General features: G+C 39.1%; 2 protein-coding genes across 10 annotated transcripts; one reads left to right on the top strand and one right to left on the bottom strand.

Annotated features, from left to right (window-relative positions):
• Window positions 1–6,459: 6,459 nt before the first annotated feature.
• On the bottom strand, window positions 6,460–116,150 carry FGD6 (FYVE, RhoGEF and PH domain containing 6). 4 transcript variants are annotated; one of them, XM_082635871.1, is made up of 21 exons: window positions 116,125–116,150; window positions 107,372–109,796; window positions 76,947–77,097; window positions 63,626–63,693; window positions 63,512–63,542; window positions 52,585–52,736; window positions 51,231–51,387; window positions 49,263–49,350; window positions 32,958–33,008; window positions 29,556–29,614; window positions 29,401–29,472; window positions 28,616–28,684; window positions 28,000–28,083; window positions 27,099–27,178; window positions 20,418–20,520; window positions 19,785–19,931; window positions 18,850–18,952; window positions 16,993–17,120; window positions 10,873–11,001; window positions 10,107–10,255; window positions 6,460–7,498 (listed from the first exon to the last, which is right to left on the bottom strand). In XM_082635871.1, exons 1-21 carry the CDS (start codon window positions 116,138–116,140, stop codon window positions 7,462–7,464), a joined length of 4,299 nt encoding a protein of 1,432 aa, XP_082491997.1. In that variant the 5' UTR covers window positions 116,141–116,150; the 3' UTR covers window positions 6,460–7,461. The 4 variants fall into 4 exon arrangements, with proteins under 4 accessions (XP_082491997.1, XP_082491996.1, XP_082491998.1 ...); XM_082635870.1 differs by having other exon boundaries at window positions 76,947–77,100; XM_082635872.1 differs by lacking the exons at window positions 63,512–63,542; window positions 63,626–63,693 and having other exon boundaries at window positions 76,947–77,100.
• A 523-nt stretch (window positions 116,151–116,673) lies between these two features.
• On the top strand, window positions 116,674–191,165 carry VEZT (vezatin, adherens junctions transmembrane protein; the record flags this gene model as incomplete). 6 transcript variants are annotated; one of them, XM_082634683.1, is made up of 13 exons in its annotated part: window positions 116,674–116,795; window positions 152,258–152,392; window positions 156,162–156,248; window positions 157,559–157,672; window positions 161,209–161,384; window positions 163,816–164,091; window positions 166,809–166,958; window positions 170,543–170,690; window positions 177,702–178,033; window positions 180,344–180,537; window positions 185,132–185,229; window positions 186,869–187,076; window positions 190,651–191,165. In XM_082634683.1, the coding sequence occupies exons 1-13, from the start codon at window positions 116,697–116,699 to the stop codon at window positions 191,163–191,165; spliced, it is 2,532 nt and encodes an 843-aa protein (XP_082490809.1). In that variant the 5' UTR covers window positions 116,674–116,696. The 6 variants fall into 6 exon arrangements, with proteins under 6 accessions (XP_082490809.1, XP_082490805.1, XP_082490806.1 ...); XM_082634679.1 differs by lacking the exon at window positions 157,559–157,672; XM_082634680.1 differs by lacking the exon at window positions 157,559–157,672 and having other exon boundaries at window positions 166,821–166,958.
• Between the last annotated feature and the right edge of the window lie 41,077 nt (window positions 191,166–232,242).

The raw sequence follows: 232,242 nt of genomic DNA on the forward strand, positions 1-232,242 counted from the left end.
AGAAAGATAGACAAGACGAAAAGGCAGAGGGCTATGTACCAGATGAATGAACAAGATAAAACCCCAGAAAAACTAAATGAAGTGAAGATAGGAAACCTTCCAGAAAAAGAATTCAGAATAATGATAGTAGAGATGATCCAGGACCTCAAAAAAAGAATGGAGGCAGGGCCTCCCTGGTGGCGCAGTGGTTGAGAGTCCGCCTGCCGATGCAGGGGATACGGGTTCGTGCCCCGGTCTGGGAGGATCCCATATGCCGCGGAGCGGCTGGGCCCGTGAGCCATGGCCGCTGGGCCTGCGCATCCGGAGCCTGTGCTCCGCAACGGGGGAGGCCACAACAGTGAGAGGCCCGCATACCGCAAAAAAAAAAAAAAAAAAAAAAAAAAAAAAAAAAAAAGAATGGAGGCAAAGATCGAGAAGATGCAAGAAATGTTTAACAAAGACCTAGAAGAATTAAAGAACAAACAGAGATGAACTGAATAACTGAAATGAAAAATACACTAGATGGAATCAATAGCAGAATAACTGAGGCAGAAGAAAGGACGAATGACCTGGAAGACAGAATGGTGGAATTCACTGTCACGGAACAGAATAAAGAAAAGAGAATGAAAAGAAATGAAGACAGCCTAAGAGACCTCTGGGACAACATTAAATGCAACGACATTCACATTATAGGGGTCGCAGAAGGAGAAGAGAGAGAAAAAAAGACCCAAGAAAATATTTGAAGAGATTATAGTCGAAAACTTCCCTAACATGGGAAAGGAAATAGCCACCCAAGTCCAGGAGGTGCAGAGATTCCTAGGCAGAATAAACCCAAGGAGAAACATGCCGAGACACACAGTAATCAAATTGACAAAAATTAAAAACAAAGAAAAATTATTGAAAGCAACAAAGGAAAAACGACAAAGAACATACAAGGGAGGGGCTTGCCTGGTGGCGCAGTGGTTGGGAGTCCGCCTGCCGATGCAGGGGACATGGGTTCGTGCCCCAGTCCGGGAAGATCCCACATGCCGCGGAGTGGTGGTCGCTGGGCCTGCATGTCCGGAGCCTGTGCTCCGCAACGGGAGGGGCCACAGCAGTGAGAGGCCCGCGTACCGCAAAAAAAAAAAAAAAAAAAAAAAAAAAAAAAAAAAAAAACCATACAAGGGAACTCCCATAAAGTTAACAGAAGCTCTACAAGCCAGAAGGGAGTGGCATGATATATTTAAAGTGATGAAAGGGAAGAACCTACAACCAAGGTTACTCTACCCGGCAAGGACCTCATTCAGATTTGACGGAGAAATAAAAAGCTTTACAGGCAAGCAAAAGCTAAGAGAATTCAGCACCACCAAACCAGCTCTACAACAAATGCTAAAGGAACTTCTCTAAGTGGGAAACACAAGAGAAGAAAAGGACCTACAAAAACAAACCCATAACAATTCAGAAAATGGTAACAGGAACATACATATCGATAATTACCTTAAACGTGAATGGATTAAATGCTCCCACCAAAAGACAGAGGCTCGCTGAATGTATACAAAAACAAGACGCATATATATGCTGTCTACAAGAGACCCACTTCAGACCTAGGGACACATACAGACTGAAAGTGAGAGGACGGAAAAAGATATTCCATGCAAATGGAAATCAAAAGAAAGCTGGAGTAGCAATACTCATATCAGATAAAATAGACTTTAAAATAATGTTACAAGGGACAAGGAAGGACACTACATAATGATCAAGAGATCAATCCAAGAAGAAGACATAACAATTATAAATATATATGCACCCAACATAGGAGCACCTCAATACATAAGGCAACTGCTAACAGCTATAAAAGAGGAAATCAACAGTAACACAATAATAGTGAGGGACTTTAACACCTCACTATACCAATGGACAGATCATACAAACAGAAAATTAATAAGGAAACACAAGCTTTAAATGACACAATAGACCAGATAGATTTAATTGATATTTATAGGACATTCCATCCAAAAACAGCAAATTACACTTCTCAAGTGCACATGGAACATTCTCCAGGATAGATCACGTCTTGGGTCACAAATCAAGCCTCAGTAAATTTAAGAAAATTGAAATCATATCAAGCATCTTTTCTGACCACAACATTATGAGATTAGAAATCAATTACAGGGAAAAAACTAAAAAACACAAACACATGGAGGCTAAGCAATACATTACTAGACAACCAAGAGATCACTGAAGAAATCGAAGAGGAAATAAAAAAATACCTAGAGACAAATGACAATGAAAACACGACAATCCAAAACCTATGGGATGCAGCAAAAGCAGTTCTAAGAGGGAAGTTTACAGCAATACAAGCCAACCTCAAGAAACAAGAAAAATCTCAAATGAACAATCTAACCTTACACCTAAAGGAACTAGAGAAAGAAGAACAAACAAAACCCAAAGTTAGTAGAAGGAAAGAAATCATAAAGATCAGAGCAGAAATAAATGAAACAGAAACAAAGAAAACAATAGCAAAGATCAATAAAACTGAAAGCTGGTTCTTTGAGAAGATAAACAAAATTGATAAACCATTAGCCAGACTCATCAAGAAAAAGAGGGAGAGGACTCAAATCAATAAAATTAGAAATGAAAACAGAGAAGTTACAACAGACACCGCAGAAATACAAAGCATTTAAGTGACTACTACAAGTAACTCCATGCCAATAAAATGGACAACCTGGAAGAAATGGACAAATCCTTACAAAGGTATAACCTTCCAAGACTGAACCAGGAAGAAATAGAATATATGAACAGACCAATCACAAGTAATGAAATTGAAACTGTGATGAAAAATCTTCCAACAAACAAAAGTCCAGGACCAGATGGCTTCACAGGTGAATTCTATCAAACATGTAGAGAAGAGCTAACACCCATCCTGTCAAACTCTTCCAAAAAATTACAGAGGAAGGAACACTCCCAAACTCATTCTATGAGGCCACCATCACCCTGATACCAAAAGAAAATTACAGACCAATATCACTGATGAACATAGATGCAAAAATCCTAAACAAAATACTAGCAAACAGAATCCAACAACACATTAAAAGGATCATACACCAAGATCAAGTGGGATTTATCCCAGGGATGCAAGGATTCTTCAGTATACACAAATCAATCAATGTGATACACCATATTAACAAATTGAAGAATAAAAACCATAGGATCATCTCAATAGATGCAGAAAAAGCTTTTGACAAAATTCAACACCCATTTATAATAAAAACTCTCCAGAAAGTGGGCACAGAGGGAGCCTACCTCAACATAATAAAGGCCATATACGACAAACCCACAGCAAACATCATTCTCAATGGTGAAAAACTGAAAGCATTTCCTCTAAGATCATGAACAAGACAAGGATGTCCACTCTCACTGCTATTATTCAACATAGTTTTGGAAGCCACAGCAATCAGAGAAGAAAAAGAAACAAAAGGAAAACAAATTGGAAAAGAAGAAGTAAAACTGTCACTGCTTGCAGGTGACATGATACTATACATAGAAAATCCTAAATATGCCACCAGAAAACTACTAGAGCTAATCAATGAATTTGGTAAAGTTGCAGGATACAAAGTTAATGCACAGAAATCTCTTGCATTCCTATACACTAATGATGAAAAATCTGAGAGAGAAATTAAGGAAACACTCCCACTTACCACTGCAAGAAAAAGGATAAAATACCTAGGAATAAGCCTACCTAGGGAGACAAGACCTGTATGCAGAAAACTATAAGACACTGATGCAAGAAATTAAAGATGACATAAACAGATAGAGAGACATACCATGTTTTTGGATTGGAAGAATCAATACTGTGAAACTGAGTATACTATACTACCCAAAGCAATCTACAGATTCAATGCAATCCCTATCAAATTACCAATGGCATTTTTTACAGAACTAGAACAAAAAATCTTAAAATTTGTATGGAGACACAAAAGACCCCAAACAGCCAAAGCAGTCTTGAAGGAAAAAAACGGAGCTGGAGGAATCAGACTCCCTGACTTCAGACTATACTACAAAGCTACAGTAATCAAGACAATATGGTACTGGCACAAAAACAGAAATATAGCTCAATGGAACAGGATAGAAAGCCCAGAGATAAACCCATGCACCTATGGTCAACTAATCTATGACAAAGGAGGCAAGGATATACAATGGAGAAAAGACAGCCTCTTCAATAAGTGTGCTGGGAAAACTGGACAGCTACATGTAAAAGAATGAAATTAGAACACTCCCTAACACCATACACAAAAATAAACTCAAAATGGATTAGAGACTTAAATGTAAGACCGGACAGTATAAAACTCTTAGAGGAAAACATAGGAAGAACACTCTTTGACATAAATCACAGCAAGTTCTTTTTTGATCCACCTCCTAGAGTAATGGTAATAAAAACAAAAATAAACAAATGGGACCCTATGAAACTCAAGAGCTTTCGCAAAGCAAAGGAAACTACAAACAAGACGAAAAGCAACCTCAGAATGGGAGAAAGTATTTGCAAACGAATCAATGGACAAAGGATTAATCTCTAAAATATATAAACAGCTCATGCAGCTCAATATTAAAAAAACAAACAACCCAACCAAGAAATGGGCAGAAGACCTAAATAGACATTTCTCCAAAGAAGACATACATATGGCCAAGAAGCACATGAAAAGCTGCTCTACGTCACTAATTATTAGAGACATGCAAATCAAAACTACAATGAGGTATCACGTCACACCAGTTAGAATGGGCATCATCAGAAAATCTACAAACAACAAATACTGGAGAGGGTGTGGAGAAAAGGGAACCCTCTTGCACTCTTCGTGGGAATGTTAATTGATACAGCCACTATGGAGAACAGTATGGAGGTTCCTTAAAAAACTAAAAATAGAATTACCATATGACCCAGCAATCCCACTACTGTGCATATACCCAGAGAAAACTATAATTCAAAAAGACACATGCACCCCAATGTTCACTGCAGCACTATTTACAATAGCCAGGTCATGGAAGCAACCTAAATGCCCACTGACAGACGAATGGATAAAAAAGATGTGGTACATATATACAATGGAATATTACTCAGCCATAAAAAGGAACGAAGTTGGGTCATTTGTAGAGACATGGATGGATCTAGAGACTGTCATACAGAGTAAAGTAAGTCAGAAAGAAAAAAAACAAATATCGTATATTAACTCATATATGTGGAACCTAGAAAAATGGTACATATGAACCAGTTTGCAGGGCAGAAAAAGAGCCACAGATGTAGAGAACAAACGTATGGACACCAAGGGGGCAAAGTGGTGATGGGTGTGTGTGTGTGTGTGTGATGAATTGGGAGATTGGGATTGACATATATACACTAATATGTATAAAATGGATAACTAATAAGAACCTTCTATATAAAAAAATAAAATTCAAAAATTAGAAAAAAAATCTTGGCGGAGGGGTGCTGGTAATCTGATAGCTTCCTCAAAAGGCGCTATATTTTTTAATCTTCAAAGCCCTCCATGGGGCTAAGCCAATAGCTAGCATAATCATACATGAGTTTCACATGTAATTAGGAGAATTACTAGAAGTTTATGCAATGTTTCTTGTATTTAAATGTTTAACTGGTTCTTGATTCAGCCAACAGTTGGAAGATAGAATAGCCTCGGTTGATAGTTTTTAGATTCAGATTAAACCAAACCTTGTAGTCAGAAGGTTGAGAGCTCAAGAGGAGGAGGGAGGAACTCCAATAACTTGTTGTTTTGCAAATGCTAGTCCCAATGAAACAGAAGGAAACACTGTATAAGGCATAACCTTGGTCTCCAAAAAGGACACACTAAAAACTGCAGGGATTTAACATGGAAGCCTTATTTATGCTACCTTGGTTAAAATTAATGAGCTGCAAAGAAGTGTTAATTTACCTACAGTGACAAAAAGATTTGGGAGGTAGCATGTGAGGATTGTATGTGAGGTTGCAAGAGGATTCAAAGTGATTCCACAGCAAGCAATAGCCAAAAAACTGCAGCAGCCTACTCTAGATCTAGTAGATACCCTGGTGCTGCAACAAACATTCAGAAGGCTTCAGAAGGCACTCAGCAATTCTCTTGGCAATCATAAATATAATACTGAGTTAGGAAATCCTTTATATAAAAGCAGAAGGGAAATTTATTTTGCCCTTTAATGAAATATTCTATGGATAACCTTGCCTTTTAAGATAATTTATATTTAGTTTAAGCTCAGTCAATAAATGTATATTTTGAACATCAGGAATGACTTTAATCATAGTGTTAATTTCATTTTACTTCTGCTAATCAATTTTATATATAAAGTAGTTCATATGTTAAACAGTATGTGAACCAAAATTAGGAATATAAACCCTTCCTAATGAGGTACGCTGACAGTTGGTTAAAGAAAAATATACTTTTTTAATTACCAGAGAGGACATAACACAAAGTGGTATTAAAAATCCTTTAAAAAATGGTACTATACAATTTCCGCTAATACTGGCTTAGAATTTGTGTTTTTTGATATGGTAATTCCAGTTCATTTAAAAAATCACAATATTATAGAAAATGTAACATTCTTTTTAGATACAAATACCACCATTGACTTGGACTCAGAATACTTACAATAGCAAGGGACATCATGTAATATAATGCTTGCCATATTTTACTTTTTAAAGAAATAATACACTTATGTTTGCGTTGAAATGGTAGTTTTTTAAAAAAAGATTAGACTTAATGTAAAGGCCATAGAGTTGATTATTTGTGTTCCCCTGCAAATGGAAACATCCTTTTTCCTACTCATTGTTGAGTTAGATGAAAATTCAGATTCTATCCCTTTGCTATAATTCCTTGATGATGTAACATTATCTCATACCAAAAGAGGTACATAATAGTAGAAATACTTTTGATAATTTACTGGAATTTCATTTCACAGTTACTGAGGTAGAAATTGGCCATGTGTTTTTCCATTAAAAGATAAAAAATTCATCTAAATTTATTGATTCAAAGACATGCGTTTTTTTCACCAGCTGTTTTATAATCATAATTTCCAAACCAAACACTGCATGGAAATTTGCTCCTTGATGTGTCTTTTTTATTTACAAAGACTTACCACTAGTGAGAATGTTACAAAGTAACACTGTAAAACACACTGAGAAAACAGTATGGACTGTGTCACAAACAGCTAATACAGTATTAAGATAAGTTTTCTGGTTTCTAAAGAAAAGGTACTTTAGAATTCAGTGTGAGTCTCAGAAATAACTCTGACCATTAAGTAAACATCAAATTTTTAATAAATAACATACATGAAAAACAAACATTTTATAAAAATTACCTTATACCTAGCAAAATAATTTCTTTGATGAAGATTTTGGTTGGATTTATCTTGGCAGTGTTCACTTATTTAAAATTTTTGTTCTGCATTTACTCTATTCTGATGAAATTCCACCTTTTTGGAATCACACAAGAGATGAAACAGATACAGCTACAATATTGTGCCTTCTTGAAATGCTTCTATCCACCTATAAGAGAAATTTGTTAGATTTTAAAATACAATCATCCAATATATGTTAAGACAGTATAGATAATAGCTGTACCTGTGGATCCAATTACTCTAACAGTATATTTAAGATCTTTCCTATAGAAAATGAGAATTCTGTATGTATGGAACTACCCTTTATTTGGTAATTTGGACCAAACTTTGGCCTGAAAAGTGCATCACTTACTTCTTTCTCTTTTTTGGCCACGCCACACGGCTTGCAGGATCTCAGTTCCCCAACCAGGGATAGAGCCCGGGCCCTGAAAGTGAAAGCGCCGGGTCCTAACCACTGGACCACCAGGGAATTCCTGTGCATCTCTTATTTCTTTGAAGCATGAGGAAGGGGCCATTCCATGTAAAGGCTCTATGATGTTCTACTGATCCCATTTAATTGATTTTGGAAGTGGATATATCTGCAGAGGCCTTTATTTAACCCCCTTTCTGCCTTTGGGAATACTAGCTCTGTCCCTGTCTCCTCATCTCTTAATTCTACCAACCAGAGACTCCTTGGGCATCTGTAGTCCAGACCTATTCTAATATTTTCAGTGAAAGGGAATCTAGCATCTAGTAGTCTACTCTCAGTTGATCTAAAGTTTGCATGCAATATAAAAGTGTCTCACTTTCATAGAAGTCTTTCTAAAATTCTTTTGCCTCAAAAAGTTTTATTTGACAATATACACAGCTGCAATTATTCAGAAGACACTTGGAGGTAGTTTCTTTGTACCTCCCCAGTAGTGTAATGGCTTCTAAACTTACCATGAACACTTGAAATCATTCAATGTAATTAGTAAAAGTAGCCTGTAGCAGATTTATCTCACATTTTAAGGATGGAGTTTAAAAAATTTTTTTAAATGCAAATGGAATATAAGTTATACCATAATAAAAAGGCTTTTTAAAAGTCAAAAGTTTCCATTAAAATTAACACATTTTAATATTCTATAATGTGCAAATACAGCAACGCATATGATAATAACGTAAAGAGAAATTTATAAATTAGCCTGTATTAATTCTAAATAACAAGTAAGCTGATACCCTTCACCCAACTACATTCAGCTCTGTCTTGAAGGGCTTTCTATCTTGTCAACTTAATGACATAAAGATATATATTCAAAAGCTTATCAGCTTGATGATGAATTCAGGTAAAAATGATGAGAAATATAATATCCAACAGAATTTTAGGGCAATTACTATTTTATCCAAGTAACTATTTTTTATTTTTTATTTTTTTTTATTTTTTTTTGTGGTACGTGGGCCTCTCACTGTTGTGGCCTCTCCCGTTGCGGAGCACAGGCTCTGGACACGCAGGCTCAGCGGCCATGGCTCACGGGCCCAGCCGCTCCGCGGCATGTGGGATCCTCCCGGACCGGGGCACGAACCCGTGTCCCCTGCATCGGCAGGTGGACTCTCAACCACTGCGCCACCAGGGAAGCCCCAAGTAACTATTTTTTAAAGAAAGAATAGTTGTGTCATAATTTAAAAATATTCTTCAGTACTCAAAAGTATCTGATTATTATTCAGGAACATGTGTAATTCTGGTACATTAATTTTAACTGCCTAAAGAAAAGACAAGCCTGGCTTATTTAAAGTATTCTTTTTGATCTGCATGCACTTTTAAAGCCTATTGAGAAAACATGAACACCTCTTAGTGAAAATAAAATGTATATTTTGTGAGGCCAAAATGAAAATCAAATGAAAGGGAGGCGAACTGAATTGTTTGGTTCAGAAAGGACCTCAGTTTCACAGAGATATGCTTCTCTCTGTTAAGCAATCTCATGACACCTAAATAAATATTCTTGTTGGAATTTTGAAAAGACTATTTCAGCCTTTTCCACCTAAAATGATATCCATTTCTTTCTACTCAGTCATTGGGAACAGCATGGGAGCCTCTTAATGTGTTTGACCTTTTCCCCAAAGGAGTAAGTCAGCAAGCAGCTGTTTAAACCCCTGCTGTTCCATGGCACAATTGAATCACTGGATTGCCAAAGTCCCGGAATGTTTCAAGAGAAGATTCTTAACCTCATTGGAGGAGAGGTCAAATAACCTCAGCTTCCCTTCTTTTCAGCAGAGGAGAATCATGCTGCTTCCTTGAAGGTCATGTGTACACAAAATATTTTGGACAGAACTACCTATTTTCTTTTCCTCTCTGCCTCCTGAAAATATTCCAGATACTCTTGCCTGTCTTTAAAACAATTCTAAAGAGTCTGAATAATACATTAAATTCTTTCTAAATTGTATGTCTGATTTAAGTTCTTCGTTGTTTCCATGCATGGAAGTAGGTTATTTTTAAAATCAATCGGGCTTCCCTGGTGGTGCAGTGGTTGAGAGTCCGCCTGCCTATGCAGGGGACATGGGTTCATGCCCTGGTCCGGGAGGATCCCACGTGCCGCGGAGCGGCTGGGCCCGTGAGCCATGGCTGCTGAGCCTACACGTCCGGAGCCTGTGCTCCACAACGGGAGAGGCCACAACAGTGAGAGGCCCGCGTACAGCAAAAAAAAATAATAATAATAAAAATAAAATAAAATAAAATAAATCAGTTAAAGTAACAACTTGAAATCTAATGTATGAAAGAAAAATACGTCTAAATTACTTACTTCTGAGCCGAGTGAGCATCATCTGCTTTGAATACATAAAATAACATGTTTTTGTGCAGTAACTGAAACACTCTCGACTCTGAATTCTCATCTTTGACTTGAGTGACAGTGAATCCTAGTAAAGGTTGACTCTCCAAAGCTGCCACGTCCTAAATTTACAAAGACACAAAAGGAGATGGGTTTCTAAATTGATACAAAATTCAGATCTGCAAACTCTTGATCTATGTAACTCCAATTTAGTTTCAAATACATATATATAAAACAATGGTAATTCTAGCAACTTATTCACCTTTCATTTATTCAACAATATTTATTGGGACACTCCTGCCCCACCTACACCATGAGCCAGACACTGTGCCAGACAGTTTTCAGTGTGTTCATATCCACTGAATTTCACATTATTTCTCTACAACCACAGGAGGTAAGTAATTATATTACTTTCATTTTATGGATGCAGAAAATGTAGCTCAGAAAGGTGATTACCCAAGTCCCACCGAACCTCTGCCTTTAGTGAAGTAGTCAGCAGTCACATGACACTCCCCAAACTTACATTTTAACACTATGGAAAATTCCTAACATTTTTGAGTAAGAGCTCTTTAGATACAAAACAAGGACACTGTTCATGTCAAAAATAACAGCAACATCTCCCCCCTCCCAAAGCAAAGCAAAACAAAAAACAGAGACAAATTAGGCAAACGTAATTATTTCCAGGTAGCGTTATAAAACAAGACCCTCAAATTATTCATGTTTAGATTTCAGATCTTACCTCACTTGCAGCATACGTATATAGCACTTTATTTTTTATGACAAACCACAAGTGTTTCCAAGGTTTTTTATTGCCCTTTGATCTGTACAAGTAGCCACTCATAGAAGAATCTTCTGTGTTCGCTGATACCTAGGTAAGCAAACCCCACACACAGTTTAATAGTTTTCATACAAAAACAAAATTTAAAATCACAAAATTGCTTTTGATCATTGGTGCTGAAAGCAATAACCATAATAAGAATATCATGTTTCAGAATGAAATTGTTTATTTTCAAAATCTGCTGCTGTACAAATTGAATACTGCCATGCCATGGGCATAAAATCCTTCCTTTTAGAAGCAATTCCAGAATTTTACCTGGTTTAACTGTGCTTGCATGTATGTGTTTCTTTGTGGGTTCACCTGTATTTTCTCGGTTGCCAGAAGATGAATAATAATTCCACATGTCAAAAATGCCTTTTATTTTTTTTTAAGATCCATCCACTTTATTTTTTAACATCTTTATTGGAGTATAATTGCTTTACAGTATTGTGTTAGTTTCTGCTGTACAACAAAGTGAATCAGCTATACATATACATATATCCCATATCTCCTCCCTCTTGCATCTCCCTCCCACCTCCCTATCCCACCCCTCTAGGTGGTCAAAAGCACTGAGCTGATCTTGCTGTGCTATGTGGCTGCTTCCCACTAGCTATCTATTTTACATTTGGTAGTGTATATATATGTCCATGCCACTCTCTCACTTCGTCCCAGCTTACCCTTCCCCCTCCCCATGTTCTCAAGTCCATTCTCTACGTCAGCATCTTCATTCCTGTCCTGCCCCTAGGTTCTTCAGAACCTTTTTTTTTTTAGATTCCATATATATGTGATAACATACGGTATTTGTTTTTCTCTTTTTGACTTACTTCACTCTGTATGACAGACTCTAGGTCCATCCACCTAAGTACAAATAATTCCGTTTCTTTTTTTGTTTGTTTTTGTTTTTGTTTTTGTGGTATGCGGGCCTCTCACTGTTGTGGCCTCTCCTGTTGTGGAGCACAGGCTCCGGGTGCGCAGGCTCAGCGGCCATGGCTCACGGGCCTAGCTGCTCCGCGGCATGTGGGATCTTCCCAGACCAGGGCACGAACCCGTGTCCCCTGCATCAGCAGGCGGACTCTCAACCACTGCGCCACCAGGGAAGCCCAATTCCGTTTCTTTTTATGGCTGAGGAATATTCCATTGTATATATGTGCCGCTTCCATGTCCTGGCTATTGTAAATAGAGTTGCAATGAACATTGTGGTACATGACTCTTTTTGAATTATGGTTTTCTCAGGATATATGCCCAGTAGTGGGATTGCTGGGTCATATGGTAGCTCTAGTTTTAGTTTTTTAAGGAACCTCCATACTGTTCTCCATAGTGGCTGTATCAACTTACATTCCCACCAAGAGTGCAAGATGGTTCCCTTTTCTCCACACCCACTCCAGAAAAATGCCTTTTTAAAGCTGTATTTTGGGACAGTATATATTGTTTATTGCTCTTCTTATTTTGGGTGTTAGGGAAAATTACTTAAACCTTTAACTCAGTTCCTGAAATAACTTTTTGGATTTCTAAAAACTTTATCAATACAAAAGTAAATAGAAAATTCTTTTTTTTTTTTTTTTTTTTTGGCCATGCCTGCGTGGCTTGCGGGATCTTAGTTTCCTGACCAGGGATCAAACCCGGGCCCTGGCAGTGAAAGCACAGAGTCCTAACCACTGGACCACCAGGGAATTCCCAGAAAATTCTATTATTAATGGTGATTTTTTAAAATTTATTTATTTATTTATTTATTATTTTTGGCTGTGTCGGGTCTTATTGTGGCATGCAGGATCTTTCGTTGATGCATGAGGGCTCTTAGTTGCAGCACTCGGGCTTCTCTCTAGCTGTGGCTCCTGGGCTCCAGAGCATGTGGGCTCTGTAGTTGTGGCACGCGGGCTTAGTTGCCCCATGACATGTACAATCTTTGTTCCCTGACCAGGGATCGAACCCAAGTCCCCTGTATTAGAAGGCAAATTCTTAACCACTGGACCACGAGGGAAGTCCCTTAATGGTGATTTTAAAGATCAGTTTCTGCTCCCCAAATTTTGGTCTAAAAGAAAAGAAGCTTGTTTTGCTTCATAAAAGGCTGAAAGTGTTTCAATCTCTAGGTAAAAGACAGTAAGCCTTCAGTGATTATAATGTGGCAGTTGAAACTTTTCTCTTTTTAAATATAGGAAAAATAGAGATATAAAAGCCAAGTTTAGGAACTGCCTTATTGGTGGTATGGTGAACAGACTCCCAAGGTGGCTTCCCACTGAGAATCAGGCTGTTGTAGCATCTCCTCCCCTCCAGTGTGGGCAGGACCTGTGACTGCTCCTAACCAATAGAATATGGTGAAGGTGATGGGCTATCACTCCCATGATTATATTACATTACATAAGACTCTATCTTGCTAGCAGACTGGCTCTAGAGACTTTCTACCATGCTGGCTTTGAAGAAGTAAGCAGACATGTGGGGAGGCCCAGGTGGCAAGGAGCTAAGGGCAGCCCCTAGGAGCAGGGTAGATCTTTCCCTAGTCAGCCTCCAGATGAGAACTCAACACTGGCCAACACCTTGACTGCAGCCCTAAAGAGATCCCATCTAAGCTCCTGAGATAATAAATGTGTGCTGTTTTAAGCCACTACATTTGTGGTAATTTGGTACAAAGCCATAGAAGACTAATAGAGATGGGGTCTATGAATTTTAAAGTATATCTTTAATCATGTAGTAATTGTATTAATTTCTTATACATTTCATAAAAAGGATGATATATTGTTTAGTGGAAATTTTATTTATTTATTTATTTATTGGCCACACCGGGTGGCATGCGGCATCTTAGTCCCCTGACCAGGGATCGAACCCGTGCCCCCTGCATTGGGAGTGTGGAGTCTTAACCACTGGACTGCCAGAGAAGTCCCAAGTGGAAAATTTATATCTAATGTTAAATTAGAAATATCTCTCAAGTGCAAGTAAATTTGTATACAGAAATAACATCCCTGTATAAGACTACTAAGTAATTAAAAAAAAAAACTAAAATGTTTATATTTAAAGGAAGTTTCTCTTAAAATGTAGTCACACTGGGATACCCACTATGTACTTATGTTAAGTGTTACTATCATTGCCCAAAATATTTGGTACATTACTCTTTTGGAATATTTTACAATTAATTTATTAGCCATACAAGATTAATCCCAATACTGAATAGTCATACATAGTCCTCTATTATCTTTTTAAAAGCAAAATTGGTGTTAACCAGCTTAATCACCTAATTGATTCACAAAACTTTCCTTCCAATGATTTATTTAAAAAATAAATGGGTTTCCCTGGTGGGGCAGTGGTTAAGAATCCGCCTGCCAATGCAGGGGACACGGTTCTGAGCACTGGTCCGGGAAGATCCCACATGCCGCAGAGCAACTAAGCCCATGCGCCACAACTACTGAGCCTGCGCTCTAGAGCCCACAAGCCACAATTAGTTAGCCCATGAGCCACAACTACTAAAGCCCACGTGCCTAGAGCCTGTGCTGTGCAACAATAGAAGCCACCGCTATGAGAAGTCCGCGCACCACACCAAAGAGTAGCCCCCGCTTGCAGCAACTAGAGAAGCCATGCACAGCAATAAAGAACCAAAGCAGCCAAAAATAAATAAATTAAATAAATAAATTTTAAAAAGTAAATAAATAACAAATAAAAAATAAAAATAAAAGATAGGGCTTCCCTGGTGGCGCAGTGGTTGAGAGTCCGCCTGCCGATGCAGGGGACACGGGTTTGTGCCCCAGTCCGGGAAGATCCCACATGCTGCGGAGCGGCTGGGCCCATGAGCCATGGCCGCTGAGCCTGCGCATCCAGAGCCTGTGCTCCGCAACGGGAGAGGCCACAACAGTGAGAGGCCCGCGTACCGCAAAAAATAAATGAATGAATGAATGAATGAATGAAATCCAACTCAAGAGATGCAGCCTGCCATTACTGAGGGTGCTGAGGCTCTGAATGTATGTAATTTTAAAAAAGAGGAATTTCTAAAAATGTACTGAACATCACTGGAGTAAGAACACAACTCCCTAATTCCTCAAAAAGTTAAATATAGAATTACTGTATGATCAAGCAATTTCACTCCTAGGTATATAACCAAGACAAATGGAAACATAGGTCCACATGGAAATCTGTACACAAATGTTTATAGCAGCATTATTCACAATAGCCAAAAGGTGGAAACAACCCAAGTGTCCATCAACCGATGAATGGCTAAGTTGTAGTACGTACATAAAAAGGAGTACTATTCAGACATAAAAAGAAACAAAGTGCTGACACATGCTATAACTCAGATGAACCTCAAAAACATTGTGCTAAGTGAAAGAAGCCAGACACAAGGGTCATATATTGTATGACTCCTTTTATATGATAGATCCAGAATAGGCAAATACATAGAGCAGATCCATGGTTGCCAGGGGTTGGAGGGAGGGGGTAGTGGGGACTGATTACTTAGCAGACACGGTATTCTTATGAGGTGATGAAAAAGTTTTGAAATTGGAGCAATATGTCAGTTACACATCACTGTGAATACACCAACTACTACTGAACTGTATATTTTAAAATGGTTAATTATATGTTATGTGAATATCACCTCAGTTTTTAAAACAAAGACAAACAACACCGCTTTCTGAGGAGACTACTTTGACTTTTACAGCACTTCACTGGATACATTTCCCCATGTGACCACAAAGGAGCAAGGCAATGGCTCTCAAACTTTAGTAGACATGTATCTGAATCGCCAAGAACGCTGGTTAAAGTTTCTGGTTCCATGCAGTGTGGGTGGGTCCAGGAATCTGCGTTTCTGTAAGTTCCCAGGCGGTGCCGCTGCCGCTCTGGAGGATGCTTTGAGAACCAGTGGAGTCAAGGGAGAAATGGCTGCAGCCAGGAAGGCCTGTTTGTGTGGCTGGGTGGAAGGATGTGCAAAAAAGGATTGGAATTAGGTTGAGTCTAGTCTATAGACCATAACGAGCTTTGGTAGCCAGTGCTGTGGAGTTTCGACTCAAGAGGAGAGCACAGGTAAGAATTATATTTTTTAAATGTGACATCAGCATGGAGAGGTGAAAAATTACAGAGAACTGAACATTAATTTGGTTGGTTAAGAACCTTAAGGTTTTTGAATGTAGATAGAGATTCAGGAACTGTGTGATGGAAGAAATAGAGTTCAGGGGTATTCACTCAGTTGGCTTACCCAGTTCCACATGAAACTTGGCAAATGGAACTGTAAGTCCTATTCTTACTATATCATGAGATTGGCTATAAATCACTGCCTAGTGTTTCAATGGCCATGATGAAATACACTCAACTTTACATGAGAAACATGATCCTGGTAAAAGTTTTAGAGCTGTTTGCTTTTCCATGATAGAAGACCTCCACAGCAACCAAGCAAGAGAACAGAATTTAAAACTACTCTCCTGGCCACAGAACTAGCATAGGTAGAACTAATTAATAAAAATCAAAATAGGAGTGACCAGAAAGGCAGGACTGTCTGAATTCTTGACACTGGCTGACTGAACACCTGATTTTGAGGAACTGGGATAGGATATCATTGATGCCTGTGGATTTAGTCCAGTGGCAGGTCTAACTCTGTAGTCTATTATCACTTAAAATTTTTTTAAGTTAAAGGAAGAACAACGTACTATCAGTGATATCAGCTGTATATAACCAACTAATGCCTATAAAAAACAAGCCATGCAGATGAGTAAATGCTAATAAAATGCCCCAAATATTCTGTAGACTTCTTCCCTCTCCTCAAAGGAGAAAGGAAGGGGTCTCCTCAAAGTAATTTTAAAAATTCACACGTGTCCAAGTTATCTTTCCTTTCTATCATTGCTATAAAATGTTCTCCAAACCTTTCAACAGGCATTTTCTAAATGACTCAGGTCATAAGGGAGATCAAGCAAGATAGTGAGGCCTCAACCACATCCATTACCAGTATTAAAATGCATGTCTTAATAGTGGTGGGAAATGACGTCTTCCTTTATGAAAGAAAAATAGTGTATTATAAGTGTATGAATAATTCAGCCTCTATCAGGTTGCAAGTCTAATGGAAACACTTACTTCTTTGAGAGCAGCTGGGATTTTTTTCTGTTTCCTCCCTGATGGAATACTATGTAAGACTGATGATAAGGTGCTTGAAGGAGATTTGTGATTTCCAGGAGATCCAATCTTAGGAGAGTGCTGGTGATCTAAAACAAATCGGGTACACTTATATAACCAATGGTAAGCATTCTGCAATTCAATTTAATCCAAATCAATAAACGTTGTTGCATAAATATCCATGGAAGGATACTTAAGAAACTTATGACACTTCCCCAGGCTAGAAGTTGAGTGGGAGGAAGACTTCCCACTGTCTATGATTTTATACTTTTTCAACTGCAAGCCATATGAAAGGATTGACCTTTTGCGCCTTAAGAATCCTGAAACATGTTTATGTACTACCAACTTTATAAAAAATTGAAAAAATTTCCCTCCTGACTTTAAAAAAAAACCAAACTGACAACGTCATTTAGTATCCAGATACATGACCAAATAATATTACAATGAACAAAATGCTAGAAAAGGGACTATGAGACAAGATGAGGAAGTAATTAATTTTCACTGCAGAGGTTCAAGGAAAGCTGGGAAAAGAATGAGAGTTTTGAGTTAGCGTTAAGGTATAAGTAGGAGTTTGCCAAGCTAAAAAGTGGAGGAAGAACACTCCATGAAGACAAGTCAGCATAAGCAAAAGCACACAGATATGAAATTAGTTCATCTATTTGGAGGTGAGGCTGGGAAAAAAATGGCTGGTTCTAAGGACTGTCTTTTAGGCAGTGGGAAATCAAAGGCCTTTTGGGCTGGGAAGTAACACGAGCAGACTGAATTTAGAAAAATAAATCTGGCAGTAGGAAAGAGGAAGGATTTGCAGCAGAAAAACCTGTTAGGAAATTAGGACAGTAGTCCACATGAAAGATAATGAAGGCTTTGTTAGGGCTGAGGTGGATAAAGAATTCAAGAGCAAGACAGGTTTTTCAAACATAAATTTGGCAAGATTTACTGACCAAATGGGTGTGTGTGATGAGGGAGGAGTATTCAAAAATGAATTTTGAATGTTTGAGCGTATATTATATAACCAGAGAACAAAGGGAGGAACATAAGGGTGGCAAAAGATTAGGTGGACCTGTCTTTTTGGAAAATGTATATAGATAATAACAAACGATTCCTCTATAAATATATGGATTCTGAAATGGCATGTCATCTAGTTATATTCATTTAGATATTCTCATTGATGACGAAAAGCTATTCTTCATCAACATGAAGGATAATCTTTTAAAAATTTAGATCCTTTAAGTTTCAGGATCTCGTCCTAAAATATAGACCTGAACTGCATTCACCTTAACTGTAGGGATGGATACTTGCAAATAATGAACAGGCAGATATGATTTATCATTTTGTAGTTGGAGAAAAGCTGCACATTTAGATGTAAAATAAAACCTCACTACATCAGTCCAAGTGATTAGAATAAGGCTAACAAAGTTCTACCTAGTATGTTTCCATAGAGAATTACTTTACTAATAGATAAAAATGATTTGTAATGAGCACACAGTTGTGAAACTAGAAACTTGAAAATTATTTGGAAGTTAAAGTTCCCCTATAACTCCTCCAAGCATTTTATCCTGTGATTACATTTCTATAATCAGGATCCTCAGCAAAACCATTTTCAGAGTAAAAATAAGTTTCAGTCCAACCTTTCTTGGAATTACCACAAAATATGAGTTAAGAAAGCTGAACTAAGTTAAGAAAGCAAGATACTTAATATTTTGAGAGAAGTATCACCAATCATTTTGCTAATGTGCCTAAGATGATTCTTTCAGAAGGTTGCCTGAAAGTATCTGGGGAATAATGGAATTTTCAATTAAATCTTTACTTATATATTACCTAATTTCTGCAGTTCTTGGAAACAATGTTCACATACTCTTGCTGGTTGATTTTTCAGGTAATCTAATCCATATTTATTTGATGAACAAGCTTGGCATACAATCTGAAAACACATTGGAATTATTTCATTTAGAATAACCTTTGTATCTAAACCACCAGTTATGTTACAATTTATAGTTGTCTACTTTTCAAAACCTTTTCATAGTCACTGAGTCTGAATAAAAATTCAGTGGAGCTCAGGCATGTAGGGAACTCACACACAATACCACATTTGAAGAGGCCACAGATTATTACTGAGTGCTTACTACAGATAATAATATACTAAAGGAGTTAACATGTGCAAAATGTTTAGAACAGTGCCCGGTGTGTAGTAAGTCCTGTGTTAGCTGTATTTGCCATCTTCGTCATCATCGTCACTGTCATCATCACTGCTGCAACTATGAACACCTCTGCTGTGCCTCCTCCCAGTGTCTGGCCCAGATTACATGCTGTCTAAATAAGACCCATTAAATCTTTACAGTAACTCTCGGATGTCATTGTTACGATGCTCATTTTACTAATAACGTCATGAAGACTTAGAAACATCACTAGTGATAACTTCAACACTGAAAGTTTCCTCCTATTAAGAACTTAGTATTTAGATAAATGCAGTTTCAATAATTATCTGTAAATGTGAGCATCTATTTAATTTGAATTTATTAGTTTTTTTAAAAATGAACATGATCTATTATTGACATTCTGAAGTAATCTTGGGCTAGGAAGAGCTGAGTTCCCTAATAAGATTGCCTTGTGCCTAAATATGTAGAGGAGATATCAGCCACGATTCAGTGTCTCCCCCCACCCCCAATGGTTTACAAGGAGAAACGTGCTTCTTCGTTATGTACAGCTTAGAGCTATTGAAAATCACAAGGGAGGTGAGTGTGATCCTCTCCAACCTTTCCGCAGGCCCGGCAGTGATGTCGTCTCCAGGTCAGAGTGAATTCACTTGTGCAGATCATACACATCGTAGCTCTGGTATCAGGAATCCAGATGGGAGCCTTGGATCCAAGAGGACTAACTTCGTCTTTCTTTTCTGAGTCAGCCTGTGGAAGAATGACTTCTGATTATCTCTGTGCACACTGCCTGCTAGAGCATCAAGCCTTTTTATTTGGACTGGCAGCTCACAGTGCTGACGGCATCATTAGGGATGTGGATGAAATACGAGCTATTATCATACTTTTCACGTTATTAGGATATTAAGATTAGCTACATCCCACAATCCTCTGGTGCAAACTTAACTTTAAAAGATGCCTGTGGTAGTGCAATAACAGCCAATTAGCTTCTTCCTTAAACTATATTGTATTTTCTACAATGAGGTTTTAAAACTAGAAAAAATAGGGATGCACTATATGCTATCATAGACTTGTAGTTAGACATTAACAGAATGAATATTTAGCGCTGAAATTACGCACACACCTCCAATCCTTCTGTGAAACACATGTTGCTTTTCTAACCCCCTGGGAAAAGTTTCTTGAAGGTAAAAACGATTTGAAATGCACTGCAAAAACATAAGAAGGAAAAGACAATACCTCATCAAGACTCCTACTAGGACAGAATGTGGTTCTTTTCTTGGCGTACTCTTCTATTGACCTGGAAATCGCTTCTAGCCATTCATCCCTTTCTGGGGCAGAACTGTTGGGGGCAAAAGAGAGTTCTGTCAACCAGATGTCAGCTTTTATTCTTTGCCTTTTTCTTACGTCTTTTCCTTCTGCCATGGCAACAGATTCCACCACCCTCCAACAATGCTAGTCACAGGCAACAACTCTGAGGTTTACGTGCACAAATAATCAGAGCAGGCATTAGAGAACACACGGCATTTTAGCAAACACAATGCTTTTTTTCTTTCCAAAAATACCGCTTTCTACGGAATGGCTTTTGAAGTCTCCTAAATTTGGAGGTATTTTTGTTTGGCTTAAGGGCTATTCATGCAATTAATAATTATGATTATTTATATAACCAAGGAGTTTCCTGAGATATAGTCCTAGAATCTAAAAATATTCCAAGAAATCAAGTTTCAAATCCAAATTGACAGCATAGAATACTAAATATTTTTAGGTTACTAAATATTCTAGAAAGGGCACTGGAGTCAAGGAAACATATTTTTGGTGTCATAAATAGATGTTGAAGGAGTGGTTAATAAAGGAAATAGCCTTCAGTGGTTGTTAGGGTTCCTCTACCTATTTGGCCCATCACATTTTCTGTTCTTAACCCTCAGTTCATCAGGAGCTATGTGACTCGAATGTAGATGGAAATGGGCGAAATAGGGGGAAAGCCTGCTCAGAAAAACACATTCTTGTTCTCCGTTTTTGCAACCACACCTCCCTCTAAAAAAAATGCTATGGTAACTCAGAATCATCACTGGTATCGCCCATTTTGTTTTGCCTACTCAAGAGGGAGAGGCACATTTTAGGTACTGTGTGTGTATGTGTGTGTGTTTGTAGAGACAGAATTTAAATCTCTATCATGATAAAATCCATCATAATAATGGGAATGTGATTGTATAAGAAAATGTAAACTTTCCTTTTTTTAAGAGAAGCATACTAAAGTAGGTAGGAGTAAAATGACCTGATATTTGTAATTTGTTTGGAAGTACTTTAGAAAACAGGAAAATTTGTGGCAGAATCTTGGTAATTTTTGAGTCTGGGTGACTGAATATGCAGTTTCATTGTATTATTCACTCTAATTTTAAGTATATTTTAACTTTTAAATAATGACTCTAAAATGAAAAATTCCATCACAAAAAAATGATACAAATAGGCATATTTTGATGAATCCAGAGCAGGTCAAGGAGATAACTTTAAAAACCACTCACCTTCCCCACAATAATCATTCTCAGAAATGTATCTTCCTACTAAATGGCTTCAGTGCCTTTTAGAAAATGCACTCATATGGATGTTAAAAGGAAGATATCAAGTTTACAAATAAAATTTTAAAACTAGTATATTTCTCAAAGTTTCATTATATACCAAAACCAAAATAAAATAGAAACAGCCCCTCTCTCTCTAAACCAAACAAAACCTGCCTGCCTCAGTTACCTCTACTATGCTATCATCACTGCCCCAACTAGCTGCTGCTGATTTAACATTTACTACGTATCAGCCAACTATGCTGAATGCTTTCTTTGCAAATATCATCACTTCTCATCCTCAGAGGTACCCCATGGAAAATACATTGGATCTTACACCCCATTCCCCCAATCCCAACGTCACACACCATCACCATTTACAGAAAAGCAATGTGAGGATTTGAACTGTTAGATAATTTGCTTTAGATAACAGGCTCTGTACTAAATGGTGACTTGGTATCAGATCCAAGTGTGGCTAAGGATGGAACCCTTCACCACCATGTCACCTCTGGCCTCTGTTCCTGTTCTCTGAAGGACTACACTATGAGAACATAGGCTCAGGTTCCAAGTAAACATTCATAAAATATTACTGTCCCCCCTGCCCTCTCTCCCTCCCCAACTTTTCACTGGAAAAAGTAACAGAAAGTCGAGAGGCAGATGGCTAATTTGAGGATTGCCGTCTGATTTTTCTGGAGCCCTGGGAGCACGTGGAATGTGACTCGACTGTGCAAATCATGTCACATATGCTGTTCTTTCATTTAATCATTCCTGGCTCTCTCTTGTGTGGGATTCTGCCAAAACAATGTTTATCAGCTGATAACACATTTCTCATAGACCACACACATTTGCCTACAGCATCGAGTGGAGATGTTCTAGCTCTGCCTTTGTGACATGGCTAGTAGAAGAATCAGCATCTTCCTCACAGAAAAACACAGTTAAGCCAAGTATTCTTTTCTTTATGGAATGTGGACATTACCAGATAGCAAATTTGCATTAAACAAGCACCATTTCCCCAATGAATGGAAATAATTTCTAAGGGAAAAAACTCTCCAACAGAAAAGATTTCTGGTGTGTTAGACCTTGCCACACTATTTACTTCTTGTGTTAACTGTGGGATGCAACTCTAAGGTCCAAAGGCCACATCACTTAAGTTTATTTGAGTAACATTTACTGGGAGCCTTCTATGGGCCAGGTACTACGCCATGAACTGGGCACACAAAGTACACTTCACTTGCAAGGGCTGACATCTAACTGAGGTGAGACATAAAGTCAGGTAAAAATCACCATATGATATAATAAATGTTAAGATAGATAAGTAACATAGAAGTAGTTAATTACCTTATTTGGGTTGCAGGGAAGGCTTTGCAGAAGGGATGACTAAGGTGCGACTGGGACAACTACAGGTGTTTGACAGGGAACTCTGCGGTCTCCCTGTGCACCCTCAGCCAGTCTCCTAGCTTTGGTTATCGTCTCGAGGCTGATGACTCCTCAGGATATGCCTCTAGTCCAGTCTTCCTTCTGACATCCAGCTCCTGACATCAACTGCCTCCTTGATGACCCCATTTTGATGATTTATAGGCACCACACATTCAATATGCACATCTGAACCTAAATTCCTGATTTTTCTCCTAAAGCTGCACCTTTCCCAGTTTTCCTTATCACAGCAATCCAATACGCTATACAGGCTGGAGACTCACTCTTTCTGCCTCTCTCCGTCCCATTACTCGTCTCCTTCAGTTCCCCTCCCAAACCATCCTCCACAGAGCAACCAGATATCCTTTTTAAAAATGCCAATACGATCACATCATTCCCGTGTAGAAACCTTTCAGTGGTTTCCTGTGGCTCTTAGGCTAAAGACCAAAATCCACAAGACGGTTCTGCATAATCTTTCTCCCTGGCCCTCCAGGTTTATCTTGGGTCACTCTCCCTCTCATTCGCTATGTTCATGACACACTGGCCTTTTAGTTCTTTGAATACACCATGTCCCTTTCCACCTCAGGACCTTTGTATACACTGTTCCTAATGGCCAGAAGCCTCCTCCTTTTCTCTCTGCCTAGCTGTCCAACAGCTACTTATCCTTCTTAACAGACACAGGACTTTAGGGAAGCTATCCCTAACTGCCCTTTTTCCACCAAATCTAATTTAAGATCCCTTGTTTTACAGCCTCATAGCACCTGGTAGTTTCCCTGTATACTACTTAATCTCCCTGATAATTGACTGTGGTAATACTTGCTAAGTGTATGTCTTTCCTAATGGACTATAAGCTCAGGGAAGGAAAGGCCCTTTTCATTGTCCCCTGTATCCTGATGCCCAGCAAAATGCCTGGCCCAGGGGAGACGCTCCATATTACTTATTGAACAAAGGGATGAATTCTAGGTGGAGGTAGCCACCTGTGCAAGGCAGAAGGATGTGAAGTAGGCTGGCATGCATGGAGAATCATTAGCAGATCCATATGCTGATGGAACATGCCATGCTTTGGTGGGGTTGGTGACAAGGAGAGTGAATGGAGATCAGGCTGGTGAGGCAGACAGGAGCAAGATCACAAGAGGCCTCCTATCCCTTTTTTACCTGTTACACTGTACCTCAGTGTGGTTGGGGGAATTCAGAAGGAGAGCCTGGCATATGGGTGGCATTTAGTATGTGTTTGTTCCCTTTCTTGCATGCATGCCACCTTAACCCTCCTGTGGAAATTTACTTTTCTTTTATCAATAACTTTCCAGTTTTATCATTCTCCTGCATACCCCACATTCACTCCATCCTGATTGGCTCTACCTGATTGAACCATTTCTTACAACTATAGTCCAGACATCACCATCTACAACCTCCTACCTGGTCTTCCAACTTCTACTCTAGTCTCTGGCGGTCTACTTCTACAAGGCAGACAGTGTGCTCTTTTAAAAATAAAAATGAGGTCACACCAATTCTTAGCTTAAAACCTTTGGATGGTTTCCCATCACACTTAAAAATCCAATGATCTTGCTAAGGTCTAGGAGACCCATCTGAAAAAACACTCGACATCCAGATATTTACCTCATAGGCAACCAAAGAAAGAAAGATCAACCATCATTTCCTGAATTGTTTAATTTTTAATAAACAGAATTTTGTTTTTATAAAAGCCTATTTTAGTTAGAAAACTTAAGTGCAACTGAAAACTTAACTTCCCTATAGGCATGTCCTCTTTGGATCTTTTTTGTTTGTTTGTTTTGTGTTTTTTTGTCTGTTTTTAAAAGACTTTTTTTTGTTTTGTTTTGTTTTTTTACAACTTTATTGGAGTATAATTGCTTCACAATGGTGTGTTAGTTTCTGCTTTATAACAAAGTGAATCAGTTATACACTCTTTGGATCTTTGAAAATAACTTTCTTGATTTTAAGAACCAGGCTTAAGTATTTGCCAGGAGCCTGATGTACAGGGACTTGATGTTCTTTGCACTTTTGTTCAGACTCAAGAAAGAAAGAAAAAAAAGGGCATAGTTCCAGGTGATCAAGCATTTACCTTTTTTTTTGGCCGTATGGGATCCTCGTTCCATGACCAGGGATCAAACCCATGCCCCCTACAGTGGAAGTGCGGAGTCCTAACCACTGGGCTGCCAGGGAATTCCCCTACTTTCACTTTCTAAATACTGATCTGGAGGATGCTTCAGGTGCCCCCTGCCTTGACGGAACTCTGCTTGCTCTTGCTGGTAGCTGGGAAGCACTTGACAAACCCTGAATACAGGAATTTGTCTTCTCCTGTCATCCTGAGATTTGGTGTCAGGCAGCAGTGGCCATTCCATTTCAGAAGAGTGACACGACCCAGGGAGATGCTCTTGCGGTCTGATTTGGGAAGTCAGCACATTTGGTCTCAGTCCTTGACATCCACAGACATAGGCAATGTCAGAATGGTTAAAAGTGGGGCTTCCCTGGTGGCGCAGTGGTTGAGAGTCTGCCTGCCAATGCAGGGGACACGGGTTCGAGCCCTGGTCTGGGAGGATCCCACATGCCACGGAGCCTGCGCGTCTGGAGCCTGTGCTCCTCAGCGGGAGAGGCCGCGATAGTGAGAGGCCCGCGCACCGCGATGGAGAGTGGCCCCCGCTTGCCACAGCTAGAGAAAGCCCTCGCACAGAAACAAAGACCCAACACAGCAAAAATAAATCAATAAAGGATTTCATTAAAAAAAAAAAAAAAAAAGAATGGTTAAAAGCATGAATTTTAGTGTCAGATTCAAATTTCAGCGCCACTGCTCTGCTACTTAACAGCTGGTTGGCTTTTTTCACCATAAAATGGGTATAATAGTAGTAACTTACCTTAAAAGGTTATTGTGAAGATTTGATGAATTAATACACAGAAAGTGCTTAGGATAGTCCCTGGCACAAAGTAAGCGCTACATCAATGTTTGCTCTATTTTTATTAGGTCAAAGGTGAGATCTGAGAGCCGCCCAGACTTGTTATGCAGATTCAGCAATGGAGCAAGCTATGACTATTGGTGGCTCTCCCTTCACCAGTCAAATCCTGCCACACATGCACTTCTACCACTCAGCCAATATATGTGTGTATGAGTCACACAGCCCCAGGTTTCCTCAGTACTTGATTTACATTATGGTAATATATTTTGATTTACACATAAGTCACTGTAGGTTCTGATTTGAGGCAATGTGGTATGTCATAATAACAACAGATTTAAAAGCAGAAAGTTTCTACCTGTATCCTGACTTTGCCAGCTATGCATCCTTAAGAAAGCAACTCAATTTTTCTGTACCTTAGTCTTCCTCCTTTTTATGACACCTACCTCAGTAGATTTGTTATGACCTCTGAATGTTACACGGAAACTTCCTAGTAAACTATAAAGCACTAGATGTTTTTAAAAACATTATGTATCATTGTAAAATGACTTGAAATAACCACTTTTAAAAAATGATCAGCAGGGCTTCCCTGGTGGTGCAGTGGTTGAGAGTCCGCCTGCCGATGCAGGGGACATGGGTTCGTGTCCCGGTCCAGGAGGATCCCACATGCCGTGGAGCGGCTGGGCCCATGAGCCATGGCCGCTGAGCCTGCACATCCGGAGCCTGTGCTCCACAATGGGAGAGGCCACAATAGTGAGAGGCCCGCGTACCGCAAAAAAAAAAAAAAAAAAAAAAAGATCAGCAAAGCACTTTTTGGCATTATTATTCCATTCAGAGGAACATTAGTCTTTGTACCTCTAGCACACTACTGCATCAGCTCTTAGACATCCTACCTACATTGTAAGTCAAGAGTAAACTGCATGGTATTAGGAGAGAAAAGAAAGGGAAAAAAATAAGTTTACTAGTTAACCTAAGTGTGAAAAATGCTGGAGATGTTTGACTCTGCAATACTGACAAATGTTCACCCATACATTTTTTAAATTTACCTGGCTGAGAGTATGAAGGAACGTTCTACACTTTCAATCTTTAGTTCATTCTGATATGCCTCTTGGGTGGGTTTTCTGACCTGGAAGAAAACAAAATGATTGAGCAGACTCATCCAATTGAACACCTCACTGCTGAAGCATAGCTAAAATTGCCCAATGCCCCCACCGCTGACACCCACCGCCAGCCGTCATATCCAGCTTGATCTACCATCACTCTCCCTCATCTGCCCTGTGCTCCAGATAAATTTAAATACCCACATACAAGAAGGCCCAACTTCCCCACCTTCAGGCCTTTGCTCACACTATTCCCTGTACCTAGAATGCCTTTCCCTCCATCTCAGCATGGCCAAATGTGACCAATTCTGTAAGGCTCTTGGCTCTTCCTCCAAAAAGACTTCCTCAAGTCTCCCTCTTCCTAACTACCACCAATCCCTCTACCATGTCCCATCAAAAGCTGCACGTTCTTTATTTTCTGAGCTCCCACAAACTTTAACTGTGCCTTTATAGTGATATTTATTACTGTCTATTTTATAGGTATTGATATGCAGCGTATTAGCTTCCCAATTAGTTGCTAAACTCCTGGAGGGATTGGAGTAGAGGTGGAGACAAAAGGATCATGCTTCAATTCATCTTTATATTTTTCACTAAACCGATAACACATTTTGTTTATAGTAGTTCTCAGTATAGTAGTTCTCAATATCTTATGACCAAATTAATGTATGAGGGAACAAATAACTACAAAAATGAATAAATGAACAGTAACACATGGAGAGAGAAGAGATAGAGATATGAGAAGATGATTATCTTAGGGCTTTTTCTCTAAATACATTTGGGTAAAAAAATATCTTATGCAAAAAAAAAAAAAAAAAAAAAAGAAAAATCTTCTAACAGATGCACAGACCTTCATTCCAGCCAACGAGAGCATGTTGTTCAGTTTGTACATCCCGGACTGCACCGGTGTTGTATACAACAGAGCATCATTAAACTGAAAGTAGAAACATTTCATAGGACAAAGTAAAGCAACAAATTTCAGCTACAAAGATATTGGTAAGATACAGGAATAAAGGAACAATATTACCTCTTTGTTTAAAACTCTCTGAATAGAATACTTATATTCTGCTTATAAAACCAGAACCACCTAGAATGTTCTATTAGAATATTACTAGAAGGCAATTTCTAGAAAATGTGCTTTCTTTCCAAGTTCTGTAACAGATTTAACGTTTTCTGAATTCTAAATCCCACCTAAGGTATTATAATCTGCCAAAACAAACCACTGATTGAATCAATTTTTCCAAATCAGAGATGAAATAAACTAAATTCAAAAAGGAAGTGAATTTCTAGTTATGTATCATACAAGATTTTGTTTCCTATACTTGACATGCAAACAAGCAATCCAGCCAGTCAAAGATCCTACTAAAACTGCTGTCTGAATGTGCCAATCTTATCTGTCCTAAACAACCGTCTCCTTTCATTAAGCAATTATCCCTGGCTCAACAGAAACACACGTGGCCACTTACCAGAAAAAACATTCGGGGCTGCATGACTTTCCGAGATAGCTTCATCAGAATTCCTTCTTTGAGAAAAACCTGATTCATCCAAACAAACACCCATTTAGTACCCTCACAACACAACTACAATATACATATACATGTAATTTCCTTTTTGACCTTCTTTCCCCAGAATTATTTTGCATGGAGGCTTGGCAGACATAGTTTACTTGTTACTTTTTACAGCCATGGCTTCTTTTTAAACCCTGTAAGTCATTTAGGAATTGGATAAGCCAGCAGAGTTTCAAAACTCCAATACTGAGCCCAGGGGTACCATATGGTTTGAAATGTAATTGACTGAGTGTGTACTTGATCTTGAGGCATAGCCAACATCCTGACGATTGCACTTTGTAATTTTCCTGAATTCATTCCCTCAGTCACTTTTGTGCTCTGTGAAGAACATCAAAATACCAATTTTCTCCCTCCCCTCATAATCTTCTCTTACATTAAAGATTTTAATTGAAATTGTCTTTAAAGCTGTGTGAGGTCAGCTAGTATTACACAATAAAATGATCCTATTTGATCAGATACTCTGTGGGGTCCCTTGCCGTTCTCCTAATTGAATTGGACTTCTTGTCACAATGACTTAAATCATGAATGTTTTGAAAGGATAGAATGAACTTAGTTGATCCAGATTGGATCACTGAAGAGTAACAATAACAAATAACCTATTTTCATAACTCAAATGAAAATAGCTACAAACCGTGCCTAAATCCATTGTATTAAGTTTGCAAAAGGCAGTCTAAAACACTTACCCGTCCAGGCTGAACTATTTCATGGTGTCCATTTAAGCTGTACTGAATTTGCATAAGTTTCTGAAAGTTGTCCTACAGAAAGAGAATGCAGAGCATATGAAGGCACGGGCTCCCAGGTTCAACAGTACAGCAGCCGTTGAAATGAAGATACTTACTCCTTGCTTCATGGTGTCATTGGCATGGTTGGCTACCTCTATAACAACGGCAAGGGCATCTAAAATATGTAGGAACAGAAGGGGCATTCGATCACTATCATTACCAATGAATTGCAACACTGAGCAACTCCAGACAACAAGACGGCTAGTTCACAGCCACGGACCACTGCAGGAGATCAGTTAACTGTGAGCGGCCAGAAATATAGGCGATGCGGTTCGATGAGAGCAAAACCAAGGAAAAACAGTACTTATGAAACAATGAGCCGAAGAAAGACTCTAAAGATACATTACAGACCATGTGTATCAATAGTATGAACGTCAGGGTTGTTTTGTGCTGAGAGTTGATTATTCTGTTGAAGTTTACAAGGATGGATAGGATTTTACCTGGAAGCTGAGGACCATTCCAGGATAAACTGTCTTGGGAGAGAAGGATCCTGGGATAGGAAACCAGAATTATGAGGACTAGCTATTTAAGAGGGTCAGGGCTTAGCTGCCTTCTCTTAGTCTGATCCCAAGAGGGAAGAAATGCCACATGGAAGCATACTAGACCTTAGGAAATTACACACATTATTTTGTGAGTTGGGTTATTTAGCTTCACCTGTGTTTTATTCTTTTTATTAACCTATTGCCTTTTTTAAATGTTTTTGAATGCTTCAGTCTTGTCATCTTCATAACTAGATATAAAGGAAAAAGTCTGTACTTTGTCTCCTTTTGGGCTACAGTTGTTCTCAATTCAAGACAATAGTGTTCCCCTAGGGACACTTGGACATGTATAAGATAATTTTCGGTTGTCACAATGACTGGGAAGGTCCATTGGCCTTTAATGGGTAGGAGCCAGGGATGTTAAACATCCTGCAATGCTAATTAGAAATCCACACAAAGACGGTTATCTGGTATGACAGAAGCCCTACCATTGAGAAAAACTGGTAAGAGTGTTAAAGGAGGAAGCATGCCCTTCTGAGGCTGGTGTGGCAATGACAGTAATCGTCACTAAAAGGACTATTAAAAAAAAAATCAATTTCCAGAAAGGGTTTGAGGTGTTTTGGTCCAGCTACTATACCTACCAAGGGATACTCTTTCTGGTACCAACCCTGGAGGTTTCTATAGTCTTTAAATGTATTATTATCACCATTATTAAAGGAAAGCTGTATTTCCTTATAGAGACTCAAACCACGTATCAGAATTTACTGCATCTGGCACTCATCATGGCAGATATTCAAGAGGTGACCTTGGACACATTCCCTGCTTTCTGGCCTGCTTGAAATTCCAGCAGACAGGGATAAAAGCTTTAAAATTTAATGAATGGATGAAGTAAAAAAGCTGCTGCTATTTGGTCACCTGGCCTCCAAGCTCTGACCTCTCCCATCCATTCTGCAATTCTACTTTCCTCATATCATCCCTTTAAGAGGCCCTGGTGACTCTGTTCCTTTAACTCTTCTGCTTATCTTCCCAAGGTATATTAGTCTCATTTTCCCTCACCCTTGGGCAATCTCATCACTTTACTGCATTGCCTCTGGCCATACAGTGCACATCACTGTTCACTGCTTATCCTAAGCCAGGTCTTCGCTGAAGTGTGTAATTTCCTTTAAACAAGCTCCTTAATTTCTGGCCCTGTATTTGTTTTACCTGCAAAATGGAGCTAATAACTCCCTTTCCTTGAAGGCAGAAGCCCTGGGACAGATGTTTTCTTGAGGCCCGATCTGCTAAAATCTGTCTAAACTATTTATCTTCATGAGACAGACTCTGACCTGGAATGCCCCCTCGTCCTCTCGTCCACCACCTCTCATCAACTCCTCTCTGGTTCTACTTCCCTCTAAGCAGAGCTCTGCCTCTTCCATCCTCACACTTTCCTCCATCTTCCAAATGATTCTATACTGCTGAGTGCATCCTTACTTTAAAGCTATCTGCTTTGTTCTCTATCTGACGGGTATCATAGACTCTTCTCTTTCTTTTTTTAATATTTCTTTATTTATTTCATTATGCCGGGTCTTAGTTGCGGCACGTGGGCTCCCTAGTTGCAGCATGAGAACTCTTAGCGGCAGCATGCATGCGGGATGCAGCTCCCCAGCCAGGGATCGAACCCAGGCCCCCTGCATTGGGAGCGCGAGTCAGAACCACTGCACCACCAAGGAAGTCCCTATCACAGACTTTCTTCTTCAACTAAATTACGTTTACCAGAGATAAGAAGCATGTCATGTCCCCCACTCCGAACTTTTCCTTTAAAAAAGCACCTTTAAAAGCATAACACTTGGGGCTTCCCTGGTGGCGCGGTGGTTCAGAGTCCGCCTGCCGATGCAGGGGACGTCGGTTCGTGCCCCGGTCCGAGAGGGTCCCGCATGCCGCAGAGCGGCTGGGCCCGTGAGCCATGGCCGCTGAGCCTGCGCGTCCGGAGCCTGTGCTCCGCAACAGGAGAGGCCCGCGTACGGCAAAAAAAAAAAAAAAAAAAAAAAAGGCATAACACTTGCGAATAAAAGATGTTACAGAAGAAGTAAAATGATTAATAGAATGAATAAGAATCTCTACAAAAATGGGTTAAAAACCTTTCAGCTTTGTAATCTGATCATGTAAAGGATGCACAAGAATGTGATCAAAATTCATAAAATGAATGGCGTGGAGATGGATTTGTCTAATGTGTTTCTGTAGATTAGAACCAGGGCTATACCTATGACATTTAAAAGAGGTAGTTTGGGAATAAATAGAAAGAAACACTACTCTCCTAAACAGAACTAAATCTTCATGTGTGTGTGTGTGTGTGTGAGAGAGAGAGAGAGAGAGAAAGACAGCAGACATACATGCACACACACACAGACACAGACACACACAGTGGATTATCCCATGAATATCAACGAGTCCCTTGTGTTGTAATGGACTATTTTCCTTAAGTACTACTGGGGTGAGGGAGTGGAAGGATGGTAAGGCTAATGCCCAGCATTAAACAGCCCCAGAATAATAGACTATTTTAGACCTTATCTCTAATTTGTGTAGTTTGGTCACTTCATGGACTCATGATTTTAAAGCTTGAAAGGACCTTGCAGATCAACTGGTTCAATCTCTGTTTTTGAAAGCAGTGGACATCTAGAGAAGGTGAATGCACCCCGGCACAGAGAGACTGAGCCCAGGAGGACGAAGCTCCCTGACAACAGACTATGCTGGGACCACTCTCTCAGGAGGCTGGCTCCAATGGCTGCCTGACCATGGGCATCTTTTGCCCCTATAATTTCACTTGCATCCAGCACCACTTTATCTAGTTCTATTTTAATCTGCCTAAAACAGAGTTTTAAAAGGCTTCTTATGAATAAAACACAGTTTTGTATATGGGTTTTGTTACGTTTTTACTTTCCAGGTTCAAATGAACATAATATGAAAACTTCTATAACACATGAGACCACAAAAATTGTTTACCTTGAGTGTCTCTGTAATCTCCAGCGTCTTCTAAGAGATTTTTTAAATAGTCTAGAAAAGGAAAAAAAGTTATGGTATTTAGTACAATAAAGCACTAAGGAAAAAACATTTGTCTTTCTTATTCAATACTCTAGTCAGCCTTATTGGTTAATATACATATTCACTCTGTTTGTGCTACCTTTCTAAAAATGAAAGAATAAAGCCCTGGGGTCAATTTGAAATCAGGACACAAAATCAGAGCTAGAAAGAGCCTGAGAGTTTGCACTAGTGATTTTAGAGATGAGGAATCAGGCTACCGAGGACACGGTCTCACTCAAGTAATACAACCTCTTTGTGGCAGAGCCAGGACCAGAACCCGAACCCAGGTCTCCTGATGCCCAGTTCAGCTCTTTAACTCCAACATGCACAAAGTACCTTAATCTCAAGATCAGATGCATGTTTAGTACCAAATTTCAAGCATTAATAGATTGAATGTCTAAGGAACTCTGAGATCTGGCAATCTTAAGAGTCTAACAATGCCCAGAACACCAGAAAAATGCAATACATATATCTAGACCAGTGGTACTCAAATGGGGGCAGGTTTGCCTCCCAGGAGAAATTTAGAAATGTCTGAAGACATTTCTGATTATCACAACTGGGGGAAAGGGGATGCCACTGGCATCTAGTGGTTAGAGGCCAGAGATGCTGCTAAACATCCTACAAATGCACAGGACAGCCCTACAACAAAGAATTATCTGCGCCAAAATGTCAATAGGGCTGCAGTTGAGAAACCCTGGTCTAGATGAAGATGGTCTGGGGGGCTTCCCTGGTGGCACAGTGGTTGAGAGTCCACCTGCCGATGCAGGAGACACGGGTTCGTGCCCCAGTCTGGGAAGATCCCACATGCCGCAGAGTGGCTGGGCCCGGGAGCCATGGCCGCTGAGCCTGTGCGTCTGGAGCCTGTGCTCCGCAATAGGAGAGGCCACAACAGTGAGAGGCCCGCATAACGCAAAAAAAAAAAAAAAAAAAAAAAAAGATGGTCTGTAAACGAGCAACATGGTATATAGTGGTTCTAGTAATACGAAAAAACATTTAAGGCAATAGGTTATATTTCATAAATCCTGTAACCAAGGAATGTTACAGGATTTCAAGGTAATACTTCCTTCTCTGTTGAGAAATGTTGGATGACTTCCCATTAACTCTCAGATTAAAACAAATTCTATTTCCTGGAATTTCAAGTCCCCGCTACATGGCTCCTGTTGACTTTTCTGCTTTTCTCTCTTGCTACTGCCTTACACAGGCCCTTTGTTCTTAAGTCTGATTCTGCACAATTTCTTAAACACCTCCCATGTGTTCCCTGGCTCCATACTTTTTGTCTTTAATGTTCCCTTCTTCTGAATCCTTTCTCTGTCTCTGCGTATAAAAATTCTACTCATAATTCTTCAAGGCTCATCTCAAATTCCTCCTCTCTTACCAAACTTTCCATTTGAAAGAAATATTCCTTCCCTTTGAATAACACATTACACAGCAGTTACTGTATGCCTTCTATCATTTTCTTTTTCATTAGACTCAAGGCTCCTGTGGGCAGGGCCAGCCTACATCTGATTCATCTTTCTATCTCTCATAGCACCTAGCCAGAGACTTTGCATGCAAGGGACAAGAAATGCTTAATGAATTTAAAAAAAATGATTTTTTTTTAGACAGGATTGTGTCTTATTTTAGGTAAAAGGCAATAAAGGCTGAAACCAATCCTAATGCCCGTGGGAGTTGGGAAATGGAAAGAGGAAAGGCATATTAAAAGACTGAATGCATTTTTATCGGATCCAATCTCCATTTAGCAATATTATGGAACAGATATAATTTCATCTCATGGATTTATTAAGTCACGCTCAAAGGCACAAAGGGGAACTTGGACGTTAGTGCCAGATTTTCAAACTTAATAGACGACTAACATACACACCCAACTGCTGAAACTATACATCTTTGACACAGTGATCCAAGAACCTGTGTGAGTCTAGACATGCACATTATAAATATCCAGCCCTGGCAACAAGCCACAGCGAGATATCGTGTATGACGACATTAAGCTTCTGTGCCCAGGCATAGGTTCTACCTTGCCAGAGACCATCACAAGCAATTTAGATCTGAAAGTAATCTGAACATAAAAGTTGGAGAGCAATTCTTCCAACCAAATAAATAAGAAACCCACAAAAATTAACAAAATACATTGATTATACACTATACTTGGCCTCATCTGGAGATGAAAAATGAACTTAATCTCACTCTGACCCTACTCAGAATGCATTCCATATATAAGCCATGTTTAGTGAATCCAAATATTTAACTTTTCCATGAGAGCGACAGGGTTAGCAAGAAAAACTTACTCTTCTTGGGCTACTTCATTAATCAAAAGGGATGTTCCTTAAAGCCACAGGTAGCTGAAGAGTGTGGAAATGAAAGCAGATTTACCTAAGTATCAGATTCATAGCAAGTTCCCAGTTTGTCTTCAATTCTTCTTCTTTAATACAGAAGCATATCCATGCAAGCTGAGACATTTCTCTAAACCAAAAGAGGTCACTGGAAGATGTCCATATTAGGAAATCCTGACCTCAGAATCACTGTGCTGAGCCCAATAAGCTTCTGAGTTGCATTTTCTTTCCTTGTACTCAAGCTCAGCTGCTGCTCGCCAACCTAAACTTTTAGGAACAAAGTGGAAATACACAAACTGGCTGGGCAGAAAACCCAGGATAAAAATGTTGCAAAATCATGTTATTAATCAAGGAGAAAATGGGGTTAAGGTTTACTTTCCTTGCCAATTAAAAAAAAAAATCTTAAAACTCAACTTGCAAAATTCACCTTTCCAAAACTGAATTTTAGAAATTCCACTTTCTCATGTATTCATCCATATTTTCAGGGCATCTCACTGCAGTACATACTCCTTTTGAGAACTTTTACCTTTTCTAGGAAGACAAGACCATGATCCCCTCAGTTAAGAATCACTAGTGCCTTAACTACAGAATGAGAAGAACGAGACTGATCACCCTCTGAGTCAGATGGAAGGAGCAATGAAATCAGCAGCTGCCCCAGTGACTGTCATAACCCAGGTGAAACGCAGGAAGGCAAACCAGACAGACACTCCTGCATTGGCCATTTGGAATTGTTTACTACAGATCATTTAGGTCCTAGCATCCTGCTGGAGCTTCCTTAAAAAAATCGAGGAGAGCGGAGGAGTCATCTCAACTCGCCATGTCGGACTTGTAGTATTCTGACTTTCCTGTTTCCACCAAACCAAACAAGGATGTTTCAAAACTTCAGTAATAAAAATGCCTCAAATGCTACGGAGGTTATTTCTATCAAAGAAAAAAAGGTTGGTACAGCATGCCTGGACACCACAAAATGTACTTTCTGGCCACCAGGTGGCATCGTTGATTAAAAGTTAATCAGTCCCCATCATCACCATCATCCAACATGAGCAGCACAAAACTAACCAAAACATAGCATGTGCAGTCTCAAGGGTTATGCAAGTTAACTCTGTCCTTATATATGAGACCCAGAGTGAAAGAATGAGGACCCAACAAATACCATATCTTGTGAGAGGTCTAAGTTTTCAATACATGGGCTCCTAGTAAGTCTTACAATCCCTTGATTGCCTAATGAACGAATAATCAACTTAAAGCAGAAAATGATTCAGAGGTGCAGGAACCATTTCCTAAAAATGAGTCATCTGTGGGAATCAGGGACTTCTAAATTCAACAGCACCCAGTAAGGTTCCTGGACTGTGTGCTCAGAAACGGGTGATGGCAGAGCACAGAGGAAATTAGCATACAGGACCGGGTAACGTTCCAAAGTCAAGTGTTTTGAATTCAAGGACATGTCTTGCTCTGTATTATCTAGATTTCTTCTTTCCTCCCTAAATGTGTAATGAAATCGGCAACAAAATACAGAATTATGAGATCCAGAGAATAATAAGTCTAGTCAATGAAAGCCTGTTTGCCAAAATTTCAAATGTTAAAAGAAGCCACCTAAAATTATCCTGACTTGTGAAACAGAGTAGAGAGAATATTTTAAACACCAGAATAAAGATCAAGTATCAGGTAGACACACTGCTGCCATCTTGAAGGTGGCTTGGCGAAGAGCTCAAGAGCCCTTGCTGGGGGTGAGAAGACAGATTCGTACTTTCTTTGTCCAGCCATGTCTAGCAGAGGTAGGTATGTGACTCTGACCATGTCCTGTGGCATTTCTGGGTGTCAGTATCCCCATACATAAAATAAGTAGGCTTGGCCCAGATTGAAAAACTAATGACTCTCATTCTAAAGTACCATGAAGCATACCATGAACATCTCTCTAAAACAACTATTTATTTTGAAGTATTTCCTTCTATTTTTATAAATGCTTGACTTTACTTAATTTTAATAATATATAGAATTTTATAGCACATTTAAAGTATTCTAACCCGCACATTTTTTTTTAATACATAGAAGTAGCAAACATGCCACTCCAGGGATATATGATATGGGACTTAGGTACTCTATTATTAGACTTAAGTCATTTTTTAGTTATCTTGTTTTGGCTGTTATAAACTGGATGGCCATACATCCTAATTTGCCCATATGATTCTGCATATACCTGTTGTCCAGGTATTACTATAAATACTGCCCCTTGCACTCTTTAAAGGTACTGGGTTTGAATAATAAATTGTGTGATTATTTTAATTACAAGTAACAGTGGTCAATGTCTTGATATATTTGTCTTTTTCTATACTTCACATTTTGGGTGTGTATGTGCAGGGGGCAGAATATCAATGGGAATGAGAAGGTTTTTGTTGTTTTTAAGTACTTTATATATCTCATGAGAAACCTTTCCTAAAAGGATATACCAATTTAAAATATCATTATTTATATATGAAAATACCAGCTTCACTAAATGATTGCCAGTTTTGTGTATTGTAGTTTTTTATTGCTAATGTAGTAGGGGGAATTGATAACTTATTTTAATTGATATTTATAATTCAGAGGACCTTAAACATGCCACAGTGTACTTATTATGTATACTTTTTCTGAGTGAATTGTTTGTTCATATTTTTAGTCCAGATATCTATAAAAGTTTTAATATTCTCAGTGAAATAGTATTTTTTCATATTTGCTACAAATATGTTTTCTGATGTACTGTTTATCTTTTTATTTCAACTATATTTTAAACCTTTACAATGTTTTTATTATATAGAAGAGTTGAAAGGTGTCAATATTTTCCTTTATAATTTCATTAATTTGGGGGGCTTAGAAAATCATCTCTCCTCCTCTCCCTACCCTGAGAGTTTTAATAAATAACAAATTTTTATTTTTTCCCTGGTTTTCCTATAGTTTAATGCTTCATATGTAATTTTTTTTTAAGTTAAGACTTTATTTTATTTTATTTTATTTTATTTTTTTTTGTGATACGCGGGCCTCTCACCGTTGTGGCCTCTCCCGTTGCGGAGCACAGGCTCCGGACGCGTAGGCTCAGCGGCCATGGCTCACGGGCCCAGCCGCTGTGAGGCATGTGGGATCTTCCCGGACCAGGGTACGAACCCATGTCCCCTGCATCGGCAGGCGGACTCTCAACCACTGCGCCACCAGGGAAGCCCAAGACTTTATTTTTTTAAAGCAGTTTTATGTTTAGAGCAGTTGAGGGGAAGGTACAAAGATTTTCCATATACCTTCTGCTTACACACATGCACAGCCTCCCTCAGTATCAACATCACCCACCAGAGTTGGGCATTTATTACAACTGATGAACCTACATCGACACATCATTAGTATCTAGAGCCCATAGTTTACATTACGGCTCACTTTGGTGTACATTCTATGAATTTGGACAAATATATACAATGAAATGTATCCATCATTATAGTATCATAGAGTATTTTTACTACCCTAAAAATCCTCTGTGTTCTGCCTATTTATATTTAGTTTTGATTTTATTTTTAGTGTATCCAATAATGTATGAATTTTAGTTAGTTTTTCAAATTTTAACAGGATATTCACCAAATAATCCTTTCTATTGTCTTGCACTTCCTACTTTGTCAACATTAGATTCTTATAAACAACAGTCTATTTCAAGTTACCTCCCTATTCCAGTGGCAGAATAATAATTATTATTTTTAATCAATAGGTCTGTTTTTGCAATGGTATTATGTGTCTTTAACTGTTGATGTTTTAAAATACGTATTGACTGATGTTTCCCTCTCAGAATATTCTTTAATGATGTACTGTATTTATTACCATACACAAAATCATTTTGATATGTATGGATAAAATTGCAAACTAAGTTAACCTTAATGAGAATATGGAGTGCAAGCAACTAGTTAAAAGCTAAGTTAATGGTTCTATAGTGTCAAGTATCCCTTTAAGCACAAATGCTAAATCATGGGCTTCAGGAGGACCAGGAGCCTGAACTAATTATCCTTATATCCCCCAGCACCTAGAACAAGGTCTGGTGCATATGCAACAAATGTTGCCTTAATTTATGATGGACTAAATGACACTCATTTAGGTTACCACTTCTTGCTCCATATTTTACTAAGCAGTTGAGATGATACTCTGAGGGTCTAATTAAAAAGTGCTGCAGTCTCTGCTCTAATTCTCCTGCTTCTCAAATACTAGGTCAGTTCTGGCCTCTGAGAATGTGGCCCAGAGATTCCTAAGTCAGAAAAGTGACCTTTCCGGGCTCTCAGGTTCACAGATTCATGTTCTTGGAAAGCTGACAATGCCTTTCTGTGAATTAAAAAGGCCACTTCTCCTGGGCTGATGCAGCCCCTCGCCAGGGCACACAATATGGCAAGTGGAGCGCTGGCTGGACTTAGAACTCAGCCAGGAGCCCTTGTCAGGACATAGCCACATGAGGCAGCCCTGGCCTGTCTTACTTTGATAAGTCTGGTCCAGAGGTGGCATGCCCAAAGGACTCACAAACCAAACCTGATGCCAGGCTTGTCCTAGGACAAAATTTTGGATCAGATCTTACAATGGACAGAATCTCCCTTTGGTCCCTTTTTAGCAGGACATGTTGGCTTGGCATATACAGAATGCCCTTAGGGGAGTCAGACCCATAGGAAAGTCAACAAATGTAAACATCCATTATTTTGACTTCACTGAGACTGCTTTTCTTTGTGGATACATTTAAGCCTGCCAGTGTATCAAGTGAGAATCTCACGTGTACAGAAATGGCCTTGACACAGGCAAGTCTCACTTAAGGAACCTCTTATCCAAATTTAGTCCCCACTACCCTAATTACTGAGGTTTGAGGAGAGAAGTATATTTTACTACCCAAAGAACTGCTAAGTGAAGAATAAAGCAAATATAAACACCAAAGTGAATTCAAGTTTGACTGAATTTCAGTGTTTTCTCCAACTAGAACAGTTCTCTCTCTCTCTTTTTTTTTTTTTTTAAATGGCCGTGCGGCTTGCGGGATCTTAGTTCCCTGACCAGGGATCAAACCTGTACACCTTCAGTGGAAAGGCAGAGTCCTAAACACTGGGTCCATGAGGGAATTCCCTGGAACAGTTCCTGATGTGAGCCCATGATTCTGACACATGCTAAGAGGGAAACTCTTTGGCAATAGAGTCAGCTTGCTAGATCTTTGGCAAGGCCCATTCCAGCAATAGAGGCATTCGGTTACTTGCAGGGAATCCGAGTCAAATCTATACTGAGAATTGGAAAAAGAATGGCTCTGCAGTAATGTCTATGGGTAGAATTCAGAGGGTCTGCAAACTTGGACAGGCAAAACCAAAAAATCTTTCTACTAATCTCTAAGTGAAATACGGAATTTCCTTCCGTTACGAATGTAGTCAACAAATCACAGTATTATCAATGACACCAGGGCTTTATCACCATAGAAATCGCATGTTTTTTTATATGACATTACGGTTGTTGCAGGCATCTCAAAATATTGTTTACTCTCACCAGTAAATTCAAAATCATGACAGTTATTAGATCCACACCACCTCTTCCTATTTAATGTATTACCTAAAGAAGCACATGTATTACTCTGTCACTCCTCAAAATTATTTAAATAACTTTATTTCAGGCCAACTGGTTTCCTCTTAATCTTATGAATTCTATTCTGTAACTTCAAAAATTACTCCGAGACAAGATCCATAGGATTCACCACATTCCCAGAGGGATTCTGGCCTAACCTTAAAAAGGTTAAGAACACTTGTTTTATACAGAAAGTGAGATTACATTTAAAAGCTATCATTTAATAGAACAAGCAGATAAAATGTGCTTACCTCTTATATCCTGAAGTCTTTCTGTAGTATTAAAATACTTCATAGACATAATTTATTACACATCATCTCTCAAAATACCTTATTCACAACTACAATTAAAAATGAATTGCAGAGCTTCCCTGGTGGCGCAGTGGTTGAGAGTCTGCCTGCCAATGCAGGGGACACGGGTTCGTGCCCTGGTCTGGGAAGATCCCACATGCCGCGGAGCGGCTGGGGCCGTGAGCCATGGCTGCTGAGCCTGCGTGTCCGGAGCCTGTGCTCCGCAACGGGAGAGGCCACAACAGTGAAAGGCCCGCATACGGAAAAAAAAAAAAAAAAAAAAAAAAGAATTGCAACAGAACAGGAGCTGAGCTAATTATCACCCTCCCATTTTACATGGACGGAGCTGCTTTGTATCAGGGCCTTTGGGTTCCTCAGAAAATAAATTCTTTGGCTGGCATCCAGGACAGCCTCACCTTTCATCAAGTTCTGCTCTACAGAAAGTGTTAGAATGATTTTAGCCTATGGTTTTCAAACAAACACTTGCTAAGCAGAAGTTTGAATTTTCAGAAGCAAAATTTTCAATTTTCAGTAAGGGATTTTTAAAAGTCATGCATTAATTCGATTCTGATCTTTTGTCAAATCTGCTTATTAGCCTGTTCATAACTCAAATTTATAGCTTCAGAACAGAACAGATGTTTTTAATATCCCATTTTCTACCAACATGGGAAATCCTGGATTTCTAAAACCTAGAGGGAGTTAATGCCATCCCAGACTAAAGGCAAAGCTTACAGGAAAAGTAATATAATATGTTGTTAAAGTCACTTATAAATATTTTGAACAAGATCAAAGAAACTACCTGATCCAAATTTAATCAAAGTTCAAAAGCTTTTCTTCCCCTCTGCAAATACAGAAATGGAAAAAATACTTCAGAGGAATTTTTAAATTATATTTTCATTATATTTTCTTCACTGTGATCCCCACTGATTCACCTTGTTTCAACACCAATGTAGTAGCTTTCCACAAATAAAAGACTTTTCATTGAAAAATTTATAATACATATAACACAAAATAAAGACAATAAAAAACAAACAAACAAAAATCCTACCTAACAAAAAAACACCAACCCTAAAAGGATATATGATAGTCATCCCTGGATGGTAGAAGATGAAGAGGGACTTTGTTTTTTTATAATATGTAACATATTTTTTATAGGCACAAAAGATCCCTTCAAAAAAGAAAAGTGACCCCTACAAAAATAAATCCTCAGAATATTCTCACTCAAACAAGTGACCAGGAACTTCCCTAGTGGCACAGTGGATAAGACTACGTGTTCCCAATGCAGGGGGCCTGGGTTCGATCCCTGGCCAGGGAACTAGATCCCACATGCATGCTGCAACTAAGAGTTTGCATGCCGCAACTAAGGAGCCCGCCTGCCACAACTAAGGAGCCCACGAGCTGCAACTAAGAAGCCTGTGTGCTGCAACTAAGACCTGGCACAACCAAATAAATAAATAAATGAATTAATTAATTTTAAAAAATACCAGGGACTTCCCTGGTGGTGCAGTTGTTGAGAATCCACCTGCTAATGCAGGGGACTCGGGTTCGAGCCCTGCTCCAGGAAGATCCCACATGCCGTGGAGCAACTAAGCCTGTGTGCCACAACTACTGAGCCTGAGCTCTAGAGCCCGTGAGCCACAACTACTGAGCCCGTGTGCCACAACTACTGAAGTCCGCGTGCTCAGAGCCCATGCTCTGCAACAAGAGAAGCCACCGCAAGAAGCCCGTGCACCGCAATGAAGAGCAGCCCCCACTCGCCACAACTAGAGAAAGCCTGCGTGCAGCAACGAAGACCCAATGCAGCCAAAAATAAAATAAGTAAATAAATATTTAAAAAAAAAAGACCTGGAGGAAAAGAAATGCGTTAAACTTAAAAAAAAAAAAAAAAAGAAAAGGTGACCAGATCAATATAAATTTTAGGAGCTGGGAGGGACCCTTAGGGGTTGGGTGTGACCCCAAAGAATAGGACTGTAAGCTCCATAAGGGCAAGGACCACCACTGTGTTGTCTGCCAGTGTATACAGGTGCCCAGCTCAGCGCCAGCCTGTATCAATACTGGTTGAATGAGTAGGTGATTGATTAATGGAGGTGAGAATCTGGCCTTGAAAGTCAGGTTTCAGGAGAAGGTAAGAAAATGAATGCATCTAGAACAAAGGAAAATAAGGTTTGGGCAATTCTTTGGTTATATAGAACAGGCATATAATTGTGGTCTTTATACTGTGGATAAATCATTTTTTTTTCTAAAGTAAGATTTAACTTTTCAGAACAGTTTTACATTTACGGCAAAATTGAGGGAAAGGTATGAAGATTTCCCATACATCTCCTGCCCCCACAAATGCACAGCCTACCCCGTCATCAACATACCCCATCAGGGTGGTCCATTTGTTACAATGGATGAACCTACACTGACACATCATGACCACCCACAATCCACAGTTTACATTAGAGTTCACTCTTGGTGTTGTACATTCTGTGGGTTTGGATAAATGTGTAATGACATGTATCCATCATTATGGTAGGATAAGCAGGTTTTCAACTTTCCTAATAAGCAGAATAAAAGTATATCTGTGAAATGATAGAAAACATATACACAGTTATCCCTTGGTATCTGCAGGGGATTAGTTCCAGCACTCCCCTCAGATACCAGGATCTGTGGATGCTCAGTTCCCTTATATAAAGTGGTGTAGTAAAGTCAGCCCTCCCTATCCATGGGTTCCGAATCTGCTGATACCAAGGGCCAACTGTAGGGTCTCTGGCCCCGGTTCCTAGCACAGAGCTCCCCAAATATTTGTAATTTTCTGAGAGATAAGAGCACTAGGAGTGGGACTCCCCTGGTGGCGCAGTGGTTGAGAGTCCGCCTGCCAATGAAGGGGACACGGGTTCGAGCCCTGGTCCGGGAAGATCCCACATGCCACGGAGCAACTAAGCCTGTGTGCCACAGCTACTGAGCCTGCACTCTAAAGCCCGTGAGCCACAACTACTGAAGCCTGCATGCCACAACTACTGAAGCCCACATGCCTAGAGCCCGTGCTCTGCAACAAGAGAAGCCACCGCAATGAGAAGCCCATGCACTGCAACAAAGATAGCCCCTGCTCACCGCAACTAGAGAAAGCCCGCGCGCAGCAACAGAGACCCAATGCAGCCAAAAATAAATAAATAAATAAATCTATTAAAATATATCATATCAAAAATTAATTTTAAAAAAGGGCAGTAGGTGCATCTTTTGTTCTAATATCTGGTCTTTGACCCTAGTTCTGACACAAAGCCACCTTGGAATTTCCTAAGTGACAGTCGTGTCCTTTGTTATAATGAGGTGACTCTTGGTCGGCTCCTAGATGGGGACTGGTCACAAAGACCAAGCCATGATTAAAAGCGTAAAACTTTCAGCCCTACTCTCCACCCTCAAGGAAGGGGAGAGGGGCTAGAAGTAGAGTTAATGATGGGTCATGCTTACGTGATGAAGCCTCTATAAAAACCCCAGAATACAGGGTTTGGTGAGGTTCTAGGGAGCTGGTGTGCCCAGAGAGGGCATGGGAGTTCCACCCCCATACCTTGCCCTATGTATCTCTTCCATATGAAGTTCAATTTTATCTTTTAGCATACCCTTTTATAATAAAACAGTAAACGTAAACAGGTGTTCCCCTGAGTTCTGTGAGCCATTCTAGCAAACTTTCAAACCCAAGGAGAAAGCCATGGGAACCCAGATTTACAGTCGGTCGGTCAGAAATATAGGTTACAGCCTGGGACTTGCGAATGGCATCTGAAGTTTGGAAAGGTCAGGCTTGTGGAAATGAGCCCACTATCTCCAGGTAGACAGTGTCAGAATTGAATTGAATTATAGGACACGTAGCTGGTGTTGAAGAGAGTCGCTTGGTGTGGAAAAAAACCTATATATCTGGTGTCAGAAGCGTTGAGTGTGGTAGTGTGAGAGCCAAGTGGAGACATGGGAGGAGTGCGTTTTTTCTATGGTCTTCTTGGAAGCGGGCGTGATAAAGGGAGCATGACCAATAGGAAGATATTGCCACAACTTGGCGTGAGTTTAGAAAGGCCTGGCCTGGAGCATAACAATGGAAATGGAAAGGGCAGGAAGCAGAAGCAGAGGAAAACTAGTCAGCAGATCTTATGACGGAGGAAAGACAAGGAAAGAGAAGCATTTTAGTCCTTTCCACAGTTTTGTTTCTGGGTAACTGGAACAGTGCTTTTACTCTTAAAAGCAATTTATCAATCCATCCATCCGTCAAATGTTCACAGGCATCCCTGCATAGGGATTCTCAACCTCATAAAAAGGAACAACGTTTATTTCCCTAAGTCTTTCAGTTTACTGAGTCCCTGTTCTGTGCCAGAATCTATGCAGACACTGAGTTAGGATAAAACAGATAGTCTCTACCCTGAACTGATGAGGAGGAAGGAAATAAGCAGTGGTAAAACATTAATGCTGCTCCTTTAGCAGCATCTGTTCACTTTTTAAAAACTGCTCCCTCACTGCTGCCCCAAGATCCCCCTTTGTCCTAACTTCACATAGGATTTGGGCCCCACACAGACTGAAAGATCTGGCCAGATCCACTGCTCTTAGGTGGCCAAAATAAAGGTAAAATTTACAAGTTTTCCCTGCTTAAATTAAGTAAATCACTTTCTTTACTACTTAAAAAAAAAACAATTCTAATCTTAAGCATTTCATTATACAACATATACATTTTATTTGATCCTATTTTGAGCTGAGCTTAAAAAAATATTACCAAGAATTCAGTTGGAAATTTTTTACTACAACGAAGGAAGAAATAGCCTAAGTAAAATACCCACTAGAAACCCAAATTAGGTCCTGAAGAAAACACTGCAGACAATAGGATGCTTGTTTGAACAGTAGGGGCAGGACTGCTGTATCTGGGGATTTCCACTTACCTTTCTCTAAAGGATTCCAAAAGAAATTATCTTATCTGTACTTCATCCCTGCATTTCTCAATCTTCCCTTCTCAAGAAGCCAAGGTGGGTACAAACCTACTTATACCAAGCCAGGTAGGAACCCCTTTCTCTGCCTGAAACTCAATAAATCGAAGTTGTCAGGAGTTGCCTGAAATAACCTCACTCTTTCTCTCTGTTCCTGTGTACTCTGTGCCCCTGGAATTATTGCAAATTCTAAAATGGAAATAAAAGTATCAATACTTCCCTCACAAGGTTGTGTGGAGGATTAAATCATTGAGCTTGTTTATCCAAAGATGAGGATCCAGAGTTAATTCACATGTTTGAACAGATGCAAACGTAAGACTTAAAATCCAACTTCTAAAAATCTAAGTGCGTAGATAGGGGCACTTTGATAACAAAAGTAGAAATATCTTGCAGAGTAGACAGAAATCAGAACATAACAAAAAGGAGCATTGGAAAATAAGAGTTTTAAATAAAAATACGTATAAAACAAACTTTTGGTACCAACCCCCACGTGTCCTTAGGATTATATGACCATAGGCGCTTCAACTAATAGACACAATTTGTGTTGCTGGGGCAAGACACTTCGCCTCTCTGGAGGAGAGACTGTCTCTGAAATTCTCTCTCTCAATGTTGTCCTTTAATTAAGCTACAGATATTTTGGTTAAAGGGATGTTTTAAATGTAGCTTAAAACCAACCAGAATTATTTCCTAAACAGCTTCCAAGCTATCCCAAAGGGACCCAGATATACTGGGGTGCACTAAATTATTAATCATTAATTAAAAGACTCACTCCTTGACCTCAAGGAGTTTATAATCAAATTAAGGAATCAACATTCAAGTCATATAAATATTAGCAAATTCACAAGGCATCAAATAAATATTTACTAAGTCACACTGCACCAATACAAAGGGTTAAGGAGAACTGGAGTAATCAGAGATGGCTTTGGAGGTAATGGAGGACTTCAGGTCAGGTGGAGGAAGGGAAGAATTTGAATCAATGGAAGAAAAGGCATAGAATGAATCATCGGTTATTGCTTTACAAAGTCTATGTTCTTTCTTTAACTTTAGTCCTGACTTTGTAACCTTGAACAAATAAATCCACTAAGGGTCTGCTATATATAAAGTGTGGTACATCATTTAAATAATGGAGATTTTCCAAGTTAAGGGTGGGGAGGGCTTTAAGATTAAAGAAGACAAAGCTCAAAACTAACCCCAAGCTCACATCATGTTGGTTATAAAACAAATGAAATCTGTTCTCTTAAAGAGAATTTTTAAAACTTGCCGTTGCTATTTCACCATTAATCAATTAAAATCAAACTCAGTATGAAACCTACATTAAACACATGTGTAACTCTTTTACTTAGATCAGTCACAGTGTGGGAAAAAAAATATTTTTACATGAAAATTTCAGAACCTTGCTCCATCCTTCTCTCATTTGAAACCATAGTCTTTTGCCACTAAAAACAGTACTTAATTCGATAGCTGTAGAAATAGCCTAAGCCATTCAATAGCTCATTTATGATACAGCATTGAATTTATCTAGCAAAAACACAACACATGCATGGGCACTTCCTTTTGCCCTGTGTAGTCTAAATCTCTGCCAAATGCAGAGGAAAGAAAGTACAGATGGACAGGATATCCTCAAATTATTTGGTTTGCCTACGTCATTCCAGAGAGAAATCTAGTGCCTGATTCACAGTTAGAAATTCAAATTAAGTAGAAATACCTAGGGTAGCCAGTCCTGGGGCTGAAAGGCAGGACTTCCTCATCAGCAGTTTACTAAGCAAGCTTGGAAGGTATGAAGGTTTTGCCTAAAGTGAAATCAGGAAATCCTGGCTTTCCAGAATTCACCTACCTCATTCAGTATAGCTCTTGGCTTAAGTGAAAGTGATTAAGGATTAAAGCAGGGGTGCCATTGCTTAAGAACACTAATAGGAACCAAGTACCTCAAAATCTATATACATAAAATTACAACTGATTGAATTTTGAGTGGCAGTGGCATTTGAATATTCTTGTGCATTTGGACACAATTCTTCAATTCTTTATTTATTTATCTAGATACTTATCTATCTATCTATTTATTTATTTATTTAGGCCATGCCATGCAGCCTGCAGGATCTTAGTCCCCCAACCAGGGATCAAACCTGTGCCCCCTGCATTGGAAGCGCAGAGTCTTAACCACTGGACCACCAGGGAAGTCCTTGACATAGTTCTTCATGCACATTATATATGTATATTAAGTCACTGCATATCCAATCCACCTCAGCAAATACCACAGAGGATCTAGTGGTAGTATGTGTTGGATACTATGCTTGGTACTGAGACTATACTGGCCTTTCATGACGCCAGACCACTCAATCACTATAAGCCTGTTATTTCATCTATGTAAATAATATTGATATATGTCTAGCTATGGTGAAGACTTAAAGACCCAATGAATATAAAGTCCTGAGCACAGTGTGTGCCTTCACTCAAATCACAGCTTTTTCTTTTTTTAACTATTACAGTGGTAAACTAGACGCACAGCCCTGTAATCCTGAAGTTCCAGTAGAAGATACAGACAATGACCAGACATAATGACAATCATGATGATGATAAGGATACGGATACTACTAACAATAGCAGCTAATATTTATTTAGAACTTACTATGACCAAGGCACTATTCTAAGCACATAGCTCGTCAATCAATCCTTATAACAACCCTTTGAAGTAAGTGACTAGAGGGCCATGGTAGTTGATATACAAATATGTGGGAGTGACACTCTAAACCTCATTCTTGAGTGGCTGAGAAAGTACCTTCTTGGAATTAATAATATTAACCAGGTAAAACGACACAGCGTTGTGGGGCTGAGACCGTAAAAGAAGTTCTGAGCAAGAGGAATTAACATGTATGAATGCCTAGAGCAGAGAATGCACATGGATGACCGAAGAACTAAAGAAGTTCAGTGCCGGCAATGTCTACGTGAGGCTGCCAGCAGTGTATAAATTCATGTGTTAGGAAAATCGGCTACCGGATAGAAAAAGAGAGGTGTTCTTAGGAAAGGCAGGGTTTCCTAAGAATGACAGGAGTTGCTTTTTGGTTATCTGTCAGAGAAGCCCACCTGTTAGCAGCAGCCTGTACTGGGGGATCCTCTGAACCGGCTTGAGCAGGTAGTGCTTGAGGGCCAGATTAGCACAGCGTGGGCTCATCTGAAAGGAAAAGGCATCCAAAGTAAACACACGCATTTTCCTAAGAAGCAAGGGACCCAGATCCAAGTGCTCGAGAAGCCGAACTTTAAATAGCCAGCAACTCTGGGATTCATGGAGAAGCTCCCTTCAAGGCACAGCTCCTAGGCTGAGTGGCAAACCAGAACCACTCACCACGGAGTCTACCCGCTCTTGTAGAGACATCTCTGAAATCACTGACTCATTGGGAAATTCACAGCCCTCTCGCAGAGGGTGGAGGGTGGAGGCTGCGGTCTGAGTGGTAGGCCAGTCAGAGGCAGCAGGCTACCACTCAGAAAAGCATCTACCAGTGTATTCATGAACACACACCAACCCAACAACCGAGAACGAAATGCCTGGCCCCCAAAATAAGGTGGCAGAAATAAAACTACTGGGAACTGGACTCAAATAACCATCAGAGCCTATCATCAATATACTCATAATAACAACAGTTGGTGCTGGGGAGAATGCAGAAATTAAGGACAACGTGAAAAGCAGCCTTGCTAAGCAAACCTTGTCTTATAAGCCCGAAGAATGTAAACTTTCTCAGATGAATGGCTACAAAACACAGCCCCCAAATCACACTGTATATGGGAACATTTCATTCTGGAACCCTTTCGACTTGACCACAAGGACATTTGATTCTGCTGAAAGTTTTTTTCTTAGTATGTACAACAGATACTGGTGCCCATTCCTGAGCCTCTCCTCCTATCTCCAATAAAGGTATTTACTGTGGGGTGACATCAAAATGGCCAAGTGAAAATGTCCCTGCCTCCTAAGATGTCCTGGTGTTCTTACACAGCTCAAGTGGGAAGGAAAGAGTTTTTTCAAGTATGATGGTTCTATCTTTTTCTAAATATGTACATCCAGGGTTTGGTATGTAGAATAATTATTAAAGTATAGTGACAATGCATGTTAAGAAAGCATCGAGGGACTCCCCTGGTGGCACAGTAGTTAAGAATCCACCCACCAATGCGGGGGACACGGGTTCGAGCCCTGGTCCAGGAAGATCCCACATGCTGCGGAACAGCTAAGCCCGTGTGACACAACTATGAGGCCATGTGCCACAACTACTGAAGCCCGCGTGCCTAGAGCCCAAACCCCGTAACAAGAGAAGCCCGCGCACCATAACTAAGAGTAGCCCCCACTCGCCACAACCAGAGAAAGCTCACGCGTAGCAAAGAGGATCCAACACAGCCAAAAATAAAAATAAATAAATAAATTTATTTTTTAAAAAAGAAAAAAGAAATGAGAAGTAATGAGACATAAGCTTTAAAAAGAAAAAGGGCTTTCCTGGTGGCGCAGTGGCTGAGAGTCCGCCTGCCGATGCAGGGGACACGGGTTCGTGCCCCGGTCTGGGAAGATCCCACATGCCGCGGAGCGGCTGAGCCCGTGAGCCATGGCCGCTGGGCCTGCGCATCCGGGAGCCTATGCTCCGCAACGGGAGAAGCCGTAACAGTGAGAGGCCCGCGTACCACAAAAAAAAAAAAAAAAAAAAAGCGTCGATCATGCAAGCATCATTAGATATTAGACAGCTAACTTTCTCCATCATATTTTCTTTTGCTGCCAAGGCAACAGAATAACTCACTGGACACTGATGAAAACCTGGGTCAATTATCAGTTGCCATAGCTGTATATACCACACTTCCATTCTTAATATCAATAGCATGAAGATTTCAGAAGAAAGGAAAAGAGGGAAGAAAAAATGACAAATGATTTTAAAGTTTAATTACCGTACAAATTAGAAATCAGCCATATCTTAATACTTCTAAAACTTTTCTAGTTTGCTGTAACTGGAATTCACTAATATTTTTAGTTTCAAAACAGAGAAATGGTAGCAAAACAGAGGATGGTAGCAAAAATACCTCAAATTCTCTAACAACAGCAGCAAAACCTGGGTTTTTCTTGTACTGCTCATCCAACAAAGCTATATTCTTATCAAATTCTTTGATATATGTGGAATACATTTTTAGATATGGTCCCTTCTTTACAAAGATATCAGCAATTCTTTGTTGTTCCGTCCTAAGGATAGAGAAGAGATAGACAAAAACAGAAAAAGAGTCATTACGGTATCCAAAACATATCCAGTGATGAGCAGAGCCCCATTTCCAAGCCATCAACTTACCTTTTTTCCCTCTTCTTGTAAGAAATATCCCCAAATGCCCACTCTTTCCCATTTCCATTATTGCTACCATTACATCTTGCCTGGACTCTGCCAGTCCTCTGACTGGTCTCCCTGCTTTCACCATCTCATGCTTCTGTATAGCCAGAGACTGTTCAGAAAATTCAGATGAACTTTTAAGATAACTTTTTATAAGTGTAATGATAAAGTATGGACAGGAAAACTCTTTTTAATTATGTTTTATTTTATCATGCTTTTAAAAAATAGCTTTTAATCATTCCTCAGCCCTTGAACTCTGTGTAATTTTATACTTAGGCTGCAGCTAAGTATTAATCACTATTTAGCATATTTTCCCAACATGCAGAAGCAAGATACCTGTAAAACAGGCAGAGGTATTTTCCTGGATTATGTATAAAGAACGCTTAGAGGGAAATTTTCATCATTTTTATCATGAAAGTAGGTGATACACCATGTTGTTATTTTGGGTTCCCCACGGACTTCAACAATAAATTCAATCCCCCTAGACCAAACTGTACACATTTCCAAAGATGTCACCAAAGTTTCTGTTACTGTCTAAAGACCAATAAAAGCAGTTAACCTTTGGTATTCTTTTCCTGTTCTAAAATCTACAACATCTGCAACGATGTCATATATGTGTAAATTTTCCAAACCAAACAACAAATCTTCCTATTATCTCGGTGAATGCCCTCCTTTCCAAAATGCAGTTTCCTGGCTTGAAGCTCCAAAAAGATAGATGAGACATTTAAAAATGTCTCCAATGTGAATACATCAACTAAACTCTCCCAATTTCAAAAATCCTGATTATAAAGGTCACCTATAGAAAGTTAAATTGGCTGACTATGGGCCCTTCCTGCTTTTGAGGCAACATTACCAAAGAATTTAAAAATTTAGAGTACTGAACTAGGTGCAACAGTGAATTTTGGCCATCCAAAGTGATCAATCTGCAGGTAACTGCCAAGAAAACTCAATATATTGAAAAAACACAATGTCAGGAACAATGCCTCTCTGTCATATGCAGGGCCCTTATGGCTTCATCTAAACTTGGAAACTGGGAAAGCTAGTCAGTCCATTTTTACCAGTTAAACATTCTTTCCTCCAGTTCCTTCAGGAGATCCCGATTGAGCTCGTATAGCTGAGGCAAGTAGTATAGGATCTGATTTAGGATCCGGTCCTCAATCACTGGTTTCCCAAGTTGCCTGGAAGCATGGGCTACTGCATCCCGGAAATCCTGTTACAGTTCAGAGTAGGAAAAACAATATACATACATATGTAACTTAATAAAAAGCTTTTTCCCCAGTCACTCTCCTCCCTACAACAATATAAACTGCAAATTGTATTTCCCACGAAGAACTCAAATTGTAAAGTACCCACTTCCTCCTATCCCACCTACTTGGATAGGACACACACACACACACAAAATGGCTGGGGTGAATATTTGGTTTTAAAACAGACTGTGTGATATTTCTCTTAAATCTTTTGGTTTGATCTCCAAACTTAGTAATTATACTAAGGGGTATCTGTAAGTTGTATTGCAACTCTAAGTAGTCCTTAAAATTATTCCAATACTACTATATGAACAAAATCCATTTATTTTAAAAGTCTCCAGATCTTGATTTAATTTTGGAAGTGTCCCTTTGTCCACTTTCAGTAATTATTTCCCAAATGCTGGAGCATTCTAAGTGAGGCATGTGGAGGGTGGTACATTCTTGATAATCAGAGAATACTGAATCCAAGCCCTTACTCCTAAAATACTGTGTTTGTTTGAGCTAGCTCCATTTTCCTCATCTGTTACATGGGTTATGAGACTTTAATTAGATACTGCACACAAAGCTTCTTACAATGTATTTGGCACACAGAATCAACAAAACATTTTAACTCTGGACCTTAAACTCTCTCCTCCCTCTATCCAACCTCCCCATAAATTCACCAGAATCTATACTTTTCACAAATAAAACCTTTTCTCATCACATAGCACTTTTCCCTGTAAGACTATTTATAACATGTTTTAAGACAGGCCCACCCCACCCCACCCTACCCTATCACTCCAGAGGACTTGGAAAGGGTGGGGTTGGAGATGGTACTTCTCTAGATTTCACTACATCTTGAAGCCTACCCCCAGGGGATAAGTAAAACAATGGTGGACTCTGTTCTATAGTCCTGAGGATTCAATAACAAAGGTTGTTCCTTCTTAGAAACAGGAGGTTTAATTAAAACCGTGAAGCAAAGGTTGGGTAAAACAGACTCTCTACTAGGCTTTATCTTCTTTCTCCTTTCTAACTGCTTTCCCTTCAGGAATTCACTGGGCAAATCAAATAAACAAAAAGAAAGACCCTGATTTCTTCCCTGATCCTTTCAGCACCTACCCCTTACATACATACAGTAGCCATTAGTATTTCTTATGCTTCTTGTGAAGGGCACCAACCTCATACCTAATTTAAAAGTACACAAAAAGCTCCTAGAGTAATGAAAATAAAAACAAAAATAAACAAACAGGACCTAATTAAACGTGAAAGCTTCTGCACAGCAAAGGAAACTATAAACAAAATAAAAAGACAACCCACAGAATGGGAGAAAATATTTGCAAACAAAGCAACCGACAAGGGATTAACCTCCAAAATATATAAACAGCTCATGCAGCTCTATGTCAAAAAAACAAACAATCCAATCAAAAAATGGGCAGAAGATCTAAATAGACGTTTCTCCAAAGAAGATCTACAGCTGGCAGAGAGGCACATGAAAAGATGCTCAACATCACTAATTATCGGAGAAATGCAAATCAAAACTACAGTGAGGTACCACCTCTCACTGGTCAGAATGGCCATGATCAAAACGTCTACAAACAATAAATGCTAGAAAGAGTGTGGAGAAAAGGGAACCCTCCTACACTGTTGGTGGGAATGTGAATTGGTACAGCCACTATGGAGAACAGTATGGAGGTTCCTTAAAAAAACTAAAAATAGAACTACCATATGACCCAGCAATCCCACTCCTGGGCATATATGAGAAGAAAACCATACTTCAAAAGGATACATGCACCCCAATGTTCATTGCAGCACTATTTACAATAGCCAGGACATGGAGGGGACTTCCCTGGTGGTCCAGTGGTTAAGACACCACACTTCCATTGCAGGGGGCACGGATTCAATCCCTGGCCAGGGAACTAAGATTCCCACAGGCCTTGTGGTGCAGACACACACACACACACACACACACACACAAAAGACATGGAGGCAACCTAAATATCCATCAACAGATGAATGGATAAAGAAGATGTTTATATGTGTGTGTGTGTGTGTGTGTGTGTGTGTACAAATACAATGGGGGTATTACTCAGCCATTAAAAAAAAGAATGAAATAATGTCATTTACAGCAACATGGATGGACCTAGAGAGCATCATACTAAGTAAAGTCAGACAGAGAAAGACAAATATCATATGATATCACTCATATGTGGAATCTAATTTAAAAAAACAATACAAATGAACTTATTTACAAAACAGAAAGACTTACAGATATCGAAAACAAACTTATGGTGATCAAAGGGTAAATGTGAGGGGGAGGGATAAATCAGGAGCTTGGGATGAACACACACACTACTATATATAAGACATAACCAACAAGGACCTACTGTAGAGCACAGGGAACTCTACTCAATATTCTGTGATAACCTATACGAGAAAAGAATCTAAAAAAGAATGAATATATGTATATGTAAAAAAATAAATAAAAGTACACAAAAAGATTCCTCTTCTGGGAATTCCCTGGTGGTCCAGTGGTAAAGACTCCACCTCTGGGCTTCCACTGCAGGGGCATGGGTTCTATCCCTGGTCAGGGAACTGAGATACCACATGCTGCGATCCCGCATGCCGCGAGGGGTGGCCAAAAAAAAATTTAAAAACGATTCTTCTTCTAAGGTATATTTTAGACAAGGCAAATCCTATGTTTAACAAGTGCTAATAAACCCTTCACTTAGGCCTCAGTACCTGGGACTAACTTTATCAGCCCAAAACCGTCATATTCACCCAAAGGAACCAACTAGTTAGACCAGTAACTAAAGAACTACTTTGACAACTAATTACTTTAATATAAAATAAGAATTCGTTACTTGTATAAACTACAATCCAGAAAACCACACAAAACAGCTCCAGAAACCAAATGGATCTGGGCCAAATTCCATCTCCCAACAGCTTGTTTCTATCAGCATTCACATTTAGTAAGAGAAAATAGAGCCAACTTAACACTTTCGAAAGTCATTAGACTTTCCATCAGGCGGAACTATACAGAATATATTTACATACCACGAATAACATCCTCAACTGTAAATGTATTCAAAGCACAACAGTTAAACATCTTCCATAGCATTTTTTTTACCAGTTTAATGATTAATATAATTTAGACGCAAGAGTTTCCTTGTTCAGCAAAACAAGAAGCACTGCCCTTTCTTCTGGTAGGATAAATGATGAATATGTTTGTCCCTTGGCAGCAGGATGACTTTTATTTTCCAGTTGGAAGACATTTCCTCAGCCAGGACAATGACAGCAGACATTAGCTGCTAAGTAGCTTAAGGACCCTGTTTGACACAGCTTTTGCTAGACTCTGTATTCCATATGTCTGCCACCATTGCCAAAAAGGAAACTGGTTTATTTAAGACACATGCAACAGACACTAGCCAAATCCACACTGTACTGACCAGTGAGGTGGCCACCTCTAACTGGAGGTCCCTGTCACATACCAGGCAAAACTTTAGTTTTTTTTCCAGTACTACTGGGTGGTGTCGACAGCTCTAAAGGAATGAATGGGCTATGATGCCTCTTTAAAAATTATGAGTAGCATGTCAGAATAAAAGAGAAATATAATTATAAGCACAAAAGAAGAACGTTTAACAAAGACAATAGGAATTTAGAGAGTTTATACCCAACTATTAAATACTATTCCTAAGACCCAGAGAGTTACATATTTTAAACAAGTACTACCAGGGCCATTGTTAGTCTTCATGGTGGATTTTTGAAAACAGAAAAGAGCACCCCTTCCTCCAGGCCAGTGCAACTCAGACCAAGGGCCCTACTCATAACAGATGGCCTTCTTAACCGCACAGTGCAGCCCTGGCCCCAATTCATTCCCTCACCTCGTGGGCTACCATCCCCTGAAAGCCATGTGCAATGGCCCCAGTGCCAGATGCAACTAATCCACACAGGAACTACACACAGTCTCTAACTTCTCAGCTCTTCATGAACCTCAGCCATTTCCAAACTCATGCCACTGGAAGGAGGAAACTTTTTTTTTTTTTAATAGAAAAGATGATTACAACATATCTCTGGTTATTTTTCTAAATGCTAACAGCCAGGATAATTTGGGAAAGTGTGATGACACTTAAGAGCCAGAGGCAAAACTATTTTGAGGCAGAAGAATCTAAATTTACCAACACCCCCTTGACTACATCAGTGAGGATGCAAGACCACAGGACTGGCACTTTCAATAAGATCCAAAGTATACTTTTTCACACTGGAAAAGGTGGGTAATTAAAATAAAAGAGGTGAGGGGAGCTAGAGTGTAAAAATGTTAGGTAAGCAGGTGAGGTTTTTGATATCAACTACATATACTTCAATCTATTGTTCTAACATAAAACCTACCAAAGATTCTGTATGTAAAACGGAACCATCTACACTCTAGTTTCTGATCACCAACAACTTGGCCTTTTTAGAAACAGAAATGGGCTTCTGGATTAAAAAGCATACCATAATAGTATTCTTAATAATACTAAGAAAACCTACAAATAAGAACCAGATCAACTTTAAAAAAACTCAGCTCCTTTGAGGTATTAACATACTAGCCTTACCAGCTCTGATCACTTGGGCAAGAGCAAGCAAAAATCAATGCAAATAAAATCAAGTCTGAACATCTAAAGCAATGAAGCACAAAACAGATGGCCTTGTTTGTCAGGTCAGGCTTTATATCTCCAGGACCAAAGAGAAGTAAGTGAGTTAATAACCAGCTGTCCTGACTGGGCTTCCTGACCTTAGGGCATTACTTAACCACTATGATGACACAGTGAATTACAAAGACTAAATGGACATATGAGCAGACAGGGAGCTCTGCAGGACTCCCTGCCTACATGTAGGGCATTAAGAATCACTTCATATTAAGCAAAAGCAAAGCAGCTACTAAGGTCAAAGAGCTTTGAAAAATATACAGAAAGCAGTGTGATACTACGAAGTTAAAGCGGGTGGGGGGAAGGCTCCACGTTAACAATTTGATTTTGTTTTAAAATGAAAATATTTGACGAATGAAGTTACTCCTCCCTCTATGTTCAGACCTGGTGATATCATGTACAATCATCAATGCAAAACTGTATAAAACATGGATGAAACCTACCCTTTGTCTCAAATCTCCAACCCCTGCTTAATAACATTAAGAAATAATCATCATAATATATCCTAAATGATCATCTTTAGAAGATGAAAAACTAGAACTTCTCCAGTTTCCTGACCCAACTGAAAGAATTCTGAATGCAAGCCAATATACTCAAAGATACACTGTACCCTACACAACATGGCAGAGATTTCAAGTAACAATTTTTAATCAATTTCTGAACATTCACTTAGTGCAAGGGCTCAAACAGACCAGAGTTCAAAGTCTGGCTTTGCCATTTAATGGGTTTTGCCATTTAGTGGGTTACTTTTGGCAGTTAGCTTACTTTCTTCATTTAAAAAAACAGAAATGACATCTATCTGATAGGGTGGTTATGAGGATTAAAATAGATAATTTGTGTAACATATCATGCTGCGAGGTGCACAGAGAGCACTCAATAAGGCCATTTATTTAATTAAAGGAGATTTGGTTATCTTAAATGATACATGACCACCATTTAAGATCCACAAGTCCCTGGAAGCTTGGAAAGAGAGCCCTCAAACAGAGGTCTATAAACAGAAGGAAACATTATACCAAACCAAGGTGAGGGAAACAAACACCTCAACAGCAAGACAAAGGCACTCTTAACAATGAACTTCAGGGACTTCTCTAACGGTCCAGTGGTTAAGACTCCATGCTCCCAGTACAGGGGGCACAGGTTTGATCCCTGATTGGGGAACTAAGATCACGCGTGCCACAAGATGTGGTCAAAAATTAAAACAAACAAACAAACAAAAAAAACCCAATGAACTTCATCCAGTGAAGGATAGTCCTCACGTGAAGGAAGCTGCTCAGAAGTGAAAGTCTGGTAGCCACGTCAATAGACACTAAAGGCGGATTCTTTATAACTAAAGAACAAATGATACTTAAATGGTTCTCAGAACTGAAAAGACAAGGTGTATTCAGTAGAACAAGATGAAGTCATTTTAAGATGGTAAAAACTGGAGGCTTCTATGAAGAAGTCTTTTATTATTTTATTTATTTATTTATTTATTTTATTTTTGGCTGTGTTGGGTCTTTGTTGCTGCGCGCAGGCTTTCTCTAGCTGTGGTGAATGGGGGCTACTCTTTGTTACAGTGCACGGGCTTCTCATTGCGGTGGCTTCTCTTGTTGCAGAGCACGGGCTCTAGGCGCACGGGCTTTGGTAGCTGTGGTTCACGGGCTCTAGAGCGCAGGCTCAGTAGTTGCAGCGCAGAGGCTTAGTTGCTCCACAGCATGTGGGATCTTCCCGGATCAGGGCTCGAACCCGTGTCCCCTGCATTGGCAGGCGGATTCTTAACCACTGCACCACCAGGGAAGCCCAAGGAAGTCTTTTATAATGCATTTTTTAAAAAGATATATTCTATTTACTAACAGACATCTGAATGTCCAAGTAGCTTTGCCCCTAACTCTATGGATTTTAATTGGGAGTCTCTCAAATTTTCAAGGTAATGTATATTCCAGTCTAAGGCAATTGGTAGAACAAAGATGCTTCATTACGAGTACCACTTACCTACTGCTTAACCAGCCCATCTTTGTTAAAAAGACCTCAAAGTCTCTAATCATTTTCTTTCAAAATATATTTTTAAAATCATGCTATTTAGACATTTAAAAAATAAACTTATAGATATGTCTATTAAACCAGTCTCCCATCAGAAAGCAAATAAGATAACGAAAGCAAAAAAACACTGTATCATTTGTACTTAATTATATTAGATGTCTAAGGTGTTTTATCTGGAAAATGGCATTTATATACAATATAATAGCAACCTCTGGATTGGACAACTTCTGCTACAAAAGAGGAGAAGAAATATAAACAACTAGAGTTTCACCAAACCAAATATTATTCAGCAGTTTCCTATCATTCATTTAACATACTAATTTAGTATGATACCAATAAACAAAACAGATAAAAATCCCTGCTTTCATGGAGCTTACTTTCTAATGGAAGAAGAAACCTAGTAGGGTATTTTTCAGGAACAAATTCTATTTTGATTGATTTTAGTAAAAGCTTACTAAGATAACATTAAAACTAAATAGTATGGATTTTAACTGACATAAATACATTCTAAATAACAACACTATATTTTGAAGGACCTCCACTTAGCCTGCAGCTAAAACTAACTGGTGCCTAACAGTTTTTTGTATGATCACATTTAACCATTACACCAACTTTATGTGGGTATTATTATTCCCATTTTCCAAAGAAAACAAGGCTTCATTAACTTGCCCAAGAGCACACAGTTAGTGGCAGAAGCAGAATTCTTAACCACTAACCAATTAGTCCCATTCATTCATTCAATAACATTTACTGGGGGCCTTCCACTGAATAGGAATGATGGGAGGCTCTGAAGATACAGGATATCTGCCCTCACCTAGCTTACATGTTAGTACAGGAGACCAAAAACAAACAAGTAAACAAACAGATATACAAAATATATGCAGTATCAAGAAGAAAAGAAACACAGGAAAGTTGAAGAGAAAAGGATGGTCAGTGAAGACCTCTCTGAGGAAGTCACATTAAGCCCAGACTGGAAGGATAAAGAACTAGCCATGAGCAAATGAAGGAAGGATGAACGTTCCAGGAAACTGCATTGGCAAAATCTCTGAGCAGGAATAACCTTAGCACTGAACTAAGAACTGAAAGGAGGCTGGTATGGCCAGAACATGGTCTGCAAGTGAGAGAATGCCTTTCTCTCTTTCACCAACATTTCACCTCATTACTAAAGGCCAAATCACAGGGCAGGGGGAACAGGCAGGGGGAACCATAATTAACATAATTAACACAGAAGTTAATCCATTTAGAGGAAATCAGATAGCAGAAGCGCTCAGGATTAAAACAATCCACGTGCTACCTTTATGGGGTACTTTTGGTAGAAGAGTAAATATGAGCCTTAACAGCACAGTGGGAGTGCTGGATTGAAACAAACAAGATGCTTTTGGCTTCACCCACATTATCCTGGTGACAAACCCCTCCTAGTAATGGCTGAGAACCTGTTTAACACTTGGTTGTTAAGATACCCGCTAATGTTGGGCTCTAGTGAGTTAACATTTGCACATACCAGACAGGATGTTAACATGAGGTTGGCAGATGACCTACTCCCACTCCTACATTAAAGGCTTAGGAGGTTTTGAAGATGTGCAAATCAAGGTGGGTTATGGATGATTCACTTGGTTCAACATCAGCGGGGGAAGAGGCCAAGGCCATCAGTCAGATCTGAGATAAGGGAAATATTTTGGTCTAATTGTCTATTTTTGTAGGGCTTATGCTTTGTTCCAAAAATATATAGGTAAGAACCAGGATATATATATATATTTTAAAATCAAATAAACATACTGGTAAAGCTTTTTTTTTTTTCAATTTAGAAGATATCATTAAAAATTTTTTTTCTTTTCTTTTTTTTTTTTTTACATCTTTATTGGAGTATAATTGCTTTACAATGGTGTGTTAGTTTCTGCTTTATAACAAAGTGAATCAGTTATACATATACATATGTTCCCATATCTCTTCCCTCTTGCGTCTCCCTCCCTCCCACCCTCCCTATCCCACCCCTCTAGGTGGTCACAAAGCACCGAGCTGATACTGGTAAAGCTTTTAATTGCTTCTCTACCCACTGGAATCAGAACTTCTTCATTAAAGTGAAATTTTAATACGGGGGGGTGTGGAAAGGGCATTTGAAAGGGACAGAATCGTGAAAAGTCTACTGCCTGGTACTATTAAAATGAATACTTCCCATTCATTGATGCTCTACAAGGGAAGAAGAAGAAAATGTAACAGCAATTTGAGACCCTACCATATATTGCACAATACTAGGTTCTTTCACATACTTTATTCCACTGATTCCTCACAACCTGAGAGATGGGTATTTTGATCCCCATTTTACAAATGAGGAAAGCTAGACCTAACAGGTCAAACTTTTTTTTTTTTTTTTTTTTGCCCAAGACATGCAGCTTGTGGGATCTTAGTTTCCCAACCAGGGATCGAACCTGGGCCCTCGGAAGTGAAAGTGCAGAGTCCTAACCAGTGGATCGCCGGGAAATTCCCCAAACTATTTTCTAAAATTCACATACTTGGTAAGAAATACAATCTACTAAGCCAATGCTTCTCCAGATGTGGTCTACAAATTGTTATTGGTATGCAAGATTTGATCAAATCGAACAGTGAAGTTAAACGTAGCAATTTTTGCCTCTACAAGTTTACTCATTCACTTGCAGATGCTTAAAATTTCCTTGGAGTGGTCCTATTTGTATTTAAACATGTCTATCAGAAAATATGTCCAATAGATACAGTTTGCTCATCCTAGAGATATGTTCTAACTTTTCCAGAAAAACAGCAGTTTAGCATTTTCTTCTCTCCCTGAAATTGCTTGTACAATAGAGGCTGGGGCATAACAGCAAATGTATATGGAGTTTATTTTGCTAAGTCATTTATATTTATCAAGCTTATCATTAATTTTGGAATTGACAATATGCTTGTCAATAACTCTGGGTGACCAAATATTGCCATATATGTATATGGATTTTAAAAGGGAAATTTCCAATATAGTCAAGAGTTATATGAGGAACTGTTCATGGGAAAATAACTTCTCAAAACAAATTAGCAATGTTAAGAAATTTTTAAGAAAAAATTTCCAAAGCTAGAGATTTTTCACACAGGAATTAGGCCTCCATGTGTCTATTGGACCAAGTACAGAGCACAAGGGGATCATTTGGTGAATGATCCCACCTTTAAGTATAACCCATTTTTCATGTTTATATATTAAAAAAAAAACACTGAAAATCATACTCTTTGCAGAGACATAAATGGGTGTATATTTTGTAAACCTACCGTTTTTCAGCAATTCAGTTTAATATGATGTTAATAATTACCATATAAGTAAACTTCTTGATGGTAATTCAATTCACTTCCATTTCTTTTTTTATTGTTTCCTCTACTTCAACCTTTTCTTTTGTTAAGTCTTAATATCTTGCCCAAATATAATTAAAATAAAGTAACACTAAAAGCATTTTAACTGCCAATGAGTAATGAAACTTGTGAAAACTTGCAGGTACAAAGGAGTGCATGAGAAAAATGAATATGCATTCAGACACATAATTGTTTCCCAACAGGTTTGTTCAAGTTCACAATTATAAAAACTGAAAACAGAACTTTAAAAAGTTAGTTGTAAAAATGTCTATTTTAAGTGTCTTTCTAGGAGCTTGTTCAGTTAGAACAGTTTTAAACACTGATCATGACATTCTTTACCCATTGCTGTGCAAAATTCTACTGTAGCAGACATCTTCTGCAAAATGCCCAAGAAGAAATATTATCCTTTTAATAACTCTTTATTATGAAGATAGAAAGTTTAAAGACTCTGGAAATACAGATATAAAGGCTCTATGTTTCAGAAATCATCTGGGTATACTACACATACATGAGATTAATGCATTTTAGAAAATTTCTCTCTTCACGTATGTGTGAATTGAAAAATATAATCATGTATTAGAAAGCACATACATGTATATACATGTTAATTTAAATATATTTAAGTTAATTATGCTGAACATATTGAGGGACAGGAAAAGATGTAAAAGTGGATAGTCTCAGACTTCAAGAAAATATTAGCAGATACTTACAATATGCAAAAGTTTTAACACGTCCACAAACCTGTAAAAAACAGCAATGAGACATGTTTTAAATGAGTCAATGGGGAAACAAATAGTCTTCTGAATTGGAAACTGGATACCTACACTTTCTCTGAGCTCATGATCTCCTTGGCAATATGATGGACTTTACTTTTCATTCCAGTATCTTCACCCTGTGATAAGAGTGCATTAAGAAAACATGAACTCATAAAAGGATAATGAAGATCAGCTTGGAGCTAGTTAGATGTACATTCAAGCTCTGATACTTATAGGTTTCAATTAGAACACATTTCATACTATATAATGTCTCAGATGGCAAACGTGGAGGTTTAGATGTGGTTATTAAACCATGATACACGATTTGCTGAGAGCAATCGGTAATCCTCACCATCATCAACAGTGGACTGATAGACTGCCCCAGGAGCCCCAGAGCCCTGGTGGGGCATACTGTCAATGGTTCAAAACTGAAGCCACATTCTGCAGCCACTGAAGCCTACAGATATCACATGATGTGAGTTCCTGGGGTGCACACAAATAATTTAAGATTAGGAAAGATTCAATAGGCATGTATAAGAGCACTTCACCCGTAGTAAAGCCACTCTAAATCAGGCAACTTAAGTGCCATCTGAAAAGGGCTCTTCACAATCTATACCACACACATGCCAATGTTATAGCCACAGGCACTCTCAACTTACTTAAAATCCCTTTTAGAAATATGCTCTTACAGTCAAGGCAGTTTTATTCTAAAGAGCTGAAAAGAATTTATTTTAATATGTATTGTATGGTGTGAAAACTAAAAGCTCTAGCAGGGACAAAATATGTACACCTTTGAAAAAAAGAGAGGTGATTATGAATGAGGTCTCAATATTTATGCGAGATTATTGTTGTAGCTGTTTTCATTTAAATACTGACAGAGCTGGCTTTGACTCCAGGGCAGTAGAGGAAAGGAGAAGAGTTTCTCTCCATTTCTCTTCTGGTGAAAGATCTGAACACTACATTTACAGAGTGAAGGGCAAGAGAGTAAACAAGGAACAAGCAGTCATAAAATTTCAGGTATTACATGTAAGGTGAAAATTATGACTGCTGCCATTAGAAGGAAAGTGCACTGATGTTTCTGTGGAAGAAATGTCAGATCTGGTTTTAGAAAGAGGCCTCTACATTCATGCCGGCATTGGCAGTACCAGGACCCAGTTATTTTGTGCTGCACAGAGTGCAGAGTTGGACAAGGCAATGTCACAATAAGGGTAAAAAGTGACCACGACAGTCCAGTAGTCAGTCACTAATAAAATGACAGGAAAAAATAATGGTGGTGACTAATTCTTATTTATTTATTTAGGAAGTGAACTCTCAGATTATCTCAAAGTTTTACCCAATGTTTAAGTCTCTAAAAATAATAATAGTAACAGTGTGAAAGAGTCTTCTTTTCTAAACCGAAATCATGGCTAGGATGCTAGCACATCTGCTTACCTGAGCATCAAGAAAAGGACTATCTTATTTCTTTTTTTTTTTTTCTTTTTTTGGTATCCATTTGCTTCCTCACACTGTCAGTCTTTCCCCATCCCCACCAGGATAGAACAGTGCTGCGTGTGGTGGCCACGGGGGTGGCCCGCTCAGACAGCCCGTCAAGGGAACCTGCTGCAGGGAGCCAGGCTGACCGAGAGCCTCTAGCTGCTGCACATTCAGAGTCACCACAGCAAGAACATCAGGCCACGAGTCCCGCAGGCTGCCCCCAGCAAGGATGACCAGGAAAGTGTACTAGAGCCAGGCCCCCCTGCCTGATGCAGACCCCTCAGCAGCCTGATCAAGACTTTCTCAGAACTTCCTTGGCCTGAGGTTGCTCTCCCCCCAGTCCCTCCTCCCCTCTCTCCTAGCACAGGCCCCACCTGCATGGAAGTCAAAGGCTTTTCCTTCCACTCCTGCTCCCTCCCTCCCTCTTTCCCTTCACAGGCAATTGCCCCAGTAAGTCTCCTGCAAGTCCTGCTGCTGGTCTAACCTTCTTGGCATCTATGCCTAGGACACTGTAGGCAGTCAACAAGTACTGCGTGAACGAACAAACCTCTAGAAAGAGTGAGGCTGTGGAAAGTACATGAACTTTAAGTTGCAAGGATACAAGTTTGGGTTCCTGCTCTGCCATACGTTATTTGTAACCTTAGGAAAGTTTCTGAGACCTGAGCCACAGCTTCATCATCTGTAAAATGAAGATAATACCACCTCTGGCAAGGGTTGTCAGGAGGATTAAACGAAATAGTTTACCTAAGTTCCCTAACAAAAGGTCTCATTAACAACTGTGAGCTCATTCTGCTCCTACCATTTAATGGAGCTACTTCTAAGAATCCTTCACCTTTCCTTCACCAAACTAAATACAGCCCCAAATAATCCTATACACCCACTAGTGAATCCCTTGTTCAATTGAGCCCAACTGATGAACAAACTTTATTTTCATTCTTGACTTGCCTACGAGAGGCTTAGTGTTTATTTTACTAGATTTTAGAAAGTGAAATCTCATTAGAGGTAGGTATCTTAATACTCTGAAACTTAAGCTATTTCCCTAAAGCTTTAAGTAAAACATGCTTTAAAACAAACACACCAATATAAAATCTGAAACTGCAGTTCAGTACCAGCTTCTTATGCCTGAGATTTTTAGAGTCCCTTTAAAAATTTTTTTAGGGGGACTTCCCTGGTGGTCCAGTGGTTAAGAATCCACCTTCCAATGCAGGGGACATGGGTTCCATCCCTGGTGGGAACTAAGATCCCACATGGTGCAGGGCAACTAAGCCCCAGCACCACAACTAGAAAGCCCACCTCGTGCCTCAACTACAGAGCCCCATGCGCTCTGGAGCTTGCACACGACAACGAGAGAGGAGCCCTCGCACCGCAAGGAAAGATCCCACATGCCACAGCTAAGACCTGACACAGCCAAAAATAAATAAATAAATAAATTTTTTTTAGGGCTTCCCTGGCAGTCCAGCGGTTAAGACTCCGCGCTTCCATTACAGGGGACACAGGATCCATCCCTGGTCGGGAGCTAAGATCCCACATGCTGTGTGGCCTGGCTCAGCCAAAAAAAAAAAAAAATTTTTTTTTAAGTTTGTAGCCTTCTGGATTATGGTGTTTTCCAAGAAGATACAGCACACAGTGACTTTGTGAAGATTTCCACGTAGCAGTTTTGAGAAAAAGACTTAAGCATGATAATGTATGCACTTGAATACGCATCCTATTGTAAAAAGCCTCCAGGCGGATAAACTAAATTATTAGTGGTAGTCACTCACAGCGGGGGGGCAGGATTAGGAGGTGTGAGGATGAGGGAATCTTTTGTATGCTTCAGTTTTTACAGGATTGGCTATGTAAGTTGCAGGTTTGATGCAAAGTGAAAGGTAGGCATCTTGTTCAAAATTATTAAGAATATCAAGATTGTGTCAGTAGAGCATCAAAGGAAGTGAGGGCCCTGTGTGGTACAGGTTGCTGGCTCGTGACGCTGCCCCCAAGCCTTTATAATTTTTATTAACCTAATTTTTTATTGAGGTATAGTTGACTTACAATATTATATTAGCTTCAGGTGTACAACATAGTGATTCAAAATTTTTATAGATTATACTCAATTTAAAGGAATTATAACATATTGGCTATATCCCCTGTGCTGTGCAATATATCCTTGTAGCTTATTTATTTTGTACATAGTAGTTTGTGCCTGTTAATCCGCTACCCCTATCTTGCCTTACTTCATTATCTGCAAAAAAAATTGTTTTTACCTGCTTCCAGAATTTCAGTGTCAGAACCAATGTATAAAAATAGATGCAGTTTGGGCCTCCCTGGTGGCGCAGTGGTTGAGAGTCCGCCTGCCGATGCAGGGGACACGGGTTCGTGCCCCGGTCTGGGAGGATCCCATATGCCGCGGAGCGGCTGGGCCCGTGAGCCATGGCCGCTGGGCCTGCGCATCCGGAGCCTGTGCTCCGCAACGGGAGAGGCCACAACAGTGAGAGGCCCGCATACCGCAAAAAAAAAAAAAAAAAAAATAGATGCAGTTTAATGAAAGGATGCTCAACATCACTAATCATTAGAGATAATGAAAGGATGCTCAACATCACTAATCATTAGAGAAATGCAAATCAAAACTACAATGAGGTATCACCTCACACTGGTCAGAATGGCCATCATCATAAAATCTACGAACAATAAATGCTGGAGAAGGTGTGGAGAAAAGGGAACCCTTTTGCACTGTTGGTGGGAATGTAAATTGATACAGCCACTATGGAGAACAGTATGGAGGTTCCTTAAAAAACGAAAAATAGAACTACCATATGACCCAGCAATCCCACTACTGGGCATATACCCTGAGAAAACCATAATTCAAAAAGAGTCATATACCACAATGTTCACTGCTGCCCTATTTACAATAGTCAGGACACGGAAGCAACCTAAGTGTCCATCAACAGATGAATGGATAAAGAAGATGTGGCACATATATACAATGGAATATTACTCAGCCGTAAAAAGAAATGAAATTGAGTTGTTTGTAGTGAGGTGGATGGACCTAGAGCCTGTCATACAGAGTGCAGTAAGGAATAAAGATGCAGACGTAAAGAATGGACTTGAGGACACGGGGAGGGGGAAGGGTAAACTGGGACGAAGTGAGAGAGTGGCATGGACATATATACACTACCAAATGTAAAACAGATAGCTAGTGGGAAGCAGCCACATAGCACAGGGAGATCAGCTCGGTGCTCTGTGTCCACCTAGAGGGGTGGGATAGGGAGGGTGGGAGGGAGATGCAAGAGGGAGGAGAAATAGGGATATATGCATATGTATAAGCTGGTTCACTTTGTTATACAGCAGATACTAACACATCATTGTAAAGCAATTATACTCCAATAAAGATGTTAAGAAAAAGTTATTATTAAAAAGAAATAGATGCAGTTTAACAATGAATGAAGCTCTTCTGAAAATTACAGTTTAATGATTTTTTAAAGTATGTCTGTTTATGTTCTGTATACATTAAAACACTTATATTAACCTAAAGCATTGGTGACATTTAAATGAGTAAATAGGAAGAGGATTCCTTAAGGTTTTACACCATGTTAAAATTTAAGTTTTTTAAATTATAATCATTTCTATTCTCATAAGAAGTCACACAGATATAGATATAAGAAATATAAGAACTTTATTTTTAGATTTCTTTTTTTAGTGTATCGAAAACCACTGAATCGAACATGGTAGTAGAAGTCCTGGAAGTGAAGGAGATGAAACACAAGGAATATATAAAGTGAGAATTGGACCAAGAGCAGAATCCCAAAGAACACCCATTTAAAACAGGGATTTGCCAAGCTTCAAAGTTGATTATTAGCAGAGTTGGGACGAGAACACAGATTTCCCAATATCTCACCCAGAAATTCTATTACACACTGAATCTCTCTTCATTATCTGCTGCTAATCATGGCATGTCCCTACAAACATTCACTGCTAAACATATACCCATGTATATCTCCTCTCCTCTCCCCTCCAGATTTTTACAAATCCAAACATTCTGCAATACTTGGTTTAAATCTTTTTATGAAACAAATTATTATATATAACATTAAAGTTCCCCTCCTTCTCCAGGAGTAAACACTAACGTCACAGTGTGCATTTGTTGCTTCCATGTTTTCATATTTTACTACAGAAGAATTTACATACAATATCAAGAAATCCTAAACCTCCATCAGAATATAAGTATTGTCATCCAAAAAATATTCAAAGTAAGCTATGAAATCAACTACTAACAAAAATAATCTCTTTTTTTTTTTTTTTTTTTGGCCGTGCCGCGCGTCATGCGGGATCTTAGTTTCTTGACCAGGGATTGAACCCGTGCCCCTGCATTGGAAGCACGCAGTCTTAACCACTCGAACGCCAGGGAAGTCCCCAAAAATAATCTTTAAAGAACAATCAGTTATTAATTCAGAGTGAGTAATAGTCTGGTCTAATTAGCCCTGCTACTTGACTTTAGCTCCCAAACTCTATTTTTTAAAGGGACAATTAGATAGATGAATTTGACCCCTATCCCCCATTCATTCCTCTTTTCTAAGACAGGTTGTTGAATGATTGCTACTAACAGGTTGGATAAGTTCTGCTCAACTGAACAACTCCATTCACTTACCTTTTAAATGACATGTAGATAACATTCCTCAGGAAGCAGTCCTAAGCACAGCCTCATCTTAAAGACCATGTATCAGTCATGCACTAATAACCATGGCTATGTAGGCCATACACATATACACACACAGATAACTGTTATTTTGAAAAATATTTTAGCAAATCAATGCTTTCTAACTTTTTTTTTTTTTTTTTGCGGTACGCGGGCCTCTCACTGTTGTGGCCTCTCCCGCTGTGGAGCACAGGCTCCGGATGCGCAGGCTCAGCGGCCATGGCTCACGGGCCCAGCTGCTCCGCGGCATGTGGGATCTTCCCGGACCGGGGCACGAACCCGTGTCCCCTGTATCGGCAGGCGGACTCTCAACCACTGCGCCACCAGGGAAGCCCCTTTCTAACTATTATAATGATTTCTCTATGTCGTCTGTAGCTAGGAAGGAAGTTTAAGATTTGTAAAATACAGTATGTCTTTTAAAAATTAGAAAGCCAGAAGAAATGCATTAAAAATTAAAAACAGAAACCTAAACCACAGAAAGAACTGAAGCCTTGGTACTGCACGCTCCATTTTCAAATGATGTGAGGTCCCTTAAAGGTCAAGAGGAGGTTTTATTACTAGCTTTAAATAAATCTAGGCACTCTACAGGTGCTGAAACATTTAATAAGTAGAACCACTTAAAATGTGTATCAGCTCTATACAAAATTTTCAAGTAGATGTACTTTATTTTTGGCATCTACCTTTTATTTCCTTTCCTCTTTTTATCACTCTCCCCTTGTTAAGACTCTACTCTGAACCTTTTTCTTTCCCCCCTCTTCAGGACCTTGCTCTGCTGGGCCCTGGGTTAAAGAGAACTGTGCAGAGTGACTCTATAATAATGTTATCCCTAGGCAGATATTATAGCAGGGGACAACAATACTTTAACTTAGGAGAACAACTATGGTGGGCCTGACATTCCTCATCTGTAAAATTAGAGTGTTGAACTTTCAACCTTAAAATTCTGATATTTAAACATTAAATATCTCAGATCTCAGGGGTTGCATGGCAAGTCAGTGAGACAAAGGGTGACAGTGATTCAGAGGCAGCACTGGGAGTGGTGACTATAAAGTATGTGTTTCTTTTCTAGAAGCTGAGATTATAAAGTTTGGGGAAAAAATGGTAGGTACTGGCATAAAGACAGATGTGTAGATCAACAGGAAAAAAATTGAGAGAAGTAAACCCTTAAACTTACGGTCAATGGATTTTTTTTAACTTCTTTTTTTAATGTATTTATTTATTTATTTGGTTGCCCCAGGTCTTAGTTGTGGCTTGCAGGCTCCTTAGTTGTGGCATGTGAACTCTTAGTTGTGGCATGCATGTGCGATCTAGTTCCCCAACCAGGGATCAAACCTGGGCCCCCTGCATTGGAAGCATGGAGTCTTAACCAGTGCGCCACCAGGGAAGTCCCTGGTCAATGGATTTTTGACAAAGTTGTCAAGGCAATTCAATGGAAAGATAGTTGGGGGTTTTTTTCTTTATTTTCAACAAATGGTTGAAAATTGCTGGAACAACTGGATATCTACAAGCAAAAAGATTAATTTATACTCTACCTGACATCATATACAAAAATTAACTGAAAATTTATCATAGAGTTAAATGTAAGACCTAAAGTTATAAAGCTTCTAGAAGAAAACCTTTGTGACTTTGGTTTAGGCTAACAGTTTTTAGATACAACACCAAAAGCATGGTCCATAAAAAAATATATATTGATAGACTGAACGTCATACGTTAAAATTTTTTATGCTTCAAAAGACACCATAAAGAAAATAAAAAGATATGCCATAGATGAGAAAAAATACTTGCAAATCATGAATTTTGTATCCAGAATACATTAAAAATTCTTATAATTCAATAAAACTCTGTTAAAAATGGGTAAAAGAGGTGAATAGACATTTCACTAAAGAAGGTATAAGAAGAGCCAATAAGTATTATGAAAGATGTTTAACATAATTAGTCATCAGGGAAATGCATTAAAACCACAATGAGATATCACTTCATACCCACAGAATGGCATAATCAGAATTCAGAAAATAGCAAGTATTGGTGAAGATATGGAGAAACTGGAACCTTATGGTAGCCCTTACTCACATATTGTGATTTAGGGTTTTAGCTGTCTCCTAATATCACTGAAGGCAGAGTTTATATTTCTTATCCTCCTTGTTATTCTGAGATCATTCCCAAAAGGAAGAATGTACCATTTTTACTCCATCATTTAAAAATTTGACGTTAGTAATTCAATATCCATAATTTGATAGCAAGGTTAGTAGTAGAAAACAGCTCCACCGTCAACTAATTCACTGCTCTACAGCTGTCTGAAAACATTACTGGTCACTAAAACCACCAGGCAGCTCTTAAATTTCAGATTCCTAGGTAACTGTCTTGGAAATTCTCATTTCATAGTTCTGAAACGGGGCATGAAAGTAGATGTTAGAAGAGGAGATTAAAGATAAATAAGAAATAGCTCCAGCCTTCAAGAAGTGAACAAGGGATCAAACCATATATACAAATAACTATACATAAGGACAACTATGAAATGTGCTGATATCTTGAAGGAGGGAAGGATCATAATCAGGGAGTGGTGTAATCATAACCAGGAAAAGATTCATAAAGAATAACGCATTTTAGGGGCAGGACAGGAATAAAGACGCAGATGTAGAGAATGGACTTGAGGACACGAGGAGGGGGAAGGGTAAGCTGGGACTAAGAGAGAGTGGCACGGCCTTATATACACTACCAAATGTAAAACAGATAGCTAGTGGGAAGCAGCCACCTAGTACAGGGAGATCGGCTTTGTGCTTTGTGTCCACCTAGAGGGGTGGGATAGGGAGGGTGGGAGGGAGAAGCAAGAGGCAGGAGATATGGGGATATATGTATATGTATAGCTGACTCCCTTTGTTATAAAGCAGAAACTAACACACCACTGTAAAGCATTATACTCCAATAAAGATGTTAAAAAAAAAAAAAGAATAAAGCATTTGATGGCCTTCAGTCACTCGTTGCTACGTACTGTATATACCTACTGGCCAAAGCCAGAAACCTGGACTCTACTTTCTTCTCCACACTCTATGATCACAATTATCAAGCCCTGTTGATTTGTGCTTCTGAATATTTTATTAATCCTTTCCTCTCCTTCCATATTGCCTCCTTATTTCTTGCCTACATTACTGCAGTAACCTAGGAAGTGGTTTCCTTGCTCTAGATTTACCCCACTGTAACCCATTCTCTCCACTGCCACCAGAGTACTAGTTCTAAAATGCAAATATAATCACATTAGTTCTCAGGTTGAGCTACATTAGCAGCTCCCTATCACCTATGGGCAACAAAGACTGAACTTTCTTTGCTATGTGTTTAGAAGACACTCCACAATGTGTCTCGTTATCTTCACTAGTTTCATTCCTACTCCTCCACACTGTGAATTCAGCCAAATTGCAACCACGTTGCAACTCCAAGTGTGCGCTGCCCTTACATGTCTGTCCTTCTGCTTCAACATCCCTCCTCACCACCTCCCCCTCTCCCAAAGATTTCTGCTTGTCATATTTCAACTCATCCTTTAAGGTGACAGGCACTCAAAGGATTCCTCCTTTATGAAGGCTGCCTTGATATGCTCTCCCTACCATCCCCAAATGACAAGATTATTCCTTTTTTTTTTTTTTTTAATTTTTTTTGGCCGCACCGCTCAGCATGTGGGATCTTAGTTCCCCAACCAGGGATTGAACCCGCGCCCCTTGCAGTGGAAGTGCAGAGTCTTTAACTGCTGGACTGCCAGGGAAGTCCCAAGATTATTCTCTTATTAGTGGAGAATTTTTAGGGCTTAACCCAGTGGATTGTGTTTATTTGCTGACACGTCTGAATTCTCTCTAGTCTGTGATCTTATTCACCCTTGCCCCCTTCTGTGCAGGGCGCAGCGCCTGGTTCACTATGCACTTAAGATGCCTGAAAAAGCAAGTGTACAAGGGTGGCTGCCACCTTCTCAGAATCTAAGACCAGAGCACATGGCTTTTGAATATGTGTTGAGTAACATGAATATGTAAACTGAAACAAACAAAAAGCTCATTATAGCTACTTCATCATGTAAAAGAGTAGGGTGTTGGATTAGACGATTAAGGCCTTTTGCAATTCTAAAATTCTAGGAGTCTGTGTATTCAATTATCTACTTCACCTTTCAAAGTAGGAAGACTATAGAGCTAAAGAGGGACAGTAACTATCAGAAAATGATTCAGTGGATTACAATAATTTTCAAAATAGAAAGTCAAAGATAACCAAAAACCAAAACAAAATAAAAAGCTCTGTATTAACTTCAACTTGTAAGAACAATGATTCTGACCCAAGTCAAACAATGATGTAAAACTGCAAGAGAGAGGCCTTATTTGGTATCTTAACTTTTCAGTTAATGAAAGTCCTCACTTAAATTACAACGCATTTCAAAGGAGACTGCCTGTTAAATAAATGCATCTACCCAAAGTATACAGTCATGGAAGCTGAAACATGGACCACAAATGAAATTACTTTGTCAAGGCCATAAAATAATTCAAACAAATTCCAAAACAGAACCTTTGCTCTGAAATCCACGTTCCGATCTCCTGATAACAGCCTAGACCCAGCTTTGTAAATTCTTAACTCTGTTCTCCTCTTTTCATATTTGTTCACTACAAGTAAAATTCAGTGAAATTTATCCATTACTTTTAAACAGAATTCATAAAAGGCCTCTGCTATATTACTCAAGAGTTCTACTAAAAAGCAAAAAACTGAACAACCAGATCTGCCTGAGAAACATCTCCTTATCATTAAATTATCCCCCAAATGAGGTGACACATAATTAACTTCTAAAAAACAATATTCTCTTAGGTTTTCGCATCTCTTTGTGAGTGTATATATCAGATGAGCTATTTTACAAAGAAAATTTGGGGGTAAAAACGGCAGGGAAGTCAATATTTAGGAGGGGTGAACAGTGGTGAATGTTCTAACCACAATGAAGCAGAATGAACAGATCTCATTTTTAAACAATCATTTATTAAGCACTGAAAGTAAAGACCAAAAAATATAAAACTAAAAACTTGGAGGAAAGAAAAACAAATTAGCATGGCTATTCACTCCCACCCCAAACATGTTCCATCAACATGTCAGATTCTGGGGACTTCCCTGGTGGTCCAGCGGCTAAGACTCCGTGCTCCCAATGCAGGGGGCCCGAGTTCGATTCCTGGTCAGAGAACTAGATCCTGCATGCCGCAACTAGGAGCCCACATGCCGCAACAAAAGATCCCGCGGGGTGCAACTAAAAGATCCCACGCGCCACAACTAAAGTTCCCGCATGCCTCAACTAAAGATCCTGCGTGCTGCAACTAAGACCCAGCGCAGCCAAATAAATAAATAACTATTTAAAAACAAACAAACAAAAAAATCATTCAGATTCTGGGACCTATACCAAGTTATTAGCAGAGACAGATTTAGGTTAAAAACCTCACTTCAGGAGGTTCCAAGGCAAGTTACTTAACCTGTTTTTAAAACTCCTTTTCTTCATGTGAAAAGGAGAAAAACAGTACATATGTTATATCTATATCCTAGGATGATTTTGAAGATTAAATGTAATAACCTGCACATAGATAAGCACAGACACACAGGTGTGGTGCAGGGGTAATTTTCTTCCTTTAATGGTGGTACTTTTATGTTTCCAGGAATAACCTTTTGAACATCAGCTTGCTTTTCCTTCACAAAGTTAAGAAAAGAGCACAGCAGCACATGTTCTTTCTTTTCTCCTCCTACTAAGACCGAGTCTGGCACTTTCATGAGGGAATGTTACTGGCATCTAGACACATATCAGTGATATGCCCATTATATGTCCATGGACTATGGTACCTGTTATGGTTTGAATTACATCCCTCCAAAATAAATGTTCAAGTCCTAACCCCCAGGACCTCAGAATGTGAACTTATTTGGAAACAGGGTTGTTTCAGATGTAATCAGTAAGTTAAAATGAGGTCATATTGGACTATGGTGGGCACCTAATCTAATCTGATTGTTGTCCTTATAAGAAGAGAAGACACAGACACACACACATGAAGGGAGCACACCATGTGACTGAAGTGCTGTAGCTATAAGCCAAGGAACTCCAAGGATTGCCGGCAAACCACAAGGAAGAGGAAAGAAAAGATTCTCCCTTACATGTTTCAGAGAGAGCATGGCCTTGCCGACATGTTGATTTTGGAATTCTGACCTCCAGAACTGTTAAACAATAAATTTCTGTTTTCAAGCCACTCAGTTTGTGGTAGTTTGTGACGACTTCCCTAGGAAACTAATACAACCTACCACAAACACAACTATAGAAGTATATTATATGTGTTTATTTATTTATTTATTTATTTTATATATTTATTTTTGACTGCATTAGGTCTTCGTTGCTGTGCAAGGGCTTTCTCCAGTTGCGGCGAGTGGGGGCTACTCTTGGTTGTGGTGTGCAGGCTTCTCGTTGCGGTGGCTTCTCTTATTGCGGAGCACGGGCTCTAGGGTGCATGGGCTTCAGTAGTTGTGGCACGCAGGCTCAGTAGTTGTGGCTCGTGGGCTCTAAAGCGCAGGCTCAGTAGTTGTGGCGCATGGGCTTAGTTGCTCCGCGGCATGTGGGATCTTCCCGCACCAGGGCTCGAACCCGTGTCCCCTGCATTGGCAGGCAGATTCTTAACCACTGTGCCACCAGGGAAGCCCCATACATGTTTAATGTGCATAAACTTTCTTGACTTACGAAGTGTTTTGGCAACTATTATCCTGTTTGAGCCTCAGAACGACATTACTGTCCCATTGTATAAACTGAGAAATTGAAAATCAAAGAAGTTATAAAAGAAGATCTCTTCCTATGCTTCTACACCAAAGACTTCTTCTTTTAGAAACTGCTATCACCTTCTTTCCTTGAGTTATTAGTTGGTTAAAGCCACATTTGTGGCCCATCCTGGGCTGATGTACATAGGACTACATGATATGCATGACTCTGTACTAATCTTCCACTTAGCACTATCATTTCCCCTTTATCAGAATTTTTAATTTTCTTTAACACCTTTATTGAGATATAATTTGCATTCCATACAATATATTTTTGCACTTTTAAAATGTGTAATTCAACGGTTTTTAATATATTCAGGGTTGTGCAACCATCACTGCAATCTAACTTTAGAACATTTAGAACAGGGATTTTATGCCTATCATGTTAATAAATATTACTTCTGAGTGTCCTGAGAGGCCAACAAACACAAAAGTAGAAATATTTAAATACCAACAACATACTTGTTTATCTTCCAGCAGGTCAGGCTCCCCTTTACTAGAAGCAGAGCTGACATTGTCTTCATCAGAACTGCTGATGACTTCCTCTTCATCTGAAGGAAGGTCACTAAGATGAAGGTCCAGATCATTGTGTCCCTCCTGGGATGCTCCAGAACTGCTGCAATAGACAGCATCTCATTAGTCACCTTTGAGAACAAGGAATGCTACCAAAAACAAACTGTGTGAATTAAGCAAGGCACATCTAAGGGATTTGGAGGGATAAAAAGAGTCAGATCAACAAAACTCTCCCTTCCCTTTCCCTATCTCAGTTGTCCAAAACCCAAATTACTTTTGGGTTTAAAATGGATCATCTTGAAAAACATGCATTTTTACAAAAAAAAACAGTGAATGTAACATAAAAGAAGCAGACTCAAAGATACAGAGAACAAACTAGTGGTTACTAGTGGCAGGGGGCAGGTACAACATATTGGGTATAAAATAGACTCAAATGTATTACACAACATGGGGAATATAGCCAAATGTTTTGTAGAAACTGTAGATGGAAAGTGACCTTTAAAAATTACATAAATTTTAAAAATAAAAAAAAACCAACATGTATTTCTGTGATAGGAAGGTGGGTAAGGAGCAAGTTTCCCAGCTGCACCCATCCTATCCCTTAACTCTAGACAATCAGGTCTCTACTAGCACAAACCAAAAAGCCTCACAGGAGGTGAGCTGGGTTACCAACCATGTTCATGTTCCAACATTAGAAGAGGTGCTGCTTCTTTGGGCCTCAGTGGTTTGCTTTTGTTTTTTTTTAAAAAGCAAGTAACAAATCTACAAGGACTGGGAGGTAATGATGATGATCATAATGTACTATTGTGGACATGTGCCCACCTCTCTGGTTATCACCAATTGCCTTTCATGTAACCACATCACAAGACATGGGAAGGAATGAGATGGGCACAAATTCTCCAGCTTACTCCAGACCTGCTAAATCAGAAACCCTAGAGGTGCAGGGCCCCCAAGGGATACAGGCTAAAGTTTCAAAACCCCTGTACCAGGCCATTTACCAACTGCTTCTCGCCAGCCTGTCATCAACAACATTTCTCAGATCTAACATTTTTTAGATCTCTCGAATCTAAACGCCACTGTTGCAGTCCAATCTGTGGGGGGAAATTCCATAGGAAAGTTCCCAAGAAAGGCAACAGAAATAATTCTTTCTAGCTTTAGTTGTAAAGAGTCAGGAACAAATTGCCTGTAGCAACTGCTTTCCTGTCTGCAGTCAACAAGAATACCTGCAGAGGACTTCCCTGGTGTCGCCGTGGTTAATAATCTGCCTGCCAATGCAGGGGACACAGGTTTGAGCCCTGGGCCGGGAAGATCCCATATGCTGCGGAGCAACGAAGCCCATGTGCCACAACTACTGAGCCCACGTGCCACAACTGCTGAAGCCCACGCGCCTAGAGCCCTTGCTCCACAACAAGAGAAGCCACGACAATAAGAAGCCCGCGCACTGCAACGAACAGTAGCCCCCGCTCGCCGCAACTAGAGAAAGCCCATTCGCAGCAACAAAGACCCAATGCAGCCAAAAATAAATAAATAAAGAATACCTGCAGAATAGAAGAGTCAGGAAAAGATCCACAGAAAATCGTCAAGGGAAATACTCAGGCAGAATAAAGAGACAGTTGCATTTCACTCTAGCAGGTTCCTTCCTCAGGTCATGGGCAGGTCACTCAACTGCCAAGCTTCCTACAAGTTATGAGAATTTCAACTGGGAATCTTAAAAGCTGAAGATAAATTTTCTTCCAGTTCCTGATTACACATTGTAGGATACAGACTTGCCTCAGAAGCCATTCCTGGAGCCTGACAGTTACACAAACTAGTTGGATGGAGGCAGAATGCCAAAAGGAACACTTCCTTCTGCTAAAGATGGGGTTTCCTATTACTCAGTGGCTGGGGGCCTCAGGGAATCATATCACAGCCTCAATTAGGTGGGTGCATATCTTATCATAGCTCCTCATGACATGGAGAAGACTCACCCCTGGGGTGGGGTGGGGGGGTGGGGAACAGCAGCTTTCTAGTCAAATCACTGGCAAGATTCACTTGTCTCTGGGTGCCGGGATAGGAGCCCCACCCAGCTGGGAAATTAGTTGATTTAGATGACTGACAGTAAATGAGTTAGGATGTACAGACTGCAGGATCCATCCATATAAATAGAAGAAAATATACCTTCAACCTGTTTTTATCTTAATTCTTTATCTCTTCAACTCTAAAGAGATACTCTGAAACTCTGCTACTCAAAACATATTCAATCTATTAGCAGCTTCAGCATCACCAGGAAGCTTTTTAGAAAAATAAAACCTCAGTCCCTGCCCCACCCCACTGAATCAGAATCTGGTTGTAACAAAACCCCAGTAATTTGATTTTTTGGACCAGCCCATCTGTGAGCTCTTTTGGACTCAACAATATAAAAATTTCGAATAATCAGTAATAGGGCTGTGGCACCTGTGAGGAAATGTAGGTTTATTTTGTCTAAAGAGCGCTGAGAGGTGTTTCCTGGATCAACATTCAGAGAGCTATTAAGAAGATAGTAACCAGTTAGTTGCCACATCTATTTAGGAATATAAATGTTTACAAAAGTTAACAGTTAAGAACAAGGGGACAAATAAATAAATAAATAAGCTTTAAATATTAAAAACATGGATCAAAACATACCGCCATAAAACTTTGGGAGATTTTAGTTCTGAAAATTGCTTACCTACAGAAAACCTTCCCTGACTGCCCCCTTCCTATCACAAATTAGCTTACCTGGCTTTTCTCAATCCTACGTGATCTTACTCCGTGGTATATTTGTTTCTCTCATGAAAATGTAAACTCCCAAGGACAAGGCAATTCTCTTTTTCAGTTGAATCTCCAGCATACTACTTGATATGTAATAGGCACTCAACAAATTTTTACTGAATGAACAAAATGATATTAGAAACCAGTGTGTATTAAATTTCAGAACTTCCAATAGTATATATGGTAGTGGTGATCACAAAGAAAGGTTTGGGGGGAATACTGGAAAAACTGTATGGTTTAAAGGAGAAGGGACATCTGGACATCATAATCAATGGTGTAGAAGTGGGAATGTTGGTATTCACAAAACAAACAAAAAAAACATTTTGGCTACAAGCGGAATCTCCTGTAAGGAATTAATGGAAAACAAGCTTGGAGAAGACGACAGGTGCCAGGCTGTCAAGGAGCATGAACAATAGCTAAGGAGTTTATACTCATCTTGTAGGCCTTCAACGAGGAGACTCAAATCTTCCAGTAGACCTCAAAGATTTCCTTACTATACCTCCAAGCTTGTCACTACCATACTTCTTTCTTGTTAGTGCCAACAGGGATGAAAAGGGCACCTCCTCAGTCAGTCAAGCTGCGTAAGCACAGCACCTTCCACCCCACCCCCACCAACCAGAGGAAAGGATATCCTTGTTTATTAGCATCAGTGAGATCACCTTGATGATCTCACAGCTTAAGTGGAAGCTAAAGGAGCTCCCCACATACCTGAATGGTAAACAGTAGAAACCAATTATGATTTCTGAAGCTTAGGAGGCAGGAAAGTGAGTGCAGCAAAATGGGGTTTTAAGAGTATTAATCTTATAACCCAAAACCAATGAACTAAGGGTGAAATGGAGGTGGGCACAGTGACAGAAGTGGAGAAAGATCTAGGAGTTAATTTCAATAGTGCAGGCAGTCTGCGCCAGGGTGGCTACATCAGGAATTGAGAGGAAGGGTTGTATGTAAGAAGAAAAATCACCAGAGCTAGGGTAAAGAGGAGGGGGAGAAACTCGAGTCTTCCTTCGAGGTTTCGTGAACAGTCACCAGCAAAATGAGGGTGACATCAATCGAAACAGAAATATGTCAACAAAGGATCTGATTTTAAAGGAAAGATAATGGGGTCAGCAACAAAATCAGGAAAGACGGTACCTAGTATCCACATACACGTTCACCTCTAAATGATTAAACAGAAAAAACCTGTTGATTAATCTATTTTCCCATATAACTGTGAACCGCTTTCAAAGCCATCTAATAATTTTAGATTCCTGAGGATGAAACATGGATTCCTTACCTATGCCGCTCCTCCATTCCTTACACTTCCTTCCCACTGTCAGAAGATAAATCCTAATACAGTCTACTTTTAGGGTTAAAGGAACAGGACATAGTGTTTCCTCCACACTTTCCTGCCTAGTTATTACATAATTTGATAAATGAAGTAGAGGACAGTAAGCTGCAACAACAACCAGAAAGAGCCAAAACCGGGCTCTCCTTCCCCAGCCCATCCTTTCCAAGTCAGATTTGCTTCTAACAGGGAAGAAGCCTGGTTTCCAGAAAATAATTTCTTTTTTCCAAGTACACGGGGATAAAAACAGAGACAAGTAAAGCCAGAAGTAAATTTCTACTCATTAGGCAACTGTTCCTTCAATTCCACATGCCAAGGATCCTTGCATTTGGAGTGATGATTATTTACTGCCATCACGTTTTTTAAAAAATTACTTACGTTATTTTCTTTTTTAAAAGATTTAATTTTATTTATTTTTGGCTGCATTGGGTCTTCTCTGCCGCACATGGGCTTTCTCTAGTTGCAGTGAGAGGGGGCTACTCTTCGTTGCGGTGCATGGGCCTCTCACTGCGGTGTCTTCTCTTGTTGCAGAGCACGGGTTCTAGGCGCGCGGGCTTTAGTACTTGAGGCACACGGGCTCAGTAGTTGTGGCATGCAGGCTTAGCTGCTCTGTGGCATGTGGGATCTTCCCAGACCAGGCCTCTCACTGCGGTGTCTTCTCTTGTTGCAGAGCACGGGTTCTAGGCGCGCGGGCTTTAGTACTTGAGGCACATGGGCTCAGTAGTTGTGGCATGCAGGCTTAGCTGCTCTGTGGCATGTGGGATCTTCCCAGACCAGGGATCGAACCAATGTCCCCCGCACTGCCAGGCCGATTCCCAACCACTGCGCCACCAGGGAAGTCCCCAAAATTACTTATGTTATTTTCTGTATATAAACAGCACATCTTATACTGGAAGTACATCAAATTTCTCTTTCAGGTAAGATGTCACATCAAGGATGATCTCATTTTCAAAAGAAACTGTCTTTTAAAAAATAATTAATCCATTTCCTCGAAGAGTTTTTAGGAACATAAAACCTGCACAGTGCCAAGCCAGGCATAAAAGTTGCCAGGGTTCACCACGGAAACATCCTTGTGAAACTCTATTAAAGAGTCCAGCAAGGGGAGGAAAGAGGCCAAGGATGGCACAAAAAGGAAAAGGGGAGCAAAGTTAACTGAAGAATGCGTTCAAAGCACTGAAGCCTGTTCTCAGTTGTTGACAAATCCAGTTATCTTTTTCCTCTCTGCCTGTGATTTTATTCTGAACCCCATAAACAAAGGATACTCCATGTACTTCCTCCCAAATGTGAAGAAAGAAGTTCATTCCAGTATTCTCACCTTCAAAGTTTCTTTCTCATTTCCAAGTCACAACATATAAACCTAAACTTCTGTCATCCCTCTCCACCTCTTCTTTCTACTCCTGGACCAAACTGAACAGAACCTGCTAGTCCTCAGGATGTCAAAATTCTTTTGCAAATGCTGTCTTATTATGACTTGGTGATTACGTGTTTCCTTTGGCTGCTTTCATATTTATCACAGAATGAGTAGGAAAAACTACCAAGGAAAACTTGAAGGATGAACAACACTCCATGGAAAAGTTAGCAAAAAAACTTAAAAATAAGTTATGTATTATAATATGCCAAGTATATAAAATAGGTTTACAATTTTCACTGGAAAATTGTTTCTATTTAGTTTCCCCAGAAAACTTTTTACTCTTTTACTTCAATTCCCTTATGGAACTGTAGATTCCAGTGTCAGGTTGAAAACCATGCATCAAATCAACAAAAAACAATTTAAAAACCATTCCTCTTCTTATTTTCAGGTCCTCTTCTCAATTATGCAGTACATGTGGAATTTTCTCTACCCCCTACTCACATGATTTTCCTGGGAACTACCCATAAAATAAGCAAGTTTTCTCTCTACTTCTTTCAGGAAACATGGCACAACTTGGGAATCAGCCCTACAGAGGCATTTTCATCCTCTAATAAAGCAAGACTCATATATTCCTGTCATGTTTTTATGTTTTCCAAACGCAGGATCTTGCATAATTATTACTATTAATTTTTAATTTATTTTTACTTTATTTGTTTTATTCTTGGCTGCATTGGGTCTTCATTGATGCACATGGGCTTTCCCTAGTTGTGGCGAGCGAGGACTACTTTTCTTTGTGGTGCGAGGGCTTCTCATCGCGGTGGCTTCTCTTGTTGTGGAGCACGGGCTCTAGGCGCACGGGCTTCAGTAGTTGTGGTACGTGGGCTCAGTAGTTGTGGCTCGCGGGCTCTAGAGCGCAGGCTCAGTTGTGGTGCACAGGCTTAGTTGTTCCGCGGCATGTGGGATCTTCCCGGACCAGGGCTCGAACCTGTGTCCCCTGCATTGGCAGGGGGATTCTTAACCACTGCGGCACAAGGGAAGCCTGCATAATTACTTTAAGTCCATGCAGAGCCAGGGTGACAGAACATAAAAGCCAAGAAATAACACAGAGTCTGAAACAAACTTATCTGACTTCAACAAAAATCAGGTTTATCAAGTGTGACCCTCTGCACTGAGAGGTAAACCAAATCATCTGATAGGTCTTCTCCATTACTAACTACTTTGACTAAAAATAAACACTGATGCTTCCATAATATGTAAGACTATAGATGGCTGATGTTATGACAGCTGAAGAGCAGAAATCCCCACCCCCGCTTCCGCTCCACCCCCTCACCCCAGTATCTTAGAGTGCCTAAAGTTTAGGGCAAACTTTAATTTAAAAAATTAATGATTTTATTATCTTGATTTCAGTGAAAAAATATATATAATTTAACGTATATTAACTTTTTGGAATTAAACATTTTGATTAATAACCACAGAATAGGGACTTCCCTGGCTGTCCAGTGGTTAAGACATTGCCTTCCACTGCAGGGTGTACAGGTTCGATCCCTGGTCAGGAAGCTAAGATCCCACATGCCCCACGGCCAAAAAACCAAAACATAAAACAGAAGCAATACTGTAACAAATTCAAAGACTTTTAAAAAAATGGTCCACACTAAAAAAAAAAAAAAAAAAAAAAAAAAAAAACCCACACAATACAAATAAATAAAATCACTAAAATAAGGGATAGCACAGCAGGAATTTGTTACCAAAAAGAAGTGTAAAAACAAAAACAAAAACTTGCAGTGTAAAATGTACACAATTAGTGTTTTTACTCATTGGCTCATTAATTTTAGAGGTGTTAACCACCAAGCCTTTAAAACTAGCAAGTTGCAGTTCTATGGCTTCAAAAAAAGAAAACACAGAAAAATATCCAGTATCCCCTGAAATATAGACTAGAGGATTATTTTAAAACTGGCTTTGGAAAAAAACAAAACAAAACAAATAAAAACAGCAACAAGAACAACAAAAAACCTGGCTTTGGGTGACTCTGTAGGAAGGAAAACCAGGCTTTAGTGATGAACTTCGAAAAACAGGCCTGCTTAATTTTACAGGGGCAACTTCTACCCTTATAAATACCATTACCATCCCCTTCCCCAGAAACGCATTTATTACTAGGATTCTTAAAAGTGTACTCTACTGACAAAAACAAAATCAGGATAAGTACCTGAGGCTGCTATTTAAAATACAGTCATCGAAGAAAAACTCTGAAAACTGGTTAAAAAACAAATGGAATTCAAAATTCCTTAAAGTAGAAGAGAACCTACCCAGATGTTCACATCCACTTTATGTAAGCAGATTTTAGAGTCAGTAAGGTTTAAGGACAAATAAGCAGTTTTAAAAGGAGTTTTCATCAATGGCCATTAATAGGAGACTGGTTAAATAAATTGGGCACATCCATACAATGAATTACTAAACAGCTGTTTAAAAATGAAATAGGTCGGGCCTCCCTGGTGGCGCAGTGGTTGAGAGTCCGCCTGCCGATGCAGGGGATACGGGTTCGTGCCCCGGTCTGGGAGGATCCCATATGCCGCGGAGCGGCTGGGCCCGTGAGCCACGGCCGCTGGGCCTGCGCATCCGGAGCCTGTGCTCCGCAACGGGAGAGGCCACAACAGTGAGAGGCCCGCATACCACAAAAGGAAAAAAAAAAAAAAAAAAAAAAAAAAAATGAAATAGGTCTATGTACAATGATACAGGTTGCTCTCCAAGAATACTGCTAGATTAAAAAGAAGTCAAGGCACACAGCAGTGTGTATCCATCTGTGTAAAAAGGAAAAACACACATATATATGTGTGCATGTGTGTATATACATATATATGTATGCATATAAAATGTAGACACACAGGCAGGCAAACACAAATATGCTGATAGATATCTCTAGAAAGAGTCAGAAGAAACTGATAACAATGGTTGCCTCTGAGACTATGGTCTGAGATAAGACAGAGACTTCATTATTTACCCTTTGGTGATTTTACAATAAAAACATTTCTATTTACTTTTTCAAAGACAACACACACACACACACACATCCCACAAACTCAGAAACTTTGAAAAGTTTTATAAAAGATGGTTCAGAGCACCAACTCTTTAGAGATAGCTTATTTCTTCACAGGGAGATGAGAATTATATTTAGAAAAAAAAAGAAAGAAAGAAAGAAAAGGAAGTAAGGAAGAAAAAGAGAAACTCCTGTTCCTTCTCCCCACACCCCAGGTCTAGATTTCTGCACTTTTTTTTTTTTTTTTTTGACCGTGCCACAGTACTGTCAGGGTTGTAGGAGAATTCCTGGCCTGGATCTTAATTCCCCGACCAGGGATCGAACCCGTGTCCTCTGCAGTGGAAGCACAGAGTCTTAACCACTGGACCGCCAGGGAAGTCCCAGATGTCTGCACATATTCAAGATTGCCTTTATTTTTTCCCTTTTAACTACTTCTTACGTGGGAAAGTTACATAGACTATGCCTTCCCTTACAGCCTGTAGGGGCTTATTTAGGAAAGCCGTTAGCATGAGTCTCTAGATAATAGGTAGGAGGACTGACCTTCTGGCTAGGCAGCTGACAGTTTTAAAAAGAGAAAAAGATGTTGTAAAGGGATTGTTCAACAGTCTGTAGGGGCCACAGAGTAACCACACAACTGTTGAGGAGACCACAGTAAACAGCACCATACTATTAGGCATCTCCCGCAGTGCTGTCTGGATTGTGGGAGAACTCTTGGCCTGTAAGGATCATGCCCTCCAGGGTTCCTGGTCCAATCTGAAGGACAAAGAAGGAGCCCAAGGCCAATCACAATCCAACAGACCCTCCTGCCCCTCAGGCTCAGCTGGGAGTGTCTGGTTAGAGCCTGAGCTGTTCCTAGCCACAGTGGAATAAATTGTTATAAACATGCCTACTGAAACAAGGACTGGCTAAAATAAGTACCAAACATTTAATTACCAGCAATTTTGCTTTCTTAGGCGGGTTGAGGAATGATTCTTTAAAATGCTCTTCAAGAAATATAGATAGAGGGCTTCCCTGGTGGCGCAGTGGTTGAGAGTCCGCCTGCCAATGCAGGGGACGCAGGTTTGTGCCCCGGGCCGGGAAGATCCCACATGCCACGGAGCGGCTGGGCCCATGAGCCATGGCCGCTGAGCCTGCGCGTCCGGAGCCTGTGCTCCGCAACGGGAGAGGCCACGGCAGTGAGAGGCCCGCGTACCGCCAAAAAAAAAAAAAAAAAGAAATATAGATAGAAATTTGTAATACAAATAGAAAAGCATTCTACTGAGTTAAGAATTGCCTCCAAGTAAAATGGATAGCAGGTTCCCAATCCAGTTTTCTCATTGTGGCAAAGATGGTATTTATTTTGTTGAAAAATTTTAAAAATGTCTAAATAAAGTTATATATTGACTCAACATCATTTCTTCTCTTTACCTCATTATGTAATGTGTAACTCATTAGTACCAGACCAAATAAAGGCCACTAGAAATAATGAGGTTGGGATGAATACACGCAGACACTTCATATTTAGACACACACACACACATTTATTGCACCTATATACATATATTTTCACATATATATTTTATAATATTTAATATATATATAAAACTACTATGCCATTTATTTCAATAAATATTTACTGTGGACTTATTATGCATCATTTTTTAGGGGTTGGATGAAGATAATCTAATAGAATTAGTCACAGATAATGTTCAAAGTGTAAATGCTATTGGTTGCTTTTCTTTTCACCTGCTAATTGAAACTTTATTAAACTGATAAAGGCCAAAGGAATCAGTATAATCACAGTAAGTAGGGTAAAGGCAGGGACCATTTTCTAAAAAGAGAACAACTAAAAGTAAGTGTATGCTAAATGCTAAAGGCAGTGCACAGGCACTAAGGGCTACAGAACCAGAGAAAGAAGTAGCCCATGCAGACCGGGGCAGTCAGAGAGATGGCAGGGTACAGGCACTTGGGAGAGAGGACTCCAGTGAATGGAAGGAGGAGCAAAGGCCTCCTAAGTGGGAGAGGACTGGAGGAGAAATACTGTGAGCAAAGGCTTGGAGGTAGGAATGGAAGTGATGTGGAGGGTGATGAGGGGCGAGAGGCGAGTGCATTTCTGTGTGATGAGAAGTTGGAGATTCACTAGTTAGAAAGAGGTTCCTCCTGCTAACATGGCTAGCAAGCAGGCAAGACAGAAGAGACATCATCCATCCATGAAGGGAGCTGGGGACCCAAACCCAACCCCTCCCCTTGGCTTTATCAAGTTCTAACACTAGAGCAGGGACCCTAGCGGGGGAGGCAGGCTAGGGGAGTGAGAGTGGATGGCGAGTAGGAAGAGGTGAACAGCTCACCCTCTGACTCTGTCTCTAACAGGGTGGCCATGTGTTTTTGTGTCAATCATTGTGTCAGTCATCACACACCACGTTGCTTCTGCTACGGTCTCTTCATCGTAATCCTAAGTCACTGAAAAGGTGGTGAGACTTTTGGAAAACATGACCCGGCCCTCTGCCCATGCTCTTGATTGTGACTCAGTATGAAACCACTATGGTGTTCTGCCTTGACATCTGGGGAAAACCAAGAGGGCCCAAAGGGCCTACCTACAAGCTGCTCTTCCCACTCTGCTCCCTCAGATAAGGTCCCCAAGCCAAACAACCTTCTGTACCACAGGGACTGCTCTGGCTTATCCCTGAGTAGAGGATTTTAATTCCTTAGTCAAACTAGTCAATCACATCCTCCCCTGGAAACCAGCGTCACCTCACCCTCTTGATACTACAAAGTGTGCCTACTACAGCCCCTGGTGGTTCCCTCTGTCCCCAAGTGCAACCTCCACGTGGCCCTGTGTGGCATGCTATGTCCTCCTCCCCTAAGGTGTGTGTGACGGACAAACTGCTATCAATCTCATCTGTCCAGTGTCATGTGTTTGACCAGCCTCGACCCTCCCTCACCAACAGAGTGAATAGGACATAATTAAAACAACCACCAAAGAGGGTGCCATTTTCTGGGATCCTTAAGCACAAAGCAGGTGCACTGGTGGTTTCTGATAGGATTATCCTGAGAAATCATATCGAAGGGTATACGAACTTAGCTTCATGAATACCTAATTATACTTTGCATATACATCTAAACAGACTCTGCCTGGATAAACTCAAGCCATTCTCAAGTTAAAGGTATTACTGTTATGTGTTACTGAAATACGACCTAGTCCATGTTACCTAAAATTAAATGTTACATTACATACAGACTCCACTATAAAAAAATAGTGGGGAATTAACAAGGAAACCAGTAGTTAAACCAAAAGGACATCTGCTTAGGGTCCTAGATCTTATTTTATCCAAGCCTACTTGAATGTTCCCATTTTCTAACAGGAACCACAACCTGTAATTCGGATTTCCCACTGACATGGGAGAAAAAGATAGTAGGCTTCGCAGGAACCGGTAAGTAGCTACAGAGGGGAGGGTTAAACTATCGCTCATGAATAAATCATTCCACTTCCTTATTTAAAACCATATGAGGGAACTTCCCTGGTGGCACAGTGGTTAAGAATTTGCCTGCCAGTGCAGGGGACACGGGTTTGAGCCCTGGTCCGGGAAGATCCCACATGCTGCAGAGCAACTAAGCCCGGGCACCACAACTACCAAGCCTGCACTCTAGAGCCCGTGAGCCACAACTATTGAGCCCAAGCGCCACAACTACTGAAGCCCACGCGCTCTACGGCCCATGCTCCACAACAAGAGAAGCCACCGCAACGAGAAGCCTGCACACCGCAACGAAGAGTAGCCCCCACTTGCCACAACTAGAGAAAGCCCACGCGCAGCAACGAAGACCCAACGCAGCCAAAAATTAAATAAATAAATTTAAAATAAACAAATAAATAAAACCATACATGAACAATTCTATTTACCACTTCTCTTCCTCAGACACTATCCACAAAATAACTGTCTTAAAGGTCTACCCTATACCGCTATGAATCATCAACAACCGCAAAGATCCATACGGAACCCATTTCTTTCTCAGAGTATACTGGGAATACAGGTCCATTTTTCCAAGACTGAGGGGCTGCAGACAGCATCAAGAAAGGACATGCGTTTTGTCCTCCACTCTTAGTATCAGTGTATCTTTCCACTAGTTACACTGTTGACCAGCTTCTTGCTTATTTTGAGCTCCCTTGATTGGAAAAAAAAAATCACAACATTTCTATCAAACTTGTTACCCAAGCTTCTAAAGCCAGAGTCAGAGAAAACGGAAGGAAAGTGAAAATAAACCTGCATTCAAGAAGTGAGATAAACAGATTCACTTCTAACAGGGTCACAAACATTTCTTCATAGTTTCATACAATTCTAGAAGTAGATGCTAGAAATGCTCTGTTTTGGAGCAAAACTGCCTGTTTGAATCTTAGCTCAGCCACTTACTAGCTAAGTGAAACTGACTCTTAACCTCACTATGCCTTCATTTCCTCATCCATAAAATGGGGATAATCATAATGCCTACCTGACAGGGCTTTATGAGGATTAAATGAATTAATACAAATAATGCTCTAACAATGCCTGAGACGTAGAAAGCTCACTTGCCGTGTGTACTCTCTTTCTCCTCATATATATGTTTAGGGGGTCATCTCTATTATTAAAAAAAATAAATTAGTATTCTAGACACTTAAAAGTCTAGACTTGTAGCAAAAAGGACAGCAGAGAGAAGCTTCTGCATTATCAGTCATGTGAAACAGCTCATCACCAGAGTATACTTCTGAGTAAAGAACTCCTCCAGTGCACACGTCTGAGTAAAGAACTCCTGCAGTGAGATCACGTGAGCTGTGGTTTTGCAGGTCACTCCTGGGCTTCCATGTTTAATTTCACTGCTTCTTTGTGGTAGCTTACTACCTGTACAGTTAAGATCCAAAGCTCAGAATAATAATGGTTTCACGCCTATCACAATACAGTCTCCTGTTTATAAAAGAATTTCCATCACCAACATAAATGACTTAAAGGTATCGTGCTAGGTCTCAAGATACTTTTTAAAGTATCTTTCTAAAAGCTAGCTTTGGACTTCCCTGGTGGTCCAGTGGTTAAGACTCTGCGCTTCCACTGCTGGAGGCATGGGTTCGATCCCTGGTCGGGGAACTAAGAACCCACATGCCACGCGGCCAAATAAATAAATAAATAGCTTCATCCCTCTTTGGTACATAATGATCACAATGATGACAACCTTAAAGACCAAACAGGCTGAAATGGCCTACGAATGACGTAAGAAGCAAGTGTCACTTATGGAACGAAGTTGCTGATCTCTTTGCTAATATGAATTTCACTTCGCAATGTAAAGCCAAGTACCCGTACAGACTTTCACATGGGACTAAATAGCAGAAAGAGGCTAGTAGACAGCCCTTCAAAACACTGATCCTCTGTTCTGAGCCACTAGCTAAAAGCACAAGAAAGGAAGAGAGGAGGGAAGTAAGGAGAAATTAAGATACCAGGAAAGAGGGGAAGAGGAGAAAAATAAGAAGCAGGTTAGAAAGACAAAGTGTCATCCGCTCTTCCATCTGTGATGTGTGTTACCCTGGCCATTTACTGAGCTCCTGGTGGGTTAGGCTTGGTTTTAGGTACTGAGGTGACAGGCAAGAAGGAAGACACTGTTCCTGCTAAGGGGAAATAGGACTGACAGCCTCTGCCTTTCTCACATACCTCCAAGATAACAATAGCCTCCTCGGGACAGAGATGAACTACCCCTAAACTTTCCATTTGTCCTAAAACTTTCCATATTAAAAAGCAAGCAAACAAACAAAACCCTTTTCTCTCAACTGGAATGTAGGGGGACAATGAGAGGGAAAGGAGGGAGCATTTTGCTTCTCACTTTATGTACATTTGACTTTTTTTTTTTTTTTAAAGGATTCTATATAACTTTTTTTTTTTTTTTTTTTTTTTGCAATATGCGGGCCTCTCACTGCTGTGGTCTCTCCCGTTGCGGAGCACAGGCTCTGGACGTGCAGGCTCAGCGGCCATGGCTCACAGGCCCAGCCGCTCCGCGGCATGTGGGATCCTCCCGGACCGGGGCACGAACCCGTGTCCCCTGTATCGGCAAGTGGACTCCCAACCACTGCGCCACCAGGAAGTCCCTCTATATAACTTTTAAAATTAAAAAATAATAATATGTAAAGGATTGAAAACCCCCATTCTCCCTTCTCCAAGCTTACTTATCTGAATTATTTCAAGCATTCCTCATAAACAGTATTTTTTTTTAATACTTAGGAAGGAAAGGTCAAAGGCAAGAGAAAGGATGGGCTGGAGACAGTCATCCTCATCTGGACCTCCACCAAAATGCAAAAAAGAAATCAGACCATGCTGACATGTGGATTGCGGCAATGATTTTTAGTGTGTTTCCTGCAGACAGCTTATAAATGAACACACTTCTAACCTTCTATAGTGTCTAGTGTTTTCCTATCAGGGAAAAAGATAAGTTCCCTGTAAGGCAAACCCAAGGAAGAAAGAATGTTTTTACCTTAGCATCAGGTAAGTATAGTGACATGGAGGCTTCTATAAACTCCAACACCTCTGTTCATACTCAGATTTTACTCATGGATCCACCCACAGAGCATTAGCGGAAAGGCCAGCAGAAATATTTACTGGGGCCAAAATTGCAGTGAGTTGGCAGCGAAGACATTAATTTGTTGAGTATAGAAGAGCCTACAAAAATACTTTGTTTCTTAACAGTGAAAGGACTCAATATGAATTAAAGTGGCTTAGAATTCCTACCATCGAGGGTCAATCTAATGAAGCCACATTCCAGAAAATGGCTAAGATCTCATTTTAGCCTACAGTATGAAAGCATCAACAGCTATTCAAGTAACTGGGTATAAAAACATATTTAAACTCATTTTACCATCAAAAAAACTCTTGAACCTATTAGAGCTGATGTATTTTCTTATTTTTATAGAAGTTAAGTTTTGTCCTACAAAAGGATTTCATGCATTTTTATTAAGATGAAAACCCATTTCTTTGATAGTCATAGAAAACTTTAACCCTCTAGATCTTTATTTTACATTCTTCACTAAAACCTTCATACCAGTTTTCATTTTAAGAGTTCTTTTTATACTCCCTCAAATATGGTTCCCAGCACACAGTCAACGTGCAGTAAGTACCTGTTAACTAGAAACAGTACGTAATACATTGAGGAAAGATGTAATCTATTAAATAGCTTTCACAGGTTATCTGTGCAAGTCCATAAGCATATTTTATCTAGCTTCTTAACAGCTAAGACATGGGATTTTACCTGTTACAGAGTGAGAATTCTAAAAGATAAAGGTAAGGAGTTTTCTTAAGTTAATACTTTTCTAAAAGATTTCATAACTTTCTTAGGTAAGACTCTTACATCTTTCCCATCTGGATACCCAACTAGTCCATACTGGGATTCATAACACACTTTATTTGGAGACAATGGAGCCAAGAATCTGAAATAATATATTCCAGCAGACAGATGTTCAAATCCTGAGACAATTTTATGAATAATTCACCTTATAAGGGAAAACATGTTTTCTGTAGCTAAACCGTTTGAGCATTTCCCCATATATATCAATATAAAAACTGCACCAAAATATATACCAATCAATTTTCACTGCTAAGTAAAGGAGCTGTTTCAGTGGAGGATTACTGGACTGAATGTCAATATTACGACATAGTGTGAGTGTGTTTCGTGTTTGGTACTTGCAGTCATTGTTGCTTTTGTTGTGGTCATCCGTTTACAATCCTTGGTGTCAGTTTATTTATCTCTTGTAAAAATAAAATACAGCGTGTGTGTGAAAAAATAAATAAATAAATATTTTAAAAAACAAAGAAAACAACAGCAAAGATCAATAAAAATAAATAAATAAATAAAAATAAAAACCTTATTTTCTAGCAAATATGGATGCCTTTACATTCTGCCTCTGATTTTTTAGGCCCGAAAGACTATGGTTTTTTTTGTTTTTTTTTTTTTTTTAGGATTTTATCCTTTACACAATACACTGACTTTAGCCAGCACTCAAGCTAAAGCTGAAAAATGTGTAACCACTTCCAAGTATTGACTTGCCTTCAGAATCTTGCTGCCTTTCGATAGTTTTTGTAAGTTTGTGTGTGCATTTTTCTTTAAATTATATTTGCTATCTGTGGCATAGCTGGGTCTGGGTCTGGTAGGAACTACTTAACCGGGTAATAAGCAAAAGGCTTTATCCTTTTACTTGTGACCTATCTGAGTTTTAAAATTTTATGTAAATTTTGTGTGGACAGCTCTTAAAAAAAAAAAAAAAGCTGCATCAGGCCCTTTACCAGGCTCTTGACTTTGGGATATCTTAGTACATTTTTGCTACCTCCAAAGGTACCTACAGACTGCCCAGATTTTTTTACTTTCAGTTTTACATGTAAGACACAGGGACAGTTCTTTCATCTAAGAAGAGTTTTATAAAACTTTGATTTTTTTAGTGATACAATTGTCTGTTTTCTGAATAGCATATGAACATCTTGAGATCTGTACTACTTAAGAAATTGTTAAAAACTGCTTTTGATTGACGTGGGAATTTAGACTCCATGGCTTCTTTCTGCAGGTTTGATAAAAGGACTAGTGGAATGAGAGTTGGAATGTTTCCTGTGTCACCAATCCATCACATGGAAGGGTGCTCACTACGTAATTAATAAAGACAGATGCATGTGAGGCCTTTTAACTCCACTTGTCTTCTCCAAGGAAGCTTTGTTTTAGTGAACAGCAGTAATTCTCCAAATCAGTGTAATTGCTTTCCAAAATTAACAGGTGTTTCCTGTGCATTCTGGAAGCCTGGTTTACTCAAAATGCAGCTGGATTCTGACCTCACGCAAGTAAAAGCATATATAACCTGACAACTATTTACTCAGATGTGACCACCTATGGTCACCTGGCTTGTGCCAGGAATGTGCTGGGGCCAAGGATACAAATGTGCTTATAATCTCTCACACTATTTATTCTTATATTTCATGTACCTCATGTTTCCTCTTTTGGAGGGAGCGGTAAGAGTAAGGTTAATAAAGCTCTGGTAGAAGGATAAGTTAGTGTTGTGCAATCATTGAACAAGGAAAGGTGTGCCTTGTACTGCTTAGTATACAGTCGATACCGTAAATGTTAGCTATTACTTTTTTTTTTTTTTTTTTGCGGTACGCGGGCCTCTTACTGTTGTGGCCTCTCCCATTGCGGAGCACAGGCTCCGGACGCGCAGGCCCAGCGGCCATGGCTCACGGGCCCAGCCACTCCGCGGCACGTGGGATCCTCCCGGACCGGGGCACGAACCCGTGTCCCCTGCATCGGCAGGCGGACTCCCAACCACTGCGCCACCAGGGAAGCCCAGCTATTACTTTTATAATGATATAAACAGGATATGCCAGGCAATATGTTATGGAAGGGAGTGGCAACACAAGTATCCACAAATTCACTTGCTCATTCAGTCCTTCAATAAACATTTACTATGTGCCTACTGTATGCCAAGCACTGTTCTAGGCACTGGGGATAAAGCAATGTAACAAAATTAAGTGCCTCTCATGTGGAGAAAAGGGAACCCTCCTACACTGTTGGTGGGAATGTAAATTGGTACAGCCACTATGGAGAATAGTATGGAGGTTCCTTAAAAAACTAAAAATAGAGTCACCATATGATGCAGAAATCCTACTCCTGGGGATATATCCAGAGAAAACCATAACTTGAAAAGATACATGCACCCCAATGTTCACAGCAGCACTATTTACAATAGCCAAGACATGAAAGCAAACTAAATGCCCATCAACAGACGAGTGGATAAAGAAGATGTGGTGTGTATATATATATATGTATATATGTATATATATACATATATATATATGCACACACGCACACACAATGGAATGTTACTCAGCCATAAAAAAGAATGAAATAATGCCACTTGCAGAAACACGGACGGACCTAGAGATTATCATACTAAGTGAAGTCAGACAAAGACAAATGTCATATGATATCACTTATATGTGGAATCTAAAAAAATATACAAATGAACTTATTTCCAAAACAGAAACAGATTCACGGACATAGAAAACAAACTTATGATTACCACTGGAGAAATGGGACTGGGGGGTGGGGAGGGCTAAATTAGGAATTTGGGATTAACAGATGCACACTACTATATACAAAAGAGATAAACAACAAGGATTTACTGTATAGCACAGGGCACTATATTCAACATCTTGTAATAACCTATAATGGAAAAGAATCTGAAAAAATATATATATTTAAATGAATCACTTTGCTCTATACCTGGAACTAATAAAACACTGGAAATCAACTATACTTCAATAAAAAAATTAAGCGCCTTTCATTCATGTAGGTCACGTTCTAGTAGGTGAGACAGATGAGCAAATAAATAAATAGATATTACTGACAGGAATAGGACGTACTGGAAGGAAAAATAGAACTGAGTAGGCAGATAAGTAGATAGGTGGAAGTAGAGGTATTTTGTTACCTTTCCTACTTTGGAAGGGGAGACCTCCTTGAAAGGTAGCTTTTGAATAAGGTCTACAGGGTTGAGAGATAATCTGTCTGGGGGAAAGGGTATGTCAGGTAGTAGAACAAAACTATGAAAAGGAATAGGGTGTTTAGGAATGTTGGTCAGTCTTATATAAATGGGTAAGATCATGAGATTAGAAAGGCCAGACCACAAAAAGTCTCATATACTAAGCTAGGGAGTTTGAATTTTATCATCCAGGGCATAGGCCACCAAATGATGCTTAATTACAAAACAATTCTTTAAAACACAAAACCAGAATTCTCATTAGAACATGGGCAGAAGAAACAGATTTCACCTTAGAAGAAATACAAATAGCAAATATGCACATGAAAAGATATTTAACATCATTAGCCATTAAGGAAATGCAAATTGCACCATAATGGGATGTCACTACACACCTATCAGAATGGCTACAATAAAAAAGTGACAAACACCAAGTGCTGGTGAGGATACAGAGATACTGGATCACTCACACATTGCTGGTGGGAAAATAAAACGACATAGCTACTCTGGAAAACAATTCGGCAGCTTCTTAAAAACTAAACATACAGTTACCATATAACCCACAATTGTACTTCTGGGCATTGATCCCAGAGAAATGAAAAGATATGTTCTCACAAAAACCTTTACATGAATGTCCATTATAGCTTTATTTGTAAGAAATGGCCCTTTAACTGGATGTCCTTTAACTGGAAATATTACTCAATAATAGAAAGGAAAGAGCTACCAATGCAATGCAACACCATGGATGAATCTCCAAGGAATTATGCTAAATGAAAAAAGCCAATCCCAAAGGGTTACATACTGTATGATTCTATTATATATAACATTTTTGAAATGAGTATTGATTGCCAAGGATTGGGGAGTGAGGTAGGTGGGAGGTGGGTGTGGTTATAAAAGGGCAACAGGAAGGAGCTTAGTGGTGATGGGATTGTATGGTATCTTGACTGTGATTGTGTATACACAAACTTACACACCTGATAAAATTATATAGAACTAAATACATATACACACACTGAGTACAAGTAAAACTGAGCATATTTAAGTAAGGTCAGTGGATTGTATCTATGTTAAAATCCTGGTTGTGCTATTTTACTATAGTTGGGCAAAATGTTCCCAGTAAGGGAATCTTGCTAAAGTATAGCTAGTTTTTCTCTGTACCATTTCTTACAACTGTATGTGAATCTACAGTTATATCAATAACAATTTCAATTAAAAAACAGTAAACCAGATTGTAAATTCCTTGTGGATAGGAAATTAATGTCCTTAATTTCTCTGACTTCTAGTCTGATTCCACCTCACTCCTGCAATTTCCAAATGCTGAGACCAGCCTGAGAGAAGGGAATAATAAGAGGTAACAGTAACTATTTGGTTTCTGGTTTATCCAAAGGAAAATTAAGATTATCAATTTCTATAGAAGTAAAAACCTATATTTTACTAAAAGTCTCCATAAAAATTCTATAAAATGAAATGTAAAAACCCAACTCTTTCTAAAGTCACTGATTAGCCACTTGGGAATAAAATCACTTGAAAATTTCCCTCTAGCAGTTAAAATGTCACTATGTCTACATGAGAACCAGATGCCTTTGAAAGCAGCTGTCATTAGGTAGGAGTCTCTGGGCATCGGAGTCATGGAAAAGTGGCAGATTGAGACCATGGGATTTCAGCTGGCTCCCAGAACAAAAGCCGTCAAAGCAGTACCACTCCACCGTCCCTTCTCCATCTTCTGTTTTAGCATAAAACATGGGGAAGAGGAGAGGTGGCAAACACGTGATGTAGAGCAGTGAAGCATCTATGTATCTACGTTTGTAGACTAAAAACTTGATTTACATGCCTTTGACAATGAAACATCCTGATGATGAAGCCAATTGTGTAGCTATTTCTGGGTAGATTTTTAATTGGGATTAAATTGAGAGAAAAAAAGTTAAAATTCATTAAACATTAGAATTATAGGATATTGAACATGAAATACAGTTTGAGTACTTTCACACACACGTATCTACCTTTAACAGCCAAGTAGAGGTTTTACCAGGCTTGCTTCAGAGAAGTCTGTTATAAAATAAGCACTGTAATTATTTTATGCCAATACAGTATTAAAATCTCCAGCAGGATGTGCACAGAAGGAATTTAAATGTTTTCTATAATATGATTTATAGCATTATTTGCTTAAAATGAAGACTAGCCAGGTTTAGTGAAGCCTAGACAGGATGAACATAGATGCTGAATTAAAAAGTCACAAAGAGGCATCTCAATCAGTTTCCCCTTGGAGGTATTCTGCCAGCCCGCAGGTGGAGAGGGTCAGTGATTGTGACCTGTGTCAGCGGTCCCAGCAATGATGTTACAAATGCTTTATCTAAGAATTTCTTTCAACCTACAACCCAACTGAATGTGCTCTCTTGCCCAGTTTCCAGGTCTTATACTTTCATAACTCAAAAGGCTCCAGAAATCCTACCTCCTCTAATCTTCAACTAGGGAGAGTGTATCACCTGCCTCTTTGGGGAAAAAACCCTACCATTCACTTAAATCTAATTTTTCATTATGATAATAGGGATATTATGTTATCATAAGAGGTGTTTCAGCCTTACAAAATTATTTACTTTGGGGAATCCATAAATAGTAATTAATATTAAACTACAGTGCTTTAGAGCTCAGAAAGTACTTGACAGAAAATGAAATGAGGAACTGGGATAACAGATAAAAAAGCAAGTGTCATGTAAATCAGTGGGGAAATATGAGACATGCATAATTCTTTTCTGTGTCATTGATGTCCACATGCAACTGGTAAATGACAGAAACCATTTTAACTTTTGAATAGTAACCACTACTAACTTGACCAAATGCAAACATGGCATGATTACTTCCATTTTCAACGACTGAAGTATCTATTTCCTAATGATAAAACCTTTCCAGTTCACGAGCTCTTTTTGCATGAAAAGAGCCTCTGAAACTGCTCATTAAATTCTATACATATCACTGCAGGTGTCCCTGTGTCTTCCCTCTAGACAGTGAACAAATTGGGGACAGTAATATTTTTTCAATCATGGTCCCCTGGGTAGACAACTCTGTAATACGAACACGTTCTGATTTAAAATCATTCTGTCTCAGGATCAGAAAACTTGGTTCCATACTGAGTTTATCTAAATATCAGCTGTGTGCCCCTGGGCAAGTTACTAAACCTCATTAAAGTCTTAGTTTCCTCACCTGTAATAGAAGATCATCTCTATCTTATAGGATAATAGGGACTAAATAATCCTTGTGAGAGCCCCTAGCATGTCAGAAATACGGAGTAAATAGTAGCTGTTACTATGAAACGTGGAATCTATGCTATCTGATGTTAACAGCATTTCTTATCCTTGAGATTGTCTGATAAATAAAGTTTCGGTGAAGTGGGGAAAACACTGGATTGATGGTGAGAATCAGAGAGTTGAAGGGAAGAAATACTAATATACTAACACATATTAGCAGCAACAGATATTTGTTGGCTGAAAGTTTCCGCTTAGTTTGAACACTCAACCTCCCTGAAATCACCGTTTAAAAAATAGGAGTCATATAATCCTGTGCTCATATGCAGCTGTGCAGCAGCTCTCCTTCCTGATAGGGGGAACAATATCTGTCATAGCAGGAGAAAAAAAGGCAATGGTACAAGCAATCCTGAAACTTTTTGCAACTAAGATCACTTGAGTTTTCTAAATCTTGTGGTCTCTGTAATGCTACCACCGCAGCATTAGAAGTGGCAACGTGGTATTTTGAAGCACCGGGTTGGAACCATGGTTTTGCAATTTCCCATCTCTGTGGTGTGGGGAAAGTCAACAAGTCTTGCTGTGCTTGGTCTTATCAGTGAATGAGGAGGCTGGGTTGAATGATTTGTAATGACTCCTTTCGTTTTAAACTTTAATGATTCTGTGACTACATTTGACCTAAAGTCACTAAAAGGCATACTTTCCAAATTCTTCAAACTATCCCAAAGGCCCTCATTTAAATGTCTTCACTCCAACTTTTCCTAATAAATGATACCTGGCCTAGTGAACGATCTCCTTATTTACCCCTCCCTCCCCTCTCCGGAGTCCTTCCCGCAACCTAACAGAGCGTTAGAGAGGAAATGTGCTTTATTCTCCTGTTTCTAATAGTGGAGCTATTGAAAGAAAAATTAAGTAGTGGAAAAACTACTCATTTAAATTGAAATCTCTGTTTACTTATGACTGTAGATACATCTAAAGACCAACAGAAAGAGGGGAAAAAACAGTTACCAGTTACTCCTTATTTATTCATTATATCTTCTTTCCTGGATTTGAAATTACAGTTGCCATGCAATTCAAATCAGAACTGCCTATCAGATTAAGGGGAAAAAAAACAAAAAAAACCCACAAAACAAAAACCAAGCTATTCTAAGTTTATTAAAAACCAAGTCTATACTTTAATTCCTAATGTTTCAAGTGATAATAACATATGCCACAGTATATCAACTGTTATATGTTACCAAGAAACTGACTTTAAAAAAATACATGATCTAAGTAAAACAAAGTTTTCAACAGAATCCACAGGAGCTAAAAGAACAAGCAGTTATATTATTTCAAACAGAAAAAGGCTAAATGTGTTTGTTTTCCTTTTATTTTTTATCCAAACATTCAGGGGAAACTGACTTGCTTTGTTCAGTGTTTATTATTTTACCTTTCCTGAAGCAGAAACCAAAACACTTTGATAAATGGGATAGTCTGGTAAACAGACCCTTGAACGTTAGGGCTCAGAACCACTAATCCAGTTGCATTTCCATCTTTGCCCCTTTTTCCTGAAGTCACCACCACAATGCTTCAGTTTCTTTATATATAAAAAGGTAATAACACCTAATACAGCCTTACTCCAATTCACACTTACATGGAACCAGAATGGATCTATAATACATGCAAATAAGAAGGGATGAGAAAACTGAATGAAAACTGCAGACACGGCTGTCCTTTCTGGAAATACTATCACAGTACTTTACTCCACGGATAGTCTATTTTACAGACCCAATTTTTATAGCCCCGGTGATAGGCTGTCTTTGCCTGATGTCAAAACTACTTGCAAATACTCTTTTCCCTCCACAGATCCACAATTACCAGACCCAGACCAAACCACCAAAGTAGTTTTTCCATACCACCCAGAAGAAATTCGGCAGTTCCATTCTTGAACTTAACTTTTAAACTCAGTCTTTAATAAAAAGGTCAGCACTGCTTTGTAGCTTCCCACACCCAAAAGTACCATGACTCGACCTTCTCTTTGTACCTAATATAGTTTCGATAAAGTATTAAAATAAACAGGCTCATATAAACATGTCTATTTTTTAAATAAAGGGCTTTCCCTAAATACCAAATTAATCTATGCAACTCCATGAAAAGATGATGCATTTAAAAGAAATGTCTGGGAGAACACAGAAAGCTTACCAACGTATCACACAAGCACAGGCATTACTTATGAATACCTGAAATATGAATACACTCATCCCCTTATGTCTGAACAGGAGCCTGCACCTGGAATTCCCCTGAACCACCTGGAGGACTGGTGAGCCAAAGGTCATCTTCTCCACCTCTTCATCCTGTTCCCTCCTCCCTTAATATTTTCCTCATCAACACATTCACCTTTTCCTCTTTGGATACACCAGCATTTAAGAGTCATAAAAACGATGTATTTAACTTTATTGTTCTGTTGTAATGCTGTTGTCCCAGTCTCACTTCCTGTTACTTTCCATTGCATTTTTCATATACTAACGATGCTCTTGTGGGCTGGCTGGGAACCCAACTCCTACTCTGGTTATTTCTACTGCAAAAATTCATTAGGTTTCAAACATCTGACTTATATGATTAATCCATTCACAGACTGATGGATTGTCTGATTATCTTTATCTATCAGGTCCTTACAGGAATTAAAAATGCTCAGGAAAAGAATGAAGGCCCTCTTTGTCATCCTTCCCACATCTGCCCTTTCCCAAAAAGTTCATGTTGGGAACGTTTCTCCAGAAAACAGGTCAGAATCTCATTCTGCAAAGCAATTTCTATCTCACTGATATCATTTGTTTTCAAGATTAAATCAAAGCCTTTATTAAACATCCCTCCTTCAAACCACCTGCATTTAAACCTATACCCCTCTCCCAACTTGCAAACTGTTAGGGCTATGTGTGTGTCATTGTCACCTGGAGGGTCAGATCCAGCTGGACCGCGCAATGCTGAAAAGCCACGCCAAGATACACCACACTGGGCAGACCTCCATGGCCCTGTGCCCCAGCTCCACCTCCTGGTTCAGTGTTTTCATTTTTGAAAATCACTGATATAATTTTTAATTGCAATTTTATGAAAACAAAATGAGAACCTTGGCTAAATTTTTAAAATACATATTTGATTTTTACTATTCAAAATTTAATAAAAACCTAGCAATGGATAACCAATCAATTATCTCAAAAAATAATGCCACCTTTTTTCCCCCAAATGTGCAAACATAAGCTATCTCAAAACAATGTATTTTTACCAAGGAAGACAGGATGCGTGTGTGTGTGTGTGTGTGTGTGTGTGTACACACAATCACAATGTAGGATGTTTGTTTTTCCATCTCTGGCTAAAAATATGCACTCTAAAAGTATAAAGTGATGCTCTATCACTTAAAAACATATATATTTGATAAAATATCACTTAATCTGTTTTGGCAAGAATGAGACCAAAGTAATATAGTTGGACAAAATACTGCACTTTAACTAATTCCTAATACATATTTAAAAGGAAAAAAGAAAAGCCTTACTGCCAAGAAATAAAATCCACAGTTTCAAATGTAGGGTAAGTATGTCAACAAATAGATTTGCCAAACCTGTGTGGCTATGGTTCCAACACAAGAAACACAGAGTTAAAGAGCCATACAAATGTTTGATATTTCCTGAGCTGATGCTGAAAATAACTTACAGGAAAGGGCTGCTGTTGAGACACATGAGTCCCAACCCTCACCTTCTAACCGAGCTTAATCTCACTGGTGCTATGACAACCATGGAAATGCTCGTTAGGGTTATTAATTTATAATTTCATCATTATATTAAAATCCAACAATACTACTAGATGGTAAATGCAACCCAAGAGAGATAGCTTCTAGACTGGGTCTGAAGATTTATGACACAAATGCCATAATGGGATTTGAGACTTGAAATACCATTCAGCAGCTCTTTAAGTCCAGTTTTGTGTTTAAAATAGGGAGAAAACAAACAATGAACCTGCTCTTATCCAGGTTAGAAAATGACCTCCTAAATGCCAAATCCAATCATGTCCCTTTTATAAGCCTTAGGTCAAGTGTCACCATCTCTGTGAAGTCACGCACCCTGCGTGGGATATAACTCAGACAAAGCTTAGATTACCAAAACCGTGTGTCCTATAACTGAGCCACCTCACTGGGCAGAAACTCCTAGGGAGTAGCACCCACTTCCACCTTTGAATGCACAGTGCTTGACACATGGTCAGCCTTGTGCAGTAAATAAACTGAGGACTTGCTACGTTACCCAGGAAAACTCAATTACCACACATTTTCTTTGAAGTGCTTGTAATAAGAACAAACTAAAACAACAGAGGAAAAACCTGGAATGTTTCCAGGGAAAATTTTTCTTGGTTATAGAATCAAGAAATCGACTACACTTTTAAGAGGAAAATTCCAATGTTTGGACACAAATAGTTTGCGATTTGTCCCTAACTCTTTAATATCAGAGGCCCAAACTTGAGGAACTTCCGTATGGAAATCACACTTCTTAAATAATAGTAGTAAATGAGCACTCATCACCTGCATGCCAGTGAGAGAAAAAGGCCCACGGTCTGATAGTTGTTTTAGATTTATTATGTCTGAAACATATCAAGGAAGAGGCTAAGTATACCCCAAACGCACTGGAATACTCCAAAGTGGCTCACAATCTTACTTCAGACAAAATTGTTTCTGAGAACCCAGAGCGATGGCCCGATGATGACTTAACGCTGGGAAGACCTAAAGCTATGTTTCTTTGGCTTCACCCTCCTTCCCCTTGAGATTTGGCTGTTCAGCCTTCCTAGTGCCACTCCTTACCATCCAGGCCCCCTCCCCCAGTGTCTTCCACTCAGGACAAAGGAGACTGGGGAGGGTGAAAGGGGAGGGATAGGAATAATAAAGAAGAAAAGAGGGAAAGCAAATCCACTGCATCCTAATTCCCAACCACCCAGCCCTTCCCTTCTCCTTATCACTCGCAGTGGCTTCAGTGCCTTACAGTCTTTCTCACCGCAAGCCCAGCCCCCAATTTCCTCATTTTTCCTTAGCCACCTCACCCTTTCCACAAACCCTATAGCCTCAGAAGCAGCAGATTTGCTCCACTGACATCCCGGTGGCTCAACTCCACCCTGGCCAACTCTCCTGCATCAGCACAAAGCACAGAGAGGAAGAATTTTCCTGGGAAGAGGGAAGGCGAAGCCAGTACAGTAATGGTTAATATAACTGGGGGACTAAACTGGGATCTTTACCACCATTTCCACAACTGTTTCTTTGGAAAACACATTCTGAGTTCCAAATTATCATGAACTTTTAGAACACAATCCTTTTTGGAATTGGGGGCTGCCTGCAATTCTTTCCTGATAAGTTATAAACACGTTGTTATAAATTGGTAAATGTTAAGTAGTTGGATTCATGAAACATCTATACTCTAAAGAAGGTGACCACATGGGCTCCCCCAAGCTTGGCAAATGTCTGTTTACTAATCCAGAATCTTCTTGGTTATATATGTAGACTCGGTAAAACCAGTGAGTCTCTGTGAATCAGTCCCCTCTGTAAGATCCAAAACCTCTTCCCCGAGGCCTAAGAAACTGTTAAAGACACTCTCTTGATTTACTTCAGCAGAAGAATCTTAAACAGGGTTCATCTGTGTTTTTTCTTATCATTTTAGAAAACTAGGGTGTTGGATTTTGAGTTAATTACTCTAAAACACAGGTCTATATTTTCAACAGCCATATTCCCAAACAGGATTCCACGTAGATCCACTCAGCTCACCTGAAACGGATGCCCCACTTCTCATTTACCTTATTCTGGGGTGGCCAGGTGTCCTCCTCATGAAGGCTTGAATTTTGCTTTCTCTTTCTACGTGATGTTGTTTACAAAAGGTACAACCTCCCAGGCAAAACTGTTAGTATGGCCCTATGACTGAAGGCTTTTGATTCAGCTGGCACATTTTAGGAATCTCAAGCCAGTTTAGGCCTCCCTGCTCCAGGCCTAAACAAAAATCTCCGTGGAAAGCAAAATTCAAAAGCAGAGCTCACCCACTCCTCACCAGGCTGCCCTACTTGACAGCTTCAACCTGTCCAAAGCCGCCCTCGGTTTCCTGTGGCCTTGAGAAAGAACCCTCCTTATGAATGCCATCCAGCTGCACTGGCTGGCTGTGAACATTAACCCCTTCCATGCTGGTTCCCCCCACCCGAGCAGCAGTGCCCTAAAGGCATAAGAACAAGTTCTAGAAGTTTACAGCTTGTGTTAGAGATAATGACAAACCCTTCAGATTAAGCCTGAGGGCCAACAGGAAACTTACACTAAGGGCCAAACCTCCAATTTCAAGGAAAAACTCCATCTTAGCTAAGGATAGTAGTATGTCACAAAGAAGCCAAATTCATTCCTTACATACACACACACACACACACACAAAATAATACACAAAAACTTGTTAAAAGGAGGGCAGTACCAACAAAATTGTCCCATGGTGAGAAGAGCAGGCATGAAAAGAGACTTTTCTTTTTTTAAGTTGGATACTTAACTCCACTCTCCATTGAAATGTTTATGCCAAGGGAGAGGCTTTTGCCTAGGTACTAACATTCAGAGAGTAGACAGTTGTAAACAGAATGGAGTCAGATATGAGAAAAGGAAGTCAGACAAGGAAGGTAAGTCTTTTATGGGTTGAAGGAGGAAGGGCAGAGAGGACTGAGTAAAGAAAAGCGCTAGGAGACCATCTGAAAATTAGAACAACAATTTACTGTACTTGATGCGATTTTTGCTTAATAAGTTGATTTATTCAATTCACCCAATAATCCTTTTTTCTTGAGCCCCTACTATGTGCCACATGTATTACTATTTCTACAGAAGTCCTATTTTAAGACCTAAGCACTCAAAGGCTTGAAGTTAGTAACCTAAGAATATGAATGAAGACTTCAAAAAGGGTCTGTGGGGCTTCCCTGGTGGCGCAGTGGTTGGGAGTCCGCCTGCCAATGCAGGGGACTCGGGTTCGTGCCCAGGTCCGGGAAGATCCCACATGCCACGGAGCGGCTGGGCCCGTGAGCCATGGCCGCTGAGCCTGCGCATCTGGAGCCTGTGCTCCGCAACGGGAGAGGCCACAACAGTGAGAGGCCCGTGTACCGCCAAAAAAAAAAAAAAAAAAAAAAAAAAGTCTGTGTACTTCGTGTTAAACACAAAACACTTTAAGTACAATGCCAAGGCTCCCTTTGTGACTAGGGAGAGAGAAGGAAGCTGCTCCCCGTTACCTCCTTTCCCTCTCTTTCACTCATTCTCTCATATACTCAACCAACCTCTACTGATTCCTACTAAGACCCTTGCTTGGCCTTATGCAGGACAAAAAGATATGACCAGAGCTCTTGGAGCTTAAAACCGAATACCAATCAGACAATTCTACCATAAATCAGACTGAGATAAAGGATACCACAGCATAACTGGGAAGTCAGAATAGGAAATAAACACTTGCCACTAAGTAAGTGTAGGAGCTTCATGATGCAAAGGGTTGCTGAGCAGGACCATCAAGAATGTGCAAGGTTTCAGTTAAGACAGATGAAGTAGGTACACCAGAGGTAGGAAGCACACATACAAAAGTGAGAAAGGACAGTAATTATGTTTCTCCTGCATTTTTCCTATGTCCATCTGAAGTTGTTAATTAGCCTTCAACAAGTAAATAACTAATCCTCGAAGAGTAGTGAATTTTGCAAATTTAGAAGTTTTACCTGACAAGGGCAACATAGGTAAACACAGATTTCAAAAACTTCACAGATTTCTTACACCTAGCAAATAAACCTCATTGAATTGGCCAATCTCCTCCCGTAGGTTCTTGCTATGACTTCCAAGTTGGTGCTTTAGAGGAGCTGGGATGTCTCTGTTCTAGGTGTTCCTTGTAGTACCTATATGACGACTACTACTACTGGTCCAAATTCTTTGAATCAGCTACTAAAATAAGTCAACTACTTAAAGGCTGCATTGCAAACACCCATCCCGACTATACGATAAAAAGAGACTGCACTTTGGAAACAATTGAATATACGCTTAACTAAACCACTCCCTCAGGAAGTGATTTTTTTCCCACGTATGAGATCATAACCTACCTCACAGGGCTGCTGAAGGTTAATTTCAGTGATGCAAGCAAAAGGGTAGTGTCTGTCTGACACCTAAGTGTTACCTGGAATGCTGATGTCTGGGTTCAAGTGGCAGCTGGCCATCTGGAGCTTCATATGGCTCTTCTACCTCATACACATTTGCATCAGTGTCCTCCACGCTGCTGGAATTCTGCCATCCCAGCTCTGGAGTCTTCCCCACAGTCATAATAAATGGCAAGTTCTCATACTCTGGTATTTCCTCATAATGGCGTATATTTTCATACTCCGGCGCACAGCCGCTTATAACAGATTTGTAAGGTGCCTGAGAGGATGACTCCCTGGAGAGCATTTGGTCATCCAAAGACTCAGCTCTTGGTCCACTAGCTGCACTGGTCTGGCCCCGTGACTTCTTCCTCTTCTTTTGGGATTCCAGGCTATAGTTATCTGCCGAATATGCCTTAATGGGTTTATTTCTCTTTTCTTCTACCAACAAGCCATGCCAATCACTTTCACTCCCTTTTCTCTCCCCACCAGCAAGGCTGCCTGAGGTTGTGTCTCCAAGTTGGCTACTCTTGGACCAAAATTTCTGGAAGTCACTCTTCATGAAACAGATGGACAGCTTCATGTTGAGCAACTTCTTTAAAGAGGTCTTCTTTTGAGAGTCTTTGCAAGGCTTAGTGCACCTTTCTACATCCACAGCAGATAACGATTTTGCTCTAGGCTTGGTCAGGGCAGTGGGAGGTTCACTGTTTGAGGATATAGTAACAGACTTTAAGGATTCTGGGTTCCCTGAAAAGGGTATAATAGGATGAGGTAATTTCCACACTGGCTTCTCTGAAGCCCGTTTAGGCATATCAAAGGAGGACGACACACCACGGTTTGGGGCACATAAATGCTGAAGGTGATTTCTTTCTAGACCCTTCTCTGAACTTTTTTCTTCGTTTGAGGGGTAAGAACTTTTCTCCACAAGCTCCTCTGAGGCAGCCTTTTTAAGCACTCCTGCAGCAGGCAAGCTGTGTCTTTGAGGTTTTTTGGGGACAATTCTTGAGGAACTTTCATCTTTTATCATAGATTCCTTTTGCAGTTGAGGGGCAGACACTCCCGGGTTACAGGCAGTAGGCAAATGTTCGGTGCAGGTTAATTTGAGTTGCTTGGGCAGGCTCATAGAGAGAGTACTACATCTTATAAAACTGGTCCTTTTGTCCACAGCAGGTGACATACTAGAACCATCTCCTGTCTTGTCAGAACTCAAATTAGAGTCTGTCTCTAAAGGAGATGCCATATTTTCAAAGGAAGATGTTTCAGGACACAAAGCTTTTTGTGAATTGATTAAGTTTTGTCTGTCACTGTTGAAGTCCACATTCAATTCACTTTTATTTCCTGACTTCACTTTGTCCACCTGTTCCTGGTTACACAAAACATTCCGATGAAAAACACTGATTTTACTGTTTTTCAAACTATCTTCAAAAAGACAAGGAGAGCTACTGTCTGCGTTCTCTGGTTCTTCATTACTTTCACTAGGAGTATCTATATGTTTCTGGCGTAACAGGTGTGCAGCACGTGTCTTTCTGGGCTTGGGAGTTGGAAATTTGGGGGTGTATGGCACTAAGTGAATTTCCAAGGGACCAAGGTCTTTGACTTCTGATTTCTTACTATCTCCTTCTGAAGATAAAAAAGTACTCCTTTTATCATTTTCTAGAGCTTCTTGTTCAGATGAATGAAAGTAAGTGTTGCTTTTTTCACTGTCACCCTGACTAGTTTCAAAATTTTGAAATTCATCACTAGGAAGTTGTAGGTGGCAATGGTGATGATCAGAAAGTTTTTCGAAGCTGGACAGGGACGGTGACAAATCTGCAAATTCAATTCTGAATTGTCTGTTGGAATTACAGCCATCACTCATTTCTGGACTGTCTGTGAATCTGTGCTTCTGTGGAAAAATAAAAGGTGACGTTCGTTGTGTTAAAACATCTTTGAGCTTCTCTTCCAGGATGCTTGCCTTTAAAACTACTTCACTCTGGCTCTTGACCTTTTCATCATTAGAATCACATTTATGCTGAGTTTTTATAGCTGAAGAGGACTCACCAATTTTATTATTTTCTAAATTTTCATGCATTTCCAGGGGCCCTAAGACAAGCTGCTTGACACACAAATTCTCTCTATTTCCAAGTTTATGGTTACACTCAGAACGGCAGGAACACATTGGTAAAATATAATCACTGCTCTGATGCCCTCTGTTTTTGCAGCTAGAGTTGTCAATGCTTTCAGGGGATTCCTGTTTATGCTCTTCCAGGTTCACGATGATTTTCCTTGATGGTGACCGCCTGATGTCTTGAACGGATGAGGCCTTCAGCACTTTTGGTTTCGGAGCTATTGCTGGTTTGGTTTTCTTTGTTGACTGTGGAACATTAGAAACCACGATCTCAGGTTTAGGTGCAACAGGAGGTGGAGCTGGCTTATTATTTGCCACCACAAACTTTGGCTTGGGGGCCACTGGTGGCTTCTTAATCTCTAGAAAGGAAAAAAAATCTGATAACCAAAAAACCAAAGCACAAGACAAATGATTAAATTTGATAACATTTTTACTTTTGACAATATGCTGAACTTGCATTTTACTAGGTAGTTTATATTATATTATACAGAGTCTATTATTACTCTTGAAAATTCCTTAAATTGCCCTTCAGTTCCAGTACACATAGCTTTGGATATATTGTACATTGCTTAATAAGTCCAATACAGTTTTTCTTCTAACTCTGGAATGGATTACCATATCTTCAGGCAACACTAAATGAAATACAGTAACTGGCTTCTGCTTGAGATCCATATGCAGGAGAAGGCACTTCAGTTCATTTGCTGAGTGCTAAGAGTTGAATCTGCCTAAGGTTTATGTAGGATGCAACTCTTTAAGCTTCTCATGTGAATAAGCAGTATATATTCTTCTATGTCAATGACATACAGTAAAATTGTGTGAATGTCCTTTATCAATGATCTATCTCACTAGAACCACAAAATAACCTAAAAAGGAATACAGAAATCAGAAAATTTCCAAACTGAAAAGTAATGATACTGTAATATTTAAGGTTCTTGATAAGGTTGGTATTTTTTCTGTGCAGGGGTTGTCAAATGGGAATTTTCACTATAATCCTTCACTGAGCTTTATTTTTAAAGAGTAACATGCCTACGCTCTATCCCAGGTGATTATGCTGTGTACCCTTCATTTATAACCACTATTCTAGTGCATTTAAAAGATGACCATAATTCCTATTTGTAGCAATTCTTTCTTGGCATTATGTAAAAAGGACTCAATGAGCACCTATTACGCTGTGCTAGATTTGCAAAGATCTGCTACTAACCTACAGGAACCTAAATAAAAGCTTCACACAGGGCTTCCCTGGTGGCGCAGTGGTTGAGAGTCCGCCTGCCGATGCAGGGGACACGGGTTCGTGCCCCGGTCCGGGAAGATCCCACATGCCGCGGAGCTGCTGGGCCCGTGAGCCATGGCCGCTGAGCCTGCACGTCCGGAGCCTGTGCTCCGCAACGGGAGAGACCACAACAGTGAGAGGCCCGTGTACCTCAAGAAAAAAAAAAAAAAGCTTCACACAAAAGACCTGTAAAATGAAGTTACACAGATTCTGAACATCCTCATTTTTTAACGTTCTTTTATGTTTTTCTACCTATACTATCACTTATCACCCCGTCCTATTTCCCAAGACAAGGTAAAATGTATTTTATCTTATACTTCTTATACTTATGTTTGTTCCTCCAACAGGATCTAACGCTTAATGAAAACTTAGTTAGTGAAAAACATAAACATAAACCTTTCAAAATATCATCTGCTGGACATTGTTTAAGTACTTGAATACACAGAGGTTTCGATTCTTCACTTGGTGAGGAGTTTCTTTTCAACAAAGGAAATTAGTCACAACACTCCAACCCGGGACGATATGACAGGGACATGAGTAGGAGGAAAAAAAAAAAGTAGGGTGCTCCACTTCCTTTTACCCACCAAGGAAGAATTTCTCAAACCCCTAATACTCTGTTCAACCAAGATCACCTGACGACAGATGCCTTCTCATTCAATTCCTCAGGATAATGTTATAATAAAAAAGATATGAAGTATTTCCAAAATGACACTACAAATTCCCAACACCATGCAATTTCAGTTGTGTTCAATAAGCATGTCATTATTGTTTTCTTAGGTAGAAAAAAATTTTAAACCATTCAAAGCCTAATGATAAAGCTTGGTGTAATGGTCTATTAAACTCCTGACATATAAAGCCAAGTCTTGGGACTTCCCTGGTGGCGCAGTGGTTGGGAGTCCGCCTGCCGATTCAGGGGACACAGGTTCGTGCCCTGGTCTGGGAAGATCCCACGTGCCGCGGAGTGGCTGGGCCCGTGAGCCATGGCCGCTGAGCCTACGCGTCCGGAGCCTGTGCTCCGCAACGGGAGAGGCCACAACAGTGAGAGGCCCGCATACAGCAAAAAAACAAACGAACAAACAAACAAAAAAAACCCTAAAGTCAAGTCTTAAGAGAAAGTATGAATGCCCTAGGCCTCTTACCTCCCATCTTACTCAAGATAAGGAAAACAGACAGACCATCACATTGATTTCATTTCTGTAAGCATTCTGAAAACATCCTACCTCTGGGCATTTTGAAGGAATTAAAAAAAAAAAAGAATTCAGCTCTGTAACATGGAAAGAGTTCTGGAGATTGGCTGCACAGCGTACTTAACACTACTGAACTGTACACTTAAAAACAGTACAGACAGGGGCTTCCCTGGTGGCGCAGTGGTTGGGAGTCTGCCTGCCAATGCAGGGGACGCAGGTTCAAGCCCTGGTCTGGGAAGATTTCACAAGCCGCGGAGCAACTGGGCCCGTGAGCCACAACTACTGAGCCTGCGCGTCTGGAGCCTGTGCTCCGCAACGAGAGGCCGCGACACTGAGAGGCCCGCGCACCGCGATGAAAAGTGGCCCCCGCTCGCCGCAACTAGAGAAAGCCCTCGCACGGAAACGAAGACCCAACACAGCCAAAATAAATTAAAAAATAAAATAAAAAAAAAAAAGTATAGATGGTAAATTTATGTTAGGTGTATTTTACCACAACTAAAAAAAAACAAACAAAAAACCCCCCTGTCTCATTAATCTTTTACTTTCTGAATCTTAGAGCCTTTTCAGAAGCTTCAGGGTCATTTACCCAACCAATTTTTGCTATTTTAGTTCAATCATTTTTCATAAATCTCTGTTCTTAGTGTCCTAGAAATTCAATTAACTATATGAATTATGGTCGATTACCAACAGATATAGCGCAGCATTATGTACCTAACTGCCTCAACACATACTCACTGAATTAAATAAAGTACTGCGAGCTTTGGCTTAGCTAACCGTGTATTGGAGGAGGCTAATAACATAACTGGGTGTGCCTCTGTGGAGAATTGGTTGCCTCAGTTTCCTTACTTGCAAATGAGGGAGCTGAACAGATCTCTAAAGCCTAAATGATTCTGAGATGATAACTTCAGGAGATATCTGCTTCAGGAGAACCCTTAGATTCTCTAGCCGCTTTGCCCTGTGTGATTTTTCTTCGGTGTACCTCCCTCTGTCTTCACCACTAGAAGGCAAGCTCCAGGAGGGCAGGTACTTTGTCTCTTTGCTGTATCCCCAATGCTAAACACAGGGCCTGGGAACAGTCAGAGCTGCCACATACGCATAGTCTTTACTATGTCTCAATAACAAGATATTTCTTTAAAAAGAAATCAATATCCACTTAAATGTAGAATATTTTGAAAAGGTAGCAGGAATCAACTTCAGTAGGATTACTGAATAAGTTCTTCTTTTTTTAAATTTATTTTATTTATTTATGGCTGCGTTGGGTCTTCGTTGCTGCGCACAGGTTTTCTCTAGTTGCAGCGAGTGGGGGTTACTCTTCTTAGTGGTGCACGGGCTTCTCATTGCAGTGACTTCTCTTGTTGTGGAGCACGGGCTCTAGGTGCGCGGGCTTCAGTAGCTGTGGCACGAGGGCTCAGTAGTTGTGGCTTGTGGGCCCTAGAGTGCAGGCTCAGTAGTTGTGGTGCACGGGCTTAGTTGCTCCACAGCATGTGGGATCTTCCCAGACCAGGGCTTGAACCCGTGTCCCCTGCATTGGCAGGTGGATGGATTCTTAACCACTGTGCCACCAGGGAAGTCCCTAAGTTCTTAATTATTAGTAGGAACAAGTATTCAACTAAGTCATAGAATAGCAATATTTGAAGTCCTTCATTATTATTATTTTTTTATTTTTAAATTATTTATTTATTTTTTAGTGGCTCTATTTTGAAAGAAACACAGCTCAAAAAATAACAAGCCTTTATATTACGGTCTGCTCTAATGTCAAACTCTTGAAATAAGTGCACAATGTTTGGAAATGGATCCAGCACCTTTGGATCTTAATACTGTATCAACAGTCAGACCCAAAGCTTTTTAGAGCATAGCAGCAAATCTTTTATTTACACAGCTGTTTGGCTCCCGGGAAAAATAAGGTAAGAAAGTAAAGCACTAGTACCATTTTACTAACAATTACAAACACACTCATCATCTGTTACACACAGATGGCGGCAGTCCACGTGCAACACTTTCTTAGCTATTGGACCAGCCAAAAAGCAAAGCACAGCACATATACACCGAGACCTGTACGTGTTCAAAAATATATGAAATATATTTCTATAATTATCTCTCCTTTTTTCATATACTGATTAGAATAATTCTAAAATCTCTGTTGTGGGCCTACTCTTTCATAGACACAGAAAAACAAAGCAAGCTCTTCTTCAGGATACATATAACTTAGATGTTCTACATTTTTCTTATTGCCTTAAATTAAGCCAACCATCCCAAATACCACAGATTAGAGTCAGTGTAAACAAACATCCCCTCCCCCAACTTCAAATAACATTCCTAAAGTTTTAATGAATTCTGAATACTGTTCCAAAAAGCATCATAAACAGCTTGTAAGAATGATGAACACATAATTTTATAAGAATAGGATGCAAATAAAACCCCAGTTCTTTTCCATATTCTCCATTTAGACATGAGAAGAAATAATAAATCTTAACAGATGGGCGAATAAAAAAGTAGTTAATGCTTCTCAGCAAGCCGTGCTAAAAACCAACTAACTCAGCTAAACACAGGAAGTGTCCCTCTTTTAAACACCACAAAAATGTCTGTGGACTTCTTTAATTATAAAGTTGATAAAATATAAAAATAGTTTGCATTATTCGAGGGTCATTCAAATGAAAGAATAATAAAATTCCAGACTGAGACCTAGATCCGGTTTACATATTTAAATGTAGAATTAAATGCTTCTGTATGGGTTCATTATAAACTGTTAGGACTGGAACTGAAAACTGATACATATAAGGTATGAATTTTAAATGTGTTTGACACTGGAGGGGAGAGTTAAAGTTGGCTGGAAGGATTTTAAAATCTCCAACCACTTTAAATTGAAATTAAATTAGACTTGTTCCTTAGTAAAACTTAAAGTGAGGCACAGAAATTTAGGATGAAAATAATTCACCTCAAGTAAGTAGAAAGCCTCCTTTTGGTAAGGAAAAGAGAGTTTATAAATAACATAATTCTCAGTACACGATGACATATCTCCTGTACACACATAGAGCATCAAAAAGGAAAGATCCACAACATCTTCCTCAGGAATACTATTATGGGAACACTTCATCCCTTGCTTTCTTATTCCTATTGGCTAAACTTCTTGCCTCGTTAGTTGTAATCTGATTACACCTAGCCGTACAACCTCCAATATATCTAGGCTTTAGAAAGAATACAAACCAGAATATTTAGAGTGCTGTTTGACAGTTACAAGATGCAGGAATTTAAAATAAATGCCAAGAAAAGCTAAGAAAATTTAATCTGATACTTACATGCTGGCTCTAGAAGTAACTGTGGTGAAGCTTTACACTATTTTACTATAAAATGTCTAATGAAAGTTTATTTATTACAACGTGGTCAAAAATGTTCCTTAATACTGAATACATTATTAAGTTCTGGCTTTAAAATTAACCTATGTTCTTATCAGTGAATTTAACACCACTTTAGTAATTATTTTGGAAAATAGGAACTGTTCCTTCGGAATGTTTAGAAATACAACGTCCAGAATTCTTCAAAGTCTACACAAAGGTAATACAACAGGCTTTGCCATTTGGATAAAGGGAAACGGCGACAGGAGGCAGACAAAAAATAAGGCTTTGTCTACACTAACCAGGTAGAAATAGGGGGGAAAATCCATAAAAAATTGGATGAAGATGAACCAAAACCTTGGCATCGGCAATTCAACTCCTGCTCCTCAGGTAACCTGGGGAAAACCAGCAAAACAGGAGTAAAAATGTCTAAACCTCTTTACTTAATAAGGGTCAGGGTTTCCAGTCGACATTAGGGGTTAAAGCCACTCAGCCTAGTCGCCGAGTTCAACACTCCGGGAACACTGCCCTTTCCTAGAATAACTGATTTCTTAACATGGGAATCTAAACTATTTTCATACGCAAAGGCAAAGTCGCTCAAATTTTAGGAGAGAAAAGTAAACGCCCTCTTTACATTTCCCGTTTCACCTGGCGCTAAGAGCCCCCAACACGGTCTTCTTTTAAAAGGAGGTCCCAAGAGACACACTATTTCCAAAGAGCCCCTCTTGGCACGAAGGGACGAAAAAATCCGGCAGCAAACACCGTCTCCTCCGCACAGTCCTGAGGAAAGGTAGAGGGAATATCGCTAACCCATCCCGGAGGACAAAGTTGCTCCGAGCCCAAGACTTGCAGCGCTCGCTACAAACTTTCCAGCGGCAGCGCGAGCGCCGTCACTTACCGGCTGCAGAAGTCATGATTCCCCCGTGTAGCTCGCTTCCCCGCTCGCCCCCCTCAATCCCCGCTCCCCTTACAGTCCATTGTTTCAACAGTTTGGGCAGAGAAGAAAAGCCCCGGCAGAGCCCACATTCCGTCCCGCGGCCCCGAGGCGCAACCCCAGCGCCGCACAAAGGACGCAGCCGGCTCCGGGGACCCGGCGGCGCTCCCGGGCGCGAGCCGCTAGCGACGGGCGGGCGGGCACGAGCGCCGCCCAGCCGAGCTCCCGGCAGACGGCCACGCGCGCACACGAGCAGTGCTCACCGCGGCTTCGCCGGCGCGCGCCCTTCTCCAGCTCCAAAAAAAAAAATCAGAGCTCCAGGCGCCCCCTGCTAGTCGCGGCCGTAAAAAGCGGACAAAAGCCCCAGCCTCCTCCAATCAGGGAGCCCGAGTTTCAGCCCGTTCCCGCCCCTCCCGCCCACACGTTCAAGCTCAGCGCCAATGAGCGGGCCTGAAAAGGGGGCGTGAGCTGTGAGGCATGCTGGGAATTGTAGTTTTCTGGACTCACGGGACCTGCAGAAGCAGACGCCTGGGCGCATGCAGCCGGTTCTCCCGCCTTCATTTCCCATCGTGCTGAGGCGGGTGGCATGGCGGAGAAGGATGACACCGGATTTTGACGAAGAGGTGGTTTTTGAGGTAAGGGGAAAATGGCGGTGCGTGTGAATTGCCTTTGTTTGAGAAGGACGAGGGAGAAGGCTAGGAGGCCGGGCGAGAGGCCGATCCCGGGGCGAGGAGTCGGGTGTCGCTGCTGCCGGCCTCGGTCACCGAATCTCGGCAATTTCCGGGCCTAATGTTGGACGCAGCCTGACAGGTGTAGCCTGAGGGTGTCTCGCCGCGCCTGGCCTCTGCCTCGGGCCCTCCCAGAATTCCCAGCCAGGCCGGTGGACTAGAGCCCTGCTTGTTCCTACTCACCCGTACGATTTAGCTTCCCCCTTTTTCGTCCTCGATTTGTTCGGGTCAGTATCCAGAAATGCCCCAGGTCACAGTTCGCGGTCGAGGCGTGGCCCTCGGAATGGAGGCAGCAGGTGCTAGTTTTTGGTTTTGTTTTTGTTTTCTTATACCGTGGTTTAAGATCTGTATGTGGGACCTACTGTGGGTGATTTGGGCCGGGGCATCTCAGCGTCTAATTCTTTTGTCCTTTGCTGTTGCGCTAGGTGTAGCTAGTTCTTCTGATTCGAGGCTCGGGTGTTAGTGCTTTTGTGTGGGACTATTTTAAGACGTTCTCTGCCATCTTGAATGAAAACAAAAACAAACAAAAAAACAGTCTAGTGTTTTTGTTGCCATTTGTCTATCAGACACAGGTGAAAAGTCACACCCCTGTATAAGGCATGTATGTATACTTTACTAAAATCCATTCATCCGACAAGATTTTAAGACATTTAAGAAAAGAAACGGCTCATTCCATACCATCAGAGAGCTACGCAATAAATAGTACAGAATGGTAAATGTTGAAATATATACAAACTGTCATTGGAGGATTGATTTGGAAACCGCCGTCTGTTCTTGTGGCCTCGGAGACACTACACCCAGTAAATGGATATTGGAGGTGGATCTTGAATTGTGAATATGTTTAGAGAGATGGAAGGGAGAAAATGCATTATAAGGAAAGAGAACAGAGTATGTCAAGGTTGGGAGGTGTGAAAGTACCTGGTGTAGATTTTTCAGGGACTTGAGTGTGGAGTGTCGCTATATAAAGTGGTTTGATGGGGCTGGAGTGAAGAAGTAGTGGAAGATAGGGCTCTTTTACCAAAAGGAAGTGCCTGGATTTGAGGATGTCAGTAGGGAAGGCAAGCGCCTGAGTTCTGGAATAGAGGGAAGAAATAATTGAATAATGGCTTGGACAGATACTTCTAAGGTAAAATCAAGGAAATAGTTACAAGATTGAATGTGGGAGATGAAGAAGAGACAAAAATCTATGTTGCTTAGATTGCTAGAGAGAGGGAACTGGGTGGATACTTTTTTACCCTATTCTTAGATATCTGAGTATAATAGTAATACATGCTCAAAGAACATTTCATTGTAGAAAACAAGCCACAAAATTAAAATCACTCATTTTCCTACCACCCACACATGGCCACTATTAACATTATAGTATATGTTCTTACAGACTTTTTTCCTACTCAAATGTATGTTTGATATTTTTTAAGCACAAAAAATATCACATAGAATTTTATATGTATTTTTCAGTGAGTCTTTTCCTATTCATTACTCTTTGAAAACAATAACATAATATCCAATCATGTATGTGTATCATAATATAACTATTTCCCCATTCTTGGATAGTTATATTGTTTCAAAATACAATTGTAATCAGCACTGACATACGTCCATCTTTTACTGCATCTCTGATTTTTCCTTAGAGTAATTTCTAGAAGGGAAACTAGTGGGTCAAAGGATATGAACATTTTTTAAGACTTATGCAGAAAGGTTATACCTATTCAAGTTTCTGTTAGGAGTATTTTCACCAAATCCTCAGCAACAACCTTATTAGTTTCCTTTAATCTTTGTTAATTTTATAGGAAAAATAGCATTCTGTTGTTATAATTTACATTTTGTGCATTTACTGGAAACATTTTTATTTCTTGAGCATTTTTTTGTATTTTTTGCTCATTTTACTATTGGATGTTAGCTTCTTACGACTTGCATACGTTTTACTTTTCTTTGTTTGTTTGTTTGTTTGTTGATGTGAACCCGGTGTAAAGTCTTTATTGAATTTGTTGCAACATTGCTTCTGTTTTATGTTTTGGTTTTCTGGCTGTGAGGCATGTGGGATCTTAGCTCCCTGATCAGGGATAGAAACTGCACCCCCTGCATTGGAAGGTGAAGTCTCAACCACTGGACTGCCAGGGAAGTCCCTTGCATACGTTTTTCATATGTTACTTAACCTTACCATACTTCTAGAAATTTTTTTTAGTTTGTAGTTTAATTTGTTTGCTTTTTGTCACATACATTAATTTTTATCGCAGCATGATATTTGTAAGAAAAGTGCACAAATCATAAATGTGCAGATTGATGAATTTTCACATGTTGAATACATCCATGTAACCAGTACACATGTTAAGAAACTGAACGTCAACCAGCACACCAGAAACTCCCTTTTACTCCCGTTCAGTCACTCTCCCCACCCCAAAGATAACCACAGTTCAGACTTGTAATAACTAACTTAGATTCCTTTTGTCTATTTTTATAGTTTACACACTGGGCAATTCCATTTGTGTATGCTCTTTTTGCTCTGACTTTTTGCTCTCTGGTTTTGTTTGTTAGATTCATCCATATGGTCATGTGAGCATTTTTTATTTCTCTGTAGTATTCCATGTGAGTGCATGGCCATTTTTAAATCCGCTCTACTATTAATGGTCTTTGGGTGATTTCCAGTTTGAGACTATTATGAACAGTGCTAGTGTGAACCTTTTAGTATATATGTCTTATTGAACATATTTCTGTTGAGTATATACTTAGACGTGGAATTGCTAAGTCATAGGAAATATATACATTCACCTGTGTAGATATTGCCAAACATTATTCCAAAGTGGTTGTACCAATTTATACTCCTACCAGCAGTACAGGAGAGGTTCAGTTGCTCTACAGCCTCACCAACACTTGCTAATTTCAGTTTCTCTTTTTACCATTCTGGTAGGTGTGTACTGGTATCTCCTCTTGGCTTTAATTTGCATTTCTCTGATAAGGAAAGGTGGAGTCTTTTTATATATTTAAGGACCAGTTTTGTATCCACTTCAGTGAAGTCAATTCAAGTTTGTTGCATATTTTCCTTTTGGATTATCTCTTCTTGTTACTGATTTGAAGGAGTTCTTTACATATACTGGATATAAGTCCTTTGTTGGATCTGTGTACCTCAAATATCTCAGGAGGTGTATGGCACTCTCTTAATAGTGTCTTTCAATGAACAGAAGCTCTTAACTTTATCATAATCCAAGTAAACCATTTTCTTTTATGGTTAGTGCCTTTAAAGAAATATTTGCTGCTCTAAGGTGACAAAGATTATTTTCTCTAAAAGCTTTATTTTACCTTTTGCTTCTAGATCTGCTATCCGTCTGGAACTGATTTTTGTATGGTATCAAGTAAAGGTCAACATATGTTTTTTTCCCACATGGATGTCTAGTTAACCTGGCATTTTCTTTTTTTTTTTTTTTTAAGAAGGAATTTCCATCTTCAGGAAACAACTTTATTTATTTATTTATAAATTTATTTAATTTTGGCTGTGTCGGGTCTTCGTTGCTGTGCGCCAGCTTTCTGTAGTTGTGGCGAGCGGGGGCAACTCTTCGTTGCGGTGTGCGGGCTTCTCACTGTGGTGGCTTCTCTTGTTGTGGAGCATGGGCTCTGCGCGCGTGGGCTTCAGTAGCTGTGGCACATGGGCTCAGTAGTTGTGGCTTGCGGGCTCTAGAGCGCAGGCTCAGTAGTTGTGGCACATGGGCTTCGTTGCTCCGAGGCATGTGGGATCTTCCCAGACCAGGGCTTGAACCCGTGTCTCCTGCATTGGCAGGCAGATTCTTAACCACTTTGCCACCAGGGAAGTCCTAACCTGGCATTTTCTGAACAGACCATCCTTTCCTCGCTGAACTACAGTGTTGCCTTTGTCATAAATCAGGATACCTTGTATGTGTGGCCTTGTTTTGGGGTATTCTCTTTTCCATTGGTTAATTTGATCATTCTTGTGCCTATACCACATTATTTTAATTACTGAACTTTATAATACATATTAGTGTCTGATAGAATAAAAACAGCCAGCTTTATTTTCCTTCAAGATTGCTTTGGCTATTTTTAGCCCTTTGTATTTCTGAATGAATTTTAGAATCAGCCTATCATTTTCACTTTAGAAAAAGGAAACTACCAAGATTTTGTTGGAATTGCTTTGAATCTTTGGATTAATTTGGAGAGACCTGACATCTTTACAGTATTGAATATTCCAATAGCATTTTTATTGCTTGCCTCCTAAATGAGTCAAGCAGCTTCCCATCACTTTCTGTGCTGTAGGACTGATTTTACAAACTGGGAATACAGGCGAGGAAAAACAATTTTCCCTCTACCTTTCGAGTTCTTGGCTGAGACCCCTGTCATAAAAGATAGATTAACAAAAGAAAAACAAAAGTTTATTAACATTGTTAGGAAACAAAATTCAACTGGAGTAAATTTAAAAGATCTTACTGGCTTTCTTCAACGATTCATGAATTAGGCAGCATCCCATCCAGCAGACAGAAAGGATCTTCTTCCCAGGATCTGTAAAAAATGAAAGACTTTTGTAGGCAGAAGGGAGTGGGACAAGGAAGTTAGGCTAGCAAAGAGTGGATTGGTCAATCCCAATCTCCCAATTCATCCCACCACCACCACCCGCCCCTGACACTTTCCCCCCTTGGTGTCCATATGTTTGTTCTCTGCATCTGTGTCTCTATTTCTGCCCTGCAAACCGGTTCATCTGTACCATTTTTCTAGGTTCCACATATATGCATTAATATATGATATTTTTCTCTTTCTAACTTACTTCACTCTGTATGACAGTCTCTAGATTCATCCACGTCTCTACAAATGACCCAATGTCGTTCCTTTTTATGGCTGGGATTGACATATACACTAATATGTATAAAATAGATAACTAATAAGAACCTGCTATATAAAAAAAAAATGTAAAAAAAAGAGTGGATTGGTTGTGTCAAGGTCACGTTCTTTTAGGGGATGGCACAGGTCTGTCAGGCAGATTACCTCACTAGTGTTGATTGGGTAGTTCCTGACTGACTGGCTTAAGATTCTATTTCTGTTCCTGTGACTGACGCACAGTAAGGCCAAACAAACCGAAACGTCGAAGTTTGGAGCAGAGAAAGGCTTGTTGCAGGGCCATGCAAGGAGAACAGGTGGCTTGTGCCCCAAAAAACCCCTAACTCCTTGAAGGGTTTCAGCAAAGCATTTTTAAAGGCCAGGTAAGGGAGTGGGGTTGCTGGGTGTGTGATCAGCACGTGCAGAGTTCTCTGATTGGTTGATCTTGAGGTAACAGGGCAGTTAACATGATCAGTCCTTAGGTACCAGTAGGTCTGGGGGCTACAGGCTCATGATCATCAAGAAGCTAATTTCTCCCATTTGGTGGCAGTTTTAGCATCTGAAAAGCTCAGGAAATATGCATGAAATACTGTTATCTTGGTACTTCTAAGAGGAGCTACAGCAGAAGATGTGGGGGAGGGGCTCTGTCCTGGGAAGGCTCCACAGGTCCTGTTCAGTTACATTTCTTGGAGAGGCCAAAAATGTAATTAAGTCTTGATTTGGTAAGGTGGATCTTAGTATAAGTGACTCCATTTGGGGCCCGTTGTCCTGTTTTTAACAACATGTATACTGCATATATACATGGGAGATACTGTTAAAAAAAAAAAAAAAACAGAGCTAGACAGTAGTTAAAGCAGTTAAAACATTTTATTCAGGACGTGCAATAGAAGGAAAGAGACCTCAGTATAGAACTGGGTTCTATTGCAAATACAGCATGGATAAATAGGAATTTAAATACTAAGAGGAAACACGGGGTCAAGAGGGGTTTTGGCTAAACCAATATAACAGGATTCTTGCTGAAGACAGGCTAGGGTAGTCAGACATTACCTCTGTTACCTCAGACACCAAGGTTTGCAGCAGAGAGAGTTATTCACAAAGCAACCAAGGGAGGAGAACAAGTCTCAAATCCACCCTCCCAAAGGTGGGATATTTATGGGGTAAAGGAGCAGGGTGGTCTTAGGTGCGAGGAAAGGTGATTGGAGGTAGGGGAAAAGTGAGGTAGTCGGTGTTCTGTGCATACATACCTTGGTTACATGCTTCTTCCAGGGATGCATGTTAAAAAATGGAGGTGCTTAGCATGATTTGTGGGTGGAGGTTTTGGCCCTCTGACAACAAAAGAGCATTCATCCAACACCTGTGCAGGCCCAGTGTTAGGGCCCGTGGTCCCAACCAGTCTTAGCTCGAACTGAACAAGAGCTGACTCTAAGTTCTGAAAAAACAACTTAAGTCCCTGCCCCCATTACTATAGCAACCCATACATCCGAGGTGTTATCTGTGGGGTGGTTAAGGTATCTTGTGGTGTATTACCTAGGTAGGCTATGTGAAGCTTAGAGGGTATGCAATTAAGGAGAGGGGAAAAAACTGAAGCAAGCTGATCAGTGAAGGCAGTTTATAAGCAGAGAGGTTTTAACAAGCTGTTCCCTTATCTTTTGTTCTGTAAGACAAGCTCAAGAATCTCTGTTAGTCAGCAGCTTCTGTTAACCCTATGGGGCATGATTACACCTAGGGGAATGGTAGAAGATGAGGAACCCAATATTGAGGGTGATCAGTTGTGGCGGATGGGAGACGCTTACTAAACTGACATACCGGGGTTCTTATTAAAACTAGATTTTGCAAGGAAGTGCACAGGTAGAAATTTCAGGAGCCTGACTAAAGTTTGATTAAGGAAAGAATCTTTGTCAATACCCAGGGGATAATTCTAACACTCGATGGCTTGGAATTCAGGCTCAGATAGCATTTATATGGGGGGAGGGTTGTAGCCCTCTTAGGGAAGAGTAAATGTTTACTTAGGAAAGATAAATGGACCCTTAGAAGAGCAGATAGGAGATATGACAGAATTTGTCTGGGTGTAGCCTCCTCTCCTGTGATGACTCAATCTTCCCTAGTTGATGAAACTCCCAGGGAGGGGATTTATGATAATTGAGTTCCTTTTGGAAGCTCTGTCTTAGGCAGAATAAGGGGGGAGAGTTCAGAGAAAGTTTTCCCCTTCATTTGCTGTTTTTCAAGTGCCTACAGCTCAAAATAATCAATATGCCCAATGACATAATTTTGGGGTGGCATATTCTGCTACCTTTCAGGAATGATCTATTCCTTGAGGGCATAGCTAAAATTGGCCCTTAAACTGTCTAGGCCAGCAGTCCCCAACCTTTTTGGCACCAGGGACCGGTTTCGTGGAAGACAGTTTTTCCACAGACCGGGCTGGCAGGGGAGGGTGGGGGGAGTGGGGGTGGGGTGGGGAATGAAGGGTGGGGATGGTGCAGGTGGTAATGCGAGTGATAGGGAGCGGCAGATGAAGCTTCTCTCACTCGTCTGCTGTGCGGCCCGGCTCCTAACAGGCCACTAAAAGGCCACGGACCGGTACTGGTCTGCGGCCCTGGGGGTTGGGGACCCCTGGTCTAGGCCTTTGCTGGGGGTATAGGGAATGGATGATGTCTATTGGTTCCTTTTCTTTTATGGTTATTGCTTAGTTCCAGTTTTCTATTTGGGGGGATATTTTGATAGTCTTTTTTTATTCTGAAAGGGAGTGTAATACAGTTGTCAAAGGAACAGACTCTGGAGTTGGATAGCATAGGAAATCCTAGCTCCAGTACATAATAGTTAGTGTGATTTTGAGCAGTTTACTTCTCTGTGTGTCAGTTTTCTCAATATTAAGTAGAAATGACAGTATCAATCTCATAGAGCAGTTGTGAGTATTAAATGACTTAATGTAAGTGACCTAATTAGGTCTTACTACTTATGTTATTCATGCCCTCTCTTTTTATGTTGCATAGATTTGCTGCAGTATTGACTTACAGATATATTTTTCAAAGAATCAGTTATTGGTTTTGTTTGATGGACCCAATTGAATTTGTTAGTGTTTTCTTCTTTTTTTTAATTTTTAACCTTTATCTATTTTCTCTCTTCTACTTTGTGTTTATTTTGCTGGGTTTTTTTTCTCTAGCTTCTTGAGTTAAAGACTTAAGTACTAAAAATAATTTGTAAGGTTATAAATTTCCCTATGAGTGCTGCATTGGCTGTACTTCATGAGTTTTGAAATATGGTTTGTCTCACGATTTTGTAATTTCCTTTGTGATTTGTTCTTAATAGGTGATTTAATAGGTGTATGGGCAAGGGATTGATGTTATTGTTAGTGATGATTTTTCTTCATGTGCTCCTCCAGACCCGTAGTTCTACCCTGAAGATTATGGAACGCATCACCTGTATTTCCTTGTCTTATGGATTCCATTTAGGTTCACCCAATGAGAAAGATCTCTTAAATCAGAGGTATCTTAATTTGTTCAGGCTGCTATAACAAAATGCCATAGGCTGGGTGGCTTATAAACAACAAAAATTTATTTCTCACAGTTCTGGAGGCTGGGAAACCTAAGATTCAGGGTGCCAGCATGGTTGAGTTCTGATGAGAACCCACTTCCTGGTTCATGAATGACTGTCTTTTCCCTGTGTCTTCATATGGCAGAGGGGGTGAGGGAACTCTCTGGGATCTCTTTTAAAAGGGTACTGATGCTATTCTTGAGGGGTCCAACCACATGACCTAAGCACCTCTCAAAGGCCTCAGCACCAAATACTGATAACATTGGGGATTAGGTTTCAACATACGAATTTTGGGAGGACGCAAACATATAGCAAGAGGGTAGAAGAGAGAGCACTGGAGAGATATTTATATTCCTAGTTCCCTCCCAGCAGGGCTACCATTTGGTAGTGATTGTGTTCCTGTACCTAAAGCTGCAAGTCTTCTTGGGGGACTCCTTTAACTTCATCTCTTACAGGGCTTCAGTGACACTGCTTCTTTCCTTTGGCCTTTAGGCCTGTGGAAGATAATAACTTCCTGCTGTTGCTAGTCCCTGGGTGCTTCACTATCCCCTATTGGTTACCTCAACCCTTCTTACGCCTTGGTAAATAAATGGTCATTTCATTAAACTCTTTTCAGTTATCCCTTTTGAGTGTGCCATCTGTTTCTTGTAAAGTCTTCCTTCAAGAAGACTTCCTTGGTTAACTTATTTTGTAGCCCCTGTTCTATTCTCTAGGATTAACTCTTATCCACTGTCATCCACGACCTTTGGTTTTGCCCTCTGAGAACTTACTCTTCATCTCTTAGCACTCCATTGCCTCATATGAAATGGGTTTTAAAGTATACCTTTCTTGGAGACTGCATACCTTTCACAGCCGGATTCCTGCTGGTGTAGGTTGTGGACCGAAGAATTGCTTTAAAGATTGAATATGAGTTTTTGCAGGGTGTTGGTTTCTTTAGCAGTATAGTTCCCTGAAATGTAGTAGATTTCCAGTCTGTTTGCTTCTAGGCAGTTTCATACACAAGTAACCACAGTTAAAGAGCTCATTTAGACCAAGCTCTTAAATCCGAAGTCTGTAGATTGTATACTGGTTCTGTTTTGGACTTTTTCAACTTCATGGCATCATCTGCAATAAGAGGATTGGGTGGAAAGGTATCACCCTTAGTTAGACCTTAGCAGCTGGACTGGTTCCCATTATTTTGAGGGAGGGTCTTTGGAAAGGCTTCAGGCCACCATCTTATTTCCTGCTTTTTGGCTTTTCCAGCCATGAGAACACTGCTCCCCCCCTCCCCCCATTACCGTTTTCAGTCAGCTGGAATCTCAGGCCACAGGCAGAGACACCCTTCTTTTGCAGAGCTGAAAGCTTGTTGGGCACATGGTTTGTCTTTCAAGGTACAAATATTACAGCGGCAGTAGTTTTATAAAATGTTTTGCCATTTGGCTGGAATGAGTCATGAGCTTTTTAACCTGCAATATGTTTCCTTGCCATCTACCATTTGACTTCTCCTAAGCCTGTGCAGTGTATTTCAGGTTAACCATCCACTGTCTCTTCCACAACTGCCTCTGCCTTACTGGTAAGCTGGAGAATACATATTGGAATACTGCTTTAGAAACATTTTGCATCCACAGCTTAGTTTAGCAGCAAAAAAAAAAAAAAAAGAAGGCAGCAAGAAGTGAATCTCTGCTTCCTGGCTTCCTTCCAAATTGGGAACCCTCATTTATATCTAGAACCCTAGCTGCAAGATAATTTGGAAAATATCACATTTAGCCTTTCCATCCCTTTAATACAGGAGTCACACTAGGAAGGAATGTAGTATAGAGGCTGAACAAACCAGCCCACCATATCCATCATAGGCCCTAACCTCTTCTCCTAAGAAAATTTAACTGGGATATTTTTATTTTTTAATTTTTTTAACATCTGTATTGGAGTATAATTGCTTTACAATGTTGTGTTAGTTTCTGCTGTATAACAAAGTGAATCAGCTATATGCATACATATATCCCTTTATCCCCTCCCTCTTGCGTCCTCCTCCCACACTCCCTATCCCACTCCTCTAGGTGGTCACAAAACACCGAGCTGATCTCCCTGTGCTATGCACCTGCTTCCCACAAGCTATCTGTTTTACATTTGGTAGTGTGTATATCTCAGTGCTACTCTTCACTTCATCTCAGCTTCTCCTTCCCCTTCACCCTCCCCGTGTCCTCAAGTCCATTCTCTACATCTGCATCTTTATTCCTATCCTGCCCCTAGGTTCATGAACCTTTTTTTTTTTTTTTTAGATTCCATGTATATGTGTTAGCATACGGTATTTGTTTTTCTCTTTCTGACTTACTTCACTCTGTATGACAGACTCTAGGTCCATCCACCTCACTACAAATAACTCAATTTCGTTTCTTTTTATGGCCGAGGAATATTCCATTGTATATATGTGCCACATCTTCTTTATCCATTCATCTGTCAATGGACACTTAAGTTGTTTCCATCTCCTGGCTATTGTAAATAGAGCTGCAATGAACACGGTGGTACATGACTCATTTTGAATTATGGTTTTCTCAGGGTATATGCCCAGTAGTGGGATTGCTGGGTTGAATGGTAGTTCTATTTTTAGTTTTTTAAGGAACCTCCATACTGTTCTCCATAGTGGCTGTATCAATTTACATTCCCACCAACAGTGCAAGAGGGTTCCCTTTTCTCCACACCCTTTCCAGCATTAATTGTTTGTAGATTTTTTGATGATGGCCATTCTGACCTGTGTGAGGTGATACCTCATTGTAGTTTTGATTTGCATTTCTCTAATGATTAGTGATGTTGAGCATCCTTTCATGTGTTTGTTGGCAATCTGTATATCTTCTTTGGAGAAATGTCTATTTACGTCTTCTGCCCATTTTTGAATTGGGTTGTTTGTTTTTTTTGATATTGAGCTGCATGAGCTGCTTGTATATTTTGGAGATTAATCTTTTGTCAGTTGCTTCGTTTGCAAATATTTTCTCCCATTCTGAGAGTTGTCTTTTCGTCTTGTTTATGGTTTCCTTTGCTGTGTAAAAGCTTTTAAGTTTCATTAAGTCCCATTTGTTTATTTTTGTTTATATTTCCATTTCTCTAAGAGGTGGGTCAGAAAGGATCTTGCTGTGATTTATGTCATGGAGTGTTCTGCCTATGTTTTCCTCTAAGAGTTTTATAGTGTCTGGCCTTGCATTTAGGTCTTTAATCCATTTTGTTTATTATTATTATTTTTTTTTTTTAAAGAAGATGTTGGTTAATTAATTTATTTTTTTTGCTGTGTTGGGTCTTTGTTTCTGTGCGAGGGCTTCCCCTAGTTGTGGCAAGTGGGGACCACTCTTCATCGCGGTGTGCGGGCCTCTCACTATCACGGCCTCTCTTGTTGTGTAGCACAAGCTCCAGACACGCAGGCTCAGTAGTTGTGGCTCATGGGCCTAGTTGCTCCGCGGCATGTGGGATCTTCCCAGACCAGGGCTCGAACCCATGTCCCCTGCATTGGCAGGCAGATTCTCAACCACTGCGCCACCAGGGAAGCCCCATTTTGAGTTTATTATTGTGTATGGTGTTAGGAAGTGTTCTAATTTCACTCTTTTACATGTAGCTGTCCAGTTTTCCCAGCAGCACTTATTGAAGAGGCTGTCTTTTCTCCATTGTATATTCTTGCCTCCTTTATCAAAGATAAGGTGACCATATGTGCGTGCGTTTACCTCTGGGCTTTCTATCCTGTTCCATTTATCTATATTTCTGTTTTTGTGCCAGTACCATACTATCTTGATTACTGTAGCTTTGTAGTGTAGTCTGAAGTCAGGGAGCCTGATTCCTCCAGCTCCGTTTTTCTTTCTCAAGATTGCTTTGGCTATTCGGGGTCTTTTGTGTTTCCATACAAATTGTGAAATTTTTTGTTCTAGTTCTGTGAAAAATGCCAGTGGTAGTTTGATAGGGATTGCACTGAATCTGTAGATTATTTTGAGTAGTATAGTCATTTTCACAATGTTGATTCTTCCAATCCAAGAACATGGTATATTTCTCCATCTGTTTGTATCATCTTTAATTTCTTTCATCAGGGTCTTATAGTTTTCTGCATACAGCTCTTTTGTCTCCTTAGGTAGGTTTATTCCTAGGTATTTTATTCTTTTTGTTGCAATGGTAAATGGGATTGTTTCCTTAATTTCTCTTTCAGATTTTTCATCATTAGTGTATAGGAATGCAAGAGATTTCTGTGCATTAATTTTGTATTCTGCTACTTTACCAAATTAATTGATTAGCTCTGGTACTTTTCTGGTAGCGTCTTTAGGATTCTCTATATATAGTATCATGTCATCTGCAAACAGTGACAGTTTTATGTCTTCCTTTCTGATTTGGATTCCTTTTATTTCTTTTTCTTCTCTGATTGCTGTGGCTAAAATTTCCAAAACTATGTTGAATAATAGTGGTGAGAGTGGGCAACCTTGTCTTGTTCCTGATATTAGAGGAAATGGTTTCAGTTTTTCACCGTTGAGAACAATGTTGGCTGTGGGTTTGTCATATATGGCCTTTATTATGTTGAGGTAGGTTCCCTCTGCCTACTTTCTGGAGAGTTTTTATCATAAATGGGTGTTGAATTTTGTCGAAAGCTTTTTCTGCATCTATTGAGATGATCATATGGTTTTTATTCTTCAATTTGTTAACATGGTGTATCACATTGATTGAATTGCATATGTTGAAGAATCCTTGCATTCCTGGGATAAACCCCACTTGATCATGGTGTGTGATCCTTTTAATGTGCTGTTGGACTCTGTTTGCTAGTATTTTGTTGAGGAGCTTTGCATCTATGTTCATCAGTGATATTGGCCTGTGATTTTCTTTTTTTGTGACATCTTTGTCTGGTGTTGGTATCAAGGTGATGGTGGCCTTGTAGAATGAGTTTGGGCGTATCCCTCACTCTGTTATACTTTGGAAGAGTTTGAGAAGGATAGGTGTTAGCTCTTCTCTAAATGTTTCATAGAATTTTCCTGTGAAGCCCTCTCGTCCTGTGCTTTTGTTTGTTGGAAGATTTTTAATCACAGTTTCAATTTCAGTGCTTGTGATTGGTCTGTTTATATTTTCTATTTTTTCCTGGTTCAGTCTTGGAAGGTTGTACTTTTCTAAGAATTTGTCCATTTCTTCCAGGTTGTCTATTATATTGGCATATAGTTGCTTTTAGTAATGTCTCACGATCCTTTGTATTTCTGCAGTGTCAGCTGTTACTTTTCCTTTTTCATTTCTAATTCTGTTGATTTGAGTCTTGTCCCTTTTTTCTTGATGAGTCTGGCTAATGGTTTATCAATTTTGTTTATCTTCTCAAGGAACCAGGTTTTAGTTTTATTGATTTTTGCTCTTGTTTCCTTCATTTTTTTTTCATTTATTTCTGCTCTCATCTTTATGATTTCTTTCCTTTTGCTAACTTTGGGGTTCTTTTGTTCTTCTTTCTCTAATTGCTGTAGATGTAAGGTTAGGTTGTTTCTTTGAGATGTTTCTTGAGGTAGGATTGTATTGCTGTAAACTTCCCTCTTAGAACTGCTTTTGCTGCATCCCATAGGTTTTGGGTCATCGTGTTTCCATTGTCATTTGTTTCTAGGTATTTTTTGATTTCCTCTTTGATTTCTTCATTGATCTCTTGGTTATTTAGTAGTGTATTGTTTAGCCTCCATGTGTTTGTATTTTTTACAGTTTTTTTTCCTGTAATTGATATCTAGTCTCATAGCATTGTGGTTGGAAAAGATACTTGATACAATTTCAGTTTTCTTAAATTTACCAAGGCTTGATTTGTGACCCAAGATATAGTCTCTCCTGGAGAATGTTCCATGAGCACTTGAGAAGAAAGTGTATTCTGTTGTTTTTGAATGGAATGTCCTATAAATATCAATTAAGTCCATCTTGTTTAATATGTCATTTAAAGCTTGTGTTTCCTTATTTATTTTCATTTTGGATGATCTGTCCATTGGTGAAAGTAGGGTGTTAAAATCCCCTTCTATTATTGTGTTACTGTCGATTTCTTCTTTTATGGCTGTTAGCATTTGCCTTATGTATTGAGGTGATCCTATGTTGGGTGCATAAATATTCACAATTGTTATATCTTCTTCTTGGATTGATCCCTTGATCATTATGTAGTGTCCTTCCTTGTCTCTTGTAACATTCTTTATTTTAAAGTCTATTTTGTCTGATATGAGAATTACTACTCCAGCTTTCTTTTTTTTTTTTTTTTAAAGAAGATGTTGGGTGTAGGAGTTTTTATTAATTAATTAATTAATTTTTGCTGTGTTGTGTCTTCGTTTCTGTGCGAGGGCTTTCTCTAGTTGTGGCAAGCGGGGGCCACTCTTCATCGCGGTGTGCGGGCCTCTCAGTATCGCGGCCTCTTGTTGCGGAGCACAGGCTCCAGACGCGCAGGCTCAGTAGTCGTGGCTCACGGGCCTAGTTGCTCCGCGGCATGTGGGATCCTCCCAGACCAGGACTCGAACCCGTGTCCCCTGCATTAGCAGGCAGATTCTCAACCACTGCGCCACCAGGGAAGCCCCTCCAGCTTTCTTTTGATTTCCATTTGCATGGATATCCTTTTCCATCCCCTCACTTTCAGTGTGTATGTGTTCCTAGGTCTGAAGTGGGTCTCTTGTAGACAGCATATGTACAGGTCTTGTTTTTGTATCCATTCAGCCAGTCTGTGTCTTTTGGTTGGAGTATTTAATCCATTTACATTTAAGGTAATTATCGATAGATATGTTCCTATTACCCTTTTCTTAATTGTTTTGGGTTTGTTTTTGTAGATCTTTTCCTTTTCTTGTGTTTCCTGCCTAGGGAAGTTCCTTTAGCATTTGTCGTAAAGCTGATTTGGTGGTGCTGAATTCTCTTAACTTTTGATGGTCTGTAAAGGTTTTAATTTCTCCATCGAGTCTGAATGAGATCCTTGCTGGGTTGAGCAATCTTGGTTGTAGGTTTTTCCCTTTCATCACTTTAAATATGTCCTGCCAGTCCCTTCCGGCTTGCAGAGTTTCTGCTGAAAGATCTGCTGTTAACCTTATAGGGATTCCCTTGTATGTTATTTGCTGCTTTTCCCTTGCTGCTTTTTTTTTTTGCGGTATGCAGGCCTCTCACTGTTGTGGCCTCTCCCTTTGTGGAGCACAGGCTCCAGACGCGCAGGCTCAGCGGCCATGGCTCATGGGCCCAGCCGCTCCGCGGCATGTGGGATCTTCCCCGCGTGCCCTACATCAGCAGGCAGACTCTCAACCACTGCGCCACCAGGGAAGCCCTCGCTTGCTGCTTTTAATATTTTTTCTTTGTATTTAATTATTGATAGTTTGATTAATATGTGTCTCGGTGTGTTTCTCTTTGGGTTTATCCTGTATGGGACTCTCTGTGCTTCCTGGACTTGATTAACTATTTCCTGTCCCATGTTAGGGAAGTTTTCAAGTATAATCTCTTCAAATATTTTCTCAAACTCTTTCTTTTTCTTTTCTTCTTCTGGGACCCCTGTAATTCGAATGCTGCTGCGTTTAATGTTGTCCCAGAGGTCTCTGAGACTGTCCTAAATTCTTTTCATTCTTTTTTCTTTATTTTGCTCCCTGGCAGTTATTTCCACCATTGTATCTTCCAGCTCACTTATCTGTTCTTTTGCCTCAGTTATTCTGCTGTTGATTCCTTCTAGAGTATTTTTAATTTCAGTAATTGTGTTGTTCATCACCGTTTGTTTGCTCTTTAGTTCTTCTAGACCCTTGTTTAATGTTTCTTGTGTTTTCTTCTTTCTGTTTCTGAGATTTTTGGATCATCTTCATTATCATTTCTCTGAATTCTTTGTCAGGTAGGTTGCCTATTTCATCTTCATTTATTTGGTCTTGTAGGTTTTTACCTTGTTTTTTCATCTGTAACATATTTTTTTGTCATTTCTTTGTCTTTTTTTTTTGATGGGTGGGGCTGTATTCTTGTCTTACTGGTTGTTTGGCCTGAGGCATCCAGCACTGGAGTTTTCAGGCTGGATAGAGCCGGGTCTTGGTGCTGAGAGTAGGACCTCCAGGAGGCCTCACTCCAGTTAATATTACCTGGGGTCTGAGGTTCTCTGTTAGTCCAGCGGTTTGGACTCGCAGCTCCCACCACAGGAGCTTGGGCCCAACCTCTGGCCTGGGAACCAAGATCCCGCAAGCTTCATGGCATGGCAGAAAAGAAAAAAAAAAGAAACAAAAAAAGGTGTAGTACAATATGAAAGAAATAAAAACAAAATAAAATTAGAAAGATAAAAAATATATTAGGAAAAATAAAAACATAATTGAAACAACAGCAACAAGGTAAAATAAAACCACAACAGAAAAAAGAAAAATAAAGTGGGGGGGGGGCAGGGAGAAACAAGCCAAAAGGAAAGGACAATAACAAATTATAAAGAATAACATAAAATTAGAAAAATAAAAGGTTTATTAGGGAAAATATAAATGAATCAACAACGAGTCAGCAAGGTAAAATAGAACCCCAATCTAAAAGAGGAAAAAAGAAGAAGGAAAAAAAAAAAGCCTTGGCTATGGGGATGGAGTTTAGGCAGGGGCAGGGTTTAGGGTGGTTCGGGACCTGGGGGGGTGGGTGACGTTCAAGAGTGGGGCGGGGCCTCTGCTTAGGACCTGCGTGGAAAGGGAGAGGCAGCGTGGAAAGGAGGGCCTCTGGAGTGTGGAGTTCCGGGGTTTGGGCCCAGCATGCTGGAGGGGGTCTCCGAGTATAGAGGTGGGGCCCTGGGTGGGGGTGTAGGGGTGGGGCTTGGATTCTGTGGGGCAGGAGGGAGGCTCCGAGGGCAGAACATTAGGCCCAGGAGCCCAACAGGCTCCCCGGTGCCTACATGGACAGGGAAAGCGCTGGCCCCGTTCCCTTCCGTTCCTTCGCACCCCTCCCCCACCATCTCCCCCAGGGTCCCCCTCATTGCCACTGGACCCCTAACCATCGGTGGGTCCGGCTGGGTGTAGGAACTCCTCCCCCCCCAGCCCCCCCTCAGGGTCCAGCCTTTACTTTTGCTCCCCCTTCCCTCCCTCCCCCTCCCTCAGGACCTGCACGACTGGAGCGGGCCTAGGTGGGCCGAGGATCAGGCCCGATCTCAGCAGGTTCCTGGGGGCCCAAGTGGGCAGGGGAAACGTGGCCATGCTCCCGTTTGATCCTCTGTCCTCCCAGTGGTCCCCCAACTTAACCCCTTCGGGCGTGGGATCCCTTCCCCTTCCCCAGCTGCCCCTCAGCGGCGCCAGTCCCGTCCCACCTCCACTTCTTCTCTCCCTTCATTCCCCCCACGCCCCATGCCCTACCTGGTTGCTGACGGTTCTTCCCTTCCTCTTAGGTGTCCATGGTCCCCTACCCGTGCCTGGTAGGTCCCCTAGTTGTGTGGAGACATGAATTCCACATCCTCCTAGTCCGCCATCTTGACTCCACCCACAACTGGGATGTTTTTAGTATACTTGGTGTAATACTGTTATTTTAATGATTTTCAGAATCGGAAATCAGACTCGTTTATGTCTTAAAACTAACTCAGAGAGTCATGTGCTGTGTTAAAATTTTAAATCAAGCAGTTTCGGAAACTATTCTAATCACATCCTTTCCCTATTTAAAACCTTTTTGAAATGGCTTGGTTTAATACCAATTTCCTTGATTACTAGTCAATTTTACTATCTTCTAATCTTGGTCTTTCGTATTCTCCCTCCAGAAGTCACCTTTGAGTCCTCCTAGTCTGGGAGGACTGGGGATGGTCTGAAAGAAAAGGAAGGAGGAGTGAGGTTCCCAGGCCCAACTTCTGGTCCTCTGGTCCTTGCCCTAGAATCTGACCACTTTCATTTCTTCAAGGCTAGATTCCGTATGTATCTTCAAAGTTAGTTCCTTTATCTTGGAGCCTGACTACCCCCTGGAGGCTGAAGTGGGAAGGACAGCATAACCTCACACTCGGGCTGAGCAGCAACAGGACAAAATTTAGAAAATGATGGACTCCATATCTAACGTGGGTATTAAGCAAGATAAATACTGAGATACCAATGTTGTCATTTTGCTCTGTTATTGTAATCTCTAATTAAGATGTTTTGAGAGTAAAAATTCTCTAGTCATCTTAGGAGACTAGTTCTGATATTGCTCATTCATAGCTGTTGGATTTTTTCATTATACATTAATTGCAGAAATTTTGAGTCATTTATCCTATCTTGAATCCTTCTACTCCTAGAGGGAAGAGTACCTGAAAATAAGAACTTATTATTTAAAGGACTAATATTTCTATCTCTTTGCATTATTTGTAGTGCATCTAAACCATTTTTTGGTAACTTTCTTAGAGGGACAGTGTTGTTCTCAAGGGACCTTTTTACTCTGTGAACTCTCCATCCATGGTAACCCTTTTCTGTAGTTGAATTCCTTTTGATGTTGAAATTCATTCTTTTTTCCCTTGTTCATGACTGGGGAAAGTAACTGTTCAGAACTGGGAAAGCCCCTCTTGTCTTGATTTCTTTCCCTCCTTCATCCTTCTCAGTAAATTATTATATGTTAACCCTTTGTTGGCAGTGTGTTCAGGTTTAGCTTCCCCTGACCCCCAGCACTAAATCAGTCAAATGAATGTGAGATGGCTCTCACATAATCTCCCACATTTAAAAGAAAGTTACAAAAAAATCCTCTCTTGCCTGAAAGATTCTCCTTTCTTTATATTTTTAAAGGTTATTTTACATCTCTAAAGAACAGTAAGGCATGTTTTATAAGTAACGTTTGTAGATTCTTTCCTACTTGCAATATTGATTTGACTAATGGAAGGAAATTGTTTTCGTCTGTGTATGTATACATTGACAGTATTTGCTATTTTGACAATGGAGCTTGCTGTCTGGAAAAATTATACATATAAAACTGTAGGTATTGTTGTGTCATCTTATTTTTCCTTAAAATGCATTTTCAGTTACCTGTAGTACATAAAGCTTTACAGTTGTATTTTGTAATTTACTTCTGAATAGCAGCTGAGATCAGAAGCATAGCAAAATTCCTGCTTTTATCAGTATCCGTAATAGAAAGGAAATTTATTAATGGAGTTATTAAATCGGAACCTATTCACATACAAGATTGACCATTAAGTCCAAAGCTAGTTTATTACCACATATGCAAGAATAAATGTGTTTAACATGAATTGTACAAATTTTTCTTGAGGGACAAGTCTTTGCTTTTTTTCTGTCTGGGTCATGTTGTTTCTACTATTTTGGCTTCATCACATATCCTCAGAGCTCCAATATAGATTTTAACATTTTAAAAAATATGTAAACATCACAAAAGGTAGTAAATTAGTCTCTCTTTTATGTATTTTTATTGCATTTATTAAAATGCAGGTTCCTTTGTCTCAAGCTATGATACACAGTTCTTAAATTACTTTTAATTACTTATGTAGCTATATTAACAGCTTTCATTTTTTTTAATTTTTTAATTTATTTATTTTTAATTTTTTTATTTTTTGATTGTGTTGGGTCTTTGTTGCTGCACACGGGCCTTCTCTAGTGGCAGTGAGCGGGGACCAGTCTTCTCACTGCGGTGGCTTCTCGTTGTGGAGCATGGGCTCTAGGCGCGTGGGCTTAAGTAGTTGTAGCACACAGGCTCAGTAGTTGTGGCTCGTGGGCTCTAGAGTGCAGGTGCAGTAGTTGTGGCGCACAGGCTTAGTTGCTCCACGGCATGTGGGATCTTCCCGGACCAGGGCTCGAACCCATGTCCCCTGCCTTGGCTGGCGGATTCTTTAACCACTGTGCCACCAGGGAAGCCCTATAGCTTTCATTTTTTGAAAACATTGTGGAAAGGGGACTAGACTAGTAGTCAAGAGACTAAGATTGATTAGCAATGATATCTTGAGTGAATCACTTAATTTCTCTAGAGCTTGTTTCCCATCAGTTATAAAGGAGTTATACCAGATCATCCTTTAGTATTAAATTTTTCTTGAATCTGGTAGGTTGGTTTACTAAATGAGAGTAGGCCCCTAGGAGCTTCCATTAATTAGGAAATACAGGAAGAGATTCTGCTCATTTCCAGTCTGTTTTTATTTTTTTATTTATTTTATTTTATTTTATTTTATTTATTTTTGGCTGCATTGGGTCTTCGCTGCTGTGTGTGGGCTTTCTCTAGTTGCGGTGGGCGGGGGCTACTCTTTGTTGCCAAGCGCGGGCTTCTCATTGTGGTGGCTTCTTTTGTTGCGGAGCATGGGCTCTAGGTGCACAGCCTTCAGTAGTTGTGGCACATGGGCTCAGTAGTTGTGGCATGCGGGCTCTAGAGCACAGGCTCAGTAGTTGTGGCACATGGGCTTAGTTGCTCAGTGGCATGTGGGATCTTCCCGGACCAGGACTCGAACCCTTGTCCCCTGCATTGGTAGGTGGATTCTTAACCGCTGTGCCACCAGGGAAGCCCTCCAGTCTATTTTTAGATCAAAATCCTGGCTCAATTTTAGTTTTCCTGGTTCTCTACCAGGTGTTCTCTGAGTTCCCAGGAGCAAATCATGCCTTAAGGAGTTAGGAGAAAAGGCCCAAAGCTCAATATATTCCACATGGCTATAGTGTTAGTGTACTGACTTCATTGCCTCTGGATTTTTAGAATATTGCTATCACATGTATTGTTACTCCCACTACAGAAGATCAGAATGCCTATTCATCTTTATTTGAAATATTTGAGGACATCTGTTATTTTTAAATCCACTTTGTAATTTATTTTGCTGACAGAATCTGGCCAACTATATCCTATTGTTGAGATTTTGCTGATAAATCCACAATCGTTAACCTCATATCTCTTTAACATGTTTATTAAAGTGGATTTTCTACTTTAGTATATGTTTTGCCATGTTGTTTGTTTGTTTGTTTTTGCGGTACGCGGGCCTCTCACTGTTGTGGCCTCTCCCGTTGCGGAGGACAGGCTCCGGACACGCAGGCTCAGCGGCCATGGCTCATGGGCCCAGCCGCTCCATGGCATGTGGGATCTTCCCGAACCGGGGCATGAACCCGTGTCCCCTGCATTGGCAGGCGGACTGTCAACCACTGCGCCACCAGGGAAGCCCCTGCCATGTTCTTTTGGTTTTACTTTTCCTTGCAGAATCTCCCTGATGATAGGGAATAATGAATCATTTTGAGAGAAAGACCTCCCCTCTATCTCTTAACAGAACCACAAATTCTGTCTCCACGTTTTTTATTATTATTATTTGGAATAAGGAAAAAAGAAAATAAGGTTGGATGTGTTCTAATAATGTCCAAACCTCGTTTTAATGTTTACTGCACGCTCTTCTCACACCCAACATTTTGCCAGTGTGTTTAACCTGGCTCTAATTTTTTTTCTAAAGCAGTTAAAAGTGATAGTTTTCCTTTCTCATCTTGCTTCTACTGTACATTCAGTAAATGCCCAGTATATGCCAGTTGATGAACCATATACTGAATAACATTAAGGGTAGCATCAGAACTAGAGAGAGCTCAATCAGGATTACTTTCTTCTCTTTCCTTAGTTAAGACCAAGTCACTATTGCTCTTTGTTTTTAATCAGTTGAGCCTATAAGCTGTGTGAGTTTTTTCCCTTTGCATCTCTTCATCTTTCTTTTGATGGATATGTTTTGATTTGGACTAGATGCTATTGTACTTAAGTACATTTGTACTATTATATAGGAAAAAATGTAAAGTTAATGTTTTTAAAGCTTTTTGTTGTTTATAACATTTCATGAAAGGTTAATTGGATAGGATGAATTTCTGTTGGAAAATATCAGAAACCTGCAGCCAGGAAAATTTATGAATATATGTCTTATCTGCTGTTGGTTAAAAAAAAAAACCTAAGTAAATATAAAGTAATATTCTCTAATGGTATTTTTTAAACACCACTATCCCTATTACTACTTCTGCAGTTCTGGAGTAATACTGAGTGGCACTGAAGAAATTATGTTCAGGTTTTTTCAAAGAACTGCCTCTGATAGGAAAATGCTTAGTAATGATGAAGACACGCCCTCCAGTTCAGTGGCCATTTTGTACGGTAGTGCTGGAGAAACAAGTGGGAACCATCAAAGAAAGAAGTGTACGGATCAAAGGAATATGGTCAAGAGGCAGTAAATGTTTCCTCTAGGTCAAGTGGAGAAATTAGAACTATGCTGCCTGTGAGTAGTTTAATTCATTGGACCAATTTTAAAGAACCCTTTTAGCTTACTTAATCTTTTTAAGTTTTATGATTAGATTTTGCTTTGCTGATAACGAGGAACAATTAAATTAACACATGGATTTGGGGCTTTTGGAATAGTAATTTAGAAGTTATACTGAAATGTGTATACTCAAAAGTATTTCCTGTTATTTTATAATATCTTTACTTTTGCAAGGTACTTTTCTATGATATTATTCAAGGTTTAAGGTGGGGGCAATAAGTAGTTATTTTTAAATTATACTTTGTGATTGTGTACTGATTAAAGATAAGTGAAAGGTCTATAGAAATTCTGTATATTGGCAATATAATTAATAGTCGTGGAGAAATTTATTTCCCTTTGTAGGGTTTTGTTAACTGTGACGGTTTTAGCTCTGTATATACCAAAAGCTTCTTCATTAAAAATAGAGAAAATAGCTACCTTGTGTAATTTGGTAGTGACAGTCTTGTCCTCCTCATCAGCTTATTTTTGGGGGTTCTGCAGTTAGCTGGGAAGAAATAAGAAAATCATAGCAACTGACAACAGGAGTTCATCCTTTTCAATCATATTTTCCCCAAAAAATGCTGTTCTATACTGATAATCACATTTAGACCTACAGCTTTAAGCAATATTCAGATAAAAGACTTTAAAAATATTTTTAATAGCTAATAAATAATTGTTTCCCGGCAAATATTCTCCATCAGATTCCTTTTACAGATATCTTTTTCCTTAAAGATTTTGTTTTGAATAAAAGATCTTTTAGAGGTTCTACTGGTATGATAGAAACTTTTTAAAGTATGTAACTTAAATTATAGTAGTTTTTTCCTGAAGAAACTAAAAATTGATACAGACTTCTAAAAAAACGTTACCTGTAAGTAATTTGATAAATTCTATTAACAAGGGAATGGAAATTGAAGGCTTCTAAGCACAGATTTATATCGTTGTAAAGTCTTCATTAACAGTTACTTCTACATCACACAATTTCAGGTTTCTATGCCAATGCTTCCTGCCTCCTACTACCTTCTGTTAGTAGCTAACTATTTTCCTATTGCTTTTTGTGTTTAATATAGACTTGCAGAGATCACATAACATCTGACATCTGACAGTAGTTAGCATTTTGCTTTGATATAGTACTGATGCTGTAAATAAAGGAACTGTGTAATAGTCGAGTAGATCATTAGTTTTGATATAGAAAAGTGCTCGGGATCATTCTATTCATTTGCTAAATTAAGAATTCAGCACCTTTTTAATCAGGCTTTATGTTGGGCACCTTTTTCCACACAAATAACACACATGAATATATTGTCATTGTAATAACACTCTACTCTTTCAAACCACTTTTAAGTCCAGCTCATTGTAGCCAGCTTCTAGACTTGTGTAATCTGAGGCAAATGCATATGAATTATAGCTCATCTGAAAGAGAAATGATTGGTAATAAATGGAGATATTATCGGGAGACTTATGCTGACCTGTTTTGAATTTTCTAACTTAATCTGTTAAGTAATTTAAAAATTACAAGTTCAGTTTCTGGTTAAAAAATATGCAAACTATACAAGATACTATATTAGACCAAGTTAATGAACTTATTTACTTTAAGTTATTTGCAATGTAGTGGAGTAAATAACAGCTTTAACTCTGTCAGGCTGCCTAGGTTCAAATCCTGGCTCTACCATTTACTGTCTCTGTGACCTTGGCCAAGTTACTTGGTCTCTCTGTGCCTTAGTTTCCTCTTATCTTAAATGAGTTCTGCCATAAAAGGTTATTGTAAAGATGAGAGTTAGTACATAAAAATGCTTAGAACAATGCCTGGCAGTGTGGTTACTCAGTAAATGTTTAGTGCTGCTGTTTGGGGAGGAATTAGTGGGGAGGGAATCAACAAACAGATGAGAGTCTACACTGATCATCCTCTTGTGAGAAAAAAGCGCAGCTGGTAGCATCAAACAGAATTAGCAGCCTCCACCGACATTTCCAAACCAGAGGTAAACACTGCTTTAGCCTGAGAAATGGGCAGAGGGAGCAAGTCAAGGGCTATTTCCAGATGTCCACTACCTATGGCCCCCGTAGCCTGTGGGAAACCGGAACCCTGGAATGAGTAACCAGAAAAATCATGGAGCCTGTAGAGCATAAGAATACCAATTCTGTGAAGGTTCGGAGGAGCTGCCATTTTCTAAAATATACTCACAGGGAAAAAAGTCCAGATTTAAGAGACTGTAGTTCTGTGAAACTTAGAGCCACCAGTGAAAGGGGAATAATTTGAGATGAGGACAGCCTGAAGAGAGGGGGGGGGAAATATATAAGTGAATTAAAAATTGTACCATGCAGGGCCTGCATTTTAGACCTTACGGAATATAAAATCTGACATATATTAGCCATCTCTTTTACTTTCTGTATTCTGATGCATTTAACAACTTGGAGCCTTGCTGACCCTGGAGGGATTGCTCCTCCCAGGTTACTAAATGATAGTACACTACTCACCTGGCTACTATCTATCTGCCTAATCATACCGGGGTCAGGTACCAGACCCTACTAGGGACAGCCCCTATGCTCCAGAGACTGCTGAAATCATCCATTTCGCCAGCCTTAAGCCTGCTTACCTTGCCTTGCCCATTCGCCCATTCCTTCCCACAGAAAGCACAATAAAGGCTCTCTCCCATAATTTCCCTCCTCTCCCTCCTGACTGACCCTGGTGCTGCCCACATGCCCATCCCTCCCTTGTGGCACAACCTGCTCCCTTCTCTTGGGATCTGTGAATATAACCAACTGTCTTTCCAATGGCAGTTGTCTGCTGATCTGTTGGCCTCACCACACCTGTACAATAAAACCTATATTTTAGGGTGGCACAGTGGTTAAGAATCCACCTGCCAATGCAGGGGACACGGGTTCGAGCCCTGGTCCGGGAAGATCCCACATGCCATGGAGCAACTAAGCCCATGGGCCACAACTACTGAGCCTGTGTGCCACAACTACTGAAGCCCGTGCTCCGCAACCAGAGAAACCCACACACCACAACGAAGAGTAGCCCCCACTCGCCGCAACCAGAGAAAAGCCTGCACACAACAATGAAGACCCAATGCAGCCAAAAATAAAGTAAATAAAATTTTTTTTAAACCTGTATTTTAAAATAGTAAGACAAATTTGTGAGAGAAGCGTTAGTCGTTCCTTTTAGATCTCCTTTTTCCTCAGGCAATTTTGTGTTATGGTTAAGGGTGTAGGCTTTGGACTCAGACCAGCTAGCTTCACATTCTGCTGGGTGACCTTGGACAAGTTATTTAACCTCCACATACCCCAGTTTCCTTCTAAAATGGGGGTGGTAGTAATAATACCTCTTTAGAAATTTGTTGTTAGGAGTAAATGAGGTATTATAAAATATGCTTAGCTTAATGCTTAACATATAATCAACTCAACAAATCTTAACTATTTTTACTGTTACTCTTATTATTTTCCAGCTTTGGCTTTACTCTCTTCTAAAATATTGATCTCTCTTAGGGCCCTCTTGTCTTCTCACACTATGTGTTATCTTTAGCTGATCTCATTTACTCCATGTGTTTCCATACCTATATACTATTGTATGGGTTTGCCACCATACCTATTTGCCAAAAAATCTATTCATTCAGACTAGGCCACTCTCCTGATCTCCAAATATTTTAGGTCCAAGTTACTCACATTTGAATATCTCACAGGTGCCTCTAACTCATTGCCTCCCTCTTCAGACTTGTTCCTCTGCTGCTATTTTATATTTCAGTAACTAGCACCACCTACTTGTTCAAACCAAAAATCTAGGAGTCATCTTAGTCATCTCTATTGACAGCCACTTTCAATCATAAATGGATACCAAATTTGGGGGGAAGAATTCACAAACTAAAGAATGCTTATTACATTTTGGGAGAAGGAGTAGGGATTAGGGGCAGGAAAAAAAGTTTTTTCACATTTTATATCTTTTTGTACTGTTTGAATTTTTAATTTAAAAACAGTAAGAAAAAAAATCCATGAAGTTGAGCAGTTGAACTCAGTTTCCTTTTATAGGTAAAGCAATGTTAACTTTTCCTTGATATCCTCTGGGAGAAGTTAATGGTAGAAAATTAGTATAACTGTAGTTAGTATAGTAGGTGCTCAATAAATATTTGGTTAGTGGTAGATGAACAAATGATGATTGCCATTTAAGTTTCCCTTTTGCTAAATTTTTCTAGTGGAATGCTGTTAGCAGTCAATCACTAGCATCTAGAAGACAGAGTGAATAGTTGATGAGGAGCCAGAATCAGAATTTGGCCAGTAGTTGTTGCAGACTACAGATTGCTTTTCTAAAAAGGTATACAGCTCTTCTGACAGAGCTCTTCTGGGGAAGAGACGGAGAGTATCCAGAGGGTATATCAGGATTAGTTTGGAAAGAGGATCTTAGGGTTCTGCTGGCTGCACCTGATGCAGGTGCTTGCTTGTGGGCCTATAGCATTGACAGAGGTGTGCCAGTAGCCAAAGGAAACCACTTCTTAGTAAGATGCCATTTGTGGAAGAAGCTAAATTTATTTAGATACCTAACTTTCCTAGTTACATATGTGGCCCAGTTAGTCACATATATATTTCTTATATATAAGAAATATATATGTTGAGACCCCAACAGAAATGTTTTAATAAGGAAATTATTTTATTGGAAGACTGAAGTTCAGTTAGACGAACAAGAAGTTCATTTAGAAATAATCTCCAGGGCTTCCCTGGTGGCGCAGTGGTTGAGAGTCTGCCTGCCAATGCAGGGGACACGGGTTCGTGCCCCAGTCCGGGAAGATCCCACATGTCGTGGAGCAACTGGGCCCGTGAGCCATGGCTGCTGAGCCTGCGCGTCCGGAGCCTGTGCTCCGCAATGGGAGAGGCCACAACAGTGAGAGGCCCGTGTACCACAAAAAAAAAAAAAAAAAAAAAAAAGAAATAATCTCCATATATAACCAAGTGCTGTAATTATTTTGGTTTTATATAGTATTGGTGGCTGGTTAAAATTTTAATGCATAAATTCTGATACAGTTATTTTGAAGGTAACTCATTTCACTGTTAGAGAGCCTATTGAGTTTTTAGATTGCAAGTCATGGAAAAATAACTAATTTTCCATTTTGGTTTTTGAATCATTTTCCCAAAGTAAGAAGTAAGTCATGAAAGCAGCTGCTGGGCTACTTATTTTGGGGGAATTTTTTCAACCTGTGATTCCTTATACTCTAAAACAGGGTTTCTCAACCTCAGCATTGTCGACAGTTTGAGCTGCATAACTTGTGGGGCTAATCCTGTGCATTGCAGGATGTTGAGTAGCATCCCTGATCTCTACCCATTAGATGCCAGTAACACTCCTCACCTCCTCAGTTATAACAACCAAAAATATCTTCAGACATTGCCAAATGTCGGAGTTGGGGAATGGGGGCAAAGTCTACTTTGAGAACTACTGCTCCGTAGGAATATACTGGGGTTTTGTTTTTCACTGTCTAAACATGGGTTCAAAAATCACATAATTGAGAATTGCTTGTTCCACAAGCTTCACATTAATTTTTGAAAAGTAAATATGAATAATTGACATTGATATGTAATTAGTCATTTATTTCTACCTCCAGTAAGACTGGTAACTGGAAATCTTGTTGCTCGAGAGTACTTTTGACGTTTGTTGTTTTAGGTGGAAGTATTGAGTGGCCTGAATTTTTGCAGGAAGTTTGCAAATCCAAACATTTGCCCAGTGTTATCTAAATTTTTTTAGTAAATAAATAAAATATCATGTACACATGTTATACTATTTGATGCTTGTGTGATTAACTCACAAGTTCATTTAAAGATGTTACTAAATTAATGTTTGCTTTTTGTCATATTCTCTTTCACTAGATACGAAAAGTACCACTACCGTTATATGGAAGTTTGTAAAGATTTGAGTGTTCTATTCTAAAGTTTAATAAACTTATCTTTTGCCCAGATTAAAATAATAACTTGAATTTTTTCAATTTTACACTTTTCTGCCATAGTATTTTCTTAAATCTTTTATACTAGACTGCGAAAACCTAGCATCTGACTTTTCAAAACTTTTATAATGGACTTTAAAAATTATACATAAAAAGTAATACAGTGAAAGTTGCATGTGCCCATCACCCAGCTTCAGCTTGAGCAGCTGTTAACATTTTGCCAAACTGTCTCATCTATTCCCCTCCCACCCCCATCTTTTTTCTTGGGGTATTTTAGAGCAAATTCCAGACATTACTTAATTTCACCTGTAAATGCTTCAGTATGCATCTCCAACAGATAAGTAATCTCTCTCTCTCTCTTTTTTAATGCTAACTCCAATACAATTATCTAAAAAAATTAATAATAATTCCCTAATATCATCTAATACCTAATCTGTGTTTGGATTGCCTCAAGTATCTCAAAAATGTCTTCTTACAACTGTTCAAACCAGGATCCTAACAGAGTCCATCTATCACATTTGGGTGATACGTCCCTTTAGTCTTTAGCAGTTTTCTCCACCTCCTCCACCTTTATTATATCATTTATTCATTGAAGAAACTTGGGTAATTTGATCTGTAGAATTTCCACATTGTGGACTCGGCCGATTACATAGGATAAAATGGCATTCTTGTTAGCACAAAATTCTATATTTTAACATACCACTTTTTTATCTTGTTTCCCAAAGAACGTCATGAGTTTTGTTTTACTACCTGAAAAGTTTAAGAACTTCGTAGCATTCTTATTTTGTACTTAAGGAAGCTAAGACCAAGAGAGGGTTTTCCTGAAACTAGCAACTTAGTTGGAAAGTATCAGACTACTCAGCATTTTCCTTGGTACTGTTGAAAGCCGAGTGTACCATGGTTTTATCAGAAGTGTCATAGGATGAAACTTTTTTAGCAAAGACCTCACCTGTGTTGTTTTCTCCCCTGTGCCTACATATTACCTGCTACGTGGAGGATATTTAATTAGTATTTATTATTATGAGTTGTCTAATTCTGCCAGGTTTGGCCTACTCTTCCCTTTCTGGGCTAGAACCTGAAAGGTTACAACTTGTTCTATCCGTAAGGGTTTAAAGCGGTTTAGGAGAGCAAACCTAATAATAAAAGCATTTCACTCATCACCTCCATTTCTGCACTAGTTAATCTTCCTTTCTAATTGCAAACCAGCGATAATGGTACTGGCACTTCTATAGAATGCACCATAAATCATGCAGAAAATAAACAATGCATTAAAATGCATTCAAACTTTATATATCCTTTAGTGTGGGATCTGATATCTTGGGGGGAGCATGAAGTGCAGGTAGTCTGGGACTTAAAGAGTCATTTTATTGCAGTGCTTGTTCAGCAGAAATATTGGGGTTTCCTGTCTATTTTTGTTTATTTTTCTTACAAAAATATATTTCAGTCATCAGAACAATCAGCACGACCAAGGACTGTTGGCATTTGTTTACTTAGCAAAATTCTTTCTGGTGCTACGACGATGTGTGTTTTCTGTCAGCTAAAATTTACAGGAATAGTGAACCACAAGGATTTCCTGAGGAGAAGCTCCCCCATGCTGTGTCTGGGATTTCTCATATTTCTTTTGGCAGCAGTAACATTCTCCAATACTACAGAATTACAGTTTGAGTCCAGTGCTAATAATTTCTCTTCAAGAAAACAACTTAACTGAAACATTTGTGGTTCTGTTTCGCTTGAACCAAGGAAAAAGTTATAACAGAGAAAATTACCTATCACCACCTACTCTGCCTTACCCTCTACACACACACACACACACACACACACACACACACACACACACACACACACACACACACACAGTCCCTTTCTAAAGCTGGATCAACCTATAATAATACTCATTATATGAATCATAGAAATTTCTGTGTGTTCGTTTTTAAGCCTAATAGCTGCAAACCTCCAAATATAGTGGTTAAGGCTGTTACAATAGGGAGCCTCACCTTGCTGTAAAAGAAAAAGTATTTTATATTGGGTGATCAGGTTTTATACAAAGACGTTATTTGCCTCTCTCTCATTCTGTCATGCATGTACAGAGTATGAAAAACTAATCAGTATGGTTTCGTATTGCCTGTTAAAATTAACCTTTTCAAAATTATCACTTGTCAAGTTTGGTATGGCTATTCTTTGGTAGCACAATTATCAGGAAAGACTTAAAATACTCCTCCATTTCCAACTACATATCTGTTTAAGGTCTGATTTTCTTTATATACTTCATCCAAAATAAAAAATTACAACTGATTCAATACAGAAGCAGATATAAGAATCCAGCTACCTCCTGTTAAGGTAGACTTCAAGAGATGTGCAAAAATATAAAACAGTCCACTCTTCATACATGTCTTTCATTGTGGAAAAAAATTTTTCATTAAAATTATGTTGTTTACATAAATTTATAATGGGTTTATTGTTATTTTAAGTAAGTTAATAAATGTTTCAATTTTTTAGTTTCAGTTTCTAATCTGGTAAATATTGTTAGACAGCCACATAAACAAAAGCTCTTTGGGAGCTTCAATAATTTTTAAGACCATAAAGGGGTCTTGAGACCAAAACAATTTGAGAACCACTGGTCACGGTTTGGTTATCTGAGATCTTTCAAATAGTGCACAGGTTATTTGTCAGTTTCAGTGCAAAAGGTAATTTTATCTGCCAGACATTTTTTATATTAATATACAATCATAACTTTACTAAAAACCCCTTTGCATTCTTAAACATTGCTCGTGCTACAAGGTCTGTCCTTGTCAGTTCTTCTTGGCTAATGTTCAGTTTGTTGACCAAAGGATGTTTGTTTTTCATTTGTGTGTTATCATTGGTTAAATTTTTTAAATTAATTTTGGGCTGCGTTGGGTCTTTGTTGCTGCGCGCGGGCTTTCTCTAGTTGCGGCGAGCGGGGGCTACTCTTCGTTGCGGTGTGCAGGCTTCTCATTGCAGTGGCTTCTCTTTGTTGCGGAGCACGGGCTCTAGGTGCACGCGGGCTTCAGTAGTTGTGGCACACAGGCTCAGTCGTTGTGGCGCACGGCCTTAGTTGCTCTGTGGCATGTGGGATCTTCCCAGACCAGGGCTCAAACCTGCATCCCCTCTTAACCACTGCACCACCAGGGAAGTTCCATCACTGGTTAAATTTAAAATTTTCTTTTGGCTCAAAGGTGATTGAATCGTAAAAGTAGAAATAAAACAGTAAAATAAATGCTACAACTCAGAATACTATCATAAACATAGTGCAGCTTTAGTGTTCATATAGTCTGAGTTTATATGTGTTAGAAAGTGATATGATTTGCATTAACAGCCAAAAAGAGAAGAGTGCAGACATGAAATACGATGATGATTGGAATTAACATTTTACTGGACCTGCAGTACCTTCATCCCTTGTCTCCAGAGGTGGTCTACTCTGAAATTTTGCCAAAAACTTAGTTACATAAAGTCATGAAACAAAGTACAATGATGGCCTTGGCAAGCCAGAATTTTCCAGAACTGTAAAACGGTGCTTTCTAGGCTGAAAGTGATGAGTTCTATCACTAAAGATGAGGAAGAAACCAGAACTGCTAAGGCATCATTCATAGTTGCGTAGCACAAATGGGTATGTATGTCACACCTTTGACCAGAAGTATGAACCAGCCAAAAAGTTATTGAGAGGTTTTGTTTGAAGAAAAGTCGGGATAAGTTACTGGTAGAATTACTGTATCAAAAGACACTGTTGGGGCTTCCCTGGTGGCGCATTGGTTAAGAATCCACCTGCCAATGCAGGGGACACAGGTTCAAACCCTGGTCTGGGAAGATCCCACATGCTGCGGAGCAACTAAGCCCGTGTGCCACAACTACTGAGCCTGTGCTCTAGAGCCCATGAGCCACAACTGCTGAGCCCACGTGCCACAACTACTGAAACCTGTGCGCCTAGAGCCCGTGCTCTGCAACAAGAGAAGCCACAATGAGAAGCCCACGCATTACAACAAAGAGTAGCCCCTGCTCGCTGCAACTAGAGAAAATCCGCGCACAGCAACGAAGACCCAACACAGCCAAAAATAAATACATATATTTAAAAAAAAAAAAAAAGACACTGTTGGGCATTATCAGTAGTACACAAGGTAAACAATTAATGCTGCTGTTTTGTGAAATATGAAATAGCAAGTGTTCCAGACTATGGTGATCCAAACTGAGTGTGTATGCTTTTAATGTGCAAACAAAAAGGGAGAACAAAGTATTCATTGTATCTCTTCTGTATAATCACTTCTTAAAAATCTGTGTTACAGATACTCCATTTTGTTATTTTGTGAGCTGTGACATAAGCTGGAAAAGGAAGGGATATTGTGGTCAGTGCTGACTTAGCATCAGCTAAGTGTGCTGTAAGGAAGGACATTACAGTTTGAATAAAAAGAGGTTTGGCCCCGTCCCCAGCCCCCAGGCCTCCTCCCAGAGAACAATTAGCAGGCAAGAGTGTACCTCATGATCTTAATTGAGTAGGGAGTCAACAAACTAAGGCTGTTGGGCCAATTTGTACTCCCTCTGTGCCTTTTTTATGTGGCTGGTGAACAAAGAATGGTGTTTTACGTTTTTTTAATGGTTGGGGAAAATATCAAAAGAATGATATTTTGTGATGCATGAAAATTATAAAGTTTGGTATTTCCATAAATAAGGTTTTACTGGAACATAACCACATTCATTGGTCTATATATTGTCTGTGGCTGCTTTCACACTACTGCAACGGACTTGATGAGTTGCAACAGAGACCATATGGCCTGCAAAGCCTAAAATATTTACTATCTGGCCTTTTACAGAAGAAGTTTGATGACCCTTGAATTAGAGTAACTCCACTTTGATCCATCTTATTTATTGTTCTTCCCCATGGGAGTTCATTTGAAGAAAGGGTTCTACTGCCTTAAAAACAAGTTTTGGGTTTTTTTCTAAAGTATGTAAACTTTTCCAAAGGTCAGCCCAAAGAGCTAGCGTTCTTGTTCTTTTGCCACTCTGGGGGCAGGGCAGGGTGGGAACGGTTCACAGTTCAGTTTGAAAATACAGATTGAGTAACTCAAGGCAATATTTGAAGATACATTATGGGTGATAAAAAGATTAACCATTTGTGCCACCAGAGATTTAAAGTCTGATAACAGGGATAAGACAGTAAATTCTTCCTCCTTATTTTTAAAATTTTTGCATATTTTTCTCAAAAGAGAAATTAAACATAGCTTAAAAGGAAGGCATCTGACTCATCTTCCTGTTCCCTCAAATTAATAGCCAGTGAATTGCTACCTGTCCAGCAAATTCCCACTCTTCCTCATTTTTCCAAACTCAAAGATATATTCCCTAAAAGCGTTGGTCTAATTTAGCTACCTCTCCTCTGTTTCCATAGCAACCAATACATTCCTGTAATTATTAATTTGCTTCGTGTCTCTGTAACTAAACTATAAGTAAGCTTCTTTGGTGTCTTCATCTCTAAACACAGGAGGGACTATTTGTAATTTTAGGTAATATAGTACAGTATTTCAGAGCACTGGCTTTGGAGTCAGACCTATCCTGCTTTCTCTAGCTTAGTGAATCTTTCCTCATCTATGAAATGGGAATAACAGTAGTAATGATGATGGTAATTTAGTTTGTTGTAAACCTTAACTGAGACGACGCATGTAAAATGCTTAGTTGAGGTTTTGCCACATAGCACTGTCATCTGAGTGGCTGTTTTGGTGGTGGTTGTTATTGTATCTCTAATATCTGACATAATGTCTTTTTTAAGTATTAAAAATCTTGTTGACTGGAACCAAGGTTTATTTTAAACATTTACCAACTTTGTGTTTTAGAGAAGACTAAAAGTTAAAATTAAAGCTTGCCACTTACCTAGAAAGAGTTGTCCCATGGATTTTCATTCAATAGCGATGATGATGTTTCTGTTCAATGTTCTTTTTTTTTTTTTTTTGGTCTGTTCCAAAACCTGTGCTCTTTCCACATAGCTTATATAAAGTTGAGGTATAAATTGAATGCTTACCATGTGCCAAGGACTGTTCTAAATGCTTTATATTTATTTAGTCCTCGTAAGAACCCTGTGAGTTAGGTGTTAATTATTATTCCTGTTTTTAGATGAGACAGCCCAAGCAGAGAAGGATTATAATTTGCCATGGGTTACCAAGCTAGTAAGAGGCAGAATTGGGATTTGAATCCGCAGTCTGGCTCCAGAGTTTGTGTTCTTAACCTGCACAAACCTACCTGTCTTATTTGCTATATGCTTTATGTAGGCATATTTTAGGTAACTTTCTTGGAGTTTTAAGTTTGTTTACAGTGCTGGCATATGATACGTAATACTCATTTGTGCTTGAATGAATTAATCAATATGATGGTATGATAAATTTATAATTGATATAGTATGATCATTGATTAATTCTTCTTGGCTTCAAGTAATAACTTTTTCACTGTAGGTCCTTTTCGGAGCTATCTTTAGCCAGGATTAGCTATTATGAAGCAATCTATTCTAATACTACAAAAATTTGGACAAAGAAATTGCTTAACAAATCTACTTATATTCCTAAATTCATTTTTTCTTGCTGGTACTCACTCAAAAAAAAAAAAGTCTGTGTTTTATTTAGTTTTTCCTTTTTTGGGTTACTCTGTTGAATTGTTTGTTGATTTTTTTTTTTAATGGTACGTGGCATTGTGACAGATAATTCAATTCTTTATAGAAGAAGCCTTAAAGAATTTGGGCATACTTGTCATAATGTTGAATTTGGCCTCTAAAACTTCTGAAATACAGTTGACCTTTGAAACATAGGGGAGTTAGAGGCACCCACCCGCGTATAACTTCACAATCAGCCCTCTCTTTTCTCAGTTCCTCTTCCTGGGCTTCAACCAACCCTCCATTGTGTAGTGCTATAATATGTATTTATTTTTAGAAATCTTCATCAAAGTGGAACCCCACAGTTCAAACCCTTATTGTTAAAGGGTCAACTGTAGTAATGATCTTGAAATTTACTTTATGTCTCTTTCAGAATTCTCCGCTTTACCAGTACTTACAGGATCTGGGACACACAGACTTCGAAGTATGTTCTTCTCTGTCACCAAAACCAGAAAAATGCACAGTGACAGAGGGACAACAAAAGCCTCCTGCAAGAGCCCTGCCAAAAGTAAGAAGGCATACTCATTCTCTTTGACTCAATCTTTTGTTCTTTACTGATTATTTAAACTGCCTTTACCCTTATCCTTACAAAAAACAAAAACAAAAAAACACCTTGTTGGCACCTCCATGTTCTCCCTTGGTAAGACTTTAATTTTTATTTCATCAGTAGTACATGTCTGTTTAGGTAAACATGAATCCATGCTGTTTTGGACTATCTCATGGGTAGTTTGTATAATGAATTAAAATTAATATGATTGAAGATTAAAATATATTACATATTTAGGGCTTCCCTGGTGGCGCAGTGGTTGAGAGTCCGCCTGCCGATGCAGGGGATACGGGTTCGTGCCCCGGTCAGGGAGGATCCCACATGCCGCGGAGCGGCTGGGCCCGTGAGCCATGGCCGCTGGGCCTGCGCATCCGGAGCCTGTGCTCCGCAACGGGAGAGGCCACAACAGTGAGAGGCCCGTGTACCGCAAAAAAAAAAAAAAAAAAAAAATATATTACATATTTAAACATTGAAGTTATCTGGAAGGAACCAGACAAATAAACTAAAACCTTAATGAGAACCCAACTAACTATAGGATTCCTATAGTAACTAGAATTTTTTTCTTTGAGAGAGATTGGGATTGACATATATACACTAATATGTACAAAATAGATAACTAATTTTTAAAAAAAGAAAAAAATAGTGGGATAGCAAGTGCAGACAAAACAAAAAAAGTTTTTTAAAGAGAATGCAAATTATAAGAAAGCAGATTAATACTTAATAAACAGTTTCAAGGATATATGATGGAGTGGGTGTATTTACCTCAATTTCTGATGCCCTTTATATCTGCAGTATCATATACTTTTATACAGTGAATATTTCATAGTTGATGTACATCATTGTGAGGCTGAGATACTAGAAGAAGCCACCAATAATTATGTTCTATAAAATATATTTACTAGATTGATTCATGTTCTATTAGCTGTATTTATTAAAATAAAAATTCCAGTATATTTCAGTTTTAACAAAAGGAATTCTAATTTAACAGAAAAAATATAACCAGATTACCTCATTTCTCAAGCATTCTAGTTTAATCAGTGTTTTATTATAATTCAAGTTCCTTTTGGGAGGAGAATTTTAAAGTTTTCAATTAGTCATTTACTCTGTGTGATAGAAAGGAAAAGACCTTTCCTTCTGTACTTCTTAGAAAAACTCTAAAATGTGAGGTAACCAAGCTGGGCCCAATTGCAACAGCAGAGTAAACACCAGAGAAATGTTGTTTTTTTTTCCACTAACACTCACAAGGTGGGAGTTAGGGGAGCAAGAGTCCTCTGTACTTAAACCCTTTCTTCTCCTTGCTCCTTTCAAATATGAATGTTCCTGGGAAAAGTTTTGAAAGCAAGACCTAAAGATATATCTAAAAGATTATTGGGACTTCCCTGGTGGTCCAGTGGCTAAGACTTCGCGCTCCCAATGCAGGGGGCCGGGGTTCAATCCCTGGTCGGGGAACTAGATATCACATGCTGCAACTAAGAGTTCGCATGCCGCAACTGAAGATCCTGCATGCCGCAGTGGGGATCCTGAGTGCCGCAACTAAGACCCGGCATGGCCAAATAAATAAATATTTTTTTTAAAATAATAAAAATAAAAGATTATTTACAGACTAAAATTTGAATTTGAGATTACTTGGCAACAAAAGACAAAGAATGGGCCAAGGGATAGTGCTGGGGCAGGAGATGGACATTGACCTCTTGTGTGTGTGAGTGTGTGTGTGTAAACTTGGGTTTTGTAAGTATTTAATTTTCATTTATGACAGGTATTTTTACATATAGAAATGTTGTTATTAATTTATAAATAAATGAGAGTTTAAAATTTCATCCTCTTAGAAATAGAGGAACAGTAAAAAGCATAGCCAGAGGGTGTTTTTCAAAATTACCACATGTCTAGAAAATTCATTTAGTCTTCATGTTACACATTTCAACTGTACAAGCTATATCTTTCTAAAATGGAGTTTTTCTAGATATGAAGCAGCTAAATTTTAGAAAGATTTGTTATTCCTTCTTAGCGGATATATTTTTAGAATTGCCCCCCAAATTCTGTTCAAGCTGTGAAGTAGCAGTTACTTTCTTTGGAAAGCAAATTTTCTATATGAGTCCATGATGAAACACTCATTAGCATTAATCACCCTTTTTAAACTTTTTTTAAAAATGTGTTTGTTAAAGTACTTATTGAGTAGTCTGTACTGGTATTCTTTTCATGAATATTCATTCTCTGTATATTTTTCTGGTTTCTGTTCCTGTGATTATTCTTAAACATTCCTCCCACAAAGTTTCAGCATCAGTCCTCTTTGCTTGATCTGTTTTCTCTGAGCTATCTCATCTGCTTTCTTACCCTCATTGGCCACTTTTGTTTATTCTCCATTTTCACTGAGTTCCAGATACTTGTTAGACATTTCCATTTGCCTGTGCTCCAGGCAACTCAGATTCAACATGTCTAAAACAACTTTTTTTTTTCTCAGCATTCCTGAAACAAAATATTCTTTCTGTATTCCCAAATTACCACCCTCTCAATTATCTTGCAATTTCCCATCACTCCCACATTGATTTGGTCATTAAGTGACTCAACATCTTTGTCTTAAAAGCCAGTCCTTACTTATTACCATTTTTGCTAGTTCAAGCCTTTATCATTATTTAGCTGGGCTGTTGTATATCCTTCTAATCATGCTTCTTGGCAACACTCATTCCCCGATAGTACAGCCTCTGCACTGTTGCCAGTTATTTTTCTAAAGTGCTGATTTTTATTGTTTCACTTCCTTATATAAAAACCTTTGGTGACTCCTCACAGTCTATAGGATAAATTCTAAACTGTTATTAAGACCACAGTCTTTTACAACCTATCTCAGTGTACCTTTTAAACTTCATTATTCTTCCCTTGGGTCTTAACTGTCCCAAACTATGCCACCATCCCCAATGGCATGTACTTCCATGGCTCTCTCCTTTATTCATCCTTTCCCCTTGCCTGGAGTGTTCCTCCCTCCATTGTTATTAAATTCCTATTCATCTATTAGGGCTTAGCTCCAGTGTCAGCTCCTCTTGACCTCCTTTTTCCCACACTTTTTCAGATTTTACATTGGTTTGTAATTATTTGTACTGTCTCTTCTAAGTTCTTGAAAACAGCAGTTATGTATATTCATCTTTGTTCCCATGACCCTTTTTCAGTACCTGGAATATAATAGTCACTCAATGAATGTAAACTCCATTTACTGGCCTGCTCAGGAAATGGGCTATTAAGGTAAATTGAATTTTTGATTGATTCAATAATATAACTTTTATTTCAGTATGAGACAGTTTTTTTTAATTGATTAAAATATCTTTCTGCCTTAGTATTGTAGAATGAAATGCTCTTAATATTTGAGAACTTGGAGTACGCGGTTTTCATTTTGAAATACGTACCCAATACCATCGTCATGTGGACATAGGTAGTATATAGTGTACCCAAGATATGTAGGTTTACAGGTCTCATTCCAAACTCACTGAATCTGAATCTTTAGTTGGGGGGCCCAGGAGTATGTTTCTGACTGAATCCTCCAGGTGATTCTGATGTGTGAGTAAATTGGGGATCTAATAAGGAGGCTGCAACACACTGGCAAAGCATATAATATAACCTAGATGACTTTTTTTCTTCCTTTTTCTGATAAAAATTATGATCAATTAGAATTAAGTTATTTGGAGTTTTTCTGCTGTTGAGGTGTGGTTTAATAATCCTTTACAATGTCATTCATCTCCTTCAGCGAGGCATCCTGTTAAAAGTGGCTGAAACCATCAAAAGCTGGATTTTGGTTCAGTGCAGGAAGAATGACGACTTACTTCACAAGTTGGTGAGTGTTCACTTTACTTCTTTTTTGTCACTTTTCAGGACTCCGGTTTATTAGTGAGAAAACTGATGAATCCGAATTTGTTTTGCTACTGATTTGGGCAGTGATTGATTTTGATTAGAAATTCTGGGCTGTTCTTCAAAAGGAGACTGTCTGCTTCATGAACTGTTAAAGTTTGTTTGTATCACCTAAGGAAAAAAAAAAAGGAAAGGAAGTTCTTCAGTAACTGGGGATCTTTGCACTTGGACTCATTAGTATTATTTCATAGGTCTTCTAAGAGGTTATTAGCCACTGAGAATAGGATATTCTGGTAATTATCGAAGCCCTATTTGTTAGATTACTCATTTCCTGCTGCCGTCTTCCTCCACTGACAGGTATTCCTCTCCGTGAGGAATGGAATAGATCTATTAGTGGGACCCTCCCCCTTTTCATTAGGAACTTGACTGTCTCTATTCCACAGCCTACGATTACAAAGTTTGGGCAAAATCAAGAGTGGTTCCTCCCTAATTTATTTATCATTAATCTACCATTCTCTGACAACTTCATATATAACATTTAGTCTTCCGGGACTGATAAATCACAGAATTTCCCAAAGACTAGCTTGATCTCTGAGCCCCAAGAGGGAGTACATCCTAACAATATGAAGTCTAGGTAATATAGCTAAAAAAAATTAAAGTTTTAAAATTCTTATGACTCTCACAAGTAAGCAGATTTCAGAATCTTCTGCTGCCCTGTGACCTTAAGGTGATAATGATCATTCTTGTAAACTATCATTTGTCAAAGGATGTTTACAAAGTGCTTTCACATTTTGATTTGTTAATCCAAACGCTGTATAAGGTTTAGTGTGTTTTACCACTTGGAAGCCTGAGGGTCAGACATTTCAGTTTGGTTAAGAATACTTATTAAGGGTTTCCCTGGTGGCGCAGTGGTTGAGAGTCCGCCTGCCGATGCAGGGGGCGTGGGTTCGTGCCCCGGTCCGGGAGGATCCCACATGCTGCAGAGCAGCTGGGCCCGTGAGCCATGGCCGCTGAGCCTGCGCGTCCAGAGCCTGTGCTCCACAACGGGAGAGGCCACAACAGAGAGAGGCCCGCGTACCGCAAAAAAAAAAAAAAAAAAAAAAGAATACTTATTAATTGAATTGTTCAAGAATGTTCAGCTAGAAAGTGAATCAGAATTTGAACTCGGGTCTCCTGGTTTCAAATCCCAGGCTCTTTTCATTATAATGTACCAACTTTCTAGCTTGAGTATTACTATGTTTTGACTGACTAAAATTACTTTTTTAGCCATCTTATATGGGCAAGTTCTCTCTTCAGGGTTTCATCTTCATAGGTGTGTTGAAAAGGTCAATGAAGTGTCTTGTCATCTACGTAGACATCATCTCTAGCCAGGTGGAGCCATCCTCATTCTTCAGTAATACTAGGACTGTGGTAAGGTATATGGATCCATATACATTTTTCTGTGGTTTAATCATAGTCTGCATAGTCCTGATCTTTTCATTCTTGGTTCTTTATCACTGGCCACATGCTTCATGTCATATTTCACTGTAAAGTACCAGCTTCTGAATGCATCCCTTTTGTGCCTATATTATGCAGAATTGTAGGAAGTACATTCCTGAGAAATAGTTTACTAGTAATGGAACAAGGAATGGCCCAGTTAGCATCTGGCATGAGATTGCTTGACTTTTCCCCTTGATTATGAAATATTTTAAATTTTGTTAGCTATACAGATATTGAACCAGTCTCTTCCTTTTATAAAGATACTGGCAATTGCTCCATGATATCTGAACATTTTACCGTTGTTCATTTTCATTAAGGTAGTACTTTTCTTCTTAAAGATTAAAAAAAAATTCCTTTATAGCAAGTATGATGTTAGTGGTATTGGCACTTTTTAAGTGCTTTTTAGCCTATAAAGTGCTATCATACACTATTTCACTTGATCCTCATCAGCTTTATTAAATAGCACTATATATTAAAATGTGTGTAAGATCATTGAAGTATATTGACACATGAATACGTTCTCTTCTCCATCCCTAGGGGCCAAAATAGAAATCTCTTTATTCTTTAGCTGTGCTTCTCATAGTCTTTTCATTCCATCCAAGTAGAATTCGTCCTAAGTTATCTTCTCATGCTATTTCTCTGTTTAAATTCTAAAAAGATCCCTACTACCTATCAAATCAAGTCCAATTCATCACTTTGGCTGGCATGAAGGAGTCTGCGTAATTTGGCCCTAATCTACCTTTCCAGCTTTATCCCCCAATATTTTCATCAGCCCAATGCACCCTTCCTTTTCCTATATTCCTTGCCTATTCTCTATGTCTATATTTGTACTATTATACTGTGAAATTTGTTCCATTTTTCTATTATTGGAATCTTTCCACTAAGTGGTACTTGCTCTTCCTCAAGGCCTTTCCCAGAAACTTCAGTCTGTTGGACCTCTTATTTTGTGCAACCACCTTGTAATAATTATCTATGCTATGTTCTGTAAGTTTTTATATCCTGTGAGCCTTTCCTTATTGTATTTTTAATTATTCCATATGTACTAACAACACTAACTGCTAACGCTTACAAAGCGCTTACCGCGTGCCAGATATTCTTAGTAGTTTATAACTACATACTTATTTAATCCTTGCAACAACCCTGTGAAGTGGGTACTGTTATTATCCTCACTTTGCAGATGAGGAAACTGGAACAGAAAGGTTATTAACTTGCTTAAGTTGTGGGACCAAAATATACACCCAGGCACTAAGTCTTGATACTTGTTGAGGGCGAGCCAAAGTTCACGTAGCACACCTCCCCCCAGCACAGAGCACCCATACTATTAATACTGCCTCGAATCACACTGGTTTGGGGGAGGCCTTATCCCAGTTCTGCAACAGGTCTGATGCCAAGGAGTGGCGTTGAAGAAGGTGAGTTCCTGATTAAGCGGCATGCCCGTAAGAGGGTCTGTGAGAGGAAGAGTTCCCAATCTGCATTAACAGCCTCCCCATCTCCGTCAGCCTTAGCCTTCATTTAATTAGGCTTCTTTAAACTTACCCCTACACAGTTACTTAGAGGTCTCATAAAAGGCCTGATTTCAAGTTTCTGTAGCAAAAGTTTTATTTTTAGTACTCGTATTTGAATATGGTCATGTCTGATTGGGGAATCCAAACCAAATTATAAGGCCAATATGTGAAGGTTTATTTTAAGGATTACTGGCAAAGCTACCGTGCTCCACCCCCTGCCCTCCTGCCTTCCACTGCCCACCTGCTGTCGCTCCCCTGCAGCCCACTTCCCCCTCTCCACCCCCAACAGTAATATACAGTGAGTTGTGCTGTTCTCTCTCTATGACAGTGGGGTGGAATGTCGAAAAACTAAGTAGTTCCTGATGTTAGGACTGTAAGAGAGAGGAGGCGGTAGTTCAAATATGAAAGTGCTGCAGGGGTGTGTGCAGGGGGTGTCAGTAGATGGTAAAAAAGCCTTAGAGGCTAAAAGGAAGATCAGCATTCCACTGAGGTTTTTTTCTTTAGATAATTAAAAGAAATATATCCAAATAGGCCTAATATTAAAAATATTCTTCTCCTTCTCTAAAAGTGATGGATAGCCCATGACCAAGAGGATATGTGCTCTTAGTGTATGGATCACTGCATAGTGTATGGATCTGTAGTGTATAGATCCCTGGTTAAGTCCTCATGGTTAGCTAGGGCTAGAATCTGTGGTGTGGGAATGATGAAGAAGAGCAAAGCCACTGCCCTCAAACCCTAGACCTAACTGGTTTTACTTTAATTGCTAAGGGTCTTGTCCATTAGAAGTTCTCTTTATTTTTATCATACAATAGTATCTCCCTGTTCCTAAGTTTAATACAAAATAAAACTAAATTTTCGGGTAGAGAAGACCATAGTCAGGGAAGAAGAATCAACTACCAAAGACTTAGGGTTTGAAATCATAATCCTGGAAAGTTACTTAATCTCTTGGAGCTTCAGTTTTCTCCTCCGTAGAGTGGACAGGAGGATGACAATGTACATCACAGGCTTACCGTGAGGATCGCTCTAACACTGCTACTTCATCTCTCACCCCTCCACCAGGTACACTCTGCAAAAACTAATACTGGTGACTTGCAGGTCCCCAAACTAGAAGAGACGTGCTTTCATTCTGTCTCATCCCATTCTTCCAACTCTTTCATCTGGTTCATCCTTTAAGATTCAGTTTAGGCATCACCTCTTTTACTTTCTCTTTGTTGCAGGTTTTGTTCCTTCTCTGCCATTTTGATAATAACCTAGTTATACCTCATCACACTTCTTTGCACTTACTTTTCAGTCCTCTGCGTTAGACTATGAACTCTCTAAGAGTAAAGTCTTGTATGTCTTGTTCATTTTTTTATGCTTTTGATGTCAAGCACGTTGCCTGGTATGTATTCCTTGATAGGTGGGTAGAAGGAAAAGAGGGAGGAATAAATAAGCTGCTATATGTGAAAGCATTTTGTAAACTATAAAGTGCTATGCACATGGTTTTGTCATTTTGTATTATATTCCTTAATGATGTATTTTTAATACATTCTAAATGTCCATTTTTAGAAAGCCTTGATCCTGCTGATGTAATTCTTAGATATTGGCTATATTGTTACAGTATCCAGGGACAGCATCTTCTGTTACAGGATTTTATTTTCCATGTTGTTTTCCAACAATTTAATTAATTAGGCTTAACTCAACAGGTTTATTAATCTGTAATTACTTCACATCTGTTTATTAAAAATATATATTTCACTCACATGTGGTTCCATAATGTCTACCTCAGTCTTTATTGTTTCACATTTATAATGAAAATAAAACCCTCTCCATCATACTGAAAATAGATTGACTATTGTTTCTTCTTCTTGGAGTCTGTACTGAAAATAAACACCTCTAATTTTATTAGCAGGGTAGGAGCTTAATATTTAATACAAAATTATGCATGTATTAATACCTCTCTTCCGGTCTTTTAATGTCAAGGATATTGGATTCCGACTCGACTCATTACATACCATCCTGCAACAGGAAGTCCTGTTACAAGAGGATGTGGAACTGATTGAGCTACTTGATCCCAGTGTCCTGTCTGCAGGGCAACCTCAACAACAGGAAAATGGACACCTTCCAACACTTTGCTCCCTGGCGACCCCTAATATTTGGTACTGTCCAGAAAACATCTATCCGTTGCTTACATACAGAGTATTACCAGAGGAAATCCATCATCACGCTCTCCATTATAAAGGCATTATAAACATTTTAGCATTTTAATTAATGTAATGATATGCCAGAGGTTAAAAAAAAAAAAAAAAAAAAAAAAAGTAGGGCCTCCCTGGTGGCGCAGTGGTTGAGAGTCCGCCTGCCGATGCAGGGGATACGGGTTCGTGCCCCGGTCTGGGAGGATCCCATATGCCGCGGAGCGGCTGGGCCCGTGAGCCGTGGCCGCTGGGCCTGCGCATCCGGAGCCTGTGCTCCGCAACGGGAGAGGCCACAACAGTGAGAGGCCCGCATACAGCAAAAAAAACAAACAAACAAAAAAAAACAAAACAAAACAAACAAACAAAAAAAGTCCCTTTCTAAAGTAAATACTATTTCAAGTGAAGGTGGAAAAAATATCCAGTTTGATTATTATATACTTTCAACTCAGTATAGTTAGTGCTGTGTTTAACAACCCAATAAGCAGGTATAACATATGCCCAAAAAAAAATCTCTCTTACCCATATACCTATACACATGTGCGCATGAAGGCCTAGCCAGTGCTGTATGTTTCTTTACCATTAATAGATTATGTAATAATTACATTGTAGAGACACCAAGGATAGGACATGGGGCATGGAGGTAAACAGTTGAATCCTGCTTTGTTGGGTGAGAAGAGATCATAGACAATAGACAATTCAAACTATCCTAAAACTTGTCAACCACTTAAAGTATTTGGGTCTAATGCAGAAGTTTCAGGCCATAATCTGTTAAAAAGAAATATATATGTATAGTAAAAAGGGATTATATATACAGAACTGTTAATAGCCTCTTCCTATTAAAGTATGAGTTTATTAAATGAACTAAATTATTGCTCGAACTGTTCAAGCCATATGGGCAGTTACACTCATTGGCCGCAGTGTTCTGAATTTATCTGTCTTTCCTGTCACATTGACAAATGCTTCATATTGTAATAGATAGCAAAGTATGGTGTTTTCCAAATATGTAGTCACTCAGATATCATGATGAAGTAAAGCATGTTATCCTTTAAAAATATAAGAACTTAAGGAGCTGCTAGAAGGAAGCATAGGTTTTAAGAATTTTATAACTTTATATTCAAGTTTTCTTTGACCTCAAATGTCATTAAGCAATTCTGAGCCCTATAAATACGTTATAGACTTTGCTATAAATACATAAAAGTATATGATGAGATTTTGCTTTATGATATTACCAATATTGTCTAACAGTAAAGGATTCCAAGGGAAATTAGGGCAGGCAAATATTTATTAAGAAGCATTCTTACATTTTCTTTATAGTTTGACTATATAACTGTCTTCAAGTAGTGTTGATGTTGTTTTTCGGATATCCTCAGATACAGCTCCCCTATATTTACCTCTTTCTTTTATTTTCACATTTTCATCTAAGCCTTCATTGCTTGAATGATGTATGTTAGTCTGTAGATTTGTAATTGACCTAAATTTAAAAAATTTCATACATATTTTGACTTCAGTTAAAGCAGTTTAAAAATATAAAGCTTGTCCATATTACGGTCTGCAGTAAATATGTATATTCCAGAATTGTGGTGATGGTTATTTAAAATTAATGATAAAATAAAAAATAAAATTAATGATAAAATAAAATAAGATGGGGCTTCCCTGGTGGCACAGTGGTTGAGAGTCCGCCTGCCAATGCAGGGGACACGGGTTTGTGCCCTGGTCCAGGAAGATCCCACATGCCGCGGAGCGGCTGGGCCCGTGAGCCATGGCCGCTGAGCCTGTGTGTCCGGAGCCTGTGCTCTGCAACGGGAGAGGCCACAACAGTGCGAGGCCCACATACCGCAAAAAATAAATAAATAAAATAAAATAAGATGACTTTATTCAAAGCAATTACTCATGAAGTATATATTATTTCTAATTGGAAAAATGCTTATATTTTCTTGAGGTATTATATGTTTTTGCACAGATAATTAAAGTCTAATTTTAGGGGAAAAGACCTCATGATATCTCGAAATATTAAAGGTTTTTAGTATTAAAAATTAGTAAAAATTAAAGTTTTTTTAAATTTTATATTTGTAAAGTCAGATTTTAAAATCTGTAATTTGTTTTTAGGTTAAAGAACACATATCTTTAAAAAAAAAAAAAGGTTTTTTCAGAAGATACCTATTTATGTCCTTTACCTAAACTGATTAGCTCTAGACAGTGGGTGTCTAGCAACTAGACAGTGGTGCTAGATATTTTTTAACTGTTTCATATTACTTTTTAAATGTCATATTTTATAAAGTCATACTTTATAAAGAAGCTAGCGTTTTATCTATTTTAGGAAACCTGAATTGCTAACTAAAGTAACTCATCTTTCTCTGGACTGATGGATATCATTTTTTTGGCTTTTCTATTCTAGGGATGTCTCAGTGCTATTTGCCTTCATTAGTTTGCTCATTATGCTTCCCACTTGGTGGATTGTATCTTCCTGGCTGCTATGGGGAGTGATTCTATTTGTTTATCTGATCATAAGAGCTTTGAGATTATGGAGGACAGCAAAACTACAAATAACCCTAAAAAAATACAATGTCCATTTGGAAGATATAGCAACAAATAGCCGAGGTTTTACTAACCTCGTGAGAAAAGCTTTACGTCTCATTCAAGAAACTGAAGTCATTTCCAGAGGATTTACACTGTGAGTTCATTTTTCATTTTATTTTTTAAATAATTCTTTTCTACTACATAGTTAAATTAGAATGTTTATTACCTATTTTCATTTTTGTTTTGCATTTACAGAAAAAACTAGGTTTCTCTTTAGCACTTATTAAAGTCTGTTAACTGCTAAGTGAAAGAATAAATACATTATATATTAGATTTAATAAGTGGTATGATTCTTTTTTCTACTTTGAGAAACCAAAGTGCTTTGAGAATCATGATTATTTCTGTGTGTTACTACGTGATTACATAAGATAATATATAGAGAGAGCCTTGATCCTCGCATGCAGTAGTTACCCAATAAATATTTGTTCTCTTTACTCACCATCAGATGCTCTCTTTACTCAGTTTACATGGTAGGTGTATCTGACAAGAATTCATTTTGAAAACTCTTGCCATGTATTAATAATATTCTTTAGGTTAATATTAGTAGATATTTTGGCACTGATACTCTCAGATACTCTCACTGATATTTAATATGGGAAATTAAATATTCCACAGTCTAGCTGTAAGTGTATTAAGCTACCGGATGGATAGGCTATTTATTCTATTATTAAAGGGAAAACACCAATTATGTTCCATATTCTATGCCAGACAATTTTGCATACAACTAAAGGCATACAATTATAAGCGGTAGAGCAAATGTTCAAGTTCATTCCATCTGCCTCTAAAGCTTATTTCCCGTACACTAGGCTGCCAGCTAAGCACTTACAGATGACAGTTGTAGTATAGTATATTTAATAATTTATATAACTCATATAACGTCTGCAACCTATAGGTGGGAGAAAGTAAGTATATGGCAGAGAATAATTGTTGCTCTTAATTAGTTGTATCTGGAAAGTCATGAAAAGAGGCGGGCAGAAGAACCTTGGGTAGTCATTGCACCCTCCACTCTGCTCACTCTAGAGTAGTACCTAAACAATCTTGACATAAAAGCTGTATTTGGAATATCATGAAACAGGAAAGTAGAAGAATCTCCAGTAATCCTCTCATTTTTCACTCTGTTGTGTTCTGGAACACTGTTTTAAACTCCAGAGACATGAGAGAGATTTTATAATTTCTCTTTCTGCTTAATTCAAAATGTAACAGTCCTTAGTGTCTGTTAATTTTGGTCTTTCCATTGTAGTTAAAGTCCACTTCTTGTTGATAGAGCATAGCAAATACTGAGTGTCAAATTTTAAAAGTTAAAAATCATACTAAGTAAGTACTATAGCTCCTTTTCATTCTGGACTTGCACAAGAGGACTGACAGGTTAAGCAAAGTGGCTCTGTGTCCAATTAATGCTTAGGCCTGTATAGATGATTCTGTGCCTTTTGTCATTGTCCCACTTTTACCCATATGTATAGAATTGGCATGAAGAGCTAAAATGGGCCCGTTAGGCATGATTTCCCTCTGGATTATGACTTCTATCTGTTCAAATGCAGACAGACAGAAAAATTTTTGGAACAATTGTACTTCACTTGTCTCCATCTCACTGGAAAATGGATTGAAAAAATTATGAGGAATAATAAATTTTGAATCATAATTTTTTAGAAATATTTTCATTTTTAAGACTGAGTTAGTAAAATGGAACACAAACGATAGTGTCCATATATTGAAAATATTAGTGCTGTTTTATTCTGCCTCAGCTTTTCCTCTCTAGCAAATAATTTAACCCTTCTTTGCCTCATTTCTTTATTTTAAAATAAGCCTATCCGTCATTGTCCTGTTTTTTATAGATTTTTAATGCCTGAATATGTTTAGTTTGGTTTAACATTTTTTTAAGTTTTGAGTTAGATGTCTTATTTTACAAATTTGTGGTTATAGTGTAAGAAATTTATAAATTCCAAATACTTTGTTTTACTATTAGGAGAGGTTACTAGTTAGGTGAAAAACTTATTGTCTGGAAAACTATGTAATATGAAATCACTCATAGTTTTATTTATAAAAGCATAATACATTACATGGTGTTGTTGCAAATAGGTACTCCCCATTTATCTTTGGAAAAGTGCTTATGAAATGTGCCTCCTCTTGAACAGTTTTGAGAGTAGCTATGCTACTACGTAGTAACCCTTACTTTGCCTTTCTACTTGCATTCCCCTGTTGGCCACTGGTCCTGTTATCTTTCTGCGTCCCCTACTTCATTTTGAGTAGGTAAGTGCCAGTGGCTGCAGGTGGGTAAGTCATTTTACCCTACTTTTATGAATGTACAGAATGTATTTCTATACAGTATTTGATTGTTCTGTACAAATGACCAAAAATACGATTGATGAACATATGTAAATGCATATTAAGAATGTGAAAGTGTTTATAATTAAGGCTTTCAGACTTACTGTAGACATAGGTTTTGAAAACTAAATGTAAAGTAGTACCACTTTAGTATATTCTGGCAGATAGAGTGTCTATATCAAAAAGTTACAGTTTCTTATATAAATATTCCTACAGTTCTACTATATTTCAATTAAAATTTGTTGTTTCCCCATATCAGAGGGAGCCTTTATTCTTTGAGATTTTAATTTTTCATTTGTCTTTTTTCTGGTGGCTATATATGTGTCAGGGAAATATCTATTTATGAGACCTGAGTTGGGATATTTATAAGCATTTTCTAATGAAAATCATGAAAAAGGAATTTTTTTTCCTAAGTTTAATAGAATTGTGGATTTAGAAAACAAAAACTTTAGGACACCTGTACAGTTGTATCACATTTTACTTTTCAAGTTTGCTTGACAGGGTCAGTGCTGCTTGCCCATTTAATAAAGCTGGACAGCATCCCAGTCAGCATCTCATCGGTCTTCGGAAAGCTGTCTACAGAACTGTAAGAGCCAACTTTCAAGCAGCAAGGCTAGCTACCCTATACATGCTGAAAAAATATCCTTTTCTGTCTGTGTGTAAGAATAAGCAATGTTTCCAGAGTCCTGAATATAGATATCATAGCTGCATCCTATAAAAGTTAACTGTAAACTTAAATTGCCTATTTTGAAGCTGATTTCCATCATCACTTCTATTTTAAAACTAGGGGAATGACAATAATAGACAGGAAGAAAGTTCTTCTGCTCTTATGTGGCTCATTTTTAACAAGGAAAACATTTGAAGTCCCTCCCTTCACTGGTCCAAAGAATAAAGTCAAAAGAACCTGGCTTCTCTAGGTCAGACATTTTTTCAAATTACTGAACGTGACAAATTTGCGTCATGACGTGGAAATAAACTGGCAACAGGAAATCCTTCCCCTTTCAAAAAACAGAGGCTCTAGGGTCAGATTGGCTGTCTAAATTTTGGCTGAATCAGTTACTGTGTAGGTGACCGTAAGCAAGTCTCTTCACTCTCTATACCTTGCTTTATTTATTGGTAAACTGACAATAATAACAAAATCTTCCTGACTGCTTTTGTTAGACCAAATGAATTGGTGCATATCAAGTGCTTAGGCAGTGTCTGGTATATAATAAGCACTTAAAGACTGCATGACAATAAGTCTGTCTCTTAAATTTACTAAATCAGGAAATTAGGTCTGTTAGAAAGTAAAAGTGTATAAGATCTTTATTTTAGTTAAAATGTAGTTAGGTAAGTTATGAGTAAATGGGATGCAAAAACTACTTTGTTGTACCTTCAGTATGCTGAGTACTGTAACACTGATAAATATAATGCTTAAAAGTTAACAGAGTGCTTTATGTTCTATCATTATATCCTTATACAAACCTTTCCATCTAGATTTTCTTATCTCCACTTTATGCGAAAACTGAATAAAATCTCTATATGGGATTTACCCAGTGTCACACAGTTAGTAAGAGGTGAAATTGTGTCTTGACTGTAGGACTTAGGACTTTAAACCTTTTCTATATAAGTATAGATTTACTATATCTAGATACACACACACACATACATACATACACATATTGTACTGTATTACCTCTTTGGAAATTGGGAGAAAGCACTTTCATTTTAGTCAAGAACTTGTCTATTCAGTTTGTTTACTGCCTAAATACCTGCCTGCGATGTGCTAGGAAGACAGAACAAAAACCTGTACTACCTACTTTTAAAGACTTTTGAGTGTAGTCAGTAGATATTCATAATACAGTGTAAGTGCCCAGGGTGCCTTCCAGCATAGCAGGACAATGTACTTGACCTGTGACTTCTGTGAAGACACAGAAGGCTTTCAGGGAAGCGACACCTGAGTTGACCCTCAAGGAATGAGTAGGAGTTGACCTTGAGGATAAAAGTGTGCATTGCAAGTAGAAGGAAGAAAAGATATAGAAGGAAATAGATATATGACAGTGTGGGATGTTAACTGCAAGTAGTTATTCATTCAGTGAATATTATGCCAAGCAGTTTGCTAGTCACTAGATATACAGTGGTCCACATAATAGACATGGTCCCTGCCTCGGGGAGCCTATAGATTAGTGAGGGATTGGGAGTGAGGTGGGCTGAGAGGGCCCTAACAAAGATTGCAGATGGTATGAATTCCCTGGGCCAGTCACTTATCTAGATACTGGGAACCTAGCAGTGAACAAGATAGACAAGATCCTTGTTCTTATGGAGTTTGCCTTCTAGTGAATGATATAATTAATAAAAACTGAACAGAATATTTTCAGATATTTGCTATAAAGGGGAAAAACCCCAGGGGAATAGGATAGCGAGTGATTGGTGGGTTGCTGTTTTTGATTGGATGATAGGGGAAGGCCTGCAATTTAAACTTAGATTTGAGATGGAGTTCCAGTCAGATGGACCAGCGAGTATAAAGATCTTGTGGCAGGAGTGAATTTAGTATGATTGGAGTATAGAAAAAGGACCATCATACTCGAAGACTGCAGCACAGTAAGTTGGGAGTCCGAGTATGAGATGAGATTCAGAGGTAGGCAGGGGCCGGATCATATTCTCCATATAAGAAACCTTAAGGAATTAAAAAAGTATCCACCAACTATTTCTTTGGAAAGACCAGTAAGTTATATAAACCCTCGTGTGCCTGATCAAAGTAAAAAGAATAGAAATATACAAGATTAGTAATGAGAACAGAGCAAGAAATTAAAATTATTTTAAGGGGATAGTATCTGTAACTTTGTGGCCACAACTTTGAAACTGTAGGGAGAAATGAATCATTTCATATCAAAACACAAATCTCTAAAACTGACCTAGGAAGAATTCAGAAACTGGAGATTAATAAAAAGAACTCCATTAAAAAAAAGAAAGCACCTGGTTATATATGTAAACAATGGAAAATGTGCAGCTGTAAAAAAGTGATAAAAGGTCTTGATGCACTATTGTGGAATGATCTCCAAATTATGTTGTTAAATGGAAAAAAAAAACGAAGTGCACAGAGCAGTATTTATACTACCCTTCCATTTGTACGTAGAAGGGATTGTATATATGAGGGGATAAATAAGAGTGTGTGTGCATGTGTATATACACATATATATATCCCCACATACACACACATTTATATTTGGATTTCCTTTTATGCATGTACATAAACATAAGATATCTTGAAGTATACACCAGATACTAGTAACAGTGATTGCCTTTGCCTTTGGGTAGGTGAACTAGGTGGCTAAGGGATAGAGGTAGGAAGCAGTTTTTATTATACCCCTTAATACCTTATAAATTTTTAATCCTGTGAATATATAACTTATTCAAAAACTAAGTGAATGAAAAAATGTTTGACTACCTGGCCCAGATGGTTTTGTAGTTTAAAAAAAAAAACTATTTCAGACCATAGAAAAGGTTAGAAAGCTACAGTACATCATTTTATTTATGCAGATACTATCATCTCAGTTCCAAATAAAAACCAATCTCACAAATAGAATATTTATAGATTCCGCCTAGTACTATATCAAAAGATTATTATAATATGACAAAATAGGGATATGTTATAAATGCATGAAGAGTTCAGATATCAAGAATTGTATGGATGTAATTCTTTACAAAAACAGTGAAAGAGGAGGAAATCACATAGTAATGTTGATAGATGCGCACGAGGAAGAGGAAGGCAGAAACAGCAGCAGTCTCTGTCAACAACCTAGATGGAACAGGCTTAGTGTTACTTACATCAGTAGTTTATGTTTTCAGGTAGCGGTCAGGTAATGATGTCCTGCAGTGTGCAGACTTGGAGGAAAAGAGGAAGTATTTGCTGTAGGGTGGTGAGGGCCTGAGCCATGATACAATAAAGTACATAATACAGTTTCAAAAGGTAGATGCGAAAAATAACTAAATTAGCACTTTAGCGCTTGTGAAGAGTTGAACTTTTAATTGTCCAGCTATAAAGACATTTTATTCTCAAGTATCCTGTAAGATTTGAGGTATATTAATGTATTAGATTTTAAGATTAGTCTCTTTTTTAAAAAACTGATGTAAATCTCCTCAAAGTTCAGAACAAAGATAAGTAAAGGTAATTTTGGACAGTTTTATTGTACTCTTTATGCTTTAATGAAAAGGCTTTGTTGATTGCCTTAACCTAATTTAACCTACCCCCTGAACTCTGAGAGTGACAATGTAACCAACTACATCTGTGTGGTGCCTTTTAAGGAGCTGGGCCTTGGACTTAGTGAAGAGCAGATTTCAGAAGAGGAAGCACATAACCTTACAGATGGCTTTAGCCTGCCTGCATTGAAGGTAATCCATTCATGGATGGGAAGGGCCAAAGAAAAGATAGATGCATTTGGATTGTGCCTGCGCTTTCTGAACATAAATGATGCACCTGTTTCTTTTGTTGTTTGCTGGATACCATTACCATAATAGCCTTACTGATGTTTTTGAAACTGCCTTTAAAGAGGGACAGCACTGTGAAGACTGGATGAAGAGTGGGAATTCCCTGGCGGTCCAGTGGTTAGGACTCTGCGCTTCCACTGCAGGGGGCACAGGTTCCATCCCCAGTCAGGGAACCAAGATACCACATTCTGCGCAGTGCAGCCATAAATAAATGTATCAATGAATGAAGAGAGGAGACCCTTATGTTCTGATATTGAAATACTTTAAATTCTTACTATAGGCATTTCTTGTATTAAATTAGAGTTTGAAGATAAATGAGTTTAGTAGGAACCCAATATATGAGTGATTTTATTTACTAGCCATTTGTTTCAACAAACATGGGTAAAGAACATACAAGATCAGCATCTTTCCTTGGAAAATCTCCAAAATTCTTATATAGAACAAGAATCTTTTCATATTTTAAAAACCACATAAAAGGATATATTTGACTACATAAGAATTAAACTTCTAAACTTTAAATGCTATATATATATATTTTTTTTTTTTTTTTTTTTTTTTTTTTTTGCGGTACGTGGGCCTCTCACTGTTGTGGCCTCTCCCGTTGTGGAGCACAGGCTCCGGACGCGCAGGCGCAGCGGCCATGGCTCATGGGCCCAGCCGCTCCGCGGTATGTGGGATCTTCCCGGATCGGGGCACGAACCCGCGTCCCCTACATCGGCAGGCGGACTCTCAACCACTGCGCCACCAGGGAAGCCCTATATAGATATATTTTTTAAATTTATTTATTTATTTTTGGCTGCGTTGGGTCTTCGTTGCTGCACGTGGGCTTCCTCTAGTTGCGGCAAGCGGGGGCTACTCCTTGTTGCGATGCGCGGGCTTCTCACTGTGGTGGCTTCTCCTGTTGTGGAGCACGGGCTCTAGGCTTGCGGGCTCAGTAGTTGTGGCTTGTGGGCTCTGGAGCACAGGCTCAGTAGTTGTGGCGCATGGGCTTCATTGCTCCGCGGCACGTGGGATCTTCCCGGACCAGGGCTCGAACCGGTGTTCCCTGCATTGGCAGATGGATTCTTTTTTTGTTTTGTTTTGTTTGTTTGTTTACTTACTTACTTATTTATTTATGGCTGCATGGGTCTTCAGTGCTGCATGCAGGCTTTCTCTAGTTGTGGCAAGGGGGGGCTACTATTCATTGCGGTGCACAGGCTTCTCATTTCTCATTGCAGTGGCTTCTCTTGTTGCTGAGCACGGGCTGTAGGTGCGTGGGTTTCAGTAGTTGCAGGACATGGGCTCAGTAGTTGTGGCTCGCGGGCTGTAGAGCACAGGCTCAGTAGTTGTGGTGCATGGGCTTTGTTGCTCCGCGGCATGTGGGATCTTCCCGGACCAGGGCTCAAACCTGTGTCCCCTGCATTGGCAGACGGATTCTTAACCACTGCACCACCAGAGAAGCCCCAAATGCTGTATACTTTAAATGTAAATAAGCTCAGGAAAAAAATTTCAGTGATTTATAAACAAAGGGCTTGAATTCTTTCTACATAAAGAGCACTAAGGTATGTGAAACCTATTGAAGATAGGTCAGGTGTGTGAATTGCCAGTTCACAAAAACCAGAAATGGCCAATAAATGTGATAAAAATTTTCAGCCTTACTAGTATTTTGCCAAGGATATCGAAAGTTGATAATACTCATTGTCAGTGAAAATTCTGAGAGACCTCACACCAGTGGTCAAAGTATAAACTGCTTCACTTTAGCTGTGAATACCAGTCTTCACAAAGGTATGTACCCTTTACGCCAGCAATTTTAAGCTCACAGATTCATCTCAGGAAGTAATCAAAGATATATGTTCATAATATTACTACAGCAGCAAATCTTCGAAATGACTTAAAAATTCAGTGATTTGAGTTTGGTAATGAGATTTATGGTATATTCATTTAATGAACTGCTTTGGAGTTAGTAGTAGAAAAAAATAACATGAAAAAACATAAGTTAAAGCATCTTACAAAAACTAACTGTACGCATTGTAAGATTCCAGTAGTATTTTTAAAAAGTCAAGCCAAATGTCTTTAAATTCCTTTTCAGTATTTAGCAAACTCCACTTAGATATTTTTTTATTTCTAGCCTTTAACTTCACTTGATACCATGGAAATCAGTGCAAGTGTAGTTAACAGCATATTTTTCAAGATTCATTTTGTTTTGAACCGTATAAACTTTTACATCTTTAAAATTTTCAGATCCACATAAAAGTTCTAGTTCTCCTGTTTGTTTTTCTTTCCAGTTACTTGAAATTTGCCTTGATTTATTTTTAACCTCATTCTAACCCATCTTAATAAATGGCATCATACAACTTATTAAGCTAGAAACCTGGGCACTATCCTTCTTATCCCTCTTTTTACCCTTCACGTATAAGCTATGAGTAGATTTTTGTGTTGGTTCCACCTTCAAAATACATTTTAAACTCATTCACTTTTTTTCATGTCATTTCCCACCATTCTAGTCCCAGCCGCCATCATTCTTACCGAGGCTGCTACAATGGTTTTCTTACTGGTTTCCTTAGTTCCCTAAAGTTCGTTTCAGAATACAGTTTGACATGTAAAGTGCCTTAAAAATGATATATGCTTTAAATCAGTAATTCCACTTCTGCAAGTCTTTCTTAAGGAAATGATTTCAAATATACTAAAGCTTTATATACCAGGTTGCTTATTAGCTTTGCTTATGATAGTGAATAATGGAACACAGCCTAAATGTGCAGCAGTAGAGGAATAGTTGCATGAATTACAGTAAGTCCAACATGGTGAACCATTGTATACCAGCTACAACTTGCTTATGAAGATTTTGTAAAAACTTGGAGAAACCAGTGAAACAATCAGGATACATAAATATATATTTAGTAACTCTGTTTAGAAAAAGACCATGAGAAAATACTAATATACCAATAGCTCCTCTTTAGTGTGGTTGCACTATAGGTAATTCCATTTACTTCCAAATTCAATACCATGACCATGCTTTACTCTATGATGGAAATAAAGTTATTTTCAAAGAACAGTTTGGGAGATTCTTAATGATGAAAAAGCAGGGACTTTGGAATTGAGCAGACATGGGTTTATATTTTAGCCCTGACACTGACTAGTCATTTGACCTTGAGTGAGTTGTTCTTTGAATTTACCTAATCTGTAAAAAGGAGTTACCAAAAAAAAAAAAGGAGTTACCATACCTGCCCTACAAGGTGTTAGATTAAATGAGAAAACATACAAAATACCTACAACAGGGCTTGTTGTATAATGGTTAACCCAAAATGGTAATAGCTGTTACTCTTTTTTTTTTTTTGCGGTATGCGGGCCTCTCACTGTTGTGGCCTCCCAGGCTGTGGAGCACAGGCTCCGGACGTGCAGGCTCAGCGACGGGCCCATGTGGGATCTTCCCGGACCGGGGCACGAACCTATGTCCCCTGCATCGGCAGGCAGACTCTCAACCACTGTGCCACCAGGGAAGCCCTAGCTGTTACTCTTTAAGAAGGATTTGGAGGGGTGGGATAGGGAGGGCGGGAGGGAGGGAGACACAAGAGGGAAGGGATATGGGAACAGATGTATATGTATAACTGATTCACTTTGTTATAAAGCAGAAACTAATAAAAAAGAAAAAAGAAAAAATAATAAATAAATTTAAAAAAGAAAAAAAGAAGGATTTGGAGAAAGAATTATGGTCATATTTCTTAATTTCCCTTTTAACTTATATTTTTGTTTACTCATCAAGTTGTCTCAGTGATTTCCCTATTTCTTTATGCTTTTTAAAAAGCTTGTTAAATCCTGGATTATATTTTGGCCAAAGTACAGGCAGCAGAAAGAAACAGTGGGCCTCCTGGAGTCAGACTTTCTAGGTTTGACTCTCACCTGACTGCTAATGTGGACTTGAGCAAGTCATTGTTTCTGCGTTTATAAAATGAAATAACCATAATGCTGATCACTAAAGGATTAAATATTTGCCAGTCCAATACCTGGGAGAGAGTAAGTGGTTAATAAATGTTAGCTGTTTTTTTAAATTGCATCTGACACGACCTACTCTAAACTGTGGGACTTGTTCGCTCATTCTCTCTCTACTCCATCACGAATGGTACTGGTTGTAGCTGGATCCTTTCTGCTCACCCATAGTATTTTACAAGTCAGACAAACTTTAGTATTTTAATTCTGCTTTATTTTAACATATAACTAATCTATAACTAAACCTGATGATTATGTTGCATTGTTACCAGGAATATCAGACTCCAAAAGAAGCCTATCTTGAGATTTACAGAGTTTATAAACTGCTGAAAATCCCTGGAATGTTCAAAAACTGTGTAGTGCCACCTTGTACAGTTGGCATTATATCCAGATAAAGAATTTTAAAATGGATTTTGTAAGTTAAATTTTAAAATTCTTTCTTAAAAGAGCAACACTAACTAAAGCTTTTTAAAAAATGTAGTGAAAGATGGTTTACAAATAAATCGGGGCCTCTTGTTTTCCTTTGTAATCTTCATTGTGTCCTCTAAAGAAAATACATTTTGGGGTTGTTTTTTTTTTAATTGTTCACATATCTTCCTCAGGAGAACTTAGGAATTGCAAGTGCTGCATCTTTGAAAAGGAAAGAAACTTCCTAATTGCATCCTGAGGAGAGACGTGAAATATCTAGTACAGAGTCCTTATCCCTCTTTTTTTCTTAGTTTAAAACTTTAACTAGTTTTTTTTATAAAATTGTTATTATTATAAAGAGTGTATTTCCTGCTTTAAAAAACAAATCTGCATTTTGTGAAAATACTTTTTTTTTTGCCATGCTGCGCATCTTGCAGGATCTTAGTTCCCTGACCAGGGATCGAAACTGGGCCATAGCAGTGAAAGCACCGAGTCCTAACTACTGGACTGTCAGGGAATTCCCTGAAAATGCTTTAAATCAAAATTTCCTAATTGCCCATAAACTGTGGTTATCCCCTCATCCAGAGCGGCTTCGCTTATTCAAAGAACAAACAGAAAAAAATGTGTATTTCTGAGTTTTGGTTTAATTGTATAATATGGCAGTGATTAGATAATAAATTTGTCTTTTTTAAAATGGCAGTAACCTATGCCAACTTGATTTTTTAATTGCTATGGTCTGAAACTCTGGAATCATCTTTGTTAACACCTTTACTCATAAACAGTCTGTCAAGAGATTCTGTCAGTTTTCTCACCGCTGCTTACCTCTTACCACGAACCACTATGGTATGAGCTACCATGTTAACTCCCACCTGGATTATTGCAGTAACCTCCTAACTGTCTTCACTTGTGCTCACCTCCCTATGATCTGTCAACACAGGATGATCTTGTTAAAGCTTAACTCAGATAATATTACTCTTCTGCTTAGAATCCTTCATGTGCCAAGTATACTCCTACTACAGGACTTTGCACTTGAACCTTCTGCTCCCTGGAACTCTTTCCTCATGGTGGCTCAGTTCCTCCAGATGAATTTAGAGACCCTCCTAGCTACCCCTCCTTCCCTTTGCTTCTCTCTCCCTCTTCTTCCCCTCACATATACACACACAAACCCACATTTGCTGTTCCCCTTCTCTGCTGTATTTTCCCCATACCCCATCAGACAAGAAACTTATTTTACTTGTTAATATCTATTACTCCCCCTACTTGAATGTAAACTTCATCAGGGCAGGGATATTTTTCACTTTTGTTCTCTGCTGTATTATCAGCACCTAGAGTACTGCCTGGCCCATCATAGGTGCTCAAGAAATATTTGGTGAATTAAAAAATAAAGGATAAAGAAAATCATTTTAGTAACAAAATTTAATGGTTAAATAAGAAGACTTGTGAGATACCTTGTATTTATATTTAAGAATCCCTAGATAGTGTATCTTCAGTGATTTAGAATTTTGGCCTTGCTCATTAAAAAAAAATGAGTTAATAATAAAATAAGTTTACATTAAATTATCTTAATTCATTATTTGCATAATTTTAAAATTCATTTAATAAAACAGTTTAAATAATGTCCATTTTCATGGTTATAAAAAATTGAAATCTAAATTATCCAGAGTGGTAAATTATCCTCTTTTTATTGTCTGCTAACTCCTGTTCAGACTAGATTGTATTTGTTTGTTTGATGTCCTCTTGAATAGTACTATCTGGAGGAATCCTTTGCTGCCAGACTCAGGGTGTGTCTTTCGAGAATGTGTGTTGTAGTTTCTCATGCCAGACATTCCTGAGTAAGATCACTCTGGGACTGATTTTTATATTTTTTCTTAGCTACTTCCTAGGCCAACATAATGGCATAGTTTGAAGCCCAAACTCCGGCTCCATCAATGAGTCGTTTCTTTGGACTTATGTAGGTCCATCATTCCTGTTGTCTCCTTTTCTCCTTTGTGTACATTTTTAAAATAATTCATCAAAGAACATTCATTTCTAATTAGCTGTGTCTCATTCCACCAGCATTTCTCTTTTAGGACAGAACTGTACTAAATTATATACTGGACGGGCTTCCCTGGTGGCGCAGTGGTTGAGAGTCCGCCTGCTGATGCAGGGGACGCGGCTTCGTGCCCCGGTCCGGGAAGATCCCACATGCCCCGGAGCAGCTGGGCCCGTGAGCCATGGCTGCTGAGCCTGCGCGTCCGGAGCCTGTGCTCCGCAACGGGAGAGGCCACAACAGTGAGAGGCCCGCGTACCGCAAAAAAAAAATACTGGTATTAGCTGCTATATTATGATCAGAAGTTCCCATGTGCCATGACTATATAATTTGACGTAACATTCTTGGCTACTCTTAGAGTTAGTTCAAACTCAGCTATATTCGTTACTTAGAATAAAGTGAAAAGTTTAAACCAGAAGTTAAGATAAACAAATCTGTAGTTTGTTTTGTTGTTTTGAATGTTGACCAATATTTTTTATTGATCTAGTCCTTTTTCTTGTTGTTGCTTTTTTTAGGTTTTGTTCCAACTCTGGGTGGCACAGAGTTCAGAGTTCTTCAGGCGGTTAGCCCTGTTACTTTCTACGGCTAATTCACCTCCTGGGCCCTTACTTACTCCAGCACTTTTGCCTCATCATATTCTATCTGATGTGACTCAAGGTCTACCTCATGCTCATTCTGCCTGTTTGGAAGAGCTTAAGCGCAGCTATGAGTTCTATCGGTACTTTGAAACTCAGCACCAGTCAGTACCCCAGCGTTTATCCAAAACTCAGCAGAAGTCAAGAGAACTGAATAATGTTCACACAGCAGTACGCAGCTTGCAGCTCCATCTGAAAGCATTACTGAATGAGTAAGTTTAGAAGGCATGTAAGGAAATGTCCCCATGATTAGCAAGCTTCAGTCTTGTGCCATTGTGGTTGTTGGCTTGTGTCCTAGCTAAAAAGCAGCAGCAAAATTGAGACATGCAGCCTAAACGATGGTTTAAAGGTACAAATGTAGCAGACAAACAGTGATTTGTAAGTACTGTAATTTGGGGGAGCCATTTATAGTTTTTACTTTACCTGATGTCAACAGAAAACCTAGAAAGATAGGACAAAAGCATAGAAGTATTATTACATACAGTTGATGAGAAAAATATTGCTGTTTTTCTGAATAAATCAGAGCAGGTTTGGACATTTTTCTATAGCATACAACAAGTTTTTTGGCCCCAGCTGAATAATAAAAATGTAGAATCCATAGTTTATATTTGTTGATCTTCTACTTTGATACTCCACCTTAGTGAAATGTAGGGTCCAGTCATTTCAGTGAAATTTTTCTGTAACAGATACTCATAGTATAGGACTGGATCAAATGAATGATTGGGTTCATGTTGTAATCAGGGGAAGGTCATAGGAATTTAATGAGATGAGAAGACTGTAGTTGATGTACTTGACCCTGGATACCAGGCAAGAAGTAGAAGGGGGAGGGCAACAATTGATTTTGTAAGATAAGAAAATGGGTCAAAAGGACTTGAAGTCTCAGTAAAATCAAAAAGCTAATTTACTGGAGTGAAGAAGCTGGTGATGTACAAGGATAGGAAATTAAGTTCAGAAAGACATTTTAAGAAGAGAAGTTTTTACCCATCGGTTCAAGGTCTGAGATAGGTATTTACGTTTGATGTAAAGATCGCAGCATAGGGTAAAACTAAGAACCTGTGAGGCAGGGGCGTTCCAGTGGTCTGTTGCTGCCGTTCTAAGAAAACCCTGTCTCCCACAGGAAATATGGGAGATAAGGCAATCTCCACTTGAGTGGGTGGCAAGAGTTGGATCATCATGAGAGGACAAAAAGATTTCAGTGGAAAGGGTGTGTTAGGCAAAGCCAGGGTCTATAAAGAATTAATGTTTGGCAATAGAATCAGAAATACACAGGGCGCAATGGAATGCATTAGCGTGAGGGAAGGTGGCTCGAGAAGGAGGAGTGCTACACTGGATGGACATGAAAATGATAAAGAAGGGCTTTGTACCTTGGTCAGGGATTATGAATGATGCGTGGGAAGTATGTTTCCTATTTAAAAATGAAATATTCTATGTATGCTACATGTCACCTTTCGAAATACTTTCACTAGAGAGCAAACCAGTCACAAACCATCATATCTGATTTGCTCTTCAGCACTGCCACACACAACTTTTAAAAGTGTTATCTAAAAAATTTTGTGTTTCATCCCTCCCTCTCGCTTGTCCCCTTTGCTATTCCCACTCTCACTTGCCTACCCTAGGACATTAACCCTTTAACTGTTCTCCTAGCCTCTAGATGCAAGATTAATGTTTCTGAGGCATATATATGCTTTCTTATCTGAAAATTTTCACTGATTTTGGACTATAACAGCTTAGACTAAAGTCTGTATAAAACATTCTACAGAAAGGATTTGCCATAACCTGACTACAGGCTGCTTTCTGTCTTTATTTCTCACTTCTTTCCTTCAGTCCGGCCAAACTGTATAAATGCCTTTCCCCATGTACCATCTAGAATGACTTTCCTCGTCTTCTGTACATGCTCCGATTTTATCCATCCTTTCAGTGCTGCCTCAGAAGTACCTCCTCCTTAGCTGTTCCCTATCTGTACCCATAGCTGTAGTAACTTCCCCCTCTTCTGAATTCTTACAAGCCTGTCTTTATCTCTCAGTCATTTTGTGCCTGGATTTAGCCCAGCTTCACAGCTTACCAGCTCTATGACCTGGGCAAGTTTCTTCAACTCTCTAGACCTAATTTGGAATGGAAATAAAATGTTAATTTTAATTTTTTATGATATTGTATTATATATGTATAATTTCCCTGGTTTGGTTTAAGTTTCTTATAAGTAGGAAATGGGTTTAATTTATCCTTTCAGTTTGTAAAATGCCTGGTATGTATGCAAGAAATACTTGTTGAATAAATGTATGAATACTCTATAAGCTTTTTTAAAAATTGTGGTAAAATGCACATAACATAAAATTTACCATTTAACCATTTTTAAGCATACAGTTAAGTGGCATTAACTACATACATATTGTTGTGCAACCATCACCACCTTCCACGTCCAGAGCTTTTTTCATTTTATAAACTTATTTCTTAAATCAACCTTGCGAATTATACATTTCAGTTCATAGTTTAGAAATCTGTTGCTGTTTTTCTTTATTACTCAGGGTAATAATTTTTGAAGATGAACTTGAAAAGCTTGTTTGTACTAAAGAAACACAAGAACTAGTGTCAGAAGCTTATCAAATCTTAGAACAGAAATTAAAGTTGATTCAGCCCCATGTTCAAGCGAGCAACAATTGCTGGGAAGAGGCCATTTCTCAAGTGGACAAGTTGCTACGAAGAAACACAGATAAAAAAGGTACGTATGAGAGAGTTCTTTTGCGTACCCTTATCAGATATGCTTATTCTTCTCTGGTAAAATTTTATTAGGTGTACTTCTTATCTATGTGATGAAACTGACTTGACAAAATTACTTAGTTTACTAAAAAAAAGTTAAATTTATATGTACAAATTGACACTGAATATAAAGTCTTGGCTCTTATTTTTGTAAATAAAAAATGAATATGCTTTGAAAGTTCCCTGAATCATATACCTCCTTTTTTAAAAATTTAATTAAACAAATAGATTTTAATAGTATTATTCCATTATTAGGACTTCCAGAAACTCTTTTCCAGTTAGGGTAATAATGAGTTTGGTAGTCAGGGGCCAGAAATTGAGTCTACTTTTAAGATAAAATACTTCAGTCATTTAAAAATAGTATACAAGGGCTTCCCTGGTGGTGCAATGGTTGAGAGTCCGCCTGCCTATGCAGGGGACACGGGTTCGTGCCCCAGTCCGGGAAGATCCCACATGCCGTGGAGCGGCTGGGCCCGTGAGCCATGGCCGCCGAGCCTGCGCGTCTGGAGCCTGTGCTCCGCAGCGGGAGAGGCCACAGCAGTGAGAGGCTCGCGTACCGCAAAAAAAAAGAAAAAAAAAAAAATAGTATACAAATGCTATGTTAGCTGGTACTGCATATTTGTTATTAAGGATCTAAAATGTATTAAGTGCTGTCTGTTGGTGGGAATGTAAATTGATACAGCCACTATGGAGAACAGTATAGAGCTTCCTTAAAAAGCTAAAAATAGAACCACCATATGACCCAGCAATCCCACTACTGGGCATATACCCTGAGAAAACCATAATTCAAAAAGAGTCATGTACCACCATGTTCATTGCAGCTCTATTTACAATAGCCAGGACATGGAAGTAACCTAAGTGTCCATCGACAGATGAATGGATAAAGAAGATGTGGCACATATATACAATGGAATATTCCTCAGCCATAAAAAGAAACGAAACTGAGTTATTTGTAGTGAGGTGGATGGACCTAGAGTCTGTCATACAAAGTGAAGTAAGTCAGAAAGGGAAAAACAAATACCATATGCTAACACGTATATATGGAATCTAAAAAAAAAAAGGTTCTGATGAACATAGGGGCAGGACAGGAATAAAGACACAGACTAGAGAATGGACTTGAGGACATGGGGAGGGGGCAGGGTAAGCTGGGACGAGGTGAGAGAGTAACATTGACATACACTACCAAATGTAAAAGAGATAGCTAGTGGGAAGCAGCTGCATAGCACAGGGAGAAGAGCTCGGTGCTTTGCGACCACCTACAGGGGTGGGATAAGGAGGGTGGGAGGGAGACGCAAGAGGGAGGGTATATGGGGTTATACGTATGCATATAGGTGATTCACTTTGTTATACAGCAGAAACTAACACACCATTGTAAAGCAATTATACTCCAATAAAGATGTTAAAAAAAAGAAAATGTATTAAAATGTGCCATTATTTAATAGGAGCATCGGAGTGCCTTGTACTCCTAGGTAAAAAGGCAGTCTTGAAACTTTCGGCAAAACTGCTTTCCTTTGCATCCAGATTTTATACTTGTTTTTACTAATTTCACTAATTCCATTGTAAATGGTTGACATATTAATCTTTAAACTTATGCTACAAGTCAATACCATGTTTATCCCTTGGAACCTTATTATGAGGTTAATCAGATTTATGTATAGAAATTGTATTGCTGCCAAAGGTGAGTAATGCTTTATCATCCTGTTAGTCATTGTTTTGTTTACAGCTAGATCTGTAATACTTTGTTTAATGTCTTAAACAAACTGAGTAAGTCCTTAGATAGTAAAAGTATTAACTTCTTTCAAAGGAAATGTTAACAAGCTAATTACCGATATATTACCAATAGATTTCCTTTATATCTCAAATGTAAATGGTGAATAATTTTCTCCAAAGGATAACTTTGCCAAGAATTTTTAGTATGTGCAAATATGTATACATATTAAACTTTTTGATACGACTCTAGAGCTTTTAAGTGTATTTTCCATAAATAGAAACATTTAGAAGACCACTGGGTGTTAAAAGATGCATCTCATTCACCCCTCCCTTAGCATACTCTGAGATGTTGAATCTTAGTCACTCAAACATGATTGTTAAAATTGTCTCCAAATCATTGGGCAGATGATAAGCCATTTCGTGATGTCCTCTGTATATGTGGCTTTTGCTCATAGGTGATAATGACATGAAGTAAGATACAAGTATTCACAAACTTTTCTCACTAAAATGCCCATAGTAGCCTTGGCTACACAACCTGAAATAAAACTGTTCGTTTGGGGCTTCCCTGGTGGCGCAGTGGTTGAGAGTCCGCCTGCCGATGCAGGGAACATGGGTTCGTGCCCCGGTCCGGGAAGATCCCACATGCCGCGGAGCGACTGGGCCCGTGAGCCATGGCCGCTGGCCCTGTGCATCCGGAGCCTGTGCTCCGCAACGGGAGAGGCCACAGCAGTGAGAGGCCCACGTACCACACACACACACAAAAAAAAACCCCAAAACTGTTCGTTTGAATTTTTTTAAGCAGCAGGTGCTTTTAGTTAGCCATATCTTTTTTTTTAGTTATTTCAAAATTATAGGAATATCACGAGAATAATAATTCTAAGTACCGTTCATCCAGATTCCCCAGTTGTTGACGTTCTACCACATTTGTTTTATCTGTGTATCTGTCTATAAATTCTTTTGGTGGTATTATTCTGAACCATTTGAGAGTAAGATACAGACATGAAACCCCATTACCCCTAAATACTTCTGTTCACATTTTTGAAAAACAGACATTCTTTTACATACCCGTAGTATGCCATCAAAGTCAGGAAATAGCCCAAGGCTCCTTCAGCTGATGAATAGGTAAGCCATTGTATCCACCCATACGATGGAATACTACTCAAATAAAAAAGAAGTGAACTACTGATACATTAATAAGATGGAAGATGCACAATGCTAATCAGAAGAGGACAGACTCAAATCACTACATACTGTATGATTCCATGTATATGACATTCTGAAAATGATAGAATTTAATAGGAACAGGAAACGTATCAATGGTTACTAGGAGTTGGATATGGAGGGAGGAATAGGGTATAAAGAGGCAGCATAAGTAAATGTTGTGACGTCATAGAACTATTCTGTATCATGATTGTGGTGGTAGAGGTGATTACATGACTCTAATTTGTCTAAACTCCTAAAATTGTATATACAAAAAAGAGTGAATTTTATGAGTGAATAAAATAAATTAGCTTAAAATGTTTTCACCCACCAGTTTTAGCATCCATTGATAGTTCCTGCTTGAATTGGGTATTACTGTGATGGTTGCCAAATGGTAATTTTCTACTTCCATTTTCCATTTACACTTACTAGTTGACACTCTATTATAAGGTTAAGCATCCCCCCCTTTCCACTTATTTACTTATTTATATCAGTGTGGATATATGGATTTTTATTTTATTCAGTAGGTCGTAGTTTGTTACTTTTATGTTATATTGTTTGTTGTCCAGGTTGTCCAAAGTTTGACCAGAGGGAGCCCATTCAAGGTGATTCGTGTCACCATCATTCTTTGAGCACTTCTTCACTTTGTCTCATACTTTCCCTGCCTCCAGCCATAACATCAGCCTTGTCTCCAAGAAGCCCTCATTCCTTTTAATGGAAAATGATATTTAGAAACCAAGATCGAGGTGCTACTGGGATGTTACTTCTTTTACCACTTCTCAGTGTACAGAGCTGTGAAATACATCTGTGTATATACATGTATACACTCCATCTCTATTTCTGTATCTGTCTGTCCATATATGTTGTAAGCCATGAGTTCATAACAATACCTCCAATTCAATTCTAATACCACATAGTTTATTCTGGCCTTCCCCCCTCTATATTTGTTCCTCCCTTTTGTGATTATGAGAAGCTTGGCTGTCATTAGTTTCAATATATTTACTTATTTACTCAATCTTTTGTATGTAACCAATCGCCTGCTGCTGTGGGCTAAGTCACATTTCTGCTGATTCACACCTACTGAAGGTTCTTCCCACCCCAGCCTAGCTTGCTTTGACCACACCAGCCCATGCCAGCTGAGAGTCCCCCCAACTCTGTTCCCAACCATGTATCTATCATTACTCTTGAAAGGTAAAAACCTAGAGGCTTAACCCCTGCTTCTTGAGAAAAGAGAGAGAGCTGGACATGAGGCTAAGTAACCCTGAGATTAGATGCCAGACACCAATTTTAAATAATTAAAGTTAAGCTCATCTGGGTGATCTTTTCAATCTGTTTACTTGTGAAACTCATTTCCAATCCTAACTTCTCCTGAGAATAAAAATAGTATAAGCGAAGTACAAGATCAAAGTTCGTTTTTTGTAGGGAACAGTGGGTCTGTCTTGAGCCTGTTTCTGTGCCATGAACAAAGTTGATTGTTCAGCGAGTATTTAGAGTACCTACTGTGTGCCAGATACTATGGTAAGGTGAAAAAGGGAGAGAAAAAACAGGTTTTTCTTCTCCAAGAGTTTAACTTAAATTGTAAATCTATAGATATTACTCTTGTTCACTTTCATAGATGCTCACTCATTTCTGTGTTTCTTTTTAAGGCCAACCTGAAATGGCGTGTGAAAACCCACACTGTGCTGTGGGACCTTTGATGCCTCCTCTACACATTGCAGACAAGGATCCAATCCCTGAGGAGCAGGTAAGGGTGAAAATTGCTTTTTTTTCCCCTAAAGAGTTTCACGTACATAACTTACCTACCTTTCTCCGTAAGTGACATGGATAAGTTCACGTAAGTTGTTGAATTTATATTTCTAATGAACTTCAAAATCACAATACAATGTATTGAATTTATGTCATATCATTAGTTCTTAGTGCCTTGCATTTGGATCCATTGAATCTACCCACACATTTTCCTGTTTATATCTAATTGTCCATTTTTTAAATACTCAAAAATGATGAAATGCATTAAAAATTAGTGCATTAGCAAAGGTACCTTCTGGGATGCTGGAAATGTTTTTATCTTGATCAGAGTGGTGGTTTACCAGTACCTGTGCCTATGTAAAAGTCCTGTACATTTAAGATTTGTGCATTTGGCTGCATGTATGTATGTTATATGCTTTTTTATAAAACACTTTTTTAAATGATTGTGTTGTTGACAACAGATTGCTCATTCTGAAGAAGGCTTCTTTTCCTTAGGTCATACTGTCTATTCAGTATTCTTAATTGCAAAGGGAAACCAACCCTACTTAGTTAAACCTACAAGAAATTTGTTTAAAAACATTACATAGCTGACAGAATATTTCAGAGGTCCAGATAATCAGGCTTGAAGCAGGCTGGGGTAAACAGCCAAAATCACTCAAAAGAACTGTTCCAGTGGCAACATCACTGCTAAGTCACTGGGTGCAGATGTTGCCACTTGCTCCATCAATGTTGAATAATGAAAACTATCTTCAGAACCTCTACCTCTGGAAACTTGATCTGCCACCATCCTTGCCAAATGGATTCCTCAAAATGCCTATTTCTTTTTCTTTTTTTTTTTTTTAACATCTTTATTGGAGTATAATTGCTTTACAATGATGTGTTAGTCTCTGCTTTATAACAAAGTGAATCAGCTATACATATATCCTCATATCTCCTCCCTCTTGCATCTCCCTCCCTCCCTCCCTATCCCACCCCTCTAGGTGGTCGCAAAGCACCAAGCTGATCTCCCTGTGCTATGCGGCTGCTTCCCACTAGCTATCTATTTTACATTTGGTAGTATGCCTATTTCTTTTATAACAAACTTCTGAATCAGATCTGATCCAGGTACAACCGATTAGAGGATCTCAACTCATTTTCCTTAACCATAACTGCAAGGAAAGCTGAGTAAGCAAGGATCCTACCCTCTCCCTTAGAGATAAGGAGAACCATAAGATGAGGTGTTCCCCAATCCTAGCAATAGTGTTCAAACTTCCTGGGAAGTCAGAAAGAACCACAAATGTCTACCAAAGAAGACTAACATACCTGACCACCTCCCCAAACCAGCAGCCCTGCTAATTTTGATTGGTTTTAACAAAGCTAAAGCTGTAATCTTGACTAGATCTATAGAATGGTATCAGAGTAGAAAAATAACAATCGAAGTTGTTAAACTTCTTATCCACAACCCTTTTCATATCAGGTAAGTTTTTTTAAGATTTCAATTTATCTATGTTTGCTTTGTTCGCCCAGCTGTGCTTTAATGACCTGTGCCGGGAGTCCTCATTTTTTTTAATCTTGGAGATCAATAGGTGCAAGTAAATGAATGCTACTAGAAAATTGTCCTCTTGAAGTACAGTGCTTTTTCTTTTATTCATTTTCAGGAGTTAGAAGCTTATGTAGATGATATTGATATGGACAGTGATTTCAGAAAGGATGATTTTTGTTACTTGTCTCAAGAAGACAGAGAGAGACAGGAGCGTGAGCATGAAGAATCCAAGAGGGTACTCCAAGAACTAAAATCTGTGCTGGGATTTAAAGCATCAGAGGCAGAAAGGCAGAAGTGGAAGCAACTTCTGTTTAGTGATCATGGTAAGCACTGACTTCAGAGTAAAACGTTATTTCAATGTAAGGGATTCTTTTTTCTTGAACTATAAATCTTATTTTAGGTATAGAATTCTTATGGTTTTAATTTTAGGGATCCACCAGTAAGTATAGTACTTTTTCTTCTAGACACAAAATTAATTTGATCACTAAAAGAGTGAGTATATAATCAGATTGGGAATACGAAATTTGACTTTTTCATCGGTTGATTTTTTTTACTAAATTTGTTTTGAAATGGGTAGTGAGTTGTGAATAAATTGATGTGTTTTCAAATTTAGTGAATTTGAGATTCTAAACTCTGTCCTATGTTGATTTTATAATTACTTTAATAAAACACAAAATTAATAACTACGTTCACTATTAAAACAAATGAGTTAAAACCTAGGGCCTTAACTATATCATTAGGTTACTTAATTGATCTGAGCACTTTAGTAGATGGGAAGCAGAGATGCTTCTGTGCACGCTGTCTCCATACTTGGATTCGGACAAAGTTGGATGACTGGTAGTACCTAAGATTACCCTTAAACTTCTTTATGTTAACCACCCATCTTTTCTTTAGTCGAACTTCATGGGAGGCAGGAAAGGGAAAGAGGGGAAGCTTAGTACTTGACAATATCAAACTAGCTAATTCGTAATTAGGAATTAATTCCTATGGATTTCTAAGAAGGTAGAGTGGGACTTCCCTTCCATTTTAGAGTATGTGGAGCCTCAGAATCAACTGCCTTCTCTTCCTTTTCTCTTTTTCACTAGAAGTATATAGATTACCTATACTCTGGAAGGTTCCTCATCGTTCTCTTTTCTTCTCTTAGGAGCCCTACCATCCTCCCTTGTCCAGATGTACACTTCTTGATTTTTTTTTAAATTTATTTATTTTTGGCTGTGTTGGATCTTCGTTGCCACATGCAGCCTTTCTCTAGTCGCGGTGAGCAGACTTCTCATTGCAGTGGCTTCTGTTGTTGCAGAGTACGGGCTCTAGGTGCACGGGCTTCAGTAGTTGTGGCTCGTGAGCTCTAGAGCACAGGCTCAGTAGTTGTGGAGCACAGGCTTAGCTGCTCCGTGGCATGTGGGATCTTCCCAGACCAGGGCTCGAACCCGTGTCCCCTACATTGGCAGGCGGATTCTTAGCCACTGCGCCACCAGGGAAACCCCCAGTTCTTGATTTTATCCTTCTTTCTTCCCATTGGTCCCCTTTGTAGCCCAGGTCCTTATAAGATTATGGTCGTATATTTTGATAGCCTCTTAGTTGACTTGCATTTTCAATACCTTTTTCTTCTAAGCTATTCTTAGAAAATGGCTTCTAAGTTTTTAGGATAGCTTATATCTCTCCTTGAAAGCTACTTAGATTTTTCTCAAACAGCACACTGATAATAGCTCTCTATCTTAAAAACCTGTGGTGGTTCCCCCTTTCTAATTGTATTGAATCTAAACTCCTTTTCCTGGTTTCAAGCCTCTCCATCATGAGTTCATCATATCCAATTATATTCCCCACTATTTCTAACATAGATATCTTCCTCTACTTATATCTATCTAATTAGACGATGATTGCTGTTTTTGTTAATGAAAAACATATATGGTGATCCCTTTACCAGGAATGCTGTCCTCTCCACCAGTCTCTCCTCCATGCATCCCCCTCTTACTGCTCCAGTCCTTCCACCTCTCCTACCACTACAGACCCTCACACCTGGGGGCACTCTAGTGAAATGAAAGGACATCTTGAGCAGCAAAACATGTAGTAGATGAAGAACTTCCCAGAAGCAGCAGTAAAAACAGAGTTCCTGAACTTGCTTGTCTATATATTTATGGCCTACATAAACCAGAGATTAAGAGTATTATATTTTAGACACTGTTGTTTCCTATGCATTCAATTTGTTTTGTGTCTATAATTAAATTGGTCTTAAATAGGGGCTTTATTATCCCCCACAGTATTCATTTAGTAAATTACTCACTCAACAAGTAGATATTAAGATACTGTTTACTGCTGTATCCCTAGCACATAGATCGAGAGACAAAATCCCCATACTCCTGGAGGTTTATATTCTAACCCAGAGTTAACAATTGGTGCATTATACAGATTACCTGCCCCCATTTAATTAACAATAATCAGGAATATCAATCAACTTCTAATATATGTTGCATTCTTTAAGAATTAATTAGCAGATTTATAGACTAACACTGTACATGAAATCTGAAAATAACATTGTATGTGAACTTACATCCTTTTTTATTGTTTAGTATTTTCTTCATGTGGCTTTAAAATTATCTTCTTGACAGTATGGGTAAAGATATAATGATGAGAGAAATGTATCTCTTTTTCAGGTATGTGTTTTCCATAGTTTACATTTGAAAAGGCAATAATGCTAATTTAGTTTGTGAAAAGAAATAAAAAGCTAAAACCTTAAAATGCTTTGCCCATGAAAAATTTCAGTACATCTTCCAGAGTTGTTTTCGTCTCTGCCTACAGGGGTAAAGTCCGAATGGAATTAGAGAGGGAAATTCTACACTGGAACCTGCTGTGGCCATTTTTTTCTGTTGTTGCTGCTTCTCTAGTGGAGTTACTGCAGCTTAGGGACCTGTTTCTTGGAAATGGACATGTTTTACAAAATTATTTTTTAAATAAACGCCAGATCTTCAAGACGTGCTTTTTTTTTTCTTCCGTCATGCTTCATAACATATTGTATTGTACTAACCCCTCATAATGGGAGGAGAGACTGCCTAGCAAGCAACCCACTGCCTACTAACATCAAGAGGGGCTAAATAAAACTTCATTTTCCTTGAAAGGACAACTTCTGCCGTATGGATATAATATTTATGTATTACGCTTTGTACAGTAGTTGATCTGGAATGCAGGTTTTATTTAATTTTATATTTTTCTGTGGCATTACAAAATGTGTACAAGTTTTGCCTTTATTTTCATCAGGGTCTTGTTAGGTGGTTGGCAAGTGAGTTGAATTGTATGTTGCATTTTTTTTCCCATGCTGTTTTAACTTGTAAATATATATGTGTTGATGATAGGATGATTACCTGGATTACTGTTAGGTGTTTTATCTGACATACTACTAGTGAAAACCATGCTGCTTATTCTTTAGTACAGTGGTTCTCAAACTTTAGTGTGCATCAGAATCCAGTGGAGGGCTTGTAAAACATAGCCAGTCCTCACTCAGTTTCCAGTTCAGTAGGTGTGGGATGGAGCCGAAGAATGTGAATTTCTACCAAATTCCTAGGTGATGCTGACTGATGCTATTGGTTCAAGGGCCACACCTTGAGAACCACTGCTTTAATATTTTGAATAAGAGATATGTGAGGTGTTGTAAAATATTCATCAAAACCCCATCTCATTTCATATCTTAGGCATTTTATCTCTTATAAAGTTCTCTGGTTTTATAAATTTACATTGATTTACTGGCAAGTTTTATTTAGCTTTTATTTATTTATTGTTCTTTATAAGAAAAAACTACTGGGAGTTTAAATTAAAGTTTAAATCATTGCTGGGTTTTTAGTTATTTTCTTTCTTTCTTCCTTTCTTTCTTTTCTTTCTTTCTTTCTTTGTTTTTTTCCTTTGAAGCTGTGTTGAAATCCTTGTGTCCTGTAGACCCAGTGGAACCCATAAGTAATTCAGAACCATCAGTGGATTCAGATATGGGGAAAGTTTGTAAAAATGATACTGAAGAGGAAAATAATAAACCCTCTACAACCGACAATGAAATAAGTAATAGGACTGAGTATTTATGTGAATACCCTCTAGATGGTAAAAATAAAGACAATTCTGCAAATGAAGTCTTCCTCCAAGGAGCTGAAGAAAGAGTGTATTACCAATGTGAGAGGGAAGATGAGTCCCAGCAGGCTGATGCAGGTGGCCTGGCCCCTGCCCACCCAATCCACGGGGCCTCATTGCCGCCCTCCATCAAGCAGAGGCTGTCACAGCTACAGCTGTCACCGGATTTTACCTTCACTGCTGGCCTTGCTGCAGAAGTGGCTGCTAGATCTCTCTCCTTTACTACCATGCAGGAACAGACTTTTGGTGATGAGGAAGAAGAACAAATAATGCAAGAAAATGAAAATGAGGTAGAAGAAAAGTAAGAACCAAGATTTCCATTAAGGATTTTAAATTGTTCTTTTTTGTGAAAGTGTTTTAACTTCAAGACTAGATATTCCGCTGGAAAGGGAAAATGAGTGTAAGTTTACTATATTTAATGCTAAGATGTGAATTTACAGGAAGAACCCTGGTTTGAACAGCTGATCTGAAAATAGTAGTTGACCTGTAAATGGCAGATCTTTTAGGAAAATAAGAGAAAGGTAAGGCCTCTTTTGAATAAACTGCTATTTTATTTTCAGCACAACTGATTGATCTTGGAAATTCTTTGAGTATCTTTAATAATAAATGAATTTATCATTTCTTGCCAGAATTTACTACCATAAAATGACTGGGATAATTCTGTTGCAAGAACATTAACATTTAGTATGGCTCCTTTTTACTGTATTCTTGCAGTTAATGACTGCAGCTATCATGTCAGTAACAAGTTGTTTGTATTTTATTTTTGTTTATACCAGTCTTAAAACAAAGATACACATTCTGAATAAAAAAAAATTGAATTCATGCAATTGATGTGTACTGGGGTTTGGAACTAAAATGTAGTTTCAGAATTACTTGGCTTATAACATGTGTCTTATGTTTCCTTGTTCGTATGTGTATTCAGTGGTTAATTTTAAGATTTCTAAATGATCTTTTAAAAAAGCACATTGTACCTTTTTAAGAATTACCCTTTCAGTTTTGTGTGTTTATCTTTTTCTGTTCTTGTTGCAACGAAAAGAGATGATATCAAAGTGGGATCCCTATAGTCTGAGGCCTCATCCTCAACTTTGCAAAAAAATTCCTTTTATCAGTTTGCCTAGAGATAATGGGTGCCATTAACACAAGCAGGTTACCATGCTGCTGATTTCTAGCCTGAAGCTGTACCCTCTCCACCTTAATAAGATTCTGGAAACATCCTGTCGGCTTCCTGGAAAGCATCCTTGTCTCCTTAATACTTTATTTACAAACTACCTCTTAAAAGGGGTTGCTTTCCAAATCATCCAATCTCATCTATTTTGTGTTGTGATTACATTTTCAAAGAGTGATACTTCCAGGAGTATATTGTTTCTTAATACCTATAGCTCCTATGCAGTGATATAGTTTATAGACATTATTTGAGGAAAATGTAGGAAAAACTCAATTTATGCTGCTGTCCTAGAAAGGAAGTTGTGAATCTAGTATGCCTTTGGAGTTAAAAAATGCTTTTGAATTCCTGTAACTTAGCACTTCAAGTGAGTAAATTTTCATATACCAAAGGGGATTTTTTTTTCAATAATCTAAGGAAATTTATTTTTTATCCTGAGGAAAAACTTGGTTATGTTTTATATGAATAGTAGCGATCCTTTGTACTATAAGTGATTCTGCCTGTTGCTAAGTATTCTAGGACTTAACCCATAATTAAGCTCTTAGGAGCAATATCTTAGGGTGGGCCTAGTTTACCACTTAGATAGTTAGCTAAATTTCAAGAAAAAAATCTTGTGTTGTAACTGACTATTATATTCTTACATAACAATGCTTAAAGTTTATTTTCATTTTAAATTGCTTAGTTTGCCAGACTCCTTTTTTCCTTGAATTTAGAAGAATTATGGAAAAACTTGGTAATCTTTCTCTTAATCTGTAACCTTATATAATAAGAATTAGAGTTTAATAATTTTTAATTCTTTTATCATACATGATTTTTATTATACCAGCTTGGGGGAAATATCTTCATAGTATTATATCAGTTTTATTCAATGCTTTCTAAGGTGATACTTTTTAATATTGAAAGACTAATTTTAATCAGGAATTCCTAACCTTCCAGTCTGATCTGTTTTATTCACTAGTTGTTACTTAGTTCCATGAAAATTCTACTTACTGAAACCATGAAATAAGGATCTAGGAATTTTAATTGAATGTTCTTTTTATGTAGTTTTCAAAATTTGTCATCTTTTAGAATATTTCCAAGATAAAATATTATCTTCCCTGTGAAAATTCCTAATTTTCTCTTATAATAATCTAAAAGTCGGTGTTTTTCTGTTTTTTTTCATGGGGCCACCTGCATTAGAATAAATCATAGGTCTTATTTTTTTAATACAGATCTGGGGCCATACTCCCAATTATTCTTAGTTGATCATTTTGAAATGAGACCTAGCTGATGTTTATACCCGGTAAAATCTAAGAACTTCTGTCTAGGACTTTATTCTTCTTGCCGTGAATACCTTAGGAAATAAATAAGTCCATGTAATATAACTAGATATTCTTGTTACTTTTCAAATAATATTTCACTTTTTCTTATCAGGCTTGTGACTAGTTTTAATAGCTGCCACCCTATGTCCAAAAGAAGCCCTCTGGGGAAACTATTTTGTGGGGAAAATTTGTAATTGTGCTTTCCAAATTTAACAGTGGTATTTTGACAGAATAATTCTTTTTTTTTTTTTTTTTTTTTTTTGCGGTACGTGGGCCTCTCTCTGTTGTGGCCTCTCCTGTTTTGGAGCACAGGCTCCGGACGCGCAGGCTCAGCGGCCATAGCTCACGGGCCCAGCCGCTCTGCGGCATGTGGGATCTTCCCGGACCGGGGCACGAACCCGCGTCCCCTGCATCGGCAAGCGGACTCTCAACCACTGCGCCACCAGGGAAACCCGACAGAATAATTCTTGTAAGGAGTAATATCCTAACAGCTTTTAATATGAACGTTTCCATCGTTTATTTTAAAACTAGTACTTAAGGTAAGAATATATGAAAAGAGGCATTTAGATCACTCTTGAAGAGAAGATTTTTGCCCTTTGCTTACTGTTAGGAAAGTCACGGCAGTAAATGATCTGGTGACAGTTATCATATCTTAAATTCCGCCCCCCCCCCCTTTTTCCCCCAGCTTTCAGTAAAAGTCTACATATCTGGCCTATCTAGGGCGAGATTCTTGCTGGTCTTTGATTTGCAGTCTGCAGCTTATTTTCACAAGTTGTCTGTTTTATCTGACTTCATAAGTTAAGACCTCATTAAAATTAATTGTACTTAACAGCTTGTGAATATATTTCATTAGGAACTGATGCATTGACTCAAGTTTGATTTCTGAAGTTGAAGACAAGCAAGTCAGGAGAAACACATTTAAGGCAAATTACTAAGGAAATTTAAGAATATGGGTTTAAGGGTTTAATACAGAAGGATAGATCTAAGTTTAAGTTCCAGAACCATCATTTAAAAGCTTTGAGTGCAGCTGATGTAATAATATCATGGGGAGTTTTTCCAGCAAAACCCAAATTCTCTGAATTGCTAAATGATGTTTGCAACTTCTGACTTCTCAACAATAGTTAAAAAGGAAATAAAACTTTTGAGGCTGGAAAACAAGATCTGGTTATATTAGTAACTACTTAGTAAATACGTTAGTAAAATAGGTGAAAAAATTTAAAACTCAATTTTCTTGAAAAATAGTAATATTCTGATTCACATAATAAAACAGTAAAGCTTTTAATGTTAAAGTATAGAAAGAATCAAGTTCTGATACGTTTCACAAAATTATAAGTCAACGGAGTGTTCATCAAAAGTAAACCCTAGAGGTCATTTCACTCTGGTGACTGACTTTTACTTACACATCATCAGTAATATAAAATATTTTGATAAATTATTAGAAATCATGTGGGAAGAAAAGTTCAACGGGTTTGGTTTAATCATAGTATATTGTTTTTGTATCCAAACAAAACAAGAACTAAATACCATAATGCTGTGGTATAACTCATTATTTGAACTAAAGTAGATAAGCCATGAATGATTGCAAATCACACTTAAAATTACAAAATGAAGCTACAAATATTTTAGAAGAGAAAATATGGGGGGAAAATATCCTAAGTACAGTAACAATTCATTTATGTCATCATTGACAGGTGACTAACTTGCATAAGTTAATTTTTCAGTTAACTGAAGCAATCAGTTTAATCATTAATTTTTTAAACAGTTTTATAAGAAATATTCTAAAATATACTTTATACTTGTCCATGTTTTCTTTGTCATCTTTAATAACATTACTTCCTATCATGGGGTGATAAACAGAAATTCACTTAGGGGCTACTGAGATATATAATGCCCCTTTACTACATGACCTTGTATTGCTAAGCTTTTTGAGTTTTGTCTGTTTTTCACGGTTTCTCTATCTTCCCTTTAATCAACTGTCACTTTCTGCTGCTGTTTTGTGTGCCTGCCTTCCGCACTAGGCCCTAATTTGCTGCTTCTAATCTGCTGTGGACTGAGAAACCAGATTGCCAAGCTTGCTAGAATTGTGTCTAAAATAAGAGTAAGTAGACTGAACAAAGCTTAAGGGGCTTTTCTGTCAGTAAAGTGCATGGACTTTGTGGTACCTGTTTGTCTGCTTAGCATACTTTTGTTTGCCTCTTAGTTCTTTACTAAGAATTTGCTAAAAATACCTGTTTGAATATGTGATTGCCATACATTTAAAGTATTAATTCAGTTTTTATGTGGTGATGTTTCTAGGACTTTCCATTAATGAATTCAGCTATAAAAGAAAATTTGACTATCATCTTTGTATAAATCATTGTGTATATTTTAGGGAAATGTTAAATATTCTGTTCTTGTTAAATGTTCTAGTATAGTATGCAGAGTTAAAACTTAGAGCACTATAAATGGACTTCAACTGTGTTCACCAAGATTTATATTCTAGAACTAATTGGTTTGAGACTAAACATGCCTGGCTAATTTAGTAAGAACTGCCTAACTGAATATTTGGGGAATGAGTCATTCTAGATATCCCAGTTTTCTATGGAGCTTAAACCTCTTTAAGCATTTTAAAATTTTGAAATAATTTCTGAAGGATCTTAGTTCCCTGACCAGGGATGAAACCCGTACCCCCTGCAGTGGAAGCGCAGAGTCTTAACCACTGGACCGCCAGGGAAGGCCCTGATGGAAGTGTTTTTAAAACTTGCTATGTATTGCTGTCTTCTCAAACAATATATGAAATAAATTAGATGTCAAAATGATCGTTAACTAACAATAGTTTTACTGTAATAGACTAATTAGGCACTGAGAGCTATATGCCCCTTTACTAAATAACTCCGTTCGGCTGTGCCTTTTTTGTTTTCTTTGTTTTCTAATAGTTCTGATTCCTCTAATTCATATTAGTGCTCACTGCAGTGTGTCTGTAGCAATAGACTTTCTCCACCTTCATAATGCTTCTTCTAGTCTGCTTCAGTTTTGGAAACCAGGTGACTAAGACAGCTAGCAGAATGTATAAATACAAAGTAAGAGTAACCTGACTCAGTGAAGACCTGAAAAACTGGATTACACTTAAGTGCGTGGATTTTGTGACATCTATTACTACCTATTTCATTGCTATCTTTAAAATAAGTGTACTAGATTAGATTCCTGTTCTCAAAATAGGAGAGCTGTTAGTGTACAAAAATTTTGTTTCCATACTTTACCTTCTATATATTTCACTCCTCTAATTTTTCGGCTCCGATTAAAACCAGTCCACTCAAGTCAGCATTTTCTATAGTACTTTCTATTTGACTTGGATGCCACATGCTGCTAAGAATTTCTTTGGCTGGGTTGTTTTTGTTATGTTGGTTTTGTTTTTAGAGACCTGTATCTTCATTTCTAAAACATGAAGTAGGTTGAGCCCTGGAAAATAAGGAAACTTTTCATTATTGATACCATAGAGAACTGAGAAGTAATAAGGTTTTTAGACTGTAGACAATTATACACAAAGAATTTATTCTTTGATTATGCAGGTTTTTAAGACAATATCTTAATTTCATTCAATTAAATGTGTATTAAAAGCTGGCCAAATGTTAGTGTTAGATCTAATGATATTGACAGATACTTGAATGACTAAATTCCCACTGTCATTCTATATTTTGCATGTTTAAATTATAATTTAATGTGTTAATTAATCAAGCATGATGATTTTTCTCGTGAAAAATAAACATTAAATTTGCATGTTATAATGATTGCAAGCAAAATTCAAATGTCTAGAAAGGGATATTTGTCTGGGATTAGCGTTGAACAACTTGGTTTTACCAACAGGCTGATTGTGTTTTAGTAACCATATGTTGATTCATCCTTCCATCTAATTACAGGGTAATTAGAGAATCAATCTACTTATTTTATGGCCATGCCTCAAAGTCAGCTTTCAGTTATTCATGCTACTAGAAGGGAATTATGATATAGTATTCATCAAAAAATAGATGATCCAAACCAGTTTTTTGAGTTGAGGCTGCTATTACAAAATAGCTATGAGGCCAAACTTGGTTTGGTGGTACAGGAGAAAAATTCTCTTTGAGTATAGTTGTGAGAGGAAAGTGATTCTACTTAGTGTAATTGCTATAAACTAAAAAGAGGGATGAATTGATTCCAGAATTCACACATATAAAAGTTTAACGTGAATAAGGAGTTGATTTTATGGATATCCTAAAATGTGTGATAAATTAAAATACATATGATAGTGTTTTAAATGCTGTAAATTTTAATATAATTTAACCTGTTAGCAATTAAATTAGTTTGCCTCATCCCTATTTACTGAATTTCATTTGGCATATATCAAACATGTTACTGCAGTAGGACAGTATTTAAGTTGTGTATGCTTCGGAATACACTATTTTAAAAAGTGAGTATATTCTATGAGATATTGTTGTACAAATATATTTTTCCTCTCATATTTTAAGAGTTTCTCAAACTAAGGGATAATTTTACTATTTTGGACTTGACATTTTTCACTTTGTAGCATTTCTTAAAGGTTGACTACCTACAAATTATTTTATCATTGAACATGTTTTTAAAAACTAAAACATGTCTTTTACAAGTTTATTCTTTTATAATATTTCCTGAGAAATTACATATACATTTTCCCCTCCCAAGTCAATCTGCAGTAGCTCCATTTCTAAATCAAAGTATTTTCTGCACTTTTATTTCACCAACCTGTACCTTCTATTCATACCATGACTTAAATAATGCTCACTCGGGCACAGTATTAGCATCTGGCAATGTACAGAAAGCTCCAGATATGTTACTCCCATCCCTTAAAGACTGGCTTATGGTTCTGGTACAGCCCTGGAGGTCCATATGAGTGAAAAGCCCAGAAGTCTGCCTGAGCTGAAAGCACTCCCAAGGAGTTTGGTTTTGTTTGGGTTTGTTCTAGGTATGGTCCCAGGGATCCCAGATCAAACCAGGCCCCTGGGCCTATCCTAGAACCAACCTAAACTCGCGCATCATTCCTGGAACGTCAAGAGTATGAAGACGGAAGATAACCTGAGGCTGACGAGACATCCTGCGTTCACTCTTTTTTGTATGTGTGCCTACATGTTAGCAAGAATTGGTTGGTTAATCCTTCTGAAATAAAGGGATGACAGTGGACAAGATAAAGTCTTACCAGACTTTGACATTATAGTAATTTATCACAATGGGAATGTGGTATGTAATATGGTTATTATTAATTGCCAGTGAGAAGAATTGTTCCCAATTATCAGGTCTCTATTTTTAGGTTAAACAACTTAGCCACCAAAACAAATTCTCCCCCAAATTAATGATTTCTGTTTTTGTTTTTCTCAAAGACTTTCTACTCAACAATATTATTATCAGTCTCATTTAACTAATTTTTCATAGTTTCTAAAAGGTATTAGTGTTTGCTTTCTGGCTGCATTGATAAGTGATTTAAACTCTTGTTTCTGGAATCTAATGCCTTTTTCTTTTAATGTATTACTGAATCTACCACATTGCCTTCAGCTTGCTTTTTGAGGTTCAGATCTGGGAAGAACCTTAGCATCATTTGTAGACGCACTGTCCCTTGTTAGACTCGTTGTAGGCTACATTTTAGAATCTGCTGTGGTTGATGAAAATCTAGGATGATAGAGTGGAAATGGTTGATACCTCACATTTTACAAAAGTATTTTATAAGGTTTTTAGCAGGTTTCCTTTTTTTTCATTCCCTGCTGCTCTGGATTTTAAAAATATTCTGACCTAGTTGATTAATCAAAGTCTCACATCCTAACTGTGGCATCACTATAGTCACATAACATGTTTTGTTTAATTTGGAGGACAAGATCTCTGAAAATGCATTGAAAAGACCCCCAAATCCAAAGGTTATTTATTATACACAATGAAAATGTATACTTTTGGTAACACTGGCATTTCAGTAGGTTTAGACCATGTTAGAAATAATTGCAGACTAATCAGGGACTCTACACATGACAGGAGCTGAAACTGTGCTGTTCCTCCAAGCCTTGTCACACCAGAAAATTTGGGTCAATGAGGAATCCTTTAAAATAGGACTGTGAGCCTGTTGAAGCTCATTCTGAAGAACTCAACCCTGGGATTAGTTCTGTACTACATGTATTACGTAGATGCTTCATCCCACAGATTCTATTATTTTTGCCTTTTAAATCTTACTATGTTTAAGCTTCTCTCAATGTTTTTCTTTTCGCATAATGTTTTCCTGTTTGCATAAATCAAAACACTGTACATGTTACTATGTATATATATACATATATTTTAATAAAACAGTAGACTTTGGATCTAATGATTTTGGATTTTGATTCTTTTTAAAGCTAAATGATTTAAATGCTTTTTATTGTCTTGTAAATTCACTCTTAATTTATGCCTCAAGTCTTCTCATTCATTTTTTCTCTAATGAACTATATAGAATTAAATAGGTGAGCCTTATATTCAGCTTCTGCCAGAATTTATGACATTTTATATTTACCCAAACATGAAAAAGTTCTATCATCGGCATTCTTGTATGAGTGCACTAATCTGTGAGCATGGTTAACTGTATTTCTTGACAGAGCCCACCTTAGGTTTATGTACAATAAGTATTCTCAGGGGAGGGCCTTTGTACGCGCTTTTAACATTGTTACATATGAACACTGAAAACAGGAATTTGTGTACTGTCCAACAGAGTTCAGGCATGTTTAGATAGTAAGTTTCTAAAGTCTGCCTTCACTTTAGATAATTTTAGAGTGTTAAACTGTATTTTTAAAATATAATTTAAAAATATTCTTTCAGATATGTTTTAATTTTTACCTTTTGACTACTTATATAGTAAAACTGTACATTTCCAACCTTAATTGAAGACTTGAGAGTATAACTTTTTTTTAACACAGTAATTTCTTTAATAACTTTATGTATTTAATTATATTGAATTTTTGTCAACTGTTTTAAAAGATTTTACCAAAACCCAACAGTAGGTTTGTACATATCTGTATTATTGTTGTTCCTTCTAAGCTTAAGAAGTCTCCAATAAAATCTGTACTTCTTTATATTTTGTACCTTTTTTACTCTGGTGTTTGCAACATGAATTAGCCAAAAGATAAATTTTCTTTTTCTCTTCCTTCTTCTGTCTCTATTTTTCTATTGTATTTTTTCAGAATTTATTAATATACCCACAAAAGACAGCAGTTATCTAGGAAGGCCTTGGATTCATTAGTCTTAAGTTTTGTTTGGTCATTCAGGTGCCTCACATTGTATTAAATATTTTATCAGAGTGAAAACAGCAGATTAAATCTAAAAGCTCCATGTTAACCGTTCTCAGTGACTGTCAGCCACTGGATACATTCTAATCCTGTTGTATTTGTTGACTTATATGGCCTCCCTGACAGAAAGAACATACTGAACTAGGAAGGGAATTAACGTCCAATGGATCATACTTGTCCTATGTAATGAATGAATGATTGTTTTTAACTTTCCTAAGCTTAGCTATAGTCTTGGGAACATTTGTGGTAATTCCACAGTGGCTCTGCAGACTGAATGCTGGTTAAAGAGAAAGTGGCCTTCCTCAAACTGAACTTTTAAATTAAAAAGCTACCTCTTTGCAGAAAAGATTTGAGGCAAGGAATAAATATTCATAAAGGCAGTTCTTGAAATTTGGCCCTTGTCTGGGATTTGTTAATTAAAGGTGTGAGATAAGGTAGATTGTATATGGTTACTCTGCCGGACTCTGAAGTCATTGGGTAGGAAATATCCCATATGATAATCCCTCCTTGTCTTCACAATTTGCTTTTGAAGGTCCTTAGCAGATGTGCTATAACCATTGAAAATAAAGTTGGCGAATAGTAATTTTCCCCAAATGTACATCTGTAAAAATTAATAAAACACTTTCAGAATCTGACCATATGAAAAGTAGTCCTGGGCCTCCCTGGTGGCGCAGTGGTTGAGAGTCCGCCTGCCGATGCAGGGGATACGGGTTCGTGCCCCGGTCTGGGAGGATCCCATATGCCGCGGAGCGGCTGGGCCCGTGAGCCACGGCCGCTGGGCCGGCGCGTCCGGAGCCTGTGCTCCGCAACGGGAGAGGCCACAACAGTGAGAGGCCCGCATACCGCAAAAAAAAAAAAAAAAAAAAGAAAAAAAAAAAAAAGTAGTCCTATTTGTTTGAAGTAAGATCTTAGGTGTGTCCCTAGGAGAAAATGTTTATTTTTATATACAAAGTAATATTAGGTAATAAACATGATCCTGGAACATGAATATGTTGTTTGAAGATAAAGAAACAGGCTCAGTAATTTTCTCATTCATAGTCATACACATGGAGTGGCAGTCCCAGTATCCCAACCAATTCTTAAAAGACACCAACATCTGTTCATCATTATGATAAGCTACTTGTGGATACTTTTCATTTTATAGTTAACCTCTAAGATAAAGTACAGAGCCCTGAATTGGGAAGTCAGTAGAGTTGGATTATGGACAAAACTACTTCTCTAAGTCTCAGGCAAATCACTTTATAATGAGCCACAGTTTCCTGAGTAAGAGAAAAACCTAACAATTGTGATTTATGAATTGGACTAGACCTCTAAAATCCTCTTCTAGTAGTAAAATTCTCAAGATTGTCTGTTTCTTAATAAATGTAAAGCCAAATCTGTCATTTTGTTCCAGGGTACAAGACAGCTTATATTTATGCGCAGGTGAGCATCTTGAAAATTAATCAACGTTTAGAGATTAGAAAGGTTAAGAAGAAGTGGCAGGGGAGGGAGATAGTAAATAGTTTTAAAACAATGTAGCTGGTCCAGCACAGAACAGAACCTGCTAAGGACTAAGTATACCTTGTTTTTTAAAGCAGTCCAATACAAGTATTTAACAGGAGAGTCTAAGAATTCAAAAGGAGCAGTTGTTCTTTCTGATAACATATTATTTCTTTCCCCTTAGATAACATAATCTTTAAATCATGAAGGGGTGTCCTATTGCAAGGTTTTCTCTGGGAAGAGAATTTTCTTGTTTTTCTTCATTTCAGCAACAAAAGAATCTCTCGTTTCATATCTAGGACTATCTATAGCCAATGCTGGCCGAAATGGAGTTTGGTGTGGTTCCGTGATCTAAAACACTTTATTCTTTAGCACCCATGAAGCTATTAGCCATGACGCTACTTACCTCACCTGATAGCCAAATTACTATGTACAGTATATTATATATGTGAATATTTTATAAGACCTGAAGAATTTAACAGTGATAATCTCTTAAACAGTAACATAAGGGTGACTTTTAGCCAGTTTTTTCACCAGGATAAATGTGAAACACTTGTATAATAGGGGAAAAAAGTGTAATTTAAGAAATTGATAAGTTGCAAATGTACAGGGTGTCATTGTTATTTTGGGCTTATATTCATTCATATAAGCCATCACCTCTTAGGTTAAAGCTGGAGGCTAGAGAAAAGGAGACAAGACTGCAATCTTCTGTTCTTGCAGAAATAAGTTGGTCAAAATACAGAAAAATGTTAGGCTAGAAAAAAAACCCCTTAAGTTTGTATATGTCCTGAAGCCAGGATATGACCTGACACAGTACCAAAATTCAAAATGTTTTCTTACTGAAATGTTGAAATTGAATTTCAGTTGAACTTCAAAACCTGGAATAAATAATCCAGAGGTTCTCAGCATTTTATCAACTAGGGACCCCTGATGCTATTTTCCCCATGGGCCCCATGCTTTGAATAATTTTCATCTATCACATAATATAAATTAAAACCCTGAAAGTTGCACACGCTCCCAATCTCTCTTTTTTTTTTTTTTTCTTTTTTAAACTAGCCAAAGCTATAATGGCCTTTTAGTTTGAGTGTGTGCTGCATGCCAGGCACTGGTCTTCGTGCTGAAGACAGCAGTGAACAAAAAGCTTCTGCCCTCATTGAACACTAGAGAGGAGAATCAGACAACTTAATATATTGGGTGGGTCAGCTATACAGAAAATGAAGCCAAGTAAGGGATATGGAGGATGCAGAGTGCTTTTTATATAGGGCAGTCAGGTATGAGGGAGTGAGGGAACCAGCCCCACAAGTAGAAGAGTATTACAAAAGCAGTAAGTGAGAGGAGTCTCAAGAAGAACATGATCAACAGTGCAAAATGATGCAGAGATATCAAATAAGATCATACAAACTTAGACTTGATACCAACAAGGTAAGACAGTGGTGTGACAGTTAGATGCCAAATTACACTGGATGGAAAAAAACTGTTAGGCCCTTTTTGGGTCCAGGGCCAGGTTTCCTGCTGTTTCAGCACTTAACGGTGTTCCAAAACGAGCTTGAACCTATGGGGGTTTGCTGAGGTACAAATCTGACTCGATTTGGAGTCAGAACAACTAGGTTCAAGTCCCTGGTCTCCCACCACGGTGATGCCTGTGCTCACTTCCAGAGTTCCAGTTCCCTCACTCGTAGAGGACAATCATTCCTACTTTGCAAGGTCAACGACAAGTTTAAGTGAAGAGTAAGCATGATGGTAAGTCGTTAATTATCATTGCCATAATAGATCGTTCTACTCTAACTCCTTGTTCTAAGGTTCTAGCATTCAGTAGTTCTCCCTGCATGCCAGGTCTTGTGGGGTATTCTCATTTCACAGATAATTGGCTTACAGGTTTGTAATGGTAATAAGATTAATACATGTGAAATGCTTATGACAATTGGGCTGCTGTTGTATTCTTTTTTTCTTTTGATGTGGACCTTGTTTTTTTTTTTTTTTGCGGTACGCGGGCCTCTCACTGCTGTGGCGTCTCCCGTTGCGGAGCACAGGCTCCGGACGCACAGGCTCAGCGGCCATGGCTCACGGGCCCAGCCGCTCCGCGGCATGTGGGATCCTCCCAGACCGGGAGCACGAACCTGCGTCCCCTGCATCGGCAGGCGGACTCTCAACCACTGCGCCACCAGGGAAGCCCTGATGTGGGCCATTTTTAAAGTCTTTATTGAACTTGTTACAATATTGCTTCTGTTTTATGTTTTGTTTTTTTGGCCCAGAGGCATGTGGGATTTTGGCTCCCCGACCAGGGATCAAACCTGCACCCCCTGCATTGGAAGGTGAAGTCTTTTTTTTTTTTTTCTTCTTCTTCTTTTTGCGGTATGCGGGCCTCTCACTGTTGTGGCCTCTCCCGTTGCGGAGCACAGGCTCCGGACGCGCAGGCCCAGCAGCCATGGCTCACGGGCCCAGCCGCTCCGCGGCATATGGGATCCTCCCAGACCGGGGCACGAACCCGTATCCCCTGCATCGGCAGGCGGACTCTCAACCACTGCGCCACCAGGGAGGCCCGGAAGGTGAAGTCTTAACCACTGGACCACCAGGGAAGTCCCACTGCTGTTGTATTCTATCAGAAAGTTTTTTCCTGATTTTTAGTGGTGACTGTCTTCAGGTCTGCTTCCTGAGCCACTGCATTCCTCATGGTTGTGATGTTCACCAACTTAACTCATCCTCAGATGTTGCTGTAAAAAGCAAGTGCTTAAAATATTACCATTGACTAGATCAATGGATCTTTTTGTTCACTTTGTTTGGGTTGTAGACATGAGAATTCATTTAACTGAGCTGTGAGTGCACTGCAGAAGTTTGTTTGAGGATTTCATCTGCTGTTCAGTAAACAGAACATGGGGTTCCCACTGAGTTCCTACAGCTACCAAAGCAAAGATGTTTTCAGCGAAGTTAACTGTCCAGGCCTGATCAATCTCACCCTTATGAGCTGCATTTCAGGGCAGGATGTTAAGTCACATTTATTTAGTCTGGTTTGTACCTTGTGTGGCTTCTCTTATTCTTTTTTTAAAGTTTATATTTCTTTTTGATTTATATTACATATCCCAAGATACTTTAGGAATGAATACATTTTCAAAACATAGTAAGAATAAATTCTATAAAGAATACTTGAGGGCTTCCCTGGTGGCGCAGTGGTTGAGAATCTGCCTGCCAATGCAGGGGACACGGGTTCGAGCCCTGGTCTGGGAAGATCCCACATGCCGCGGAGCAACTAAGCCCGTGAGCCACAACTACTGAGCCTGCGCATCTGGACCCTGTGCTCCACAACAAGAGAGGCCGCGATAGTGAGAGGCCACCGCACCGCGATGAAGAGTGGCCCCCGCTTGCCACAACTAGAGAAAGCCCTCGCACAGAAACTAAGACCCAACACAGCCAAAAATAAATAAATAAATATTTTTTTAAAAAAAGAATACTTGAATGACTTTTCAAGGAAATCCAAATGAACTATGACTGTACAATATTTTGTTTGTTAATGATGGATGGTAACAAATAGAATTTTTAATTCAATACACTTGACTGGTCTTCTTTGTACCAGATACGATAATCACACTGTGAGATAAATATTCCTATTTTATAAATGAGGAAAGTGGCTCTCAAATAAGTTAAATATCTAGCCCAAGAGCCCAAGTCTCTTAACAAGAAAAAACAATAGACTGGCTTCTCCAAAAAGGCTCTTTGACTTCAAATTAGATGTTTGTTCTATGTATTTTGTCAGTTTTCTCTTGTTTTCCTGCATCGGTCACCACATACAAGGACATACACGTACACACACACACACACACACACACACAGAAATCCTAATTACCCTTTCAAGCAGCATAATCCCCTCATTCTGCATTTAGTTTAATCACAGGATTCTTAAAAGAAGTCAATTAAATAGGCAATTAATTTCTCTGTGCATTGTTCACTCACATATTAAAACTGTTAATCTAATTTCTTTAGACAGTCTCTCTGACACCACTGTCCTCAATGTTTAAATTCCTCATTACTCATGAAGTTGATGTGAGAATCTTTTTGCAAGAGCACTTTGTAAACTGAAAAGATATTCTTATTATCTGGTTGTGGGATCTAGTCTGTTCAATTTTATTTGGTTGACTATGGTGAGAGGTTAAATGTTTAAACTACACCAGTTATACCTTTGTTCCAGGAACTTAACTGAGTGGAATTGAAAGACTTTTCCAAACAACTCAAACCAGGCAAACAGTCCCTGGTTTGCTCTCTCTCAAACTAAATATATTAGCCTTATGGTGACCAAATATTGAATTGAAAGCAAAGAGTTTTTAATGGCCCTCTAAAGCGCTTACCACTTAACCTTAATGAAATATCCCAAGATGCTTCCAGACAGCAACTCTTTCAGTTAAGTAGAGACTGGAAAAAGGATATGTGTTAGGAGCATGAGTAGAGAACTCCAAAGTACTCTCTCCCGGGAATTCTAAAAAGTTTCATTTACAAAAAAATAATGAGACAATTTCCCACCCTACCTACCCATGCATTATATCCCAACGCTGCTAACAGACACTTCCTATTGCCCATTTTGAACTATGAGTCAAGATGCCCGAGTTCAAACCTTAGCTCCACCCCTTAGCTGTGTGATCTCCTTGAAGGCTCAGTTTCTTCATATGTAAAATGGAAACAGCAATATCATCTCATAGGATTGTTGCCAGAATTCATGGAATTAGTTATGTGAAAAGGTATGATTCTCAGCAGATATTCTTTTCCTTTGGGTCTCAAATATTTATCGTTTTGTTGGGAAATTCCTGCCTTGTAGAAAAGTCTGGGGCCTTGCCAAAGGCTGAGACAAAGACTTGGTTGATAAGTGAAAGAAGCAAAGCAAAGTAAAAATGGGCTTGTCGTTCCTGTTGGAAGGATTGGTGAGTATTCATTCACCCAGTCAAAAAATATTTATTGCAGTCTACTATTTTTCTAGGCATTCTCCTAGGCAATGGAATGCAGGAATGAACAGAAAGGACAAAGCCCCTGCCCTCAGTGGGGAGACCAGATAATAAACCAGCAGATGCATAAGATGTCAAGTAGTGATGAGTACTATGAACCACACAGGGTAAGGAATGGAGAGTGGAAAATAGAGCAGAAAGGGAAGGCCACTGAGAGGGTGGCATTTGTCTAGAAATGTGATTATGTGAGAGAATAAACCATGCAACTATATGGAGAACAGCCAGCAAAGAGAGCACCAGGTGTAACGGCGCTGAAGGGGAATGACAAGGATGCTAGAGCCGCAGGAGCTGAGTGGGCGAGAGCACAAGAGAGGCAGCGGGGGCCAGGTTATATGACGCCTTGTGGTCCATAGAAGGGATCTGGGGTTTCATTTCAAATGTGCCGAGTACCCATGAGAGGGTTCCGGGCAAAAGAGTGCTGTAATCTGATGTAGGTTTTATAAAGATTAATTACTCTGGTCACTATGTAGAGGATGGACAGTAGGCAGGACAAGAGCAGAAGCAGATAAAGAGGATGATGCCGAGGTGGTGAGATGGAACAAATAGTTGGATTCTGCATTTGTTAGGAAGGAGGAGGCTACAGGATTGGCAGATGGATTGCAAGTAGGGTATGAAAAGAGAGACGTAAAGATGTATTTCAGTATTTTTGCTCTGAATAAAGTGGGTGAGGACCACTTCCTGAAATGAAGAAGATAAGAGGAGGAGCAGATTTGGGGGGGAAATAAAGAGTTCTATTTGGGAAAATTGAGTCAAGATGCCTAGTTATCAAACGTCCGAGGGTAATATGAATAGTGAGTTGGAATTAAGAGGAAACTGGAGTTCAAGGAAAACACTGCACGTGGGGATATTAATGACAGGGCTTTTAAAGCCACAGGACAAGGTGAGAGTACCAAGAGCAAGTGTCGATGGAAGAGAAAACAGACCTGAGGTGAGCTACTCTTCCTAGAGGCCAAGTGACACAGCCGACTCTTAACCCTGGTTGTATGTAAAAGGCACTCCATGGTCTATTAAAAAAATAGAAACTCAGGGAATTCCTCGGCAGTCCAGTGGTTAGGACTTGGCGCTTTCACTGCCAAGGGCTCAGGTTGGGGAACTAAGATCCCACAAGCCACGTGGCGTGGCCAAAAAAAAAAAAAAAACTCAGAATAAAACAAACCAGTGAGTATAACAAAAAAGAAACAGACTCACAGATATAGAGAACAAACTAGTGGTTACCAGTGGGGAGAGGGAATGGGGGGGGAGCAAAATAGGGGTAAGGGATTAAGAGGTACAAACTACTATTATAAAATAAATAAGCTACAAGGATATGTTGTGCAACACAGGGAATATAGCCAATATTTTATAGTAACTATAAATTGAATATAACCTATAAAAATTGTGAATCACTATGTTGTACACCTGAAACATATAATATTGTACATTAACTATACCTCAATAATAATAATAATAAAAAGATACTCAGGGTCCACACGGATCTACTGGATGAGAATCTCTAGGGGGTGAGACTTGTGTTTCTTAAAGAGCTCCATGGGTGGACAGCCAGGTTTGAGGACTATTGACCCAGGAAAAGATAAGGCAAAGAGAGTGGGAAAGGCTGTGGTTCAGGTAATACTAAAAAAAAAAAAAAAAAAGACCAAGGGCTCAACACAGAACCCATTAAACCCTTCACTTCTACACACACACACAGACACACACACACACACACACACCCTATCCCCACCACCACTTCCTCTATCATTACTAATCACTCTTAAAGACTGAGCTCCACACTCACATGTGTAACTCCCACACCTCAAAATAATAATAACATACACAATACTTTTTGGTTTACCAAGTTTTTGTATACATTTTCTCATTTGAACACACATTCTCACATCAACCCTGTGAGCAACAGGTAAAGATTGCATTTACTTCTATTAAATCTAGCCATTAAATCCAGGTCCCATTGGTATGCTAACTCAGTTAATCCTCACGACATCCAAATAGTTGAGGTGGTGATTTTCTCCCCAGTTTACAGATGAAGAAACTGAGGCAAGCCACAAAAAGAAGTGTTAGATCTGGGATTCAAACTCAAGTTTTTGACCCCAAAGCTTATGCTCTCATTTCATCAAATATAAAAATTTAATCACTACTCTGCTTCATTTAAAAAAAAAAAGGCTACTAAACTAGGTTAGCTTTTAAAGCCCAGAACCATTACAGTCTTCCAGGAAATGATAAAAAAAAATAGCAGTGTGTTGGGAATTTCTGATTTTAAAATAACTATTGTGACATCAATCTCAACCAGATTTTCACACTTCCTTGGTAGGTACTGGTTTTGCTCACAGAATTTTTTATAAGAAAAGTATTTTCTTAGGGATGCAGGTAGAAGATATGAAAGCTCCTCAAATAGTCCTCTAAAATTAGAATCTAGAAATGGGACAATGGAGTAATTGATTGCCTCCACATCCAACTTAGGCTGGTAGAATTTGGTGAAGAGAGTTATAAATTTTATCCACATTAAGAGAGAAGTTTCATTTCCCTTCTATCTGTGATTATCCATCCCCTTCTGACATCATGACTTTCCCCTAAGGTTCAGCATTACAAAATCCGTTTCTTACTAGTAAGTTTGGTCACTAGTATTGATAACCATATGCCCTCCTGACTTGAAATATAGTCCTAGGAGAATTTCTGAATGCAGCTTTATAGAAAGAGCCTCCTAATGAGGAAGAATCTTTATTCTAATTCCTTAGAGTCAAACCAGATATGCCCAAACCAACTGCTTCTAGGTATTTTGTTGGTTTTCACTGTACCAGATTCACATACTTAGAGTAAACATTAAAGATTTCAGAGCCATGTCTTAAGGAGGTTCTAGACTTGAAAAGAAAACAGAATAAAAAATTTAGTGCTGGGCTTCCCTGGTGGCGCAGTGGTTGAGAGTCCGCCTGCCGATGCAGGGGACACAGGTTCGTGCCCCGGTCCGGGAAGATCCCACATGCCGCGGACCGGCTGGGCCCGTGAGCCATGGCCACTGAGCCTGCGCGTCCGGAGCCTGTGCTCCGCAACAGGAGAGGCCACAACAGTGAGAGGCCTGCGTACCGCAAAAAAACAAACAAAAACCATAAAATGGGCAGAGTATCTGAAGAGACATTTTTCCAAAGAAAGCCTGCAGATGGCCAACAGACACATGAAAAGATGCTCAACATCACTATTCATCAAGGAAATGCAAATCAAAACCACAAAGAGACATCACCTCACACCCATCAGAATGGCCATCATCAAAAAAGCAACAAATAACCAGTGTTAGCCAGGATGTGGAGACAAGGGAACCCTCGTGCACTGATGATGCGAATGTAAATTAGTGCAGCCACCATGGAAAAGAGCATGGAGATTCTTCAAAAAATTAAAAATAGAATTACCATATGATCCAGCAATTCCACTCCTAGCTGTTTATCCACAGAAAATGAAAACACTAATTCAAAAAGATACATGCACCCCTATGTTCATTGCAGCATTATTTACAAAAGCCAAGATATGGAAGAAAACTAAATGCCCATCAAGAGATGAATGGATAAGAAGATGTGGTATATATACACAACGGAATATTACTCAGCCATAAAAAAATAAAATCTTGCCATTTGTGACAACATGGGTGGACCTAGAGAGTATTATGCTGAGTGAAATAAGTCAGACAGAGAAGGACAAATAATGTATGATTTCACTTATATGTGGCATCTAAAAAAACAAAACAAATGAACAAACATAACAAAATAGAGTTATAGACACAGAGAACAAACAGGTGGTTGTCAGAAGGGAGGGGTGGGGGGGAAGGATTGAAATGGGTGAGGGAGATTAAGAGGCACAAACTTCCAGTTGCAAAATAAATGAGTCATGGGGGTGAAATGTACAATGTGGGAAATATAGTCAATAAATATGTAATATCTTTGAATGGTGACATATTGTAACTAGATTTATCTTGGGGATCATTTTGAAATGTATGGAAATATTGAATACATTGTATGGCAGGAACAAACATAGTGTTGTAGGTCAATTATACTTCAAAAACAAACAAACAAACTCATAGAAAAAGAGATCAGATTTGTGGTTACCAGACACGGGAGTGGGTGGGGGGTGAGGGGAGGAGGAATTGGATGATGACAGTCAAAAAGTACAAACTTCCAGTTATAAGATAACTAAGTACTAGGGATGTAATATACATGATAAATGTAACTGACACTGCTGTATGTTGTATATGAAAGTTAAGAGAGTAAATCCTGAGTTCTCATGACACGGAAAAGTAATTTTTCTATTTCTTTAACTTTGTATCTATATGAGATGATGGATGTTCACTAAACTTATTGTGATAATCATTTCATGATGTATCTAAGTCAATTCATTATGCTGCACACCTTAAACAGTGCTGCACGTCAGTTATATCAATAAAACTGGAAGGAAAAAATTCCATTATTTATAACTGCCTAATTATTAGTTGGTTTTCTTCAGACTGTCTAATTCTTAAACTCTATGCAATAATTTTTTTCCTTAGAGGAGAAGTAGGAGCCCATAACAATAGCTGTAAGTAGTTATGCCTCGGTGGCCCAACTTTTACTGGTAAGGTGTGAAGACTGAAGCTGTTGTTTAGCTTTCAAGTATATTGTTTGCCCCACTTCTCCCTTCCTTGATTCTCCTAACCAGTCTCCATGTTATCAGGCAGGGAAAAGTGGTGAAAAGGTAATTTACTTAGAAGCACAAAGAGCAGTTTCATTCTCAATGCTTTACCCAGTAAGAGTCCTGATGGAAGGGTCACCCAGCTTTCCCAGCTAGACGCATTATAGAAAGGAAGCAAATTTTCAAAATCATTGAACTCCCAACAGCTATGCTTTTCCACTATGGAATTTAGATATGTACATATTAAGACCTTTTCAAAACTAGAGCTCATGGCTACATATATGATTTTCGATAACACTTTGCATGTTATTGGACATGTGATATAAGTTAGGCCAACCAGACTTCATCTCTCATGGGCTGCATACACAGTGACAACATACTGAGATGGATGGCACTGAAAGCTGATGCCGTCCGGCAGCAGCGCCCTGGAAAGAGGGTCCAGAGTAGCTGCTGCAGAGATTCTTGGGGCTCCCCTGGCTCCCCTCTCTCCTTGGGTCTTCTTAATGAGCTGGGGTCTTATTAAGGAGCTGATGAAGTCTGACTTTGGCTCTGTGAATTGCCCTAACCCTTCAAAACCACTCCTGCATTGAAGTTAGTTGGTTTCTTTTGCTTGGAACCAAAGATCCTTAATTGATTAAGAAACCAAATACACGCCTTAATGCCTATTAAATAAAGTACAAAACTAGAAGGAAGAATATCAGTTTCTTTCAAGGTCACTGCCTCCTTATTTCTACTCAGTATAATTGTGATTAGAAAGTACATTTAGAAATTCAGAAAGTTAGAATGCCTTTGAGCTTTGGTGCAGAACAATTTATTCGGGAACATGTGCTGGCTGCACCAAACAGGTTTCTAGTTGGTGTGTTATTTGTACAGCTCTGCATGCAAATCAATTTACACCTTCTTCAGCAAAAATAATTTTCATGACTCTTAACCTTGATCTCTGACTATATCCTATCCTGCTTGGCATTTTTTTGAAGGTGGCACTGGGGAAGGGATCCTTTTTCCTTTAAGAGCTTATGAGGGCTTATGATTTTTCACTCTAATAACTTGAGTGTAAAAAGGAAGGAGGGAAGGAACTAATTCTTACAGGAAGCACTAAAACAAAACACAGGACTTTTTAAGCAGCAACCTGGGGTCACCCTTTTCTGCTGCCTTTCTTTCTCACTATCCCTCTTTTTCCTTATCTTACTTTATTTTTATGAGAGCATTGATCACTCCCCAACATAATGTTTGTTATTGTCTCTTGCTCTACTAGAATATATGCTCCAGAAGAACAGGGAATTTTTGTCTTTTTTAATGACTGTATCCCTGGTATCAAGGATAGTTCGGCGCATAGTAGGCACTCAGTAAATATTTGGGGGAAGGAAGGAATGAAGGAGGTTTAGTGTGAGATGAGCCTCTTTAGGTGGAGAGAGGCAGGTGACCAAGCAGCCCTGCTCCCTTCCCTGGATTCTTCCTAGGACTGTGGGCATTATCAGTGGCATCAGCTTGCTGGCCACGGGGCACTCCATTTCCCTCAGCATTCTGGCCCAAGCAACGTCCCCTCTCCAGATCCACCGCCTCCTTCCTCTCTCTCCCAGATTGTCTCAATAGCTACCTAAAAGTTCTCCCTGCTCACAGTTTTGTTTCTCTCCAGTTCATCATCTGTATTGGATCGATAGTGATCTTCCTAAATCACGGATGTATAGTCATGTCACTCCCTGTTTAAAATACTTCGGTTTTCCTCATTGCTCTGAAAATCAAGTTCATGCTCTCCTCCTCCCCTTCTCCCTCCTTCCCTCCCTCCTCCTTCTCCCCACCTCCTTCCCTTCACGGCTACAAGGCCTTACATTATTTATAATCTCATCTTTTGCGGCTCTCCTCACACCTTCTCCTCCTTACACTTTATGATCCAGATGAATTTCATCTTTGGACTTGACTCTGAAGTACCTAAAACACCTCTAAGTGGAGAGGCTCCAAGCCACAGGTGAGAAATCTGGACTGGTGATGGAGATTCGGGTGTCACTAGCTTACAGAGATAGTGAAACATAGGAAAGGGCGGATGTGTGGAGTTCAAGGGGGACTTGCGGCAGAACACTGAGGAGGGCCGGCGTTCCAGCATTCCCCAACCAGGAACGCCCTCTTAAATATCTTGACTCCTACATGATCCAGATCAAAAGAACTAGCTTCCCTATTCACAGTTCATCCTTCCCTTTTCTGGCTTTAGTGAGGAGACAAAATTCTAAGGCCTATGTTCTTTAATTCAACACTGGCTACAAATTATTATTGAAGCAACCCCCAGCAGTTCAACAACGAACCCGAGTACTGACAAGACAAATACTCAGCAAAGCAGTGCACCTTAGCTAGATATAACAAAAAAGATTACACACACCCTAGTCCCTCTGACCAGGCAGCAGCACAGATCCCCAAGTGATCCCGATCTGGGTCCCCAGCTGAAGCCTCGCAAACAGCCTGACATGATCACAGCCCACCGGCTTGGCCCTGATTTGTTCCAGTCACTGCCTGGGGTGCTCTCATGTTGCAGCTAAGATGGGAAGGACCAGAAAGGCAGGGAGGGGTTGGGACAGGGAGAGAGCCATTGAAGTCACCTTCACTTTTACTTGCAGTGCTCTCCTATGAATCGGAAGCCTGGAAGACGTTATTTGGAACACAAGGCCAGTGAAATGTTAAGTTAGATCAAAAACGGGTTCTGCAGCTAAATGATAAGGAATTTGAACACAATTAATTTAAACAAAATTAAACAGATCTCTTTTTAAAAATGTTTTTAACTTTTTAATTTATATTGGAGTATAGCCGATTAACAATGTTGTGATAGTTTCAGGTGCACAGCAAAGCGACTCAGCCATATATATACATGTATCCATTCTCCCCCAGGCTCCCCTTAAACAGATCTCTTTAAAGAAAAAAAAGAAAAAAAAGACAGATAGGAAAAAGATTATGAATTTTACCCATAAGTACCATAAAGTTTATATTTATTCAGTGGCTTGTCATCATGAAGTTGAGTTTCTCAAGCTGTTTGCTACGAAAGGCAAAGAGCTTTCTGGTGATATATAAAGATGCGTTGTGATGGTTACAAGGACTGTTGGCTTGCACCCTTGAGATCATACATGTTTGTAATCGGAAACTGCATTTGTTAAAATGATGTTTATTTACTTAAAGCTATAAGCTGTATTTGTATAAGAGATTGATTTTTACCCACCAAACCTGAGATAATTAGCTTTACCAACTTTATTCTGTAGCTTCTCTAGACTCTAATTGGTGCCTAAATAATACCACCACCACAACAACAGCAAGAACTCGGAAAGCATCTAGACTGTTTATCCGGACTTCTTCCTACAGACTCGTATTTTAATAAGCCTGGCAACTCTAACAGTCATTTCTGAAATGCATAGCAAATGTCAGTTTTTCTCTATCACTTACTGAAGGGATGTGTCTTTTCCACAAATGTTTGACCATCACGTGGGACCCCAGTAGAAATCCTGATATGGCTTTGTCCTCAGAACATGCATGTTTCTGATGACTGTTGGAAGGATACCAAGAGATCATCTAATCCAGTCCCCCTAGATTTACAGATAAAGAAATTGAGGACTAAAAAGGTTATCTGTGGTCACGCAACCAGTTAGAGGCAGAACCAGGGCTAGAATCAAGGTTTACTGCTTTTCCTATACTCACTCCCACCCCGACTTTTTTGTTATTGTAGTAGAATTTACATAACAAAATCTACCACTTTAGCCATCTTTAAGGATACAATTCAGTGGCATTAAGCACATTCACATCATTCACATCGTTATGCAACCATCACCAATATCCATCTCTAGAATTTTTTCATCATCCCAAACTGAAACTCTGTACCCTTTAAACAAGAACTTTGCATTCTCCCCTCAGCCTAGGCCCTGGTGACCACTGTTCTATTTTCTGACTCTATGCATTTGACCGTTCTAGGTATCTCATATAAGTGGAATCATACAGTATTTGTCCTTTTCTGTCTCACTTATTTCACCTAGCATAACATCTTCAAGGTTCATCCATGTTACAGCATGTATCAGAATTCCATTCCTTTTTAAGGCTGAGTAATATTTCATTGTAGATACATACCACATTTTGTTTATCCCTTCATCTCTTGATGGACATTTGTCTTGTTTCCACCTTTTTGCTTTTGTGAATAATGCTGTCATGAAGCAAATAGCTGTTCAAGTCCCTGCTTTCAATTCTTTTTTTTTTTTTTTTTTTTTGCGGTACACGGCCTCTCACTGTTGTGGCCTCTCCCATTGCGGAGCACAGGCTCCAGACGCGCAGGCTCAGCAGCCATGGCTCACGGGCCCAGCCGCTCCGCGGCATGTGGGAACTTCCCGGACCGGGGCATGAACCTGTGTCCCCTGCATTGGCAGGTGGACTCTTAACCACTGCACCACCAGGGAAGCCCTTCAATTCTTTTTGATATATGCCCAGAAGTGGAGTTGCTGGATCATATGAAAATTCTATGTTGAATTTTTTGAGAAACCACCATACTGTTTTCCACAATGACTGCATCACTTTACATTCCCTCTCCTTATTTTTTACATGCAGTAGAAAGAGTATTGAATTGGAAGTTGCCAATCCAATCCCAGGACTGATTAGCTGGGGTAATCAAGTGGGTAAGCCACTTCACTCAAACTCAGCTTCCCCAGTCAGGAAAAGACAAACCACATTTGGCTTGCCAACCCCACAGAACTGTTATAAGAATTCAACAAAATGAGGTACACAGACTGCTCTATAAACTAAAATGTTATTTAATTCAAGTTATTATTAGTCATTTGTACTAAATTTGAGTCAAATCCAATGTCAAAGGAGAAAACCATGAGGTATTAGGAAGAAAAAGGCTCACTAAAGAAGTTTGATATCCAACAAAGACTTTGATCTAACGGTCTTTTTTTCTAAAACCTAGGCAGTTTGACCCTAAACAAAGAACACTGTTTCTCAATGCAAGTGCAAAGTTACAGCCAACTTGGGGGAAGCTGAGAAAAGGGCAAGTCAGCACTTTAGAAACCAGCAGTGGGTCAGTCATCTATTTGAGTCTGAAGCTCTGCAAGTCGGTGTTTTATCAGAAGCATTCAGAATTGTGTTTATAATTCTCTGTAAACACATCATTCTGAGGACAATGGCTTATTCCCTTTGATTGATGATAAGGGTTGCTGAGGTATGTCCAAAAGATTTCTTTGTCTGAACTTAAATTGCAGGCTTAGTTTAACTTATATCGATTAAACAGCCATCTCTAAATAGGAAATGTTAGAGGTGGACAAGATAGCAGGATAGGAAAACTCTAAATAGGAAATGAAAGCTATGTACTAGCTTTTGGAAAAATTTAGGGATGCCCTTTTGATTTTGGATCCTAAATATTAAATTTACTTTCACCACAAATCAGCTTTACAAATACTGATTTGTAGGTACTGTAAAGGATGCAACAGAAATAAGGAGAGCAGAGTCCCTGCCCTAAAGTGATTAAAGTCAGAATTGAGGATCTCAAGAGGGTAATACAGTGTTGCTAAACTTTATAACTAATGACAGAACAGAGTTGTTTTCACTCTTATTTACACATACTAATATTATTGTATGGGCCCGAGGAGCTGGTACGAGAAGAAAGAGCATCCCCCTTAAAGATTTTTTTCTTGTTTTAAACATATTTAAACTTCTTCTACCAACTCTTTCATATGCCCACCCTGAATAGTATTCCATTTTTAAGAAGGCCTAGGATATTTTTATGATGTGATGCCAAGCTACTCAACTATTAAACAGAAAAGCTTGGGAATTCCCTGGCAGTCCAGCGGTTAGGACTCGGGGCTTTCACTGCCGAGTTTGATCCCTGGTCAGTGAACTAAGATCCCGCAAGCCGCGCAGCATGGCCAAAAAAAAACCAAAAAAAAGTTATTGGGCCTAGAGAGCATCTGGTCAGATTGGCCAGGAGAGAGAGAAGCCTTATGATAGTGGGGATATAGAACACTGGTAGAGCATTTGACTGCAAAGCCCTATGGTAGAGACAGGGATGCAAAAGCAGTGCTTTCTGAACCTTGCACTAAGGAGGGAAAAGGAGGCAACCAGGACGATAAAGCTGAGGTGAGACTGAAGCACAAGGAAAGAGGACAGATACTAGGAAGAAAAATAATTGCCACGAGAGATGGGGCCAGAGAATACAGAGGAGATACCCTCTTAGGGTAGGAGTTCCTTCTGAGATATCCCCTAAAAATTATATTCTAGCCTCTTCAAAAGGAGAGCCCACTGCTTTGCAAGGCTATGAATTCCAACATTATTAGACAGCTCTAGTTTTTCCTAATGTTCTTTAAAATAATTTAATATCCAGCAATAAAAGATATATTAAGTAATAAGTCGTGGTACAGCCATATATTGGAATATGATCAGCCAACATAAATGGTGTTGCTGTAAAAGAATGTAGAAACAATACTTAGTAATATAGGGAAATGCTTATATTATTATATGTGCCTTAAGACCCGAATTCAGGGTGTGTGTGTGTGTGTGTGTGTGTAAACATTGCAAGGGAGTACACTGAACCATTAGCAGTGTTTTTTTCTGGGTAGTAAGAGTATGGATGATTTTTATTTCCTTCTTTATGCTTTTCTACATTTCCAAAAATTGGGTTACATCAGTAGAACCCTCCCCTGCCAATAACCTGTGGTGCTGACTTCTCACAGAACAGCCCAGATAAGACTCCAAAGACCTTCATGATTGGAAAACTAAGAAGGTAGAAGACATAGGAAGATAAAAGGATCTGTGCGCACCTCTACAGAGAGTCTCTGTGGGTGCACACATCTTTACCCCATTCTCTTATGAGTTTTACTTTCATTGTGACATTGGTGAAGAAGGCAGACACACCAGAAGGATCCAGGTTGGGGGCTTCCCCAGTGGCGCAGTGGTTGAGAATCCGCCTACCAATGCAGGGGACACGGGTTCGATCCCTGGCCCTGGAAGATCCCACATGCCGCGGAGCAACTAAGCTCGTGTGCCACAACTACTGAGCCTGTGCTCTAGAGCCCATGAGCCACAACTACTGAGCCCACGTGCTGCAGCTACTGAAGCCCGTGCGTCTAGAGCCCGTGCTCCACAATGAGAGAAGCCACTGCAATGAGAAGCCCACGCACTGCAACGAAGAGTAGCCCCTGCGCACTGCAACGAAGAGTAGCCCCCGCTCGCCGCAACTAGAGGAAGCCCGCGTGCAGCAACGAAGACCCAACACAGCTAAAAATAAATAAATTAATTAATTAAATTAAAAAAAAAAAAAGAAGTATCCAGGTTGGGTTTGTTTCCCAGGAGAATCCTCTCTGCTCTGGTGGGTCCCAGAAAGTTCTCAACTTCCCCTACCCAGGGTCTCCTCTCATAAATCCACCCTTTCTGCTGATAAAATGGTTGAGAACACGGGCTGAGTAAAGAATACCAAAACTTTGATAAAATGTCCTTGATATACACTGAAGAGAATATCAAAGTGTTTGTGGGGCTTCCCTGGTGGCGCAGTGGTTGAGAGTCCGCCTGCCGATGCAGGGGACACAGGTTTGTGCCTCGGTCTGGGAAGATCCCACATGCCGTGGAGCGGCTGGGCCCGTGAGCCATGGCCTCTGGGCCTGCGTGTCTGGAGCCTGTGCTCCGCAACGGGAGCAGCCACAACAGTGAGAGGCCCGCGTACCACAAAAAAAAAAAAGTGTTTGTGATTACAGTGTGTCCTAGGTAAGCTGTCTGGGTGTGGTAGGTCAGTCCGGGATAGGCCTTGAAGTGGGCAAAGAGCAGAGACAAGGAAGTCACTTATGGCTCAAGAGCCTCACATTCTGCTTCTATGGCCCTTTGTTCTGTGTTTCTCAATGTCTGTGCGAGTCCCAGGGAGTGAAAGCCCAATCTGCACACAGCCAGACAAACTGTATTTCTAACCCTCACTTGAGGTTCTCAGGAGACAAATAGAACTCCCTAAGAAAATACTACTGCAGTTTAGATGTATTTTTAAATATAACCCCCCCAAACCTTTGTTATGTTAAGTGTGATAAAACATAAACATGTTGAATTAGTACAAACAGACAGGACCAAATAATATCAAATAAAGCCAAGGGGGTAAATACTTCTAAAAAAACCAAAAAAGTTTTGTGGTGTAATTTCTTTTTGGGGGGGACGGGGGGGATCTTAGTTCCCCTAGCAGGGGTTGAACCCACACCCCCTGCATTGGGAGCATGGAGTCTTAACCACTGGACCACCAGGGATGTCCCAATTTCTTAAAATGATCATTCCATTTTAGTCTTTCAACCTGACAGAAAAGAATTTGGAACAGAGTCCCACATTAACATGACTTTATTGTTTACTATATAATGAAGGGTCTCAATATTTTTGAATCATGATCCTCCCCATTTTGGGGGGTGAGAGTGGAGCACAAACAATTACTCAGACCAACCCTCTTAAGCAAGCACTCTGAAGCAAGCACTCAATTCACTTCCTGTCTTGTCCTTTGAAGATGGGGATCCATTTTAAAAGGATGACTGGCTCCATCATTCCCTCTCCTCTACTGCATTATCATGACACACTTCCATCATTTCTGCTGATTACACTGAATCTTACTACAGTATTTGTTATTTCCTATCAATTCTCATTTTGAAGATAGGGCTTATGTCCAAAATACAATAATGAAAAACCATGACATGGCAATTTGGAAATAACATTCCACGAAGACAATTGTCCCTCTTCAGAGCCCTGGATAATGCACATCCCACACCATAGCAGGTCTGTATTAGAATAAACACCTTGGGTAAAGAATTGTTCCATCTTAATGCATTTAAGCAAAATGCTAAAATGGATTTTCAGCTGAGTTTTCACAATGCTCTTTGCAAGCTTTCTGCCTTCATTAAATTGTCAGGAAAATGCAGGTTAATTTATTATGGACAATCACATCCATTCTCTGTACTGCTTTGCCCAAAGAAACCCAGGCCCAACATGGTAACATCAGAACTATTCACCTCACATTTTCTCTTGAAAGATAAAGAAAACAGAACCATTCTGCCTTGCTCTTGAAGAAAGGCAGAGCCTCCTCAAGACCCTCAGAACTCCATCTGGCTCGTCTTTCCCAGAGTTTGCTGGCCCAGAGACAAAGCACATTTATTTCAGATGGATCAACACTGTCACCCAGTGGACAGTCAACTAGGCAGGCTGAGGCCTTAGCCTTGCTCTTGGCTTGCAAGGCAGATACTGAGAGCCAGTGTTTGAATAGGAGCCTGTTTGTTTTAGGTGATCATGAGTAATTGTTGATATTCTCTTACAGGGAACTGGGAGGACCTCAGCTGACAAGTCTTTGATTTGGATGTCACAGATGAGTGCAACTTAAGGAGGACATACATTTTCATTGTGCTACTGCTTTTTTTTTTTTCTTCTAAGCTACCAGTAAATTTATAGGAAGCACAGACTATAAACCAACCTTGCACAGTCTACCAAGACTCACAGGATCCAACAGGCTTGCAGGAGCAGGGTAATATTTGATCACCCGCCAGGTCTGTGGGAAGACTTCCCGATCACAGAGTAACATTCATTGTTCATTGTTCATAGTGACAGGGATGTGTATTTTGAAAACTGAAAACAGATTTTTTTGTGTGCATATGTGTGTTGAAATCTGAGGAAGTTATTCACTTTACTGTAGTGAAATCAGTGGATGAGCTACCTTTGCTTTCTCTATTTAGTATATATCTCAAAAGACATGTACAGATGCAGCCTCTGTTCCATCTCATTTGTCTTAAGTCTCTTTCTCTTGTCTAAACTGTCATTTGAACACTTGCAACACACTGGCTTACCTTCATATTAAGGTAAGAGGCTCTTTGCCTATAAATATTAGTGTTAGAAACATCATAATTATTACAACAGCAGTCATGTTTGTTACTCCTAAAATTCAACTTTTATAAAGTACCTCTAGATTAGCAGATGAAATCATGGTATTTTTTTTAGCTGGAAGGGTCCTGTGAGATCATCCAGTTCATTGCTTCTCATTAAAATCATATAAGGAAGCTTTTAAAAAGCACCGATATCCCAAATAGCCAGACAAAAGAATGCTTATTGTATGAATCCTTTAAGATGAAATTCTAGAAAAGGCAAACCTAATCTATAGTGACATCATATCAGTGATTGCCTGGAGATGAAGTTGGAAGGACTTACAGCTAAAGAGTCAAAAGAAAATTTGGGGGGTGATGGTAATATTTTCTATCTCAATTATACAGGTGGTTACATGAGTATATACATTTGTCAACAGTTGTTGGGACTGTACACTTAAAGTGAGTGCATTTATATTGTATGTAAAATATATCATAATAAAGTTGATGTAAAGAGAATACTGATGCTGGGTCTCACCCACAGAAATACTGATTTAATTGTTCTAGGGCAAGGTCCAGAAATCATTATTTTTTCATGCACCTAAGGCATCAGCCAGGGTTGAGAGCCACTGATCTAATCCAGTCCTCACCTCTACCAGTTGAGATTAACCCAGGTTATAAGGGGAGATGCAGGACTAAAAATCAGATCTATAGGTACCTTGTGCCCCAAACCTTTACCTTTACTAATAATATTCCTTCTCTCTGGAACTTCTTTCTCCTCCTCCTTCTTCCTACCTCTTTCTATCAAAATCCCTCCCACCTTTAGAGCCTAGCTCACATATCACACTTTGCAGGAAGCCTTAGGCTGCAGCTCTCTCCACTGGACTAGAAGCTCCGTGGCAGGAGGGACTGTGGCTTTTTTATTTTTGCATCCTCGGTTCCCAATACTGTGCTTGGCACAGAGCATTCAATAAACATTTGTTGAACTGAAAAATTCCTGGAAGGGAATTAACATTTATTACGTGTCCATGATGTGCCAGGAATTGAAACAAGCACTTTACGTACATTATTTTACTAAATTTTTATAATTTTATGAATTGCTTATCATTTCCCCCTTTGGCCACCTCAGTGTTAACAGGGTATCCAATTTTTAACTTCACTAAGAGTAATTATAAGGATAATCCAACAGCTATAAGAAGACCTGCAGTCACGGGGGTACCACAGAAGGTTGTGATTCAAGCTGATTCATTTCTGCATTCCTGCTAGCCTACTGTGCACTCTGTGAATTATTTCTAAGTCTGGCAAGCATCATACACAACAGTCATTTAAAAGGGTTATATATCTCAAATCACATACCAAAAAATTTCCTGGGATGACATTGTGCCTTTGAACCAGAAGTGGACTTTTGCTGCCAGTAAATTTGGATGCAGAGATGATGTTGTATTTGATCAATCGAAAGGAATCCAAACAACACTGAAAAAAGAAAAAGAAAGAATTGTAAAGACATTAAATCCCAAGTAACAAATCCTTTGCTCCCTTCATCAGTATTTGTATCTTTGAACCAAAAATTCCAGACTCTATCCCCACCACTCTATTAGAAATGCCTTCATAAGCCACCAAAGACCTCTCTCTGTATTGCCAAGCCCAGTGGACAGTTTCATGTTTCTTTTATTACTTGACCGCTTCGTGGCATTTTAAATTTTTGAATCGTACCTTTTTCTCTGTCTCCTGGGCTTCTGTGGCCCCATTCTCTTCTGTTTTCTTCCCATTTCTCTGTCTTCCATCCTAGTCTTTGTCATGCACGCCTTTTCTCTACTTGGCCTCTAAACATCTACTGTACTAAAATCTCCAGTTTTGCCTCCCACCATTCACCCTCTTCACACAGTCCTTGGGTAACCCATACGTTTAACTATTTATGTCTACACCAAGTATCTTCCAAAGCTAGTGCTCTCCTCTGAGAGCCAGACCTGTAGATTGAATTGCTTACTTCTTGATGTCTCCATTTTGATGCCACTCTGGTACCTCAAGTCAGCATTCCCAGTCTAATTTTTTCATCTTTTTCTTCAAATGTTGTTATGGCAGATTAAAGACGGCTATAAATCCTTTGCCATGCCACTCGTCGAGGGATGGGGGTCGATTTCCACTCCTCTGGTCTGGCCTTTGGCATGTTTTGACTAATCACATACTGCGTAACTGCAGAGATCTCCAGCTTCCATTTTCACCTCTTAGAACATTCATTCCTTCTCAAAACACAGACCCCATGGTGTGAGGAAATCTGAGCAGCTTTGTGGAAAGGCCCTCCTGAGGAGGACAGAGACCCCTGGCCAGCAGCCATAACTGAGCTCCCAAATGGCAGAAGCACCACCTGCCAGCCATGTGAATGAGGCTGTTCTTCAATCCTCCAGCTGTACTCAACCTTCCCCAGCCAGTGCTACCTGAAGCAGAGTCAAGCCATCCCTGTTAAGTCCTGAGCAGGGTCCTGAGCAAACATATGACCATTTCTTTAAGATTCTAAGTTTCTGGGGGGTTTGTTATGCAGTGATAGATGACAGACATTTCTTCTTCTCCTCGTGAATTCCCTATCTCAACAAGGGGCACTGCCCATTCTTCTAATTGTCCATATGAGAAGCTGAGAGACATCTTAAACTCTTCCCTCACTCAACATACTAAATTTTATAGTCTTGCTTCTAACTCTCACTCATACTCAGCATCCTTTTCCATCCCACTGTCACAGCCTGATCATTTCTCACCTGGTAAAATGTAGTAACAGGCCTCCCTGTCACTCTGAAATTTTCTGGATCATTCTGTTAAAATGATCCTTCTAAAATAAAAGATACCTTCATGTTACTTCTCTACTTAAAATCCTTCAATGAATGCTCTTACTGTCAAGGAGAGTTCAAATTCCTTATTAGATCTCACAATCAGGCTTTCTTGAACCTCTAGCTGCTAGCTCCTTCAACATGCACCCCCCAATACTCATTTATTTCCAGTCTCCCAAATTCATCTTCCAATTTCCTATCCTCTTGCCTTCCGACATGCATTTTTCCAACATGCCTTCCAAAATGCAGTTTATGGGAAATGTTCTCCACCAAGTTAATTCTTATTGGTCCTATAAGACACTTCGGACCCGAATATTCTGTTCACACTTCTGATCCATCACTCAATTCACTGTGTTGTGATTGTTCTCTGGATTGTCTTCTCCTCATGGACAAAATCAGAGTCTAATTCATTATTCTACCTCTAGTTCCTGTCACATGCTCCATCATTTGTAGGAACTCAGTAAATGTTGGTTATCTGATTTAATGAATATATAGAACTGTGCTGTCAAAAATGCTCCTTGGACTGATTATATCCAAGTAGATAGTGTTTTGGAATCATTTCCTCATTGTTAAAAGCGTTCAGCCAGGAATGGCTTCTTTTATCAGCTGCACTGGCCTCTACAATTCCTGCTGGGCAAACATACGAAGCCCCTTCCACACCTCCTACCCACACAAGCCCAAGCACATATTCCTGAAATGCTAATATGAACCATTCCTCCCAATCCATTCACCTCATTCAATTCCACTCTTGCTTCCATTAGCTGCTGATTTTCTTACTCCATACTGCTATATGGCATGCTGTGGTGCCTATGAGCACAGGTCCTAGTGTAAGACTGCCTGGTCTGAACCTCAGCCCACCAGCTTCCTAAGCGAGTAACCTTGGACAAGTGACTAACTGTCCTTCATCTCAGTTACTGACCTGTACTCAATGTCATATGCAGAAAGACAGCTATTTAGAGTTCTTTTGAGAATCAAATAGTATTACAGGTAAACAGTCGTTGCAACGCAGTAAGCACTCAATAAATATTTGCTCTCTTGATCTTATTCTGACTTTGCCATTTCTGATCAGTTCAGCAAACATTTACTGTCTATTAGTTGCCAGGCATGAGGGGGTGGTGAGGTGGGCAGGCACTGTCTACACCAAGGATATCAGAGCCCTTGGGTTTGATGCACTTTGTTGTCATTCCAGCGAGGAGCTGAACTCCTGACTAAAGTCTTGCTCTCTCATCCACTCGGCTTGTCTGTCTCTTTAGGGGAGACCTAGCTCAGTTCACAATAGTCCAAGAAGCACCTCTCATGAGACCAAGAAAGAATTAGCAGCGACCATATATCCCCATAACTGGCCCTCAGGATGAAGAATCATTCACTCATTCATTGGTCCATTTATTCATTTGACAAGTATGTTTTAAGTGTTAACCATGTCCTTAGATCCAGTGATAGGCACTGGCGCTATACTGTGAGCAAGACATGATCCTGCCATCAGGAAGCTTCCAGCCTGTGAGCAGAGGACCCCAGCTTTAGTGCAGGCTGGGAGGGTAGGGCTGCTTCTCCCAGAATCTGTGCTCCCTGTGCTCCCCAAACCCACCAAACGGCCTCTGGGGCTCAGGATACCCTTTTGAGGGCTTTGTCTATACCCTGGATGCTTTCACCAGAGTATCCAGTGAATTCCCACTGCTGTTCAGCTTCCACGTATAACTTAGCAATTTCAGCACCAAGCAGGAGGCCTCACAGGTCCCTGGTTAGGTGGAACGGAAGAGAACTAAGGCCAGGCAACTCTTTTGGGGGAGACTGGGATTCTCCCGTGAATTTTCTGTGTTTTATAACCATCTCCATTTTTATTTATATTCCCTTTAGGGTCCCTGGTATGGGATCATTCTTTTCCTTTTTATGAGCTAAAACAGAATCTACTTTTTGGAAGCATAGCGTACACAGCCAGTTATGCCCAGATTCTTTCTTCCCCATCCAAAGTTACAAATTGACATGTCACCTCCTTGCAGGTTTACTCTCAACTCTACTAGACAAAATAATATTTCCTTAGCCAAATTTACATTTTAAATTTGTTTGTTTGTTTATAGTCTGCCTTTTTAGCAAAAGACCTGAGATGGTTTATAGGAAGAATAGCATAAAGAAAATCATAAATTATAAAAATTACAATGAGAAGATTTCAATATAAACAGAAGCTCTAGATACAAAAAGAAGAAATGGATTTCATATTAGTGATCCATAAGTTCTTACCCTATTGTTATAATTCAGTCTAAAACTTTGCTCTGTACTTTCAGGCAAAGTGAAAAGAAAAACTCAGTTGGGTACCAAAAATCTCATTACCAGGGAAGAAGAAACCTACCTGTTCCTCATGGGTAATAAAGCTTTTCTAACTTCTCATTCAGAGAGACATTTTCACATTTGGCTTCATATAGGAGACATTGGATCTGTAGCAGATAATTTAACATCCCTCAAAAGAAGCTCAGGGCATATTCAGGGCAACATCCTAAAAGGCAACTCATTGAAAGTAGTTCCACAAGGGGCAATGTGGTCCAAGCCCTCAGCTTTCACATGCTTCAGCCTAATGAAGAACAAGACCTGGGCTCTGCAATGGTTCTGTAAAGTATCCCCTGGGGCTGTCACTGGGGTTTGGATAAGGAACAGACCAGGCCGGGTGTGAAGAGCCCCAGTAAGAGCGACCTTCAGTATCACACAAAGGACCTCGGACTAGACCCTACAAGAAGTCCTTAGAGAGTTTTAAGCAGAAGCCTGGTGCAGTCATGTTTGGATATTAAAAAGAACACCTTGCAATGTGTAGGAAATACCAGAGCAGCCAAGAACAGAAGCAGGAAAATCAGCCAGAGAGTCCGTTGGAGAAAATCAGGTGGGAAGTGTTGAAAGTCTAAAATAAGCAGAAGCTTTGGGATTGAAATGAAGGGACAAATAGGAAAAAGAAAATGTCATGGTAATAGAATCGATAAGACTTAGAGACTTATTAAATGTGTTGTGGGTACAGGCTATCATGTAGAAGATGTTTCATTAGTGCCTACACAGATCAACTTGTAGTGGCTATTTGAAGTGTAATTAGAAATAAGAGTTTAGGGGCCAGTCCAGGCTCAGTTGAAAATAATGGATCAGTAATGTCTGCCATGGCTGCAGAGTGGGAGGATGTTGGCATAACCGGTTTTTACCATTCTTATTCTCTGACAGAGGAAACATAAAAAAGTACTGTGTGTTTTGAAATGTGCACACTGTATGATTCCATGTATATGAAGGTCTAAAACAGACAAAATTAATTTTTGGTGATAGAAGTCAGAATAGTGGTTACCTGGGATGGGTAGGTGGGTCGAGTATTGACCGAGAAGGGGCAAGAGGGAGTTTTTCCGGTCTGTAAATATTCTATATCTTGATCTGGGTGGTGATTTTATAGGTGTATACATCGGTCAAAGTTCATTAAGCTATGTATCATTAAGATTTGTGATCTTTATTATATGAAGGTCATACCTCAATAAAAAAAAAAGTGGAGGAAAAACTCCTTCCATGATCCTTTGGCTGAGGAAATGTACTAAGGTATAATATGCAAGGAAACATTATTCCACAATTTGCCTTTATACACATGACACTCACCTGAATGCAAGGCATGCTTCTAGATCTCAGTTCCCTGTACAGTTTGGCCACTTCTTTCACAGTCTTGTCCTTTTCCTTAGATGAGAACACATAAACTATAATGATCTGATCCACAGAGAATGGCTGGTTGTTTATTATGTGATCATACTCCAGGTCTGTCACTTCAGGGGTACAGTAAGTGCTACACTGGCATGTGTTCCCTTCATTCCCACACAATGTCTGCCTTAGGACCACAGGACAAACCAGCTGGGAAGCAAGCCGCACCTCCTTGCTCTCAATGGGGAGAGGAAGCCTAGAAATGTAATGGTAGAAATCATGTTTTAAAGAACTGAAAGGAGAGAAAGAACATCATTTTTTAAAGTGCCAAAGAACCAAAGTGGCTACTTTAGTAAAGGATTGAAATTTAATTCTGGAAAGAATTTTATTTGCCAATATGCTAAAATACTTGTCAATACACCAAAAGAGTTTAATGTAAATTTTTTCAGCTATATAGGCACCTATGGCTCTGAAACAAACTAAGCTAGGTATTCAGGGGTCTAATTAATCCAAATGATTGCAAATAATTGACCAGTAAGAATGACAATAGAATGTTAATTGCAGTTTAACAATGTAAGAAGAATGCTGGTCTGTAAGATATTTACTATTTCCTCTTAGAAATGGGGACACTGAGGCTTGGGAAGTTCAATAATTTGACCAAAAACACACAAGTCGTAAGTGACAGCTGGAATTTGAACCAGTGTGCATTTTTTTTCTATTATTGTACTGCTGCCTGACTTCTGAAGATGAAATACCTATAGGATACTTCTGAGTTGATTTATGTCTATTAATAGAGGGGATAAGACATGTAACCCAATAGCCAGAATAGAAATCAGAATGCTAAATCCAGATCTGTCACTCTCAATGTGACTGTAAATTTTCTGACTCCTTTGTGCCTCAGTATATTAACATCTGTAATGTAGGGGTAAGTCCACATTTCCACAAAAGTTCTAGGGAAGTTATGAGGCTTAAAAACCAAGTTTTGTGGGACTTCTCTGGTGGTCCAGTGGTTAAGACTCTGTGTTTCCCCTGCAGGGCACATTGGTTCCATCTCTGGTCAGGGAACTAAGATCCTGCATGCCGTGTGGCTAAAAAAAACCAAGTTTTTTTTTTAGGGGGAAAAAAATCAAGTTTTGTGCATTTTAATTATACTTAAAGAATTATTAAAAGATGCTGAGGTTTGTTTTTTAAAAAGTTGCTTAAAACTGGCATTCCTGGATAGCTAGAAGAGTATTTTTTTATTATCATTAAATTATTCAATGTTGGCTTCATTATCTTTACCCTGAACCTGAGGAACTTAGTATTAATAAATGTGAAAAATACCCAATTATGTTTGTTGAGGTCATGCTTTTTGAAATGTCTTGATGTCTCCCCTCGATAGAAGCACATTTCTACATAATGATTTACTTGTCATAAGATAATCCATGCTTGCAAATATAAGACAGTATATCAGTACTTGCCTTAATGCCCCCCAGATCTATTTTCAATGTCTTTTTTTCCCCTTTCTCAGCATAATGTTTATTAGTGAATTTAGATACAGGCCAACTTAGAAGTGGATCTTCCTTTATGGAAAAAGAGGCAGATAATTTCAATAGAGTATTTTTGCTCTGATCAATTGTGTACTCCTTATAATAAAAGTTTATATATATATGTGTGTATGCTAGTGTGCGCATGTAGTGGAATAGTTCATATATTCAAAAAATATGAAGAATAATAAAACAAACTACTACCCAGCTTTATCAAATCTTAATATTTTACTACATTTGCTATAAATATATATATATAGTTTTGGCCGTGCCACATGGCTTGTGGGATACTAGTTCCCTGACCAAGGATTGAACCCAGGCCTTCAGCAGTGAAAGGTGGAGTCCTAACCACCGGACTGCCAAGGAATTCCCCATTTTTTTCATTATTATAATTTTAGATATAACCGAAATTTCCAAGGAGTCTTGCCTGATTTCACTCAACTTTGTACCCTGTTCTTGGTATATGCCATTCTCATGTATGTTATACAAATATGTCATAATCCATAATCTATCAGGGTTAAGATTTTTAGCTGCCAGCAACAGAAACAAACTGACTAATTTAAGTAAATAAACAAAAATAAAGGAACTTATTAAAGATCTTAGAAAACCTTGGAAGGGTGGAAGAATCAGGTTTGCAGGCTTCACTGCCGGGGAAAACATCCAGTGGGGACACCACAGTCACAGCTGTGGAAGAGACTCTACAGTTTGCACTGCTGGCCCTGACCAGGACACGGCTACGAGAGCTGCAGCCCCTGTAGCTTCTGGAAGCCACTGGAGCTGCTCCTCCCACCTAAAGGGGGTCTGGGCAGCCTCTGCAGCTGCCTGAAAGTCTGGGGCAGGCTCTTGGGATTGGTGGAGTCTGAATCATGTGCCTGGACCCTAACTTCAGAAGAGACTGAGAAAGCAAGAATCTGGCATTTTGGGCCTCTAGAGTGGAAATGAGCTCGCTTCAGCAGGTAGGGGAATCCCCTCATGTGGAAAGTAGGTTCAGAGGCTGGATGGTCAAAACAAATTAGCAGTTGTCCACAATTTATACAGTCTCTTGTTAATGGACATTTAGGTAGTTTCCAATTTTCCACTATCACAAACTGCTGCAATGAAATTTCTGTACATTTTTTTTTGTACATAAGACTTTAATTATAATGTAGTTAAACTTATCCACCCTTTCCCTTATATTTGTGGGGGGTTTTCTTGTGTTTAAGAATTTATTTTCTACCTCAAGGTGATAATGATAGTCTCCTTATGCTTCTTCCAAATGTTTTATTATTTTGGCATTTTATATGTAACTCTTTAGTCTACCTGGGGTTTATGATGGGAATTGGGAATCTAATATAGATAGATAGATAGACATAGATAGATAGATGATAGATAGACAGATGATAGATAGATAAGCAGTTGTAGCACCACATTTAGAATAGACCATTATCTCCTCTCTGGTTTGTAATGTTATCTCTGTTGTATATCAAGTTTCCGTATGTGTATGGGGCTGTTTGGGGCTGTTTATTCTGCTCCACTGGTCTAACTAGCCTGGTGCCAATACCACAATATCTTAGTTACTAACACTTCAAAAAATGTCAGCAAGGCCTCCCTTTGTTTTTCTTCAAGTGTATTAACGTTATTTCTAGAATTAGCTATCTTACACCCCAAAGAGCAAAACGATAAAAAAAGAGAACTTTTTCATGTACGGTTTGTATACAACATGAGCCACAAAGAGCAACAATACCACCTTTGCCAGTGGCTGGACAGCAGCAGAGAGCTCAGAGAAGGAGGCAGGGAGTTATCATCAAAGACATCAGGTGTGTTTGGAGTTAAGGCTCTGATCTCCCACCCTGTAAAGAACAGGCTGCTAGGAGCTCCAGTCTCAGTGATACTCTCTTGTTTTCCCATGACCACTTACTCCTCCATCCCCATGTTTGCCTTCACAGGGGAACACAGAGTATATCAACATTAGGGCCCCTGGAGACACCTTCTGAGCATCCCTGAGTAATTCCAATGTGCCAGTTAGTGTGCTAAGAGAGGTACATGATTGCTGAAGATCTCATAGCTAGTATGCTCTGCTAGTGTGTTATCAGGACTGTATACGGCTGTCCCTCTACCAGGTGTCCTCTGTGCACAGGACTGGGCTGGAAATTGAACTAGAGCATGCAAACCATATGAAACAACGATTGCACATCAGATGGGCTTTCTTATGCATGGAGCTTATCTTTAATTCATGGGCTAGGTGAATACTGGATTAGGTGAATGCTGGGTTAGGTGAAGACTTTATGGTTTTTTAATTCAAGATTTAGAGTCCAACTCTAGACTTAAAAGTTTCAGTTAGGGTTTGCAGAAATAGGCCATTATTGAATTGATATTCATCTCTTCAGATGTCACTGCAACTTGTATAGCTGAGCCATAAAAATAATTCTACATTTAAATGTGAGATGATTGGGTTTTGATTTCTTACAACAAACTTGAAAGCCATTTTAGAGCTGCCTCACACAGTGCCTGCTTGCTTTATCATTGCAGATTTTAAAGAATTTGGACTTCATTATTTGCTTCCAATTCTAGCCTAGGGTCAAGGCCCTCCATGATCTGGTCCCAACCCTGCCTATCCTACCTTCCACATTCTAAGCATCAGTGAAACCAAACTGCTTAGCATTCTTCTGATTTGCCTGCACCGTCCCTCCTTCATGCCCGTTCTGCTGCTTACTCGCTGGGTCTTTGGGGGTGAGAAGGGCATG

The sequence above is a fragment of the Mesoplodon mirus genome (assembly GCF_964341445.2).
Source record: "Mesoplodon mirus genome assembly, chromosome: 11".
Classification (NCBI taxonomy): domain Eukaryota; kingdom Metazoa; phylum Chordata; class Mammalia; order Artiodactyla; family Ziphiidae; genus Mesoplodon; species Mesoplodon mirus.

Excerpts from the sequence above, each read along its gene's own strand:
- FGD6 (XM_082635870.1), bottom strand. Across the intron at positions 63,543-63,625 it reads ATCATGAGCTCAGAGAAAGT|GTTTGTGGACGTGTTAAAAC; the intron begins GTAGGTATCCAG and ends TGTTTTTTACAG. Across the intron at positions 27,179-27,999 it reads TCTCGTTGGCTGGAATGAAG|GTCAGAAAACCCACCCAAGA; the intron begins GTCTGTGCATCT and ends GTTTTCTTCCAG.